Source organism: Borostomias antarcticus, assembly GCF_949987555.1.
Source record: "Borostomias antarcticus genome assembly, contig: scaffold_43, whole genome shotgun sequence".
In the NCBI taxonomy this organism is placed as follows: domain Eukaryota; kingdom Metazoa; phylum Chordata; class Actinopteri; order Stomiiformes; family Stomiidae; genus Borostomias; species Borostomias antarcticus.
In genome coordinates, this window is record NW_028176769.1 from 2,063,584 (window position 1) to 2,351,941 (window position 288,358).

Here is a 288,358-nt window from a genome sequence, read left to right on the forward strand (position 1 = left end):
GCACATTGGTTTGATAGTAGCATAGTTGGGATGGACTGTAGCTAGCGCATTGGTTTGACAGTAGCATAGTTGCAATGGACAGTAGCTAGCGCATTGGTTTGACAGTAGCATAGTTGGGATGGACAGTAGCTAGCGCATTGGTTTGACAGTAGCATAGTTGGGATGGACAGTAGCTAGCGCATTGGTTTGATAGTGGCATAGTTGGGATAGACAGTAGCTAGCCCATTGGTTTGATAGTGGCATAGTTGGGATGGACAGTAGCTAGCGCATTGGTTTGATAGCATAGTTGGGATGGTAAGTAGCTAGCACATTGGTTTGATAGCAGCATAGTTGGGATGGACAGTAGATAGCACATTGGTTTGATAGCAGCATAGTTGGGATGGACAGTAGCTAGCACATTGGTTTGATAGTAGCATAGTTGGGATGGACAGTAGCTAGCACATTGGTTTGATAGAAGCATAGTTGGGATGGACAGTAGCTAGCGCATTGGTTTGATAGTAGCATAGTTGGGATGGACAGTAGCTAGCGCATTGGTTTGATAGTAGCATAGTTGGGATGGACTGTAGCTAGCGCATTGGTTTGATAGTAGCATAGTTGGTATGGACAGTAGCTAGCGCATTGGTTTGACAGTAGCATAGTTGGGATGGACAGTATCTAGCGCATTGGTTTGACAGTGGCATAGTTGGGAAAGAGAGTAGCTACCGCATTGGTTTGATAGTGGCATAGTTGGGATGGACAGTAGCTAGCACATTGGTTTGATAGCAGCATAGTTGGGATGGACAGTAGCTAGCACATTGGTTTGATAGTAGCATAGTTGGGATGGACAGTAGCTAGCGCATTGGTTTGATAGTAGCATAGTTGGGATGGACAGTAGCTAGCGCATTGGTTTGATAGTAGCATATTTGGGATGGACAGTAGCTAGCGCATTGGTTCGATAGTAGCATAGTTGGGATGGACAGTAGCTAGCGCATTGGTTTGATAGTAGCCTAGTTGGGATGGACAGTAGCTAGCGCATTGGTTTGATAGCAGCATAGTTGGGATGGACAGTAGCTAGCACATTGGTTTGATAGCAGCATAGTTGGGATGGACAGTAGCTAGCACATTGGTTTGATAGTAGCATCGTTGGGATGGACAGTAGCTAGCGCATTGGTTTGATAGTAGCATAGTTGGGATGGACAGTAGCTAGGGCATTGGTTTGATAGTAGCATAGTTGGGATGGACTGTAGCTAGCGCATTGGTTTGATAGTGGCATAGTTGGGATGGACAGTAGCAAGCGCATTGGTTTGATAGTGGCATAGTTGGGATGGACAGTAGCTAGTGCATTGGTTTGATAGTGGCATAGTTGGGATGGACAGTAGCTAGCACATTGGTTTGATAGCAGCATAGTTGGGATGGACAGTAGCTAGCGCATTGGTTTGATAGTAGCATAGTTGGAATGGACAGTAGCTAGCTCATTGGTTTGACAGTAGCATAGTTGGGATGGACATTAGCTTGCGCATTGGTTTGAAAGTAGCATAGTTGGGATGGACAGTAGCTAGCGCATTGGTTTGACAGTGGCATAGTTGGGATAGACAGTAGCTAGCGCATTGGTTTGATAGTGGCATAGTTGGGATGGACAGTAGCTAGCACATTGGTTTGATAGCAGCATAGTTGGGATGGACAGTAGCTAGCACATTGGTTTGATAGTAGCATAGTTGGGATGGACAGTAGCTAGCGCATTGATGATAGCAGCATAGTTGGGATGGACAGTAGCTAGCACATTGGTTTGATAGCAGCATAGTTGGGATGGACAGTAGCTAGCACATTGGTTTGATAGTAGCATAGTTGGGATGGACAGTAGCTAGCGCATTGGTTTGATAGTAGCATAGTTGGGATGGACAGTAGCTAGCGCATTGGTTTGATAGTAGCATAGTTGGGATGGACAGTAGCTAGCGCATTAGTTTTGCAGTAGCATAGTTGGGATGGACAGTAGCTAGCGCATTGGTTTGATAGTAGCATAGTTGGGATGGACTGTAGCTAGCGCATTGGTTTGATAGTAGCATAGTTGGAATGGACAGTAGCTAGCGCATTGGTTTGATAGTAGCATAGTTGGGATGGACTGTAGCTAGCGCATTGGTTTGACAGTAGCATAGTTGCAATGGACAGTAGCTAGCGCATTGGTTTGACAGTAGCATAGTTGGGATGGACAGTAGCTAGCGCATTGGTTTGACAGTAGCATAGTTGGGATGGACAGTAGCTAGCGCATTGGTTTGATAGTGGCATAGTTGGGATGGACAGTAGCTAGCGCATTGGTTTGATAGCAGCATAGTTGGGATGGACAGTAGCTAGCACATTGGTTTGATAGTAGCATAGTTGGGATGGACTGTAGCTAGCGCATTGGTTTGATAGTAGCATAGTTGGAATTGACAGTAGCTAGCGCATTGGTTTGATAGTAGCATAGTTGGGATGGACAGTAGCTAGCGCATTGGTTTGACAGTAGCATAGTTGGGATGGACAGTAGCTAGCGCATTGGTTTGATAGTGGCATAGTTGGGATAGACAGTAGCTAGCCCATTGGTTTGATAGTGGCATAGTTGGGATGGAACGTAGCTAGCGCATTGGTTTGATCGCATAGTTGGGATGGTAAGTAGCTAGCACATTGGTTTGATAGCAGCATAGTTGGGATGGACAGTAGATAGCACATTGGTTTGATAGCAGCATAGTTGGGATGGACAGTAGCTAGCACATTGGTTTGATAGTAGCATAGTTGGGATGGACAGTAGCTAGCACATTGGTTTGATAGTAGCATAGTTGGGATGGACAGTAGCTAGCACATTGGTTTGATAGAAGCATAGTTGGGATGGACAGTAGCTAGCGCATTGGTTTGATAGTAGCATAGTTGGGATGGACAGTAGCTAGCGCATTGGATTGATAGTAGCATAGTTGGGATGGACTGTAGCTAGCGCATTGGTTTGATAGTAGCATAGTTGGTATGGACAGTAGCTAGCGCATTGGTTTGACAGCATCATAGTTGGGATGGACAGTAGCTAGCACATTGGTTTGATAGTAGCATAGTTGGGATGGACAGTATCTAGCGCATTGGTTTGATAGTAGCATAGTTGGGATGGACAGTAGCTAGCGCATTGGTTTGATAGTGGCATAGTTGGGATAGACAGTAGCTAGCCCATTGGTTTGATAGTGGCATAGTTGGGATGGACAGTAGCTAGCGCATTGGTTTGATAGCATAGTTGGGATGGTAAGTAGCTAGCACATTGGTTTGATAGCAGCATAGTTGGGATGGACAGTAGATAGCACATTGGTTTGATAGCAGCATAGTTGGGATGGACAGTAGCTAGCACATTGGTTTGATAGCAGCATAGTTGGGATGGACAGTAGATAGCACATTGGTTTGATAGCAGCATAGTTGGGATGGACAGTAGCTAGCACATTGGTTTGATAGTAGCATAGTTGGGATGGACAGTAGCTAGCACATTGGTTTGATAGAAGCATAGTTGGGATGGACAGTAGCTAGCGCATTGGTTTGATAGTAGCATAGTTGGGATGGACAGTAGCTAGCGCATTGGTTTGATAGTAGCATAGTTGGGATGGACTGTAGCTAGCGCATTGGTTTGACAGCATCATAGTTGGGATGGACAGTAGCTAGCGCATTGGTTTATAGTAGCATAGTAGGGATGGACAGTAGCTAGCGCATTGGTTTGATAGTAGCATAATTGGGATGGACAGTAGCTAGCGCATTGGTTTGATAGTAGCATAGTTGGGATGGACAGTAGCTAGCGCATTGGTTTGATAGTGGCATAGTTGGGATGGACAGTAGCTAGCGCATTGGTTTGATAGTGGCATAGTTGGGATGGACAGTAGCTAGCGCATTGGTTTGATAGTAGCATAGTTGGGATGGACAGTAGCTAGCGCATTGGTTTGATAGTAGCATATTTGGGATGGACAGTAGCTAGCGCATTGGTTCGATAGTAGCATAGTTGGGATGGACAGTAGCTAGCGCATTGGTTTGATAGTAGCCTAGTTGGGATGGACAGTAGCTAGCGCATTGGTTTGATAGCAGCATAGTTGGGATGGACAGTAGCTAGCACATTGGTTTGATAGCAGCATAGTTGGGATGAACAGTAGCTAGCACATTGGTTTGATAGTAGCATAGTTGGGATGGACTGTAGCTAGCGCATTGGTTTGACAGTAGCATAGTTGCAATGGACAGTAGCTAGCGCATTGGTTTGACAGTAGCATAGTTGGGATGGACAGTAGCTAGCGCATTGGTTTGACAGTAGCATAGTTGGGATGGACAGTAGCTAGCACATTGGTTTGATAGTGGCATAGTTGGGATAGACAGTAGCTAGCCCATTGGTTTGATAGTGGCATAGTTGGGATGGACAGTAGCTAGCGCATTGGTTTGATAGCATAGTTGGGATGGTAAGTAGCTAGCACATTGGTTTGATAGCAGCATAGTTGGGATGGACAGTAGATAGCACATTGGTTTGATAGCAGCATAGTTGGGATGGACAGTAGCTAGCACATTGGTTTGATAGTGGCATAGTTGGGATGGACAGTAGCTAGTGCATTGGTTTGATAGTAGCATAGTTGGGATGGACAGTAGCTAGCGCATTGGTTTGATAGTAGCCTAGTTGGGATGGACAGTAGCTAGCGCATTGGTTTGATAGCAGCATAGTTGGGATGGACAGTAGCTAGCACATTGGTTTGATAGCAGCATAGTTGGGATGGACAGTAGCTAGCACATTGGTTTGATAGTAGCATAGTTGGGATGGACAGTAGCTAGCGCATTGGTTTGATAGTAGCATAGTTGGGATGGACAGTAGCTAGCGCATTGGTTTGATAGTAGCATAGTTGGGATGGACAGTAGCTAGCGCATTAGTTTTGCAGTAGCATAGTTGGGATGGACAGTAGCTAGCGCATTGGTTTGATAGTAGCATAGTTGGGATGGACTGTAGCTAGCGCATTGGTTTGATAGTAGCATAGTTGGGATGGACAGTAGCTAGCGCATTGGTTTGATAGTAGCATAGTTGGGATGGACAGTAGCTAGCGCATTGGTTTGACAGTAGCATAGTTGGGATGGACAGTAGCTAGCGCATTGGTTTGATAGTAGCATAGTTGGGATGGACTGTAGCTAGCGCATTGGTTTGATAGTAGCATAGTTGGAATGGACAGTAGCTAGCGCATTGGTTTGATAGTAGCATAGTTGGGATGGACTGTAGCTAGCGCATTGGTTTGACAGTAGCATAGTTGCAATGGACAGTAGCTAGCGCATTGGTTTGACAGTAGCATAGTTGGGATGGACAGTAGCTAGCGCATTGGTTTGACAGTAGCATAGTTGGGATGGACAGTAGCTAGCGCATTGGTTTGATAGTGGCATAGTTGGGATAGACAGTAGCTAGCCCATTGGTTTGATAGTGGCATAGTTGGGATGGACAGTAGCTAGCACATTGGTTTGATAGCATAGTTGGGATGGTAAGTAGCTAGCACATTGGTTTGATAGCAGCATAGTTGGGATGGACAGTAGATAGCACATTGGTTTGATAGCAGCATAGTTGGGATGGACAGTAGCTAGCACATTGGTTTGATAGTAGCATAGTTGGGATGGACAGTAGCTAGCACATTGGTTTGATAGAAGCATAGTTGGGATGGTAAGTAGCTAGCACATTGGTTTGATAGCAGCATAGTTGGGATGGACAGTAGATAGCACATTGGTTTGATAGCAGCATAGTTGGGATGGACAGTAGCTAGCACATTGGTTTGATAGCAGCATAGTTGGGATGGACAGTAGATAGCACATTGGTTTGATAGCAGCATAGTTGGGATGGACAGTAGCTAGCACATTGGTTTGATAGTAGCATAGTTGGGATGGACAGTAGCTAGCACATTGGTTTGATAGAAGCATAGTTGGGATGGACAGTAGCTAGCGCATTGGTTTGATAGTAGCATAGTTGGGATGGACAGTAGCTAGCGCATTGGTTTGATAGTAGCATAGTTGGGATGGACTGTAGCTAGCGCATTGGTTTGACAGCATCATAGTTGGGATGGACAGTAGCTAGCGCATTGGTTTGATAGTAGCATAGTAGGGATGGACAGTAGCTAGCGCATTGGTTTGATAGTAGCATAATTGGGATGGACAGTAGCTAGCGCATTGGTTTGATAGTAGCATAGTTGGGATGGACAGTAGCTAGCGCATTGGTTTGATAGTGGCATAGTTGGGATGGACAGTAGCTAGCGCATTGGTTTGATAGTGGCATAGTTGGGATGGACAGTAGCTAGCGCATTGGTTTGATAGTAGCATAGTTGGGATGGACAGTAGCTAGCGCATTGGTTTGATAGTAGCATATTTGGGATGGACAGTAGCTAGCGCATTGGTTCGATAGTAGCATAGTTGGGATGGACAGTAGCTAGCGCATTGGTTTGATAGTAGCCTAGTTGGGATGGACAGTAGCTAGCGCATTGGTTTGATAGCAGCATAGTTGGGATGGACAGTAGCTAGCACATTGGTTTGATAGCAGCATAGTTGGGATGGACAGTAGCTAGCACATTGGTTTGATAGTAGCATAGTTGGGATGGACTGTAGCTAGCGCATTGGTTTGACAGTAGCATAGTTGCAATGGACAGTAGTTAGCGCATTGGTTTGACAGTAGCATAGTTGGGATGGACAGTAGCTAGCGCATTGGTTTGACAGTAGCATAGTTGGGATGGACTGTAGCTAGCGCATTGGTTTGACAGTAGCATAGTTGCAATGGACAGTAGCTAGCGCATTGGTTTGACAGTAGCATAGTTGGGATGGACAGTAGCTAGCGCATTGGTTTGACAGTAGCATAGTTGGGATGGACAGTAGCTAGCGCATTGGTTTGATAGTGGCATAGTTGGGATAGACAGTAGCTAGCCCATTGGTTTGATAGTGGCATAGTTGGGATGGACAGTAGCTAGCACATTGGTTTGATAGCATAGTTGGGATGGTAAGTAGCTAGCACATTGGTTTGATAGCAGCATAGTTGGGATGGACAGTAGATAGCACATTGGTTTGATAGCAGCATAGTTGGGATGGACAGTAGCTAGCACATTGGTTTGATAGTAGCATAGTTGGGATGGACAGTAGCTAGCACATTGGTTTGATAGAAGCATAGTTGGGATGGTAAGTAGCTAGCACATTGGTTTGATAGCAGCATAGTTGGGATGGACAGTAGATAGCACATTGGTTTGATAGCAGCATAGTTGGGATGGACAGTAGCTAGCACATTGGTTTGATAGCAGCATAGTTGGGATGGACAGTAGATAGCACATTGGTTTGATAGCAGCATAGTTGGGATGGACAGTAGCTAGCACATTGGTTTGATAGTAGCATAGTTGGGATGGACAGTAGCTAGCACATCGGTTTGATAGAAGCATAGTTGGGATGGACAGTAGCTAGCGCATTGGTTTGATAGTAGCATAGTTGGGATGGACAGTAGCAAGCGCATTGGTTTGATAGTAGCATAGTTGGGATGGACTGTAGCTAGCGCATTGGTTTGACAGCATCATAGTTGGGATGGACAGTAGCTAGCGCATTGGTTTGATAGTAGCATAGTAGGGATGGACAGTAGCTAGCGCATTGGTTTGATAGTAGCATAATTGGGATGGACAGTAGCTAGCGCATTGGTTTGATAGTAGCATAGTTGGGATGGACAGTAGCTAGCGCATTGGTTTGATAGTGGCATAGTTGGGATGGACAGTAGCTATCGCATTGGTTTGATAGTGGCATAGTTGGGATGGACAGTAGCTAGCGCATTGGTTTGATAGTAGCATAGTTGGGATGGACAGTAGCTAGCGCATTGGTTTGATAGTAGCATATTTGGGATGGACAGTAGCTAGCGCATTGGTTCGATAGTAGCATAGTTGGGATGGACAGTAGCTAGCGCATTGGTTTGATAGTAGCCTAGTTGGGATGGACAGTAGCTAGCGCATTGGTTTGATAGCAGCATAGTTGGGATGGACAGTAGCTAGCACATTGGTTTGATAGCAGCATAGTTGGGATGGACAGTAGCTAGCACATTGGTTTGATAGTAGCATAGTTGGGATGGACTGTAGCTAGCGCATTGGTTTGACAGTAGCATAGTTGCAATGGACAGTAGCTAGCGCATTGGTTTGACAGTAGCATAGTTGGGATGGACAGTAGCTAGCGCATTGGTTTGACAGTAGCATAGTTGGGATGGACAGTAGCTAGCACATTGGTTTGATAGTGGCATAGTTGGGATAGACAGTAGCTAGCCCATTGGTTTGATAGTGGCATAGTTGGGATGGACAGTAGCTAGCGCATTGGTTTGATAGCATAGTTGGGATGGTAAGTAGCTAGCACATTGGTTTGATAGCAGCATAGTTGGGATGGACAGTAGATAGCACATTGGTTTGATAGCAGCATAGTTGGGATGGACAGTAGCTAGCACATTGGTTTGATAGTAGCATAGTTGGGATGGACAGTAGCTAGCACATTGGTTTGATAGAAGCATAGTTGGGATGGACAGTAGCTAGCGCATTGGTTTGATAGTAGCATAGTTGGGATGGACAGTAGCTAGCGCATTGGTTTGATAGTAGCATAGTTGGGATGGACTGTAGCTAGCGCATTGGTTTGATAGTAGCATAGTTGGTATGGACAGTAGCTAGCGCATTGGTTTGACAGTAGCATAGTTGGGATGGACAGTATCTAGCGCATTGGTTTGACAGTAGCATAGTTGGGATGGACAGTATCTAGCGCATTGGTTTGACAGTGGCATAGTTGGGAAAGAGAGTAGCTAGCGCATTGGTTTGATAGTGGCATAGTTGGGATGGACAGTAGCTAGCACATTGGTTTGATAGCAGCATAGTTGGGATGGACAGTAGCTAGCGCATTGGTTTGATAGTAGCATAGTTGGGATGGACAGTAGCTAGCGCATTGGTTTGATAGTAGCATATTTGGGATGGACAGTAGCTAGCGCATTGGTTCGATAGTAGCATAGTTGGGATGGACAGTAGCTAGCGCATTGGTTTGATAGTAGCCTAGTTGGGATGGACAGTAGCTAGCGCATTGGTTTGATAGCAGCATAGTTGGGATGGACAGTAGCTAGCACATTGGTTTGATAGCAGCATAGTTGGGATGGACAGTAGCTAGCACATTGGTTTGATAGTAGCATAGTTGGGATGGACTGTAGCTAGCGCATTGGTTTGACAGTAGCATAGTTGCAATGGACAGTAGCTAGCGCATTGGTTTGACAGTAGCATAGTTGGGATGGACAGTAGCTAGCGCATTGGTTTGACAGTAGCATAGTTGGGATGGACTGTAGCTAGCGCATTGGTTTGACAGTAGCATAGTTGCAATGGACAGTAGCTAGCGCATTGGTTTGACAGTAGCATAGTTGGGATGGACAGTAGCTAGCGCATTGGTTTGACAGTAGCATAGTTGGGATGGACAGTAGCTAGCGCATTGGTTTGATAGTGGCATAGTTGGGATAGACAGTAGCTAGCCCATTGGTTTGATAGTGGCATAGTTGGGATGGACAGTAGCTAGCACATTGGTTTGATAGCATAGTTGGGATGGTAAGTAGCTAGCACATTGGTTTGATAGCAGCATAGTTGGGATGGACAGTAGATAGCACATTGGTTTGATAGCAGCATAGTTGGGATGGACAGTAGCTAGCACATTGGTTTGATAGTAGCATAGTTGGGATGGACAGTAGCTAGCACATTGGTTTGATAGAAGCATAGTTGGGATGGTAAGTAGCTAGCACATTGGTTTGATAGCAGCATAGTTGGGATGGACAGTAGATAGCACATTGGTTTGATAGCAGCATAGTTGGGATGGACAGTAGCTAGCACATTGGTTTGATAGCAGCATAGTTGGGATGGACAGTAGATAGCACATTGGTTTGATAGCAGCATAGTTGGGATGGACAGTAGCTAGCACATTGGTTTGATAGTAGCATAGTTGGGATGGACAGTAGCTAGCACATTGGTTTGATAGAAGCATAGTTGGGATGGACAGTAGCTAGCGCATTGGTTTGATAGTAGCATAGTTGGGATGGACAGTAGCTAGCGCATTGGTTTGATAGTAGCATAGTTGGGATGGACTGTAGCTAGCGCATTGGTTTGACAGCATCATAGTTGGGATGGACAGTAGCTAGCGCATTGGTTTGATAGTAGCATAGTAGGGATGGACAGTAGCTAGCGCATTGGTTTGATAGTAGCATAATTGGGATGGACAGTAGCTAGCGCATTGGTTTGATAGTAGCATAGTTGGGATGGACAGTAGCTAGCGCATTGGTTTGATAGTGGCATAGTTGGGATGGACAGTAGCTAGCGCATTGGTTTGATAGTGGCATAGTTGGGATGGACAGTAGCTAGCGCATTGGTTTGATAGTAGCATAGTTGGGATGGACAGTAGCTAGCGCATTGGTTTGATAGTAGCATATTTGGGATGGACAGTAGCTAGCGCATTGGTTCGATAGTAGCATAGTTGGGATGGACAGTAGCTAGCGCATTGGTTTGATAGTAGCCTAGTTGGGATGGACAGTAGCTAGCGCATTGGTTTGATAGCAGCATAGTTGGGATGGACAGTAGCTAGCACATTGGTTTGATAGCAGCATAGTTGGGATGGACAGTAGCTAGCACATTGGTTTGATAGTAGCATAGTTGGGATGGACTGTAGCTAGCGCATTGGTTTGACAGTAGCATAGTTGCAATGGACAGTAGCTAGCGCATTGGTTTGACAGTAGCATAGTTGGGATGGACAGTAGCTAGCGCATTGGTTTGACAGTAGCATAGTTGGGATGGACAGTAGCTAGCACATTGGTTTGATAGTGGCATAGTTGGGATAGACAGTAGCTAGCCCATTGGTTTGATAGTGGCATAGTTGGGATGGACAGTAGCTAGCGCATTGGTTTGATAGCATAGTTGGGATGGTAAGTAGCTAGCACATTGGTTTGATAGCAGCATAGTTGGGATGGACAGTAGATAGCACATTGGTTTGATAGCAGCATAGTTGGGATGGACAGTAGCTAGCACATTGGTTTGATAGTAGCATAGTTGGGATGGACAGTAGCTAGCACATTGGTTTGATAGAAGCATAGTTGGGATGGACAGTAGCTAGCGCATTGGTTTGATAGTAGCATAGTTGGGATGGACAGTAGCTAGCGCATTGGTTTGATAGTAGCATAGTTGGGATGGACTGTAGCTAGCGCATTGGTTTGACAGCATCATAGTTGGGATGGACAGTAGCTAGCGCATTGGTTTGACAGTAGCATAGTTGGGATGGACAGTATCTAGCGCATTGGTTTGACAGTAGCATAGTTGGGATGGACAGTATCTAGCGCATTGGTTTGACAGTGGCATAGTTGGGAAAGAGAGTAGCTAGCGCATTGGTTTGATAGTGGCATAGTTGGGATGGACAGTAGCTAGCACATTGGTTTGATAGCAGCATAGTTGGGATGGACAGTAGCTAGCACATTGGTTTGATAGTAGCATAGTTGGGATGGACAGTAGCTAGCGCATTGGTTTGATAGTAGCATAGTTGGGATGGACAGTAGCTAGCGCATTGGTTTGATAGTAGCATATTTGGGATGGACAGTAGCTAGCGCATTGGTTCGATAGTAGCATAGTTGGGATGGACAGTAGCTAGCGCATTGGTTTGATAGCAGCATAGTTGGGATGGACAGTAGCTAGCACATTGGTTTGATAGCAGCATAGTTGGGATGGACAGTAGCTAGCACATTGGTTTGATAGTAGCATCGTTGGGATGGACAGTAGCTAGCGCATTGGTTTGATAGTAGCATAGTTGGGATGGACAGTAGCTAGGGCATTGGTTTGATAGTAGCATAGTTGGGATGGACTGTAGCTAGCGCATTGGTTTGATAGTGGCATAGTTGGGATGGACAGTAGCAAGCGCATTGGTTTGATAGTGGCATAGTTGGGATGGACAGTAGCTAGTGCATTGGTTTGATAGTGGCATAGATGGGATGGACAGTAGCTAGCACATTGGTTTGATAGCAGCATAGTTGGGATGGACAGTAGCTAGCGCATTGGTTTGATAGTAGCATAGTTGGAATGGACAGTAGCTAGCGCATTGGTTTGACAGTAGCATAGTTGGGATGGACATTAGCTAGCGCATTGGTTTGAAAGTAGCATAGTAGGGATGGACAGTAGCTAGCGCATTGGTTTGACAGTGGCATAGTTGGGATAGACAGTAGCTAGCGCATTGGTTTGATAGTGGCATAGTTGGGATGGACAGTAGCTAGCACATTGGTTTGATAGCAGCATAGTTGGGATGGACAGTAGCTAGCACATTGGTTTGATAGTAGCATAGTTGGGATGGACAGTAGCTAGCGCATTGGTTTGATAGTAGCATAGTTGGGATGGACAGTAGCTAGCGCATTGGTTTGATAGTAGCATAGTTGGGATGGACAGTAGCTAGCGCATTGATTTGATAGTGGCATAGTTGGGATGGACAGTAGCTAGCGCATTGGTTTGATAGTGGCATAGTTGGGATGGACAGTAGCTAGTGCATTGGTTTGATAGTAGCATAGTTGGGATGGACAGTAGCTAGCGCATTGGTTTGATAGTAGCCTAGTTGGGATGGACAGTAGCTAGCGCATTGGTTTGATAGCAGCATAGTTGGGATGGACAGTAGCTAGCACATTGGTTTGATAGCAGCATAGTTGGGATGGACAGTAGCTAGCACAATGGTTTGATAGTAGCATAGTTGGGATGGACAGTAGCTAGCGCATTGGTTTGATAGTAGCATAGTTGGGATGGACAGTAGCTAGCGCATTGGTTTGATAGTAGCATAGTTGGGATGGACAGTAGCTAGCGCATTAGTTTTGCAGTAGCATAGTTGGGATGGACAGTAGCTAGCGCATTGGTTTGATAGTAGCATAGTTGGGATGGACTGTAGCTAGCGCATTGGTTTGATAGTAGCATAGTTGGAATGGACAGTAGCTAGCGCATTGGTTTGATAGTAGCATAGTTGGGATGGACTGTAGCTAGCGCATTGGTTTGACAGTAGCATAGTTGCAATGGACAGTAGCTAGCGCATTGGTTTGACAGTAGCATAGTTGGGATGGACAGTAGCTAGCGCATTGGTTTGACAGTAGCATAGTTGGGATGGACAGTAGCTAGCGCATTGGTTTGATAGTGGCATAGTTGGGATGGACAGTAGCTAGCGCATTGGTTTGATAGCAGCATAGTTGGGATGGACAGTAGCTAGCACATTGGTTTGATAGTAGCATAGTTGGGATGGACTGTAGCTAGCGCATTGGTTTGATAGTAGCATAGTTGGAATGGACAGTAGCTAGAGCATTGGTTTGATAGTAGCATAGTTGGGATGGACAGTAGCTAGCGCATTGGTTTGACAGTAGCATAGTTGGGATGGACAGTAGCTAGCGCATTGGTTTGATAGTGGCATAGTTGGGATAGACAGTAGCTAGCCCATTGGTTTGATAGTGGCATAGTTGGGATGGACAGTAGCTAGCGCATTGGTTTGATAGCATAGTTGGGATGGTAAGTAGCTAGCACATTGGTTTGATAGCAGCATAGTTGGGATGGACAGTAGATAGCACATTGGTTTGATAGCAGCATAGTTGGGATGGACAGTAGCTAGCACATTGGTTTGATAGTAGCATAGTTGGGATGGACAGTAGCTAGCACATTGGTTTGATAGTAGCATAGTTGGGATGGACAGTAGCTAGCACATTGGTTTGATAGAAGCATAGTTGGGATGGACAGTAGCTAGCGCATTGGTTTGATAGTAGCATAGTTGGGATGGACAGTAGCTAGCGCATTGGATTGATAGTAGCATAGTTGGGATGGACTGTAGCTAGCGCATTGGTTTGATAGTAGCATAGTTGGTATGGACAGTAGCTAGCGCATTGGTTTGACAGCATCATAGTTGGGATGGCCAGTAGCTAGCGCATTGGTTTGATAGTAGCATAGTTGGGATGGACAGTAGCTAGCGCATTGGTTTGATAGTAGCATAGTTGGGATGGACAGTAGCTAGCGCATTGGTTCGATAGTAGCATAGTTGGGATGGACAGTAGCTAGCGCATTGGTTTGATAGTAGCCTAGTTGGGATGGACAGTAGCTAGCGCATTGGTTTGATAGCAGCATAGTTGGGATGGACAGTAGCTAGCACATTGGTTTGATAGCAGCATAGTTGGGATGGACAGTAGCTAGCACATTGGTTTGATAGTAGCATAGTTGGGATGGACTGTAGCTAGCGCATTGGTTTGACAGTAGCATAGTTGCAATGGACAGTAGCTAGCGCATTGGTTTGACAGTAGCATAGTTGGGATGGACAGTAGCTAGCGCATTGGTTTGACAGTAGCATAGTTGGGATGGACAGTAGCTAGCACATTGGTTTGATAGTGGCATAGTTGGGATAGACAGTAGCTAGCCCATTGGTTTGATAGTGGCATAGTTGGGATGGACAGTAGCTAGCGCATTGGTTTGATAGCATAGTTGGGATGGTAAGTAGCTAGCACATTGGTTTGATAGCAGCATAGTTGGGATGGACAGTAGATAGCACATTGGTTTGATAGCAGCATAGTTGGGATGGACAGTAGCTAGCACATTGGTTTGATAGTAGCATAGTTGGGATGGACAGTAGCTAGCACATTGGTTTGATATAAGCCTAGTTGGGATGGACAGTAGCTAGCGCATTGGTTTGATAGTAGCATAGTTGGGATGGACAGTAGCTAGCGCATTGGTTTGATAGTAGCATAGTTGGGATGGACTGTAGCTAGCGCATTGGTTTGATAGTAGCATAGTTGGTATGGACAGTAGCTAGCGCATTGGTTTGACAGTAGCATAGTTGGGATGGACAGTATCTAGCGCATTGGTTTGACAGTAGCATAGTTGGGATGGACAGTATCTAGCGCATTGGTTTGACAGTGGCATAGTTGGGAAAGAGAGTAGCTAGCGCATTGGTTTGATAGTGGCATAGTTGGGATGGACAGTAGCTAGCACATTGGTTTGATAGCAGCATAGTTGGGATGGACAGTAGCTAGCACATTGGTTTGATAGTAGCATAGTTGGGATGGACAGTAGCTAGCGCATTGGTTTGATAGTAGCATAGTTGGGATGGACAGTAGCTAGCGCATTGGTTTGATAGTAGCATATTTGGGATGGACAGTAGCTAGCGCATTGGTTCGATAGTAGCATAGTTGGGATGGACAGTAGCTAGCGCATTGGTTTGATAGTAGCCTAGTTGGGATGGACAGTAGCTAGCGCATTGGTTTGATAGCAGCATAGTTGGGATGGACAGTAGCTAGCACATTGGTTTGATAGCAGCATAGTTGGGATGGACAGTAGCTAGCACATTGGTTTGATAGTAGCATAGTTGGGATGGACAGTAGCTAGCGCATTGGTTTGATAGTAGCATAGTTGGGATGGACAGTAGCTAGCGCATTGGTTTGATAGTAGCATAGTTGGGATGGACAGTAGCTAGCGCATTGATTTGATAGTGGCATAGTTGGGATGGACAGTAGCTAGCGCATTGGTTTGATAGTGGCATAGTTGGGATGGACAGTAGCTAGTGCATTGGTTTGATAGTAGCATAGTTGGGATGGACAGTAGCTAGCGCATTGGTTTGATAGTAGCCTAGTTGGGATGGACAGTAGCTAGCGCATTGGTTTGATAGCAGCATAGTTGGGATGGACAGTAGCTAGCACATTGGTTTGATAGCAGCATAGTTGGGATGGACAGTAGCTAGCACAATGGTTTGATAGTAGCATAGTTGGGATGGACAGTAGCTAGCGCATTGGTTTGATAGTAGCATAGTTGGGATGGACAGTAGCTAGCGCATTGGTTTGATAGTAGCATAGTTGGGATGGACAGTAGCTAGCGCATTAGTTTTGCAGTAGCATAGTTGGGATGGACAGTAGCTAGCGCATTGGTTTGATAGTAGCATAGTTGGGATGGACTGTAGCAAGCGCATTGGTTTGATAGTAGCATAGTTGGAATGGACAGTAGCTAGCGCATTGGTTTGATAGTAGCATAGTTGGGATGGACTGTAGCTAGCGCATTGGTTTGACAGTAGCATAGTTGGGATGGACAGTAGCTAGCGCATTGGTTTGATAGTGGCATAGTTGGGATGGACAGTAGCTAGCGCATTGGTTTGATAGCAGCATAGTTGGGATGGACAGTAGCTAGCACATTGGTTTGATAGTAGCATAGTTGGGATGGACTGTAGCTAGCGCATTGGTTTGATAGTAGCATAGTTGGAATGGACAGTAGCTAGCGCATTGGTTTGATAGTAGCATAGTTGGGATGGACAGTAGCTAGCGCATTGGTTTGACAGTAGCATAGTTGGGATGGACAGTAGCTAGCGCATTGGTTTGATAGTGGCATAGTTGGGATAGACAGTAGCTAGCCCATTGGTTTGATAGTGGCATAGTTGGGATGGACAGTAGCTAGCGCATTGGTTTGATAGCATAGTTGGGATGGTAAGTAGCTAGCACATTGGTTTGATAGCAGCATAGTTGGGATGGACAGTAGATAGCACATTGGTTTGATAGCAGCATAGTTGGGATGGACAGTAGCTAGCACATTGGTTTGATAGTAGCATAGTTGGGATGGACAGTAGCTAGCACATTGGTTTGATAGTAGCATAGTTGGGATGGACAGTAGCTAGCGCATTGGTTTGATAGTGGCATAGTTGGGATAGACAGTAGCTAGCCCATTGGTTTGATAGTGGCATAGTTGGGATGGACAGTAGCTAGCGCATTGGATTGATAGTAGCATAGTTGGGATGGACTGTAGCTAGCGCATTGGTTTGATAGTAGCATAGTTGGTATGGACAGTAGCTAGCGCATTGGTTTGACAGCATCATAGTTGGGATGGCCAGTAGCTAGCGCATTGGTTTGATAGTAGCATAGTTGGGATGGACAGTAGCTAGCGCATTGGTTTGATAGTAGCATAGTTGGGATGGACAGTAGCTAGCGCATTGGTTTGATAGTGGCATAGTTGGGATAGACAGTAGCTAGCCCATTGGTTTGATAGTGGCATAGTTGGGATGGACAGTAGCTAGCGCATTGGTTTGATAGCATAGTTGGGATGGACAGTAGATAGCACATTGGTTTGATAGCAGCATAGTTGGGATGGACAGTAGCTAGCACATTGGTTTGATAGCAGCATAGTTGGGATGGACAGTAGATAGCACATTGGTTTGATAGCAGCATAGTTGGGATGGACAGTAGCTAGCACATTGGTTTGATAGTAGCATAGTTGGGATGGACAGTAGCTAGCACATTGGTTTGATAGAAGCATAGTTGGGATGGACAGTAGCTAGCGCATTGGTTTGATAGTAGCATAGTTGGGATGGACAGTAGCTAGCGCATTGGTTTGATAGTAGCATAGTTGGGATGGACTGTAGCTAGCGCATTGGTTTGACAGCATCATAGTTGGGATGGACAGTAGCTAGCGCATTGGTTTGATAGTAGCATAGTAGGGATGGACAGTAGCTAGCGCATTGGTTTGATAGTAGCATAATTGGGATGGACAGTAGCTAGCGCATTGGTTTGATAGTAGCATAGTTGGGATGGACAGTAGCTAGCGCATTGGTTTGATAGTGGCATAGTTGGGATGGACAGTAGCTAGCGCATTGGTTTGATAGTGGCATAGTTGGGATGGACAGTAGCTAGCGCATTGGTTTGATAGTAGCATAGTTGGGATGGACAGTAGCTAGCGCATTGGTTTGATAGTAGCATATTTGGGATGGACAGTAGCTAGCGCATTGGTTCGATAGTAGCATAGTTGGGATGGACAGTAGCTAGCGCATTGGTTTGATAGTAGCCTAGTTGGGATGGACAGTAGCTAGCGCATTGGTTTGATAGCAGCATAGTTGGGATGGACAGTAGCTAGCACATTGGTTTGATAGCAGCATAGTTGGGATGGACAGTAGCTAGCACATTGGTTTGATAGTAGCATAGTTGGGATGGACTGTAGCTAGCGCATTGGTTTGACAGTAGCATAGTTGCAATGGACAGTAGCTAGCGCATTGGTTTGACAGTAGCATAGTTGGGATGGACAGTAGCTAGCGCATTGGTTTGACAGTAGCATAGTTGGGATGGACAGTAGCTAGCACATTGGTTTGATAGTGGCATAGTTGGGATAGACAGTAGCTAGCCCATTGGTTTGATAGTGGCATAGTTGGGATGGACAGTAGCTAGCGCATTGGTTTGATAGCATAGTTGGGATGGTAAGTAGCTAGCACATTGGTTTGATAGCAGCATAGTTGGGATGGACAGTAGATAGCACATTGGTTTGATAGCAGCATAGTTGGGATGGACAGTAGCTAGCACATTGGTTTGATAGTGGCATAGTTGGGATGGACAGTAGCTAGTGCATTGGTTTGATAGTAGCATAGTTGGGATGGACAGTAGCTAGCGCATTGGTTTGATAGTAGCCTAGTTGGGATGGACAGTAGCTAGCGCATTGGTTTGATAGCAGCATAGTTGGGATGGACAGTAGCTAGCACATTGGTTTGATAGCAGCATAGTTGGGATGGACAGTAGCTAGCACATTGGTTTGATAGTAGCATAGTTGGGATGGACAGTAGCTAGCGCATTGGTTTGATAGTAGCATAGTTGGGATGGACAGTAGCTAGCGCATTGGTTTGATAGTAGCATAGTTGGGATGGACAGTAGCTAGCGCATTAGTTTTGCAGTAGCATAGTTGGGATGGACAGTAGCTAGCGCATTGGTTTGATAGTAGCATAGTTGGGATGGACTGTAGCTAGCGCATTGGTTTGATAGTAGCATAGTTGGAATGGACAGTAGCTAGCGCATTGGTTTGATAGTAGCATAGTTGGGATGGACTGTAGCTAGCGCATTGGTTTGACAGTAGCATAGTTGCAATGGACAGTAGCTAGCGCATTGGTTTGACAGTAGCATAGTTGGGATGGACAGTAGCTAGCGCATTGGTTTGACAGTAGCATAGTTGGGATGGACAGTAGCTAGCGCATTGGTTTGATAGTGGCATAGTTGGGATGGACAGTAGCTAGCGCATTGGTTTGATAGCAGCATAGTTGGGATGGACAGTAGCTAGCACATTGGTTTGATAGTAGCATAGTTGGGATGGACTGTAGCTAGCGCATTTGTTTGATAGTAGCATAGTTGGAATGGACAGTAGCTAGCGCATTGGTTTGATAGTAGCATAGTTGGGATGGACTGTAGCTAGCGCATTGGTTTGACAGTAGCATAGTTGCAATGGACAGTAGCTAGCGCATTGGTTTGACAGTAGCATAGTTGGGATGGACAGTAGCTAGCGCATTGGTTTGACAGTAGCATAGTTGGGATGGACAGTAGCTAGCACATTGGTTTGATAGTGGCATAGTTGGGATAGACAGTAGCTAGCCCATTGGTTTGATAGTGGCATAGTTGGGATGGACAGTAGCTAGCGCATTGGTTTGATAGCATAGTTGGGATGGTAAGTAGCTAGCACATTGGTTTGATAGCAGCATAGTTGGGATGGACAGTAGATAGCACATTGGTTTGATAGCAGCATAGTTGGGATGGACAGTAGCTAGCACATTGGTTTGATAGTAGCATAGTTGGGATGGACAGTAGCTAGCACATTGGTTTGATAGAAGCATAGTTGGGATGGACAGTAGCTAGCGCATTGGTTTGATAGTAGCATAGTTGGGATGGACAGTAGCTAGCGCATTGGATTGATAGTAGCATAGTTGGGATGGACTGTAGCTAGCGCATTGGTTTGATAGTAGCATAGTTGGTATGGACAGTAGCTAGCGCATTGGTTTGACAGCATCATAGTTGGGATGGACAGTAGCTAGCGCATTGGTTTGATAGTAGCATAGTTGGGATGGACAGTAGCTAGCGCATTGGTTTGATAGTAGCATAGTTGGGATGGACAGTAGCTAGCGCATTGGTTTGATAGTGGCATAGTTGGGATAGACAGTAGCTAGCCCATTGGTTTGATAGTGGCATAGTTGGGATGGACAGTAGCTAGCGCATTGGTTTGATAGCATAGTTGGGATGGTAAGTAGCTAGCACATTGGTTTGATAGCAGCATAGTTGGGATGGACAGTAGATAGCACATTGGTTTGATAGCAGCATAGTTGGGATGGACAGTAGCTAGCACATTGGTTTGATAGCAGCATAGTTGGGATGGACAGTAGATAGCACATTGGTTTGATAGCAGCATAGTTGGGATGGACAGTAGCTAGCACATTGGTTTGATAGTAGCATAGTTGGGATGGACAGTAGCTAGCACATTGGTTTGATAGAAGCATAGTTGGGATGGACAGTAGCTAGCGCATTGGTTTGATAGTAGCATAGTTGGGATGGACAGTAGCTAGCGCATTGGTTTGATAGTAGCATAGTTGGGATGGACTGTAGCTAGCGCATTGGTTTGACAGCATCATAGTTGGGATGGACAGTAGCTAGCGCATTGGTTTGATAGTAGCATAGTAGGGATGGACAGTAGCTAGCGCATTGGTTTGATAGTAGCATAATTGGGATGGACAGTAGCTAGCGCATTGGTTTGATAGTAGCATAGTTGGGATGGACAGTAGCTAGCGCATTGGTTTGATAGTGGCATAGTTGGGATGGACAGTAGCTAGCGCATTGGTTTGATAGTGGCATAGTTGGGATGGACAGTAGCTAGCGCATTGGTTTGATAGTAGCATAGTTGGGATGGACAGTAGCTAGCGCATTGGTTTGATAGTAGCATATTTGGGATGGACAGTAGCTAGCGCATTGGTTCGATAGTAGCATAGTTGGGATGGACAGTAGCTAGCGCATTGGTTTGATAGTAGCCTAGTTGGGATGGACAGTAGCTAGCGCATTGGTTTGATAGCAGCATAGTTGGGATGGACAGTAGCTAGCACATTGGTTTGATAGCAGCATAGTTGGGATGGACAGTAGCTAGCACATTGGTTTGATAGTAGCATAGTTGGGATGGACTGTAGCTAGCGCATTGGTTTGATAGTAGCATAGTTGGGATGGACTGTAGCTAGCGCATTGGTTTGACAGTAGCATAGTTGGGATGGACAGTAGCTAGCCCATTGGTTTGATAGTGGCATAGTTGGGATGGACAGTAGCTAGCGCATTGGTTTGATAGCATAGTTGGGATGGTAAGTAGCTAGCACATTGGTTTGATAGCAGCATAGTTGGGATGGACAGTAGATAGCACATTGGTTTGATAGCAGCATAGTTGGGATGGACAGTAGCTAGCACATTGGTTTGATAGTAGCATAGTTGGGATGGACAGTAGCTAGCACATTGGTTTGATAGAAGCATAGTTGGGATGGACAGTAGCTAGCGCATTGGTTTGATAGTAGCATAGTTGGGATGGACAGTAGCTAGCGCATTGGTTTGATAGTAGCATAGTTGGGATGGACTGTAGCTAGCGCATTGGTTTGATAGTAGCATAGTTGGTATGGACAGTAGCTAGCGCATTGGTTTGACAGTAGCATAGTTGGGATGGACAGTATCTAGCGCATTGGTTTGACAGTAGCATAGTTGGGATGGACAGTATCTAGCGCATTGGTTTGACAGTGGCATAGTTGGGAAAGAGAGTAGCTAGCGCATTGGTTTGATAGTGGCATAGTTGGGATGGACAGTAGCTAGCACATTGGTTTGATAGCAGCATAGTTGGGATGGACAGTAGCTAGCACATTGGTTTGATAGTAGCATAGTTGGGATGGACAGTAGCTAGCGCATTGGTTTGATAGTAGCATAGTTGGGATGGACAGTAGCTAGCGCATTGGTTTGATAGTAGCATATTTGGGATGGACAGTAGCTAGCGCATTGGTTCGATAGTAGCATAGTTGGGATGGACAGTAGCTAGCGCATTGGTTTGATAGTAGCCTAGTTGGGATGGACAGTAGCTAGCGCATTGGTTTGATAGCAGCATAGTTGGGATGGACAGTAGCTAGCACATTGGTTTGATAGCAGCATAGTTGGGATGGACAGTAGCTAGCACATTGGTTTGATAGTAGCATCGTTGGGATGGACAGTAGCTAGCGCATTGGTTTGATAGTAGCATAGTTGGGATGGACAGTAGCTAGGGCATTGGTTTGATAGTAGCATAGTTGGGATGGACTGTAGCTAGCGCATTGGTTTGATAGTGGCATAGTTGGGATGGACAGTAGCAAGCGCATTGGTTTGATAGTGGCATAGTTGGGATGGACAGTAGCTAGTGCATTGGTTTGATAGTGGCATAGATGGGATGGACAGTAGCTAGCACATTGGTTTGATAGCAGCATAGTTGGGATGGACAGTAGCTAGCGCATTGGTTTGATAGTAGCATAGTTGGAATGGACAGCAGCTATCGCATTGGTTTGACAGTAGCATAGTTGGGATGGACATTAGCTAGCGCATTGGTTTGAAAGTAGCATAGTAGGGATGGACAGTAGCTAGCGCATTGGTTTGACAGTGGCATAGTTGGGATAGACAGTAGCTAGCGCATTGGTTTGATAGTGGCATAGTTGGGATGGACAGTAGCTAGCACATTGGTTTGATAGCAGCATAGTTGGGATGGACAGTAGCTAGCACATTGGTTTGATAGTAGCATAGTTGGGATGGACAGTAGCTAGCGCATTGGTTTGATAGTAGCATAGTTGGGATGGACAGTAGCTAGCGCATTGGTTTGATAGTAGCATAGTTGGGATGGACAGTAGCTAGCGCATTGGTTTGATAGTGGCATAGTTGGGATGGACAGTAGCTAGCGCATTGGTTTGATAGTGGCATAGTTGGGATGGACAGTAGCTAGTGCATTGGTTTGATAGTAGCATAGTTGGGATGGACAGTAGCTAGCGCATTGGTTTGATAGTAGCCTAGTTGGGATGGACAGTAGCTAGCGCATTGGTTTGATAGTAGCATAGTTGGGATGGACAGTAGCTAGCGCATTGGTTTGATAGTAGCATAGTTGGGATGGACTGTAGCTAGCGCATTGGTTTGACAGCATCATAGTTGGGATGGACAGTAGCTAGCGCATTGGTTTGATAGTAGCATAGTAGGGATGGACAGTAGCTAGCGCATTGGTTTGATAGTAGCATAATTGGGATGGACAGTAGCTAGCGCATTGGTTTGATAGTAGCATAGTTGGAATGGACAGTAGCTAGCGCATTGGTTTGATAGTGGCATAGTTGGGATGGACAGTAGCTAGCGCATTGGTTTGATAGTGGCATAGTTGGGATGGACAGTAGCTAGCGCATTGGTTTGATAGTAGCATAGTTGGGATGGACAGTAGCTAGCGCATTGGTTTGATAGTAGCATATTTGGGATGGACAGTAGCTAGCGCATTGGTTCGATAGTAGCATAGTTGGGATGGACAGTAGCTAGCGCATTGGTTTGATAGTAGCCTAGTTGGGATGGACAGTAGCTAGCGCATTGGTTTGATAGCAGCATAGTTGGGATGGACAGTAGCTAGCACATTGGTTTGATAGCAGCATAGTTGGGATGGACAGTAGCTAGCACATTGGTTTGATAGTAGCATAGTTGGGATGGACTGTAGCTAGCGCATTGGTTTGACAGTAGCATAGTTGGGATGGACAGTAGCTAGCACATTGGTTTGATAGTGGCATAGTTGGGATAGACAGTAGCTAGCCCATTGGTTTGATAGTGGCATAGTTGGGATGGACAGTAGCTAGCACATTGGTTTGATAGCATAGTTGGGATGGTAAGTAGCTAGCACATTGGTTTGATAGCAGCATAGTTGGGATGGACAGTAGATAGCACATTGGTTTGATAGCAGCATAGTTGGGATGGACAGTAGCTAGCACATTGGTTTGATAGTAGCATAGTTGGGATGGACAGTAGCTAGCACATTGGTTTGATAGAAGCATAGTTGGGATGGACAGTAGCTAGCGCATTGGTTTGATAGTAGCATAGTTGGGATGGACAGTAGCTAGCGCATTGGTTTGATAGTAGCATAGTTGGGATGGACTGTAGCTAGCGCATTGGTTTGATAGTAGCATAGTTGGTATGGACAGTAGCTAGCGCATTGGTTTGACAGTAGCATAGTTGGGATGGACAGTATCTAGCGCATTGGTTTGACAGTAGCATAGTTGGGATGGACAGTATCTAGCGCATTGGTTTGACAGTGGCATAGTTGGGAAAGAGAGTAGCTAGCGCATTGGTTTGATAGTGGCATAGTTGGGATGGACAGTAGCTAGCACATTGGTTTGATAGCAGCATAGTTGGGATGGACAGTAGCTAGCACATTGGTTTGATAGTAGCATAGTTGGGATGGACAGTAGCTAGCGCATTGGTTTGATAGTAGCATAGTTGGGATGGACAGTAGCTAGCGCATTGGTTTGATAGTAGCATATTTGGGATGGACAGTAGCTAGCGCATTGGTTCGATAGTAGCATAGTTGGGATGGACAGTAGCTAGCGCATTGGTTTGATAGTAGCCTAGTTGGGATGGACAGTAGCTAGCGCATTGGTTTGATAGCAGCATAGTTGGGATGGACAGTAGCTAGCACATTGGTTTGATAGCAGCATAGTTGGGATGGACAGTAGCTAGCACATTGGTTTGATAGTAGCATCGTTGGGATGGACAGTAGCTAGCGCATTGGTTTGATAGTAGCATAGTTGGGATGGACAGTAGCTAGGGCATTGGTTTGATAGTAGCATAGTTGGGATGGACAGTAGCTAGCGCATTGGTTTGATAGTAGCATAGTTGGGATGGACAGTAGCTAGCGCATTGGTTTGATAGTAGCATAGTTGGGATGGACAGTAGCTAGCGCATTGGTTTTGCAGTAGCATAGTTGGGATGGACAGTAGCTAGCGCATTGGTTTGATAGTAGCATAGTTGGGATGGACTGTAGCTAGCGCATTGGTTTGATAGTAGCATAGTTGGAATGGACAGTAGCTAGCGCATTGGTTTGATAGTAGCATAGTTGGGATGGACTGTAGCTAGCGCATTGGTTTGACAGTAGCATAGTTGCAATGGACAGTAGCTAGCGCATTGGTTTGACAGTAGCATAGTTGGGATGGACAGTAGCTAGCGCATTGGTTTGACAGTAGCATAGTTGGGATGGACAGTAGCTAGCGCATTGGTTTGATAGTGGCATAGTTGGGATGGACAGTAGCTAGCGCATTGGTTTGATAGCAGCATAGTTGGGATGGACAGTAGCTAGCACATTGGTTTGATAGTAGCATAGTTGGGATGGACTGTAGCTAGCGCATTGGTTTGATAGTAGCATAGTTGGAATGGACAGTAGCTAGCGCATTGGTTTGATAGTAGCATAGTTGGGATGGACTGTAGCTAGCGCATTGGTTTGACAGTAGCATAGTTGGGATGGACAGTAGCTAGCGCATTGGTTTGATAGTGGCATAGTTGGGATAGACAGTAGCTAGCCCATTGGTTTGATAGTGGCATAGTTGGGATAGACAGTAGCTAGCCCATTGGTTTGATAGTGGCATAGTTGGGATGGACAGTAGCTAGCGCATTGGTTTGATAGCATAGTTGGGATGGTAAGTAGCTAGCACATTGGTTTGATAGCAGCATAGTTGGGATGGACAGTAGATAGCACATTGGTTTGATAGCAGCATAGTTGGGATGGACAGTAGCTAGCACATTGGTTTGATAGTAGCATAGTTGGGATGGACAGTAGCTAGCACATTGGTTTGATAGAAGCATAGTTGGGATGGACAGTAGCTAGCGCATTGGTTTGATAGTAGCATAGTTGGGATGGACAGTAGCTAGCGCATTGGATTGATAGTAGCATAGTTGGGATGGACTGTAGCTAGCGCATTGGTTTGATAGTAGCATAGTTGGTATGGACAGTAGCTAGCGCATTGGTTTGACAGCATCATAGTTGGGATGGACAGTAGCTAGCGCATTGGTTTGATAGTAGCATAGTTGGGATGGACAGTAGCTAGCGCATTGGTTTGATAGTAGCATAGTTGGGATGGACAGTAGCTAGCACATTGGTTTGATAGTAGCATAGTTGGGATGGACAGTAGCTAGCGCATTGGTTTGATAGTGGCATAGTTGGGATGGACAGTAGCTAGCACATTGGTTTGATAGTGGCATAGTTGGGATGGACAGTAGCTAGTGCATTGGTTTGATAGTAGCATAGTTGGGATGGACAGTAGCTAGCGCATTGGTTTGATAGTAGCCTAGTTGGGATGGACAGTAGCTAGCGCATTGGTTTGATAGCAGCATAGTTGGGATGGACAGTAGCTAGCACATTGGTTTGATAGCAGCATAGTTGGGATGGACAGTAGCTAGCACATTGGTTTGATAGTAGCATAGTTGGGATGGACAGTAGCTAGCGCATTGGTTTGATAGTAGCATAGTTGGGATGGACAGTAGCTAGCACATTGGTTTGATAGCAGCATAGTTGGGATGGACAGTAGCTAGTGCATTGGTTTGATAGTAGCATAGTTGGGATGGACAGTAGCTAGCGCATTGGTTTGATAGTAGCATAGTTGGGATGGACAGTAGCTAGCGCATTGGTTTGATAGTAGCATAGTTGGGATGGACAGTAGCTAGCGCATTGGTTTGATAGTAGCATAGTTGGGATGGACAGTAGCTAGCGCATTGGTTTGATAGTAGCATAGTTGGGATGGACAGTAGCTAGCGCATTGGTTTGATAGTAGCATAGTTGGGATGGACAGTAGCTAGCGCATTGGTTTGATAGTAGCATAGTTGGGATGGACAGTAGCTAGCGCATTGGTTTGACAGTAGCATAGTTGGGATGGACAGTAGCTAGCGCATTGGTTTGATAGTAGCATAGTTGGGATGGACAGTAGCTAGCGCATTGGTTTGATAGTAGCATAGTTGGGATGGACAGTAGCTAGCGCATTGGTTTGATAGTAGCATAGTTGGGATGGACAGTAGCTAGCGCATTGGTTTGATAGTAGCATAGTTGGGATGGACAGTAGCTAGCGCATTGGTTTGATAGTAGCATATTTGGGATGGACAGTAGCTAGCGCATTGGTTCGATAGTAGCATAGTTGGGATGGACAGTAGCTAGCGCATTGGTTTGATAGTAGCCTAGTTGGGATGGACAGTAGCTAGCGCATTGGTTTGATAGCAGCATAGTTGGGATGGACAGTAGCTAGCACATTGGTTTGATAGCAGCATAGTTGGGATGGACAGTAGCTAGTGCATTGGTTTGATAGTAGCATAGTTGGGATGGACAGTAGCTAGCGCATTGGTTTGATAGTAGCATAGTTGGGATGGACAGTAGCTAGCGCATTGGTTTGATAGTAGCATAGTTGGGATGGACAGTAGCTAGCGCATTGGTTTGATAGTAGCATAGTTGGGATGGACAGTAGCTAGCGCATTGGTTTGATAGTAGCATAGTTGGGATGGACAGTAGCTAGCGCATTGGTTTGATAGTAGCATAGTTGGGATGGACAGTAGCTAGCGCATTGGTTTGATAGTAGCATAGTTGGGATGGACAGTAGCTAGCGCATTGGTTTGACAGTAGCATAGTTGGGATGGACAGTAGCTAGCGCATTGGTTTGATAGTAGCATAGTTGGGATGGACTGTAGCTAGCGCATTGGTTTGATAGTAGCATAGTTGGAATGGACAGTAGCTAGCGCATTGGTTTGATAGTAGCATAGTTGGGATGGACTGTAGCTAGCGCATTGGTTTGACAGTAGCATAGTTGCAATGGACAGTAGCTAGCGCATTGGTTTGACAGTAGCATAGTTGGGATGGACAGTAGCTAGCGCATTGGTTTGATAGTAGCATATTTGGGATGGACAGTAGCTAGCGCATTGGTTTGATAGTAGCATAGTTGGGATGGACAGTAGCTAGCGCATTGGTTTGATAGTAGCATATTTGGGATGGACAGTAGCTAGCGCATTGGTTCGATAGTAGCATAGTTGGGATGGACAGTAGCTAGCGCATTGGTTTGATAGTAGCCTAGTTGGGATGGACAGTAGCTAGCGCATTGGTTTGATAGCAGCATAGTTGGGATGGACAGTAGCTAGCACATTGGTTTGATAGCAGCATAGTTGGGATGGACAGTAGCTAGCACATTGGTTTGATAGTAGCATCGTTGGGATGGACAGTAGCTAGCGCATTGGTTTGATAGTAGCATAGTTGGGATGGACAGTAGCTAGGGCATTGGTTTGATAGTAGCATAGTTGGGATGGACTGTAGCTAGCGCATTGGTTTGATAGTGGCATAGTTGGGATGGACAGTAGCAAGCGCATTGGTTTGATAGTGGCATAGTTGGGATGGACAGTAGCTAGTGCATTGGTTTGATAGTGGCATAGATGGGATGGACAGTAGCTAGCACATTGGTTTGATAGCAGCATAGTTGGGATGGACAGTAGCTAGCGCATTGGTTTGATAGTAGCATAGTTGGAATGGACAGCAGCTAGCGCATTGGTTTGACAGTAGCATAGTTGGGATGGACATTAGCTAGCGCATTGGTTTGAAAGTAGCATAGTAGGGATGGACAGTAGCTAGCGCATTGGTTTGACAGTGGCATAGTTGGGATAGACAGTAGCTAGCACATTGGTTTGATAGTGGCATAGTTGGGATGGACAGTAGCTAGCACATTGGTTTGATAGCAGCATAGTTGGGATGGACAGTAGCTAGCACATTGGTTTGATAGTAGCATAGTTGGGATGGACAGTAGCTAGCGCATTGGTTTGATAGTAGCATAGTTGGGATGGACAGTAGCTAGCGCATTGGTTTGATAGTAGCATAGTTGGGATGGACAGTAGCTAGCGCATTGGTTTGATAGTGGCATAGTTGGGATGGACAGTAGCTAGCGCATTGGTTTGATAGTGGCATAGTTGGGATGGACAGTAGCTAGTGCATTGGTTTGATAGTAGCATAGTTGGGATGGACAGTAGCTAGCGCATTGGTTTGATAGTAGCCTAGTTGGGATGGACAGTAGCTAGCGCATTGGTTTGATAGCAGCATAGTTGGGATGGACAGTAGCTAGCACATTGGTTTGATAGCAGCATAGTTGGGATGGACAGTAGCTAGCACATTGGTTTGATAGTAGCATAGTTGGGATGGACAGTAGCTAGCGCATTGGTTTGATAGTAGCATAGTTGGGATGGACAGTAGCTAGCGCATTGGTTTGATAGTAGCATAGTTGGGATGGACAGTAGCTAGCGCATTGGTTTTGCAGTAGCATAGTTGGGATGGACAGTAGCTAGCGCATTGGTTTGATAGTAGCATAGTTGGGATGGACTGTAGCTAGCGCATTGGTTTGATAGTAGCATAGTTGGAATGGACAGTAGCTAGCGCATTGGTTTGATAGTAGCATAGTTGGGATGGACTGTAGCTAGCGCATTGGTTTGACAGTAGCATAGTTGCAATGGACAGTAGCTAGCGCATTGGTTTGACAGTAGCATAGTTGGGATGGACAGTAGCTAGCGCATTGGTTTGACAGTAGCATAGTTGGGATGGACAGTAGCTAGCGCATTGGTTTGATAGTGGCATAGTTGGGATGGACAGTAGCTAGCGCATTGGTTTGATAGCAGCATAGTTGGGATGGACAGTAGCTAGCACATTGGTTTGATAGTAGCATAGTTGGGATGGACTGTAGCTAGCGCATTGGTTTGATAGTAGCATAGTTGGAATGGACAGTAGCTAGCGCATTGGTTTGATAGTAGCATAGTTGGGATGGACTGTAGCTAGCGCATTGGTTTGATAGTAGCATAGTTGGAATGGACAGTAGCTAGCGCATTGGTTTGATAGCAGCATAGTTGGGATGGACAGTAGCTAGCACATTGGTTTGATAGCAGCATAGTTGGGATGGACAGTAGCTAGCACATTGGTTTGATAGTAGCATAGTTGGGATGGACAGTAGCTAGCGCATTGGTTTGATAGTAGCATAGTTGGGATGGACAGTAGCTAGCACATTGGTTTGATAGCAGCATAGTTGGGATGGACAGTAGCTAGTGCATTGGTTTGATAGTAGCATAGTTGGGATGGACAGTAGCTAGCGCATTGGTTTGATAGTAGCATAGTTGGGATGGACAGTAGCTAGCGCATTGGTTTGATAGTAGCATAGTTGGGATGGACAGTAGCTAGCGCATTGGTTTGATAGTAGCATAGTTGGGATGGACAGTAGCTAGCGCATTGGTTTGATAGTAGCATAGTTGGGATGGACAGTAGCTAGCGCATTGGTTTGATAGTAGCATAGTTGGGATGGACAGTAGCTAGCGCATTGGTTTGATAGTAGCATAGTTGGGATGGACAGTAGCTAGCGCATTGGTTTGACAGTAGCATAGTTGGGATGGACAGTAGCTAGCGCATTGGTTTGATAGTAGCATAGTTGGGATGGACTGTAGCTAGCGCATTGGTTTGATAGTAGCATAGTTGGAATGGACAGTAGCTAGCGCATTGGTTTGATAGTAGCATAGTTGGGATGGACTGTAGCTAGCGCATTGGTTTGACAGTAGCATAGTTGCAATGGACAGTAGCTAGCGCATTGGTTTGACAGTAGCATAGTTGGGATGGACAGTAGCTAGCGCATTGGTTTGACAGTAGCATTGTTGGGATGGACAGTAGCTAGCGCATTGGTTTGATAGTGGCATAGTTGGGATAGACAGTAGCTAGCCCATTGGTTTGATAGTGGCATAGTTGGGATGGACAGTAGCTAGCGCATTGGTTTGATAGCATAGTTGGGATGGTAAGTAGCTAGCACATTGGTTTGATAGCAGCATAGTTGGGATGGACAGTAGATAGCACATTGGTTTGATAGCAGCATAGTTGGGATGGACAGTAGCTAGCACATTGGTTTGATAGTAGCATAGTTGGGATGGACAGTAGCTAGCACATTGGTTTGATAGAAGCATAGTTGGGATGGACAGTAGCTAGCGCATTGGTTTGATAGTAGCATAGTTGGGATGGACAGTAGCTAGCGCATTGGTTTGATAGTAGCATAGTTGGGATGGACTGTAGCTAGCGCATTGGTTTGATAGTAGCATAGTTGGTATGGACAGTAGCTAGCGCATTGGTTTGACAGTAGCATAGTTGGGATGGACAGTATCTAGCGCATTGGTTTGACAGTAGCATAGTTGGGATGGACTGTAGCTAGCGCATTGGTTTGATAGTAGCATAGTTGGAATGGACAGTAGCTAGCGCATTGGTTTGATAGTAGCATAGTTGGGATGGACTGTAGCTAGTGCATTGGTTTGATAGTAGCATAGTTGGGATGGACAGTAGCTAGCGCATTGGTTTGATAGTAGCCTAGTTGGGATGGACAGTAGCTAGCGCATTGGTTTGATAGCAGCATAGTTGGGATGGACAGTAGCTAGCACATTGGTTTGATAGCAGCATAGTTGGGATGGACAGTAGCTAGCACATTGGTTTGATAGTAGCATAGTTGGGATGGACAGTAGCTAGCGCATTGGTTTGATAGTAGCATAGTTGGGATGGACAGTAGCTAGCGCATTGGTTTGATAGTAGCATAGTTGGGATGGACAGTAGCTAGCGCATTGGTTTTGCAGTAGCATAGTTGGGATGGACAGTAGCTAGCGCATTGGTTTGATAGTAGCATAGTTGGGATGGACTGTAGCTAGCGCATTGGTTTGATAGTAGCATAGTTGGAATGGACAGTAGCTAGCGCATTGGTTTGATAGTAGCATAGTTGGGATGGACTGTAGCTAGCGCATTGGTTTGACAGTAGCATAGTTGCAATGGACAGTAGCTAGCGCATTGGTTTGACAGTAGCATAGTTGGGATGGACAGTAGCTAGCGCATTGGTTTGACAGTAGCATAGTTGGGATGGACAGTAGCTAGCGCATTGGTTTGATAGTGGCATAGTTGGGATGGACAGTAGCTAGCGCATTGGTTTGATAGCAGCATAGTTGGGATGGACAGTAGCTAGCACATTGGTTTGATAGTAGCATAGTTGGGATGGACTGTAGCTAGCGCATTGGTTTGATAGTAGCATAGTTGGAATGGACAGTAGCTAGCGCATTGGTTTGATAGTAGCATAGTTGGGATGGACTGTAGCTAGCGCATTGGTTTGATAGTAGCATAGTTGGAATGGACAGTAGCTAGCGCATTGGTTTGATAGCAGCATAGTTGGGATGGACAGTAGCTAGCACATTGGTTTGATAGCAGCATAGTTGGGATGGACAGTAGCTAGCACATTGGTTTGATAGTAGCATAGTTGGGATGGACAGTAGCTAGCACATTGGTTTGATAGCAGCATAGTTGGGATGGACAGTAGCTAGTGCATTGGTTTGATAGTAGCATAGTTGGGATGGACAGTAGCTAGCGCATTGGTTTGATAGTAGCATAGTTGGGATGGACAGTAGCTAGCGCATTGGTTTGATAGTAGCATAGTTGGGATGGACAGTAGCTAGCGCATTGGTTTGATAGTAGCATAGTTGGGATGGACAGTAGCTAGCGCATTGGTTTGATAGTAGCATAGTTGGGATGGACAGTAGCTAGCGCATTGGTTTGATAGTAGCATAGTTGGGATGGACAGTAGCTAGCGCATTGGTTTGACAGTAGCATAGTTGGGATGGACAGTAGCTAGCGCATTGGTTTGATAGTAGCATAGTTGGGATGGACTGTAGCTAGCGCATTGGTTTGATAGTAGCATAGTTGGAATGGACAGTAGCTAGCGCATTGGTTTGATAGTAGCATAGTTGGGATGGACTGTAGCTAGCGCATTGGTTTGACAGTAGCATAGTTGCAATGGACAGTAGCTAGCGCATTGGTTTGACAGTAGCATAGTTGGGATGGACAGTAGCTAGCGCATTGGTTTGACAGTAGCATAGTTGGGATGGACAGTAGCTAGCGCATTGGTTTGATAGTGGCATAGTTGGGATAGACAGTAGCTAGCCCATTGGTTTTATAGTGGCATAGTTGGGATGGACAGTAGCTAGCGCATTGGTTTGATAGCATAGTTGGGATGGTAAGTAGCTAGCACATTGGTTTGATAGCAGCATAGTTGGGATGGACAGTAGATAGCACATTGGTTTGATAGCAGCATAGTTGGGATGGACAGTAGCTAGCACATTGGTTTGATAGTAGCATAGTTGGGATGGACAGTAGCTAGCACATTGGTTTGATAGAAGCATAGTTGGGATGGACAGTAGCTAGCGCATTGGTTTGATAGTAGCATAGTTGGGATGGACAGTAGCTAGCGCATTGGTTTGATAGTAGCATAGTTGGGATGGACTGTAGCTAGCGCATTGGTTTGATAGTAGCATAGTTGGTATGGACAGTAGCTAGCGCATTGGTTTGACAGAAGCATAGTTGGGATGGACAGTATCTAGCGCATTGGTTTGACAGTAGCATAGTTGGGATGGACTGTAGCTAGCGCATTGGTTTGATAGTAGCATAGTTGGAATGGACAGTAGCTAGCGCATTGGTTTGATAGTAGCATAGTTGGGATGGACTGTAGCTAGCGCATTGGTTTGATAGTAGCATAGTTGGAATGGACAGTAGCTAGCGCATTGGTTTGATAGTAGCATAGTTGGGATGGACTGTAGCTAGCGCATTGGTTTGACAGTAGCATAGTTGCAATGGACAGTAGCTAGCGCATTGGTTTGACAGTAGCATAGTTGGAATGGACAGTAGCTAGCGCATTGGTTTGATAGTAGCATAGTTGGGATGGACTGTAGCTAGCGCATTGGTTTGATAGTAGCATAGTTGGAATGGACAGTAGCTAGCGCATTGGTTTGATAGTAGCATAGTTGGGATGGACTGTAGCTAGCGCATTGGTTTGACAGTAGCATAGTTGCAATGGACAGTAGCTAGCGCATTGGTTTGACAGTAGCATAGTTGGGATGGACAGTAGCTAGCGCATTGGTTTGACAGTAGCATAGTTGGGATGGACAGTAGCTAGCGCATTGGTTTGATAGTGGCATAGTTGGGATAGACAGTAGCTAGCCCATTGGTTTGATAGTGGCATAGTTGGGATGGACAGTAGCTAGCGCATTGGTTTGATAGCATAGTTGGGATGGTAAGTAGCTAGCACATTGGTTTGATAGCAGCATAGTTGGGATGGACAGTAGATAGCACATTGGTTTGATAGCAGCATAGTTGGGATGGACAGTAGCTAGCACATTGGTTTGATAGCAGCATAGTTGGGATGGACAGTAGATAGCACATTGGTTTGATAGCAGCATAGTTGGGATGGACAGTAGCTAGCACATTGGTTTGATAGTAGCATAGTTGGGATGGACAGTAGCTAGCACATTGGTTTGATAGAAGCATAGTTGGGATGGACAGTAGCTAGCGCATTGGTTTGATAGTAGCATAGTTGGGATGGACAGTAGCTAGCGCATTGGTTTGATAGTAGCATAGTTGGGATGGACTGTAGCTAGCGCATTGGTTTGACAGCATCATAGTTGGGATGGACAGTAGCTAGCGCATTGGTTTGATAGTAGCATAGTAGGGATGGACAGTAGCTAGCGCATTGGTTTGATAGTAGCATAATTGGGATGGACAGTAGCTAGCGCATTGGTTTGATAGTAGCATAGTTGGGATGGACAGTAGCTAGCGCATTGGTTTGATAGTGGCATAGTTGGGATGGACAGTAGCTAGCGCATTGGTTTGATAGTGGCATAGTTGGGATGGACAGTAGCTAGCGCATTGGTTTGATAGTAGCATAGTTGGGATGGACAGTAGCTAGCGCATTGGTTTGATAGTAGCATATTTGGGATGGACAGTAGCTAGCGCATTGGTTCGATAGTAGCATAGTTGGGATGGACAGTAGCTAGCGCATTGGTTTGATAGTAGCCTAGTTGGGATGGACAGTAGCTAACGCATTGGTTTGATAGCAGCATAGTTGGGATGGACAGTAGCTAGCACATTGGTTTGATAGCAGCATAGTTGGGATGGACAGTAGCTAGCACATTGGTTTGATAGTAGCATAGTTGGGATGGACTGTAGCTAGCGCATTGGTTTGACAGTAGCATAGTTGCAATGGACAGTAGCTAGCGCATTGGTTTGACAGTAGCATAGTTGGGATGGACAGTAGCTAGCGCATTGGTTTGATAGTAGCATAGTTGGGATGGACAGTAGCTAGGGCATTGGTTTGATAGTAGCATAGTTGGGATGGACTGTAGCTAGCGCATTGGTTTGATAGTGGCATAGTTGGGATGGACAGTAGCAAGCGCATTGGTTTGATAGTGGCATAGTTGGGATGGACAGTAGCTAGTGCATTGGTTTGATAGTGGCATAGATGGGATGGACAGTAGCTAGCACATTGGTTTGATAGCAGCATAGTTGGGATGGACAGTAGCTAGCGCATTGGTTTGATAGTAGCATAGTTGGAATGGACAGCAGCTAGCGCATTGGTTTGACAGTAGCATAGTTGGGATGGACATTAGCTAGCGCATTGGTTTGAAAGTAGCATAGTAGGGATGGACAGTAGCTAGCGCATTGGTTTGACAGTGGCATAGTTGGGATAGACAGTAGCTAGCGCATTGGTTTGATAGTGGCATAGTTGGGATGGACAGTAGCTAGCACATTGGTTTGATAGCAGCATAGTTGGGATGGACAGTAGCTAGCACATTGGTTTGATAGTAGCATAGTTGGGATGGACAGTAGCTAGCGCATTGGTTTGATAGTAGCATAGTTGGGATGGACAGTAGCTAGCGCATTGGTTTGATAGTAGCATAGTTGGGATGGACAGTAGCTAGCGCATTGGTTTGATAGTGGCATAGTTGGGATGGACAGTAGCTAGCGCATTGGTTTGATAGTGGCATAGTTGGGATGGACAGTAGCTAGTGCATTGGTTTGATAGTAGCATAGTTGGGATGGACAGTAGCTAGCGCATTGGTTTGATAGTAGCCTAGTTGGGATGGACAGTAGCTAGCGCATTGGTTTGATAGCAGCATAGTTGGGATGGACAGTAGCTAGCACATTGGTTTGATAGCAGCATAGTTGGGATGGACAGTAGCTAGCACATTGGTTTGATAGTAGCATAGTTGGGATGGACAGTAGCTAGCGCATTGGTTTGATAGTAGCATAGTTGGGATGGACAGTAGCTAGCGCATTGGTTTGATAGTAGCATAGTTGGGATGGACAGTAGCTAGCGCATTGGTTTTGCAGTAGCATAGTTGGGATGGACAGTAGCTAGCGCATTGGTTTGATAGTAGCATAGTTGGGATGGACTGTAGCTAGCGCATTGGTTTGATAGTAGCATAGTTGGAATGGACAGTAGCTAGCGCATTGGTTTGATAGTAGCATAGTTGGGATGGACTGTAGCTAGCGCATTGGTTTGACAGTAGCATAGTTGCAATGGACAGTAGCTAGCGCATTGGTTTGACAGTAGCATAGTTGGGATGGACAGTAGCTAGCGCATTGGTTTGACAGTAGCATAGTTGGGATGGACAGTAGCTAGCGCATTGGTTTGATAGTGGCATAGTTGGGATGGACAGTAGCTAGCGCATTGGTTTGATAGCAGCATAGTTGGGATGGACAGTAGCTAGCACATTGGTTTGATAGTAGCATAGTTGGGATGGACTGTAGCTAGCGCATTGGTTTGATAGTAGCATAGTTGGAATGGACAGTAGCTAGCGCATTGGTTTGATAGTAGCATAGTTGGGATGGACTGTAGCTAGCGCATTGGTTTGATAGTAGCATAGTTGGAATGGACAGTAGCTAGCGCATTGGTTTGATAGCAGCATAGTTGGGATGGACAGTAGCTAGCACATTGGTTTGATAGCAGCATAGTTGGGATGGACAGTAGCTAGCACATTGGTTTGATAGTAGCATAGTTGGGATGGACAGTAGCTAGCGCATTGGTTTGATAGTAGCATAGTTGGGATGGACAGTAGCTAGCACATTGGTTTGATAGCAGCATAGTTGGGATGGACAGTAGCTAGTGCATTGGTTTGATAGTAGCATAGTTGGGATGGACAGTAGCTAGCGCATTGGTTTGATAGTAGCATAGTTGGGATGGACAGTAGCTAGCGCATTGGTTTGATAGTAGCATAGTTGGGATGGACAGTAGCTAGCGCATTGGTTTGATAGTAGCATAGTTGGGATGGACAGTAGCTAGCGCATTGGTTTGATAGTAGCATAGTTGGGATGGACAGTAGCTAGCGCATTGGTTTGATAGTAGCATAGTTGGGATGGACAGTAGCTAGCGCATTGGTTTGATAGTAGCATAGTTGGGATGGACAGTAGCTAGCGCATTGGTTTGACAGTAGCATAGTTGGGATGGACAGTAGCTAGCGCATTGGTTTGATAGTAGCATAGTTGGGATGGACTGTAGCTAGCGCATTGGTTTGATAGTAGCATAGTTGGAATGGACAGTAGCTAGCGCATTGGTTTGATAGTAGCATAGTTGGGATGGACTGTAGCTAGCGCATTGGTTTGACAGTAGCATAGTTGCAATGGACAGTAGCTAGCGCATTGGTTTGACAGTAGCATAGTTGGGATGGACAGTAGCTAGCGCATTGGTTTGACAGTAGCATTGTTGGGATGGACAGTAGCTAGCGCATTGGTTTGATAGTGGCATAGTTGGGATAGACAGTAGCTAGCCCATTGGTTTGATAGTGGCATAGTTGGGATGGACAGTAGCTAGCGCATTGGTTTGATAGCATAGTTGGGATGGTAAGTAGCTAGCACATTGGTTTGATAGCAGCATAGTTGGGATGGACAGTAGATAGCACATTGGTTTGATAGCAGCATAGTTGGGATGGACAGTAGCTAGCACATTGGTTTGATAGTAGCATAGTTGGGATGGACAGTAGCTAGCACATTGGTTTGATAGAAGCATAGTTGGGATGGACAGTAGCTAGCGCATTGGTTTGATAGTAGCATAGTTGGGATGGACAGTAGCTAGCGCATTGGTTTGATAGTAGCATAGTTGGGATGGACTGTAGCTAGCGCATTGGTTTGATAGTAGCATAGTTGGTATGGACAGTAGCTAGCGCATTGGTTTGACAGTAGCATAGTTGGGATGGACAGTATCTAGCGCATTGGTTTGACAGTAGCATAGTTGGGATGGACTGTAGCTAGCGCATTGGTTTGATAGTAGCATAGTTGGAATGGACAGTAGCTAGCGCATTGGTTTGATAGTAGCATAGTTGGGATGGACTGTAGCTAGTGCATTGGTTTGATAGTAGCATAGTTGGGATGGACAGTAGCTAGCGCATTGGTTTGATAGTAGCCTAGTTGGGATGGACAGTAGCTAGCGCATTGGTTTGATAGCAGCATAGTTGGGATGGACAGTAGCTAGCACATTGGTTTGATAGCAGCATAGTTGGGATGGACAGTAGCTAGCACATTGGTTTGATAGTAGCATAGTTGGGATGGACAGTAGCTAGCGCATTGGTTTGATAGTAGCATAGTTGGGATGGACAGTAGCTAGCGCATTGGTTTGATAGTAGCATAGTTGGGATGGACAGTAGCTAGCGCATTGGTTTTGCAGTAGCATAGTTGGGATGGACAGTAGCTAGCGCATTGGTTTGATAGTAGCATAGTTGGGATGGACTGTAGCTAGCGCATTGGTTTGATAGTAGCATAGTTGGAATGGACAGTAGCTAGCGCATTGGTTTGATAGTAGCATAGTTGGGATGGACTGTAGCTAGCGCATTGGTTTGACAGTAGCATAGTTGCAATGGACAGTAGCTAGCGCATTGGTTTGACAGTAGCATAGTTGGGATGGACAGTAGCTAGCGCATTGGTTTGACAGTAGCATAGTTGGGATGGACAGTAGCTAGCGCATTGGTTTGATAGTGGCATAGTTGGGATGGACAGTAGCTAGCGCATTGGTTTGATAGCAGCATAGTTGGGATGGACAGTAGCTAGCACATTGGTTTGATAGTAGCATAGTTGGGATGGACTGTAGCTAGCGCATTGGTTTGATAGTAGCATAGTTGGAATGGACAGTAGCTAGCGCATTGGTTTGATAGTAGCATAGTTGGGATGGACTGTAGCTAGCGCATTGGTTTGATAGTAGCATAGTTGGAATGGACAGTAGCTAGCGCATTGGTTTGATAGCAGCATAGTTGGGATGGACAGTAGCTAGCACATTGGTTTGATAGCAGCATAGTTGGGATGGACAGTAGCTAGCACATTGGTTTGATAGTAGCATAGTTGGGATGGACAGTAGCTAGCACATTGGTTTGATAGCAGCATAGTTGGGATGGACAGTAGCTAGTGCATTGGTTTGATAGTAGCATAGTTGGGATGGACAGTAGCTAGCGCATTGGTTTGATAGTAGCATAGTTGGGATGGACAGTAGCTAGCGCATTGGTTTGATAGTAGCATAGTTGGGATGGACAGTAGCTAGCGCATTGGTTTGATAGTAGCATAGTTGGGATGGACAGTAGCTAGCGCATTGGTTTGATAGTAGCATAGTTGGGATGGACAGTAGCTAGCGCATTGGTTTGATAGTAGCATAGTTGGGATGGACAGTAGCTAGCGCATTGGTTTGACAGTAGCATAGTTGGGATGGACAGTAGCTAGCGCATTGGTTTGATAGTAGCATAGTTGGGATGGACTGTAGCTAGCGCATTGGTTTGATAGTAGCATAGTTGGAATGGACAGTAGCTAGCGCATTGGTTTGATAGTAGCATAGTTGGGATGGACTGTAGCTAGCGCATTGGTTTGACAGTAGCATAGTTGCAATGGACAGTAGCTAGCGCATTGGTTTGACAGTAGCATAGTTGGGATGGACAGTAGCTAGCGCATTGGTTTGACAGTAGCATAGTTGGGATGGACAGTAGCTAGCGCATTGGTTTGATAGTGGCATAGTTGGGATAGACAGTAGCTAGCCCATTGGTTTTATAGTGGCATAGTTGGGATGGACAGTAGCTAGCGCATTGGTTTGATAGCATAGTTGGGATGGTAAGTAGCTAGCACATTGGTTTGATAGCAGCATAGTTGGGATGGACAGTAGATAGCACATTGGTTTGATAGCAGCATAGTTGGGATGGACAGTAGCTAGCACATTGGTTTGATAGTAGCATAGTTGGGATGGACAGTAGCTAGCACATTGGTTTGATAGAAGCATAGTTGGGATGGACAGTAGCTAGCGCATTGGTTTGATAGTAGCATAGTTGGGATGGACAGTAGCTAGCGCATTGGTTTGATAGTAGCATAGTTGGGATGGACTGTAGCTAGCGCATTGGTTTGATAGTAGCATAGTTGGTATGGACAGTAGCTAGCGCATTGGTTTGACAGTAGCATAGTTGGGATGGACAGTATCTAGCGCATTGGTTTGACAGTAGCATAGTTGGGATGGACTGTAGCTAGCGCATTGGTTTGATAGTAGCATAGTTGGAATGGACAGTAGCTAGCGCATTGGTTTGATAGTAGCATAGTTGGGATGGACTGTAGCTAGCGCATTGGTTTGATAGTAGCATAGTTGGAATGGACAGTAGCTAGCGCATTGGTTTGATAGTAGCATAGTTGGGATGGACTGTAGCTAGCGCATTGGTTTGACAGTAGCATAGTTGCAATGGACAGTAGCTAGCGCATTGGTTTGACAGTAGCATAGTTGGAATGGACAGTAGCTAGCGCATTGGTTTGATAGTAGCATAGTTGGGATGGACTGTAGCTAGCGCATTGGTTTGATAGTAGCATAGTTGGAATGGACAGTAGCTAGCGCATTGGTTTGATAGTAGCATAGTTGGGATGGACTGTAGCTAGCGCATTGGTTTGACAGTAGCATAGTTGCAATGGACAGTAGCTAGCGCATTGGTTTGACAGTAGCATAGTTGGGATGGACAGTAGCTAGCGCATTGGTTTGACAGTAGCATAGTTGGGATGGACAGTAGCTAGCGCATTGGTTTGATAGTGGCATAGTTGGGATAGACAGTAGCTAGCCCATTGGTTTGATAGTGGCATAGTTGGGATGGACAGTAGCTAGCGCATTGGTTTGATAGCATAGTTGGGATGGTAAGTAGCTAGCACATTGGTTTGATAGCAGCATAGTTGGGATGGACAGTAGATAGCACATTGGTTTGATAGCAGCATAGTTGGGATGGACAGTAGCTAGCACATTGGTTTGATAGCAGCATAGTTGGGATGGACAGTAGATAGCACATTGGTTTGATAGCAGCATAGTTGGGATGGACAGTAGCTAGCACATTGGTTTGATAGTAGCATAGTTGGGATGGACAGTAGCTAGCACATTGGTTTGATAGAAGCATAGTTGGGATGGACAGTAGCTAGCGCATTGGTTTGATAGTAGCATAGTTGGGATGGACAGTAGCTAGCGCATTGGTTTGATAGTAGCATAGTTGGGATGGACTGTAGCTAGCGCATTGGTTTGACAGCATCATAGTTGGGATGGACAGTAGCTAGCGCATTGGTTTGATAGTAGCATAGTAGGGATGGACAGTAGCTAGCGCATTGGTTTGATAGTAGCATAATTGGGATGGACAGTAGCTAGCGCATTGGTTTGATAGTAGCATAGTTGGGATGGACAGTAGCTAGCGCATTGGTTTGATAGTGGCATAGTTGGGATGGACAGTAGCTAGCGCATTGGTTTGATAGTGGCATAGTTGGGATGGACAGTAGCTAGCGCATTGGTTTGATAGTAGCATAGTTGGGATGGACAGTAGCTAGCGCATTGGTTTGATAGTAGCATATTTGGGATGGACAGTAGCTAGCGCATTGGTTCGATAGTAGCATAGTTGGGATGGACAGTAGCTAGCGCATTGGTTTGATAGTAGCCTAGTTGGGATGGACAGTAGCTAACGCATTGGTTTGATAGCAGCATAGTTGGGATGGACAGTAGCTAGCACATTGGTTTGATAGCAGCATAGTTGGGATGGACAGTAGCTAGCACATTGGTTTGATAGTAGCATAGTTGGGATGGACTGTAGCTAGCGCATTGGTTTGACAGTAGCATAGTTGCAATGGACAGTAGCTAGCGCATTGGTTTGACAGTAGCATAGTTGGGATGGACAGTAGCTAGCGCATTGGTTTGACAGTAGCATAGTTGGGATGGACAGTAGCTAGCACATTGGTTTGATAGTGGCATAGTTGGGATAGACAGTAGCTAGCCCATTGGTTTGATAGTGGCATAGTTGGGATGGACAGTAGCAAGCGCATTGGTTTGATAGCATAGTTGGGATGGTAAGTAGCTAGCACATTGGTTTGATAGCAGCATAGTTGGGATGGACAGTAGATAGCACATTGGTTTGATAGCAGCATAGTTGGGATGGACAGTAGCTAGCACATTGGTTTGATAGTAGCATAGTTGGGATGGACAGTAGCTAGCACATTGGTTTGATAGAAGCATAGTTGGGATGGACAGTAGCTAGCGCATTGGTTTGATAGTAGCATAGTTGGGATGGACAGTAGCTAGCGCATTGGTTTGATAGTAGCATAGTTGGGATGGACTGTAGCTAGCGCATTGGTTTGATAGTAGCATAGTTGGTATGGACAGTAGCTAGCGCATTGGTTTGACAGTAGCATAGTTGGGATGGACAGTATCTAGCGCATTGGTTTGACAGTAGCATAGTTGGGATGGACAGTATCTAGCGCATTGGTTTGACAGTGGCATAGTTGGGAAAGAGAGTAGCTAGCGCATTGGTTTGATAGTGGCATAGTTGGGATGGACAGTAGCTAGCGCATTGGTTTGATAGTAGCATAGTTGGGATGGACAGTAGCTAGCGCATTGGTTTTGCAGTAGCATAGTTGGGATGGACAGTAGCTAGCGCATTGGTTTGATAGTAGCATAGTTGGGATGGACTGTAGCTAGCGCATTGGTTTGATAGTAGCATAGTTGGAATGGACAGTAGCTAGCGCATTGGTTTGATAGTAGCATAGTTGGGATGGACTGTAGCTAGCGCATTGGTTTGACAGTAGCATAGTTGCAATGGACAGTAGCTAGCGCATTGGTTTGACAGTAGCATAGTTGGGATGGACAGTAGCTAGCGCATTGGTTTGACAGTAGCATAGTTGGGATGGACAGTAGCTAGCGCATTGGTTTGATAGTGGCATAGTTGGGATGGACAGTAGCTAGCGCATTGGTTTGATAGCAGCATAGTTGGGATGGACAGTAGCTAGCACATTGGTTTGATAGTAGCATAGTTGGGATGGACTGTAGCTAGCGCATTGGTTTGATAGTAGCATAGTTGGAATGGACAGTAGCTAGCGCATTGGTTTGATAGTAGCATAGTTGGGATGGACTGTAGCTAGCGCATTGGTTTGATAGTAGCATAGTTGGAATGGACAGTAGCTAGCGCATTGGTTTGATAGCAGCATAGTTGGGATGGACAGTAGCTAGCACATTGGTTTGATAGCAGCATAGTTGGGATGGACAGTAGCTAGCACATTGGTTTGATAGTAGCATAGTTGGGATGGACAGTAGCTAGCACATTGGTTTGATAGCAGCATAGTTGGGATGGACAGTAGCTAGTGCATTGGTTTGATAGTAGCATAGTTGGGATGGACAGTAGCTAGCGCATTGGTTTGATAGTAGCATAGTTGGGATGGACAGTAGCTAGCGCATTGGTTTGATAGTAGCATAGTTGGGATGGACAGTAGCTAGCGCATTGGTTTGATAGTAGCATAGTTGGGATGGACAGTAGCTAGCGCATTGGTTTGATAGTAGCATAGTTGGGATGGACAGTAGCTAGCGCATTGGTTTGATAGTAGCATAGTTGGGATGGACAGTAGCTAGCGCATTGGTTTGACAGTAGCATAGTTGGGATGGACAGTAGCTAGCGCATTGGTTTGATAGTAGCATAGTTGGGATGGACTGTAGCTAGCGCATTGGTTTGATAGTAGCATAGTTGGAATGGACAGTAGCTAGCGCATTGGTTTGATAGTAGCATAGTTGGGATGGACTGTAGCTAGCGCATTGGTTTGACAGTAGCATAGTTGCAATGGACAGTAGCTAGCGCATTGGTTTGACAGTAGCATAGTTGGGATGGACAGTAGCTAGCGCATTGGTTTGACAGTAGCATAGTTGGGATGGACAGTAGCTAGCGCATTGGTTTGATAGTGGCATAGTTGGGATAGACAGTAGCTAGCCCATTGGTTTTATAGTGGCATAGTTGGGATGGACAGTAGCTAGCGCATTGGTTTGATAGCATAGTTGGGATGGTAAGTAGCTAGCACATTGGTTTGATAGCAGCATAGTTGGGATGGACAGTAGATAGCACATTGGTTTGATAGCAGCATAGTTGGGATGGACAGTAGCTAGCACATTGGTTTGATAGTAGCATAGTTGGGATGGACAGTAGCTAGCACATTGGTTTGATAGAAGCATAGTTGGGATGGACAGTAGCTAGCGCATTGGTTTGATAGTAGCATAGTTGGGATGGACAGTAGCTAGCGCATTGGTTTGATAGTAGCATAGTTGGGATGGACTGTAGCTAGCGCATTGGTTTGATAGTAGCATAGTTGGTATGGACAGTAGCTAGCGCATTGGTTTGACAGTAGCATAGTTGGGATGGACAGTATCTAGCGCATTGGTTTGACAGTAGCATAGTTGGGATGGACTGTAGCTAGCGCATTGGTTTGATAGTAGCATAGTTGGAATGGACAGTAGCTAGCGCATTGGTTTGATAGTAGCATAGTTGGGATGGACTGTAGCTAGCGCATTGGTTTGATAGTAGCATAGTTGGAATGGACAGTAGCTAGCGCATTGGTTTGATAGTAGCATAGTTGGGATGGACTGTAGCTAGCGCATTGGTTTGACAGTAGCATAGTTGCAATGGACAGTAGCTAGCGCATTGGTTTGACAGTAGCATAGTTGGAATGGACAGTAGCTAGCGCATTGGTTTGATAGTAGCATAGTTGGGATGGACTGTAGCTAGCGCATTGGTTTGATAGTAGCATAGTTGGAATGGACAGTAGCTAGCGCATTGGTTTGATAGTAGCATAGTTGGGATGGACTGTAGCTAGCGCATTGGTTTGACAGTAGCATAGTTGCAATGGACAGTAGCTAGCGCATTGGTTTGACAGTAGCATAGTTGGGATGGACAGTAGCTAGCGCATTGGTTTGACAGTAGCATAGTTGGGATGGACAGTAGCTAGCGCATTGGTTTGATAGTGGCATAGTTGGGATAGACAGTAGCTAGCCCATTGGTTTGATAGTGGCATAGTTGGGATGGACAGTAGCTAGCGCATTGGTTTGATAGCATAGTTGGGATGGTAAGTAGCTAGCACATTGGTTTGATAGCAGCATAGTTGGGATGGACAGTAGATAGCACATTGGTTTGATAGCAGCATAGTTGGGATGGACAGTAGCTAGCACATTGGTTTGATAGCAGCATAGTTGGGATGGACAGTAGATAGCACATTGGTTTGATAGCAGCATAGTTGGGATGGACAGTAGCTAGCACATTGGTTTGATAGTAGCATAGTTGGGATGGACAGTAGCTAGCACATTGGTTTGATAGAAGCATAGTTGGGATGGACAGTAGCTAGCGCATTGGTTTGATAGTAGCATAGTTGGGATGGACAGTAGCTAGCGCATTGGTTTGATAGTAGCATAGTTGGGATGGACTGTAGCTAGCGCATTGGTTTGACAGCATCATAGTTGGGATGGACAGTAGCTAGCGCATTGGTTTGATAGTAGCATAGTAGGGATGGACAGTAGCTAGCGCATTGGTTTGATAGTAGCATAATTGGGATGGACAGTAGCTAGCGCATTGGTTTGATAGTAGCATAGTTGGGATGGACAGTAGCTAGCGCATTGGTTTGATAGTGGCATAGTTGGGATGGACAGTAGCTAGCGCATTGGTTTGATAGTGGCATAGTTGGGATGGACAGTAGCTAGCGCATTGGTTTGATAGTAGCATAGTTGGGATGGACAGTAGCTAGCGCATTGGTTTGATAGTAGCATATTTGGGATGGACAGTAGCTAGCGCATTGGTTCGATAGTAGCATAGTTGGGATGGACAGTAGCTAGCGCATTGGTTTGATAGTAGCCTAGTTGGGATGGACAGTAGCTAACGCATTGGTTTGATAGCAGCATAGTTGGGATGGACAGTAGCTAGCACATTGGTTTGATAGCAGCATAGTTGGGATGGACAGTAGCTAGCACATTGGTTTGATAGTAGCATAGTTGGGATGGACTGTAGCTAGCGCATTGGTTTGACAGTAGCATAGTTGCAATGGACAGTAGCTAGCGCATTGGTTTGACAGTAGCATAGTTGGGATGGACAGTAGCTAGCGCATTGGTTTGACAGTAGCATAGTTGGGATGGACAGTAGCTAGCACATTGGTTTGATAGTGGCATAGTTGGGATAGACAGTAGCTAGCCCATTGGTTTGATAGTGGCATAGTTGGGATGGACAGTAGCAAGCGCATTGGTTTGATAGCATAGTTGGGATGGTAAGTAGCTAGCACATTGGTTTGATAGCAGCATAGTTGGGATGGACAGTAGATAGCACATTGGTTTGATAGCAGCATAGTTGGGATGGACAGTAGCTAGCACATTGGTTTGATAGTAGCATAGTTGGGATGGACAGTAGCTAGCACATTGGTTTGATAGAAGCATAGTTGGGATGGACAGTAGCTAGCGCATTGGTTTGATAGTAGCATAGTTGGGATGGACAGTAGCTAGCGCATTGGTTTGATAGTAGCATAGTTGGGATGGACTGTAGCTAGCGCATTGGTTTGATAGTAGCATAGTTGGTATGGACAGTAGCTAGCGCATTGGTTTGACAGTAGCATAGTTGGGATGGACAGTATCTAGCGCATTGGTTTGACAGTAGCATAGTTGGGATGGACAGTATCTAGCGCATTGGTTTGACAGTGGCATAGTTGGGAAAGAGAGTAGCTAGCGCATTGGTTTGATAGTGGCATAGTTGGGATGGACAGTAGCTAGCACATTGGTTTGATAGCAGCATAGTTGGGATGGACAGTAGCTAGCACATTGGTTTGATAGTAGCATAGTTGGGATGGACAGTAGCTAGCGCATTGGTTTGATAGTAGCATAGTTGGGATGGACAGTAGCTAGCGCATTGGTTTGATAGTAGCATATTTGGGATGGACAGTAGCTAGCGCATTGGTTCGATAGTAGCATAGTTGGGATGGACAGTAGCTAGCGCATTGGTTTGATAGTAGCCTAGTTGGGATGGACAGTAGCTAGCGCATTGGTTTGATAGCAGCATAGTTGGGATGGACAGTAGCTAGCACATTGGTTTGATAGCAGCATAGTTGGGATGGACAGTAGCTAGCACATTGGTTTGATAGTAGCATCGTTGGGATGGACAGTAGCTAGCGCATTGGTTTGATAGTAGCATAGTTGGGATGGACAGTAGCTAGGGCATTGGTTTGATAGTAGCATAGTTGGGATGGACTGTAGCTAGCGCATTGGTTTGATAGTGGCATAGTTGGGATGGACAGTAGCAAGCGCATTGGTTTGATAGTGGCATAGTTGGGATGGACAGTAGCTAGTGCATTGGTTTGATAGTGGCATAGATGGGATGGACAGTAGCTAGCACATTGGTTTGATAGCAGCATAGTTGGGATGGACAGTAGCTAGCGCATTGGTTTGATAGTAGCATAGTTGGAATGGACAGTAGCTAGCGCATTGGTTTGACAGTAGCATAGTTGGGATGGACATTAGCTAGCGCATTGGTTTGAAAGTAGCATAGTAGGGATGGACAGTAGCTAGCGCATTGGTTTGACAGTGGCATAGTTGGGATAGACAGTAGCTAGCGCATTGGTTTGATAGTGGCATAGTTGGGATGGACAGTAGCTAGCACATTGGTTTGATAGCAGCATAGTTGGGATGGACAGTAGCTAGCACATTGGTTTGATAGTAGCATCGTTGGGATGGACAGTAGCTAGCGCATTGGTTTGATAGTAGCATAGTTGGGATGGACAGTAGCTAGGGCATTGGTTTGATAGTAGCATAGTTGGGATGGACTGTAGCTAGCGCATTGGTTTGATAGTGGCATAGTTGGGATGGACAGTAGCAAGCGCATTGGTTTGATAGTGGCATAGTTGGGATGGACAGTAGCTAGTGCATTGGTTTGATAGTGGCATAGATGGGATGGACAGTAGCTAGCACATTGGTTTGATAGCAGCATAGTTGGGATGGACAGTAGCTAGCGCATTGGTTTGATAGTAGCATAGTTGGAATGGACAGTAGCTAGCGCATTGGTTTGACAGTAGCATAGTTGGGATGGACATTAGCTAGCGCATTGGTTTGACAGTGGCATAGTTGGGAAAGAGAGTAGCTAGCGCATTGGTTTGATAGTGGCATAGTTGGGATGGACAGTAGCTAGCACATTGGTTTGATAGCAGCATAGTTGGGATGGACAGTAGCTAGCACATTGGTTTGATAGTAGCATAGTTGGGATGGACAGTAGCTAGCGCATTGGTTTGATAGTAGCATAGTTGGGATGGACAGTAGCTAGCGCATTGGTTTGATAGTAGCATATTTGGGATGGACAGTAGCTAGCGCATTGGTTCGATAGTAGCATAGTTGGGATGGACAGTAGCTAGCGCATTGGTTTGATAGTAGCCTAGTTGGGATGGACAGTAGCTAGCGCATTGGTTTGATAGCAGCATAGTTGGGATGGACAGTAGCTAGCACATTGGTTTGATAGCAGCATAGTTGGGATGGACAGTAGCTAGCACATTGGTTTGATAGTAGCATCGTTGGGATGGACAGTAGCTAGCGCATTGGTTTGATAGTAGCATAGTTGGGATGGACAGTAGCTAGGGCATTGGTTTGATAGTAGCATAGTTGGGATGGACTGTAGCTAGCGCATTGGTTTGATAGTGGCATAGTTGGGATGGACAGTAGCAAGCGCATTGGTTTGATAGTGGCATAGTTGGGATGGACAGTAGCTAGTGCATTGGTTTGATAGTGGCATAGATGGGATGGACAGTAGCTAGCACATTGGTTTGATAGCAGCATAGTTGGGATGGACAGTAGCTAGCGCATTGGTTTGATAGTAGCATAGTTGGAATGGACAGTAGCTAGCGCATTGGTTTGACAGTAGCATAGTTGGGATGGACATTAGCTAGCGCATTGGTTTGAAAGTAGCATAGTAGGGATGGACAGTAGCTAGCGCATTGGTTTGACAGTGGCATAGTTGGGATAGACAGTAGCTAGCGCATTGGTTTGATAGTGGCATAGTTGGGATGGACAGTAGCTAGCACATTGGTTTGATAGCAGCATAGTTGGGATGGACAGTAGCTAGCACATTGGTTTGATAGTAGCATCGTTGGGATGGACAGTAGCTAGCGCATTGGTTTGATAGTAGCATAGTTGGGATGGACAGTAGCTAGGGCATTGGTTTGATAGTAGCATAGTTGGGATGGACTGTAGCTAGCGCATTGGTTTGATAGTGGCATAGTTGGGATGGACAGTAGCAAGCGCATTGGTTTGATAGTGGCATAGTTGGGATGGACAGTAGCTAGTGCATTGGTTTGATAGTGGCATAGATGGGATGGACAGTAGCTAGCACATTGGTTTGATAGCAGCATAGTTGGGATGGACAGTAGCTAGCGCATTGGTTTGATAGTAGCATAGTTGGAATGGACAGTAGCTAGCGCATTGGTTTGACAGTAGCATAGTTGGGATGGACATTAGCTAGCGCATTGGTTTGAAAGTAGCATAGTAGGGATGGACAGTAGCTAGCGCATTGGTTTGACAGTGGCATAGTTGGGATAGACAGTAGCTAGCGCATTGGTTTGATAGTGGCATAGTTGGGATGGACAGTAGCTAGCACATTGGTTTGATAGCAGCATAGTTGGGATGGACAGTAGCTAGCACATTGGTTTGATAGTAGCATAGTTGGGATGGACAGTAGCTAGCGCATTGGTTTGATAGTAGCATAGTTGGGATGGACAGTAGCTAGCGCATTGGTTTGATAGTAGCATAGTTGGGATGGACAGTAGCTAGCGCATTGATTTGATAGTGGCATAGTTGGGATGGACAGTAGCTAGCGCATTGGTTTGATAGTGGCATAGTTGGGATGGACAGTAGCTAGTGCATTGGTTTGATAGTAGCATAGTTGGGATGGACAGTAGCTAGCGCATTGGTTTGATAGTAGCCTAGTTGGGATGGACAGTAGCTAGCGCATTGGTTTGATAGCAGCATAGTTGGGATGGACAGTAGCTAGCACATTGGTTTGATAGCAGCATAGTTGGGATGGACAGTAGCTAGCACATTGGTTTGATAGTAGCATAGTTGGGATGGACAGTAGCTAGCGCATTGGTTTGATAGTAGCATATTTGGGATGGACAGTAGCTAGCGCATTGGTTCGATAGTAGCATAGTTGGGATGGACAGTAGCTAGCGCATTGGTTTGATAGTAGCCTAGTTGGGATGGACAGTAGCTAACGCATTGGTTTGATAGCAGCATAGTTGGGATGGACAGTAGCTAGCACATTGGTTTGATAGCAGCATAGTTGGGATGGACAGTAGCTAGCACATTGGTTTGATAGTAGCATAGTTGGGATGGACTGTAGCTAGCGCATTGGTTTGACAGTAGCATAGTTGCAATGGACAGTAGCTAGCGCATTGGTTTGACAGTAGCATAGTTGGGATGGACAGTAGCTAGCGCATTGGTTTGACAGTAGCATAGTTGGGATGGACAGTAGCTAGCACATTGGTTTGATAGTGGCATAGTTGGGATAGACAGTAGCTAGCCCATTGGTTTGATAGTGGCATAGTTGGGATGGACAGTAGCTAGCGCATTGGTTTGATAGCATAGTTGGGATGGTAAGTAGCTAGCACATTGGTTTGATAGCAGCATAGTTGGGATGGACAGTAGATAGCACATTGGTTTGATAGCAGCATAGTTGGGATGGACAGTAGCTAGCACATTGGTTTGATAGTAGCATAGTTGGGATGGACAGTAGCTAGCACATTGGTTTGATAGAAGCATAGTTGGGATGGACAGTAGCTAGCGCATTGGTTTGATAGTAGCATAGTTGGGATGGACAGTAGCTAGCGCATTGGTTTGATAGTAGCATAGTTGGGATGGACTGTAGCTAGCGCATTGGTTTGATAGTAGCATAGTTGGTATGGACAGTAGCTAGCGCATTGGTTTGACAGTAGCATAGTTGGGATGGACAGTATCTAGCGCATTGGTTTGACAGTAGCATAGTTGGGATGGACAGTATCTAGCGCATTGGTTTGACAGTGGCATAGTTGGGAAAGAGAGTAGCTAGCGCATTGGTTTGATAGTGGCATAGTTGGGATGGACAGTAGCTAGCACATTGGTTTGATAGCAGCATAGTTGGGATGGACAGTAGCTAGCACATTGGTTTGATAGTAGCATAGTTGGGATGGACAGTAGCTAGCGCATTGGTTTGATAGTAGCATAGTTGGGATGGACAGTAGCTAGCGCATTGGTTTGATAGTAGCATATTTGGGATGGACAGTAGCTAGCGCATTGGTTCGATAGTAGCATAGTTGGGATGGACAGTAGCTAGCGCATTGGTTTGATAGTAGCCTAGTTGGGATGGACAGTAGCTAGCGCATTGGTTTGATAGCAGCATAGTTGGGATGGACAGTAGCTAGCACATTGGTTTGATAGCAGCATAGTTGGGATGGACAGTAGCTAGCACATTGGTTTGATAGTAGCATCGTTGGGATGGACAGTAGCTAGCGCATTGGTTTGATAGTAGCATAGTTGGGATGGACAGTAGCTAGGGCATTGGTTTGATAGTAGCATAGTTGGGATGGACTGTAGCTAGCGCATTGGTTTGATAGTGGCATAGTTGGGATGGACAGTAGCAAGCGCATTGGTTTGATAGTGGCATAGTTGGGATGGACAGTAGCTAGTGCATTGGTTTGATAGTGGCATAGATGGGATGGACAGTAGCTAGCACATTGGTTTGATAGCAGCATAGTTGGGATGGACAGTAGCTAGCGCATTGGTTTGATAGTAGCATAGTTGGAATGGACAGTAGCTAGCGCATTGGTTTGACAGTAGCATAGTTGGGATGGACATTAGCTAGCGCATTGGTTTGAAAGTAGCATAGTAGGGATGGACAGTAGCTAGCACATTGGTTTGACAGTGGCATAGTTGGGATAGACAGTAGCTAGCGCATTGGTTTGATAGTGGCATAGTTGGGATGGACAGTAGCTAGCACATTGGTTTGATAGCAGCATAGTTGGGATGGACAGTAGCTAGCACATTGGTTTGATAGTAGCATCGTTGGGATGGACAGTAGCTAGCGCATTGGTTTGATAGTAGCATAGTTGGGATGGACAGTAGCTAGGGCATTGGTTTGATAGTAGCATAGTTGGGATGGACTGTAGCTAGCGCATTGGTTTGATAGTGGCATAGTTGGGATGGACAGTAGCAAGCGCATTGGTTTGATAGTGGCATAGTTGGGATGGACAGTAGCTAGTGCATTGGTTTGATAGTGGCATAGATGGGATGGACAGTAGCTAGCACATTGGTTTGATAGCAGCATAGTTGGGATGGACAGTAGCTAGCGCATTGGTTTGATAGTAGCATAGTTGGAATGGACAGTAGCTAGCGCATTGGTTTGACAGTAGCATAGTTGGGATGGACATTAGCTAGCGCATTGGTTTGACAGTGGCATAGTTGGGAAAGAGAGTAGCTAGCGCATTGGTTTGATAGTGGCATAGTTGGGATGGACAGTAGCTAGCACATTGGTTTGATAGCAGCATAGTTGGGATGGACAGTAGCTAGCACATTGGTTTGATAGTAGCATAGTTGGGATGGACAGTAGCTAGCGCATTGGTTTGATAGTAGCATAGTTGGGATGGACAGTAGCTAGCGCATTGGTTTGATAGTAGCATATTTGGGATGGACAGTAGCTAGCGCATTGGTTCGATAGTAGCATAGTTGGGATGGACAGTAGCTAGCGCATTGGTTTGATAGTAGCCTAGTTGGGATGGACAGTAGCTAGCGCATTGGTTTGATAGCAGCATAGTTGGGATGGACAGTAGCTAGCACATTGGTTTGATAGCAGCATAGTTGGGATGGACAGTAGCTAGCACATTGGTTTGATAGTAGCATCGTTGGGATGGACAGTAGCTAGCGCATTGGTTTGATAGTAGCATAGTTGGGATGGACAGTAGCTAGGGCATTGGTTTGATAGTAGCATAGTTGGGATGGACTGTAGCTAGCGCATTGGTTTGATAGTGGCATAGTTGGGATGGACAGTAGCAAGCGCATTGGTTTGATAGTGGCATAGTTGGGATGGACAGTAGCTAGTGCATTGGTTTGATAGTGGCATAGATGGGATGGACAGTAGCTAGCACATTGGTTTGATAGCAGCATAGTTGGGATGGACAGTAGCTAGCGCATTGGTTTGATAGTAGCATAGTTGGAATGGACAGTAGCTAGCGCATTGGTTTGACAGTAGCATAGTTGGGATGGACATTAGCTAGCGCATTGGTTTGAAAGTAGCATAGTAGGGATGGACAGTAGCTAGCGCATTGGTTTGACAGTGGCATAGTTGGGATAGACAGTAGCTAGCGCATTGGTTTGATAGTGGCATAGTTGGGATGGACAGTAGCTAGCACATTGGTTTGATAGCAGCATAGTTGGGATGGACAGTAGCTAGCACATTGGTTTGATAGTAGCATCGTTGGGATGGACAGTAGCTAGCGCATTGGTTTGATAGTAGCATAGTTGGGATGGACAGTAGCTAGGGCATTGGTTTGATAGTAGCATAGTTGGGATGGACTGTAGCTAGCGCATTGGTTTGATAGTGGCATAGTTGGGATGGACAGTAGCAAGCGCATTGGTTTGATAGTGGCATAGTTGGGATGGACAGTAGCTAGTGCATTGGTTTGATAGTGGCATAGATGGGATGGACAGTAGCTAGCACATTGGTTTGATAGCAGCATAGTTGGGATGGACAGTAGCTAGCGCATTGGTTTGATAGTAGCATAGTTGGAATGGACAGTAGCTAGCGCATTGGTTTGACAGTAGCATAGTTGGGATGGACATTAGCTAGCGCATTGGTTTGAAAGTAGCATAGTAGGGATGGACAGTAGCTAGCGCATTGGTTTGACAGTGGCATAGTTGGGATAGACAGTAGCTAGCGCATTGGTTTGATAGTGGCATAGTTGGGATGGACAGTAGCTAGCACATTGGTTTGATAGCAGCATAGTTGGGATGGACAGTAGCTAGCACATTGGTTTGATAGTAGCATAGTTGGGATGGACAGTAGCTAGCGCATTGGTTTGATAGTAGCATAGTTGGGATGGACAGTAGCTAGCGCATTGGTTTGATAGTAGCATAGTTGGGATGGACAGTAGCTAGCGCATTGATTTGATAGTGGCATAGTTGGGATGGACAGTAGCTAGCGCATTGGTTTGATAGTGGCATAGTTGGGATGGACAGTAGCTAGTGCATTGGTTTGATAGTAGCATAGTTGGGATGGACAGTAGCTAGCGCATTGGTTTGATAGTAGCCTAGTTGGGATGGACAGTAGCTAGCGCATTGGTTTGATAGCAGCATAGTTGGGATGGACAGTAGCTAGCACATTGGTTTGATAGCAGCATAGTTGGGATGGACAGTAGCTAGCACATTGGTTTGATAGTAGCATAGTTGGGATGGACAGTAGCTAGCGCATTGGTTTGATAGTAGCATAGTTGGGATGGACAGTAGCTAGCGCATTGGTTTGATAGTAGCATAGTTGGGATGGACAGTAGCTAGCGCATTAGTTTTGCAGTAGCATAGTTGGGATGGACAGTAGCTAGCGCATTGGTTTGATAGTAGCATAGTTGGGATGGACTGTAGCTAGCGCATTGGTTTGATAGTAGCATAGTTGGAATGGACAGTAGCTAGCGCATTGGTTTGATAGTAGCATAGTTGGGATGGACTGTAGCTAGCGCATTGGTTTGACAGTAGCATAGTTGCAATGGACAGTAGCTAGCGCATTGGTTTGACAGTAGCATAGTTGGGATGGACAGTAGCTAGCGCATTGGTTTGACAGTAGCATAGTTGGGATGGACAGTAGCTAGCGCATTGGTTTGATAGTGGCATAGTTGGGATGGACAGTAGCTAGCGCATTGGATTGATAGCAGCATAGTTGGGATGGACAGTAGCTAGCACATTGGTTTGATAGTAGCATAGTTGGGATGGACTGTAGCTAGCGCATTGGTTTGATAGTAGCATAGTTGGAATGGACAGTAGCTAGCGCATTGGTTTGATAGTAGCATAGTTGGGATGGACTGTAGCTAGCGCATTGGTTTGACAGTAGCATAGTTGCAATGGACAGTAGCTAGCGCATTGGTTTGACAGTAGCATAGTTGGGATGGACAGTAGCTAGCGCATTGGTTTGACAGTAGCATAGTTGGGATGGACAGTAGCTAGCGCATTGGTTTGATAGTGGCATAGTTGGGATAGACAGTAGCTAGCCCATTGGTTTGATAGTGGCATAGTTGGGATGGACAGTAGCTAGCGCATTGGTTTGATAGCATAGTTGGGATGGTAAGTAGCTAGCACATTGGTTTGATAGCAGCATAGTTGGGATGGACAGTAGATAGCACATTGGTTTGATAGCAGCATAGTTGGGATGGACAGTAGCTAGCACATTGGTTTGATAGTAGCATAGTTGGGATGGACAGTAGCTAGCACATTGGTTTGATAGAAGCATAGTTGGGATGGACAGTAGCTAGCGCATTGGTTTGATAGTAGCATAGTTGGGATGGACAGTAGCTAGCGCATTGGATTGATAGTAGCATAGTTGGGATGGACTGTAGCTAGCGCATTGGTTTGATAGTAGCATAGTTGGTATGGACAGTAGCTAGCGCATTGGTTTGACAGCATCATAGTTGGGATGGACAGTAGCTAGCGCATTGGTTTGATAGTAGCATAGTTGGGATGGACAGTAGCTAGCGCATTGGTTTGATAGTAGCATAGTTGGGATGGACAGTAGCTAGCGCATTGGTTTGATAGTGGCATAGTTGGGATAGACAGTAGCTAGCCCATTGGTTTGATAGCATAGTTGGGATGGTAAGTAGCTAGCACATTGGTTTGATAGCAGCATAGTTGGGATGGACAGTAGATAGCACATTGGTTTGATAGCAGCATAGTTGGGATGGACAGTAGCTAGCACATTGGTTTGATAGCAGCATAGTTGGGATGGACAGTAGATAGCACATTGGTTTGATAGCAGCATAGTTGGGATGGACAGTAGCTAGCACATTGGTTTGATAGTAGCATAGTTGGGATGGACAGTAGCTAGCACATTGGTTTGATAGAAGCATAGTTGGGATGGACAGTAGCTAGCGCATTGGTTTGATAGTAGCATAGTTGGGATGGACAGTAGCTAGCACATTGGTTTGATAGTAGCATAGTTGGGATGGACAGTAGCTAGCACATTGGTTTGATAGAAGCATAGTTGGGATGGACAGTAGCTAGCGCATTGGTTTGATAGTAGCATAGTTGGGATGGACAGTAGCTAGCGCATTGGTTTGATAGTAGCATAGTTGGGATGGACTGTAGCTAGCGCATTGGTTTGACAGCATCATAGTTGGGATGGACAGTAGCTAGCGCATTGGTTTGATAGTAGCATAGTAGGGATGGACAGTAGCTAGCGCATTGGTTTGATAGTAGCATAATTGGGATGGACAGTAGCTAGCGCATTGGTTTGATAGTAGCATAGTTGGGATGGACAGTAGCTAGCGCATTGGTTTGATAGTGGCATAGTTGGGATGGACAGTAGCTAGCGCATTGGTTTGATAGTAGCATAGTTGGGATGGACAGTAGCTAGCGCATTGGTTTGATAGTAGCATATTTGGGATGGACAGTAGCTAGCGCATTGGTTCGATAGTAGCATAGTTGGGATGGACAGTAGCTAGCGCATTGGTTTGATAGTAGCCTAGTTGGGATGGACAGTAGCTAGCGCATTGGTTTGATAGCAGCATAGTTGGGATGGACAGTAGCTAGCACATTGGTTTGATAGCAGCATAGTTGGGATGGACAGTAGCTAGCACATTGGTTTGATAGTAGCATAGTTGGGATGGACTGTAGCTAGCGCATTGGTTTGACAGTAGCATAGTTGCAATGGACAGTAGCTAGCGCATTGGTTTGACAGTAGCATAGTTGCAATGGACAGTAGCTAGCGCATTGGTTTGACAGTAGCATAGTTGGGATGGACAGTAGCTAGCGCATTGGTTTGACAGTAGCATAGTTGGGATGGACAGTAGCTAGCACATTGGTTTGATAGTGGCATAGTTGGGATGGACAGTAGCTAGCGCATTGGTTTGATAGTAGCATAGTTGGGATGGACAGTAGCTAGCGCATTGGTTTGATAGTAGCATATTTGGGATGGACAGTAGCTAGCGCATTGGTTCGATAGTAGCATAGTTGGGATGGACAGTAGCTAGCGCATTGGTTTGATAGTAGCCTAGTTGGGATGGACAGTAGCTAGCGCATTGGTTTGATAGCAGCATAGTTGGGATGGACAGTAGCTAGCACATTGGTTTGATAGCAGCATAGTTGGGATGGACAGTAGCTAGCACATTGGTTTGATAGTAGCATAGTTGGGATGGACTGTAGCTAGCGCATTGGTTTGACAGTAGCATAGTTGCAATGGACAGTAGCTAGCACATTGGTTTGACAGTAGCATAGTTGGGATGGACAGTAGCTAGCGCATTGGTTTGACAGTAGCATAGTTGGGATGGACAGTAGCTAGCACATTGGTTTGATAGTGGCATAGTTGGGATAGACAGTAGCTAGCGCATTGGTTTGATAGCAGCATAGTTGGGATGGACAGTAGCTAGCACATTGGTTTGATAGTAGCATAGTTGGGATGGACTGTAGCTAGCGCATTGGTTTGATAGTAGCATAGTTGGAATGGACAGTAGCTAGCGCATTGGTTTGATAGTAGCATAGTTGGGATGGACTGTAGCTAGCGCATTGGTTTGACAGTAGCATAGTTGCAATGGACAGTAGCTAGCGCATTGGTTTGACAGTAGCATAGTTGGGATGGACAGTAGCTAGCGCATTGGTTTGACAGTAGCATAGTTGGGATGGACAGTAGCTAGCGCATTGGTTTGATAGTGGCATAGTTGGGATAGACAGTAGCTAGCCCATTGGTTTGATAGTGGCATAGTTGGGATGGACAGTAGCTAGCGCATTGGTTTGATAGCATAGTTGGGATGGTAAGTAGCTAGCACATTGGTTTGATAGCAGCATAGTTGGGATGGACAGTAGATAGCACATTGGTTTGATAGCAGCATAGTTGGGATGGACAGTAGCTAGCACATTGGTTTGATAGTAGCATAGTTGGGATGGACAGTAGCTAGCACATTGGTTTGATAGAAGCATAGTTGGGATGGACAGTAGCTAGCGCATTTGTTTGATAGTAGCATAGTTGGGATGGACAGTAGCTAGCGCATTGGATTGATAGTAGCATAGTTGGGATGGACTGTAGCTAGCGCATTGGTTTGACAGCATCATAGTTGGGATGGACAGTAGCTAGCGCATTGGTTTGATAGTAGCATAGTTGGGATGGACAGTAGCTAGCGCATTGGTTTGATAGTAGCATAGTTGGGATGGACAGTAGCTAGCACATTGGTTTGATAGTAGCATAGTTGGGATGGACAGTAGCTAGCGCATTGGTTTGATAGTGGCATAGTTGGGATGGACAGTAGCTAGCGCATTGGTTTGATAGTGGCATAGTTGGGATGGACAGTAGCTAGTGCATTGGTTTGATAGTAGCATAGTTGGGATGGACAGTAGCTAGCGCATTGGTTTGATAGTAGCCTAGTTGGGATGGACAGTAGCTAGCGCATTGGTTTGATAGCAGCATAGTTGGGATGGACAGTAGCTAGCACATTGGTTTGATAGCAGCATAGTTGGGATGGACAGTAGCTAGCACATTGGTTTGATAGTAGCATAGTTGGGATGGACAGTAGCTAGCGCATTGGTTTGATAGTAGCATAGTTGGGATGGACAGTAGCTAGCACATTGGTTTGATAGCAGCATAGTTGGGATGGACAGTAGCTAGTGCATTGGTTTGATAGTAGCATAGTTGGGATGGACAGTAGCTAGCGCATTGGTTTGATAGTAGCATAGTTGGGATGGACAGTAGCTAGCGCATTGGTTTGATAGTAGCATAGTTGGGATGGACAGTAGCTAGCGCATTGGTTTGATAGTAGCATAGTTGGGATGGACAGTAGCTAACGCATTGGTTTGATAGTAGCATAGTTGGGATGGACAGTAGCTAGCGCATTGGTTTGATAGTAGCATAGTTGGGATGGACAGTAGCTAGCGCATTGGTTTGATAGTAGCATAGTTGGGATGGACAGTAGCTAGCGCATTGGTTTGACAGTAGCATAGTTGGGATGGACAGTAGCTAGCGCATTGGTTTGATAGTAGCATAGTTGGGATGGACTGTAGCTAGCGCATTGGTTTGATAGTAGCATAGTTGGAATGGACAGTAGCTAGCGCATTGGTTTGATAGTAGCATAGTTGGGATGGACTGTAGCTAGCGCATTGGTTTGACAGTAGCATAGTTGCAATGGACAGTAGCTAGCGCATTGGTTTGACAGTAGCATAGTTGGGATGGACAGTAGCTAGCGCATTGGTTTGACAGTAGCATAGTTGGGATGGACAGTAGCTAGCGCATTGGTTTGATAGTGGCATAGTTGGGATAGACAGTAGCTAGCCCATTGGTTTGATAGTGGCATAGTTGGGATGGACAGTAGCTAGCGCATTGGTTTGATAGCATAGTTGGGATGGTAAGTAGCTAGCACATTGGTTTGATAGCAGCATAGTTGGGATGGACAGTAGATAGCACATTGGTTTGATAGCAGCATAGTTGGGATGGACAGTAGCTAGCACATTGGTTTGATAGTAGCATAGTTGGGATGGACAGTAGCTAGCGCATTGGTTTGACAGTAGCATAGTTGGGATGGACAGTAGCTAGCGCATTGGTTTGATAGTGGCATAGTTGGGATAGACAGTAGCTAGCGCATTGGTTTGATAGTAGCATAGTTGCAATGGACAGTAGCTAGCGCATTGGTTTGACAGTAGCATAGTTGGGATGGACAGTAGCTAGCGCATTGGTTTGACAGTAGCATAGTTGGGATGGACAGTAGCTAGCGCATTGGTTTGATAGTGGCATAGTTGGGATAGACAGTAGCTAGCCCATTGGTTTGATAGTGGCATAGTTGGGATGGACAGTAGCTAGCGCATTGGTTTGATAGCATAGTTGGGATGGTAAGTAGATAGCACATTGGTTTGATAGCAGCATAGTTGGGATGGACAGTAGCTAGCACATTGGTTTGATAGTAGCATAGTTGGGATGGACAGTAGCTAGCACATTGGTTTGATAGAAGCATAGTTGGGATGGACAGTAGCTAGCGCATTGGTTTGATAGTAGCAAAGTTGGGATGGACAGTAGCTAGCGCATTGGTTTGATAGTAGCATAGTTGGGATGGACTGTAGCTAGCGCATTGGCTTGATAGTAGCATAGTTGGTATGGACAGTAGCTAGCGCATTGGTTTGACAGCATCATAGTTGGGATGGACAGTAGCTAGCGCATTGGTTTGATAGTAGCATAGTTGGGATGGACAGTAGCTAGCGCATTGGTTTGATAGTAGCATAGTTGGGATGGACAGTAGCTAGCGCATTGGTTTGATAGTAGCATAGTTGGGATGGACAGTAGCTAGCGCATTGGTTTGATAGTGGCATAGTTGGGATGGACAGTAGCTAGCGCATTGGTTTGACAGTAGCATAGTTGGGATGGACAGTAGCTAGCGCATTGGTTTGATAGTAGCATAGTTGGGATGGACTGTAGCTAGCGCATTGGTTTGATAGTAGCATAGTTGGAATGGACAGTAGCTAGCGCATTGGTTTGATAGCAGCATAGTTGGGATGGACAGTAGCTAGCACATTGGTTTGATAGTAGCATAGTTGGGATGGACAGTAGCTAGCGCATTGGTTTGATAGTAGCATAGTTGGGATGGACAGTAGCTAGCGCATTGGTTTGATAGTAGCATAGTTGGGATGGACAGTAGCTAGCGCATTGGTTTGATAGTGGCATAGTTGGTATAGACAGTAGCTAGCCCATTGGTTTGATAGTGGCATAGTTGGGATGGACAGTAGCTAGCGCATTGGTTTGATAGCATAGTTGGGATGGTAAGTAGCTAGCACATTGGTTTGATAGCAGCATAGTTGGGATGGACAGTAGATAGCACATTGGTTTGATAGCAGCATAGTTGGGATGGACAGTAGCTAGCACATTGGTTTGATAGTAGCATAGTTGGGATGGACAGTAGCTAGCACATTGGTTTGATAGAAGCATAGTTGGGATGGACAGTAGCTAGCGCATTGGTTTGATAGTAGCATAGTTGGGATGGACAGGAGCTAGCACATTGGTTTGATAGTAGCATAGTTGGGATGGACAGTAGCTAGCGCATTGGTTTGATAGTAGCATAGTTGGGATGGACAGTAGCTAGCGCATTGGTTTGATAGTAGCATAGTTGGGATGGACTGTAGCTAGCGCATTGGTTTGATAGTGGCATAGTTGGGATGGACAGTAGCTAGCGCATTGGTTTGATAGTGGCATAGTTGGGATGGACAGTAGCTAGTGCATTGGTTTGATAGTAGCATAGTTGGGATGGACAGTAGCTAGCGCATTGGTTTGATAGTAGCATAGTTGGGATGGACAGTAGCTAGCACATTGGTTTGATAGCAGCATAGTTGGGATGGACAGTAGCTAGCGCATTGGTTTGATAGTAGCATAGTTGGGATGGACAGTAGCTAGCGCATTGGTTTGATAGTAGCATAGTTGGGATGGACAGTAGCTAGCGCATTGGTTTGATAGTAGCATAGTTGGGATGGACAGTAGCTAGCGCATTGGTTTGATAGTAGCATAGTTGGGATGGACAGTAGCTAGCGCATTGGTTTGATAGTAGCATAGTTGGGATGGACAGTAGCTAGCGCATTGGTTTGATAGTAGCATAGTTGGGATGGACAGTAGCTAGCGCATTGGTTTGATAGTAGCATAGTTGGGATGGACTGTAGCTAGCGCATTGGTTTGATAGTAGCATAGTTGGTATGGACAGTAGCTAGCGCATTGGTTTGACAGTAGCATAGTTGGGATGGACAGTATCTAGCGCATTGGTTTGACAGTAGCATAGTTGGGATGGACAGTATCTAGTGCATTGGTTTGACAGTGGCATAGTTGGGAAAGAGAGTAGCTAGCGCATTGGTTTGATAGTAGCATAGTTGGGATGGACTGTAGCTAGCGCATTGGTTTGATAGTAGCATAGTTGGAATGGACAGTAGCTAGCGCATTGGTTTGATAGTAGCATAGTTGCAATGGACAGTAGCTAGCGCATTGGTTTGACAGTAGCATAGTTGGGATGGACAGTAGCTAGCGCATTGGTTTGACAGTAGCATAGTTGGGATGGACAGTAGCTAGCGCATTGGTTTGATAGTGGCATAGTTGGGATAGACAGTAGCTAGCCCATTGGTTTGATAGTGGCATAGTTGAGATGGACAGTAGCTAGCGCATCGGTTTGATAGCATAGTTGGGATGGTAAGTAGCTAGCACATTGGTTTGATAGCAGCATAGTTGGGATGGACAGTAGATAGCACATTGGTTTGATAGCAGCATAGTTGGGATGGACAGTAGCTAGCACATTGGTTTGATAGTAGCATAGTTGGGATGGACAGTAGCTAGCGCATTAGTTTGATAGTAGCATAGTTGGGATGGACAGTAGCTAGCGCATTGGTTTGATAGTAGCATAGTTGGGATGGACAGTAGCTAGCGCATTGGTTTGATAGTAGCATAGTTGGGATGGACTGTAGCTAGCGCATTGGTTTGATAGTAGCATAGGTGGAATGGACAGTAGCTAGCGCATTGGTTTGACAGTAGCATAGTTGGGATGGACAGTAGCTAGCGCATTGGTTTGACAGTGGCATAGTTGGGATAGACAGTAGCTAGCACATTGGTTTGATAGTAGCATAGTTGGGATGGACAGCAGCTATTACATTGGTTTGATAGCATAGTTGGGATGGACAGTAGCTAGCACATTGGTTTGATAGCATCATAGTTGGGATGGACAGTAGCTAGCGCATTGGTTTGATAGTAGCATATTTGGGATGGACAGTAGCTAGCGCATTGGTTTGATAGTAGCATAGTTGGGATGGACAGTAGCTAGCGCATTGGTTTGATAGTGGCATAGTTGGGATGGACAGTAGCTAGTGCATTGGTTTGATAGTGGCATAGTTGGGATGGACAGTAGCTAGCGCATTGGTTTGATAGTAGCATAGTTGGGATGGACAGTAGCTAGCGCATTGGTTTGATAGTAGCATAGTTGGGATGGACTGTAGCTAGCGCATTGGTTTGATAGTAGCATAGTTGGGATGGACAGTAGCTAGCGCATTGGTTTGATAGTAGCATAGTTGGGATGGACAGTAGCTAGCGCATTGGTTTGACAGTAGCATAGTTGGGATGGACAGTAGCTAGCGCATTGGTTTGATAGTAGCATAGTTGGGATGGACAGTAGCTAGCGCATTGGTTTGATAGTAGCATAGTTGGAATGGACAGTAGCTAGCGCATTGGTTTGATAGTAGCATAGTTGGGATGGACTGTAGCTAGCGCATTGGTTTGACAGTAGCATAGTTGCAATGGACAGTAGCTAGCGCATTGGTTTGACAGTAGCATAGTTGGGATGGACAGTAGCTAGCGCATTGGTTTGACAGTAGCATAGTTGGGATGGACAGTAGCTAGCGCATTGGTTTGATAGTGGCATAGTTGGGATAGACAGTAGCTAGCCCATTGGTTTGATAGTGGCATAGTTGGGATGGACAGTAGTTAGCGCATTGGTTTGATAGCATAGTTGGGATGGTAAATAGCTAGCACATTGGTTTGATAGCAGCATAGTTGGGTTGGACAGTAGATAGCACATTGGTTTGATAGCAGCATAGTTGGGATGGACAGTAGCTAGCACATTGGTTTGATAGTAGCATAGTTGGGATGGACAGTAGCTAGCACATTGGTTTGATAGAAGCATAGTTGGGATGGACAGTAGCTAGCGCATTGGTTTGATAGTAGCATAGTTGGGATGGACAGTAGCTAGCGCATTGGTTTGATAGTAGCATAGTTGGGATGGACTGTAGCTAGCGCATTGGTTTGATAGTAGCATAGTTGGTATGGACAGTAGCTAGCGCATTGGTTTGACAGTAGCATAGTTGGGATGGACAGTATCTAGCGCATTGGTTTGACAGTAGCATAGTTGGGATGGACTGTAGCTAGCGCATTGGTTTGATAGTAGCATAGTTGGAATGGACAGTAGCTAGCACATTGGTTTGATAGTAGCATAGTTGGGATGGACTGTAGCTAGCGCATTGGTTTGATAGTAGCATAGTTGGGATGGACAGTAGCTAGCACATTGGTTTGATAGAAGCATAGTTGGGATGGACAGTAGCTAGCGCATTGGTTTGATAGTAGCATAGTTGGGATGGACAGTAGCTAGCGCATTGGTTTGATAGTAGCATAGTTGGGATGGACTGTAGCTAGCGCATTGGTTTGATAGTAGCATAGTTGGTATGGACAGTAGCTAGCGCATTGGTTTGACAGCATCATAGTAGGGATGGACAGTAGCTAGCGCATTGGTTTGATAGTAGCATAGTTGGGATGGACAGTAGCTAGCGCATTGGTTTGATAGTAGCATAGTTGGGATGGACAGTAGCTAGCGCATTGGTTTGATAGTAGCATAGTTGGGATGGACAGTAGCTAGCGCATTGGTTTGATAGTGGCATAGTTGGGATGGACAGTAGCTAGCGCATTGGTTTGATAGTGGCATTGTTGGGATGGACAGTAGCTAGTGCATTGGTTTGATAGTAGCATAGTTGGGATGGACAGTAGCTAGCGCATTGGTTTGATAGTAGCCTAGTTGGGATGGACAGTAGCTAGCGCATTGGTTTGATAGCAGCATAGTTGGGATGGACAGTAGCTAGCACATTGGTTTGATAGCAGCATAGTTGGGATGGACAGTAGCTAGCACATTGGTTTGATAGTAGCATAGTTGGGATGGACAGTAGCTAGCGCATTGGTTTGATAGTAGCATAGTTGGGATGGACAGTAGCTAGCGCATTGGTTTGATAGTAGCATAGTTGGGATGGACAGTAGCTAGCGCATTGGTTTGATAGTAGCATAGTTGGGATGGACTGTAGCTAGCGCATTGGTTTGATAGTGGCATAGTTGGGATGGACAGTAGCTAGCGCATTGGTTTGATAGTAGCATAGTTGGGATGGACAGTAGCTAGCGCATTGGTTTGATAGTAGCATAGTTGGGATGGACAGTAGCTAGCGCATTGGTTTGATAGTAGCATAGTTGGGATGGACAGTAGCTAGCGCATTGGTTTGATAGTAGCATAGTTGGGATGGACTGTAGCTAGCGCATTGGTTTGATAGTAGCATAGTTGGAATGGACAGTAGCTAGCGCATTGGTTTGATAGTAGCATAGTTGGGATGGACTGTAGCTAGCGCATTGGTTTGACAGTAGCATAGTTGCAATGGACAGTAGCTAGCGCATTGGTTTGACAGTAGCATAGTTGGGATGGACAGTAGCTAGCGCATTGGTTTGACAGTAGCATAGTTGGGATGGACAGTAGCTAGCGCATTGGTTTGATAGTGGCATAGTTGGGATAGACAGTAGCTAGCCCATTGGTTTGATAGTGGCATAGTTGGGATGGACAGTAGCTAGCGCATTGGTTTGATAGCATAGTTGGGATGGTAAGTAGCTAGCACATTGGTTTGATAGCAGCATAGTTGGGATGGACAGTAGATAGCACATTGGTTTGATAGCAGCATAGTTGGGATGGACAGTAGCTAGCACATTGGTTTGATAGTAGCATAGTTGGGATGGACAGTAGCTAGCACATTGGTTTGATAGAAGCATAGTTGGGATGGACAGTAGCTAGCGCATTGGTTTGATAGTAGCATAGTTGGGATGGACAGTAGCTAGCGCATTGGTTTGATAGTAGCATAGTTGGGATGGACTGTAGCTAGCGCATTGGTTTGATAGTAGCATAGTTGGTATGGACAGTAGCTAGCGCATTGGTTTGACAGTAGCATAGTTGGGATGGACAGTATCTAGCGCATTGGTTTGACAGTAGCATAGTTGGGATGGACAGTATCTAGCGCATTGGTTTGACAGTGGCATAGTTGGGAAAGAGAGTAGCTAGCGCATTGGTTTGATAGTGGCATTGTTTGGATGGACAGTAGCTAGCGCATTGGTTTGATAGTAGCATAGTTGGGATGGACTGTAGCTAGCGCATTGGTTTGACAGTAGCATAGTTGCAATGGACAGTAGCTAGCGCATTGGTTTGACAGTAGCATAGTTGGGATGGACAGTAGCTAGCGCATTGGTTTGACAGTAGCATAGTTGGGATGGACAGTAGCTAGCGCATTGGTTTGATAGTGGCATAGTTGGGATAGACAGTAGCTAGCCCATTGGTTTGATAGTGGCATAGTTGGGATGGACAGTAGCTAGCGCATTGGTTTGATAGCATAGTTGGGATGGTAAGTAGCTAGCACATTGGTTTGATAGCAGCATAGTTGGGATGGACAGTAGATAGCACATTGGTTTGATAGTAGCATAGTTGGGATGGACAGTAGCTAGCACATTGGTTTGATAGCAGCATAGTTGGGATGGACAGTAGATAGCACATTGGTTTGATAGCAGCATAGTTGGGATGGACAGTAGCTAGCACATTGGTTTGATAGTAGCATAGTTGGGATGGACAGTAGCTAGCACATTGGTTTGATAGAAGCATAGTTGGGATGGACAGTAGCTAGCGCATTGGTTTGATAGTAGCAAAGTTGGGATGGACAGTAGCTAGCGCATTGGTTTGATAGTAGCATAGTTGGGATGGACAGTAGCTAGCGCATTGGTTTGATAGTAGCATAGTTGGGATGGACTGTAGCTAGCGCATTGGTTTGATAGTAGCATAGTTGGTATGGACAGTAGCTAGCGCATTGGTTTGACAGTAGCATAGTTGGGATGGACAGTATCTAGCGCATTGGTTTGACAGTAGCATAGTTGGGATGGACAGTATCTAGCGCATTGGTTTGACAGTGGCATAGTTGGGAAAGAGAGTAGCTAGCGCATTGGTTTGATAGTGGCATTGTTGGGATGGACAGTAGCTAGCGCATTGGTTTGATAGTAGCATAGTTGGGATGGACTGTAGCTAGCGCATTGGTTTGACAGTAGCATAGTTGCAATGGACAGTAGCTAGCGCATTGGTTTGACAGTAGCATAGTTGGGATGGACAGTAGCTAGCGCATTGGTTTGACAGTAGCATAGTTGGGATGGACAGTAGCTAGCGCATTGGTTTGATAGTGGCATAGTTGGGATAGACAGTAGCTAGCCCATTGGTTTGATAGTGGCATAGTTGGGATGGACAGTAGCTAGCGCATTGGTTTGATAGCATAGTTGGGATGGTAAGTAGCTAGCACATTGGTTTGATAGCAGCATAGTTGGGATGGACAGTAGATAGCACATTGGTTTGATAGTAGCATAGTTGGGATGGACAGTAGCTAGCACATTGGTTTGATAGCAGCATAGTTGGGATGGACAGTAGATAGCACATTGGTTTGATAGCAGCATAGTTGGGATGGACAGTAGCTAGCACATTGGTTTGATAGTAGCATAGTTGGGATGGACAGTAGCTAGCACATTGGTTTGATAGAAGCATAGTTGGGATGGACAGTAGCTAGCGCATTGGTTTGATAGTAGCAAAGTTGGGATGGACAGTAGCTAGCGCATTGGTTTGATAGTAGCATAGTTGGGATGGACTGTAGCTAGCGCATTGGTTTGATAGTAGCATAGTTGGTATGGACAGTAGCTAGCGCATTGGTTTGACAGCATCATAGTTGGGATGGACAGTAGCTAGCGCATTGGTTTGATAGTAGCATAGTTGGGATGGACAGTAGCTAGCGCATTGGTTTGATAGTAGCATAGTTGGGATGGACAGTAGCTAGCGCATTGGTTTGATAGTAGCATAGTTGGGATGGACAGTAGCTAGCGCATTGGTTTGATAGTAGCATAGTTGGGATGGACTGTAGCTAGCGCATTGGTTTGATAGTGGCATAGTTGGGATGGACAGTAGCTAGCGCATTGGTTTGATAGTGGCATAGTTGGGATGGACAGTAGCTAGTGCATTGGTTTGATAGTAGCATAGTTGGGATGGACAGTAGCTAGCGCATTGGTTTGATAGTAGCATAGTTGGGATGGACAGTAGCTAGCACATTGGTTTGATAGCAGCATAGTTGGGATGGACAGTAGCTAGCGCATTGGTTTGATAGTAGCATAGTTGGGATGGACAGTAGCTAGCGCATTGGTTTGATAGTAGCATAGTTGGGATGGACAGTAGCTAGCGCATTGGTTTGATAGTAGCATAGTTGGGATGGACAGTAGCTAGCGCATTGGTTTGATAGTAGCATAGTTGGGATGGACAGTAGCTAGCGCATTGGTTTGATAGTAGCATAGTTGGGATGGACAGTAGCTAGCGCATTGGTTTGATAGTAGCATAGTTGGGATGGACAGTAGCTAGCGCATTGGTTTGATAGTAGCATAGTTGGGATGGACTGTAGCTAGCGCATTGGTTTGACAGTGGCATAGTTGGGAAAGAGAGTAGCTAGCGCATTGGTTTGATAGTAGCATAGTTGGGATGGACTGTAGCTAGCGCATTGGTTTGATAGTAGCATAGTTGGAATGGACAGTAGCTAGCGCATTGGTTTGATAGTAGCATAGTTGCAATGGACAGTAGCTAGCGCATTGGTTTGACAGTAGCATAGTTGGGATGGACAGTAGCTAGCGCATTGGTTTGACAGTAGCATAGTTGGGATGGACAGTAGCTAGCGCATTGGTTTGATAGTGGCATAGTTGGGATAGACAGTAGCTAGCCCATTGGTTTGATAGTGGCATAGTTGGGATGGACAGTAGCTAGCGCATCGGTTTGATAGCATAGTTGGGATGGTAAGTAGCTAGCACATTGGTTTGATAGCAGCATAGTTGGGATGGACAGTAGATAGCACATTGGTTTGATAGCAGCATAGTTGGGATGGACAGTAGCTAGCACATTGGTTTGATAGTAGCATAGTTGGGATGGACAGTAGCTAGCGCATTAGTTTGATAGTAGCATAGTTGGGATGGACAGTAGCTAGCGCATTGGTTTGATAGTAGCATAGTTGGGATGGACAGTAGCTAGCGCATTGGTTTGATAGTAGCATAGTTGGGATGGACTGTAGCTAGCGCATTGGTTTGATAGTAGCATAGGTGGAATGGACAGTAGCTAGCGCATTGGTTTGACAGTAGCATAGTTGGGATGGACAGTAGCTAGCGCATTGGTTTGACAGTGGCATAGTTGGGATAGACAGTAGCTAGCACATTGGTTTGATAGTAGCATAGTTGGGATGGACAGCAGCTATTACATTGGTTTGATAGCATAGTTGGGATGGACAGTAGCTAGCACATTGGTTTGATAGCATCATAGTTGGGATGGACAGTAGCTAGCGCATTGGTTTGATAGTAGCATATTTGGGATGGACAGTAGCTAGCGCATTGGTTTGATAGTAGCATAGTTGGGATGGACAGTAGCTAGCGCATTGGTTTGATAGTGGCATAGTTGGGATGGACAGTAGCTAGTGCATTGGTTTGATAGTGGCATAGTTGGGATGGACAGTAGCTAGTGCATTGGTTTGATAGCAGCATAGTTGGGATGGACAGTAGCTAGCGCATTGGTTTGATAGTAGCATAGTTGGGATGGACAGTAGCTAGCGCATTGGTTTGATAGTAGCATATTTGGGATGGACAGTAGCTAGCGCATTGGTTTGATAGTAGCATAGTTGGGATGGACAGTAGCTAGCACATTGGTTTGATAGAAGCATAGTTGGGATGGACAGTAGCTAGCGCATTGGTTTGATAGTAGCATAGTTGGGATGGACAGTAGCTAGCGCATTGGTTTGATAGTAGCATAGTTGGGATGGACTGTAGCTAGCGCATTGGTTTGATAGTAGCATAGTTGGTATGGACAGTAGCTAGCGCATTGGTTTGACAGTAGCATAGTTGGGATGGACAGTATCTAGCGCATTGGTTTGACAGTAGCATAGTTGGGATGGACAGTATCTAGCGCATTGGTTTGACAGTGGCATAGTTGGGAAAGAGAGTAGCTAGCGCATTGGTTTGATAGTGGCATAGTTGGGATGGACAGTAGCTAGCACATTGGTTTGATAGCAGCATAGTTGGGATGGACAGTAGCTAGCACATTGGTTTGATAGTAGCATAGTTGGGATGGACAGTAGCTAGCGCATTGGTTTGATAGTAGCATAGTTGGGATGGACAGTAGCTAGCGCATTGGTTTGATAGTAGCATATTTGGGATGGACAGTAGCTAGCGCATTGGTTCGATAGTAGCATAGTTGGGATGGACAGTAGCTAGCGCATTGGTTTGATAGTAGCCTAGTTGGGATGGACAGTAGCTAGCGCATTGGTTTGATAGCAGCATAGTTGGGATGGACAGTAGCTAGCACATTGGTTTGATAGCAGCATAGTTGGGATGGACAGTAGCTAGCACATTGGTTTGATAGTAGCATCGTTGGGATGGACAGTATCTAGCGCATTGGTTTGATAGTAGCATAGTTGGGATGGACAGTAGCTAGGGCATTGGTTTGATAGTAGCATAGTTGGGATGGACTGTAGCTAGCGCATTGGTTTGATAGTGGCATAGTTGGGATGGACAGTAGCAAGCGCATTGGTTTGATAGTGGCATAGTTGGGATGGACAGTAGCTAGTGCATTGGTTTGATAGTGGCATAGTTGGGATGGACAGTAGCTAGCACATTGGTTTGATAGTAGCATAGTTGGGATGGACAGTAGCTAGCGCATTGGTTTGATAGTGGCATAGTTGGGATGGACAGTAGCTAGTGCATTGGTTTGATAGTAGCATAGTTGGGATGGACAGTAGCTAGCGCATTGGTTTGATAGTAGCATATTTGGGATGGACAGTAGCTAGCGCATTGGTTTGATAGTAGCATAGTTGGGATGGACAGTAGCTAGCGCATTGGTTTGATAGTAGCATAGTTGGGATGGACAGTAGATAGCACATTGGTTTGATAGCAGCATAGTTGGGATGGACAGTAGCTAGCACATTGGTTTGATAGAAGCATAGTTGGGATGGACAGTAGCTAGCGCATTGGTTTGATAGTAGCATAGTTGGGATGGACAGTAGCTAGCGCATTGGTTTGATAGTAGCATAGTTGGGATGGACTGTAGCTAGCGCATTGGTTTGACAGCATCATAGTTGGGATGGACAGTAGCTAGCGCATTGGTTTGATAGTAGCATAGTTGGGATGGACAGTAGCTAGCGCATTGGTTTGATAGTAGCATAGTTGGGATGGACAGTAGCTAGCGCATTGGTTTGATAGTAGCATAGTTGGGATGGACAGTAGCTAGCGCATTGGTTTGATAGTGGCATAGTTGGGATGGACAGTAGCTAGCGCATTGGTTTGATAGTGGCATAGTTGGGATGGACAGTAGCTAGTGCATTGGTTTGATAGTAGCATAGTTGGGATGGACAGTAGCTAGCGCATTGGTTTGATAGTAGCCTAGTTGGGATGGACAGTAGCTAGCACATTGGTTTGATAGCAGCATAGTTGGGATGGACAGTAGCTAGCACATTGGTTTGATAGCAGCATAGTTGGGATGGACAGTAGCTAGCACATTGGTTTGATAGTAGCATAGTTGGGATGGACAGTAGCTAGCGCATTGGTTTGATAGTAGCATAGTTGGGATGGACAGTAGCTAGCGCATTGGTTTGATAGTAGCATAGTTGGGATGGACAGTAGCTAGCGCATTGGTTTGATAGTAGCATAGTTGGGATGGACTGTAGCTAGCGCATTGGTTTGATAGTGGCATAGTTGGGATGGACAGTAGCTAGCGCATTGGTTTGATAGTGGCATAGTTGGGATGGACAGTAGCTAGTGCATTAGTTTGATAGTAGCATAGTTGGGATGGACAGTAGCTAGCGCATTGGTTTGATAGTAGCATAGTTGGGATGGACAGTAGCTAGCACATTGGTTTGATAGCAGCATAGTTGGGATGGACAGTAGCTAGCGCATTGGTTTGATAGTAGCATAGTTGGGATGGACAGTAGCTAGCGCATTGGTTTGATAGTAGCATAGTTGGGATGGACAGTAGCTAGCGCATTGGTTTGACAGTAGCATAGTTGCAATGGACAGTAGCTAGCGCATTGGTTTGATAGTAGCATAGTTGGGATGGACAGTAGCTAGCGCATTGGTTTGATAGTAGCATAGTTGGGATGGACAGTAGCTAGCGCATTGGTTTGATAGTGGCATAGTTGGGATAGACAGTAGCTAGCCCATTGGTTTGATAGTGGCATAGTTGGGATGGACAGTAGCTAGCGCATTGGTTTGATAGCATAGTTGGGATGGTAAGTAGCTAGCACATTGGTTTGATAGCAGCATAGTTGGGATGGACAGTAGATAGCACATTGGTTTGATAGCAGCATAGTTGGGATGGACAGTAGCTAGCACATTGGTTTGATAGTAGCATAGTTGGGATGGACAGTAGCTAGCACATTGGTTTGATAGAAGCATAGTTGGGATGGACAGTAGCTAGCGCATTGGTTTGATAGTAGCATAGTTGGGATGGACAGTAGCTAGCACATTGGTTTGATAGTAGCATAGTTGGGATGGACAGTAGCTAGCGCATTGGTTTGATAGTAGCATAGTTGGGATGGACAGTAGCTAGCGCATTGGTTTGATAGTAGCATAGTTGGGATGGACTGTAGCTAGCGCATTGGTTTGATAGTGGCATAGTTGGGATGGACAGTAGCTAGCGCATTGGTTTGATAGTGGCATAGTTGGGATGGACAGTAGCTAGTGCATTGGTTTGATAGTAGCATAGTTGGGATGGACAGTGGCTAGCGCATTGGTTTGATAGTAGCATAGTTGGGATGGACAGTAGCTAGCACATTGGTTTGATAGCAGCATAGTTGGGATGGACAGTAGCTAGCGCATTGGTTTGATAGTAGCATAGTTGGGATGGACAGTAGCTAGCGCATTTGTTTGATAGTAGCATAGTTGGGATGGACAGTAGCTAGCGCATTGGTTTGATAGTAGCATAGTTGGGATGGACAGTAGCTAGCGCATTGGTTTGATAGTAGCATAGTTGGGATGGACAGTAGCTAGCGCATTGGTTTGATAGTGGCATAGTTGGGATAGACAGTAGCTAGCCCATTGGTTTGATAGTGGCATAGTTGGGATGGACAGTAGCTAGCGCATTGGTTTGATAGCATAGTTGGGATGGTAAGTAGCTAGCACATTGGTTTGATAGCAGCATAGTTGGGATGGACAGTAGATAGCACATTGGTTTGATAGCAGCATAGTTGGGATGGACAGTAGCTAGCACATTGGTTTGATAGTAGCATAGTTGGGATGGACAGTAGCTAGCACATTGGTTTGATAGAAGCATAGTTGGGATGGACAGTAGCTAGCGCATTGGTTTGATAGTAGCATAGTTGGGATGGACAGTAGCTAGCACATTGGTTTGATAGTAGCATAGTTGGGATGGACAGTAGCTAGCGCATTGGTTTGATAGTAGCATAGTTGGGATGGACAGTAGCTAGCGCATTGGTTTGATAGTAGCATAGTTGGGATGGACTGTAGCTAGCGCATTGGTTTGATAGTGGCATAGTTGGGATGGACAGTAGCTAGCGCATTGGTTTGATAGTGGCATAGTTGGGATGGACAGTAGCTAGTGCATTGGTTTGATAGTAGCATAGTTGGGATGGACAGTAGCTAGCGCATTGGTTTGATAGTAGCATAGTTGGGATGGACAGTAGCTAGCACATTGGTTTGATAGCAGCATAGTTGGGATGGACAGTAGCTAGCGCATTGGTTTGATAGTAGCATAGTTGGGATGGACAGTAGCTAGCGCATTGGTTTGATAGTAGCATAGTTGGGATGGACAGTAGCTAGCGCATTGGTTTGATAGTAGCATAGTTGGGATGGACAGTAGCTAGCGCATTGGTTTGATAGTAGCATAGTTGGGATGGACAGTAGCTAGCGCATTGGTTTGATAGTAGCATAGTTGGGATGGACAGTAGCTAGCGCATTGGTTTGATAGTAGCATAGTTGGGATGGACTGTAGCTAGCGCATTGGTTTGATAGTAGCATAGTTGGTATGGACAGTAGCTAGCGCATTGGTTTGACAGTAGCATAGTTGGGATGGACAGTATCTAGCGCATTGGTTTGACAGTAGCATAGTTGGGATGGACAGTATCTAGTGCATTGGTTTGACAGTGGCATAGTTGGGAAAGAGAGTAGCTAGCGCATTGGTTTGATAGTAGCATAGTTGGGATGGACTGTAGCTAGCGCATTGGTTTGATAGTAGCATAGTTGGAATGGACAGTAGCTAGCGCATTGGTTTGATAGTAGCATAGTTGCAATGGACAGTAGCTAGCGCATTGGTTTGACAGTAGCATAGTTGGGATGGACAGTAGCTAGCGCATTGGTTTGACAGTAGCATAGTTGGGATGGACAGTAGCTAGCGCATTGGTTTGATAGTGGCATAGTTGGGATAGACAGTAGCTAGCCCATTGGTTTGATAGTGGCATAGTTGGGATGGACAGTAGCTAGCGCATCGGTTTGATAGCATAGTTGGGATGGTAAGTAGCTAGCACATTGGTTTGATAGCAGCATAGTTGGGATGGACAGTAGATAGCACATTGGTTTGATAGCAGCATAGTTGGGATGGACAGTAGCTAGCACATTGGTTTGAGAGTAGCATAGTTGGGATGGACAGTAGCTAGCGCATTAGTTTGATAGTAGCATAGTTGGGATGGACAGTAGCTAGCGCATTGGTTTGATAGTAGCATAGTTGGGATGGACAGTAGCTAGCGCATTGGTTTGATAGTAGCATAGTTGGGATGGACTGTAGCTAGCGCATTGGTTTGATAGTAGCATAGGTGGAATGGACAGTAGCTAGCGCATTGGTTTGACAGTAGCATAGTTGGGATGGACAGTAGCTAGCGCATTGGTTTGACAGTGGCATAGTTGGGATAGACAGTAGCTAGCACATTGGTTTGATAGTAGCATAGTTGGGATGGACAGCAGCTATTACATTGGTTTGATAGCATAGTTGGGATGGACAGTAGCTAGCACATTGGTTTGATAGCATCATAGTTGGGATGGACAGTAGCTAGCGCATTGGTTTGATAGTAGCATATTTGGGATGGACAGTAGCTAGCGCATTGGTTTGATAGTAGCATAGTTGGGATGGACAGTAGCTAGCGCATTGGTTTGATAGTGGCATAGTTGGGATGGACAGTAGCTAGTGCATTGGTTTGATAGTGGCATAGTTGGGATGGACAGTAGCTAGTGCATTGGTTTGATAGCAGCATAGTTGGGATGGACAGTAGCTAGCGCATTGGTTTGATAGTAGCATAGTTGGGATGGACAGTAGCTAGCGCATTGGTTTGATAGTAGCATATTTGGGATGGACAGTAGCTAGCGCATTGGTTTGATAGTAGCATAGTTGGGATGGACAGTAGCTAGCACATTGGTTTGATAGAAGCATAGTTGGGATGGACAGTAGCTAGCGCATTGGTTTGATAGTAGCATAGTTGGGATGGACAGTAGCTAGCGCATTGGTTTGATAGTAGCATAGTTGGGATGGACTGTAGCTAGCGCATTGGTTTGATAGTAGCATAGTTGGTATGGACAGTAGCTAGCGCATTGGTTTGACAGTAGCATAGTTGGGATGGACAGTATCTAGCGCATTGGTTTGACAGTAGCATAGTTGGGATGGACAGTATCTAGCGCATTGGTTTGACAGTGGCATAGTTGGGAAAGAGAGTAGCTAGCGCATTGGTTTGATAGTGGCATAGTTGGGATGGACAGTAGCTAGCACATTGGTTTGATAGCAGCATAGTTGGGATGGACAGTAGCTAGCACATTGGTTTGATAGTAGCATAGTTGGGATGGACAGTAGCTAGCGCATTGGTTTGATAGTAGCATAGTTGGGATGGACAGTAGCTAGCGCATTGGTTTGATAGTAGCATATTTGGGATGGACAGTAGCTAGCGCATTGGTTCGATAGTAGCATAGTTGGGATGGACAGTAGCTAGCGCATTGGTTTGATAGTAGCCTAGTTGGGATGGACAGTGGCTAGCGCATTGGTTTGATAGCAGCATAGTTGGGATGGACAGTAGCTAGCACATTGGTTTGATAGCAGCATAGTTGGGATGGACAGTAGCTAGCACATTGGTTTGATAGTAGCATCGTTGGGATGGACAGTATCTAGCGCATTGGTTTGATAGTAGCATAGTTGGGATGGACAGTAGCTAGGGCATTGGTTTGATAGTAGCATAGTTGGGATGGACTGTAGCTAGCGCATTGGTTTGATAGTGGCATAGTTGGGATGGACAGTAGCAAGCGCATTGGTTTGATAGTGGCATAGTTGGGATGGACAGTAGCTAGTGCATTGGTTTGATAGTGGCATAGTTGGGATGGACAGTAGCTAGCACATTGGTTTGATAGTAGCATAGTTGGGATGGACAGTAGCTAGCGCATTGGTTTGATAGTGGCATAGTTGGGATGGACAGTAGCTAGCGCATTGGTTTGATAGTGGCATAGTTGGGATGGACAGTAGCTAGTGCATTGGTTTGATAGTAGCATAGTTGGGATGGACAGTAGCTAGCGCATTGGTTTGATAGTAGCATATTTGGGATGGACAGTAGCTAGCGCATTGGTTTGATAGTAGCATAGTTGGGATGGACAGTAGCTAGCGCATTGGTTTGATAGTAGCATAGTTGGGATGGACAGTAGATAGCACATTGGTTTGATAGCAGCATAGTTGGGATGGACAGTAGCTAGCACATTGGTTTGATAGAAGCATAGTTGGGATGGACAGTAGCTAGCGCATTGGTTTGATAGTAGCATAGTTGGGATGGACAGTAGCTAGCGCATTGGTTTGATAGTAGCATAGTTGGGATGGACTGTAGCTAGCGCATTGGTTTGACAGCATCATAGTTGGGATGGACAGTAGCTAGCGCATTGGTTTGATAGTAGCATAGTTGGGATGGACAGTAGCTAGCGCATTGGTTTGATAGTAGCATAGTTGGGATGGACAGTAGCTAGCGCATTGGTTTGATAGTAGCATAGTTGGGATGGACAGTAGCTAGCGCATTGGTTTGATAGTGGCATAGTTGGGATGGACAGTAGCTAGCGCATTGGTTTGATAGTGGCATAGTTGGGATGGACAGTAGCTAGTGCATTGGTTTGATAGTAGCATAGTTGGGATGGACAGTAGCTAGCGCATTGGTTTGATAGTAGCCTAGTTGGGATGGACAGTAGCTAGCACATTGGTTTGATAGCAGCATAGTTGGGATGGACAGTAGCTAGCACATTGGTTTGATAGCAGCATAGTTGGGATGGACAGTAGCTAGCACATTGGTTTGATAGTAGCATAGTTGGGATGGACAGTAGCTAGCGCATTGGTTTGATAGTAGCATAGTTGGGATGGACAGTAGCTAGCGCATTGGTTTGATAGTAGCATAGTTGGGATGGACAGTAGCTAGCGCATTGGTTTGATAGTAGCATAGTTGGGATGGACTGTAGCTAGCGCATTGGTTTGATAGTGGCATAGTTGGGATGGACAGTAGCTAGCGCATTGGTTTGATAGTGGCATAGTTGGGATGGACAGTAGCTAGTGCATTAGTTTGATAGTAGCATAGTTGGGATGGACAGTAGCTAGCGCATTGGTTTGATAGTAGCATAGTTGGGATGGACAGTAGCTAGCACATTGGTTTGATAGCAGCATAGTTGGGATGGACAGTAGCTAGCGCATTGGTTTGATAGTAGCATAGTTGGGATGGACAGTAGCTAGCGCATTGGTTTGATAGTAGCATAGTTGGGATGGACAGTAGCTAGCGCATTGGTTTGATAGAAGCAAAGTTGGGATGGACAGTAGCTAGCGCATTGGTTTGATAGTAGCATAGTTGGGATGGACAGTAGCTAGCGCATTGGTTTGATAGTAGCATAGTTGGGATGGACAGTAGCTAGCGCATTGGTTTGATAGTAGCATAGTTGGGATGGACAGTAGCTAGCGCATTGGTTTGATAGTAGCATAGTTGGGATGGACAGTAGCTAGCGCATTGGTTTGACAGTAGCATAGTTGCAATGGACAGTAGCTAGCGCATTGGTTTGATAGTAGCATAGTTGGGATGGACTGTAGCTAGCGCATTGGTTTGACAGTAGCATAGTTGCAATGGACAGTAGCTAGCGCATTGGTTTGACAGTAGCATAGTTGGGATGGACAGTAGCTAGCGCATTGGTTTGACAGTAGCATAGTTGGGATGGACAGTAGCTAGCGCATTGGTTTGATAGTGGCATAGTTGGGATAGACAGTAGCTAGCCCATTGGTTTGATAGTGGCATAGTTGGGATGGACAGTAGCTAGCGCATTGGTTTGATAGCATAGTTGGGATGGTAAGTAGCTAGCACATTGGTTTGATAGCAGCATAGTTGGGATGGACAGTAGATAGCACATTGGTTTGATAGCAGCATAGTTGGGATGGACAGTAGCTAGCACATTGGTTTGATAGTAGCATAGTTGGGATGGACAGTAGCTAGCACATTGGTTTGATAGTAGCATAGTTGGGATGGACAGTAGCTAGCGCATTGGTTTGATAGTAGCATAGTTGGGATGGACTGTAGCTAGCGCATTGGTTTGATAGTGGCATAGTTGGGATGGACAGTAGCTAGCGCATTGGTTTGATAGTGGCATAGTTGGGATGGACAGTAGCTAGCGCATTGGTTTGATAGTAGCATAGTTGGGATGGACAGTAGCTAGCACATTGGTTTGATAGCAGCATAGTTGGGATGGACAGTAGCTAGCGCATTGGTTTGATAGTAGCATAGTTGGGATGGACAGTAGCTAGCGCATTGGTTTGATAGTAGCATAGTTGGGATGGACAGTAGCTAGCGCATTGGTTTGATAGTAGCATAGTTGGGATGGACAGTAGCTAGCGCATTGGTTTGATAGTAGCATAGTTGGGATGGACAGTAGCTAGCGCATTGGTTTGATAGTAGCATAGTTGGGATGGACAGTAGCTAGCGCATTGGTTTGACAGTAGCATAGTTGGGATGGACAGTAGCTAGCGCATTGGTTTGATAGTAGCATAGTTGGGATGGACTGTAGCTAGCGCATTGGTTTGATAGTAGCATAGTTGGGATGGACTGTAGCTAGCGCATTGGTTTGACAGCATCATAGTTGGGATGGACAGTAGCTAGCGCATTGGTTTGATAGTAGCATAGTTGGGATGGACAGTAGCTAGCGCATTGGTTTGATAGTAGCATAGTTGGGATGGACAGTAGCTAGCGCATTGGTTTGATAGTAGCATAGTTGGGATGGACAGTAGCTAGCGCATTGGTTTGATAGTGGCATATTTGGGATGGACAGTAGCTAGCGCATTGGTTTGATAGTGGCATAGTTGGGATGGACAGTAGCTAGTGCATTGGTTTGATAGTAGCATAGTTGGGATGGACAGTAGCTAGCGCATTGGTTTGATAGTAGCCTAGTTGGGATGGACAGTAGCTAGCACATTGGTTTGATAGCAGCATAGTTGGGATGGACAGTAGCTAGCACATTGGTTTGATAGCAGCATAGTTGGGATGGACAGTAGCTAGCACATTGGTTTGATAGTAGCATAGTTGGGATGGACAGTAGCTAGCGCATTGGTTTGATAGTGGCATAGTTGGGATGGACAGTAGCTAGCGCATTGGTTTGATAGTGGCATAGTTGGGATGGACAGTAGCTAGTGCATTGGTTTGATAGTAGCATAGTTGGGATGGACAGTAGCTAGCGCATTGGTTTGATAGTAGCCTAGTTGGGATGGACAGTAGCTAGCACATTGGTTTGATAGCAGCATAGTTGGGATGGACAGTAGCTAGCACATTGGTTTGATAGCAGCATAGTTGGGATGGACAGTAGCTAGCACATTGGTTTGATAGTAGCATAGTTGGGATGGACAGTAGCTAGCGCATTGGTTTGATAGTAGCATAGTTGGGATGGACAGTAGCTAGCGCATTGGTTTGATAGTAGCATAGTTGGGATGGACAGTAGCTAGCGCATTGGTTTGATAGTAGCATAGTTGGGATGGACTGTAGCTAGCGCATTGGTTTGATAGTGGCATAGTTGGGATGGACAGTAGCTAGCGCATTGGTTTGATAGTGGCATAGTTGGGATGGACAGTAGCTAGTGCATTAGTTTGATAGTAGCATAGTTGGGATGGACAGTAGCTAGCGCATTGGTTTGATAGTAGCATAGTTGGGATGGACAGTAGCTAGCACATTGGTTTGATAGCAGCATAGTTGGGATGGACAGTAGCTAGCGCATTGGTTTGATAGTAGCATAGTTGGGATGGACAGTAGCTAGCGCATTGGTTTGATAGTAGCATAGTTGGGATGGACAGTAGCTAGCGCATTGGTTTGATAGAAGCAAAGTTGGGATGGACAGTAGCTAGCGCATTGGTTTGATAGTAGCATAGTTGGGATGGACAGTAGCTAGCGCATTGGTTTGATAGTAGCATAGTTGGGATGGACAGTAGCTAGCGCATTGGTTTGATAGTAGCATAGTTGGGATGGACAGTAGCTAGCGCATTGGTTTGATAGTAGCATAGTTGGGATGGACAGTAGCTAGCGCATTGGTTTGACAGTAGCATAGTTGCAATGGACAGTAGCTAGCGCATTGGTTTGATAGTAGCATAGTTGGGATGGACTGTAGCTAGCGCATTGGTTTGACAGTAGCATAGTTGCAATGGACAGTAGCTAGCGCATTGGTTTGACAGTAGCATAGTTGGGATGGACAGTAGCTAGCGCATTGGTTTGACAGTAGCATAGTTGGGATGGACAGTAGCTAGCGCATTGGTTTGATAGTGGCATAGTTGGGATAGACAGTAGCTAGCCCATTGGTTTGATAGTGGCATAGTTGGGATGGACAGTAGCTAGCGCATTGGTTTGATAGCATAGTTGGGATGGTAAGTAGCTAGCACATTGGTTTGATAGCAGCATAGTTGGGATGGACAGTAGATAGCACATTGGTTTGATAGCAGCATAGTTGGGATGGACAGTAGCTAGCACATTGGTTTGATAGTAGCATAGTTGGGATGGACAGTAGCTAGCACATTGGTTTGATAGTAGCATAGTTGGGATGGACAGTAGCTAGCGCATTGGTTTGATAGTAGCATAGTTGGGATGGACTGTAGCTAGCGCATTGGTTTGATAGTGGCATAGTTGGGATGGACAGTAGCTAGCGCATTGGTTTGATAGTGGCATAGTTGGGATGGACAGTAGCTAGCGCATTGGTTTGATAGTAGCATAGTTGGGATGGACAGTAGCTAGCACATTGGTTTGATAGCAGCATAGTTGGGATGGACAGTAGCTAGCGCATTGGTTTGATAGTAGCATAGTTGGGATGGACAGTAGCTAGCGCATTGGTTTGATAGTAGCATAGTTGGGATGGACAGTAGCTAGCGCATTGGTTTGATAGTAGCATAGTTGGGATGGACAGTAGCTAGCGCATTGGTTTGATAGTAGCATAGTTGGGATGGACAGTAGCTAGCGCATTGGTTTGATAGTAGCATAGTTGGGATGGACAGTAGCTAGCGCATTGGTTTGACAGTAGCATAGTTGGGATGGACAGTAGCTAGCGCATTGGTTTGATAGTAGCATAGTTGGGATGGACTGTAGCTAGCGCATTGGTTTGATAGTAGCATAGTTGGGATGGACTGTAGCTAGCGCATTGGTTTGACAGCATCATAGTTGGGATGGACAGTAGCTAGCGCATTGGTTTGATAGTAGCATAGTTGGGATGGACAGTAGCTAGCGCATTGGTTTGATAGTAGCATAGTTGGGATGGACAGTAGCTAGCGCATTGGTTTGATAGTAGCATAGTTGGGATGGACAGTAGCTAGCGCATTGGTTTGATAGTGGCATATTTGGGATGGACAGTAGCTAGCGCATTGGTTTGATAGTGGCATAGTTGGGATGGACAGTAGCTAGTGCATTGGTTTGATAGTAGCATAGTTGGGATGGACAGTAGCTAGCGCATTGGTTTGATAGTAGCCTAGTTGGGATGGACAGTAGCTAGCACATTGGTTTGATAGCAGCATAGTTGGGATGGACAGTAGCTAGCACATTGGTTTGATAGCAGCATAGTTGGGATGGACAGTAGCTAGCACATTGGTTTGATAGTAGCATAGTTGGGATGGACAGTAGCTAGCGCATTGGTTTGATAGTAGCATAGTTGGGATGGACAGTAGCTAGCGCATTGGTTTGATAGTAGCATAGTTGGGATGGACAGTAGCTAGCGCATTGGTTTGATAGTAGCATAGTTGGGATGGACTGTAGCTAGCGCATTGGTTTGATAGTGGCATAGTTGGGATGGACAGTAGCTAGCGCATTGGTTTGATAGTGGCATAGTTGGGATGGACAGTAGCTAGTGCATTAGTTTGATAGTAGCATAGTTGGGATGGACAGTAGCTAGCGCATTGGTTTGATAGTAGCATAGTTGGGATGGACAGTAGCTAGCACATTGGTTTGATAGCAGCATAGTTGGGATGGACAGTAGCTAGCGCATTGGTTTGATAGTAGCATAGTTGGGATGGACAGTAGCTAGCGCATTGGTTTGATAGTAGCATAGTTGGGATGGACAGTAGCTAGCGCATTGGTTTGATAGAAGCAAAGTTGGGATGGACAGTAGCTAGCGCATTGGTTTGATAGTAGCATAGTTGGGATGGACAGTAGCTAGCGCATTGGTTTGATAGTAGCATAGTTGGGATGGACAGTAGCTAGCGCATTGGTTTGATAGTAGCATAGTTGGGATGGACAGTAGCTAGCGCATTGGTTTGATAGTAGCATAGTTGGGATGGACAGTAGCTAGCGCATTGGTTTGACAGTAGCATAGTTGCAATGGACAGTAGCTAGCGCATTGGTTTGATAGTAGCATAGTTGGGATGGACAGTAGCTAGCGCATTGGTTTGATAGTAGCATAGTTGGGATGGACAGTAGCTAGCGCATTGGTTTGATAGTAGCATAGTTGGGACGGACAGTAGCTAGCGCATTGGTTTGACAGTAGCATAGTTGGGATGGACAGTAGCTAGCGCATTGGTTTGATAGTAGCATAGTTGGGATGGACTGTAGCTAGCGCATTGGTTTGATAGTAGCATAGTTGGAATGGACAGTAGCTAGCGCATTGGTTTGATAGTAGCATAGTTGGGATGGACTGTAGCTAGCGCATTGGTTTGACAGTAGCATAGTTGCAATGGACAGTAGCTAGCGCATTGGTTTGACAGTAGCATAGTTGGATGGACAGTAGCTAGCGCATTGGTTTGACAGTAGCATAGTTGGGATGGACAGTAGCTAGCGCATTGGTTTGATAGTGGCATAGTTGGGATAGACAGTAGCTAGCCCATTGGTTTGATAGTGGCATAGTTGGGATGGACAGTAGCTAGCGCATTGGTTTGATAGCATAGTTGGGATGGTAAGTAGCTAGCACATTGGTTTGATAGCAGCATAGTTGGGATGGACAGTAGATAGCACATTGGTTTGATAGCAGCATAGTTGGGATGGACAGTAGCTAGCACATTGGTTTGATAGTAGCATAGTTGGGATGGACAGTAGCTAGCACATTGGTTTGATAGAAGCATAGTTGGGATGGACAGTAGCTAGCGCATTGGTTTGATAGTAGCATAGTTGGGATGGACAGTAGCTAGCACATTGGTTTGATAGTAGCATAGTTGGGATGGACAGTAGCTAGCGCATTAGTTTGATAGTAGCATAGTTGGGATGGACAGTAGCTAGCGCATTGGTTTGATAGTAGCATAGTTGGGATGGACAGTAGCTAGCACATTGGTTTGATAGCAGCATAGTTGGGATGGACAGTAGCTAGCGCATTGGTTTGATAGTAGCATAGTTGGGATGGACAGTAGCTAGCGCATTGGTTTGATAGTAGCATAGTTGGGATGGACAGTAGCTAGCGCATTGGTTTGATAGAAGCAAAGTTGGGATGGACAGTAGCTAGCGCATTGGTTTGATAGTAGCAGAGTTGGGATGGACAGTAGCTAGCGCATTGGTTTGATAGTAGCATAGTTGGGATGGACAGTAGCTAGCGCATTGGTTTGATAGTAGCATAGTTGGGATGGACAGTAGCTAGCGCATTGGTTTGATAGTAGCATAGTTGGGATGGACAGTAGCTAGCGCATTGGTTTGACAGTAGCATAGTTGCAATGGACAGTAGCTAGCGCATTGGTTTGATAGTAGCATAGTTGGGATGGACAGTAGCTAGCGCATTGGTTTGATAGTAGCATAGTTGGGATGGACAGTAGCTAGCGCATTGGTTTGATAGTAGCATAGTTGGGACGGACAGTAGCTAGCGCATTGGTTTGACAGTAGCATAGTTGGGATGGACAGTAGCTAGCGCATTGGTTTGATAGTAGCATAGTTGGGATGGACTGTAGCTAGCGCATTGGTTTGATAGTAGCATAGTTGGAATGGACAGTAGCTAGCGCATTGGTTTGATAGTAGCATAGTTGGGATGGACTGTAGCTAGCGCATTGGTTTGACAGTAGCATAGTTGCAATGGACAGTAGCTAGCGCATTGGTTTGACAGTAGCATAGTTGGGATGGACAGTAGCTAGCGCATTGGTTTGACAGTAGCATAGTTGGGATGGACAGTAGCTAGCGCATTGGTTTGATAGTGGCATAGTTGGGATAGACAGTAGCTAGCCCATTGGTTTGATAGTGGCATAGTTGGGATGGACAGTAGCTAGCGCATTGGTTTGATAGCATAGTTGGGATGGTAAGTAGCTAGCACATTGGTTTGATAGCAGCATAGTTGGGATGGACAGTAGATAGCACATTGGTTTGATAGCAGCATAGTTGGGATGGACAGTAGCTAGCACATTGGTTTGATAGTAGCATAGTTGGGATGGACAGTAGCTAGCACATTGGTTTGATAGAAGCATAGTTGGGATGGACAGTAGCTAGCGCATTGGTTTGATAGTAGCATAGTTGGGATGGACAGTAGCTAGCACATTGGTTTGATAGTAGCATAGTTGGGATGGACAGTAGCTAGCGCATTGGTTTGATAGTAGCATAGTTGGGATGGACAGTAGCTAGCGCATTGGTTTGATAGTAGCATAGTTGGGATGGACTGTAGCTAGCGCATTGGTTTGATAGTGGCATAGTTGGGATGGACAGTAGCTAGCGCATTGGTTTGATAGTGGCATAGTTGGGATGGACAGTAGCTAGTGCATTGGTTTGATAGTAGCATAGTTGGGATGGACAGTAGCTAGCGCATTGGTTTGATAGTAGCATAGTTGGGATGGACAGTAGCTAGCACATTGGTTTGATAGCAGCATAGTTGGGATGGACAGTAGCTAGCGCATTGGTTTGATAGTAGCATAGTTGGGATGGACAGTAGCTAGCGCATTGGTTTGATAGTAGCATAGTTGGGATGGACAGTAGCTAGCACATTGGTTTGATAGTAGCATAGTTGGGATGGACAGTAGCTAGCGCATTGGTTTGATAGTAGCATAGTTGGGATGGACAGTAGCTAGCGCATTGGTTTGATAGTAGCATAGTTGGGATGGACTGTAGCTAGCGCATTGGTTTGATAGTAGCATAGTTGGGATGGACAGTAGCTAGCGCATTGGTTTGACAGTAGCATAGTTGGGATGGACAGTATCTAGCGCATTGGTTTGACAGTAGCATAGTTGGGATGGACTGTAGCTAGCGCATTGGTTTGATAGTAGCATAGTTGGAATGGACAGTAGCTAGCGCATTGGTTTGATAGTAGCATAGTTGGGATGGACTGTAGCTAGCGCATTGGTTTGATAGTAGCATAGTTGGGATGGACAGTAGCTAGCGCATTGGTTTGATAGAAGCATAGTTGGGATGGACAGTAGCTAGCGCATTGGTTTGATAGTAGCATAGTTGGGATGGACAGTAGCTAGCGCATTGGTTTGATAGTAGCATAGTTGGGATGGACTGTAGCTAGCGCATTGGTTTGATAGTAGCATAGTTGGTATGGACAGTAGCTAGCGCATTGGTTTGACAGCATCATAGTTGGGATGGACAGTAGCTAGCGCATTGGTTTGATAGTAGCATAGTTGGGATGGACAGTAGCTAGCGCATTGGTTTGATAGTAGCATAGTTGGGATGGACAGTAGCTAGCGCATTGGTTTGATAGTAGCATAGTTGGGATGGACAGTAGCTAGCGCATTGGTTTGATAGTAGCATAGTTGGGATGGACAGTAGCTAGCGCATTGGTTTGATAGTAGCATAGTTGGGATGGACAGTAGCTAGCGCATTGGTTTGATAGTAGCATAGTTGGGATGGACAGTAGCTAGCGCATTGGTTTGATAGTAGCATAGTTGGGATGGACAGTAGCTAGCGCATTGGTTTGATAGTAGCATAGTTGGGATGGACAGTAGCTAGCGCATTGGTTTGACAGTAGCATAGTTGGGATGGACAGTAGCTAGCGCATTGGTTTGATAGTAGCATAGTTGGGATGGACTGTAGCTAGCGCATTGGTTTGATAGTAGCATAGTTGGAATGGACAGTAGCTAGCGCATTGGTTTGATAGTAGCATAGTTGGGATGGACTGTAGCTAGCGCATTGGTTTGACAGTAGCATAGTTGCAATGGACAGTAGCTAGCGCATTGGTTTGACAGTAGCATAGTTGGGATGGACAGTAGCTAGCGCATTGGTTTGACAGTAGCATAGTTGGGATGGACAGTAGCTAGCGCATTGGTTTGATAGTGGCATAGTTGGGATAGACAGTAGCTAGCCCATTGGTTTGATAGTGGCATAGTTGGGATGGACAGTAGCTAGCGCATTGGTTTGATAGCATAGTTGGGATGGTAAGTAGCTAGCACATTGGTTTGATAGCAGCATAGTTGGGATGGACAGTAGCTAGCACATTGGTTTGATAGTAGCATAGTTGGGATGGACAGTAGCTAGCACATTGGTTTGATAGAAGCATAGTTGGGATGGACAGTAGCTAGCGCATTGGTTTGATAGTAGCATAGTTGGGATGGACTGTAGCTAGCGCATTGGTTTGATAGTAGCATAGTTGGTATGGACAGTAGCTAGCGCATTGGTTTGACAGTAGCATAGTTGGGATGGACAGTATCTAGCGCATTGGTTTGACAGTAGCATAGTTGGGATGGACAGTATCTAGCGCATTGGTTTGACAGTGGCATAGTTGGGAAAGAGAGTAGCTAGCGCATTGGTTTGATAGTGGCATAGTTGGGATGGACAGTAGCTAGCACATTGGTTTGATAGCAGCATAGTTGGGATGGACAGTAGCTAGCACATTGGTTTGATAGAAGCATAGTTGGGATGGACAGTAGCTAGCGCATTGGTTTGATAGTAGCATAGTTGGGATGGACAGTAGCTAGCTCATTGGTTTGATAGTAGCATATTTGGGATGGACAGTAGCTAGCGCATTGGTTCGATAGTAGCATAGTTGGGATGGACAGTAGCTAGCGCATTGGTTTGATAGTAGCCTAGTTGGGATGGACAGTAGCTAGCGCATTGGTTTGATAGCAGCATAGTTGGGATGGACAGTAGCTAGCACATTGGTTTGATAGCAGCATAGTTGGGATGGACAGTAGCTAGCACATTGGTTTGATAGTAGCATAGTTGGGATGGACTGTAGCTAGCACATTGGTTTGACAGTAGCATAGTTGCAATGGACAGTAGCTAGCGCATTGGTTTGACAGTAGCATAGTTGGGATGGACAGTAGCTAGCGCATTGGTTTGACAGTAGCATAGTTGGGATGGACAGTAGCTAGCGCATTGGTTTGATAGTGGCATAGTTGGGATGGACAGTAGCTAGCACATTGGTTTGATAGCAGCATAGTTGGGATGGACAGTAGCTAGCACATTGGTTTGATAGAAGCATAGTTGGGATGGACAGTAGCTAGCGCATTGGTTTGATAGTAGCATAGTTGGGATGGACAGTAGCTAGCTCATTGGTTTGATAGTAGCATATTTGGGATGGACAGTAGCTAGCGCATTGGTTCGATAGTAGCATAGTTGGGATGGACAGTAGCTAGCGCATTGGTTTGATAGTAGCCTAGTTGGGATGGACAGTAGCTAGCGCATTGGTTTGATAGCAGCATCGTTGGGATGGACAGTAGCTAGCACATTGGTTTGATAGCAGCATAGTTGGGATGGACAGTAGCTAGCACATTGGTTTGATAGTAGCATAGTTGGGATGGACTGTAGCTAGCACATTGGTTTGACAGTAGCATAGTTGCAATGGACAGTAGCTAGCGCATTGGTTTGACAGTAGCATAGTTGGGATGGACAGTAGCTAGCGCATTGGTTTGACAGTAGCATAGTTGGGATGGACAGTAGCTAGCGCATTGGTTTGATAGTGGCATAGTTGGGATAGACAGTAGCTAGCCCATTGGTTTGATAGTGGCATAGTTGGGATGGACAGTAGCTAGCGCATTGGTTTGATAGCATAGTTGGGATGGTAAGTAGCTAGCACATTGGTTTGATAGCAGCATAGTTGGGATGGACAGTAGATAGCACATTGGTTTGATAGCAGCATAGTTGGGATGGACAGTAGCTAGCACATTGGTTTGATAGTAGCATAGTTGGGATGGACAGTAGCTAGCACATTGGTTTGATAGAAGCATAGTTGGGATGGACAGTAGCTAGCGCATTGGTTTGATAGTAGCATATTTGGGATGGACAGTAGCTATTGCATTGGTTTGATAGTAGCATAGTTGGGATGGACTGTAGCTAGCGCATTGGTTTGATAGTAGCATAGTTGGTATGGACAGTAGCTAGCGCATTGGTTTGACAGTAGCATAGTTGGGATGGACAGTATCTAGCACATTGGTTTGACAGTAGCATAGTTGGGATGGACAGTATCTAGCGCATTGGTTTGACAGTGGCATAGTTGGGAAAGAGAGTAGCTAGCGCATTGGTTTGATAGTGGCATAGTTGGGATGGACAGTAGCTAGCACATTGGTTTGATAGCAGCATAGTTGGGATGGACAGTAGCTAGCACATTGGTTTGATAGTAGCATAGTTGGGATGGACAGTAGCTAGCGCATTGGTTTGATAGTAGCATAGTTGGGATGGACAGTAGCTAGCGCATTGGTTTGATAGCAGCATAGTTGGGATGGACAGTAGCTAGCGCATTGGTTCGATAGTAGCATAGTTGGGATGGACAGTAGCTAGCGCATTGGTTTGATAGTAGCCTAGTTGGGATGGACAGTAGCTAGCGCATTGGTTTGATAGCAGCATAGTTGGGATGGACAGTAGCTAGCACATTGGTTTGATAGCAGCATAGTTGGGATGGACAGTAGCTAGCACATTGGTTTGATAGTAGCATCGTTGGGATGGACAGTAGCTAGCGCATTGGTTTGATAGTAGCATAGTTGGGATGGACAGTAGCTAGGGCATTGGTTTGATAGTAGCATAGTTGGGATGGACTGTAGCTAGCGCATTGGTTTGATAGTGGCATAGTTGGGATGGACAGTAGCAAGCGCATTGGTTTGATAGTGGCATAGTTGGGATGGACAGTAGCTAGTGCATTGGTTTGATAGCAGCATAGTTGGGATGGACAGTAGCTAGCACATTGGTTTGATAGCAGCATAGTTGGGATGGACAGTAGCTAGCGCATTGGTTTGATAGTAGCATAGTTGGAATGGACAGTAGCTAGCGCATTGGTTTGACAGTAGCATAGTTGGGATGGACATTAGCTAGCGCATTGGTTTGAAAGTAGCATAGTTGGGATGGACAGTAGCTAGCGCATTGGTTTGACAGTGGCATAGTTGGGATAGACAGTAGCTAGCGCATTGGTTTGATAGTGGCATAGTTGGGATGGACAGTAGCTAGCACATTGGTTTGATAGTGGCATAGTTGGGATGGACAGTAGCTAGCGCATTGGTTTGATAGTGGCATAGTTGGGATGGACAGTAGCTAGTGCATTGGTTTGATAGTAGCATAGTTGGGATGGACAGTAGCTAGCGCATTGGTTTGATAGTAGCATAGTTGGGATGGACAGTAGCTAGCGCATTGGTTTGATAGTGGCATAGTTGGGATGGACAGTAGCTAGCGCATTGGTTTGATAGTGGCATAGTTGGGATGGACAGTAGCTAGTGCATTGGTTTGATAGTAGCATAGTTGGGATGGACAGTAGCTAGCGCATTGGTTTGATAGTAGCCTAGTTGGGATGGACAGTAGCTAGCGCATTGGTTTGATAGCAGCATAGTTGGGATGGACAGTAGCTAGCACATTGGTTTGATAGTAGCATAGTTGGGATGGACTGTTGCTAGCACATTGGTTTGACAGTAGCATAGTTGCAATGGACAGTAGCTAGCGCATTGGTTTGACAGTAGCATAGTTGGGATGGACAGTAGCTAGCGCATTGGTTTGACAGTAGCATAGTTGGGATGGACAGTAGCTAGCGCATTGGTTTGATAGTGGCATAGTTGGGATGGACAGTAGCTAGCGCATTGGTTTGATAGTGGCATAGTTGGGATGGACAGTAGCTAGTGCATTGGTTTGATAGTAGCATAGTTGGGATGGACAGTAGCTAGCGCATTGGTTTGACAGTAGCATAGTTGGGATGGACAGTAGCTAGCGCATTGGTTTGACAGTAGCATAGTTGGGATGGACAGTAGCTAGCGCATTGGTTTGATAGTGGCATAGTTGGGATGGACAGTAGCTAGTGCATTGGTTTGATAGTAGCATAGTTGGAATGGACAGTAGCTAGCGCATTGGTTTGATAGTAGCATAGTTGGGATGGACAGTAGCTAGCGCATTGGTTTGATAGTGGCATAGTTGGGATGGACAGTAGCTAGCGCATTGGTTTGATAGTAGCATAGTTGGGATGGACAGTAGCTAGCGCATTGGTTTGACAGTAGCATAGTTGGGATGGACAGTAGCTAGCGCATTGGTTTGATAGTAGCATAGTTGGGATGGACTGTAGCTAGCGCATTGGTGTGATAGTAGCATAGTTGGAATGGACAGTAGCTAGCGCATTGGTTTGATAGTAGCATAGTTGGGATGGACTGTAGCTAGCGCATTGGTTTGACAGTAGCATAGTTGCAATGGACAGTAGCTAGCGCATTGGTTTGACAGTAGCATAGTTGGGATGGACAGTAGCTAGCGCATTGGTTTGACAGTAGCATAGTTGGGATGGACAGTAGCTAGCGCATTGGTTTGATAGTGGCATAGTTGGGATGGACAGTAGCTAGCGCATTGGTTTGATAGTGGCATAGTTGGGATGGACAGTAGCTAGTGCATTGGTTTGATAGTAGCATAGTTGGGATGGACAGTAGCTAGCGCATTGGTTTGATAGTAGCCTAGTTGGGATGGACAGTAGCTAGCGCATTGGTTTGATAGCAGCATAGTTGGGATGGACAGTAGCTAGCACATTGGTTTGATAACAGCATAGTTGGGATGGACAGTAGCTAGCACATTGGTTTGATAGTAGCATAGTTGGGATGGACAGTAGCTAGCGCATTGGTTTGATAGTAGCATAGTTGGGATGGATAGTAGCTAGCGCATTGGTTTGATAGTAGCATAGTTGGGATGGACAGTAGCTAGCGCATTGGTTTGATAGTAGCATAGTTGGGATGGACTGTAGCTAGCGCATTGGTTTGATAGTAGCATAGTTGGGATGGACAGTAGCTAGCGCATTGGTTTGATAGTAGCATAGTTGGGATGGACAGTAGCTAGCGCATTGGTTTGATAGTAGCATAGTTGGGATGGACAGTAGCTAGCGCATTGGTTTGATAGTAGCATAGTTGGGATGGACAGTAGCTAGCGCATTGGTTTGATAGTGGCATAGTTGGGATAGACAGTAGCTAGCCCATTGGTTTGATAGTGGCATAGTTGGGATGGACAGTAGCTAGCGCATTGGTTTGATAGTAGCATAGTTGGAATGGACAGTAGCTAGCGCATTGGTTTGACAGTAGCATAGTTGGGATGGACATTAGCTAGCGCATTGGTTTGAAAGTAGCATAGTTGGGATGGACAGTAGCTAGCGCATTGGTTTGACAGTGGCATAGTTGGGATAGACAGTAGCTAGCGCATTGGTTTGATAGTGGCATAGTTGGGATGGACAGTAGCTAGCACATTGGTTTGATAGTGGCATAGTTGGGATGGACAGTAGCTAGCGCATTGGTTTGATAGTGGCATAGTTGGGATGGACAGTAGCTAGTGCATTGGTTTGATAGTAGCATAGTTGGGATGGACAGTAGCTAGCGCTTTGGTTTGATAGTAGCATAGTTGGGATGGACAGTAGCTAGCGCATTGGTTTGATAGTGGCATAGTTGGGATGGACAGTAGCTAGCGCATTGGTTTGATAGTGGCATAGTTGGGATGGACAGTAGCTAGTGCAATGGTTTGATAGTAGCATAGTTGGGATGGACAGTAGCTAGCGCATTGGTTTGATAGTAGCCTAGTTGGGATGGACAGTAGCTAGCGCATTGGTTTGATAGCAGCATAGTTGGGATGGACAGTAGCTAGCACATTGGTTTGATAGTAGCATAGTTGGGATGGACTGTAGCTAGCGCATTGGTTTGACAGTAGCATAGTTGCAATGGACAGTAGCTAGCGCATTGGTTTGACAGTAGCATAGTTGGGATGGACAGTAGCTAGCGCATTGGTTTGACAGTAGCATAGTTGGGATGGACAGTAGCTAGCGCATTGGTTTGATAGTGGCATAGTTGGGATGGACAGTAGCTAGCACATTGGTTTGATAGTGGCATAGTTGGGATGGACAGTAGCTAGTGCATTGGTTTGATAGTAGCATAGTTGGGATGGACAGTAGCTAGCGCATTGGTTTGACAGTAGCATAGTTGGGATGGACAGTAGCTAGCGCATTGGTTTGACAGTAGCATAGTTGGGATGGACAGTAGCTAGCGCATTGGTTTGATAGTGGCATAGTTGGGATGGACAGTAGCTAGTGCATTGGTTTGATAGTAGCATAGTTGGGATGGACAGTAGCTAGCGCATTGGTTTGATAGTAGCATAGTTGGGATGGACAGTAGCTAGCGCATTGGTTTGATAGTGGCATAGTTGGGATGGACAGTAGCTAGCGCATTGGTTTGATAGTAGCATAGTTGGGATGGACAGTAGCTAGCGCATTGGTTTGACAGTAGCATAGTTGGGATGGACAGTAGCTAGCGCATTGGTTTGATAGTAGCATAGTTGGGATGGACTGTAGCTAGCGCATTGGTTTGATAGTAGCATAGTTGGAATGGACAGTAGCTAGCGCATTGGTTTGATAGTAGCATAGTTGGGATGGACTGTAGCTAGCGCATTGGTTTGACAGTAGCATAGTTGCAATGGACAGTAGCTAGCGCATTGGTTTGACAGTAGCATAGTTGGGATGGACAGTAGCTAGCGCATTGGTTTGACAGTAGCATAGTTGGGATGGACAGTAGCTAGCGCATTGGTTTGATAGTGGCATAGTTGGGATGGACAGTAGCTAGCGCATTGGTTTGATAGTGGCATAGTTGGGATGGACAGTAGCTAGTGCATTGGTTTGATAGTAGCATAGTTGGGATGGACAGTAGCTAGCGCATTGGTTTGATAGTAGCCTAGTTGGGATGGACAGTAGCTAGCGCATTGGTTTGATAGCAGCATAGTTGGGATGGACAGTAGCTAGCACATTGGTTTGATAGCAGCATAGTTGGGATGGACAGTAGCTAGCACATTGGTTTGATAGTAGCATAGTTGGGATGGACAGTAGCTAGCGCATTGGTTTGATAGTAGCATAGTTGGGATGGACAGTAGCTAGCGCATTGGTTTGATAGTAGCATAGTTGGGATGGACAGTAGCTAGCGCATTGGTTTGATAGTAGCATAGTTGGGATGGACTGTAGCTAGCGCATTGGTTTGATAGTAGCATAGTTGGGATGGACAGTAGCTAGCGCATTGGTTTGATAGTAGCATAGTTGGGATGGACAGTAGCTAGCGCATTGGTTTGATAGTAGCATAGTTGGGATGGACAGTAGCTAGCGCATTGGTTTGATAGTAGCATAGTTGGGATGGACAGTAGCTAGTGCATTGGTTTGATAGTGGCATAGTTGGGATAGACAGTAGCTAGCCCATTGGTTTGATAGTGGCATAGTTGGGATGGACAGTAGCTAGCGCATTGGTTTGATAGCATAGTTGGGATGGTAAGTAGCTAGCACATTGGTTTGATAGCAGCATAGTTGGGATGGACAGTAGATAGCACATTGGTTTGATAGCAGCATAGTTGGGATGGACAGTAGCTAGCACATTGGTTTGATAGTAGCATAGTTGGGATGGACAGTAGCTAGCGCATTGGTTTGATAGTAGCATAGTTGGGATGGACAGTAGCTAGCGCATTGGTTTGATAGTAGCATAGTTGGGATGGACAGTAGCTAGCGCATTGGTTTGATAGTAGCATAGTTGGGATGGACTGTAGCTAGCGCATTGGTTTGATAGTGGCATAGTTGGGATAGACAGTAGCTAGCACATTGGTTTGATAGTGGCATAGTTGGGATGGACAGTAGCTAGTGCATTGGTTTGATAGTAGCATAGTTGGGATGGACAGTATCTAGCGCATTGGTTTGATAGTAGCATAGTTGGGATGGACAGTAGCTAGCGCATTGGTTTGATAGCAGCATAGTTGGGATGGACAGTAGCTAGCGCATTGGTTTGATAGTAGCATAGTTGGGATGGACAGTAGCTAGCGCATTGGTTTGATAGTAGCATAGTTGGGATGGACAGTAGCTAGCGCATTGGTTTGACAGTAGCATAGTTGGGATGGACAGTAGCTAGCGCATTGGTTTGATAGTGGCATAGTTGGGATGGACAGTAGCTAGCACATTGGTTTGATAGTGGCATAGTTGGGATGGACAGTAGCTAGTGCATTGGTTTGATAGTAGCATAGTTGGGATGGACAGTAGCTAGCGCATTGGTTTGACAGTAGCATAGTTGGGATGGACAGTAGCTAGCGCATTGGTTTGACAGTAGCATAGTTGGGATGGACAGTAGCTAGCGCATTGGTTTGATAGTGGCTTAGTTGGGATGGACAGTAGCTAGTGCATTGGTTTGATAGTAGCATAGTTGGGATGGACAGTAGCTAGCGCATTGGTTTGATAGTAGCATAGTTGGGATGGACAGTAGCTAGCGCATTGGTTTGATAGTGGCATAGTTGGGATGGACAGTAGCTAGCGCATTGGTTTGATAGTAGCATAGTTGGGATGGACAGTAGCTAGCGCATTGGTTTGACAGTAGCATAGTTGGGATGGACAGTAGCTAGCGCATTGGTTTGATAGTAGCATAGTTGGGATGGACTGTAGCTAGCGCATTGGTTTGATAGTAGCATAGTTGGAATGGACAGTAGCTAGCGCATTGGTTTGATAGTAGCATAGTTGGGATGGACTGTAGCTAGCGCATTGGTTTGACAGTAGCATAGTTGCAATGGACAGTAGCTAGCGCATTGGTTTGACAGTAGCATAGTTGGGATGGACAGTAGCTAGCGCATTGGTTTGACAGTAGCATAGTTGGGATGGACAGTAGCTAGCGCATTGGTTTGATAGTGGCATAGTTGGGATGGACAGTAGCTAGCGCATTGGTTCGATAGTGGCATAGTTGGGATGGACAGTAGCTAGTGCATTGGTTTGATAGTAGCATAGTTGGGATGGACAGTAGCTAGCGCATTGGTTTGATAGTAGCATAGTTGGGATGGACAGTAGCTAGCGCATTGGTTTGATAGTGGCATAGTTGGGATGGACAGTAGCTAGCGCATTGGTTTGATAGTAGCATAGTTGGGATGGACAGTAGCTAGCGCATTGGTGTGATAGTGGCATAGTTGGGATGGACAGTAGCTAGCACATTGGTTTGATAGTGGCATAGTTGGGATGGACAGTAGCTAGTGCATTGGTTTGATAGTAGCATAGTTGGGATGGACAGTAGCTAGCGCATTGGTTTGACAGTAGCATAGTTGGGATGGACAGTAGCTAGCGCATTGGTTTGACAGTAGCATAGTTGGGATGGACAGTAGCTAGCGCATTGGTTTGATAGTGGCTTAGTTGGGATGGACAGTAGCTAGTGCATTGGTTTGATAGTAGCATAGTTGGGATGGACAGTAGCTAGCGCATTGGTTTGATAGTAGCATAGTTGGGATGGACAGTAGCTAGCGCATTGGTTTGATAGTGGCATAGTTGGGATGGACAGTAGCTAGCGCATTGGTTTGATAGTAGCATAGTTGGGATGGACAGTAGCTAGCGCATTGGTTTGACAGTAGCATAGTTGGGATGGACAGTAGCTAGCGCATTGGTTTGATAGTAGCATAGTTGGGATGGACTGTAGCTAGCGCATTGGTTTGATAGTAGCATAGTTGGAATGGACAGTAGCTAGCGCATTGGTTTGATAGTAGCATAGTTGGGATGGACTGTAGCTAGCGCATTGGTTTGACAGTAGCATAGTTGCAATGGACAGTAGCTAGCGCATTGGTTTGACAGTAGCATAGTTGGGATGGACAGTAGCTAGCGCATTGGTTTGACAGTAGCATAGTTGGGATGGACAGTAGCTAGCGCATTGGTTTGATAGTGGCATAGTTGGGATGGACAGTAGCTAGCGCATTGGTTCGATAGTGGCATAGTTGGGATGGACAGTAGCTAGTGCATTGGTTTGATAGTAGCATAGTTGGGATGGACAGTAGCTAGCGCATTGGTTTGATAGTAGCATAGTTGGGATGGACAGTAGCTAGCGCATTGGTTTGATAGTGGCATAGTTGGGATGGACAGTAGCTAGCGCATTGGTTTGATAGTAGCATAGTTGGGATGGACAGTAGCTAGCGCACTGGTTTGACAGTAGCATAGTTGGGATGGACAGTAGCTAGCGCATTGGTTTGATAGTAGCATAGTTGGGATGGACTGTAGCTAGCGCATTGGTGTGATAGTAGCATAGTTGGAATGGACAGTAGCTAGCGCATTGGTTTGATAGTAGCATAGTTGGGATGGACTGTAGCTAGCGCATTGGTTTGACAGTAGCATAGTTGCAATGGACAGTAGCTAGCGCATTGGTTTGACAGTAGCATAGTTGGGATGGACAGTAGCTAGCGCATTGGTTTGACAGTAGCATAGTTGGGATGGACAGTAGCTAGCGCATTGGTTTGATAGTGGCATAGTTGGGATGGACAGTAGCTAGCGCATTGGTTTGATAGTGGCATAGTTGGGATGGACAGTAGCTAGTGCATTGGTTTGATAGTAGCATAGTTGGGATGGACAGTAGCTAGCGCATTGGTTTGATAGTAGCCTAGTTGGGATGGACAGTAGCTAGCGCATTGGTTTGATAGCAGCATAGTTGGGATGGACAGTAGCTAGCACATTGGTTTGATAACAGCATAGTTGGGATGGACAGTAGCTAGCACATTGGTTTGATAGTAGCATAGTTGGGATGGACAGTAGCTAGCGCATTGGTTTGATAGTAGCATAGTTGGGATGGATAGTAGCTAGCGCATTGGTTTGATAGTAGCATAGTTGGGATGGACAGTAGCTAGCGCATTGGTTTGATAGTAGCATAGTTGGGATGGACTGTAGCTAGCGCATTGGTTTGATAGTAGCATAGTTGGGATGGACAGTAGCTAGCGCATTGGTTTGATAGTAGCATAGTTGGGATGGACAGTAGCTAGCGCATTGGTTTGATAGTAGCATAGTTGGGATGGACAGTAGCTAGCGCATTGGTTTGATAGTAGCATAGTTGGGATGGACAGTAGCTAGCGCATTGGTTTGATAGTGGCATAGTTGGGATAGACAGTAGCTAGCCCATTGGTTTGATAGTGGCATAGTTGGGATGGACAGTAGCTAGCGCATTGGTTTGATAGTAGCATAGTTGGAATGGACAGTAGCTAGCGCATTGGTTTGACAGTAGCATAGTTGGGATGGACATTAGCTAGCGCATTGGTTTGAAAGTAGCATAGTTGGGATGGACAGTAGCTAGCGCATTGGTTTGACAGTGGCATAGTTGGGATAGACAGTAGCTAGCGCATTGGTTTGATAGTGGCATAGTTGGGATGGACAGTAGCTAGCACATTGGTTTGATAGTGGCATAGTTGGGATGGACAGTAGCTAGCGCATTGGTTTGATAGTGGCATAGTTGGGATGGACAGTAGCTAGTGCATTGGTTTGATAGTAGCATAGTTGGGATGGACAGTAGCTAGCGCTTTGGTTTGATAGTAGCATAGTTGGGATGGACAGTAGCTAGCGCATTGGTTTGATAGTGGCATAGTTGGGATGGACAGTAGCTAGCGCATTGGTTTGATAGTGGCATAGTTGGGATGGACAGTAGCTAGTGCAATGGTTTGATAGTAGCATAGTTGGGATGGACAGTAGCTAGCGCATTGGTTTGATAGTAGCCTAGTTGGGATGGACAGTAGCTAGCGCATTGGTTTGATAGCAGCATAGTTGGGATGGACAGTAGCTAGCACATTGGTTTGATAGTAGCATAGTTGGGATGGACTGTAGCTAGCGCATTGGTTTGACAGTAGCATAGTTGCAATGGACAGTAGCTAGCGCATTGGTTTGACAGTAGCATAGTTGGGATGGACAGTAGCTAGCGCATTGGTTTGACAGTAGCATAGTTGGGATGGACAGTAGCTAGCGCATTGGTTTGATAGTGGCATAGTTGGGATGGACAGTAGCTAGCACATTGGTTTGATAGTGGCATAGTTGGGATGGACAGTAGCTAGTGCATTGGTTTGATAGTAGCATAGTTGGGATGGACAGTAGCTAGCGCATTGGTTTGACAGTAGCATAGTTGGGATGGACAGTAGCTAGCGCATTGGTTTGACAGTAGCATAGTTGGGATGGACAGTAGCTAGCGCATTGGTTTGATAGTGGCATAGTTGGGATGGACAGTAGCTAGTGCATTGGTTTGATAGTAGCATAGTTGGGATGGACAGTAGCTAGCGCATTGGTTTGATAGTAGCATAGTTGGGATGGACAGTAGCTAGCGCATTGGTTTGATAGTGGCATAGTTGGGATGGACAGTAGCTAGCGCATTGGTTTGATAGTAGCATAGTTGGGATGGACAGTAGCTAGCGCATTGGTTTGACAGTAGCATAGTTGGGATGGACAGTAGCTAGCGCATTGGTTTGATAGTAGCATAGTTGGGATGGACTGTAGCTAGCGCATTGGTTTGATAGTAGCATAGTTGGAATGGACAGTAGCTAGCGCATTGGTTTGATAGTAGCATAGTTGGGATGGACTGTAGCTAGCGCATTGGTTTGACAGTAGCATAGTTGCAATGGACAGTAGCTAGCGCATTGGTTTGACAGTAGCATAGTTGGGATGGACAGTAGCTAGCGCATTGGTTTGACAGTAGCATAGTTGGGATGGACAGTAGCTAGCGCATTGGTTTGATAGTGGCATAGTTGGGATGGACAGTAGCTAGCGCATTGGTTTGATAGTGGCATAGTTGGGATGGACAGTAGCTAGTGCATTGGTTTGATAGTAGCATAGTTGGGATGGACAGTAGCTAGCGCATTGGTTTGATAGTAGCCTAGTTGGGATGGACAGTAGCTAGCGCATTGGTTTGATAGCAGCATAGTTGGGATGGACAGTAGCTAGCACATTGGTTTGATAGCAGCATAGTTGGGATGGACAGTAGCTAGCACATTGGTTTGATAGTAGCATAGTTGGGATGGACAGTAGCTAGCGCATTGGTTTGATAGTAGCATAGTTGGGATGGACAGTAGCTAGCGCATTGGTTTGATAGTAGCATAGTTGGGATGGACAGTAGCTAGCGCATTGGTTTGATAGTAGCATAGTTGGGATGGACTGTAGCTAGCGCATTGGTTTGATAGTAGCATAGTTGGGATGGACAGTAGCTAGCGCATTGGTTTGATAGTAGCATAGTTGGGATGGACAGTAGCTAGCGCATTGGTTTGATAGTAGCATAGTTGGGATGGACAGTAGCTAGCGCATTGGTTTGATAGTAGCATAGTTGGGATGGACAGTAGCTAGTGCATTGGTTTGATAGTGGCATAGTTGGGATAGACAGTAGCTAGCCCATTGGTTTGATAGTGGCATAGTTGGGATGGACAGTAGCTAGCGCATTGGTTTGATAGCATAGTTGGGATGGTAAGTAGCTAGCACATTGGTTTGATAGCAGCATAGTTGGGATGGACAGTAGATAGCACATTGGTTTGATAGCAGCATAGTTGGGATGGACAGTAGCTAGCACATTGGTTTGATAGTAGCATAGTTGGGATGGACAGTAGCTAGCGCATTGGTTTGATAGTAGCATAGTTGGGATGGACAGTAGCTAGCGCATTGGTTTGATAGTAGCATAGTTGGGATGGACAGTAGCTAGCGCATTGGTTTGATAGTAGCATAGTTGGGATGGACTGTAGCTAGCGCATTGGTTTGATAGTGGCATAGTTGGGATAGACAGTAGCTAGCACATTGGTTTGATAGTGGCATAGTTGGGATGGACAGTAGCTAGTGCATTGGTTTGATAGTAGCATAGTTGGGATGGACAGTATCTAGCGCATTGGTTTGATAGTAGCATAGTTGGGATGGACAGTAGCTAGCGCATTGGTTTGATAGCAGCATAGTTGGGATGGACAGTAGCTAGCGCATTGGTTTGATAGTAGCATAGTTGGGATGGACAGTAGCTAGCGCATTGGTTTGATAGTAGCATAGTTGGGATGGACAGTAGCTAGCGCATTGGTTTGACAGTAGCATAGTTGGGATGGACAGTAGCTAGCGCATTGGTTTGATAGTGGCATAGTTGGGATGGACAGTAGCTAGCACATTGGTTTGATAGTGGCATAGTTGGGATGGACAGTAGCTAGTGCATTGGTTTGATAGTAGCATAGTTGGGATGGACAGTAGCTAGCGCATTGGTTTGACAGTAGCATAGTTGGGATGGACAGTAGCTAGCGCATTGGTTTGACAGTAGCATAGTTGGGATGGACAGTAGCTAGCGCATTGGTTTGATAGTGGCTTAGTTGGGATGGACAGTAGCTAGTGCATTGGTTTGATAGTAGCATAGTTGGGATGGACAGTAGCTAGCGCATTGGTTTGATAGTAGCATAGTTGGGATGGACAGTAGCTAGCGCATTGGTTTGATAGTGGCATAGTTGGGATGGACAGTAGCTAGCGCATTGGTTTGATAGTAGCATAGTTGGGATGGACAGTAGCTAGCGCATTGGTTTGACAGTAGCATAGTTGGGATGGACAGTAGCTAGCGCATTGGTTTGATAGTAGCATAGTTGGGATGGACTGTAGCTAGCGCATTGGTTTGATAGTAGCATAGTTGGAATGGACAGTAGCTAGCGCATTGGTTTGATAGTAGCATAGTTGGGATGGACTGTAGCTAGCGCATTGGTTTGACAGTAGCATAGTTGCAATGGACAGTAGCTAGCGCATTGGTTTGACAGTAGCATAGTTGGGATGGACAGTAGCTAGCGCATTGGTTTGACAGTAGCATAGTTGGGATGGACAGTAGCTAGCGCATTGGTTTGATAGTGGCATAGTTGGGATGGACAGTAGCTAGCGCATTGGTTCGATAGTGGCATAGTTGGGATGGACAGTAGCTAGTGCATTGGTTTGATAGTAGCATAGTTGGGATGGACAGTAGCTAGCGCATTGGTTTGATAGTAGCATAGTTGGGATGGACAGTAGCTAGCGCATTGGTTTGATAGTGGCATAGTTGGGATGGACAGTAGCTAGCGCATTGGTTTGATAGTAGCATAGTTGGGATGGACAGTAGCTAGCGCATTGGTGTGATAGTGGCATAGTTGGGATGGACAGTAGCTAGCACATTGGTTTGATAGTGGCATAGTTGGGATGGACAGTAGCTAGTGCATTGGTTTGATAGTAGCATAGTTGGGATGGACAGTAGCTAGCGCATTGGTTTGACAGTAGCATAGTTGGGATGGACAGTAGCTAGCGCATTGGTTTGACAGTAGCATAGTTGGGATGGACAGTAGCTAGCGCATTGGTTTGATAGTGGCTTAGTTGGGATGGACAGTAGCTAGTGCATTGGTTTGATAGTAGCATAGTTGGGATGGACAGTAGCTAGCGCATTGGTTTGATAGTAGCATAGTTGGGATGGACAGTAGCTAGCGCATTGGTTTGATAGTGGCATAGTTGGGATGGACAGTAGCTAGCGCATTGGTTTGATAGTAGCATAGTTGGGATGGACAGTAGCTAGCGCATTGGTTTGACAGTAGCATAGTTGGGATGGACAGTAGCTAGCGCATTGGTTTGATAGTAGCATAGTTGGGATGGACTGTAGCTAGCGCATTGGTTTGATAGTAGCATAGTTGGAATGGACAGTAGCTAGCGCATTGGTTTGATAGTAGCATAGTTGGGATGGACTGTAGCTAGCGCATTGGTTTGACAGTAGCATAGTTGCAATGGACAGTAGCTAGCGCATTGGTTTGACAGTAGCATAGTTGGGATGGACAGTAGCTAGCGCATTGGTTTGACAGTAGCATAGTTGGGATGGACAGTAGCTAGCGCATTGGTTTGATAGTGGCATAGTTGGGATGGACAGTAGCTAGCGCATTGGTTCGATAGTGGCATAGTTGGGATGGACAGTAGCTAGTGCATTGGTTTGATAGTAGCATAGTTGGGATGGACAGTAGCTAGCGCATTGGTTTGATAGTAGCATAGTTGGGATGGACAGTAGCTAGCGCATTGGTTTGATAGTGGCATAGTTGGGATGGACAGTAGCTAGCGCATTGGTTTGATAGTAGCATAGTTGGGATGGACAGTAGCTAGCGCACTGGTTTGACAGTAGCATAGTTGGGATGGACAGTAGCTAGCGCATTGGTTTGATAGTAGCATAGTTGGGATGGACTGTAGCTAGCGCATTGGTGTGATAGTAGCATAGTTGGAATGGACAGTAGCTAGCGCATTGGTTTGATAGTAGCATAGTTGGGATGGACTGTAGCTAGCGCATTGGTTTGACAGTAGCATAGTTGCAATGGACAGTAGCTAGCGCATTGGTTTGACAGTAGCATAGTTGGGATGGACAGTAGCTAGCGCATTGGTTTGACAGTAGCATAGTTGGGATGGACAGTAGCTAGCGCATTGGTTTGATAGTGGCATAGTTGGGATGGACAGTAGCTAGCACATTGGTTTGATAGTGGCATAGTTGGGATGGACAGTAGCTAGTGCATTGGTTTGATAGTAGCATAGTTGGGATGGACAGTAGCTAGCGCATTGGTTTGATAGTAGCCTAGTTGGGATGGACAGTAGCTAGCGCATTGGTTTGATAGCAGCATAGTTGGGATGGACAGTAGCTAGCACATTGGTTTGATAACAGCATAGTTGGGATGGACAGTAGCTAGCACATTGGTTTGATAGTAGCATAGTTGGGATGGACAGTAGCTAGCGCATTGGTTTGATAGTAGCATAGTTGGGATGGATAGTAGCTAGCGCATTGGTTTGATAGTAGCATAGTTGGGATGGACAGTAGCTAGCGCATTGGTTTGATAGTAGCATAGTTGGGATGGACTGTAGCTAGCGCATTGGTTTGATAGTAGCATAGTTGGGATGGACAGTAGCTAGCGCATTGGTTTGATAGTAGCATAGTTGGGATGGACAGTAGCTAGCGCATTGGTTTGATAGTAGCATAGTTGGGATGGACAGTAGCTAGCGCATTGGTTTGATAGTAGCATAGTTGGGATGGACAGTAGCTAGCGCATTGGTTTGATAGTGGCATAGTTGGGATAGACAGTAGCTAGCCCATTGGTTTGATAGTGGCATAGTTGGGATGGACAGTAGCTAGCGCATTGGTTTGATAGTAGCATAGTTGGAATGGACAGTAGCTAGCGCATTGGTTTGACAGTAGCATAGTTGGGATGGACATTAGCTAGCGCATTGGTTTGAAAGTAGCATAGTTGGGATGGACAGTAGCTAGCGCATTGGTTTGACAGTGGCATAGTTGGGATAGACAGTAGCTAGCGCATTGGTTTGATAGTGGCATAGTTGGGATGGACAGTAGCTAGCACATTGGTTTGATAGTGGCATAGTTGGGATGGACAGTAGCTAGCGCATTGGTTTGATAGTGGCATAGTTGGGATGGACAGTAGCTAGTGCATTGGTTTGATAGTAGCATAGTTGGGATGGACAGTAGCTAGCGCTTTGGTTTGATAGTAGCATAGTTGGGATGGACAGTAGCTAGCGCATTGGTTTGATAGTGGCATAGTTGGGATGGACAGTAGCTAGCGCATTGGTTTGATAGTGGCATAGTTGGGATGGACAGTAGCTAGTGCAATGGTTTGATAGTAGCATAGTTGGGATGGACAGTAGCTAGCGCATTGGTTTGATAGTAGCCTAGTTGGGATGGACAGTAGCTAGCGCATTGGTTTGATAGCAGCATAGTTGGGATGGACAGTAGCTAGCACATTGGTTTGATAGTAGCATAGTTGGGATGGACTGTAGCTAGCGCATTGGTTTGACAGTAGCATAGTTGCAATGGACAGTAGCTAGCGCATTGGTTTGACAGTAGCATAGTTGGGATGGACAGTAGCTAGCGCATTGGTTTGACAGTAGCATAGTTGGGATGGACAGTAGCTAGCGCATTGGTTTGATAGTGGCATAGTTGGGATGGACAGTAGCTAGCACATTGGTTTGATAGTGGCATAGTTGGGATGGACAGTAGCTAGTGCATTGGTTTGATAGTAGCATAGTTGGGATGGACAGTAGCTAGCGCATTGGTTTGACAGTAGCATAGTTGGGATGGACAGTAGCTAGCGCATTGGTTTGACAGTAGCATAGTTGGGATGGACAGTAGCTAGCGCATTGGTTTGATAGTGGCATAGTTGGGATGGACAGTAGCTAGTGCATTGGTTTGATAGTAGCATAGTTGGGATGGACAGTAGCTAGCGCATTGGTTTGATAGTAGCATAGTTGGGATGGACAGTAGCTAGCGCATTGGTTTGATAGTGGCATAGTTGGGATGGGCAGTAGCTAGCGCATTGGTTTGATAGTAGCATAGTTGGGATGGACAGTAGCTAGCGCATTGGTTTGACAGTAGCATAGTTGGGATGGACAGTAGCTAGCGCATTGGTTTGATAGTAGCATAGTTGGGATGGACTGTAGCTAGCGCATTGGTTTGATAGTAGCATAGTTGGAATGGACAGTAGCTAGCGCATTGGTTTGATAGTAGCATAGTTGGGATGGACTGTAGCTAGCGCATTGGTTTGACAGTAGCATAGTTGCAATGGACAGTAGCTAGCGCATTGGTTTGACAGTAGCATAGTTGGGATGGACAGTAGCTAGCGCATTGGTTTGACAGTAGCATAGTTGGGATGGACAGTAGCTAGCGCATTGGTTTGATAGTGGCATAGTTGGGATGGACAGTAGCTAGCGCATTGGTTTGATAGTGGCATAGTTGGGATGGACAGTAGCTAGTGCATTGGTTTGATAGTAGCATAGTTGGGATGGACAGTAGCTAGCGCATTGGTTTGATAGTAGCCTAGTTGGGATGGACAGTAGCTAGCGCATTGGTTTGATAGCAGCATAGTTGGGATGGACAGTAGCTAGCACATTGGTTTGATAGCAGCATAGTTGGGATGGACAGTAGCTAGCACATTGGTTTGATAGTAGCATAGTTGGGATGGACAGTAGCTAGCGCATTGGTTTGATAGTAGCATAGTTGGGATGGACAGTAGCTAGCGCATTGGTTTGATAGTAGCATAGTTGGGATGGACAGTAGCTAGCGCATTGGTTTGATAGTAGCATAGTTGGGATGGACTGTAGCTAGCGCATTGGTTTGATAGTAGCATAGTTGGGATGGACAGTAGCTAGCGCATTGGTTTGATAGTAGCATAGTTGGGATGGACAGTAGCTAGCGCATTGGTTTGATAGTAGCATAGTTGGGATGGACAGTAGCTAGCGCATTGGTTTGATAGTAGCATAGTTGGGATGGACAGTAGCTAGTGCATTGGTTTGATAGTGGCATAGTTGGGATAGACAGTAGCTAGCCCATTGGTTTGATAGTGGCATAGTTGGGATGGACAGTAGCTAGCGCATTGGTTTGATAGTAGCATAGTTGGGATGGACAGTAGCTAGCGCATTGGTTTGATAGTGGCATAGTTGGGATAGACAGTAGCTAGCCCATTGGTTTGATAGTGGCATAGTTGGGATGGACAGTAGCTAGCGCATTGGTTTGATAGTAGCATAGTTGGAATGGACAGTAGCTAGCGCATTGGTTTGACAGTAGCATAGTTGGGATGGACATTAGCTAGCGCATTGGTTTGAAAGTAGCATAGTTGGGATGGACAGTAGCTAGCGCATTGGTTTGACAGTGGCATAGTTGGGATAGACAGTAGCTAGCGCATTGGTTTGATAGTGGCATAGTTGGGATGGACAGTAGCTAGCACATTGGTTTGATAGTGGCATAGTTGGGATGGACAGTAGCTAGCGCATTGGTTTGATAGTGGCATAGTTGGGATGGACAGTAGCTAGTGCATTGGTTTGATAGTAGCATAGTTGGGATGGACAGTAGCTAGCGCTTTGGTTTGATAGTAGCATAGTTGGGATGGACAGTAGCTAGCGCATTGGTTTGATAGTGGCATAGTTGGGATGGACAGTAGCTAGCGCATTGGTTTGATAGTGGCATAGTTGGGATGGACAGTAGCTAGTGCAATGGTTTGATAGTAGCATAGTTGGGATGGACAGTAGCTAGCGCATTGGTTTGATAGTAGCCTAGTTGGGATGGACAGTAGCTAGCGCATTGGTTTGATAGCAGCATAGTTGGGATGGACAGTAGCTAGCACATTGGTTTGATAGTAGCATAGTTGGGATGGACTGTAGCTAGCGCATTGGTTTGACAGTAGCATAGTTGCAATGGACAGTAGCTAGCGCATTGGTTTGACAGTAGCATAGTTGGGATGGACAGTAGCTAGCGCATTGGTTTGACAGTAGCATAGTTGGGATGGACAGTAGCTAGCGCATTGGTTTGATAGTGGCATAGTTGGGATGGACAGTAGCTAGCACATTGGTTTGATAGTGGCATAGTTGGGATGGACAGTAGCTAGTGCATTGGTTTGATAGTAGCATAGTTGGGATGGACAGTAGCTAGCGCATTGGTTTGACAGTAGCATAGTTGGGATGGACAGTAGCTAGCGCATTGGTTTGACAGTAGCATAGTTGGGATGGACAGTAGCTAGCGCATTGGTTTGATAGTGGCATAGTTGGGATGGACAGTAGCTAGTGCATTGGTTTGATAGTAGCATAGTTGGGATGGACAGTAGCTAGCGCATTGGTTTGATAGTAGCATAGTTGGGATGGACAGTAGCTAGCGCATTGGTTTGATAGTGGCATAGTTGGGATGGGCAGTAGCTAGCGCATTGGTTTGATAGTAGCATAGTTGGGATGGACAGTAGCTAGCGCATTGGTTTGACAGTAGCATAGTTGGGATGGACAGTAGCTAGCGCATTGGTTTGATAGTAGCATAGTTGGGATGGACTGTAGCTAGCGCATTGGTTTGATAGTAGCATAGTTGGAATGGACAGTAGCTAGCGCATTGGTTTGATAGTAGCATAGTTGGGATGGACTGTAGCTAGCGCATTGGTTTGACAGTAGCATAGTTGCAATGGACAGTAGCTAGCGCATTGGTTTGACAGTAGCATAGTTGGGATGGACAGTAGCTAGCGCATTGGTTTGACAGTAGCATAGTTGGGATGGACAGTAGCTAGCGCATTGGTTTGATAGTGGCATAGTTGGGATGGACAGTAGCTAGCGCATTGGTTTGATAGTGGCATAGTTGGGATGGACAGTAGCTAGTGCATTGGTTTGATAGTAGCATAGTTGGGATGGACAGTAGCTAGCGCATTGGTTTGATAGTAGCCTAGTTGGGATGGACAGTAGCTAGCGCATTGGTTTGATAGCAGCATAGTTGGGATGGACAGTAGCTAGCACATTGGTTTGATAGCAGCATAGTTGGGATGGACAGTAGCTAGCACATTGGTTTGATAGTAGCATAGTTGGGATGGACAGTAGCTAGCGCATTGGTTTGATAGTAGCATAGTTGGGATGGACAGTAGCTAGCGCATTGGTTTGATAGTAGCATAGTTGGGATGGACAGTAGCTAGCGCATTGGTTTGATAGTAGCATAGTTGGGATGGACTGTAGCTAGCGCATTGGTTTGATAGTAGCATAGTTGGGATGGACAGTAGCTAGCGCATTGGTTTGATAGTAGCATAGTTGGGATGGACAGTAGCTAGCGCATTGGTTTGATAGTAGCATAGTTGGGATGGACAGTAGCTAGCGCATTGGTTTGATAGTAGCATAGTTGGGATGGACAGTAGCTAGTGCATTGGTTTGATAGTGGCATAGTTGGGATAGACAGTAGCTAGCCCATTGGTTTGATAGTGGCATAGTTGGGATGGACAGTAGCTAGCGCATTGGTTTGATAGTAGCATAGTTGGGATGGACAGTAGCTAGCGCATTGGTTTGATAGTGGCATAGTTGGGATAGACAGTAGCTAGCCCATTGGTTTGATAGTGGCATAGTTGGGATGGACAGTAGCTAGCGCATTGGTTTGATAGTAGCATAGTTGGAATGGACAGTAGCTAGCGCATTGGTTTGACAGTAGCATAGTTGGGATGGACATTAGCTAGCGCATTGGTTTGAAAGTAGCATAGTTGGGATGGACAGTAGCTAGCGCATTGGTTTGACAGTGGCATAGTTGGGATAGACAGTAGCTAGCGCATTGGTTTGATAGTGGCATAGTTGGGATGGACAGTAGCTAGCGCATTGGTTTGATAGTGGCATAGTTGGGATGGACAGTAGCTAGTGCAATGGTTTGATAGTAGCATAGTTGGGATGGACAGTAGCTAGCGCATTGGTTTGATAGTAGCCTAGTTGGGATGGACAGTAGCTAGCGCATTGGTTTGATAGCAGCATAGTTGGGATGGACAGTAGCTAGCACATTGGTTTGATAGTAGCATAGTTGGGATGGACTGTAGCTAGCGCACTGGTTTGACAGTAGCATAGTTGGGATGGACAGTAGCTAGCGCATTGGTTTGATAGTAGCATAGTTGGGATGGACTGTAGCTAGCGCATTGGTGTGATAGTAGCATAGTTGGAATGGACAGTAGCTAGCGCATTGGTTTGATAGTAGCATAGTTGGGATGGACTGTAGCTAGCGCATTGGTTTGACAGTAGCATAGTTGCAATGGACAGTAGCTAGCGCATTGGTTTGACAGTAGCATAGTTGGGATGGACAGTAGCTAGCGCATTGGTTTGACAGTAGCATAGTTGGGATGGACAGTAGCTAGCGCATTGGTTTGATAGTGGCATAGTTGGGATGGACAGTAGCTAGCGCATTGGTTTGATAGTGGCATAGTTGGGATGGACAGTAGCTAGTGCATTGGTTTGATAGTAGCATAGTTGGGATGGACAGTAGCTAGCGCATTGGTTTGATAGTAGCCTAGTTGGGATGGACAGTAGCTAGCGCATTGGTTTGATAGCAGCATAGTTGGGATGGACAGTAGCTAGCACATTGGTTTGATAACAGCATAGTTGGGATGGACAGTAGCTAGCACATTGGTTTGATAGTAGCATAGTTGGGATGGACAGTAGCTAGCGCATTGGTTTGATAGTAGCATAGTTGGGATGGATAGTAGCTAGCGCATTGGTTTGATAGTAGCATAGTTGGGATGGACAGTAGCTAGCGCATTGGTTTGATAGTAGCATAGTTGGGATGGACTGTAGCTAGCGCATTGGTTTGATAGTAGCATAGTTGGGATGGACAGTAGCTAGCGCATTGGTTTGATAGTAGCATAGTTGGGATGGACAGTAGCTAGCGCATTGGTTTGATAGTAGCATAGTTGGGATGGACAGTAGCTAGCGCATTGGTTTGATAGTAGCATAGTTGGGATGGACAGTAGCTAGCGCATTGGTTTGATAGTGGCATAGTTGGGATAGACAGTAGCTAGCCCATTGGTTTGATAGTGGCATAGTTGGGATGGACAGTAGCTGGCGCATTGGTTTGATAGTAGCATAGTTGGAATGGACAGTAGCTAGCGCATTGGTTTGACAGTAGCATAGTTGGGATGGACATTAGCTAGCGCATTGGTTTGAAAGTAGCATAGTTGGGATGGACAGTAGCTAGCGCATTGGTTTGACAGTGGCATAGTTGGGATAGACAGTAGCTAGCGCATTGGTTTGATAGTGGCATAGTTGGGATGGACAGTAGCTAGCACATTGGTTTGATAGTGGCATAGTTGGGATGGACAGTAGCTAGCGCATTGGTTTGATAGTGGCATAGTTGGGATGGACAGTAGCTAGTGCATTGGTTTGATAGTAGCATAGTTGGGATGGACAGTAGCTAGCACATTGGTTTGATAGTAGCATAGTTGGGATGGACAGTAGCTAGCGCATTGGTTTGATAGTAGCATAGTTGGGATGGATAGTAGCTAGCGCATTGGTTTGATAGTAGCATAGTTGGGATGGACAGTAGCTAGCGCATTGGTTTGATAGTAGCATAGTTGGGATGGACTGTAGCTAGCGCATTGGTTTGATAGTAGCATAGTTGGGATGGACAGTAGCTAGCGCATTGGTTTGATAGTAGCATAGTTGGGATGGACAGTAGCTAGCGCATTGGTTTGATAGTAGCATAGTTGGGATGGACAGTAGCTAGCGCATTGGTTTGATAGTAGCATAGTTGGGATGGACAGTAGCTAGCGCATTGGTTTGATAGTGGCATAGTTGGGATAGACAGTAGCTAGCCCATTGGTTTGATAGTGGCATAGTTGGGATGGACAGTAGCTGGCGCATTGGTTTGATAGTAGCATAGTTGGAATGGACAGTAGCTAGCGCATTGGTTTGACAGTAGCATAGTTGGGATGGACATTAGCTAGCGCATTGGTTTGAAAGTAGCATAGTTGGGATGGACAGTAGCTAGCGCATTGGTTTGACAGTGGCATAGTTGGGATAGACAGTAGCTAGCGCATTGGTTTGATAGTGGCATAGTTGGGATGGACAGTAGCTAGCACATTGGTTTGATAGTGGCATAGTTGGGATGGACAGTAGCTAGCGCATTGGTTTGATAGTGGCATAGTTGGGATGGACAGTAGCTAGTGCATTGGTTTGATAGTAGCATAGTTGGGATGGACAGTAGCTAGCGCTTTGGTTTGATAGTAGCATAGTTGGGATGGACAGTAGCTAGCGCATTGGTTTGATAGTGGCATAGTTGGGATGGACAGTAGCTAGCGCATTGGTTTGATAGTGGCATAGTTGGGATGGACAGTAGCTAGTGCAATGGTTTGATAGTAGCATAGTTGGGATGGACAGTAGCTAGCGCATTGGTTTGATAGTAGCCTAGTTGGGATGGACAGTAGCTAGCGCATTGGTTTGATAGCAGCATAGTTGGGATGGACAGTAGCTAGCACATTGGTTTGATAGTAGCATAGTTGGGATGGACTGTAGCTAGCGCATTGGTTTGACAGTAGCATAGTTGCAATGGACAGTAGCTAGCGCATTGGTTTGACAGTAGCATAGTTGGGATGGACAGTAGCTAGCGCATTGGTTTGACAGTAGCATAGTTGGGATGGACAGTAGCTAGCGCATTGGTTTGATAGTGGCATAGTTGGGATGGACAGTAGCTAGCACATTGGTTTGATAGTGGCATAGTTGGGATGGACAGTAGCTAGTGCATTGGTTTGATAGTAGCATAGTTGGGATGGACAGTAGCTAGCGCATTGGTTTGACAGTAGCATAGTTGGGATGGACAGTAGCTAGCGCATTGGTTTGACAGTAGCATAGTTGGGATGGACAGTAGCTAGCGCATTGGTTTGATAGTGGCATAGTTGGGATGGACAGTAGCTAGTGCATTGGTTTGATAGTAGCATAGTTGGGATGGACAGTAGCTAGCGCATTGGTTTGATAGTAGCATAGTTGGGATGGACAGTAGCTAGCGCATTGGTTTGATAGTGGCATAGTTGGGATGGGCAGTAGCTAGCGCATTGGTTTGATAGTAGCATAGTTGGGATGGACAGTAGCTAGCGCATTGGTTTGACAGTAGCATAGTTGGGATGGACAGTAGCTAGCGCATTGGTTTGATAGTAGCATAGTTGGGATGGACTGTAGCTAGCGCATTGGTTTGATAGTAGCATAGTTGGAATGGACAGTAGCTAGCGCATTGGTTTGATAGTAGCATAGTTGGGATGGACTGTAGCTAGCGCATTGGTTTGACAGTAGCATAGTTGCAATGGACAGTAGCTAGCGCATTGGTTTGACAGTAGCATAGTTGGGATGGACAGTAGCTAGCGCATTGGTTTGACAGTAGCATAGTTGGGATGGACAGTAGCTAGCGCATTGGTTTGATAGTGGCATAGTTGGGATGGACAGTAGCTAGCGCATTGGTTTGATAGTGGCATAGTTGGGATGGACAGTAGCTAGTGCATTGGTTTGATAGTAGCATAGTTGGGATGGACAGTAGCTAGCGCATTGGTTTGATAGTAGCCTAGTTGGGATGGACAGTAGCTAGCGCATTGGTTTGATAGCAGCATAGTTGGGATGGACAGTAGCTAGCACATTGGTTTGATAGCAGCATAGTTGGGATGGACAGTAGCTAGCACATTGGTTTGATAGTAGCATAGTTGGGATGGACAGTAGCTAGCGCATTGGTTTGATAGTAGCATAGTTGGGATGGACAGTAGCTAGCGCATTGGTTTGATAGTAGCATAGTTGGGATGGACAGTAGCTAGCGCATTGGTTTGATAGTAGCATAGTTGGGATGGACTGTAGCTAGCGCATTGGTTTGATAGTAGCATAGTTGGGATGGACAGTAGCTAGCGCATTGGTTTGATAGTAGCATAGTTGGGATGGACAGTAGCTAGCGCATTGGTTTGATAGTAGCATAGTTGGGATGGACAGTAGCTAGCGCATTGGTTTGATAGTAGCATAGTTGGGATGGACAGTAGCTAGTGCATTGGTTTGATAGTGGCATAGTTGGGATAGACAGTAGCTAGCCCATTGGTTTGATAGTGGCATAGTTGGGATGGACAGTAGCTAGCGCATTGGTTTGATAGTAGCATAGTTGGGATGGACAGTAGCTAGCGCATTGGTTTGATAGTGGCATAGTTGGGATAGACAGTAGCTAGCCCATTGGTTTGATAGTGGCATAGTTGGGATGGACAGTAGCTAGCGCATTGGTTTGATAGTAGCATAGTTGGAATGGACAGTAGCTAGCGCATTGGTTTGACAGTAGCATAGTTGGGATGGACATTAGCTAGCGCATTGGTTTGAAAGTAGCATAGTTGGGATGGACAGTAGCTAGCGCATTGGTTTGACAGTGGCATAGTTGGGATAGACAGTAGCTAGCGCATTGGTTTGATAGTGGCATAGTTGGGATGGACAGTAGCTAGCACATTGGTTTGATAGTGGCATAGTTGGGATGGACAGTAGCTAGCGCATTGGTTTGATAGTGGCATAGTTGGGATGGACAGTAGCTAGTGCATTGGTTTGATAGTAGCATAGTTGGGATGGACAGTAGCTAGCGCTTTGGTTTGATAGTAGCATAGTTGGGATGGACAGTAGCTAGCGCATTGGTTTGATAGTGGCATAGTTGGGATGGACAGTAGCTAGCGCATTGGTTTGATAGTGGCATAGTTGGGATGGACAGTAGCTAGTGCAATGGTTTGATAGTAGCATAGTTGGGATGGACAGTAGCTAGCGCATTGGTTTGATAGTAGCCTAGTTGGGATGGACAGTAGCTAGCGCATTGGTTTGATAGCAGCATAGTTGGGATGGACAGTAGCTAGCACATTGGTTTGATAGTAGCATAGTTGGGATGGACTGTAGCTAGCGCATTGGTTTGACAGTAGCATAGTTGCAATGGACAGTAGCTAGCGCATTGGTTTGACAGTAGCATAGTTGGGATGGACAGTAGCTAGCGCATTGGTTTGACAGTAGCATAGTTGGGATGGACAGTAGCTAGCGCATTGGTTTGATAGTGGCATAGTTGGGATGGACAGTAGCTAGCACATTGGTTTGATAGTGGCATAGTTGGGATGGACAGTAGCTAGTGCATTGGTTTGATAGTAGCATAGTTGGGATGGACAGTAGCTAGCGCATTGGTTTGACAGTAGCATAGTTGGGATGGACAGTAGCTAGCGCATTGGTTTGACAGTAGCATAGTTGGGATGGACAGTAGCTAGCGCATTGGTTTGATAGTGGCATAGTTGGGATGGACAGTAGCTAGTGCATTGGTTTGATAGTAGCATAGTTGGGATGGACAGTAGCTAGCGCATTGGTTTGATAGTAGCATAGTTGGGATGGACAGTAGCTAGCGCATTGGTTTGATAGTGGCATAGTTGGGATGGGCAGTAGCTAGCGCATTGGTTTGATAGTAGCATAGTTGGGATGGACAGTAGCTAGCGCATTGGTTTGACAGTAGCATAGTTGGGATGGACAGTAGCTAGCGCATTGGTTTGATAGTAGCATAGTTGGGATGGACTGTAGCTAGCGCATTGGTTTGATAGTAGCATAGTTGGAATGGACAGTAGCTAGCGCATTGGTTTGATAGTAGCATAGTTGGGATGGACTGTAGCTAGCGCATTGGTTTGACAGTAGCATAGTTGCAATGGACAGTAGCTAGCGCATTGGTTTGACAGTAGCATAGTTGGGATGGACAGTAGCTAGCGCATTGGTTTGACAGTAGCATAGTTGGGATGGACAGTAGCTAGCGCATTGGTTTGATAGTGGCATAGTTGGGATGGACAGTAGCTAGCGCATTGGTTTGATAGTGGCATAGTTGGGATGGACAGTAGCTAGTGCATTGGTTTGATAGTAGCATAGTTGGGATGGACAGTAGCTAGCGCATTGGTTTGATAGTAGCCTAGTTGGGATGGACAGTAGCTAGCGCATTGGTTTGATAGCAGCATAGTTGGGATGGACAGTAGCTAGCACATTGGTTTGATAGCAGCATAGTTGGGATGGACAGTAGCTAGCACATTGGTTTGATAGTAGCATAGTTGGGATGGACAGTAGCTAGCGCATTGGTTTGATAGTAGCATAGTTGGGATGGACAGTAGCTAGCGCATTGGTTTGATAGTAGCATAGTTGGGATGGACAGTAGCTAGCGCATTGGTTTGATAGTAGCATAGTTGGGATGGACTGTAGCTAGCGCATTGGTTTGATAGTAGCATAGTTGGGATGGACAGTAGCTAGCGCATTGGTTTGATAGTAGCATAGTTGGGATGGACAGTAGCTAGCGCATTGGTTTGATAGTAGCATAGTTGGGATGGACAGTAGCTAGCGCATTGGTTTGATAGTAGCATAGTTGGGATGGACAGTAGCTAGTGCATTGGTTTGATAGTGGCATAGTTGGGATAGACAGTAGCTAGCCCATTGGTTTGATAGTGGCATAGTTGGGATGGACAGTAGCTAGCGCATTGGTTTGATAGTAGCATAGTTGGGATGGACAGTAGCTAGCGCATTGGTTTGATAGTGGCATAGTTGGGATAGACAGTAGCTAGCCCATTGGTTTGATAGTGGCATAGTTGGGATGGACAGTAGCTAGCGCATTGGTTTGATAGTAGCATAGTTGGAATGGACAGTAGCTAGCGCATTGGTTTGACAGTAGCATAGTTGGGATGGACATTAGCTAGCGCATTGGTTTGAAAGTAGCATAGTTGGGATGGACAGTAGCTAGCGCATTGGTTTGACAGTGGCATAGTTGGGATAGACAGTAGCTAGCGCATTGGTTTGATAGTGGCATAGTTGGGATGGACAGTAGCTAGCGCATTGGTTTGATAGTGGCATAGTTGGGATGGACAGTAGCTAGTGCAATGGTTTGATAGTAGCATAGTTGGGATGGACAGTAGCTAGCGCATTGGTTTGATAGTAGCCTAGTTGGGATGGACAGTAGCTAGCGCATTGGTTTGATAGCAGCATAGTTGGGATGGACAGTAGCTAGCACATTGGTTTGATAGTAGCATAGTTGGGATGGACTGTAGCTAGCGCATTGGTTTGACAGTAGCATAGTTGCAATGGACAGTAGCTAGCGCATTGGTTTGACAGTAGCATAGTTGGGATGGACAGTAGCTAGCGCATTGGTTTGACAGTAGCATAGTTGGGATGGACAGTAGCTAGCGCATTGGTTTGATAGTGGCATAGTTGGGATGGACAGTAGCTAGCACATTGGTTTGATAGTGGCATAGTTGGGATGGACAGTAGCTAGTGCATTGGTTTGATAGTAGCATAGTTGGGATGGACAGTAGCTAGCGCATTGGTTTGACAGTAGCATAGTTGGGATGGACAGTAGCTAGCGCATTGGTTTGACAGTAGCATAGTTGGGATGGACAGTAGCTAGCGCATTGGTTTGATAGTGGCATAGTTGGGATGGACAGTAGCTAGTGCATTGGTTTGATAGTAGCATAGTTGGGATGGACAGTAGCTAGCGCATTGGTTTGATAGTAGCATAGTTGGGATGGACAGTAGCTAGCGCATTGGTTTGATAGTGGCATAGTTGGGATGGGCAGTAGCTAGCGCATTGGTTTGATAGTAGCATAGTTGGGATGGACAGTAGCTAGCGCATTGGTTTGACAGTAGCATAGTTGGGATGGACAGTAGCTAGCGCATTGGTTTGATAGTAGCATAGTTGGGATGGACTGTAGCTAGCGCATTGGTTTGATAGTAGCATAGTTGGAATGGACAGTAGCTAGCGCATTGGTTTGATAGTAGCATAGTTGGGATGGACTGTAGCTAGCGCATTGGTTTGACAGTAGCATAGTTGCAATGGACAGTAGCTAGCGCATTGGTTTGACAGTAGCATAGTTGGGATGGACAGTAGCTAGCGCATTGGTTTGACAGTAGCATAGTTGGGATGGACAGTAGCTAGCGCATTGGTTTGATAGTGGCATAGTTGGGATGGACAGTAGCTAGCGCATTGGTTTGATAGTGGCATAGTTGGGATGGACAGTAGCTAGTGCATTGGTTTGATAGTAGCATAGTTGGGATGGACAGTAGCTAGCGCATTGGTTTGATAGTAGCCTAGTTGGGATGGACAGTAGCTAGCGCATTGGTTTGATAGCAGCATAGTTGGGATGGACAGTAGCTAGCACATTGGTTTGATAGCAGCATAGTTGGGATGGACAGTAGCTAGCACATTGGTTTGATAGTAGCATAGTTGGGATGGACAGTAGCTAGCGCATTGGTTTGATAGTAGCATAGTTGGGATGGACAGTAGCTAGCGCATTGGTTTGATAGTAGCATAGTTGGGATGGACAGTAGCTAGCGCATTGGTTTGATAGTAGCATAGTTGGGATGGACTGTAGCTAGCGCATTGGTTTGATAGTAGCATAGTTGGGATGGACAGTAGCTAGCGCATTGGTTTGATAGTAGCATAGTTGGGATGGACAGTAGCTAGCGCATTGGTTTGATAGTAGCATAGTTGGGATGGACAGTAGCTAGCGCATTGGTTTGATAGTAGCATAGTTGGGATGGACAGTAGCTAGTGCATTGGTTTGATAGTGGCATAGTTGGGATAGACAGTAGCTAGCCCATTGGTTTGATAGTGGCATAGTTGGGATGGACAGTAGCTAGCGCATTGGTTTGATAGCATAGTTGGGATGGTAAGTAGCTAGCACATTGGTTTGATAGCAGCATAGTTGGGATGGACAGTAGATAGCACATTGGTTTGATAGCAGCATAGTTGGGATGGACAGTAGCTAGCACATTGGTTTGATAGTAGCATAGTTGGGATGGACAGTAGCTAGCGCATTGGTTTGATAGTAGCATAGTTGGGATGGACAGTAGCTAGCGCATTGGTTTGATAGTAGCATAGTTGGGATGGACAGTAGCTAGCGCATTGGTTTGATAGTAGCATAGTTGGGATGGACTGTAGCTAGCGCATTGGTTTGATAGTGGCATAGTTGGGATGGACAGTAGCTAGCACATTGGTTTGATAGTGGCATAGTTGGGATGGACAGTAGCTAGTGCATTGGTTTGATAGTAGCATAGTTGGGATGGACAGTAGCTAGCGCATTGGTTTGATAGTAGCATAGTTGGGATGGACAGTAGCTAGCGCATTGGTTTGATAGCAGCATAGTTGGGATGGACAGTAGCTAGCGCATTGGTTTGATAGTAGCATAGTTGGGATGGACAGTAGCTAGCGCATTGGTTTGATAGTAGCATAGTTGGGATGGACAGTAGCTAGCGCATTGGTTTGACAGTAGCATAGTTGGGATGGACAGTAGCTAGCGCATTGGTTTGATAGTGGCATAGTTGGGATGGACAGTAGCTAGCACATTGGTTTGATAGTGGCATAGTTGGGATGGACAGTAGCTAGTGCATTGGTTTGATAGTAGCATAGTTGGGATGGACAGTAGCTAGCGCATTGGTTTGACAGTAGCATAGTTGGGATGGACAGTAGCTAGCGCATTGGTTTGACAGTAGCATAGTTGGGATGGACAGTAGCTAGCGCATTGGTTTGATAGTGGCTTAGTTGGGATGGACAGTAGCTAGTGCATTGGTTTGATAGTAGCATAGTTGGGATGGACAGTAGCTAGCGCATTGGTTTGATAGTAGCATAGTTGGGATGGACAGTAGCTAGCGCATTGGTTTGATAGTGGCATAGTTGGGATGGACAGTAGCTAGCGCATTGGTTTGATAGTAGCATAGTTGGGATGGACAGTAGCTAGCGCATTGGTTTGACAGTAGCATAGTTGGGATGGACAGTAGCTAGCGCATTGGTTTGATAGTAGCATAGTTGGGATGGACTGTAGCTAGCGCATTGGTTTGATAGTAGCATAGTTGGAATGGACAGTAGCTAGCGCATTGGTTTGATAGTAGCATAGTTGGGATGGACTGTAGCTAGCGCATTGGTTTGACAGTAGCATAGTTGCAATGGACAGTAGCTAGCGCATTGGTTTGACAGTAGCATAGTTGGGATGGACAGTAGCTAGCGCATTGGTTTGACAGTAGCATAGTTGGGATGGACAGTAGCTAGCGCATTGGTTTGATAGTGGCATAGTTGGGATGGACAGTAGCTAGCGCATTGGTTTGATAGTGGCATAGTTGGGATGGACAGTAGCTAGTGCATTGGTTTGATAGTAGCATAGTTGGGATGGACAGTAGCTAGCGCATTGGTTTGATAGTAGCCTAGTTGGGATGGACAGTAGCTAGCGCATTGGTTTGATAGCAGCATAGTTGGGATGGACAGTAGCTAGCACATTGGTTTGATAGCAGCATAGTTGGGATGGACAGTAGCTAGCACATTGGTTTGATAGTAGCATAGTTGGGATGGACAGTAGCTAGCGCATTGGTTTGATAGTAGCATAGTTGGGATGGACAGTAGCTAGCGCATTGGTTTGATAGTAGCATAGTTGGGATGGACAGTAGCTAGCGCATTGGTTTGATAGTAGCATAGTTGGGATGGACTGTAGCTAGCGCATTGGTTTGATAGTAGCATAGTTGGGATGGACAGTAGCTAGCGCATTGGTTTGATAGTAGCATAGTTGGGATGGACAGTAGCTAGCGCATTGGTTTGATAGTAGCATAGTTGGGATGGACAGTAGCTAGCGCATTGGTTTGATAGTAGCATAGTTGGGATGGACAGTAGCTAGCGCATTGGTTTGATAGTGGCATAGTTGGGATAGACAGTAGCTAGCCCATTGGTTTGATAGTGGCATAGTTGGGATGGACAGTAGCTAGCGCATTGGTTTGATAGCATAGTTGGGATGGTAAGTAGCTAGCACATTGGTTTGATAGCAGCATAGTTGGGATGGACAGTAGATAGCACATTGGTTTGATAGCAGCATAGTTGGGATGGACAGTAGCTAGCACATTGGTTTGATAGTAGCATAGTTGGGATGGACAGTAGCTAGTGCATTGGTTTGATAGTGGCATAGTTGGGATGGACAGTAGCTAGCACATTGGTTTGATAGCAGCATAGTTGGGATGGACAGTAGCTAGCGCATTGGTTTGATAGTAGCATAGTTGGAATGGACAGTAGCTAGCGCATTGGTTTGACAGTAGCATAGTTGGGATGGACATTAGCTAGCGCATTGGTTTGAAAGTAGCATAGTTGGGATGGACAGTAGCTAGCGCATTGGTTTGACAGTGGCATAGTTGGGATAGACAGTAGCTAGCGCATTGGTTTGATAGTGGCATAGTTGGGATGGACAGTAGCTAGCACATTGGTTTGATAGTGGCATAGTTGGGATGGACAGTAGCTAACGCATTGGTTTGATAGTGGCATAGTTGGGATGGACAGTAGCTAGTGCATTGGTTTGATAGTAGCATAGTTGGGATGGACAGTAGCTAGCGCATTGGTTTGATAGTAGCCTAGTTGGGATGGACAGTAGCTAGCGCATTGGTTTGATAGCAGCATAGTTGGGATGGACAGTAGCTAGCACATTGGTTTGATAGCAGCATAGTTGGGATGGACAGTAGCTAGCACATTGGTTTGATAGTAGCATAGTTGGGATGGACAGTAGCTAGCGCATTGGTTTGATAGTAGCATAGTTGGGATGGACAGTAGCTAGCGCATTGGTTTGATAGTAGCATAGTTGGGATGGACAGTAGCTAGCGCATTGGTTTGATAGTAGCATAGTTGGGATGGACTGTAGCTAGCGCATTGGTTTGATAGTGGCATAGTTGGGATGGACAGTAGCTAGCGCATTGGTTTGATAGTGGCATAGTTGGGATGGACAGTAGCTAGTGCATTGGTTTGATAGTAGCATAGTTGGGATGGACAGTAGCTAGCGCATTGGTTTGATAGTAGCATAGTTGGGATGGACAGTAGCTAGCGCATTGGTTTGATAGCAGCATAGTTGGGATGGACAGTAGCTAGCACATTGGTTTGATAGTAGCATAGTTGGGATGGACAGTAGCTAGCGCATTGGTTTGATAGTAGCATAGTTGGGATGGACAGTAGCTAGCGCATTGGTTTGATAGTAGCATAGTTGGGATGGACAGTAGCTAGCGCATTGGTTTGATAGTAGCATAGTTGGGATGGACAGTAGCTAGCGCATTGGTTTGATAGTAGCATAGTTGGGATGGACAGTAGCTAGCGCATTGGTTTGATAGTAGCATAGTTGGGATGGACTGTAGCTAGCGCATTGGTTTGATAGTAGCATAGTTGGAATGGACAGTAGCTAGCGCATTGGTTTGATAGTAGCATAGTTGGGATGGACTGTAGCTAGCGCATTGGTTTGACAGTAGCATAGTTGCAATGGACAGTAGCTAGCGCATTGGTTTGACAGTAGCATAGTTGGGATGGACAGTAGCTAGCGCATTGGTTTGACAGTAGCATAGTTGGGATGGACAGTAGCTAGCGCATTGGTTTGATAGTGGCATAGTTGGGATAGACAGTAGCTAGCCCATTGGTTTGATAGTGGCATAGTTGGGATGGACAGTAGCTAGCGCATTGGTTTGATAGCATAGTTGGGATGGTAAGTAGCTAGCACATTGGTTTGATAGCAGCATAGTTGGGATGGACAGTAGATAGCACATTGGTTTGATAGCAGCATAGTTGGGATGGACAGTAGCTAGCACATTGGTTTGATAGTAGCATAGTTGGGATGGACAGTAGCTAGCACATTGGTTTGATAGAAGCATAGTTGGGATGGACAGTAGCTAGCGCATTGGTTTGATAGTAGCATAGTTGGGATGGACAGTAGCTAGCGCATTGGTTTGATAGTAGCATAGTTGGGATGGACTGTAGCTAGCGCATTGGTTTGATAGTAGCATAGTTGGTATGGACAGTAGCTAGCACATTGGTTTGACAGTAGCATAGTTGGGATGGACAGTATCTAGTGCATTGGTTTGACAGTAGCATAGTTGGGATGGACAGTATCTAGCGCATTGGTTTGACAGTGGCATAGTTGGGAAAGAGAGTAGCTAGCGCATTGGTTTGATAGTGGCATAGTTGGGATGGACAGTAGCTAGCACATTGGTTTGATAGCAGCATAGTTGGGATGGACAGTAGCTAGCACATTGGTTTGATAGTAGCATAGTTGGGATGGACAGTAGCTAGCGCATTGGTTTGATAGTAGCATAGTTGGGATGGACAGTAGCTAGCGCATTGGTTTGATAGTAGCATATTTGGGATGGACAGTAGCTAGCGCATTGGTTCGATAGTAGCATAGTTGGGATGGACAGTAGCTAGCGCATTGGTTTGATAGTAGCCTAGTTGGGATGGACAGTAGCTAGCGCATTGGTTTGATAGCAGCATAGTTGGGATGGACAGTAGCTAGCACATTGGTTTGATAGCAGCATAGTTGGGATGGACAGTAGCTAGCACATTGGTTTGATAGTAGCATAGTTGGGATGGACTGTAGCTAGCGCATTGGTTTGACAGTAGCATAGTTGGGATGGACAGTAGCTAGCGCATTGGTTTGATAGTGGCATAGTTGGGATGGACAGTAGCTAGCGCATTGGTTTGATAGTGGCATAGTTGGGATGGACAGTAGCTAGTGCATTGGTTTGATAGTAGCATAGTTGGGATGGACAGTAGCTAGCGCATTGGTTTGATAGTAGCCTAGTTGGGATGGACAGTAGCTAGCGCATTGGTTTGATAGCAGCATAGTTGGGATGGACAGTAGCTAGCACATTGGTTTGATAGCAGCATAGTTGGGATGGACAGTAGCTAGCACATTGGTTTGATAGTAGCATAGTTGGGATGGACAGTAGCTAGCGCATTGGTTTGATAGTAGCATAGTTGGGATGGACAGTAGCTAGCGCATTGGTTTGATAGTAGCATAGTTGGGATGGACAGTAGCTAGCGCATTGGTTTGATAGTAGCATAGTTGGGATGGACTGTAGCTAGCGCATTGGTTTGATAGTAGCATAGTTGGGATGGACAGTAGCTAGCGCATTGGTTTGATAGTAGCATAGTTGGGATGGACAGTAGCTAGCGCATTGGTTTGATAGTAGCATAGTTGGGATGGACAGTAGCTAGCGCATTGGTTTGATAGTAGCATAGTTGGGATGGACAGTAGCTAGCGCATTGGTTTGATAGTGGCATAGTTGGGATAGACAGTAGCTAGCCCATTGGTTTGATAGTGGCATAGTTGGGATGGACAGTAGCTAGCGCATTGGTTTGATAGCATAGTTGGGATGGTAAGTAGCTAGCACATTGGTTTGATAGCAGCATAGTTGGGATGGACAGTAGATAGCACATTGGTTTGATAGCAGCATAGTTGGGATGGACAGTAGCTAGCACATTGGTTTGATAGTAGCATAGTTGGGATGGACAGTAGCTAGTGCATTGGTTTGACAGTGGCATAGTTGGGATAGACAGTAGCTAGCGCATTGGTTTGATAGTGGCATAGTTGGGATGGACAGTAGCTAGCACATTGGTTTGATAGTGGCATAGTTGGGATGGACAGTAGCTAGCGCATTGGTTTGATAGTGGCATAGTTGGGATGGACAGTAGCTAGTGCATTGGTTTGATAGTAGCATAGTTGGGATGGACAGTAGCTAGCGCTTTGGTTTGATAGTAGCATAGTTGGGATGGACAGTAGCTAGCGCATTGGTTTGATAGTGGCATAGTTGGGATGGACAGTAGCTAGCGCATTGGTTTGATAGTGGCATAGTTGGGATGGACAGTAGCTAGTGCAATGGTTTGATAGTAGCATAGTTGGGATGGACAGTAGCTAGCGCATTGGTTTGATAGTAGCCTAGTTGGGATGGACAGTAGCTAGCGCATTGGTTTGATAGCAGCATAGTTGGGATGGACAGTAGCTAGCACATTGGTTTGATAGTAGCATAGTTGGGATGGACAGTAGCTAGCGCATTGGTTTGACAGTAGCATAGTTGCAATGGACAGTAGCTAGCGCATTGGTTTGACAGTAGCATAGTTGGGATGGACAGTAGCTAGCGCATTGGTTTGACAGTAGCATAGTTGGGATGGACAGTAGCTAGCGCATTGGTTTGATAGTGGCATAGTTGGGATGGACAGTAGCTAGCACATTGGTTTGATAGTGGCATAGTTGGGATGGACAGTAGCTAGTGCATTGGTTTGATAGTAGCATAGTTGGGATGGACAGTAGCTAGCGCATTGGTTTGACAGTAGCATAGTTGGGATGGACAGTAGCTAGCGCATTGGTTTGACAGTAGCATAGTTGGGATGGACAGTAGCTAGCGCATTGGTTTGATAGTGGCATAGTTGGGATGGACAGTAGCTAGTGCATTGGTTTGATAGTAGCATAGTTGGGATGGACAGTAGCTAGCGCATTGGTTTGATAGTAGCATAGTTGGGATGGACAGTAGCTAGCGCATTGGTTTGATAGTGGCATAGTTGGGATGGGCAGTAGCTAGCGCATTGGTTTGATAGTAGCATAGTTGGGATGGACAGTAGCTAGCGCATTGGTTTGACAGTAGCATAGTTGGGATGGACAGTAGCTAGCGCATTGGTTTGATAGTAGCATAGTTGGGATGGACTGTAGCTAGCGCATTGGTTTGATAGTAGCATAGTTGGAATGGACAGTAGCTAGCGCATTGGTTTGATAGTAGCATAGTTGGGATGGACTGTAGCTAGCGCATTGGTTTGACAGTAGCATAGTTGCAATGGACAGTAGCTAGCGCATTGGTTTGACAGTAGCATAGTTGGGATGGACAGTAGCTAGCGCATTGGTTTGACAGTAGCATAGTTGGGATGGACAGTAGCTAGCGCATTGGTTTGATAGTGGCATAGTTGGGATGGACAGTAGCTAGCGCATTGGTTTGATAGTGGCATAGTTGGGATGGACAGTAGCTAGTGCATTGGTTTGATAGTAGCATAGTTGGGATGGACAGTAGCTAGCGCATTGGTTTGATAGTAGCCTAGTTGGGATGGACAGTAGCTAGCGCATTGGTTTGATAGCAGCATAGTTGGGATGGACAGTAGCTAGCACATTGGTTTGATAGCAGCATAGTTGGGATGGACAGTAGCTAGCACATTGGTTTGATAGTAGCATAGTTGGGATGGACAGTAGCTAGCGCATTGGTTTGATAGTAGCATAGTTGGGATGGACAGTAGCTAGCGCATTGGTTTGATAGTAGCATAGTTGGGATGGACAGTAGCTAGCGCATTGGTTTGATAGTAGCATAGTTGGGATGGACTGTAGCTAGCGCATTGGTTTGATAGTAGCATAGTTGGGATGGACAGTAGCTAGCGCATTGGTTTGATAGTAGCATAGTTGGGATGGACAGTAGCTAGCGCATTGGTTTGATAGTAGCATAGTTGGGATGGACAGTAGCTAGCACATTGGTTTGATAGTAGCATAGTTGGGATGGACAGTAGCTAGTGCATTGGTTTGATAGTGGCATAGTTGGGATAGACAGTAGCTAGCCCATTGGTTTGATAGTGGCATAGTTGGGATGGACAGTAGCTAGCGCATTGGTTTGATAGCATAGTTGGGATGGTAAGTAGCTAGCACATTGGTTTGATAGCAGCATAGTTGGGATGGACAGTAGATAGCACATTGGTTTGATAGCAGCATAGTTGGGATGGACAGTAGCTAGCACATTGGTTTGATAGTAGCATAGTTGGGATGGACAGTAGCTAGCGCATTGGTTTGATAGTAGCATAGTTGGGATGGACAGTAGCTAGCGCATTGGTTTGATAGTAGCATAGTTGGGATGGACAGTAGCTAGCGCATTGGTTTGATAGTAGCATAGTTGGGATGGACTGTAGCTAGCGCATTGGTTTGATAGTGGCATAGTTGGGATGGACAGTAGCTAGCACATTGGTTTGATAGTGGCATAGTTGGGATGGACAGTAGCTAGTGCATTGGTTTGATAGTAGCATAGTTGGGATGGACAGTAGCTAGCGCATTGGTTTGATAGTAGCATAGTTGGGATGGACAGTAGCTAGCGCATTGGTTTGATAGCAGCATAGTTGGGATGGACAGTAGCTAGCGCATTGGTTTGATAGTAGCATAGTTGGGATGGACAGTAGCTAGCGCATTGGTTTGATAGTAGCATAGTTGGGATGGACAGTAGCTAGCGCATTGGTTTGACAGTAGCATAGTTGGGATGGACAGTAGCTAGCGCATTGGTTTGATAGTGGCATAGTTGGGATGGACAGTAGCTAGCACATTGGTTTGATAGTGGCATAGTTGGGATGGACAGTAGCTAGTGCATTGGTTTGATAGTAGCATAGTTGGGATGGACAGTAGCTAGCGCATTGGTTTGACAGTAGCATAGTTGGGATGGACAGTAGCTAGCGCATTGGTTTGACAGTAGCATAGTTGGGATGGACAGTAGCTAGCGCATTGGTTTGATAGTGGCTTAGTTGGGATGGACAGTAGCTAGCGCATTGGTTTGATAGTAGCATAGTTGGGATGGACAGTAGCTAGCGCATTGGTTTGATAGTAGCATAGTTGGGATGGACAGTAGCTAGCGCATTGGTTTGATAGTGGCATAGTTGGGATGGACAGTAGCTAGCGCATTGGTTTGATAGTAGCATAGTTGGGATGGACAGTAGCTAGCGCATTGGTTTGACAGTAGCATAGTTGGGATGGACAGTAGCTAGCGCATTGGTTTGATAGTAGCATAGTTGGGATGGACTGTAGCTAGCGCATTGGTTTGATAGTAGCATAGTTGGAATGGACAGTAGCTAGCGCATTGGTTTGATAGTAGCATAGTTGGGATGGACTGTAGCTAGCGCATTGGTTTGACAGTAGCATAGTTGCAATGGACAGTAGCTAGCGCATTGGTTTGACAGTAGCATAGTTGGGATGGACAGTAGCTAGCGCATTGGTTTGACAGTAGCATAGTTGGGATGGACAGTAGCTAGCGCATTGGTTTGATAGTGGCATAGTTGGGATGGACAGTAGCTAGCGCATTGGTTTGATAGTGGCATAGTTGGGATGGACAGTAGCTAGTGCATTGGTTTGATAGTAGCATAGTTGGGATGGACAGTAGCTAGCGCATTGGTTTGATAGTAGCCTAGTTGGGATGGACAGTAGCTAGCGCATTGGTTTGATAGCAGCATAGTTGGGATGGACAGTAGCTAGCACATTGGTTTGATAGCAGCATAGTTGGGATGGACAGTAGCTAGCACATTGGTTTGATAGTAGCATAGTTGGGATGGACAGTAGCTAGCGCATTGGTTTGATAGTAGCATAGTTGGGATGGACAGTAGCTAGCGCATTGGTTTGATAGTAGCATAGTTGGGATGGACAGTAGCTAGCGCATTGGTTTGATAGTAGCATAGTTGGGATGGACTGTAGCTAGCGCATTGGTTTGATAGTAGCATAGTTGGGATGGACAGTAGCTAGCGCATTGGTTTGATAGTAGCATAGTTGGGATGGACAGTAGCTAGCGCATTGGTTTGATAGTAGCATAGTTGGGATGGACAGTAGCTAGCGCATTGGTTTGATAGTAGCATAGTTGGGATGGACAGTAGCTAGCGCATTGGTTTGATAGTGGCATAGTTGGGATAGACAGTAGCTAGCCCATTGGTTTGATAGTGGCATAGTTGGGATGGACAGTAGCTAGCGCATTGGTTTGATAGCATAGTTGGGATGGTAAGTAGCTAGCACATTGGTTTGATAGCAGCATAGTTGGGATGGACAGTAGATAGCACATTGGTTTGATAGCAGCATAGTTGGGATGGACAGTAGCTAGCACATTGGTTTGATAGTAGCATAGTTGGGATGGACAGTAGCTAGTGCATTGGTTTGATAGTGGCATAGTTGGGATGGACAGTAGCTAGCACATTGGTTTGATAGCAGCATAGTTGGGATGGACAGTAGCTAGCGCATTGGTTTGATAGTAGCATAGTTGGAATGGACAGTAGCTAGCGCATTGGTTTGACAGTAGCATAGTTGGGATGGACATTAGCTAGCGCATTGGTTTGAAAGTAGCATAGTTGGGATGGACAGTAGCTAGCGCATTGGTTTGACAGTGGCATAGTTGGGATAGACAGTAGCTAGCGCATTGGTTTGATAGTGGCATAGTTGGGATGGACAGTAGCTAGCACATTGGTTTGATAGTGGCATAGTTGGGATGGACAGTAGCTAACGCATTGGTTTGATAGTGGCATAGTTGGGATGGACAGTAGCTAGTGCATTGGTTTGATAGTAGCATAGTTGGGATGGACAGTAGCTAGCGCATTGGTTTGATAGTAGCCTAGTTGGGATGGACAGTAGCTAGCGCATTGGTTTGATAGCAGCATAGTTGGGATGGACAGTAGCTAGCACATTGGTTTGATAGCAGCATAGTTGGGATGGACAGTAGCTAGCACATTGGTTTGATAGTAGCATAGTTGGGATGGACAGTAGCTAGCGCATTGGTTTGATAGTAGCATAGTTGGGATGGACAGTAGCTAGCGCATTGGTTTGATAGTAGCATAGTTGGGATGGACAGTAGCTAGCGCATTGGTTTGATAGTAGCATAGTTGGGATGGACTGTAGCTAGCGCATTGGTTTGATAGTGGCATAGTTGGGATGGACAGTAGCTAGCGCATTGGTTTGATAGTGGCATAGTTGGGATGGACAGTAGCTAGTGCATTGGTTTGATAGTAGCATAGTTGGGATGGACAGTAGCTAGCGCATTGGTTTGATAGTAGCATAGTTGGGATGGACAGTAGCTAGCGCATTGGTTTGATAGCAGCATAGTTGGGATGGACAGTAGCTAGCGCATTGGTTTGATAGTAGCATAGTTGGGATGGACAGTAGCTAGCGCATTGGTTTGATAGTAGCATAGTTGGGATGGACAGTAGCTAGCGCATTGGTTTGATAGTAGCATAGTTGGGATGGACAGTAGCTAGCGCATTGGTTTGATAGTAGCATAGTTGGGATGGACAGTAGCTAGCGCATTGGTTTGATAGTAGCATAGTTGGGATGGACAGTAGCTAGCGCATTGGTTTGATAGTAGCATAGTTGGGATGGACTGTAGCTAGCGCATTGGTTTGATAGTAGCATAGTTGGAATGGACAGTAGCTAGCGCATTGGTTTGATAGTAGCATAGTTGGGATGGACTGTAGCTAGCGCATTGGTTTGACAGTAGCATAGTTGCAATGGACAGTAGCTAGCGCATTGGTTTGACAGTAGCATAGTTGGGATGGACAGTAGCTAGCGCATTGGTTTGACAGTAGCATAGTTGGGATGGACAGTAGCTAGCGCATTGGTTTGATAGTGGCATAGTTGGGATGGACAGTAGCTAGCACATTGGTTTGATAGTGGCATAGTTGGGATGGACAGTAGCTAGTGCATTGGTTTGATAGTAGCATAGTTGGGATGGACAGTAGCTAGCGCATTGGTTTGACAGTAGCATAGTTGGGATGGACAGTAGCTAGCGCATTGGTTTGACAGTAGCATAGTTGGGATGGACAGTAGCTAGCGCATTGGTTTGATAGTGGCTTAGTTGGGATGGACAGTAGCTAGCGCATTGGTTTGATAGTAGCATAGTTGGGATGGACAGTAGCTAGCGCATTGGTTTGATAGTAGCATAGTTGGGATGGACAGTAGCTAGCGCATTGGTTTGATAGTGGCATAGTTGGGATGGACAGTAGCTAGCGCATTGGTTTGATAGTAGCATAGTTGGGATGGACAGTAGCTAGCGCATTGGTTTGACAGTAGCATAGTTGGGATGGACAGTAGCTAGCGCATTGGTTTGATAGTAGCATAGTTGGGATGGACTGTAGCTAGCGCATTGGTTTGATAGTAGCATAGTTGGAATGGACAGTAGCTAGCGCATTGGTTTGATAGTAGCATAGTTGGGATGGACTGTAGCTAGCGCATTGGTTTGACAGTAGCATAGTTGCAATGGACAGTAGCTAGCGCATTGGTTTGACAGTAGCATAGTTGGGATGGACAGTAGCTAGCGCATTGGTTTGACAGTAGCATAGTTGGGATGGACAGTAGCTAGCGCATTGGTTTGATAGTGGCATAGTTGGGATGGACAGTAGCTAGCGCATTGGTTTGATAGTGGCATAGTTGGGATGGACAGTAGCTAGTGCATTGGTTTGATAGTAGCATAGTTGGGATGGACAGTAGCTAGCGCATTGGTTTGATAGTAGCCTAGTTGGGATGGACAGTAGCTAGCGCATTGGTTTGATAGCAGCATAGTTGGGATGGACAGTAGCTAGCACATTGGTTTGATAGCAGCATAGTTGGGATGGACAGTAGCTAGCACATTGGTTTGATAGTAGCATAGTTGGGATGGACAGTAGCTAGCGCATTGGTTTGATAGTAGCATAGTTGGGATGGACAGTAGCTAGCGCATTGGTTTGATAGTAGCATAGTTGGGATGGACAGTAGCTAGCGCATTGGTTTGATAGTAGCATAGTTGGGATGGACTGTAGCTAGCGCATTGGTTTGATAGTAGCATAGTTGGGATGGACAGTAGCTAGCGCATTGGTTTGATAGTAGCATAGTTGGGATGGACAGTAGCTAGCGCATTGGTTTGATAGTAGCATAGTTGGGATGGACAGTAGCTAGCGCATTGGTTTGATAGTAGCATAGTTGGGATGGACAGTAGCTAGCGCATTGGTTTGATAGTGGCATAGTTGGGATAGACAGTAGCTAGCCCATTGGTTTGATAGTGGCATAGTTGGGATGGACAGTAGCTAGCGCATTGGTTTGATAGCATAGTTGGGATGGTAAGTAGCTAGCACATTGGTTTGATAGCAGCATAGTTGGGATGGACAGTAGATAGCACATTGGTTTGATAGCAGCATAGTTGGGATGGACAGTAGCTAGCACATTGGTTTGATAGTAGCATAGTTGGGATGGACAGTAGCTAGTGCATTGGTTTGATAGTGGCATAGTTGGGATGGACAGTAGCTAGCACATTGGTTTGATAGCAGCATAGTTGGGATGGACAGTAGCTAGCGCATTGGTTTGATAGTAGCATAGTTGGAATGGACAGTAGCTAGCGCATTGGTTTGACAGTAGCATAGTTGGGATGGACATTAGCTAGCGCATTGGTTTGAAAGTAGCATAGTTGGGATGGACAGTAGCTAGCGCATTGGTTTGACAGTGGCATAGTTGGGATAGACAGTAGCTAGCGCATTGGTTTGATAGTGGCATAGTTGGGATGGACAGTAGCTAGCACATTGGTTTGATAGTGGCATAGTTGGGATGGACAGTAGCTAACGCATTGGTTTGATAGTGGCATAGTTGGGATGGACAGTAGCTAGTGCATTGGTTTGATAGTAGCATAGTTGGGATGGACAGTAGCTAGCGCATTGGTTTGATAGTAGCCTAGTTGGGATGGACAGTAGCTAGCGCATTGGTTTGATAGCAGCATAGTTGGGATGGACAGTAGCTAGCACATTGGTTTGATAGCAGCATAGTTGGGATGGACAGTAGCTAGCACATTGGTTTGATAGTAGCATAGTTGGGATGGACAGTAGCTAGCGCATTGGTTTGATAGTAGCATAGTTGGGATGGACAGTAGCTAGCGCATTGGTTTGATAGTAGCATAGTTGGGATGGACAGTAGCTAGCGCATTGGTTTGATAGTAGCATAGTTGGGATGGACTGTAGCTAGCGCATTGGTTTGATAGTGGCATAGTTGGGATGGACAGTAGCTAGCGCATTGGTTTGATAGTGGCATAGTTGGGATGGACAGTAGCTAGTGCATTGGTTTGATAGTAGCATAGTTGGGATGGACAGTAGCTAGCGCATTGGTTTGATAGTAGCATAGTTGGGATGGACAGTAGCTAGCGCATTGGTTTGATAGCAGCATAGTTGGGATGGACAGTAGCTAGCGCATTGGTTTGATAGTAGCATAGTTGGGATGGACAGTAGCTAGCGCATTGGTTTGATAGTAGCATAGTTGGGATGGACAGTAGCTAGCGCATTGGTTTGATAGTAGCATAGTTGGGATGGACAGTAGCTAGCGCATTGGTTTGATAGTAGCATAGTTGGGATGGACAGTAGCTAGCGCATTGGTTTGATAGTAGCATAGTTGGGATGGACAGTAGCTAGCGCATTGGTTTGATAGTAGCATAGTTGGGATGGACTGTAGCTAGCGCATTGGTTTGATAGTAGCATAGTTGGAATGGACAGTAGCTAGCGCATTGGTTTGATAGTAGCATAGTTGGGATGGACTGTAGCTAGCGCATTGGTTTGACAGTAGCATAGTTGCAATGGACAGTAGCTAGCGCATTGGTTTGACAGTAGCATAGTTGGGATGGACAGTAGCTAGCGCATTGGTTTGACAGTAGCATAGTTGGGATGGACAGTAGCTAGCGCATTGGTTTGATAGTGGCATAGTTGGGATAGACAGTAGCTAGCCCATTGGTTTGATAGTGGCATAGTTGGGATGGACAGTAGCTAGCGCATTGGTTTGATAGCATAGTTGGGATGGTAAGTAGCTAGCACATTGGTTTGATAGCAGCATAGTTGGGATGGACAGTAGATAGCACATTGGTTTGATAGCAGCATAGTTGGGATGGACAGTAGCTAGCACATTGGTTTGATAGTAGCATAGTTGGGATGGACAGTAGCTAGCACATTGGTTTGATAGAAGCATAGTTGGGATGGACAGTAGCTAGCGCATTGGTTTGATAGTAGCATAGTTGGGATGGACAGTAGCTAACGCATTGGTTTGATAGTAGCATAGTTGGGATGGACTGTAGCTAGCGCATTGGTTTGATAGTAGCATAGTTGGTATGGACAGTAGCTAGCACATTGGTTTGACAGTAGCATAGTTGGGATGGACAGTATCTAGCGCATTGGTTTGACAGTAGCATAGTTGGGATGGACAGTATCTAGCGCATTGGTTTGACAGTGGCATAGTTGGGAAAGAGAGTAGCTAGCGCATTGGTTTGATAGTGGCATAGTTGGGATGGACAGTAGCTAGCACATTGGTTTGATAGCAGCATAGTTGGGATGGACAGTAGCTAGCACATTGGTTTGATAGTAGCATAGTTGGGATGGACAGTAGCTAGCGCATTGGTTTGATAGTAGCATAGTTGGGATGGACAGTAGCTAGCGCATTGGTTTGATAGTAGCATATTTGGGATGGACAGTAGCTAGCGCATTGGTTCGATAGTAGCATAGTTGGGATGGACAGTAGCTAGCGCATTGGTTTGATAGTAGCCTAGTTGGGATGGACAGTAGCTAGCGCATTGGTTTGATAGCAGCATAGTTGGGATGGACAGTAGCTAGCACATTGGTTTGATAGCAGCATAGTTGGGATGGACAGTAGCTAGCACATTGGTTTGATAGTAGCATAGTTGGGATGGACTGTAGCTAGCGCATTGGTTTGACAGTAGCATAGTTGGGATGGACAGTAGCTAGCGCATTGGTTTGATAGTGGCATAGTTGGGATGGACAGTAGCTAGCGCATTGGTTTGATAGTGGCATAGTTGGGATGGACAGTAGCTAGTGCATTGGTTTGATAGTAGCATAGTTGGGATGGACAGTAGCTAGCGCATTGGTTTGATAGTAGCCTAGTTGGGATGGACAGTAGCTAGCGCATTGGTTTGATAGCAGCATAGTTGGGATGGACAGTAGCTAGCACATTGGTTTGATAGCAGCATAGTTGGGATGGACAGTAGCTAGCACATTGGTTTGATAGTAGCATAGTTGGGATGGACAGTAGCTAGCGCATTGGTTTGATAGTAGCATAGTTGGGATGGACAGTAGCTAGCGCATTGGTTTGATAGTAGCATAGTTGGGATGGACAGTAGCTAGCGCATTGGTTTGATAGTAGCATAGTTGGGATGGACTGTAGCTAGCGCATTGGTTTGACAGTAGCATAGTTGCAATGGACAGTAGCTAGCGCATTGGTTTGACAGTAGCATAGTTGGGATGGACAGTAGCTAGCGCATTGGTTTGATAGTGGCATAGTTGGGATAGACAGTAGCTAGCCCATTGGTTTGATAGTGGCATAGTTGGGATGGACAGTAGCTAGCGCATTGGTTTGATAGCATAGTTGGGATGGTAAGTAGCTAGCACATTGGTTTGATAGCAGCATAGTTGGGATGGACAGTAGATAGCACATTGGTTTGATAGCAGCATAGTTGGGATGGACAGTAGCTAGCACATTGGTTTGATAGTAGCATAGTTGGGATGGACAGTAGCTAGCACATTGGTTTGATAGAAGCATAGTTGGGATGGACAGTAGCTAGCGCATTGGTTTGATAGTAGCATAGTTGGGATGGACAGTAGCTAGCGCATTGGTTTGATAGTAGCATAGTTGGGATGGACTGTAGCTAGCGCATTGGTTTGATAGTAGCATAGTTGGTATGGACAGTAGCTAGCACATTGGTTTGACAGTAGCATAGTTGGGATGGACAGTATCTAGCGCATTGGTTTGACAGTAGCATAGTTGGGATGGACAGTATCTAGCGCATTGGTTTGACAGTGGCATAGTTGGGAAAGAGAGTAGCTAGCGCATTGGTTTGATAGTGGCATAGTTGGGATGGACAGTAGCTAGCACATTGGTTTGATAGCAGCATAGTTGGGATGGACAGTAGCTAGCACATTGGTTTGATAGTAGCATAGTTGGGATGGACAGTAGCTAGCGCATTGGTTTGATAGTAGCATAGTTGGGATGGACAGTAGCTAGCGCATTGGTTTGATAGTAGCATATTTGGGATGGACAGTAGCTAGCGCATTGGTTCGATAGTAGCATAGTTGGGATGGACAGTAGCTAGCGCATTGGTTTGATAGTAGCCTAGTTGGGATGGACAGTAGCTAGCGCATTGGTTTGATAGCAGCATAGTTGGGATGGACAGTAGCTAGCACATTGGTTTGATAGCAGCATAGTTGGGATGGACAGTAGCTAGCACATTGGTTTGATAGTAGCATAGTTGGGATGGACTGTAGCTAGCGCATTGGTTTGACAGTAGCATAGTTGGGATGGACAGTAGCTAGCGCATTGGTTTGATAGTGGCATAGTTGGGATGGACAGTAGCTAGCGCATTGGTTTGATAGTGGCATAGTTGGGATGGACAGTAGCTAGTGCATTGGTTTGATAGTAGCATAGTTGGGATGGACAGTAGCTAGCGCATTGGTTTGATAGTAGCCTAGTTGGGATGGACAGTAGCTAGCGCATTGGTTTGATAGCAGCATAGTTGGGATGGACAGTAGCTAGCACATTGGTTTGATAGCAGCATAGTTGGGATGGACAGTAGCTAGCACATTGGTTTGATAGTAGCATAGTTGGGATGGACAGTAGCTAGCGCATTGGTTTGATAGTAGCATAGTTGGGATGGACAGTAGCTAGCGCATTGGTTTGATAGTAGCATAGTTGGGATGGACAGTAGCTAGCGCATTGGTTTGATAGTAGCATAGTTGGGATGGACTGTAGCTAGCGCATTGGTTTGATAGTAGCATAGTTGGGATGGACAGTAGCTAGCGCATTGGTTTGATAGTAGCATAGTTGGGATGGACAGTAGCTAGCGCATTGGTTTGATAGTAGCATAGTTGGGATGGACAGTAGCTAGCGCATTGGTTTGATAGTAGCATAGTTGGGATGGACAGTAGCTAGCGCATTGGTTTGATAGTGGCATAGTTGGGATAGACAGTAGCTAGCCCATTGGTTTGATAGTGGCATAGTTGGGATGGACAGTAGCTAGCGCATTGGTTTGATAGCATAGTTGGGATGGTAAGTAGCTAGCACATTGGTTTGATAGCAGCATAGTTGGGATGGACAGTAGATAGCACATTGGTTTGATAGCAGCATAGTTGGGATGGACAGTAGCTAGCACATTGGTTTGATAGTAGCATAGTTGGGATGGACAGTAGCTAGTGCATTGGTTTGATAGTGGCATAGTTGGGATGGACAGTAGCTAGCACATTGGTTTGATAGCAGCACAGTTGGGATGGACAGTAGCTAGCGCATTGGTTTGATAGTAGCATAGTTGGGATGGACTGTAGCTAGCGCATTGGTTTGACAGTAGCATAGTTGCAATGGACAGTAGCTAGCGCATTGGTTTGACAGTAGCATAGTTGGGATGGACAGTAGCTAGCGCATTGGTTTGACAGTAGCATAGTTGGGATGAACAGTAGCTAGCGCATTGGTTTGATAGTGGCATAGTTGGGATGGACAGTAGCTAGCGCATTGGTTTGATAGTGGCATAGTTGGGATGGACAGTAGCTAGTGCATTGGTTTGATAGTAGCATAGTTGGGATGGACAGTAGCTAGCGCATTGGTTTGATAGTAGCCTAGTTGGGATGGACAGTAGCTAGCGCATTGGTTTGATAGCAGCATAGTTGGGATGGACAGTAGCTAGCACATTGGTTTGATAGCAGCATAGTTGGGATGGACAGTAGCTAGCACATTGGTTTGATAGTAGCATAGTTGGGATGGACAGTAGCTAGCGCATTGGTTTGATAGTAGCATAGTTGGGATGGACAGTAGCTAGCGCATTGGTTTGATAGTAGCATAGTTGGGATGGACAGTAGCTAGCGCATTGGTTTGATAGTAGCATAGTTGGGATGGACTGTAGCTAGCGCATTGGTTTGATAGTAGCATAGTTGGGATGGACAGTAGCTAGCGCATTGGTTTGATAGTAGCATAGTTGGGATGGACAGTAGCTAGCGCATTGGTTTGATAGTAGCATAGTTGGGATGGACAGTAGCTAGTGCATTGGTTTGATAGTGGCATAGTTGGGATAGACAGTAGCTAGCCCATTGGTTTGATAGTGGCATAGTTGGGATGGACAGTAGCTAGCGCATTGGTTTGATAGCATAGTTGGGATGGTAAGTAGCTAGCACATTGGTTTGATAGCAGCATAGTTGGGATGGACAGTAGATAGCACATTGGTTTGATAGCAGCATAGTTGGGATGGACAGTAGCTAGCACATTGGTTTGATAGTAGCATAGTTGGGATGGACAGTAGCTAGCGCATTGGTTTGATAGCGGCATAGTTGGGATGGACAGTAGCTAGCAAATTGGTTTGATAGCAGCATAGTTGGGATGGACAGTAGCTAGCGCATTGGTTTGATAGTAGCATAGTTGGAATGGACAGTAGCTAGCGCATTGGTTTGACAGTAGCATAGTTGGGATGGACATTAGCTAGCGCATTGGTTTGAAAGTAGCATAGTTGGGATGGACAGTAGCTAGCGCATTGGTTTGACAGTGGCATAGTTGGGATAGACAGTAGCTAGCGCATTGGTTTGATAGTGGCATAGTTGGGATGGACAGTAGCTAGCACATTGGTTTGATAGTGGCATAGTTGGGATGGACAGTAGCTAGCGCATTGGTTTGATAGTAGCATAGTTGGGATGGACAGTAGCTAGCGCATTGGTTTGATAGTAGCATAGTTGGGATGGACAGTAGCTAGTGCATTGGTTTGATAGTGGCATAGTTGGGATAGACAGTAGCTAGCCCATTGGTTTGATAGTGGCATAGTTGGGATGGACAGTAGCTAGCGCATTGGTTTGATAGCATAGTTGGGATGGTAAGTAGCTAGCACATTGGTTTGATAGCAGCATAGTTGGGATGGACAGTAGATAGCACATTGGTTTGATAGCAGCATAGTTGGGATGGACAGTAGCTAGCACATTGGTTTGATAGTAGCATAGTTGGGATGGACAGTAGCTAGCGCATTGGTTTGATAGTAGCATAGTTGGGATGGACAGTAGCTAGCGCATTGGTTTGATAGTAGCATAGTTGGGATGGACAGTAGCTAGCGCATTGGTTTGATAGTAGCATAGTTGGGATGGACTGTAGCTAGCGCATTGGTTTGATAGTGGCATAGTTGGGATGGACAGTAGCTAGCACATTGGTTTGATAGTGGCATAGTTGGGATGGACAGTAGCTAGTGCATTGGTTTGATAGTAGCATAGTTGGGATGGACAGTAGCTAGCGCATTGGTTTGATAGTAGCATAGTTGGGATGGACAGTAGCTAGCGCATTGGTTTGATAGCAGCATAGTTGGGATGGACAGTAGCTAGCGCATTGGTTTGATAGTAGCATAGTTGGGATGGACAGTAGCTAGCGCATTGGTTTGATAGTAGCATAGTTGGGATGGACAGTAGCTAGCGCATTGGTTTGACAGTAGCATAGTTGGGATGGACAGTAGCTAGCGCATTGGTTTGATAGTGGCATAGTTGGGATGGACAGTAGCTAGCACATTGGTTTGATAGTGGCATAGTTGGGATGGACAGTAGCTAGTGCATTGGTTTGATAGTAGCATAGTTGGGATGGACAGTAGCTAGCGCATTGGTTTGACAGTAGCATAGTTGGGATGGACAGTAGCTAGCGCATTGGTTTGACAGTAGCATAGTTGGGATGGACAGTAGCTAGCGCATTGGTTTGATAGTGGCTTAGTTGGGATGGACAGTAGCTAGTGCATTGGTTTGATAGTAGCATAGTTGGGATGGACAGTAGCTAGCGCATTGGTTTGATAGTAGCATAGTTGGGATGGACAGTAGCTAGCGCATTGGTTTGATAGTGGCATAGTTGGGATGGACAGTAGCTAGCGCATTGGTTTGATAGTAGCATAGTTGGGATGGACAGTAGCTAGCGCATTGGTTTGACAGTAGCATAGTTGGGATGGACAGTAGCTAGCGCATTGGTTTGATAGTAGCATAGTTGGGATGGACTGTAGCTAGCGCATTGGTTTGATAGTAGCATAGTTGGAATGGACAGTAGCTAGCGCATTGGTTTGATAGTAGCATAGTTGGGATGGACTGTAGCTAGCGCATTGGTTTGACAGTAGCATAGTTGCAATGGACAGTAGCTAGCGCATTGGTTTGACAGTAGCATAGTTGGGATGGACAGTAGCTAGCGCATTGGTTTGACAGTAGCATAGTTGGGATGGACAGTAGCTAGCGCATTGGTTTGATAGTGGCATAGTTGGGATGGACAGTAGCTAGCGCATTGGTTTGATAGTGGCATAGTTGGGATGGACAGTAGCTAGTGCATTGGTTTGATAGTAGCATAGTTGGGATGGACAGTAGCTAGCGCATTGGTTTGATAGTAGCCTAGTTGGGATGGACAGTAGCTAGCGCATTGGTTTGATAGCAGCATAGTTGGGATGGACAGTAGCTAGCACATTGGTTTGATAGCAGCATAGTTGGGATGGACAGTAGCTAGCACATTGGTTTGATAGTAGCATAGTTGGGATGGACAGTAGCTAGCGCATTGGTTTGATAGTAGCATAGTTGGGATGGACAGTAGCTAGCGCATTGGTTTGATAGTAGCATAGTTGGGATGGACAGTAGCTAGCGCATTGGTTTGATAGTAGCATAGTTGGGATGGACTGTAGCTAGCGCATTGGTTTGATAGTAGCATAGTTGGGATGGACAGTAGCTAGCGCATTGGTTTGATAGTAGCATAGTTGGGATGGACAGTAGCTAGCGCATTGGTTTGATAGTAGCATAGTTGGGATGGACAGTAGCTAGCGCATTGGTTTGATAGTAGCATAGTTGGGATGGACAGTAGCTAGCGCATTGGTTTGATAGTGGCATAGTTGGGATAGACAGTAGCTAGCCCATTGGTTTGATAGTGGCATAGTTGGGATGGACAGTAGCTAGCGCATTGGTTTGATAGCATAGTTGGGATGGTAAGTAGCTAGCACATTGGTTTGATAGCAGCATAGTTGGGATGGACAGTAGATAGCACATTGGTTTGATAGCAGCATAGTTGGGATGGACAGTAGCTAGCACATTGGTTTGATAGTAGCATAGTTGGGATGGACAGTAGCTAGTGCATTGGTTTGATAGTGGCATAGTTGGGATGGACAGTAGCTAGCACATTGGTTTGATAGCAGCATAGTTGGGATGGACAGTAGCTAGCGCATTGGTTTGATAGTAGCATAGTTGGAATGGACAGTAGCTAGCGCATTGGTTTGACAGTAGCATAGTTGGGATGGACATTAGCTAGCGCATTGGTTTGAAAGTAGCATAGTTGGGATGGACAGTAGCTAGCGCATTGGTTTGACAGTGGCATAGTTGGGATAGACAGTAGCTAGCGCATTGGTTTGATAGTGGCATAGTTGGGATGGACAGTAGCTAGCACATTGGTTTGATAGTGGCATAGTTGGGATGGACAGTAGCTAACGCATTGGTTTGATAGTGGCATAGTTGGGATGGACAGTAGCTAGTGCATTGGTTTGATAGTAGCATAGTTGGGATGGACAGTAGCTAGCGCATTGGTTTGATAGTAGCCTAGTTGGGATGGACAGTAGCTAGCGCATTGGTTTGATAGCAGCATAGTTGGGATGGACAGTAGCTAGCACATTGGTTTGATAGCAGCATAGTTGGGATGGACAGTAGCTAGCACATTGGTTTGATAGTAGCATAGTTGGGATGGACAGTAGCTAGCGCATTGGTTTGATAGTAGCATAGTTGGGATGGACAGTAGCTAGCGCATTGGTTTGATAGTAGCATAGTTGGGATGGACAGTAGCTAGCGCATTGGTTTGATAGTAGCATAGTTGGGATGGACTGTAGCTAGCGCATTGGTTTGATAGTGGCATAGTTGGGATGGACAGTAGCTAGCGCATTGGTTTGATAGTGGCATAGTTGGGATGGACAGTAGCTAGTGCATTGGTTTGATAGTAGCATAGTTGGGATGGACAGTAGCTAGCGCATTGGTTTGATAGTAGCATAGTTGGGATGGACAGTAGCTAGCGCATTGGTTTGATAGCAGCATAGTTGGGATGGACAGTAGCTAGCGCATTGGTTTGATAGTAGCATAGTTGGGATGGACAGTAGCTAGCGCATTGGTTTGATAGTAGCATAGTTGGGATGGACAGTAGCTAGCGCATTGGTTTGATAGTAGCATAGTTGGGATGGACAGTAGCTAGCGCATTGGTTTGATAGTAGCATAGTTGGGATGGACAGTAGCTAGCGCATTGGTTTGATAGTAGCATAGTTGGGATGGACAGTAGCTAGCGCATTGGTTTGATAGTAGCATAGTTGGGATGGACTGTAGCTAGCGCATTGGTTTGATAGTAGCATAGTTGGAATGGACAGTAGCTAGCGCATTGGTTTGATAGTAGCATAGTTGGGATGGACTGTAGCTAGCGCATTGGTTTGACAGTAGCATAGTTGCAATGGACAGTAGCTAGCGCATTGGTTTGACAGTAGCATAGTTGGGATGGACAGTAGCTAGCGCATTGGTTTGACAGTAGCATAGTTGGGATGGACAGTAGCTAGCGCATTGGTTTGATAGTGGCATAGTTGGGATAGACAGTAGCTAGCCCATTGGTTTGATAGTGGCATAGTTGGGATGGACAGTAGCTAGCGCATTGGTTTGATAGCATAGTTGGGATGGTAAGTAGCTAGCACATTGGTTTGATAGCAGCATAGTTGGGATGGACAGTAGATAGCACATTGGTTTGATAGCAGCATAGTTGGGATGGACAGTAGCTAGCACATTGGTTTGATAGTAGCATAGTTGGGATGGACAGTAGCTAGCACATTGGTTTGATAGAAGCATAGTTGGGATGGACAGTAGCTAGCGCATTGGTTTGATAGTAGCATAGTTGGGATGGACAGTAGCTAGCGCATTGGTTTGATAGTAGCATAGTTGGGATGGACTGTAGCTAGCGCATTGGTTTGATAGTAGCATAGTTGGTATGGACAGTAGCTAGCACATTGGTTTGACAGTAGCATAGTTGGGATGGACAGTATCTAGCGCATTGGTTTGACAGTAGCATAGTTGGGATGGACAGTATCTAGCGCATTGGTTTGACAGTGGCATAGTTGGGAAAGAGAGTAGCTAGCGCATTGGTTTGATAGTGGCATAGTTGGGATGGACAGTAGCTAGCACATTGGTTTGATAGCAGCATAGTTGGGATGGACAGTAGCTAGCACATTGGTTTGATAGTAGCATAGTTGGGATGGACAGTAGCTAGCGCATTGGTTTGATAGTAGCATAGTTGGGATGGACAGTAGCTAGCGCATTGGTTTGATAGTAGCATATTTGGGATGGACAGTAGCTAGCGCATTGGTTCGATAGTAGCATAGTTGGGATGGACAGTAGCTAGCGCATTGGTTTGATAGTAGCCTAGTTGGGATGGACAGTAGCTAGCGCATTGGTTTGATAGCAGCATAGTTGGGATGGACAGTAGCTAGCACATTGGTTTGATAGCAGCATAGTTGGGATGGACAGTAGCTAGCACATTGGTTTGATAGTAGCATAGTTGGGATGGACTGTAGCTAGCGCATTGGTTTGACAGTAGCATAGTTGGGATGGACAGTAGCTAGCGCATTGGTTTGATAGTGGCATAGTTGGGATGGACAGTAGCTAGCGCATTGGTTTGATAGTGGCATAGTTGGGATGGACAGTAGCTAGTGCATTGGTTTGATAGTAGCATAGTTGGGATGGACAGTAGCTAGCGCATTGGTTTGATAGTAGCCTAGTTGGGATGGACAGTAGCTAGCGCATTGGTTTGATAGCAGCATAGTTGGGATGGACAGTAGCTAGCACATTGGTTTGATAGCAGCATAGTTGGGATGGACAGTAGCTAGCACATTGGTTTGATAGTAGCATAGTTGGGATGGACAGTAGCTAGCGCATTGGTTTGATAGTAGCATAGTTGGGATGGACAGTAGCTAGCGCATTGGTTTGATAGTAGCATAGTTGGGATGGACAGTAGCTAGCGCATTGGTTTGATAGTAGCATAGTTGGGATGGACTGTAGCTAGCGCATTGGTTTGATAGTAGCATAGTTGGGATGGACAGTAGCTAGCGCATTGGTTTGATAGTAGCATAGTTGGGATGGACAGTAGCTAGCGCATTGGTTTGATAGTAGCATAGTTGGGATGGACAGTAGCTAGCGCATTGGTTTGATAGTAGCATAGTTGGGATGGACAGTAGCTAGCGCATTGGTTTGATAGTGGCATAGTTGGGATAGACAGTAGCTAGCCCATTGGTTTGATAGTGGCATAGTTGGGATGGACAGTAGCTAGCGCATTGGTTTGATAGCATAGTTGGGATGGTAAGTAGCTAGCACATTGGTTTGATAGCAGCATAGTTGGGATGGACAGTAGATAGCACATTGGTTTGATAGCAGCATAGTTGGGATGGACAGTAGCTAGCACATTGGTTTGATAGTAGCATAGTTGGGATGGACAGTAGCTAGTGCATTGGTTTGATAGTGGCATAGTTGGGATGGACAGTAGCTAGCACATTGGTTTGATAGCAGCATAGTTGGGATGGACAGTAGCTAGCGCATTGGTTTGATAGTAGCATAGTTGGGATGGACTGTAGCTAGCGCATTGGTTTGACAGTAGCATAGTTGCAATGGACAGTAGCTAGCGCATTGGTTTGACAGTAGCATAGTTGGGATGGACAGTAGCTAGCGCATTGGTTTGACAGTAGCATAGTTGGGATGGACAGTAGCTAGCGCATTGGTTTGATAGTGGCATAGTTGGGATGGACAGTAGCTAGCGCATTGGTTTGATAGTGGCATAGTTGGGATGGACAGTAGCTAGTGCATTGGTTTGATAGTAGCATAGTTGGGATGGACAGTAGCTAGCGCATTGGTTTGATAGTAGCCTAGTTGGGATGGACAGTAGCTAGCGCATTGGTTTGATAGCAGCATAGTTGGGATGGACAGTAGCTAGCACATTGGTTTGATAGCAGCATAGTTGGGATGGACAGTAGCTAGCACATTGGTTTGATAGTAGCATAGTTGGGATGGACAGTAGCTAGCGCATTGGTTTGATAGTAGCATAGTTGGGATGGACAGTAGCTAGCGCATTGGTTTGATAGTAGCATAGTTGGGATGGACAGTAGCTAGCGCATTGGTTTGATAGTAGCATAGTTGGGATGGACTGTAGCTAGCGCATTGGTTTGATAGTAGCATAGTTGGGATGGACAGTAGCTAGCGCATTGGTTTGATAGTAGCATAGTTGGGATGGACAGTAGCTAGCGCATTGGTTTGATAGTAGCATAGTTGGGATGGACAGTAGCTAGTGCATTGGTTTGATAGTGGCATAGTTGGGATAGACAGTAGCTAGCCCATTGGTTTGATAGTGGCATAGTTGGGATGGACAGTAGCTAGCGCATTGGTTTGATAGCATAGTTGGGATGGTAAGTAGCTAGCACATTGGTTTGATAGCAGCATAGTTGGGATGGACAGTAGATAGCACATTGGTTTGATAGCAGCATAGTCTGGATGGACAGTAGCTAGCACATTGGTTTGATAGTAGCATAGTTGGGATGGACAGTAGCTAGCGCATTGGTTTGATAGTGGCATAGTTGGGATGGACAGTAGCTAGCACATTGGTTTGATAGCAGCATAGTTGGGATGGACAGTAGCTAGCGCATTGGTTTGATAGTAGCATAGTTGGAATGGACAGTAGCTAGCGCATTGGTTTGACAGTAGCATAGTTGGGATGGACATTAGCTAGCGCATTGGTTTGAAAGTAGCATAGTTGGGATGGACAGTAGCTAGCGCATTGGTTTGACAGTGGCATAGTTGGGATAGACAGTAGCTAGCGCATTGGTTTGATAGTGGCATAGTTGGGATGGACAGTAGCTAGCACATTGGTTTGATAGTGGCATAGTTGGGATGGACAGTAGCTAGCGCATTGGTTTGATAGTGGCATAGTTGGGATGGACAGTAGCTAGTGCATTGGTTTGATAGTAGCATAGTTGGGATGGACAGTAGCTAGCGCATTGGTTTGATAGTAGCCTAGTTGGGATGGACAGTAGCTAGCGCATTGGTTTGATAGCAGCATAGTTGGGATGGACAGTAGCTAGCACATTGGTTTGATAGCAGCATAGTTGGGATGGACAGTAGCTAGCACATTGGTTTGATAGTAGCATAGTTGGGATGGACAGTAGCTAGCGCATTGGTTTGATAGTAGCATAGTTGGGATGGACAGTAGCTAGCGCATTGGTTTGATAGTAGCATAGTTGGGATGGACAGTAGCTAGCGCATTGGTTTGATAGTAGCATAGTTGGGATGGACTGTAGCTAGCGCATTGGTTTGATAGTGGCATAGTTGGGATGGACAGTAGCTAGTGCATTGGTTTGATAGTAGCATAGTTGGGATGGACAGTAGCTAGCGCATTGGTTTGATAGTAGCATAGTTGGGATGGACAGTAGCTAGCGCATTGGTTTGATAGCAGCATAGTTGGGATGGACAGTAGCTAGCGCATTGGTTTGATAGTAGCATAGTTGGGATGGACAGTAGCTAGCGCATTGGTTTGATAGTAGCATAGTTGGGATGGACAGTAGCTAGCGCATTGGTTTGACAGTAGCATAGTTGGGATGGACAGTAGCTAGCGCATTGGTTTGATAGTGGCATAGTTGGGATGGACAGTAGCTAGCACATTGGTTTGATAGTGGCATAGTTGGGATGGACAGTAGCTAGCGCATTGGTTTGATAGTAGCATAGTTGGGATGGACAGTAGCTAGCGCATTGGTTTGACAGTAGCATAGTTGGGATGGACAGTAGCTAGCGCATTGGTTTGACAGTAGCATAGTTGGGATGGACAGTAGCTAGCGCATTGGTTTGATAGTGGCTTAGTTGGGATGGACAGTAGCTAGTGCATTGGTTTGATAGTAGCATAGTTGGGATGGACAGTAGCTAGCGCATTGGTTTGATAGTAGCATAGTTGGGATGGACAGTAGCTAGCGCATTGGTTTGATAGTGGCATAGTTGGGATGGACAGTAGCTAGCGCATTGGTTTGATAGTAGCATAGTTGGGATGGACAGTAGCTAGCGCATTGGTTTGACAGTAGCATAGTTGGGATGGACAGTAGCTAGCGCATTGGTTTGATAGTAGCATAGTTGGGATGGACTGTAGCTAGCGCATTGGTTTGATAGTAGCATAGTTGGAATGGACAGTAGCTAGCGCATTGGTTTGATAGTAGCATAGTTGGGATGGACTGTAGCTAGCGCATTGGTTTGACAGTAGCATAGTTGCAATGGACAGTAGCTAGCGCATTGGTTTGACAGTAGCATAGTTGGGATGGACAGTAGCTAGCGCATTGGTTTGACAGTAGCATAGTTGGGATGGACAGTAGCTAGCGCATTGGTTTGATAGTGGCATAGTTGGGATGGACAGTAGCTAGCGCATTGGTTTGATAGTGGCATAGTTGGGATGGACAGTAGCTAGTGCATTGGTTTGATAGTAGCATAGTTGGGATGGACAGTAGCTAGCGCATTGGTTTGATAGTAGCCTAGTTGGGATGGACAGTAGCTAGCGCATTGGTTTGATAGCAGCATAGTTGGGATGGACAGTAGCTAGCACATTGGTTTGATAGCAGCATAGTTGGGATGGACAGTAGCTAGCACATTGGTTTGATAGTAGCATAGTTGGGATGGACAGTAGCTAGCGCATTGGTTTGATAGTAGCATAGTTGGGATGGACAGTAGCTAGCGCATTGGTTTGATAGTAGCATAGTTGGGATGGACAGTAGCTAGCGCATTGGTTTGATAGTAGCATAGTTGGGATGGACTGTAGCTAGCGCATTGGTTTGATAGTGGCATAGTTGGGATAGACAGTAGCTAGCCCATTGGTTTGATAGTGGCATAGTTGGGATGGACAGTAGCTAGCGCATTGGTTTGATAGCATAGTTGGGATGGTAAGTAGCTAGCACATTGGTTTGATAGCAGCATAGTTGGGATGGACAGTAGATAGCACATTGGTTTGATAGCAGCATAGTTGGGATGGACAGTAGCTAGCACATTGGTTTGATAGTAGCATAGTTGGGATGGACAGTAGCTAGTGCATTGGTTTGATAGTGGCATAGTTGGGATGGACAGTAGCTAGCACATTGGTTTGATAGCAGCATAGTTGGGATGGACAGTAGCTAGCGCATTGGTTTGATAGTAGCATAGTTGGAATGGACAGTAGCTAGCGCATTGGTTTGACAGTAGCATAGTTGGGATGGACATTAGCTAGCGCATTGGTTTGAAAGTAGCATAGTTGGGATGGACAGTAGCTAGCGCATTGGTTTGACAGTGGCATAGTTGGGATAGACAGTAGCTAGCGCATTGGTTTGATAGTGGCATAGTTGGGATGGACAGTAGCTAGCACATTGGTTTGATAGTGGCATAGTTGGGATGGACAGTAGCTAACGCATTGGTTTGATAGTGGCATAGTTGGGATGGACAGTAGCTAGTGCATTGGTTTGATAGTAGCATAGTTGGGATGGACAGTAGCTAGCGCATTGGTTTGATAGTAGCCTAGTTGGGATGGACAGTAGCTAGCGCATTGGTTTGATAGCAGCATAGTTGGGATGGACAGTAGCTAGCACATTGGTTTGATAGCAGCATAGTTGGGATGGACAGTAGCTAGCACATTGGTTTGATAGTAGCATAGTTGGGATGGACAGTAGCTAGCGCATTGGTTTGATAGTAGCATAGTTGGGATGGACAGTAGCTAGCGCATTGGTTTGATAGTAGCATAGTTGGGATGGACAGTAGCTAGCGCATTGGTTTGATAGTAGCATAGTTGGGATGGACTGTAGCTAGCGCATTGGTTTGATAGTGGCATAGTTGGGATGGACAGTAGCTAGCGCATTGGTTTGATAGTGGCATAGTTGGGATGGACAGTAGCTAGTGCATTGGTTTGATAGTAGCATAGTTGGGATGGACAGTAGCTAGCGCATTGGTTTGATAGTAGCATAGTTGGGATGGACAGTAGCTAGCGCATTGGTTTGATAGCAGCATAGTTGGGATGGACAGTAGCTAGCGCATTGGTTTGATAGTAGCATAGTTGGGATGGACAGTAGCTAGCGCATTGGTTTGATAGTAGCATAGTTGGGATGGACAGTAGCTAGCGCATTGGTTTGATAGTAGCATAGTTGGGATGGACAGTAGCTAGCGCATTGGTTTGATAGTAGCATAGTTGGGATGGACAGTAGCTAGCGCATTGGTTTGATAGTAGCATAGTTGGGATGGACAGTAGCTAGCGCATTGGTTTGATAGTAGCATAGTTGGGATGGACTGTAGCTAGCGCATTGGTTTGATAGTAGCATAGTTGGAATGGACAGTAGCTAGCGCATTGGTTTGATAGTAGCATAGTTGGGATGGACTGTAGCTAGCGCATTGGTTTGACAGTAGCATAGTTGCAATGGACAGTAGCTAGCGCATTGGTTTGACAGTAGCATAGTTGGGATGGACAGTAGCTAGCGCATTGGTTTGACAGTAGCATAGTTGGGATGGACAGTAGCTAGCGCATTGGTTTGATAGTGGCATAGTTGGGATAGACAGTAGCTAGCCCATTGGTTTGATAGTGGCATAGTTGGGATGGACAGTAGCTAGCGCATTGGTTTGATAGCATAGTTGGGATGGTAAGTAGCTAGCACATTGGTTTGATAGCAGCATAGTTGGGATGGACAGTACATAGCACATTGGTTTGATAGCAGCATAGTTGGGATGGACAGTAGCTAGCACATTGGTTTGATAGTAGCATAGTTGGGATGGACAGTAGCTAGCACATTGGTTTGATAGAAGCATAGTTGGGATGGACAGTAGCTAGCGCATTGGTTTGATAGTAGCATAGTTGGGATGGACAGTAGCTAGCGCATTGGTTTGATAGTAGCATAGTTGGGATGGACTGTAGCTAGCGCATTGGTTTGATAGTAGCATAGTTGGTATGGACAGTAGCTAGCACATTGGTTTGACAGTAGCATAGTTGGGATGGACAGTATCTAGCGCATTGGTTTGACAGTAGCATAGTTGGGATGGACAGTATCTAGCGCATTGGTTTGACAGTGGCATAGTTGGGAAAGAGAGTAGCTAGCGCATTGGTTTGATAGTGGCATAGTTGGGATGGACAGTAGCTAGCACATTGGTTTGATAGCAGCATAGTTGGGATGGACAGTAGCTAGCACATTGGTTTGATAGTAGCATAGTTGGGATGGACAGTAGCTAGCGCATTGGTTTGATAGTAGCATAGTTGGGATGGACAGTAGCTAGCGCATTGGTTTGATAGTAGCATATTTGGGATGGACAGTAGCTAGCGCATTGGTTCGATAGTAGCATAGTTGGGATGGACAGTAGCTAGCGCATTGGTTTGATAGTAGCCTAGTTGGGATGGACAGTAGCTAGCGCATTGGTTTGATAGCAGCATAGTTGGGATGGACAGTAGCTAGCACATTGGTTTGATAGCAGCATAGTTGGGATGGACAGTAGCTAGCACATTGGTTTGATAGTAGCATAGTTGGGATGGACTGTAGCTAGCGCATTGGTTTGACAGTAGCATAGTTGGGATGGACAGTAGCTAGCGCATTGGTTTGATAGTGGCATAGTTGGGATGGACAGTAGCTAGCGCATTGGTTTGATAGTGGCATAGTTGGGATGGACAGTAGCTAGTGCATTGGTTTGATAGTAGCATAGTTGGGATGGACAGTAGCTAGCGCATTGGTTTGATAGTAGCCTAGTTGGGATGGACAGTAGCTAGCGCATTGGTTTGATAGTGGCATAGTTGGGATGGACAGTAGCTAGCGCATTGGTTTGATAGCATAGTTGGGATGGTAAGTAGCTAGCACATTGGTTTGATAGCAGCATAGTTGGGATGGACAGTAGATAGCACATTGGTTTGATAGCAGCATAGTTGGGATGGACAGTAGCTAGCACATTGGTTTGATAGTAGCATAGTTGGGATGGACAGTAGCTAGTGCATTGGTTTGATAGTGGCATAGTTGGGATGGACAGTAGCTAGCACATTGGTTTGATAGCAGCATAGTTGGGATGGACAGTAGCTAGCGCATTGGTTTGATAGTAGCATAGTTGGAATGGACAGTAGCTAGCGCATTGGTTTGACAGTAGCATAGTTGGGATGGACATTAGCTAGCGCATTGGTTTGAAAGTAGCATAGTTGGGATGGACAGTAGCTAGCGCATTGGTTTGACAGTGGCATAGTTGGGATAGACAGTAGCTAGCGCATTGGTTTGATAGTGGCATAGTTGGGATGGACAGTAGCTAGCACATTGGTTTGATAGTGGCATAGTTGGGATGGACAGTAGCTAACGCATTGGTTTGATAGTGGCATAGTTGGGATGGACAGTAGCTAGTGCATTGGTTTGATAGTAGCATAGTTGGGATGGACAGTAGCTAGCGCATTGGTTTGATAGTAGCCTAGTTGGGATGGACAGTAGCTAGCGCATTGGTTTGATAGCAGCATAGTTGGGATGGACAGTAGCTAGCACATTGGTTTGATAGCAGCATAGTTGGGATGGACAGTAGCTAGCACATTGGTTTGATAGTAGCATAGTTGGGATGGACAGTAGCTAGCGCATTGGTTTGATAGTAGCATAGTTGGGATGGACAGTAGCTAGCGCATTGGTTTGATAGTAGCATAGTTGGGATGGACAGTAGCTAGCGCATTGGTTTGATAGTAGCATAGTTGGGATGGACAGTAGCTAGCGCATTGGTTTGATAGTGGCATAGTTGGGATGGACAGTAGCTAGCGCATTGGTTTGATAGTAGCATAGTTGGGATGGACAGTAGCTAGCGCATTGGTTTGACAGTAGCATAGTTGGGATGGACAGTAGCTAGCGCATTGGTTTGATAGTAGCATAGTTGGGATGGACTGTAGCTAGCGCATTGGTTTGATAGTAGCATAGTTGGAATGGACAGTAGCTAGCGCATTGGTTTGATAGTAGCATAGTTGGGATGGACTGTAGCTAGCGCATTGGTTTGACAGTAGCATAGTTGCAATGGACAGTAGCTAGCGCATTGGTTTGACAGTAGCATAGTTGGGATGGACAGTAGCTAGCGCATTGGTTTGACAGTAGCATAGTTGGGATGGACAGTAGCTAGCGCATTGGTTTGATAGTGGCATAGTTGGGATGGACAGTAGCTAGCGCATTGGTTTGATAGTGGCATAGTTGGGATGGACAGTAGCTAGTGCATTGGTTTGATAGTAGCATAGTTGGGATGGACAGTAGCTAGCGCATTGGTTTGATAGTAGCATAGTTGGGATGGACAGTAGCTAGCGCATTGGTTTGATAGTGGCATAGTTGGGATGGACAGTAGCTAGCGCATTGGTTTGATAGTAGCATAGTTGGGATGGACAGTAGCTAGCGCATTGGTTTGACAGTAGCATAGTTGGGATGGACAGTAGCTAGCGCATTGGTTTGATAGTAGCATAGTTGGGATGGACAGTAGCTAGCGCATTGGTTTGATAGTGGCATAGTTGGGATGGACAGTAGCTAGCGCATTGGTTTGATAGTAGCATAGTTGGGATGGACAGTAGCTAGCGCATTGGTTTGACAGTAGCATAGTTGGGATGGACAGTAGCTAGCGCATTGGTTTGATAGTAGCATAGTTGGGATGGACTGTAGCTAGCGCATTGGTTTGATAGTAGCATAGTTGGAATGGACAGTAGCTAGCGCATTGGTTTGATAGTAGCATAGTTGGGATGGACTGTAGCTAGCGCATTGGTTTGACAGTTGCATAGTTGCAATGGACAGTAGCTAGCGCATTGGTTTGACAGTAGCATAGTTGGGATGGACAGTAGCTAGCGCATTGGTTTGACAGTAGCATAGTTGGGATGGACAGTAGCTAGCGCATTGGTTTGATAGTGGCATAGTTGGGATGGACAGTAGCTAGCGCATTGGTTTGATAGTGGCATAGTTGGGATGGACAGTAGCTAGTGCATTGGTTTGATAGTAGCATAGTTGGGATGGACAGTAGCTAGCGCATTGGTTTGATAGCAGCATAGTTGGGATGGACAGTAGCAAGCACATTGGTTTGATAGCAGCATAGTTGGGATGGACAGTAGCTAGCACATTGGTTTGATAGTAGCATAGTTGGGATGGACAGTAGCTAGCGCATTGGTTTGATAGTAGCATAGTTGGGATGGACAGTAGCTAGCGCATTGGTTTGATAGTAGCATAGTTGGGATGGACAGTAGCTAGCGCATTGGTTTGATAGTAGCATAGTTGGGATGGACTGTAGCTAGCGCATTGGTTTGATAGTAGCATAGTTGGGATGGACAGTAGCTAGGGCATTGGTTTGATAGTAGCATAGTTGGGATGGACAGTAGCTAGCGCATTGGTTTGATAGTAGCATAGTTGGGATGGACAGTAGCTAGGGCATTGGTTTGATAGTAGCATAGTTGGGATGGACAGTAGCTAGCGCATTGGTTTGATAGTGGCATAGTTGGGATAGACAGTAGCTAGCCCATTGGTTTGATAGTAGCATAGTTGGGATGGACAGTAGCTAGCGCATTGGTTTGATAGTAGCATAGTTGGGATGGACAGTAGCTAGCGCATTGGTTTGATAGTAGCATAGTTGGGATGGACAGTAGCTAGCGCATTGGTTTGATAGTAGCATATTTGGGATGGACAGTAGCTAGCGCATTGGTTCGATAGTAGCATAGTTGGGATGGACAGTAGCTAGCGCATTGGTTTGATAGTAGCCTAGTTGGGATGGACAGTAGCTAGCGCATTGGTTTGATAGCAGCATAGTTGGGATGGACAGTAGCTAGCACATTGGTTTGATAGCAGCATAGTTGGGATGGACAGTAGCTAGCACATTGGTTTGATAGTAGCATAGTTGGGATGGACTGTAGCTAGCGCATTGGTTTGACAGTAGCATAGTTGCAATGGACAGTAGCTAGCGCATTGGTTTGACAGTAGCATAGTTGGGATGGACAGTAGCGAGCGCATTGGTTTGACAGTAGCATAGTTGGGATGGACAGTAGCTAGCGCATTGGTTTGACAGTAGCATAGTTGGGATGGACAGTAGCTAGCGCATTGGTTTGATAGTGGCATAGTTGGGATGGACAGTAGCTAGTGCATTGGTTTGATAGTAGCATAGTTGGGATGGACAGTAGCTAGCGCATTGGTTTGATAGTAGCATAGTTGGGATGGACAGTAGCTAGCGCATTGGTTTGATAGTGGCATAGTTGGGATGGACAGTAGCTAGCGCATTGGTTTGATAGTAGCATAGTTGGGATGGACAGTAGCTAGCGCATTGGTTTGACAGTAGCATAGTTGGGATGGACAGTAGCTAGCGCATTGGTTTGATAGTAGCATAGTTGGGATGGACAGTAGCTAGCGCATTGGTTTGATAGTGGCATAGTTGGGATGGACAGTAGCTAGCGCATTGGTTTGATAGTAGCATAGTTGGGATGGACAGTAGCTAGCGCATTGGTTTGACAGTAGCATAGTTGGGATGGACAGTAGCTAGCGCATTGGTTTGATAGTAGCATAGTTGGGATGGACTGTAGCTAGCGCATTGGTTTGATAGTAGCATAGTTGGAATGGACAGTAGCTAGCGCATTGGTTTGATAGTAGCATAGTTGGGATGGACTGTAGCTAGCGCATTGGTTTGACAGTAGCATAGTTGCAATGGACAGTAGCTAGCGCATTGGTTTGACAGTAGCATAGTTGGGATGGACAGTAGCTAGCGCATTGGTTTGACAGTAGCATAGTTGGGATGGACAGTAGCTAGCGCATTGGTTTGATAGTGGCATAGTTGGGATGGACAGTAGCTAGCGCATTGGTTTGATAGTGGCATAGTTGGGATGGACAGTAGCTAGTGCATTGGTTTGATAGTAGCATAGTTGGGATGGACAGTAGCTAGCGCATTGGTTTGATAGCAGCATAGTTGGGATGGACAGTAGCTAGCACATTGGTTTGATAGCAGCATAGTTGGGATGGACAGTAGCTAGCACATTGGTTTGATAGTAGCATAGTTGGGATGGACAGTAGCTAGCGCATTGGTTTGATAGTAGCATAGTTGGGATGGACAGTAGCTAGCGCATTGGTTTGATAGTAGCATAGTTGGGATGGACAGTAGCTAGCGCATTGGTTTGATAGTAGCATAGTTGGGATGGACTGTAGCTAGCGCATTGGTTTGATAGTAGCATAGTTGGGATGGACAGTAGCTAGCGCATTGGTTTGATAGTAGCATAGTTGGGATGGACAGTAGCTAGCGCATTGGTTTGATAGTAGCATAGTTGGGATGGACAGTAGCTAGCGCATTGGTTTGATAGTAGCATAGTTGGGATGGACAGTAGCTAGCGCATTGGTTTGATAGTGGCATAGTTGGGATAGACAGTAGCTAGCCCATTGGTTTGATAGTAGCATAGTTGGGATGGACAGTAGCTAGCGCATTGGTTTGATAGTAGCATAGTTGGGATGGACAGTAGCTAGCGCATTGGTTTGATAGTGGCATAGTTGGGATAGACAGTAGCTAGCCCATTGGTTTGATAGTGGCATAGTTGGGATGGACAGTAGCTAGCGCATTGGTTTGATAGCATAGTTGGGATGGTAAGTAGCTAGCACATTGGTTTGATAGCAGCATAGTTGGGATGGACAGTAGATAGCACATTGGTTTGATAGCAGCATAGTTGGGATGGACAGTAGCTAGCACATTGGTTTGATAGTAGCATAGTTGGGATGGACAGTAGCTAGTGCATTGGTTTGATAGTGGCATAGTTGGGATGGACAGTAGCTAGCACATTGGTTTGATAGCAGCATAGTTGGGATGGACAGTAGCTAGCGCATTGGTTTGATAGTAGCATAGTTGGAATGGACAGTAGCTAGCGCATTGGTTTGACAGTAGCATAGTTGGGATGGACATTAGCTAGCGCATTGGTTTGAAAGTAGCATAGTTGGGATGGACAGTAGCTAGCGCATTGGTTTGACAGTGGCATAGTTGGGATAGACAGTAGCTAGCGCATTGGTTTGATAGTGGCATAGTTGGGATGGACAGTAGCTAGCACATTGGTTTGATAGTGGCATAGTTGGGATGGACAGTAGCTAGCGCATTGGTTTGATAGTGGCATAGTTGGGATGGACAGTAGCTAGCGCATTGGTTTGATAGTAGCATAGTTGGGATGGACAGTAGCTAGCGCATTGGTTTGATAGTAGCCTAGTTGGGATGGACAGTAGCTAGCGCATTGGTTTGATAGCAGCATAGTTGGGATGGACAGTAGCTAGCACATTGGTTTGATAGCAGCATAGTTGGGATGGACAGTAGCTAGCACATTGGTTTGATAGTAGCATAGTTGGGATGGACAGTAGCTAGCGCATTGGTTTGATAGTAGCATAGTTGGGATGGACAGTAGCTAGCGCATTGGTTTGATAGTAGCATAGTTGGGATGGACTGTAGCTAGCGCATTGGTTTGATAGTGGCATAGTTGGGATGGACAGTAGCTAGCGCATTGGTTTGATAGTGGCATAGTTGGGATGGACAGTAGCTAGTGCACTGGTTTGATAGTAGCATAGTTGGGATGGACAGTAGCTAGCGCATTGGTTTGATAGTAGCATAGTTGGGATGGACAGTAGCTAGCGCATTGGTTTGATAGCAGCATAGTTGGGATGGACAGTAGCTAGCGCATTGGTTTGATAGTAGCATAGTTGGGATGGACAGTAGCTAGCGCATTGGTTTGATAGTAGCATAGTTGGGATGGACAGTAGCTAGCGCATTGGTTTGATAGTTGCATAGTTGGGATGGACAGTAGCTAGCGCATTGGTTTGATAGTAGCATAGTTGGGATGGACAGTAGCTAGCGCATTGGTTTGATAGTAGCATAGTTGGGATGGACAGTAGCTAGCGCATTGGTTTGATAGTAGCATAGTTGGGATGGACAGTAGCTAGCGCATTGGTTTGATAGTAGCATAGTTGGGATGGACAGTAGCTAGCGCATTGGTTTGACAGTAGCATAGTTGGGATGGACAGTAGCTAGCGCATTGGTTTGATAGTAGCATAGTTGGGATGGACTGTAGCTAGCGCATTGGTTTGATAGTAGCATAGTTGGAATGGACAGTAGCTAGCGCATTGGTTTGATAGTAGCATAGTTGGGATGGACTGTAGCTAGCGCATTGGTTTGACAGTAGCATAGTTGCAATGGACAGTAGCTAGCGCATTGGTTTGACAGTAGCATAGTTGGGATGGACAGTAGCTAGCGCATTGGTTTGACAGTAGCATAGTTGGGATGGACAGTAGCTAGCGCATTGGTTTGATAGTAGCATAGTTGGGATGGACTGTAGCTAGCGCATTGGTTTGATAGTAGCATAGTTGGTATGGACAGTAGCTAGCACATTGGTTTGACAGTAGCATAGTTGGGATGGACAGTATCTAGCGCATTGGTTTGACAGTAGCATAGTTGGGATGGACAGTATCTAGCGCATTGGTTTGACAGTGGCATAGTTGGGAAAGAGAGTAGCTAGCGCATTGGTTTGATAGTGGCATAGTTGGGATGGACAGTAGCTAGCACATTGGTTTGATAGCAGCATAGTTGGGATGGACAGTAGCTAGCACATTGGTTTGATAGTAGCATAGTTGGGATGGACAGTAGCTAGCGCATTGGTTTGATAGTAGCATAGTTGGGATGGACAGTAGCTAGCGCATTGGTTTGATAGTAGCATATTTGGGATGGACAGTAGCTAGCGCATTGGTTCGATAGTAGCATAGTTGGGATGGACAGTAGCTAGCGCATTGGTTTGATAGTAGCCTAGTTGGGATGGACAGTAGCTAGCGCATTGGTTTGATAGCAGCATAGTTGGGATGGACAGTAGCTAGCACATTGGTTTGATGGCAGCATAGTTGGGATGGACAGTAGCTAGCACATTGGTTTGATAGTAGCATAGTTGGGATGGACTGTAGCTAGCGCATTGGTTTGACAGTAGCATAGTTGCAATGGACAGTAGCTAGCGCATTGGTTTGACAGTAGCATAGTTGGGATGGACAGTAGCTAGCGCATTGGTTTGACAGTAGCATAGTTGGGATGGACAGTAGCTAGCGCATTGGTTTGATAGTGGCATAGTTGGGATAGACAGTAGCTAGCCCATTGGTTTGATAGTGGCATAGTTGGGATGGACAGTAGCTAGCGCATTGGTTTGATAGCATAGTTGGGATGGTAAGTAGCTAGCACATTGGTTTGATAGCAGCATAGTTGGGATGGACAGTAGATAGCACATTGGTTTGATAGCAGCATAGTTGGGATGGACAGTAGCTAGCACATTGGTTTGATAGTAGCATAGTTGGGATGGACAGTAGCTAGCACATTGGTTTGATAGAAGCATAGTTGGGATGGACAGTAGCTAGCGCATTGGTTTGATAGTAGCATAGTTGGGATGGACAGTAGCTAGCGCATTGGTTTGATAGTAGCATAGTTGGGATGGACTGTAGCTAGCGCATTGGTTTGATAGTAGCATAGTTGGTATGGACAGTAGCTAGCGCATTGGTTTGACAGTAGCATAGTTGGGATGGACAGTATCTAGCGCATTGGTTTGACAGTAGCATAGTTGGGATGGACAGTATCTAGCGCATTGGTTTGACAGTGGCATAGTTGGGAAAGAGAGTAGCTAGCGCATTGGTTTGATAGTGGCATAGTTGGGATGGACAGTAGCTAGCACATTGGTTTGATAGCAGCATAGTTGGGATGGACAGTAGCTAGCACATTGGTTTGATAGTAGCATAGTTGGGATGGACAGTAGCTAGCGCATTGGTTTGATAGTAGCATAGTTGGGATGGACAGTAGCTAGCGCATTGGTTTGATAGTAGCATATTTGGGATGGACAGTAGCTAGCGCATTGGTTTGATAGTAGCATAGTTGGGATGGACAGTAGCTAGCGCATTGGTTTGATAGTAGCCTAGTTGGGATGGACAGTAGCTAGCGCATTGGTTTGATAGCAGCATAGTTGGGATGGACAGTAGCTAGCACATTGGTTTGATAGCAGCATAGTTGGGATGGACAGTAGCTAGCACATTGGTTTGATAGTAGCATCGTTGGGATGGACAGTAGCTAGCGCATTGGTTTGATAGTAGCATCGTTGGGATGGACAGTAGCTAGCGCATTGGTTTGATAGTAGCATAGTTGGGATGGACAGTAGCTAGGGCATTGGTTTGATAGTAGCATAGTGTGGATGGACTGTAGCTAGCGCATTGGTTTGATAGTGGCATAGTTGGGATGGACAGTAGCAAGCGCATTGGTTTGATAGTGGCATAGTTGGGATGGACAGTAGCTAGTGCATTGGTTTGATAGTGGCATAGTTGGGATGGACAGTAGCTAGCACATTGGTTTGATAGCAGCATTGTTGGGATGGACAGTAGCTAGCGCATTGGTTTGATAGTAGCATAGTTGGAATGGACAGTAGCTAGCGCATTGGTTTGACAGTAGCATAGTTGGGATGGACATTAGCTAGCGCATTGGTTTGAAAGTAGCATAGTTGGGATGGACAGTAGCTAGCTCATTGGTTTGACAGTGGCATAGTTGGGATAGACAGTAGCTAGCGCATTGGTTTGATAGTGGCATAGTTGGGATGGACAGTAGCTAGCACATTGGTTTGATAGCAGCATAGTTGGGATGGACAGTAGCTAGCACATTGGTTTGATAGTAGCATAGTTGGGATGGACAGTAGCTAGCGCATTGGTTTGATAGTAGCATAGTTGGGATGGACAGTAGCTAGCGCATTGGTTTGATAGTAGCATAGTTGGGATGGACAGTAGCTAGCGCATTGGTTTGATAGTGGCATAGTTGGGATGGACAGTAGCTAGCGCATTGGTTTGATAGTGGCATAGTTGGGATGGACAGTAGCTAGTGCATTGGTTTGATAGTAGCATAGTTGGGATGGACAGTAGCTAGCGCATTGGTTTGATAGTAGCCTAGTTGGGATGGACAGTAGCTAGCGCATTGGTTTGATAGCAGCATAGTTGGGATGGACAGTAGCTAGCACATTGGTTTGATAGCAGCATAATTGGGATGGACAGTAGCTAGCACATTGGTTTGATAGTAGCATAGTTGGGATGGACAGTAGCTAGCGCATTGGTTTGATAGTAGCATAGTTGGGATGGACAGTAGCTAGCGCATTGGTTTGATAGTAGCATAGTTGGGATGGACTGTAGCTAGCGCATTGGTTTGACAGTAGCATAGTTGCAATGGACAGTAGCTAGCGCATTGGTTTGACAGTAGCATAGTTGGGATGGACAGTAGCTAGCGCATTGGTTTGACAGTAGCATAGTTGGGATGGACAGTAGCTAGCGCATTGGTTTGATAGTGGCATAGTTGGGATGGACAGTAGCTAGCGCATTGGTTTGATAGTGGCATAGTTGGGATGGACAGTAGCTAGTGCATTGGTTTGATAGTAGCATAGTTGGGATGGACAGTAGCTAGCGCATTGGTTTGACAGTAGCATAGTTGGGATGGACAGTAGCTAGCGCATTGGTTTGATAGTAGCATAGTTGGGATGGACAGTAGCTAGCGCATTGGTTTGATAGTGGCATAGTTGGGATGGACAGTAGCTAGTGCATTGGTTTGATAGTAGCATAGTTGGGATGGACAGTAGCTAGCGCATTGGTTTGACAGTAGCATAGTTGGGATGGACAGTAGCTAGCGCATTGGTTTGATAGTAGCATAGTTGGGATGGACTGTAGCTAGCGCATTGGTTTGATAGTAGCATAGTTGGAATGGACAGTAGCTAGCGCATTGGTTTGATAGTAGCATAGTTGGGATGGACTGTAGCTAGCGCATTGGTTTGACAGTAGCATAGTTGCAATGGACAGTAGCTAGCGCATTGGTTTGATAGTAGCATATTTGGGATGGACAGTAGCTAGCGCATTGGTTTGATAGTAGCATAGTTGGGATGGACAGTAGCTAGCGCATTGGTTTGATAGTAGCCTAGTTGGGATGGACAGTAGCTAGCGCATTGGTTTGATAGCAGCATAGTTGGGATGGACAGTAGCTAGCACATTGGTTTGATAGCAGCATAGTTGGGATGGACAGTAGCTAGCACATTGGTTTGATAGTAGCATCGTTGGGATGGACAGTAGCTAGCGCATTGGTTTGATAGTAGCATATTTGGGATGGACAGTAGCTAGCGCATTGGTTTGATAGTAGCATAGTTGGGATGGACAGTAGCTAGCGCATTGGTTTGATAGTAGCCTAGTTGGGATGGACAGTAGCTAGCGCATTGGTTTGATAGCAGCATAGTTGGGATGGACAGTAGCTAGCACATTGGTTTGATAGCAGCATAGTTGGGATGGACAGTAGCTAGCACATTGGTTTGATAGTAGCATCGTTGGGATGGACAGTAGCTAGCGCATTGGTTTGATAGTAGCATCGTTGGGATGGACAGTAGCTAGCGCATTGGTTTGATAGTAGCATAGTTGGGATGGACAGTAGCTAGGGCATTGGTTTGATAGTAGCATAGTGTGGATGGACTGTAGCTAGCGCATTGGTTTGATAGTGGCATAGTTGGGATGGACAGTAGCAAGCGCATTGGTTTGATAGTGGCATAGTTGGGATGGACAGTAGCTAGTGCATTGGTTTGATAGTGGCATAGTTGGGATGGACAGTAGCTAGCACATTGGTTTGATAGCAGCATTGTTGGGATGGACAGTAGCTAGCGCATTGGTTTGATAGTAGCATAGTTGGAATGGACAGTAGCTAGCGCATTGGTTTGACAGTAGCATAGTTGGGATGGACATTAGCTAGCGCATTGGTTTGAAAGTAGCATAGTTGGGATGGACAGTAGCTAGCTCATTGGTTTGACAGTGGCATAGTTGGGATAGACAGTAGCTAGCGCATTGGTTTGATAGTGGCATAGTTGGGATGGACAGTAGCTAGCACATTGGTTTGATAGCAGCATAGTTGGGATGGACAGTAGCTAGCACATTGGTTTGATAGTAGCATAGTTGGGATGGACAGTAGCTAGCGCATTGGTTTGATAGTAGCATAGTTGGGATGGACAGTAGCTAGCGCATTGGTTTGATAGTAGCATAGTTGGGATGGACAGTAGCTAGCGCATTGGTTTGATAGTGGCATAGTTGGGATGGACAGTAGCTAGCGCATTGGTTTGATAGTGGCATAGTTGGGATGGACAGTAGCTAGTGCATTGGTTTGATAGTAGCATAGTTGGGATGGACAGTAGCTAGCGCATTGGTTTGATAGTAGCCTAGTTGGGATGGACAGTAGCTAGCGCATTGGTTTGATAGCAGCATAGTTGGGATGGACAGTAGCTAGCACATTGGTTTGATAGCAGCATAATTGGGATGGACAGTAGCTAGCACATTGGTTTGATAGTAGCATAGTTGGGATGGACAGTAGCTAGCGCATTGGTTTGATAGTAGCATAGTTGGGATGGACAGTAGCTAGCGCATTGGTTTGATAGTAGCATAGTTGGGATGGACTGTAGCTAGCGCATTGGTTTGACAGTAGCATAGTTGCAATGGACAGTAGCTAGCGCATTGGTTTGACAGTAGCATAGTTGGGATGGACAGTAGCTAGCGCATTGGTTTGACAGTAGCATAGTTGGGATGGACAGTAGCTAGCGCATTGGTTTGATAGTGGCATAGTTGGGATGGACAGTAGCTAGCGCATTGGTTTGATAGTGGCATAGTTGGGATGGACAGTAGCTAGTGCATTGGTTTGATAGTAGCATAGTTGGGATGGACAGTAGCTAGCGCATTGGTTTGACAGTAGCATAGTTGGGATGGACAGTAGCTAGCGCATTGGTTTGATAGTAGCATAGTTGGGATGGACAGTAGCTAGCGCATTGGTTTGATAGTGGCATAGTTGGGATGGACAGTAGCTAGTGCATTGGTTTGATAGTAGCATAGTTGGGATGGACAGTAGCTAGCGCATTGGTTTGACAGTAGCATAGTTGGGATGGACAGTAGCTAGCGCATTGGTTTGATAGTAGCATAGTTGGGATGGACTGTAGCTAGCGCATTGGTTTGATAGTAGCATAGTTGGAATGGACAGTAGCTAGCGCATTGGTTTGATAGTAGCATAGTTGGGATGGACTGTAGCTAGCGCATTGGTTTGACAGTAGCATAGTTGCAATGGACAGTAGCTAGCGCATTGGTTTGACAGTAGCATAGTTGGGATGGACAGTAGCTAGCGCATTGGTTTGACAGTAGCATAGTTGGGATGGACAGTAGCTAGCGCATTGGTTTGATAGTGGCATAGTTGGGATGGACAGTAGCTAGCGCATTGGTTTGATAGTGGCATAGTTGGGATGGACAGTAGCTAGTGCATTGGTTTGATAGTAGCATAGTTGGGATGGACAGTAGCTAGCGCATTGGTTTGATAGTAGCCTAGTTGGGATGGACAGTAGCTAGCGCATTGGTTTGATAGCAGCATAGTTGGGATGGACAGTAGCTAGCACATTGGTTTGATAGCAGCATAGTTGGGATGGACAGTAGCTAGCACATTGGTTTGATAGTAGCATAGTTGGGATGGACAGTAGCTAGCGCATTGGTTTGATAGTAGCATAGTTGGGATGGACAGTAGCTAGCGCATTGGTTTGATAGTAGCATAGTTGGGATGGACAGTAGCTAGCGCATTGGTTTGATAGTAGCATAGTTGGGATGGACTGTAGCTAGCGCATTGGTTTGATAGTAGCATAGTTGGGATTGACAGTAGCTAGCGCATTGGTTTGATAGTAGCATAGTTGGGATGGACAGTAGCTAGCGCATTGGTTTGATAGTAGCATAGTTGGGATGGACAGTAGCTAGCGCATTGGTTTGACAGTAGCATAGTTGGGATGGACATTAGCTAGCGCATTGGTTTGAAAGTAGCATAGTTGGGATGGACAGTAGCTAGCGCATTGGTTTGACAGTGGCATAGTTGGGATAGACAGTAGCTAGCGCATTGGTTTGATAGTGGCATAGTTGGGATGGACAGTAGCTAGCACATTGGTTTGATAGTGGCATAGTTGGGATGGACAGTAGCTAGCGCATTGGTTTGATAGTGGCATAGTTGGGATGGACAGTAGCTAGTGCATTGGTTTGATAGTAGCATAGTTGGGATGGACAGTAGCTAGCGCATTGGTTTGATAGTAGCCTAGTTGGGATGGACAGTAGCTAGCGCATTGGTTTGATAGCAGCATAGTTGGGATGGACAGTAGCTAGCACATTGGTTTGATAGCAGCATAGTTGGGATGGACAGTAGCTAGCACATTGGTTTGATAGTAGCATAGTTGGGATGGACAGTAGCTAGCGCATTGGTTTGATAGTAGCATAGTTGGGATGGACTGTAGCTAGCGCATTGGTTTGATAGTAGCATAGTTGGTATAGACAGTAGCTAGCACATTGGTTTGACAGTAGCATAGTTGGGATGGACAGTATCTAGCGCATTGGTTTGACAGTAGCATAGTTGGGATGGACAGTATCTAGCGCATTGGTTTGACAGTGGCATAGTTGGGAAAGAGAGTAGCTAGCGCATTGGTTTGATAGTGGCATAGTTGGGATGGACAGTAGCTAGCACATTGGTTTGATAGCAGCATAGTTGGGATGGACAGTAGCTAGCACATTGGTTTGATAGTAGCATAGTTGGGATGGACAGTAGCTAGCGCATTGGTTTGATAGTAGCATAGTTGGGATGGACAGTAGCTAGCGCATTGGTTTGATAGTAGCATAGTTGGGATGGACAGTAGCTAGCGCATTGGTTTGATAGTAGCATATTTGGGATGGACAGTAGCTAGCGCATTGGTTCGATAGTAGCATAGTTGGGATGGACAGTAGCTAGCGCATTGGTTTGATAGTAGCCTAGTTGGGATGGACAGTAGCTAGCGCATTGGTTTGATAGCAGCATAGTTGTGATGGACAGTAGCTAGCACATTGGTTTGATAGCAGCATAGTTGGGATGGACAGTAGCTAGCACATTGGTTTGATAGTAGCATAGTTGGGATGGACAGTAGCTAGCGCATTGGTTTGATAGTAGCATAGTTGGGATGGACTGTAGCTAGCGCATTGGTTTGATAGTAGCATAGTTGGTATAGACAGTAGCTAGCACATTGGTTTGACAGTAGCATAGTTGGGATGGACAGTATCTAGTGCATTGGTTTGACAGTAGCATAGTTGGGATGGACAGTATCTAGCGCATTGGTTTGACAGTGGCATAGTTGGGAAAGAGAGTAGCTAGCGCATTGGTTTGATAGTGGCATAGTTGGGATGGACAGTAGCTAGCACATTGGTTTGATAGCAGCATAGTTGGGATGGACAGTAGCTAGCACATTGGTTTGATAGTAGCATAGTTGGGATGGACAGTAGCTAGCGCATTGGTTTGATAGTAGCATAGTTGGGATGGACAGTAGCTAGCGCATTGGTTTGATAGTAGCATATTTGGGATGGACAGTAGCTAGCGCATTGGTTCGATAGTAGCATAGTTGGGATGGACAGTAGCTAGCGCATTGGTTTGATAGTAGCCTAGTTGGGATGGACAGTAGCTAGCGCATTGGTTTGATAGCAGCATAGTTGGGATGGACAGTAGCTAGCACATTGGTTTGATAGCAGCATAGTTGGGATGGACAGTAGCTAGCACATTGGTTTGATAGTAGCATAGTTGGGATGGACTGTAGCTAGCGCATTGGTTTGACAGTAGCATAGTTGCAATGGACAGTAGCTAGCGCATTGGTTTGACAGTAGCATAGTTGGGATGGACAGTAGCTAGCGCATTGGTTTGACAGTAGCATAGTTGGGATGGACAGTAGCTAGCGCATTGGTTTGACAGTAGCATAGTTGGGATGGACAGTATCTAGCGCATTGGTTTGACAGTGGCATAGTTGGGAAAGAGAGTAGCTAGCGCATTGGTTTGATAGTGGCATAGTTGGGATGGACAGTAGCTAGCACATTGGTTTGATAGCAGCATAGTTGGGATGGACAGTAGCTAGCACATTGGTTTGATAGTAGCATAGTTGGGATGGACAGTAGCTAGCGCATTGGTTTGATAGTAGCATAGTTGGGATGGACAGTAGCTAGCGCATTGGTTTGATAGTAGCATATTTGGGATGGACAGTAGCTAGCGCATTGGTTTGATAGTAGCATAGTTGGGATGGACAGTAGCTAGCGCATTGGTTTGATAGTAGCCTAGTTGGGATGGACAGTAGCTAGCGCATTGGTTTGATAGCAGCATAGTTGGGATGGACAGTAGCTAGCACATTGGTTTGATAGCAGCATAGTTGGGATGGACAGTAGCTAGCACATTGGTTTGATAGTAGCATCGTTGGGATGGACAGTAGCTAGCGCATTGGTTTGATAGTAGCATCGTTGGGATGGACAGTAGCTAGCGCATTGGTTTGATAGTAGCATAGTTGGGATGGACAGTAGCTAGGGCATTGGTTTGATAGTAGCATAGTTGGGATGGACTGTAGCTAGCGCATTGGTTTGATAGTGGCATAGTTGGGATGGACAGTAGCAAGCGCATTGGTTTGATAGTGGCATAGTTGGGATGGACAGTAGCTAGTGCATTGGTTTGATAGTGGCATAGTTGGGATGGACAGTAGCTAGCACATTGGTTTGATAGCAGCATAGTTGGGATGGACAGTAGCTAGCGCATTGGTTTGATAGTAGCATAGTTGGAATGGACAGTAGCTAGCGCATTGGTTTGACAGTAGCATAGTTGGGATGGACATTAGCTAGCGCATTGGTTTGAAAGTAGCATAGTTGGGATGGACAGTAGCTAGCTCATTGGTTTGACAGTGGCATAGTTGGGATAGACAGTAGCTAGCGCATTGGTTTGATAGTGGCATAGTTGGGATGGACAGTAGCTAGCACATTGGTTTGATAGCAGCATAGTTGGGATGGACAGTAGCTAGCACATTGGTTTGATAGTAGCATAGTTGGGATGGACAGTAGCTAGCGCATTGGTTTGATAGTAGCATAGTTGGGATGGACAGTAGCTAGCGCATTGGTTTGATAGTAGCATAGTTGGGATGGACAGTAGCTAGCGCATTGGTTTGATAGTGGCATAGTTGGGATGGACAGTAGCTAGCGCATTGGTTTGATAGTGGCATAGTTGGGATGGACAGTAGCTAGTGCATTGGTTTGATAGTAGCATAGTTGAAATGGACAGTAGCTAGCGCATTGGTTTGATAGTAGCCTAGTTGGGATGGACAGTAGCTAGCGCATTGGTTTGATAGCAGCATAGTTGGGATGGACAGTAGCTAGCACATTGGTTTGATAGCAGCATAATTGGGATGGACAGTAGCTAGCACATTGGTTTGATAGTAGCATAGTTGGGATGGACAGTAGCTAGCGCATTGGTTTGATAGTAGCATAGTTGGGATGGACAGTAGCTAGCGCATTGGTTTGATAGTAGCATAGTTGGGATGGACTGTAGCTAGCGCATTGGTTTGACAGTAGCATAGTTGCAATGGACAGTAGCTAGCGCATTGGTTTGACAGTAGCATAGTTGGGATGGACAGTAGCTAGCGCATTGGTTTGACAGTAGCATAGTTGGGATGGACAGTAGCTAGCGCATTGGTTTGATAGTGGCATAGTTGGGATGGACAGTAGCTAGCGCATTGGTTTGATAGTGGCATAGTTGGGATGGACAGTAGCTAGTGCATTGGTTTGATAGTAGCATAGTTGGGATGGACAGTAGCTAGCGCATTGGTTTGACAGTAGCATAGTTGGGATGGACAGTAGCTAGCGCATTGGTTTGATAGTAGCATAGTTGGGATGGACAGTAGCTAGCGCATTGGTTTGATAGTGGCATAGTTGGGATGGACAGTAGCTAGTGCATTGGTTTGATAGTAGCATAGTTGGGATGGACAGTAGCTAGCGCATTGGTTTGACAGTAGCATAGTTGGGATGGACAGTAGCTAGCGCATTGGTTTGATAGTAGCATAGTTGCGATGGACTGTAGCTAGCGCATTGGTTTGATAGTAGCATAGTTGGAATGGACAGTAGCTAGCGCATTGGTTTGATAGTAGCATAGTTGGGATGGACTGTAGCTAGCGCATTGGTTTGACAGTAGCATAGTTGCAATGGACAGTAGCTAGCGCATTGGTTTGACAGTAGCATAGTTGGGATGGATAGTAGCTAGCGCATTGGTTTGACAGTAGCATAGTTGGGATGGACAGTAGCTAGCGCATTGGTTTGATAGTGGCATAGTTGGGATGGACAGTAGCTAGCGCATTGGTTTGATAGTGGCATAGTTGGGATGGACAGTAGCTAGTGCATTGGTTTGATAGTAGCATAGTTGGGATGGACAGTAGCTAGCGCATTGGTTTGATAGTAGCCTAGTTGGGATGGACAGTAGCTAGCGCATTGGTTTGATAGCAGCATAGTTGGGATGGACAGTAGCTAGCACATTGGTTTGATAGCATTATAGTTGGGATGGACAGTAGCTAGCACATTGGTTTGATAGTAGCATAGTTGGGATGGACAGTAGCTAGCGCATTGGTTTGATAGTAGCATAGTTGGGATGGACAGTAGCTAGCGCATTGGTTTGATAGTAGCATAGTTGGGATGGACAGTAGCTAGCGCATTGGTTTGATAGTAGCATAGTTGGGATGGACTGTAGCTAGCGCATTGGTTTGATAGTAGCATAGTTGGGATTGACAGTAGCTAGCGCATTGGTTTGATAGTAGCATAGTTGGGATGGACAGTAGCTAGCGCATTGGTTTGATAGTAGCATAGTTGGGATGGACAGTAGCTAGCGCATTGGTTTGACAGTAGCATAGTTGGGATGGACATTAGCTAGCGCATTGGTTTGAAAGTAGCATAGTTGGGATGGACAGTAGCTAGCGCATTGGTTTGACAGTGGCATAGTTGGGATAGACAGTAGCTAGCGCATTGGTTTGATAGTGGCATAGTTGGGATGGACAGTAGCTAGCACATTGGTTTGATAGTGGCATAGTTGGGATGGACAGTAGCTAGCGCATTGGTTTGATAGTGGCATAGTTGGGATGGACAGTAGCTAGTGCATTGGTTTGATAGTAGCATAGTTGGGATGGACAGTAGCTAGCGCATTGGTTTGATAGTAGCCTAGTTGGGATGGACAGTAGCTAGCGCATTGGTTTGATAGCAGCATAGTTGGGATGGACAGTAGCTAGCACATTGGTTTGATAGCAGCATAGTTGGGATGGACAGTAGCTAGCACATTGGTTTGATAGTAGCATAGTTGGGATGGACAGTAGCTAGCGCATTGGTTTGATAGTAGCATAGTTGGGATGGACTGTAGCTAGCGCATTGGTTTGATAGTAGCATAGTTGGTATAGACAGTAGCTAGCACATTGGTTTGACAGTAGCATAGTTGGGATGGACAGTATCTAGCGCATTGGTTTGACAGTAGCATAGTTGGGATGGACAGTATCTAGCGCATTGGTTTGACAGTGGCATAGTTGGGAAAGAGAGTAGCTAGCGCATTGGTTTGATAGTGGCATAGTTGGGATGGACAGTAGCTAGCACATTGGTTTGATAGCAGCATAGTTGGGATGGACAGTAGCTAGCACATTGGTTTGATAGTAGCATAGTTGGGATGGACAGTAGCTAGCGCATTGGTTTGATAGTAGCATAGTTGGGATGGACAGTAGCTAGCGCATTGGTTTGATAGTAGCATATTTGGGATGGACAGTAGCTAGCGCATTGGTTCGATAGTAGCATAGTTGGGATGGACAGTAGCTAGCGCATTGGTTTGATAGTAGCCTAGTTGGGATGGACAGTAGCTAGCGCATTGGTTTGATAGCAGCATAGTTGGGATGGACAGTAGCTAGCACATTGGTTTGATAGCAGCATAGTTGGGATGGACAGTAGCTAGCGCATTGGTTTGACAGTAGCATAGTTGGGATGGACAGTAGCTAGCGCATTGGTTTGACAGTAGCATAGTTGGGATGGACAGTAGCTAGCGCATTGGTTTGATAGTGGCATAGTTGGGATAGACAGTAGCTAGCCCATTGGTTTGATAGTGGCATAGTTGGGATGGACAGAAGCTAGCGCATTGGTTTGATAGCATAGTTGGGATGGTAAGTAGCTAGCACATTGGTTTGATAGCAGCATAGTTGGGATGGACAGTAGATAGCACATTGGTTTGATAGCAGCATAGTTGGGATGGACAGTAGCTAGCACATTGGTTTGATAGTAGCATAGTTGGGATGGACAGTAGCTAGCACATTGGTTTGATAGAAGCATAGTTGGGATGGACAGTAGCTAGCGCATTGGTTTGATAGTAGCATAGTTGGGATGGACAGTAGCTAGCGCATTGGTTTGATAGTAGCATAGTTGGGATGGACTGTAGCTAGCGCATTGGTTTGATAGTAGCATAGTTGGTATGGACAGTAGCTAGCGCATTGGTTTGACAGTAGCATAGTTGGGATGGACAGTATCTAGCGCATTGGTTTGACAGTAGCATAGTTGGGATGGACAGTATCTAGCGCATTGGTTTGACAGTGGCATAGTTGGGAAAGAGAGTAGCTAGCGCATTGGTTTGATAGTGGCATAGTTGGGATGGACAGTAGCTAGCACATTGGTTTGATAGCAGCATAGTTGGGATGGACAGTAGCTAGCACATTGGTTTGATAGTAGCATAGTTGGGATGGACAGTAGCTAGCGCATTGGTTTGATAGTAGCATAGTTGGGATGGACAGTAGCTAGCGCATTGGTTTGATAGTAGCATAGTTGGGATGGACTGTAGCTAGCGCATTGGTTTGACAGTAGCATAGTTGCAATGGACAGTAGCTAGCGCATTGGTTTGACAGTAGCATAGTTGGGATGGACAGTAGCTAGCGCATTGGTTTGACAGTAGCATAGTTGGGATGGACAGTAGCTAGCGCATTGGTTTGATAGTGGCATAGTTGGGATGGACAGTAGCTAGCGCATTGGTTTGATAGTGGCATAGTTGGGATGGACAGTAGCTAGTGCATTGGTTTGATAGTAGCATAGTTGGGATGGACAGTAGCTAGCGCATTGGTTTGATAGTAGCCTAGTTGGGATGGACAGTAGCTAGCGCATTGGTTTGATAGCAGCATAGTTGGGATGGACAGTAGCTAGCACATTGGTTTGATAGCAGCATAGTTGGGATGGACAGTAGCTAGCACATTGGTTTGATAGTAGCATAGTTGGGATGGACAGTAGCTAGCGCATTGGTTTGATAGTAGCATAGTTGGGATGGACAGTAGCTAGCGCATTGGTTTGATAGTAGCATAGTTGGGATGGACAGTAGCTAGCGCATTGGTTTGATAGTAGCATAGTTGGGATGGACTGTAGCTAGCGCATTGGTTTGATAGTAGCATAGTTGGGATTGACAGTAGCTAGCGCATTGGTTTGATAGTAGCATAGTTGGGATGGACAGTAGCTAGCGCATTGGTTTGATAGTAGCATAGTTGGGATGGACAGTAGCTAGCGCATTGGTTTGACAGTAGCATAGTTGGGATGGACATTAGCTAGCGCATTGGTTTGAAAGTAGCATAGTTGGGATGGACAGTAGCTAGCGCATTGGTTTGACAGTGGCATAGTTGGGATAGACAGTAGCTAGCGCATTGGTTTGATAGTGGCATAGTTGGGATGGACAGTAGCTAGCACATTGGTTTGATAGTGGCATAGTTGGGATGGACAGTAGCTAGCGCATTGGTTTGATAGTGGCATAGTTGGGATGGACAGTAGCTAGTGCATTGGTTTGATAGTAGCATAGTTGGGATGGACAGTAGCTAGCGCATTGGTTTGATAGTAGCCTAGTTGGGATGGACAGTAGCTAGCGCATTGGTTTGATAGCAGCATAGTTGGGATGGACAGTAGCTAGCACATTGGTTTGATAGCAGCATAGTTGGGATGGACAGTAGCTAGCACATTGGTTTGATAGTAGCATAGTTGGGATGGACAGTAGCTAGCGCATTGGTTTGATAGTAGCATAGTTGGGATGGACTGTAGCTAGCGCATTGGTTTGATAGTAGCATAGTTGGTATAGACAGTAGCTAGCACATTGGTTTGACAGTAGCATAGTTGGGATGGACAGTATCTAGCGCATTGGTTTGACAGTAGCATAGTTGGGATGGACAGTATCTAGCGCATTGGTTTGACAGTGGCATAGTTGGGAAAGAGAGTAGCTAGCGCATTGGTTTGATAGTGGCATAGTTGGGATGGACAGTAGCTAGCACATTGGTTTGATAGCAGCATAGTTGGGATGGACAGTAGCTAGCACATTGGTTTGATAGTAGCATAGTTGGGATGGACAGTAGCTAGCGCATTGGTTTGATAGTAGCATAGTTGGGATGGACAGTAGCTAGCGCATTGGTTTGATAGTAGCATATTTGGGATGGACAGTAGCTAGCGCATTGGTTCGATAGTAGCATAGTTGGGATGGACAGTAGCTAGCGCATTGGTTTGATAGTAGCCTAGTTGGGATGGACAGTAGCTAGCGCATTGGTTTGATAGCAGCATAGTTGGGATGGACAGTAGCTAGCACATTGGTTTGATAGCAGCATAGTTGGGATGGACAGTAGCTAGCACATTGGTTTGATAGTAGCATAGTTGGGATGGACTGTAGCTAGCGCATTGGTTTGACAGTAGCATAGTTGCAATGGACAGTAGCTAGCGCATTGGTTTGACAGTAGCATAGTTGGGATTGACAGTAGCTAGCGCATTGGTTTGACAGTAGCATAGTTGGGATGGACAGTAGCTAGCGCATTGGTTTGATAGTGGCATAGTTGGGATAGACAGTAGCTAGCCCATTGGTTTGATAGTGGCATAGTTGGGATGGACAGTAGCTAGCGCATTGGTTTGATAGCATAGTTGGGATGGTAAGTAGCTAGCACATTGGTTTGATAGCAGCATAGTTGGGATGGACAGTAGATAGCACATTGGTTTGATAGCAGCATAGTTGGGATGGACAGTAGCTAGCACATTGGTTTGATAGTAGCATAGTTGGGATGGACAGTAGCTAGCACATTGGTTTGATAGAAGCATAGTTGGGATGGACAGTAGCTAGCGCATTGGTTTGATAGTAGCATAGTTGGGATGGACAGTAGCTAGCGCATTGGTTTGATAGTAGCATAGTTGGGATGGACTGTAGCTAGCGCATTGGTTTGATAGTAGCATAGTTGGTATGGACAGTAGCTAGCGCATTGGTTTGACAGTAGCATAGTTGGGATGGACAGTATCTAGCGCATTGGTTTGACAGTAGCATAGTTGGGATGGACAGTATCTAGCGCATTGGTTTGACAGTGGCATAGTTGGGAAAGAGAGTAGCTAGCGCATTGGTTTGATAGCAGCATAGTTGGGATGGACAGTAGCTAGCACATTGGTTTGATAGTAGCATAGTTGGGATGGACAGTAGCTAGCACATTGGTTTGATAGAAGCGTAGTTGGGATGGACAGTAGCTAGCGCATTGGTTTGATAGTAGCATAGTTGGGATGGACAGTAGCTAGCGCATTGGTTTGATAGTAGCATAGTTGGGATGGACTGTAGCTAGCGCATTGGTTTGATAGTAGCATAGTTGGTATGGACAGTAGCTAGCGCATTGGTTTGACAGTAGCATAGTTGGGATGGACAGTATCTAGCGCATTGGTTTGACAGTAGCATAGTTGGGATGGACAGTATCTAGCGCATTGGTTTGACAGTGGCATAGTTGGGAAAGAGAGTAGCTAGCGCATTGGTTTGATAGTGGCATAGTTGGGATGGACAGTAGCTAGCACATTGGTTTGATAGCAGCATAGTTGGGATGGACAGTAGCTAGCACATTGGTTTGATAGTAGCATAGTTGGGATGGACAGTAGCTAGCGCATTGGTTTGATAGTAGCATAGTTGGGATGGACAGTAGCTAGCGCATTGGTTTGATAGTAGCATAGTTGGGATGGACTGTAGCTAGCGCATTGGTTTGACAGTAGCATAGTTGCAATGGACAGTAGCTAGCGCATTGGTTTGACAGTAGCATAGTTGGGATGGACAGTAGCTAGCGCATTGGTTTGACAGTAGCATAGTTGGGATGGACAGTAGCTAGCGCATTGGTTTGATAGTGGCATAGTTGGGATGGACAGTAGCTAGCGCATTGGTTTGATAGTGGCATAGTTGGGATGGACAGTAGCTAGTGCATTGGTTTGATAGTAGCATAGTTGGGATGGACAGTAGCTAGCGCATTGGTTTGATAGTAGCCTAGTTGGGATGGACAGTAGCTAGCGCATTGGTTTGATAGCAGCATAGTTGGGATGGACAGTAGCTAGCACATTGGTTTGATAGCAGCATAGTTGGGATGGACAGTAGCTAGCACATTGGTTTGATAGTAGCATAGTTGGGATGGACAGTAGCTAGCGCATTGGTTTGATAGTAGCATAGTTGGGATGGACAGTAGCTAGCGCATTGGTTTGATAGTAGCATAGTTGGGATGGACAGTAGCTAGCGCATTGGTTTGATAGTAGCATAGTTGGGATGGACTGTAGCTAGCGCATTGGTTTGATAGTAGCATAGTTGGGATTGACAGTAGCTAGCGCATTGGTTTGATAGTAGCATAGTTGGGATGGACAGTAGCTAGCGCATTGGTTTGATAGTAGCATAGTTGGGATGGACAGTAGCTAGCGCATTGGTTTGACAGTAGCATAGTTGGGATGGACATTAGCTAGCGCATTGGTTTGAAAGTAGCATAGTTGGGATGGACAGTAGCTAGCGCATTGGTTTGACAGTGGCATAGTTGGGATAGACAGTAGCTAGCGCATTGGTTTGATAGTGGCATAGTTGGGATGGACAGTAGCTAGCACATTGGTTTGATAGTGGCATAGTTGGGATGGACAGTAGCTAGCGCATTGGTTTGATAGTGGCATAGTTGGGATGGACAGTAGCTAGTGCATTGGTTTGATAGTAGCATAGTTGGGATGGACAGTAGCTAGCGCATTGGTTTGATAGTAGCCTAGTTGGGATGGACAGTAGCTAGCGCATTGGTTTGATAGCAGCATAGTTGGGATGGACAGTAGCTAGCACATTGGTTTGATAGCAGCATAGTTGGGATGGACAGTAGCTAGCACATTGGTTTGATAGTAGCATAGTTGGGATGGACAGTAGCTAGCGCATTGGTTTGATAGTAGCATAGTTGGGATGGACTGTAGCTAGCGCATTGGTTTGATAGTAGCATAGTTGGTATAGACAGTAGCTAGCACATTGGTTTGACAGTAGCATAGTTGGGATGGACAGTATCTAGCGCATTGGTTTGACAGTAGCATAGTTGGGATGGACAGTATCTAGCGCATTGGTTTGACAGTGGCATAGTTGGGAAAGAGAGTAGCTAGCGCATTGGTTTGATAGTGGCATAGTTGGGATGGACAGTAGCTAGCACATTGGTTTGATAGCAGCATAGTTGGGATGGACAGTAGCTAGCACATTGGTTTGATAGTAGCATAGTTGGGATGGACAGTAGCTAGCGCATTGGTTTGATAGTAGCATAGTTGGGATTGACAGTAGCTAGCGCATTGGTTTGATAGTAGCATATTTGGGATGGACAGTAGCTAGCGCATTGGTTCGATAGTAGCATAGTTGGGATGGACAGTAGCTAGCGCATTGGTTTGATAGTAGCCTAGTTGGGATGGACAGTAGCTAGCGCATTGGTTTGATAGCAGCATAGTTGGGATGGACAGTAGCTAGCACATTGGTTTGATAGCAGCATAGTTGGGATGGACAGTAGCTAGCACATTGGTTTGATAGTAGCATAGTTGGGATGGACTGTAGCTAGCGCATTGGTTTGACAGTAGCATAGTTGCAATGGACAGTAGCTAGCGCATTGGTTTGACAGTAGCATAGTTGGGATGGACAGTAGCTAGCGCATTGGTTTGACAGTAGCATAGTTGGGATGGACAGTAGCTAGCGCATTGGTTTGATAGTGGCATAGTTGGGATAGACAGTAGCTAGCCCATTGGTTTGATAGTGGCATAGTTGGGATGGACAGTAGCTAGCGCATTGGTTTGATAGCATAGTTGGGATGGTAAGTAGCTAGCACATTGGTTTGATAGCAGCATAGTTGGGATGGACAGTAGATAGCACATTGGTTTGATAGCAGCATAGTTGGGATGGACAGTAGCTAGCACATTGGTTTGATAGTAGCATAGTTGGGATGGACAGTAGCTAGCACATTGGTTTGATAGAAGCATAGTTGGGATGGACAGTAGCTAGCGCATTGGTTTGATAGTAGCATAGTTGGGATGGACAGTAGCTAGCGCATTGGTTTGATAGTAGCATAGTTGGGATGGACTGTAGCTAGCGCATTGGTTTGATAGTAGCATAGTTGGTATGGACAGTAGCTAGCGCATTGGTTTGACAGTAGCATAGTTGGGATGGACAGTATCTAGCGCATTGGTTTGACAGTAGCATAGTTGGGATGGACAGTATCTAGCGCATTGGTTTGACAGTGGCATAGTTGGGAAAGAGAGTAGCTAGCGCATTGGTTTGATAGTGGCATAGTTGGGATGGACAGTAGCTAGCACATTGGTTTGATAGCAGCATAGTTGGGATGGACAGTAGCTAGCACATTGGTTTGATAGTAGCATAGTTGGGATGGACAGTAGCTAGCGCATTGGTTTGATAGTAGCATAGTTGGGATGGACAGTAGCTAGCGCATTGGTTTGACAGTAGCATATTTGGGATGGACAGTAGCTAGCGCATTGGTTCGATAGTAGCATAGTTGGGATGGACAGTAGCTAGCGCATTGGTTTGATAGTAGCCTAGTTGGGATGGACAGTAGCTAGCGCATTGGTTTGATAGCAGCATAGTTGGGATGGACAGTAGCTAGCACATTGGTTTGATAGCAGCATAGTTGGGATGGACAGTAGCTAGCACATTGGTTTGATAGTAGCATCGTTGGGATGGACAGTAGCTAGCGCATTGGTTTGATAGTAGCATAGTTGGGATGGACAGTAGCTAGCGCATTGGTTTGATAGTAGCATAGTTGGGATGGACAGTAGCTAGGGCATTGGTTTGATAGTAGCATAGTTGGGATGGACTGTAGCTAGCGCATTGGTTTGATAGTGGCATAGTTGGGATGGACAGTAGCAAGCGCATTGGTTTGATAGTGGCATAGTTGGGATGGACAGTAGCTAGTGCATTGGTTTGATAGTGGCATAGTTGGGATGGACAGTAGCTAGCACATTGGTTTGATAGTGGCATAGTTGGGATGGACAGTAGCTAGCGCATTGGTTTGATAGTAGCATAGTTGGAATGGACAGTAGCTAGCGCATTGGTTTGACAGTAGCATAGTTGGGATGGACATTAGCTAGCGCATTGGTTTGAAAGTAGCATAGTTGGGATGGACAGTAGCTAGCTCATTGGTTTGACAGTGGCATAGTTGGGATAGACAGTAGCTAGCGCATTGGTTTGATAGTGGCATAGTTGGGATGGACAGTAGCTAGCACATTGGTTTGATAGCAGCATAGTTGGGATGGACAGTAGCTAGCACATTGGTTTGATAGTAGCATAGTTGGGATGGACAGTAGCTAGCGCATTGGTTTGATAGTAGCATAGTTGGGATGGACAGTAGCTAGCGCATTGGTTTGATAGTAGCATAGTTGGGATGGACAGTAGCTAGCGCATTGGTTTGATAGTGGCATAGTTGGGATGGACAGTAGCTAGCGCATTGGTTTGATAGTGGCATAGTTGGGATGGACAGTAGCTAGTGCATTGGTTTGATAGTAGCATAGTTGGGATGGACAGTAGCTAGCGCATTGGTTTGATAGTAGCCTAGTTGGGATGGACAGTAGCTAGCGCATTGGTTTGATAGCAGCATAGTTGGGATGGACAGTAGCTAGCACATTGGTTTGATAGCAGCATAGTTGGGATGGACAGTAGCTAGCACATTGGTTTGATAGTAGCATAGTTGGGATGGACAGTAGCTAGCGCATTGGTTTGATAGTAGCATAGTTGGGATGGACAGTAGCTAGCGCATTGGTTTGACAGTAGCATAGTTGGGATGGACAGTAGCTAGCGCATTGGTTTGACAGTAGCATAGTTGGGCTGGACAGTAGCTAGCGCATTGGTTTGATAGTGGCATAGTTGGGATGGACAGTAGCTAGCGCATTGGTTTGATAGTGGCATAGTTGGGATGGACAGTAGCTAGTGCATTGGTTTGATAGTAGCATAGTTGGGATGGACAGTAGCTAGCGCATTGGTTTGACAGTAGCATAGTTGGGATGGACAGTAGCTAGCGCATTGGTTTGACAGTAGCATAGTTGGGATGGACGGTAGCTAGCGCATTGGTTTGATAGTGGCATAGTTGGGATGGACAGTAGCTAGTGCATTGGTTTGATAGTAGAATAGTTGGGATGGACAGTAGCTAGCGCATTGGTTTGATAGTAGCCTAGTTGGGATGGACAGTAGCTAGCGCATTGGTTTGATAGCAGCATAGTTGGGATGGACAGTAGCTAGCACATTGGTTTGATAGCAGCATAGTTGGGATGGACAGTAGCTAGCACATTGGTTTGATAGTAGCATAGTTGGGATGGACAGTAGCTAGCGCATTGGTTTGATAGTAGCATAGTTGGGATGGACAGTAGCTAGCGCATTGGTTTGATAGTAGCATAGTTGGGATGGACAGTAGCTAGCGCATTGGTTTGATAGTAGCATAGTTGGGATGGACTGTAGCTAGCGCATTGGTTTGATAGTAGCATAGTTGGGATGGACAGTAGCTAGCGCATTGGTTTGATAGTAGCATAGTTGGGATGGACAGTAGCTAGCGCATTGGTTTGATAGTAGCATAGTTGGGATGGACAGTAGCTAGCGCATTGGTTTGATAGTAGCATAGTTGGGATGGACAGTAGCTAGCGCATTGGTTTGATAGTGGCATAGTTGGGATAGACAGTAGCTAGCCCATTGGTTTGATAGTGGCATAGTTGGGATGGACAGTAGCTAGCGCATTGGTTTGATAGCATAGTTGGGATGGTAAGTAGCTAGCACATTGGTTTGATAGCAGCATAGTTGGGATGGACAGTAGATAGCACATTGGTTTGATAGCAGCATAGTTGGGATGGACAGTAGCTAGCACATTGGTTTGATAGTAGCATAGTTGGGATGGACAGTAGCTAGTGCATTGGTTTGATAGTGGCATAGTTGGGATGGACAGTAGCTAGCACATTGGTTTGATAGCAGCATAGTTGGGATGGACAGTAGCTAGCGCATTGGTTTGATAGTAGCATAGTTGGGATGGACTGTAGCTAGCGCATTGGTTTGACAGTAGCATAGTTGCAATGGACAGTAGCTAGCGCATTGGTTTGACAGTAGCATAGTTGGGATGGACAGTAGCTAGCGCATTGGTTTGACAGTAGCATAGTTGGGATGGACAGTAGCTAGCGCATTGGTTTGATAGTGGCATAGTTGGGATGGACAGTAGCTAGCGCATTGGTTTGATAGTGGCATAGTTGGGATGGACAGTAGCTAGTGCATTGGTTTGATAGTAGCATAGTTGGGATGGACAGTAGCTAGCGCATTGGTTTGATAGTAGCCTAGTTGGGATGGACAGTAGCTAGCGCATTGGTTTGATAGCAGCATAGTTGGGATGGACAGTAGCTAGCACATTGGTTTGATAGCAGCATAGTTGGGATGGACAGTAGCTAGCACATTGGTTTGATAGTAGCATAGTTGGGATGGACAGTAGCTAGCGCATTGGTTTGATAGTAGCATAGTTGGGATGGACAGTAGCTAGCGCATTGGTTTGATAGTAGCATAGTTGGGATGGACAGTAGCTAGCGCATTGGTTTGATAGTAGCATAGTTGGGATGGACTGTAGCTAGCGCATTGGTTTGATAGTAGCATAGTTGGGATGGACAGTAGCTAGCGCATTGGTTTGATAGTAGCATAGTTGGGATGGACAGTAGCTAGCGCATTGGTTTGATAGTAGCATAGTTGGGATGGACAGTAGCTAGTGCATTGGTTTGATAGTGGCATAGTTGGGATAGACAGTAGCTAGCCCATTGGTTTGATAGTGGCATAGTTGGGATGGACAGTAGCTAGCGCATTGGTTTGATAGCATAGTTGGGATGGTAAGTAGCTAGCACATTGGTTTGATAGCAGCATAGTTGGGATGGACAGTAGATAGCACATTGGTTTGATAGCAGCATAGTTGGGATGGACAGTAGCTAGCACATTGGTTTGATAGTAGCATAGTTGGGATGGACAGTAGCTAGCGCATTGGTTTGATAGTGGCATAGTTGGGATGGACAGTAGCTAGCACATTGGTTTGATAGCAGCATAGTTGGGATGGACAGTAGCTAGCGCATTGGTTTGATAGTAGCATAGTTGGAATGGACAGTAGCTAGCGCATTGGTTTGACAGTAGCATAGTTGGGATGGACATTAGCTAGCGCATTGGTTTGAAAGTAGCATAGTTGGGATGGACAGTAGCTAGCGCATTGGTTTGACAGTGGCATAGTTGGGATAGACAGTAGCTAGCGCATTGGTTTGATAGTGGCATAGTTGGGATGGACAGTAGCTAGCACATTGGTTTGATAGTGGCATAGTTGGGATGGACAGTAGCTAGCGCATTGGTTTGATAGTGGCATAGTTGGGATGGACAGTAGCTAGTGCATTGGTTTGATAGTAGCATAGTTGGGATGGACAGTAGCTAGCGCATTGGTTTGATAGTAGCCTAGTTGGGATGGACAGTAGCTAGCGCATTGGTTTGATAGCAGCATAGTTGGGATGGACAGTAGCTAGCACATTGGTTTGATAGCAGCATAGTTGGGATGGACAGTAGCTAGCACATTGGTTTGATAGTAGCATAGTTGGGATGGACAGTAGCTAGCGCATTGGTTTGATAGTAGCATAGTTGGGATGGACAGTAGCTAGCGCATTGGTTTGATAGTAGCATAGTTGGGATGGACAGTAGCTAGCGCATTGGTTTGATAGTAGCATAGTTGGGATGGACTGTAGCTAGCGCATTGGTTTGATAGTGGCATAGTTGGGATGGACAGTAGCTAGCGCATTGGTTTGATAGTGGCATAGTTGGGATGGACAGTAGCTAGTGCATTGGTTTGATAGTAGCATAGTTGGGATGGACAGTAGCTAGCGCATTGGTTTGATAGTAGCATAGTTGGGATGGACAGTAGCTAGCGCATTGGTTTGATAGCAGCATAGTTGGGATGGACAGTAGCTAGCGCATTGGTTTGATAGTAGCATAGTTGGGATGGACAGTAGCTAGCGCATTGGTTTGATAGTAGCATAGTTGGGATGGACAGTAGCTAGCGCATTGGTTTGACAGTAGCATAGTTGGGATGGACAGTAGCTAGCGCATTGGTTTGATAGTGGCATAGTTGGGATGGACAGTAGCTAGCACATTGGTTTGATAGTGGCATAGTTGGGATGGACAGTAGCTAGCGCATTGGTTTGATAGTAGCATAGTTGGGATGGACAGTAGCTAGCGCATTGGTTTGACAGTAGCATAGTTGGGATGGACAGTAGCTAGCGCATTGGTTTGACAGTAGCATAGTTGGGATGGACAGTAGCTAGCGCATTGGTTTGATAGTGGCTTAGTTGGGATGGACAGTAGCTAGTGCATTGGTTTGATAGTAGCATAGTTGGGATGGACAGTAGCTAGCGCATTGGTTTGATAGTAGCATAGTTGGGATGGACAGTAGCTAGCGCATTGGTTTGATAGTGGCATAGTTGGGATGGACAGTAGCTAGCGCATTGGTTTGATAGTAGCATAGTTGGGATGGACAGTAGCTAGCGCATTGGTTTGACAGTAGCATAGTTGGGATGGACAGTAGCTAGCGCATTGGTTTGATAGTAGCATAGTTGGGATGGACTGTAGCTAGCGCATTGGTTTGATAGTAGCATAGTTGGAATGGACAGTAGCTAGCGCATTGGTTTGATAGTAGCATAGTTGGGATGGACTGTAGCTAGCGCATTGGTTTGACAGTAGCATAGTTGCAATGGACAGTAGCTAGCGCATTGGTTTGACAGTAGCATAGTTGGGATGGACAGTAGCTAGCGCATTGGTTTGACAGTAGCATAGTTGGGATGGACAGTAGCTAGCGCATTGGTTTGATAGTGGCATAGTTGGGATGGACAGTAGCTAGCGCATTGGTTTGATAGTGGCATAGTTGGGATGGACAGTAGCTAGTGCATTGGTTTGATAGTAGCATAGTTGGGATGGACAGTAGCTAGCGCATTGGTTTGATAGTAGCCTAGTTGGGATGGACAGTAGCTAGCGCATTGGTTTGATAGCAGCATAGTTGGGATGGACAGTAGCTAGCACATTGGTTTGATAGCAGCATAGTTGGGATGGACAGTAGCTAGCACATTGGTTTGATAGTAGCATAGTTGGGATGGACAGTAGCTAGCGCATTGGTTTGATAGTAGCATAGTTGGGATGGACAGTAGCTAGCGCATTGGTTTGATAGTAGCATAGTTGGGATGGACAGTAGCTAGCGCATTGGTTTGATAGTAGCATAGTTGGGATGGACTGTAGCTAGCGCATTGGTTTGATAGTGGCATAGTTGGGATAGACAGTAGCTAGCCCATTGGTTTGATAGTGGCATAGTTGGGATGGACAGTAGCTAGCGCATTGGTTTGATAGCATAGTTGGGATGGTAAGTAGCTAGCACATTGGTTTGATAGCAGCATAGTTGGGATGGACAGTAGATAGCACATTGGTTTGATAGCAGCATAGTTGGGATGGACAGTAGCTAGCACATTGGTTTGATAGTAGCATAGTTGGGATGGACAGTAGCTAGTGCATTGGTTTGATAGTGGCATAGTTGGGATGGACAGTAGCTAGCACATTGGTTTGATAGCAGCATAGTTGGGATGGACAGTAGCTAGCGCATTGGTTTGATAGTAGCATAGTTGGAATGGACAGTAGCTAGCGCATTGGTTTGACAGTAGCATAGTTGGGATGGACATTAGCTAGCGCATTGGTTTGAAAGTAGCATAGTTGGGATGGACAGTAGCTAGCGCATTGGTTTGACAGTGGCATAGTTGGGATAGACAGTAGCTAGCGCATTGGTTTGATAGTGGCATAGTTGGGATGGACAGTAGCTAGCACATTGGTTTGATAGTGGCATAGTTGGGATGGACAGTAGCTAACGCATTGGTTTGATAGTGGCATAGTTGGGATGGACAGTAGCTAGTGCATTGGTTTGATAGTAGCATAGTTGGGATGGACAGTAGCTAGCGCATTGGTTTGATAGTAGCCTAGTTGGGATGGACAGTAGCTAGCGCATTGGTTTGATAGCAGCATAGTTGGGATGGACAGTAGCTAGCACATTGGTTTGATAGCAGCATAGTTGGGATGGACAGTAGCTAGCACATTGGTTTGATAGTAGCATAGTTGGGATGGACAGTAGCTAGCGCATTGGTTTGATAGTAGCATAGTTGGGATGGACAGTAGCTAGCGCATTGGTTTGATAGTAGCATAGTTGGGATGGACAGTAGCTAGCGCATTGGTTTGATAGTAGCATAGTTGGGATGGACTGTAGCTAGCGCATTGGTTTGATAGTGGCATAGTTGGGATGGACAGTAGCTAGCGCATTGGTTTGATAGTGGCATAGTTGGGATGGACAGTAGCTAGCGCATTGGTTTGATAGTAGCATAGTTGGGATGGACAGTAGCTAGCGCATTGGTTTGATAGTAGCATAGTTGGGATGGACAGTAGCTAGCGCATTGGTTTGATAGTAGCATAGTTGGGATGGACAGTAGCTAGCGCATTGGTTTGATAGTAGCATAGTTGGGATGGACAGTAGCTAGCGCATTGGTTTGATAGTAGCATAGTTGGGATGGACTGTAGCTAGCGCATTGGTTTGATAGTAGCATAGTTGGAATGGACAGTAGCTAGCGCATTGGTTTGATAGTAGCATAGTTGGGATGGACTGTAGCTAGCGCATTGGTTTGACAGTAGCATAGTTGCAATGGACAGTAGCTAGCGCATTGGTTTGACAGTAGCATAGTTGGGATGGACAGTAGCTAGCGCATTGGTTTGACAGTAGCATAGTTGGGATGGACAGTAGCTAGCGCATTGGTTTGATAGTGGCATAGTTGGGATAGACAGTAGCTAGCCCATTGGTTTGATAGTGGCATAGTTGGGATGGACAGTAGCTAGCGCATTGGTTTGATAGCATAGTTGGGATGGTAAGTAGCTAGCACATTGGTTTGATAGCAGCATAGTTGGGATGGACAGTAGATAGCACATTGGTTTGATAGCAGCATAGTTGGGATGGACAGTAGCTAGCACATTGGTTTGATAGTAGCATAGTTGGGATGGACAGTAGCTAGCACATTGGTTTGATAGAAGCATAGTTGGGATGGACAGTAGCTAGCGCATTGGTTTGATAGTAGCATAGTTGGGATGGGCAGTAGCTAGCGCATTGGTTTGATAGTAGCATAGTTCGGATGGACTGTAGCTAGCGCATTGGTTTGATAGTAGCATAGTTGGTATGGACAGTAGCTAGCACATTGGTTTGACAGTAGCATAGTTGGGATGGACAGTATCTAGCGCATTGGTTTGACAGTAGCATAGTTGGGATGGACAGTATCTAGCGCATTGGTTTGACAGTGGCATAGTTGGGAAAGAGAGTAGCTAGCGCATTGGTTTGATAGTGGCATAGTTGGGATGGACAGTAGCTAGCACATTGGTTTGATAGCAGCATAGTTGGGATGGACAGTAGCTAGCACATTGGTTTGATAGTAGCATAGTTGGGATGGACAGTAGCTAGCGCATTGGTTTGATAGTAGCATAGTTGGGATGGACAGTAGCTAGCGCATTGGTTTGATAGTAGCATATTTGGGATGGACAGTAGCTAGCGCATTGGTTCGATAGTAGCATAGTTGGGATGGACAGTAGCTAGCGCATTGGTTTGATAGTAGCCTAGTTGGGATGGACAGTAGCTAGCGCATTGGTTTGATAGCAGCATAGTTGGGATGGACAGTAGCTAGCACATTGGTTTGATAGCAGCATAGTTGGGATGGACAGTAGCTAGCACATTGGTTTGATAGTAGCATAGTTGGGATGGACTGTAGCTAGCGCATTGGTTTGACAGTAGCATAGTTGGGATGGACAGTAGCTAGCGCATTGGTTTGATAGTGGCATAGTTGGGATGGACAGTAGCTAGCGCATTGGTTTGATAGTGGCATAGTTGGGATGGACAGTAGCTAGTGCATTGGTTTGATAGTAGCATAGTTGGGATGGACAGTAGCTAGCGCATTGGTTTGATAGTAGCCTAGTTGGGATGGACAGTAGCTAGCGCATTGGTTTGATAGCAGCATAGTTGGGATGGACAGTAGCTAGCACATTGGTTTGATAGCAGCATAGTTGGGATGGACAGTAGCTAGCACATTGGTTTGATAGTAGCATAGTTGGGATGGACAGTAGCTAGCGCATTGGTTTGATAGTAGCATAGTTGGGATGGACAGTAGCTAGCGCATTGGTTTGATAGTAGCATAGTTGGGATGGACAGTAGCTAGCGCATTGGTTTGATAGTAGCATAGTTGGGATGGACTGTAGCTAGCGCATTGGTTTGATAGTAGCATAGTTGGGATGGACAGTAGCTAGCGCATTGGTTTGATAGTAGCATAGTTGGGATGGACAGTAGCTAGCGCATTGGTTTGATAGTAGCATAGTTGGGATGGACAGTAGCTAGCGCATTGGTTTGATAGTAGCATAGTTGGGATGGACAGTAGCTAGCGCATTGGTTTGATAGTGGCATAGTTGGGATAGACAGTAGCTAGCCCATTGGTTTGATAGTGGCATAGTTGGGATGGACAGTAGCTAGCGCATTGGTTTGATAGCATAGTTGGGATGGTAAGTAGCTAGCACATTGGTTTGATAGCAGCATAGTTGGGATGGACAGTAGATAGCACATTGGTTTGATAGCAGCATAGTTGGGATGGACAGTAGCTAGCACATTGGTTTGATAGTAGCATAGTTGGGATGGACAGTAGCTAGTGCATTGGTTTGATAGTGGCATAGTTGGGATGGACAGTAGCTAGCACATTGGTTTGATAGCAGCATAGTTGGGATGGACAGTAGCTAGCGCATTGGTTTGATAGTAGCATAGTTGGAATGGACAGTAGCTAGCGCATTGGTTTGACAGTAGCATAGTTGGGATGGACATTAGCTAGCGCATTGGTTTGAAAGTAGCATAGTTGGGATGGACAGTAGCTAGCGCATTGGTTTGACAGTGGCATAGTTGGGATAGACAGTAGCTAGCGCATTGGTTTGATAGTGGCATAGTTGGGATGGACAGTAGCTAGCACATTGGTTTGATAGTGGCATAGTTGGGATGGACAGTAGCTAACGCATTGGTTTGATAGTGGCATAGTTGGGATGGACAGTAGCTAGTGCATTGGTTTGATAGTAGCATAGTTGGGATGGACAGTAGCTAGCGCATTGGTTTGATAGTAGCCTAGTTGGGATGGACAGTAGCTAGCGCATTGGTTTGATAGCAGCATAGTTGGGATGGACAGTAGCTAGCACATTGGTTTGATAGCAGCATAGTTGGGATGGACAGTAGCTAGCACATTGGTTTGATAGTAGCATAGTTGGGATGGACAGTAGCTAGCGCATTGGTTTGATAGTAGCATAGTTGGGATGGACAGTAGCTAGCGCATTGGTTTGATAGTAGCATAGTTGGGATGGACAGTAGCTAGCGCATTGGTTTGATAGTAGCATAGTTGGGATGGACTGTAGCTAGCGCATTGGTTTGATAGTGGCATAGTTGGGATGGACAGTAGCTAGCGCATTGGTTTGATAGTAGCATAGTTGGGATGGACAGTAGCTAGCGCATTGGTTTGATAGTAGCATAGTTGGGATGGACAGTAGCTAGCGCATTGGTTTGATAGCAGCATAGTTGGGATGGACAGTAGCTAGCGCATTGGTTTGATAGTAGCATAGTTGGGATGGACAGTAGCTAGCGCATTGGTTTGACAGTAGCATAGTTGGGATGGACAGTAGCTAGCGCATTGGTTTGACAGTAGCATAGTTGGGATGGACAGTAGCTAGCGCATTGGTTTGATAGTGGCATAGTTGGGATAGACAGTAGCTAGCCCATTGGTTTGATAGTGGCATAGTTGGGATAGACAGTAGCTAGCCCATTGGTTTGATAGTGGCATAGTTGGGATGGACAGTAGCTAGCGCATTGGTTTGATAGCATAGTTGGGATGGTAAGTAGCTAGCACATTGGTTTGATAGCAGCATAGTTGGGATGGACAGTAGATAGCACATTGGTTTGATAGCAGCATAGTTGGGATGGACAGTAGCTAGCACATTGGTTTGATAGTAGCATAGTTGGGATGGACAGTAGCTAGCACATTGGTTTGATAGAAGCATAGTTGGGATGGACAGTAGCTAGCGCATTGGTTTGATAGTAGCATAGTTGGGATGGACAGTAGCTAGCGCATTGGTTTGATAGTAGCATAGTTGGGATGGACTGTAGCTAGCGCATTGGTTTGATAGTAGCATAGTTGGTATGGACAGTAGCTAGCACATTGGTTTGACAGTAGCATAGTTGGGATGGACAGTATCTAGCGCATTGGTTTGACAGTAGCATAGTTGGGATGGACAGTATCTAGCGCATTGGTTTGACAGTGGCATAGTTGGGAAAGAGAGTAGCTAGCGCATTGGTTTGATAGTGGCATAGTTGGGATGGACAGTAGCTAGCACATTGGTTTGATAGCAGCATAGTTGGGATGGACAGTAGCTAGCACATTGGTTTGATAGTAGCATAGTTGGGATGGACAGTAGCTAGCGCATTGGTTTGATAGTAGCATAGTTGGGATGGACAGTAGCTAGCGCATTGGTTTGATAGTAGCATATTTGGGATGGACAGTAGCTAGCGCATTGGTTCGATAGTAGCATAGTTGGGATGGACAGTAGCTAGCGCATTGGTTTGATAGTAGCCTAGTTGGGATGGACAGTAGCTAGCGCATTGGTTTGATAGCAGCATAGTTGGGATGGACAGTAGCTAGCACATTGGTTTGATAGCAGCATAGTTGGGATGGACAGTAGCTAGCACATTGGTTTGATAGTAGCATAGTTGGGATGGACTGTAGCTAGCGCATTGGTTTGACAGTAGCATAGTTGGGATGGACAGTAGCTAGCGCATTGGTTTGATAGTGGCATAGTTGGGATGGACAGTAGCTAGCGCATTGGTTTGATAGTGGCATAGTTGGGATGGACAGTAGCTAGTGCATTGGTTTGATAGTAGCATAGTTGGGATGGACAGTAGCTAGCGCATTGGTTTGATAGTAGCCTAGTTGGGATGGACAGTAGCTAGCGCATTGGTTTGATAGCAGCATAGTTGGGATGGACAGTAGCTAGCACATTGGTTTGATAGCAGCATAGTTGGGATGGACAGTAGCTAGCACATTGGTTTGATAGTAGCATAGTTGGGATGGACAGTAGCTAGCGCATTGGTTTGATAGTAGCATAGTTGGGATGGACAGTAGCTAGCGCATTGGTTTGATAGTAGCATAGTTGGGATGGACAGTAGCTAGCGCATTGGTTTGATAGTAGCATAGTTGGGATGGACTGTAGCTAGCGCATTGGTTTGATAGTAGCATAGTTGGGATGGACAGTAGCTAGCGCATTGGTTTGATAGTAGCATAGTTGGGATGGACAGTAGCTAGCGCATTGGTTTGATAGTAGCATAGTTGGGATGGACAGTAGCTAGCGCATTGGTTTGATAGTAGCATAGTTGGGATGGACAGTAGCTAGCGCATTGGTTTGATAGTGGCATAGTTGGGATAGACAGTAGCTAGCCCATTGGTTTGATAGTGGCATAGTTGGGATGGACAGTAGCTAGCGCATTGGTTTGATAGCATAGTTGGGATGGTAAGTAGCTAGCACATTGGTTTGATAGCAGCATAGTTGGGATGGACAGTAGATAGCACATTGGTTTGATAGCAGCATAGTTGGGATGGACAGTAGCTAGCACATTGGTTTGATAGTAGCATAGTTGGGATGGACAGTAGCTAGTGCATTGGTTTGATAGTGGCATAGTTGGGATGGACAGTAGCTAGCACATTGGTTTGATAGCAGCATAGTTGGGATGGACAGTAGCTAGCGCATTGGTTTGATAGTAGCATAGTTGGAATGGACAGTAGCTAGCGCATTGGTTTGACAGTAGCATAGTTGGGATGGACATTAGCTAGCGCATTGGTTTGAAAGTAGCATAGTTGGGATGGACAGTAGCTAGCGCATTGGTTTGACAGTGGCATAGTTGGGATAGACAGTAGCTAGCGCATTGGTTTGATAGTGGCATAGTTGGGATGGACAGTAGCTAGCACATTGGTTTGATAGTGGCATAGTTGGGATGGACAGTAGCTAACGCATTGGTTTGATAGTGGCATAGTTGGGATGGACAGTAGCTAGTGCATTGGTTTGATAGTAGCATAGTTGGGATGGACAGTAGCTAGCGCATTGGTTTGATAGTAGCCTAGTTGGGATGGACAGTAGCTAGCGCATTGGTTTGATAGCAGCATAGTTGGGATGGACAGTAGCTAGCACATTGGTTTGATAGCAGCATAGTTGGGATGGACAGTAGCTAGCACATTGGTTTGATAGTAGCATAGTTGGGATGGACAGTAGCTAGCGCATTGGTTTGATAGTAGCATAGTTGGGATGGACAGTAGCTAGCGCATTGGTTTGATAGTAGCATAGTTGGGATGGACAGTAGCTAGCGCATTGGTTTGATAGTAGCATAGTTGGGATGGACTGTAGCTAGCGCATTGGTTTGATAGTGGCATAGTTGGGATGGACAGTAGCTAGCGCATTGGTTTGATAGTGGCATAGTTGGGATGGACAGTAGCTAGTGCATTGGTTTGATAGTAGCATAGTTGGGATGGACAGTAGCTAGCGCATTGGTTTGATAGTAGCATAGTTGGGATGGACAGTAGCTAGCGCATTGGTTTGATAGCAGCATAGTTGGGATGGACAGTAGCTAGCGCATTGGTTTGATAGTAGCATAGTTGGGATGGACAGTAGCTAGCGCATTGGTTTGATAGTAGCATAGTTGGGATGGACAGTAGCTAGCGCATTGGTTTGATAGTAGCATAGTTGGGATGGACAGTAGCTAGCGCATTGGTTTGATAGTAGCATAGTTGGGATGGACAGTAGCTAGCGCATTGGTTTGATAGTAGCATAGTTGGGATGGACAGTAGCTAGCGCATTGGTTTGATAGTAGCATAGTTGGGATGGACTGTAGCTAGCGCATTGGTTTGATAGTAGCATAGTTGGAATGGACAGTAGCTAGCGCATTGGTTTGATAGTAGCATAGTTGGGATGGACTGTAGCTAGCGCATTGGTTTGACAGTAGCATAGTTGCAATGGACAGTAGCTAGCGCATTGGTTTGACAGTAGCATAGTTGGGATGGACAGTAGCTAGCGCATTGGTTTGACAGTAGCATAGTTGGGATGGACAGTAGCTAGCGCATTGGTTTGATAGTGGCATAGTTGGGATAGACAGTAGCTAGCCCATTGGTTTGATAGTGGCATAGTTGGGATGGACAGTAGCTAGCGCATTGGTTTGATAGCATAGTTGGGATGGTAAGTAGCTAGCACATTGGTTTGATAGCAGCATAGTTGGGATGGACAGTAGATAGCACATTGGTTTGATAGCAGCATAGTTGGGATGGACAGTAGCTAGCACATTGGTTTGATAGTAGCATAGTTGGGATGGACAGTAGCTAGCACATTGGTTTGATAGAAGCATAGTTGGGATGGACAGTAGCTAGCGCATTGGTTTGACAGTAGCATAGTTGGGATGGACAGTAGCTAGCGCATTGGTTTGATAGTAGCATAGTTGGGATGGACTGTAGCTAGCGCATTGGTTTGATAGTGGCATAGTTGGGATGGACAGTAGCTAGCGCATTGGTTTGATAGTGGCATAGTTGGGATGGACAGTAGCTAGTGCATTGGTTTGATAGTAGCATAGTTGGGATGGACAGTAGCTAGCGCATTGGTTTGATAGCAGCATAGTTGGGATGGACAGTAGCAAGCACATTGGTTTGATAGTGGCATAGTTGGGATGGACAGTAGCTAGCACATTGGTTTGATAGCAGCATAGTTGGGATGGACAGTAGCTAGCACATTGGTTTGATAGTAGCATAGTTGGGATGGACAGTAGCTAGCGCATTGGTTTGATAGTAGCATAGTTGGGATGGACAGTAGCTAGCGCATTGGTTTGATAGCAGCATAGTTGGGATGGACAGTAGCTAGCACATTGGTTTGATAGCAGCATAGTTGGGATGGACAGTAGCTAGCGCATTGGTTTGATAGTAGCATAGTTGGGATGGACTGTAGCTAGCGCATTGGTTTGATAGTAGCATAGTTGGGATGGACAGTAGCTAGCGCATTGGTTTGACAGTAGCATAGTTGGGATGGACAGTAGCGAGCGCATTGGTTTGACAGTAGCATAGTTGGGATGGACAGTAGCTAGCGCATTGGTTTGACAGTAGCATAGTTGGGATGGACAGTAGCTAGCGCATTGGTTTGATAGTGGCATAGTTGGGATGGACAGTAGCTAGCGCATTGGTTTGACAGTAGCATAGTTGGGATGGACAGTAGCTAGCGCATTGGTTTGATAGTGGCATAGTTGGGATGGACAGTAGCTAGCGCATTGGTTTGATAGTAGCATAGTTGGGATGGACAGTAGCTAGCGCATTGGTTTGACAGTAGCATAGTTGGGATGGACAGTAGCTAGCGCATTGGTTTGATAGTAGCATAGTTGGGATGGACAGTAGCTAGCGCATTGGTTTGATAGTGGCATAGTTGGGATGGACAGTAGCTAGCGCATTGGTTTGATAGTGGCATAGTTGGGATGGACAGTAGCTAGCGCATTGGTTTGATAGTAGCATAGTTGGGATGGACAGTAGCTAGCGCATTGGTTTGACAGTAGCATAGTTGGGATGGACAGTAGCTAGCGCATTGGTTTGATAGTAGCATAGTTGGGATGGACAGTAGCTAGCGCATTGGTTTGATAGTGGCATAGTTGGGATGGACAGTAGCTAGCGCATTGGTTTGATAGTAGCATAGTTGGGATGGACAGTAGCTAGCGCATTGGTTTGACAGTAGCATAGTTGGGATGGACAGTAGCTAGCGCATTGGTTTGATAGTAGCATAGTTGGGATGGACTGTAGCTAGCGCATTGGTTTGATAGTAGCATAGTTGGAATGGACAGTAGCTAGCGCATTGGTTTGATAGTAGCATAGTTGGGATGGACTGTAGCTAGCGCATTGGTTTGACAGTAGCATAGTTGCAATGGACAGTAGCTAGCGCATTGGTTTGACAGTAGCATAGTTGGGATGGACAGTAGCTAGCGCATTGGTTTGACAGTAGCATAGTTGGGATGGACAGTAGCTAGCGCATTGGTTTGATAGTGGCATAGTTGGGATGGACAGTAGCTAGCGCATTGGTTTGATAGTGGCATAGTTGGGATGGACAGTAGCTAGTGCATTGGTTTGATAGTAGCATAGTTGGGATGGACAGTAGCTAGCGCATTGGTTTGATAGCAGCATAGTTGGGATGGACAGTAGCAAGCACATTGGTTTGATAGCAGCATAGTTGGGATGGACAGTAGCTAGCACATTGGTTTGATAGTAGCATAGTTGGGATGGACAGTAGCTAGCGCATTGGTTTGATAGTAGCATAGTTGGGATGGACAGTAGCTAGCGCATTGGTTTGATAGTAGCATAGTTGGGATGGACAGTAGCTAGCGCATTGGTTTGATAGTAGCATAGTTGGGATGGACTGTAGCTAGCGCATTGGTTTGATAGTAGCATAGTTGGGATGGACAGTAGCTAGCGCATTGGTTTGATAGTAGCATAGTTGGGATGGACAGTAGCTAGCGCATTGGTTTGATAGTAGCATAGTTGGGATGGACAGTAGCTAGGGCATTGGTTTGATAGTAGCATAGTTGGGATGGACAGTAGCTAGCGCATTGGTTTGATAGTGGCATAGTTGGGATAGACAGTAGCTAGCCCATTGGTTTGATAGTAGCATAGTTGGGATGGACAGTAGCTAGCGCATTGGTTTGATAGTAGCATAGTTGGGATGGACAGTAGCTAGCGCATTGGTTTGATAGTAGCATAGTTGGGATGGACAGTAGCTAGCGCATTGGTTTGATAGTAGCATATTTGGGATGGACAGTAGCTAGCGCATTGGTTCGATAGTAGCATAGTTGGGATGGACAGTAGCTAGCGCATTGGTTTGATAGTAGCCTAGTTGGGATGGACAGTAGCTAGCGCATTGGTTTGATAGCAGCATAGTTGGGATGGACAGTAGCTAGCACATTGGTTTGATAGCAGCATAGTTGGGATGGACAGTAGCTAGCACATTGGTTTGATAGTAGCATAGTTGGGATGGACTGTAGCTAGCGCATTGGTTTGACAGTAGCATAGTTGCAATGTACAGTAGCTAGCGCATTGGTTTGACAGTAGCATAGTTGGGATGGACAGTAGCGAGCGCATTGGTTTGACAGTAGCATAGTTGGGATGGACAGTAGCTAGCGCATTGGTTTGACAGTAGCATAGTTGGGATGGACAGTAGCTAGCGCATTGGTTTGATAGTGGCATAGTTGGGATGGACAGTAGCTAGTGCATTGGTTTGATAGTAGCATAGTCCGGATGGACAGTAGCTAGCGCATTGGTTTGATAGTAGCATAGTTGGGATGGACAGTAGCTAGCGCATTGGTTTGATAGTGGCATAGTTGGGATGGACAGTAGCTAGCGCATTGGTTTGATAGTAGCATAGTTGGGATGGACAGTAGCTAGCGCATTGGTTTGACAGTAGCATAGTTGGGATGGACAGTAGCTAGCGCATTGGTTTGATAGTAGCATAGTTGGGATGGACAGTAGCTAGCGCATTGGTTTGATAGTGGCATAGTTGGGATGGACAGTAGCTAGCGCATTGGTTTGATAGTAGCATAGTTGGGATGGACAGTAGCTAGCGCATTGGTTTGACAGTAGCATAGTTGGGATGGACAGTAGCTAGCGCATTGGTTTGATAGTAGCATAGTTGGGATGGACTGTAGCTAGCGCATTGGTTTGATAGTAGCATAGTTGGAATGGACAGTAGCTAGCGCATTGGTTTGATAGTAGCATAGTTGGGATGGACTGTAGCTAGCGCATTGGTTTGACAGTAGCATAGTTGCAATGGACAGTAGCTAGCGCATTGGTTTGACAGTAGCATAGTTGGGATGGACAGTAGCTAGCGCATTGGTTTGACAGTAGCATAGTTGGGATGGACAGTAGCTAGCGCATTGGTTTGATAGTGGCATAGTTGGGATGGACAGTAGCTAGCGCATTGGTTTGATAGTGGCATAGTTGGGATGGACAGTAGCTAGTGCATTGGTTTGATAGTAGCATAGTTGGGATGGACAGTAGCTAGCGCATTGGTTTGATAGCAGCATAGTTGGGATGGACAGTAGCTAGCACATTGGTTTGATAGCAGCATAGTTGGGATGGACAGTAGCTAGCACATTGGTTTGATAGTAGCATAGTTGGGATGGACAGTAGCTAGCGCATTGGTTTGATAGTAGCATAGTTGGGATGGACAGTAGCTAGCGCATTGGTTTGATAGTAGCATAGTTGGGATGGACAGTAGCTAGCGCATTGGTTTGATAGTAGCATAGTTGGGATGGACTGTAGCTAGCGCATTGGTTTGATAGTAGCATAGTTGGGATGGACAGTAGCTAGCGCATTGGTTTGATAGTAGCATAGTTGGGATGGACAGTAGCTAGCGCATTGGTTTGATAGTAGCATAGTTGGGATGGACAGTAGCTAGCGCATTGGTTTGATAGTAGCATAGTTGGGATGGACAGTAGCTAGCGCATTGGTTTGATAGTGGCATAGTTGGGATAGACAGTAGCTAGCCCATTGGTTTGATAGTAGCATAGTTGGGATGGACAGTAGCTAGCGCATTGGTTTGATAGTAGCATAGTTGGGATGGACAGTAGCTAGCGCATTGGTTTGATAGTGGCATAGTTGGGATAGACAGTAGCTAGCCCATTGGTTTGATAGTGGCATAGTTGGGATGGACAGTAGCTAGCGCATTGGTTTGATAGCATAGTTGGGATGGTAAGTAGCTAGCACATTGGTTTGATAGCAGCATAGTTGGGATGGACAGTAGATAGCACATTGGTTTGATAGCAGCATAGTTGGGATGGACAGTAGCTAGCACATTGGTTTGATAGTAGCATAGTTGGGATGGACAGTAGCTAGTGCATTGGTTTGATAGTGGCATAGTTGGGATGGACAGTAGCTAGCACATTGGTTTGATAGCAGCATAGTTGGGATGGACAGTAGCTAGCGCATTGGTTTGATAGTAGCATAGTTGGAATGGACAGTAGCTAGCGCATTGGTTTGACAGTAGCATAGTTGGGATGGACATTAGCTAGCGCATTGGTTTGAAAGTAGCATAGTTGGGATGGACAGTAGCTAGCGCATTGGTTTGACAGTGGCATAGTTGGGATAGACAGTAGCTAGCGCATTGGTTTGATAGTGGCATAGTTGGGATGGACAGTAGCTAGCACATTGGTTTGATAGTGGCATAGTTGGGATGGACAGTAGCTAGCGCATTGGTTTGATAGTGGCATAGTTGGGATGGACAGTAGCTAGCGCATTGGTTTGATAGTAGCATAGTTGGGATGGACAGTAGCTAGCGCATTGGTTTGATAGTAGCCTAGTTGGGATGGACAGTAGCTAGCGCATTGGTTTGATAGCAGCATAGTTGGGATGGACAGTAGCTAGCACATTGGTTTGATAGCAGCATAGTTGGGATGGACAGTAGCTAGCACATTGGTTTGATAGTAGCATAGTTGGGATGGACAGTAGCTAGCGCATTGGTTTGATAGTAGCATAGTTGGGATGGACAGTAGCTAGCGCATTGGTTTGATAGTAGCATAGTTGGGATGGACTGTAGCTAGCGCATTGGTTTGATAGTGGCATAGTTGGGATGGACAGTAGCTAGCGCATTGGTTTGATAGTGGCATAGTTGGGATGGACAGTAGCTAGTGCACTGGTTTGATAGTAGCATAGTTGGGATGGACAGTAGCTAGCGCATTGGTTTGATAGTAGCATAGTTGGGATGGACAGTAGCTAGCGCATTGGTTTGATAGCAGCATAGTTGGGATGGACAGTAGCTAGCGCATTGGTTTGATAGTAGCATAGTTGGGATGGACAGTAGCTAGCGCATTGGTTTGATAGTAGCATAGTTGGGATGGACAGTAGCTAGCGCATTGGTTTGATAGTTGCATAGTTGGGATGGACAGTAGCTAGCGCATTGGTTTGATAGTAGCATAGTTGGGATGGACAGTAGCTAGCGCATTGGTTTGATAGTAGCATAGTTGGGATGGACAGTAGCTAGCGCATTGGTTTGATAGTAGCATAGTTGGGATGGACAGTAGCTAGCGCATTGGTTTGATAGTAGCATAGTTGGGATGGACAGTAGCTAGCGCATTGGTTTGACAGTAGCATAGTTGGGATGGACAGTAGCTAGCGCATTGGTTTGATAGTAGCATAGTTGGGATGGACTGTAGCTAGCGCATTGGTTTGATAGTAGCATAGTTGGAATGGACAGTAGCTAGCGCATTGGTTTGATAGTAGCATAGTTGGGATGGACTGTAGCTAGCGCATTGGTTTGACAGTAGCATAGTTGCAATGGACAGTAGCTAGCGCATTGGTTTGACAGTAGCATAGTTGGGATGGACAGTAGCTAGCGCATTGGTTTGACAGTAGCATAGTTGGGATGGACAGTAGCTAGCACATTGGTTTGATAGTGGCATAGTTGGGATGGACAGTAGCTAGCGCATTGGTTTGATAGTGGCATAGTTGGGATGGACAGTAGCTAGCGCATTGGTTTGATAGTAGCATAGTTGGGATGGACAGTAGCTAGCGCATTGGTTTGATAGTAGCCTAGTTGGGATGGACAGTAGCTAGCGCATTGGTTTGATAGCAGCATAGTTGGGATGGACAGTAGCTAGCACATTGGTTTGATAGCAGCATAGTTGGGATGGACAGTAGCTAGCACATTGGTTTGATAGTAGCATAGTTGGGATGGACAGTAGCTAGCGCATTGGTTTGATAGTAGCATAGTTGGGATGGACAGTAGCTAGCGCATTGGTTTGATAGTAGCATAGTTGGGATGGACTGTAGCTAGCGCATTGGTTTGATAGTGGCATAGTTGGGATGGACAGTAGCTAGCGCATTGGTTTGATAGTGGCATAGTTGGGATGGACAGTAGCTAGTGCACTGGTTTGATAGTAGCATAGTTGGGATGGACAGTAGCTAGCGCATTGGTTTGATAGTAGCATAGTTGGGATGGACAGTAGCTAGCGCATTGGTTTGATAGCAGCATAGTTGGGATGGACAGTAGCTAGCGCATTGGTTTGATAGTAGCATAGTTGGGATGGACAGTAGCTAGCGCATTGGTTTGATAGTAGCATAGTTGGGATGGACAGTAGCTAGCGCATTGGTTTGATAGTTGCATAGTTGGGATGGACAGTAGCTAGCGCATTGGTTTGATAGTAGCATAGTTGGGATGGACAGTAGCTAGCGCATTGGTTTGATAGTAGCATAGTTGGGATGGACAGTAGCTAGCGCATTGGTTTGATAGTAGCATAGTTGGGATGGACAGTAGCTAGCGCATTGGTTTGATAGTAGCATAGTTGGGATGGACAGTAGCTAGCGCATTGGTTTGACAGTAGCATAGTTGGGATGGACAGTAGCTAGCGCATTGGTTTGATAGTAGCATAGTTGGGATGGACTGTAGCTAGCGCATTGGTTTGATAGTAGCATAGTTGGAATGGACAGTAGCTAGCGCATTGGTTTGATAGTAGCATAGTTGGGATGGACTGTAGCTAGCGCATTGGTTTGACAGTAGCATAGTTGCAATGGACAGTAGCTAGCGCATTGGTTTGACAGTAGCATAGTTGGGATGGACAGTAGCTAGCGCATTGGTTTGACAGTAGCATAGTTGGGATGGACAGTAGCTAGCGCATTGGTTTGATAGTAGCATAGTTGGGATGGACTGTAGCTAGCGCATTGGTTTGATAGTAGCATAGTTGGTATGGACAGTAGCTAGCACATTGGTTTGACAGTAGCATAGTTGGGATGGACAGTATCTAGCGCATTGGTTTGACAGTAGCATAGTTGGGATGGACAGTATCTAGCGCATTGGTTTGACAGTGGCATAGTTGGGAAAGAGAGTAGCTAGCGCATTGGTTTGATAGTGGCATAGTTGGGATGGACAGTAGCTAGCACATTGGTTTGATAGCAGCATAGTTGGGATGGACAGTAGCTAGCACATTGGTTTGATAGTAGCATAGTTGGGATGGACAGTAGCTAGCGCATTGGTTTGATAGTAGCATAGTTGGGATGGACAGTAGCTAGCGCATTGGTTTGATAGTAGCATATTTGGGATGGACAGTAGCTAGCGCATTGGTTCGATAGTAGCATAGTTGGGATGGACAGTAGCTAGCGCATTGGTTTGATAGTAGCCTAGTTGGGATGGACAGTAGCTAGCGCATTGGTTTGATAGCAGCATAGTTGGGATGGACAGTAGCTAGCACATTGGTTTGATGGCAGCATAGTTGGGATGGACAGTAGCTAGCACATTGGTTTGATAGTAGCATAGTTGGGATGGACTGTAGCTAGCGCATTGGTTTGACAGTAGCATAGTTGCAATGGACAGTAGCTAGCGCATTGGTTTGACAGTAGCATAGTTGGGATGGACAGTAGCTAGCGCATTGGTTTGACAGTAGCATAGTTGGGATGGACAGTAGCTAGCGCATTGGTTTGATAGTGGCATAGTTGGGATAGACAGTAGCTAGCCCATTGGTTTGATAGTGGCATAGTTGGGATGGACAGTAGCTAGCGCATTGGTTTGATAGCATAGTTGGGATGGTAAGTAGCTAGCACATTGGTTTGATAGCAGCATAGTTGGGATGGACAGTAGATAGCACATTGGTTTGATAGCAGCATAGTTGGGATGGACAGTAGCTAGCACATTGGTTTGATAGTAGCATAGTTGGGATGGACAGTAGCTAGCACATTGGTTTGATAGAAGCATAGTTGGGATGGACAGTAGCTAGCGCATTGGTTTGATAGTAGCATAGTTGGGATGGACAGTAGCTAGCGCATTGGTTTGATAGTAGCATAGTTGGGATGGACTGTAGCTAGCGCATTGGTTTGATAGTAGCATAGTTGGTATGGACAGTAGCTAGCGCATTGGTTTGACAGTAGCATAGTTGGGATGGACAGTATCTAGCGCATTGGTTTGACAGTAGCATAGTTGGGATGGACAGTATCTAGCGCATTGGTTTGACAGTGGCATAGTTGGGAAAGAGAGTAGCTAGCGCATTGGTTTGATAGTGGCATAGTTGGGATGGACAGTAGCTAGCACATTGGTTTGATAGCAGCATAGTTGGGATGGACAGTAGCTAGCACATTGGTTTGATAGTAGCATAGTTGGGATGGACAGTAGCTAGCGCATTGGTTTGATAGTAGCATAGTTGGGATGGACAGTAGCTAGCGCATTGGTTTGATAGTAGCATATTTGGGATGGACAGTAGCTAGCGCATTGGTTTGATAGTAGCATAGTTGGGATGGACAGTAGCTAGCGCATTGGTTTGATAGTAGCCTAGTTGGGATGGACAGTAGCTAGCGCATTGGTTTGATAGCAGCATAGTTGGGATGGACAGTAGCTAGCACATTGGTTTGATAGCAGCATAGTTGGGATGGACAGTAGCTAGCACATTGGTTTGATAGTAGCATCGTTGGGATGGACAGTAGCTAGCGCATTGGTTTGATAGTAGCATCGTTGGGATGGACAGTAGCTAGCGCATTGGTTTGATAGTAGCATAGTTGGGATGGACAGTAGCTAGGGCATTGGTTTGATAGTAGCATAGTGTGGATGGACTGTAGCTAGCGCATTGGTTTGATAGTGGCATAGTTGGGATGGACAGTAGCAAGCGCATTGGTTTGATAGTGGCATAGTTGGGATGGACAGTAGCTAGTGCATTGGTTTGATAGTGGCATAGTTGGGATGGACAGTAGCTAGCACATTGGTTTGATAGCAGCATAGTTGGGATGGACAGTAGCTAGCGCATTGGTTTGATAGTAGCATAGTTGGAATGGACAGTAGCTAGCGCATTGGTTTGACAGTAGCATAGTTGGGATGGACATTAGCTAGCGCATTGGTTTGAAAGTAGCATAGTTGGGATGGACAGTAGCTAGCTCATTGGTTTGACAGTGGCATAGTTGGGATAGACAGTAGCTAGCGCATTGGTTTGATAGTGGCATAGTTGGGATGGACAGTAGCTAGCACATTGGTTTGATAGCAGCATAGTTGGGATGGACAGTAGCTAGCACATTGGTTTGATAGTAGCATAGTTGGGATGGACAGTAGCTAGCGCATTGGTTTGATAGTAGCATAGTTGGGATGGACAGTAGCTAGCGCATTGGTTTGATAGTAGCATAGTTGGGATGGACAGTAGCTAGCGCATTGGTTTGATAGTGGCATAGTTGGGATGGACAGTAGCTAGCGCATTGGTTTGATAGTGGCATAGTTGGGATGGACAGTAGCTAGTGCATTGGTTTGATAGTAGCATAGTTGGGATGGACAGTAGCTAGCGCATTGGTTTGATAGTAGCCTAGTTGGGATGGACAGTAGCTAGCGCATTGGTTTGATAGCAGCATAGTTGGGATGGACAGTAGCTAGCACATTGGTTTGATAGCAGCATAATTGGGATGGACAGTAGCTAGCACATTGGTTTGATAGTAGCATAGTTGGGATGGACAGTAGCTAGCGCATTGGTTTGATAGTAGCATAGTTGGGATGGACAGTAGCTAGCGCATTGGTTTGATAGTAGCATAGTTGGGATGGACTGTAGCTAGCGCATTGGTTTGACAGTAGCATAGTTGCAATGGACAGTAGCTAGCGCATTGGTTTGACAGTAGCATAGTTGGGATGGACAGTAGCTAGCGCATTGGTTTGACAGTAGCATAGTTGGGATGGACAGTAGCTAGCGCATTGGTTTGATAGTGGCATAGTTGGGATGGACAGTAGCTAGCGCATTGGTTTGATAGTGGCATAGTTGGGATGGACAGTAGCTAGTGCATTGGTTTGATAGTAGCATAGTTGGGATGGACAGTAGCTAGCGCATTGGTTTGACAGTAGCATAGTTGGGATGGACAGTAGCTAGCGCATTGGTTTGATAGTAGCATAGTTGGGATGGACAGTAGCTAGCGCATTGGTTTGATAGTGGCATAGTTGGGATGGACAGTAGCTAGTGCATTGGTTTGATAGTAGCATAGTTGGGATGGACAGTAGCTAGCGCATTGGTTTGACAGTAGCATAGTTGGGATGGACAGTAGCTAGCGCATTGGTTTGATAGTAGCATAGTTGGGATGGACTGTAGCTAGCGCATTGGTTTGATAGTAGCATAGTTGGAATGGACAGTAGCTAGCGCATTGGTTTGATAGTAGCATAGTTGGGATGGACTGTAGCTAGCGCATTGGTTTGACAGTAGCATAGTTGCAATGGACAGTAGCTAGCGCATTGGTTTGACAGTAGCATAGTTGGGATGGACAGTAGCTAGCGCATTGGTTTGACAGTAGCATAGTTGGGATGGACAGTAGCTAGCGCATTGGTTTGATAGTGGCATAGTTGGGATGGACAGTAGCTAGCGCATTGGTTTGATAGTGGCATAGTTGGGATGGACAGTAGCTAGTGCATTGGTTTGATAGTAGCATAGTTGGGATGGACAGTAGCTAGCGCATTGGTTTGATAGTAGCCTAGTTGGGATGGACAGTAGCTAGCGCATTGGTTTGATAGCAGCATAGTTGGGATGGACAGTAGCTAGCACATTGGTTTGATAGCAGCATAGTTGGGATGGACAGTAGCTAGCACATTGGTTTGATAGTAGCATAGTTGGGATGGACAGTAGCTAGCGCATTGGTTTGATAGTAGCATAGTTGGGATGGACAGTAGCTAGCGCATTGGTTTGATAGTAGCATAGTTGGGATGGACAGTAGCTAGCGCATTGGTTTGATAGTAGCATAGTTGGGATGGACTGTAGCTAGCGCATTGGTTTGATAGTAGCATAGTTGGGATTGACAGTAGCTAGCGCATTGGTTTGATAGTAGCATAGTTGGGATGGACAGTAGCTAGCGCATTGGTTTGATAGTAGCATAGTTGGGATGGACAGTAGCTAGCGCATTGGTTTGATAGTAGCATAGTTGGGATGGACAGTAGCTAGCGCATTGGTTTGATAGTAGCATAGTTGGGATGGACTGTAGCTAGCGCATTGGTTTGATAGTAGCATAGTTGGGATGGACATTAGCTAGCGCATTGGTTTGAAAGTAGCATAGTTGGGATGGACAGTAGCTAGCGCATTGGTTTGACAGTGGCATAGTTGGGATAGACAGTAGCTAGCGCATTGGTTTGATAGTGGCATAGTTGGGATGGACAGTAGCTAGCACATTGGTTTGATAGTGGCATAGTTGGGATGGACAGTAGCTAGCGCATTGGTTTGATAGTGGCATAGTTGGGATGGACAGTAGCTAGTGCATTGGTTTGATAGTAGCATAGTTGGGATGGACAGTAGCTAGCGCATTGGTTTGATAGTAGCCTAGTTGGGATGGACAGTAGCTAGCGCATTGGTTTGATAGCAGCATAGTTGGGATGGACAGTAGCTAGCACATTGGTTTGATAGCAGCATAGTTGGGATGGACAGTAGCTAGCACATTGGTTTGATAGTAGCATAGTTGGGATGGACAGTAGCTAGCGCATTGGTTTGATAGTAGCATAGTTGGGATGGACTGTAGCTAGCGCATTGGTTTGATAGTAGCATAGTTGGTATAGACAGTAGCTAGCACATTGGTTTGACAGTAGCATAGTTGGGATGGACAGTATCTAGCGCATTGGTTTGACAGTAGCATAGTTGGGATGGACAGTATCTAGCGCATTGGTTTGACAGTGGCATAGTTGGGAAAGAGAGTAGCTAGCGCATTGGTTTGATAGTGGCATAGTTGGGATGGACAGTAGCTAGCACATTGGTTTGATAGCAGCATAGTTGGGATGGACAGTAGCTAGCACATTGGTTTGATAGTAGCATAGTTGGGATGGACAGTAGCTAGCGCATTGGTTTGATAGTAGCATAGTTGGGATGGACAGTAGCTAGCGCATTGGTTTGATAGTAGCATATTTGGGATGGACAGTAGCTAGCGCATTGGTTCGATAGTAGCATAGTTGGGATGGACAGTAGCTAGCGCATTGGTTTGATAGTAGCCTAGTTGGGATGGACAGTAGCTAGCGCATTGGTTTGATAGCAGCATAGTTGGGATGGACAGTAGCTAGCACATTGGTTTGATAGCAGCATAGTTGGGATGGACAGTAGCTAGCACATTGGTTTGATAGTAGCATAGTTGGGATGGACAGTAGCTAGCGCATTGGTTTGATAGTAGCATAGTTGGGATGGACTGTAGCTAGCGCATTGGTTTGATAGTAGCATAGTTGGTATAGACAGTAGCTAGCACATTGGTTTGACAGTAGCATAGTTGGGATGGACAGTATCTAGCGCATTGGTTTGACAGTAGCATAGTTGGGATGGACAGTATCTAGCGCATTGGTTTGACAGTGGCATAGTTGGGAAAGAGAGTAGCTAGCGCATTGGTTTGATAGTGGCATAGTTGGGATGGACAGTAGCTAGCACATTGGTTTGATAGCAGCATAGTTGGGATGGACAGTAGCTAGCACATTGGTTTGATAGTAGCATAGTTGGGATGGACAGTAGCTAGCGCATTGGTTTGATAGTAGCATAGTTGGGATGGACAGTAGCTAGCGCATTGGTTTGATAGTAGCATATTTGGGATGGACAGTAGCTAGCGCATTGGTTCGATAGTAGCATAGTTGGGATGGACAGTAGCTAGCGCATTGGTTTGATAGTAGCCTAGTTGGGATGGACAGTAGCTAGCACATTGGTTTGATAGCAGCATAGTTGGGATGGACAGTAGCTAGCACATTGGTTTGATAGCAGCATAGTTGGGATGGACAGTAGCTAGCACATTGGTTTGATAGTAGCATAGTTGGGATGGACTGTAGCTAGCGCATTGGTTTGACAGTAGCATAGTTGCAATGGACAGTAGCTAGCGCATTGGTTTGACAGTAGCATAGTTGGGATGGACAGTAGCTAGCGCATTGGTTTGACAGTAGCATAGTTGGGATGGACAGTAGCTAGCGCATTGGTTTGACAGTAGCATAGTTGGGATGGACAGTATCTAGCGCATTGGTTTAACAGTGGCATAGTTGGGAAAGAGAGTAGCTAGCGCATTGGTTTGATAGTGGCATAGTTGGGATGGACAGTAGCTAGCACATTGGTTTGATAGCAGCATAGTTGGGATGGACAGTAGCTAGCACATTGGTTTGATAGTAGCATAGTTGGGATGGACAGTAGCTAGCGCATTGGTTTGATAGTAGCATAGTTGGGATGGACAGTAGCTAGCGCATTGGTTTGATAGTAGCATATTTGGGATGGACAGTAGCTAGCGCATTGGTTTGATAGTAGCATAGTTGGGATGGACAGTAGCTAGCGCATTGGTTTGATAGTAGCCTAGTTGGGATGGACAGTAGCTAGCGCATTGGTTTGATAGCAGCATAGTTGGGATGGACAGTAGCTAGCACATTGGTTTGATAGCAGCATAGTTGGGATGGACAGTAGCTAGCACATTGGTTTGATAGTAGCATCGTTGGGATGGACAGTAGCTAGCGCATTGGTTTGATAGTAGCATCGTTGGGATGGACAGTAGCTAGCGCATTGGTTTGATAGTAGCATAGTTGGGATGGACAGTAGCTAGGGCATTGGTTTGATAGTAGCATAGTTGGGATGGACTGTAGCTAGCGCATTGGTTTGATAGTGGCATAGTTGGGATGGACAGTAGCAAGCGCATTGGTTTGATAGTGGCATAGTTGGGATGGACAGTAGCTAGGCATTGGTTTGATAGTGGCATAGTTGGGATGGACAGTAGCTAGCACATTGGTTTGATAGCAGCATAGTTGGGATGGACAGTAGCTAGCGCATTGGTTTGATAGTAGCATAGTTGGAATGGACAGTAGCTAGCGCATTGGTTTGACAGTAGCATAGTTTGGATGGACATTAGCTAGCGCATTGGTTTGAAAGTAGCATAGTTGGGATGGACAGTAGCTAGCTCATTGGTTTGACAGTGGCATAGTTGGGATAGACAGTAGCTAGCGCATTGGTTTGATAGTGGCATAGTTGGGATGGACAGTAGCTAGCACATTGGTTTGATAGCAGCATAGTTGGGATGGACAGTAGCTAGCACATTGGTTTGATAGTAGCATAGTTGGGATGGACAGTAGCTAGCGCATTGGTTTGATAGTAGCATAGTTGGGATGGACAGTAGCTAGCGCATTGGTTTGATAGTAGCATAGTTGGGATGGACAGTAGCTAGCGCATTGGTTTGATAGTGGCATAGTTGGGATGGACAGTAGCTAGCGCATTGGTTTGATAGTGGCATAGTTGGGATGGACAGTAGCTAGTGCATTGGTTTGATAGTAGCATAGTTGAAATGGACAGTAGCTAGCGCATTGGTTTGATAGTAGCCTAGTTGGGATGGACAGTAGCTAGCGCATTGGTTTGATAGCAGCATAGTTGGGATGGACAGTAGCTAGCACATTGGTTTGATAGCAGCATAATTGGGATGGACAGTAGCTAGCACATTGGTTTGATAGTAGCATAGTTGGGATGGACAGTAGCTAGCGCATTGGTTTGATAGTAGCATAGTTGGGATGGACAGTAGCTAGCGCATTGGTTTGATAGTAGCATAGTTGGGATGGACTGTAGCTAGCGCATTGGTTTGACAGTAGCATAGTTGCAATGGACAGTAGCTAGCGCATTGGTTTGACAGTAGCATAGTTGGGATGGACAGTAGCTAGCGCATTGGTTTGACAGTAGCATAGTTGGGATGGACAGTAGCTAGCGCATTGGTTTGATAGTGGCATAGTTGGGATGGACAGTAGCTAGCGCATTGGTTTGATAGTGGCATAGTTGGGATGGACAGTAGCTAGTGCATTGGTTTGATAGTAGCATAGTTGGGATGGACAGTAGCTAGCGCATTGGTTTGACAGTAGCATAGTTGGGATGGACAGTAGCTAGCGCATTGGTTTGATAGTAGCATAGTTGGGATGGACAGTAGCTAGCGCATTGGTTTGATAGTGGCATAGTTGGGATGGACAGTAGCTAGTGCATTGGTTTGATAGTAGCATAGTTGGGATGGACAGTAGCTAGCGCATTGGTTTGACAGTAGCATAGTTGGGATGGACAGTAGCTAGCGCATTGGTTTGATAGTAGCATAGTTGGGATGGACTGTAGCTAGCGCATTGGTTTGATAGTAGCATAGTTGGAATGGACAGTAGCTAGCGCATTGGTTTGATAGTAGCATAGTTGGGATGGACTGTAGCTAGCGCATTGGTTTGACAGTAGCATAGTTGCAATGGACAGTAGCTAGCGCATTGGTTTGACAGTAGCATAGTTGGGATGGATAGTAGCTAGCGCATTGGTTTGACAGTAGCATAGTTGGGATGGACAGTAGCTAGCGCATTGGTTTGATAGTGGCATAGTTGGGATGGACAGTAGCTAGCGCATTGGTTTGATAGTGGCATAGTTGGGATGGACAGTAGCTAGTGCATTGGTTTGATAGTAGCATAGTTGGGATGGACAGTAGCTAGCGCATTGGTTTGATAGTAGCCTAGTTGGGATGGACAGTAGCTAGCGCATTGGTTTGATAGCAGCATAGTTGGGATGGACAGTAGCTAGCACATTGGTTTGATAGCATTATAGTTGGGATGGACAGTAGCTAGCACATTGGTTTGATAGTAGCATAGTTGGGATGGACAGTAGCTAGCGCATTGGTTTGATAGTAGCATAGTTGGGATGGACAGTAGCTAGCGCATTGGTTTGATAGTAGCATAGTTGGGATGGACAGTAGCTAGCGCATTGGTTTGATAGTAGCATAGTTGGGATGGACTGTAGCTAGCGCATTGGTTTGATAGTAGCATAGTTGGGATTGACAGTAGCTAGCGCATTGGTTTGATAGTAGCATAGTTGGGATGGACAGTAGCTAGCGCATTGGTTTGATAGTAGCATAGTTGGGATGGACAGTAGCTAGCGCATTGGTTTGACAGTAGCATAGTTGGGATGGACATTAGCTAGCGCATTGGTTTGAAAGTAGCATAGTTGGGATGGACAGTAGCTAGCGCATTGGTTTGACAGTGGCATAGTTGGGATAGACAGTAGCTAGCGCATTGGTTTGATAGTGGCATAGTTGGGATGGACAGTAGCTAGCACATTGGTTTGATAGTGGCATAGTTGGGATGGACAGTAGCTAGCGCATTGGTTTGATAGTGGCATAGTTGGGATGGACAGTAGCTAGTGCATTGGTTTGATAGTAGCATAGTTGGGATGGACAGTAGCTAGCGCATTGGTTTGATAGTAGCCTAGTTGGGATGGACAGTAGCTAGCGCATTGGTTTGATAGCAGCATAGTTGGGATGGACAGTAGCTAGCACATTGGTTTGATAGCAGCATAGTTGGGATGGACAGTAGCTAGCACATTGGTTTGATAGTAGCATAGTTGGGATGGACAGTAGCTAGCGCATTGGTTTGATAGTAGCATAGTTGGGATGGACTGTAGCTAGCGCATTGGTTTGATAGTAGCATAGTTGGTATAGACAGTAGCTAGCACATTGGTTTGACAGTAGCATAGTTGGGATGGACAGTATCTAGCGCATTGGTTTGACAGTAGCATAGTTGGGATGGACAGTATCTAGCGCATTGGTTTGACAGTGGCATAGTTGGGAAAGAGAGTAGCTAGCGCATTGGTTTGATAGTGGCATAGTTGGGATGGACAGTAGCTAGCACATTGGTTTGATAGCAGCATAGTTGGGATGGACAGTAGCTAGCACATTGGTTTGATAGTAGCATAGTTGGGATGGACAGTAGCTAGCGCATTGGTTTGATAGTAGCATAGTTGGGATGGACAGTAGCTAGCGCATTGGTTTGATAGTAGCATATTTGGGATGGACAGTAGCTAGCGCATTGGTTCGATAGTAGCATAGTTGGGATGGACAGTAGCTAGCGCATTGGTTTGATAGTAGCCTAGTTGGGATGGACAGTAGCTAGCGCATTGGTTTGATAGCAGCATAGTTGGGATGGACAGTAGCTAGCACATTGGTTTGATAGCAGCATAGTTGGGATGGACAGTAGCTAGCGCATTGGTTTGACAGTAGCATAGTTGGGATGGACAGTAGCTAGCGCATTGGTTTGACAGTAGCATAGTTGGGATGGACAGTAGCTAGCGCATTGGTTTGATAGTGGCATAGTTGGGATAGACAGTAGCTAGCCCATTGGTTTGATAGTGGCATAGTTGGGATGGACAGTAGCTAGCGCATTGGTTTGATAGCATAGTTGGGATGGTAAGTAGCTAGCACATTGGTTTGATAGCAGCATAGTTGGGATGGACAGTAGATAGCACATTGGTTTGATAGCAGCATAGTTGGGATGGACAGTAGCTAGCACATTGGTTTGATAGTAGCATAGTTGGGATGGACAGTAGCTAGCACATTGGTTTGATAGAAGCATAGTTGGGATGGACAGTAGCTAGCGCATTGGTTTGATAGTAGCATAGTTGGGATGGACAGTAGCTAGCGCATTGGTTTGATAGTAGCATAGTTGGGATGGACTGTAGCTAGCGCATTGGTTTGATAGTAGCATAGTTGGTATGGACAGTAGCTAGCGCATTGGTTTGACAGTAGCATAGTTGGGATGGACAGTATCTAGCGCATTGGTTTGACAGTAGCATAGTTGGGATGGACAGTATCTAGCGCATTGGTTTGACAGTGGCATAGTTGGGAAAGAGAGTAGCTAGCGCATTGGTTTGATAGTGGCATAGTTGGGATGGACAGTAGCTAGCACATTGGTTTGATAGCAGCATAGTTGGGATGGACAGTAGCTAGCACATTGGTTTGATAGTAGCATAGTTGGGATGGACAGTAGCTAGCGCATTGGTTTGATAGTAGCATAGTTGGGATGGACAGTAGCTAGCGCATTGGTTTGATAGTAGCATAGTTGGGATGGACTGTAGCTAGCGCATTGGTTTGACAGTAGCATAGTTGCAATGGACAGTAGCTAGCGCATTGGTTTGACAGTAGCATAGTTGGGATGGACAGTAGCTAGCGCATTGGTTTGACAGTAGCATAGTTGGGATGGACAGTAGCTAGCGCATTGGTTTGATAGTGGCATAGTTGGGATGGACAGTAGCTAGCGCATTGGTTTGATAGTGGCATAGTTGGGATGGACAGTAGCTAGTGCATTGGTTTGATAGTAGCATAGTTGGGATGGACAGTAGCTAGCGCATTGGTTTGATAGTAGCCTAGTTGGGATGGACAGTAGCTAGCGCATTGGTTTGATAGCAGCATAGTTGGGATGGACAGTAGCTAGCACATTGGTTTGATAGCAGCATAGTTGGGATGGACAGTAGCTAGCACATTGGTTTGATAGTAGCATAGTTGGGATGGACAGTAGCTAGCGCATTGGTTTGATAGTAGCATAGTTGGGATGGACAGTAGCTAGCGCATTGGTTTGATAGTAGCATAGTTGGGATGGACAGTAGCTAGCGCATTGGTTTGATAGTAGCATAGTTGGGATGGACTGTAGCTAGCGCATTGGTTTGATAGTAGCATAGTTGGGATTGACAGTAGCTAGCGCATTGGTTTGATAGTAGCATAGTTGGGATGGACAGTAGCTAGCGCATTGGTTTGATAGTAGCATAGTTGGGATGGACAGTAGCTAGCGCATTGGTTTGACAGTAGCATAGTTGGGATGGACATTAGCTAGCGCATTGGTTTGAAAGTAGCATAGTTGGGATGGACAGTAGCTAGCGCATTGGTTTGACAGTGGCATAGTTGGGATAGACAGTAGCTAGCGCATTGGTTTGATAGTGGCATAGTTGGGATGGACAGTAGCTAGCACATTGGTTTGATAGTGGCATAGTTGGGATGGACAGTAGCTAGCGCATTGGTTTGATAGTGGCATAGTTGGGATGGACAGTAGCTAGTGCATTGGTTTGATAGTAGCATAGTTGGGATGGACAGTAGCTAGCGCATTGGTTTGATAGTAGCCTAGTTGGGATGGACAGTAGCTAGCGCATTGGTTTGATAGCAGCATAGTTGGGATGGACAGTAGCTAGCACATTGGTTTGATAGCAGCATAGTTGGGATGGACAGTAGCTAGCACATTGGTTTGATAGTAGCATAGTTGGGATGGACAGTAGCTAGCGCATTGGTTTGATAGTAGCATAGTTGGGATGGACTGTAGCTAGCGCATTGGTTTGATAGTAGCATAGTTGGTATAGACAGTAGCTAGCACATTGGTTTGACAGTAGCATAGTTGGGATGGACAGTATCTAGCGCATTGGTTTGACAGTAGCATAGTTGGGATGGACAGTATCTAGCGCATTGGTTTGACAGTGGCATAGTTGGGAAAGAGAGTAGCTAGCGCATTGGTTTGATAGTGGCATAGTTGGGATGGACAGTAGCTAGCACATTGGTTTGATAGCAGCATAGTTGGGATGGACAGTAGCTAGCACATTGGTTTGATAGTAGCATAGTTGGGATGGACAGTAGCTAGCGCATTGGTTTGATAGTAGCATAGTTGGGATGGACAGTAGCTAGCGCATTGGTTTGATAGTAGCATATTTGGGATGGACAGTAGCTAGCGCATTGGTTCGATAGTAGCATAGTTGGGATGGACAGTAGCTAGCGCATTGGTTTGATAGTAGCCTAGTTGGGATGGACAGTAGCTAGCGCATTGGTTTGATAGCAGCATAGTTGGGATGGACAGTAGCTAGCACATTGGTTTGATAGCAGCATAGTTGGGATGGACAGTAGCTAGCACATTGGTTTGATAGTAGCATAGTTGGGATGGACTGTAGCTAGCGCATTGGTTTGACAGTAGCATAGTTGCAATGGACAGTAGCTAGCGCATTGGTTTGACAGTAGCATAGTTGGGATGGACAGTAGCTAGCGCATTGGTTTGACAGTAGCATAGTTGGGATGGACAGTAGCTAGCGCATTGGTTTGATAGTGGCATAGTTGGGATAGACAGTAGCTAGCCCATTGGTTTGATAGTGGCATAGTTGGGATGGACAGTAGCTAGCGCATTGGTTTGATAGCATAGTTGGGATGGTAAGTAGCTAGCACATTGGTTTGATAGCAGCATAGTTGGGATGGACAGTAGATAGCACATTGGTTTGATAGCAGCATAGTTGGGATGGACAGTAGCTAGCACATTGGTTTGATAGTAGCATAGTTGGGATGGACAGTAGCTAGCACATTGGTTTGATAGAAGCATAGTTGGGATGGACAGTAGCTAGCGCATTGGTTTGATAGTAGCATAGTTGGGATGGACAGTAGCTAGCGCATTGGTTTGATAGTAGCATAGTTGGGATGGACTGTAGCTAGCGCATTGGTTTGATAGTAGCATAGTTGGTATGGACAGTAGCTAGCGCATTGGTTTGACAGTAGCATAGTTGGGATGGACAGTATCTAGCGCATTGGTTTGACAGTAGCATAGTTGGGATGGACAGTATCTAGCGCATTGGTTTGACAGTGGCATAGTTGGGAAAGAGAGTAGCTAGCGCATTGGTTTGATAGCAGCATAGTTGGGATGGACAGTAGCTAGCACATTGGTTTGATAGTAGCATAGTTGGGATGGACAGTAGCTAGCACATTGGTTTGATAGAAGCATAGTTGGGATGGACAGTAGCTAGCGCATTGGTTTGATAGTAGCATAGTTGGGATGGACAGTAGCTAGCGCATTGGTTTGATAGTAGCATAGTTGGGATGGACTGTAGCTAGCGCATTGGTTTGATAGTAGCATAGTTGGTATGGACAGTAGCTAGCGCATTGGTTTGACAGTAGCATAGTTGGGATGGACAGTATCTAGCGCATTGGTTTGACAGTAGCATAGTTGGGATGGACAGTATCTAGCGCATTGGTTTGACAGTGGCATAGTTGGGAAAGAGAGTAGCTAGCGCATTGGTTTGATAGTGGCATAGTTGGGATGGACAGTAGCTAGCACATTGGTTTGATAGCAGCATAGTTGGGATGGACAGTAGCTAGCACATTGGTTTGATAGTAGCATAGTTGGGATGGACAGTAGCTAGCGCATTGGTTTGATAGTAGCATAGTTGGGATGGACAGTAGCTAGCGCATTGGTTTGATAGTAGCATAGTTGGGATGGACTGTAGCTAGCGCATTGGTTTGACAGTAGCATAGTTGCAATGGACAGTAGCTAGCGCATTGGTTTGACAGTAGCATAGTTGGGATGGACAGTAGCTAGCGCATTGGTTTGACAGTAGCATAGTTGGGATGGACAGTAGCTAGCGCATTGGTTTGATAGTGGCATAGTTGGGATGGACAGTAGCTAGCGCATTGGTTTGATAGTGGCATAGTTGGGATGGACAGTAGCTAGTGCATTGGTTTGATAGTAGCATAGTTGGGATGGACAGTAGCTAGCGCATTGGTTTGATAGTAGCCTAGTTGGGATGGACAGTAGCTAGCGCATTGGTTTGATAGCAGCATAGTTGGGATGGACAGTAGCTAGCACATTGGTTTGATAGTAGCATAGTTGGGATGGACTGTAGCTAGCGCATTGGTTTGATAGTAGCATAGTTGGGATTGACAGTAGCTAGCGCATTGGTTTGATAGTAGCATAGTTGGGATGGACAGTAGCTAGCGCATTGGTTTGATAGTAGCATAGTTGGGATGGACAGTAGCTAGCGCATTGGTTTGACAGTAGCATAGTTGGGATGGACATTAGCTAGCGCATTGGTTTGAAAGTAGCATAGTTGGGATGGACAGTAGCTAGCGCATTGGTTTGACAGTGGCATAGTTGGGATAGACAGTAGCTAGCGCATTGGTTTGATAGTGGCATAGTTGGGATGGACAGTAGCTAGCACATTGGTTTGATAGTGGCATAGTTGGGATGGACAGTAGCTAGCGCATTGGTTTGATAGTGGCATAGTTGGGATGGACAGTAGCTAGTGCATTGGTTTGATAGTAGCATAGTTGGGATGGACAGTAGCTAGCGCATTGGTTTGATAGTAGCCTAGTTGGGATGGACAGTAGCTAGCGCATTGGTTTGATAGCAGCATAGTTGGGATGGACAGTAGCTAGCACATTGGTTTGATAGCAGCATAGTTGGGATGGACAGTAGCTAGCACATTGGTTTGATAGTAGCATAGTTGGGATGGACAGTAGCTAGCGCATTGGTTTGATAGTAGCATAGTTGGGATGGACTGTAGCTAGCGCATTGGTTTGATAGTAGCATAGTTGGTATAGACAGTAGCTAGCACATTGGTTTGACAGTAGCATAGTTGGGATGGACAGTATCTAGCGCATTGGTTTGACAGTAGCATAGTTGGGATGGACAGTATCTAGCGCATTGGTTTGACAGTGGCATAGTTGGGAAAGAGAGTAGCTAGCGCATTGGTTTGATAGTGGCATAGTTGGGATGGACAGTAGCTAGCACATTGGTTTGATAGCAGCATAGTTGGGATGGACAGTAGCTAGCACATTGGTTTGATAGTAGCATAGTTGGGATGGACAGTAGCTAGCGCATTGGTTTGATAGTAGCATAGTTGGGATTGACAGTAGCTAGCGCATTGGTTTGATAGTAGCATATTTGGGATGGACAGTAGCTAGCGCATTGGTTCGATAGTAGCATAGTTGGGATGGACAGTAGCTAGCGCATTGGTTTGATAGTAGCCTAGTTGGGATGGACAGTAGCTAGCGCATTGGTTTGATAGCAGCATAGTTGGGATGGACAGTAGCTAGCACATTGGTTTGATAGCAGCATAGTTGGGATGGACAGTAGCTAGCACATTGGTTTGATAGTAGCATAGTTGGGATGGACTGTAGCTAGCGCATTGGTTTGACAGTAGCATAGTTGCAATGGACAGTAGCTAGCGCATTGGTTTGACAGTAGCATAGTTGGGATGGACAGTAGCTAGCGCATTGGTTTGACAGTAGCATAGTTGGGATGGACAGTAGCTAGCGCATTGGTTTGATAGTGGCATAGTTGGGATAGACAGTAGCTAGCCCATTGGTTTGATAGTGGCATAGTTGGGATGGACAGTAGCTAGCGCATTGGTTTGATAGCATAGTTGGGATGGTAAGTAGCTAGCACATTGGTTTGATAGCAGCATAGTTGGGATGGACAGTAGATAGCACATTGGTTTGATAGCAGCATAGTTGGGATGGACAGTAGCTAGCACATTGGTTTGATAGTAGCATAGTTGGGATGGACAGTAGCTAGCACATTGGTTTGATAGAAGCATAGTTGGGATGGACAGTAGCTAGCGCATTGGTTTGATAGTAGCATAGTTGGGATGGACAGTAGCTAGCGCATTGGTTTGATAGTAGCATAGTTGGGATGGACTGTAGCTAGCGCATTGGTTTGATAGTAGCATAGTTGGTATGGACAGTAGCTAGCGCATTGGTTTGACAGTAGCATAGTTGGGATGGACAGTATCTAGCGCATTGGTTTGACAGTAGCATAGTTGGGATGGACAGTATCTAGCGCATTGGTTTGACAGTGGCATAGTTGGGAAAGAGAGTAGCTAGCGCATTGGTTTGATAGTGGCATAGTTGGGATGGACAGTAGCTAGCACATTGGTTTGATAGCAGCATAGTTGGGATGGACAGTAGCTAGCACATTGGTTTGATAGTAGCATAGTTGGGATGGACAGTAGCTAGCGCATTGGTTTGATAGTAGCATAGTTGGGATGGACAGTAGCTAGCGCATTGGTTTGACAGTAGCATATTTGGGATGGACAGTAGCTAGCGCATTGGTTCGATAGTAGCATAGTTGGGATGGACAGTAGCTAGCGCATTGGTTTGATAGTAGCCTAGTTGGGATGGACAGTAGCTAGCGCATTGGTTTGATAGCAGCATAGTTGGGATGGACAGTAGCTAGCACATTGGTTTGATAGCAGCATAGTTGGGATGGACAGTAGCTAGCACATTGGTTTGATAGTAGCATCGTTGGGATGGACAGTAGCTAGCGCATTGGTTTGATAGTAGCATAGTTGGGATGGACAGTAGCTAGCGCATTGGTTTGATAGTAGCATAGTTGGGATGGACAGTAGCTAGGGCATTGGTTTGATAGTAGCATAGTTGGGATGGACTGTAGCTAGCGCATTGGTTTGATAGTGGCATAGTTGGGATGGACAGTAGCAAGCGCATTGGTTTGATAGTGGCATAGTTGGGATGGACAGTAGCTAGTGCATTGGTTTGATAGTGGCATAGTTGGGATGGACAGTAGCTAGCACATTGGTTTGATAGTGGCATAGTTGGGATGGACAGTAGCTAGCGCATTGGTTTGATAGTAGCATAGTTGGAATGGACAGTAGCTAGCGCATTGGTTTGACAGTAGCATAGTTGGGATGGACATTAGCTAGCGCATTGGTTTGAAAGTAGCATAGTTGGGATGGACAGTAGCTAGCTCATTGGTTTGACAGTGGCATAGTTGGGATAGACAGTAGCTAGCGCATTGGTTTGATAGTGGCATAGTTGGGATGGACAGTAGCTAGCACATTGGTTTGATAGCAGCATAGTTGGGATGGACAGTAGCTAGCACATTGGTTTGATAGTAGCATAGTTGGGATGGACAGTAGCTAGCGCATTGGTTTGATAGTAGCATAGTTGGGATGGACAGTAGCTAGCGCATTGGTTTGATAGTAGCATAGTTGGGATGGACAGTAGCTAGCGCATTGGTTTGATAGTGGCATAGTTGGGATGGACAGTAGCTAGCGCATTGGTTTGATAGTGGCATAGTTGGGATGGACAGTAGCTAGTGCATTGGTTTGATAGTAGCATAGTTGGGATGGACAGTAGCTAGCGCATTGGTTTGATAGTAGCCTAGTTGGGATGGACAGTAGCTAGCGCATTGGTTTGATAGCAGCATAGTTGGGATGGACAGTAGCTAGCACATTGGTTTGATAGCAGCATAGTTGGGATGGACAGTAGCTAGCACATTGGTTTGATAGTAGCATAGTTGGGATGGACAGTAGCTAGCGCATTGGTTTGATAGTAGCATAGTTGGGATGGACAGTAGCTAGCGCATTGGTTTGACAGTAGCATAGTTGGGATGGACAGTAGCTAGCGCATTGGTTTGACAGTAGCATAGTTGGGCTGGACAGTAGCTAGCGCATTGGTTTGATAGTGGCATAGTTGGGATGGACAGTAGCTAGCGCATTGGTTTGATAGTGGCATAGTTGGGATGGACAGTAGCTAGTGCATTGGTTTGATAGTAGCATAGTTGGGATGGACAGTAGCTAGCGCATTGGTTTGACAGTAGCATAGTTGGGATGGACAGTAGCTAGCGCATTGGTTTGATAGTGGCATAGTTGGGATGGACAGTAGCTAGTGCATTGGTTTGATAGTAGCATAGTTGGGATGGACAGTAGCTAGCGCATTGGTTTGATAGTAGCATAGTTGGGATGGACAGTAGCTAGCGCATTGGTTTGATAGTGGCATAGTTGGGATGGACAGTAGCTAGTGCATTGGTTTGATAGTAGCATAGTTGGGATGGACAGTAGCTAGCGCATTGGTTTGACAGTAGCATAGTTGGGATGTACAGTAGCTAGCGCATTGGTTTGATAGTAGCATAGTTGGGATGGACTGTAGCTAGCGCATTGGTTTGATAGTAGCATAGTTGGAATGGACAGTAGCTAGCGCATTGGTTTGATAGTAGCATAGTTGGGATGGACAGTAGCTAGCGCATTGGTTTGATAGTAGCATAGTTGGGATGGACAGTAGCTAGCGCATTGGTTTGATAGTAGCATAGTTGGGATGGACAGTAGCTAGCGCATTGGTTTGATAGTAGCATAGTTGGGATGGACAGTAGCTAGCACATTGGTTTGATAGAAGCATAGTTGGGATGGACAGTAGCTAGCGCATTGGTTTGATAGTAGCATAGTTGGGATGGACAGTAGCTAGCGCATTGGTTTGATAGTAGCATAGTTGGGATGGACTGTAGCTAGCGCATTGGTTTGATAGTAGCATAGTTGGTATGGACAGTAGCTAGCGCATTGGTTTGACAGTAGCATAGTTGGGATGGACAGTATCTAGCGCATTGGTTTGACAGTAGCATAGTTGGGATGGACAGTATCTAGCGCATTGGTTTGACAGTGGCATAGTTGGGAAAGAGAGTAGCTAGCGCATTGGTTTGATAGTGGCATAGTTGGGATGGACAGTAGCTAGCACATTGGTTTGATAGCAGCATAGTTGGGATGGACAGTAGCTAGCACATTGGTTTGATAGTAGCATAGTTGGGATGGACAGTAGCTAGCGCATTGGTTTGATAGTAGCATAGTTGGGATGGACAGTAGCTAGCGCATTGGTTTGATAGTAGCATAGTTGGGATGGACTGTAGCTAGCGCATTGGTTTGACAGTAGCATAGTTGCAATGGACAGTAGCTAGCGCATTGGTTTGACAGTAGCATAGTTGGGATGGACAGTAGCTAGCGCATTGGTTTGACAGTAGCATAGTTGGGATGGACAGTAGCTAGCGCATTGGTTTGATAGTGGCATAGTTGGGATGGACAGTAGCTAGCGCATTGGTTTGATAGTGGCATAGTTGGGATGGACAGTAGCTAGTGCATTGGTTTGATAGTAGCATAGTTGGGATGGACAGTAGCTAGCGCATTGGTTTGATAGTAGCCTAGTTGGGATGGACAGTAGCTAGCGCATTGGTTTGATAGCAGCATAGTTGGGATGGACAGTAGCTAGCACATTGGTTTGATAGCAGCATAGTTGGGATGGACAGTAGCTAGCACATTGGTTTGATAGTAGCATAGTTGGGATGGACAGTAGCTAGCGCATTGGTTTGATAGTAGCATAGTTGGGATGGACAGTAGCTAGCGCATTGGTTTGATAGTAGCATAGTTGGGATGGACAGTAGCTAGCGCATTGGTTTGATAGTAGCATAGTTGGGATGGACTGTAGCTAGCGCATTGGTTTGATAGTAGCATAGTTGGGATTGACAGTAGCTAGCGCATTGGTTTGATAGTAGCATAGTTGGGATGGACAGTAGCTAGCGCATTGGTTTGATAGTAGCATAGTTGGGATGGACAGTAGCTAGCGCATTGGTTTGACAGTAGCATAGTTGGGATGGACATTAGCTAGCGCATTGGTTTGAAAGTAGCATAGTTGGGATGGACAGTAGCTAGCGCATTGGTTTGACAGTGGCATAGTTGGGATAGACAGTAGCTAGCGCATTGGTTTGATAGTGGCATAGTTGGGATGGACAGTAGCTAGCACATTGGTTTGATAGTGGCATAGTTGGGATGGACAGTAGCTAGCGCATTGGTTTGATAGTGGCATAGTTGGGATGGACAGTAGCTAGTGCATTGGTTTGATAGTAGCATAGTTGGGATGGACAGTAGCTAGCGCATTGGTTTGATAGTAGCCTAGTTGGGATGGACAGTAGCTAGCGCATTGGTTTGATAGCAGCATAGTTGGGATGGACAGTAGCTAGCACATTGGTTTGATAGCAGCATAGTTGGGATGGACAGTAGCTAGCACATTGGTTTGATAGTAGCATAGTTGGGATGGACAGTAGCTAGCGCATTGGTTTGATAGTAGCATAGTTGGGATGGACAGTAGCAAGCGCATTGGTTTGATAGTGGCATAGTTGGGATGGACAGTAGCTAGTGCATTGGTTTGATAGTGGCATAGTTGGGATGGACAGTAGCTAGCACATTGGTTTGATAGTGGCATAGTTGGGATGGACAGTAGCTAGCGCATTGGTTTGATAGTAGCATAGTTGGAATGGACAGTAGCTAGCGCATTGGTTTGACAGTAGCATAGTTGGGATGGACATTAGCTAGCGCATTGGTTTGAAAGTAGCATAGTTGGGATGGACAGTAGCTAGCTCATTGGTTTGACAGTGGCATAGTTGGGATAGACAGTAGCTAGCGCATTGGTTTGATAGTGGCATAGTTGGGATGGACAGTAGCTAGCACATTGGTTTGATAGCAGCATAGTTGGGATGGACAGTAGCTAGCACATTGGTTTGATAGTAGCATAGTTGGGATGGACAGTAGCTAGCGCATTGGTTTGATAGTAGCATAGTTGGGATGGACAGTAGCTAGCGCATTGGTTTGATAGTAGCATAGTTGGGATGGACAGTAGCTAGCGCATTGGTTTGATAGTGGCATAGTTGGGATGGACAGTAGCTAGCGCATTGGTTTGATAGTGGCATAGTTGGGATGGACAGTAGCTAGTGCATTGGTTTGATAGTAGCATAGTTGGGATGGACAGTAGCTAGCGCATTGGTTTGATAGTAGCCTAGTTGGGATGGACAGTAGCTAGCGCATTGGTTTGATAGCAGCATAGTTGGGATGGACAGTAGCTAGCACATTGGTTTGATAGCAGCATAGTTGGGATGGACAGTAGCTAGCACATTGGTTTGATAGTAGCATAGTTGGGATGGACAGTAGCTAGCGCATTGGTTTGATAGTAGCATAGTTGGGATGGACAGTAGCTAGCGCATTGGTTTGACAGTAGCATAGTTGGGATGGACAGTAGCTAGCGCATTGGTTTGACAGTAGCATAGTTGGGCTGGACAGTAGCTAGCGCATTGGTTTGATAGTGGCATAGTTGGGATGGACAGTAGCTAGCGCATTGGTTTGATAGTGGCATAGTTGGGATGGACAGTAGCTAGTGCATTGGTTTGATAGTAGCATAGTTGGGATGGACAGTAGCTAGCGCATTGGTTTGACAGTAGCATAGTTGGGATGGACAGTAGCTAGCGCATTGGTTTGATAGTGGCATAGTTGGGATGGACAGTAGCTAGTGCATTGGTTTGATAGTAGCATAGTTGGGATGGACAGTAGCTAGCGCATTGGTTTGATAGTAGCATAGTTGGGATGGACAGTAGCTAGCGCATTGGTTTGATAGTGGCATAGTTGGGATGGACAGTAGCTAGTGCATTGGTTTGATAGTAGCATAGTTGGGATGGACAGTAGCTAGCGCATTGGTTTGACAGTAGCATAGTTGGGATGTACAGTAGCTAGCGCATTGGTTTGATAGTAGCATAGTTGGGATGGACTGTAGCTAGCGCATTGGTTTGATAGTAGCATAGTTGGAATGGACAGTAGCTAGCGCATTGGTTTGATAGTAGCATAGTTGGGATGGACAGTAGCTAGCGCATTGGTTTGATAGTAGCATAGTTGGGATGGACAGTAGCTAGCGCATTGGTTTGATAGTAGCATAGTTGGGATGGACAGTAGCTAGCGCATTGGTTTGATAGTAGCATAGTTGGGATGGACAGTAGCTAGCACATTGGTTTGATAGAAGCATAGTTGGGATGGACAGTAGCTAGCGCATTGGTTTGATAGTAGCATAGTTGGGATGGACAGTAGCTAGCGCATTGGTTTGATAGTAGCATAGTTGGGATGGACTGTAGCTAGCGCATTGGTTTGATAGTAGCATAGTTGGTATGGACAGTAGCTAGCGCATTGGTTTGACAGTAGCATAGTTGGGATGGACAGTATCTAGCGCATTGGTTTGACAGTAGCATAGTTGGGATGGACAGTATCTAGCGCATTGGTTTGACAGTGGCATAGTTGGGAAAGAGAGTAGCTAGCGCATTGGTTTGATAGTGGCATAGTTGGGATGGACAGTAGCTAGCACATTGGTTTGATAGCAGCATAGTTGGGATGGACAGTAGCTAGCACATTGGTTTGATAGTAGCATAGTTGGGATGGACAGTAGCTAGCGCATTGGTTTGATAGTAGCATAGTTGGGATGGACAGTAGCTAGCGCATTGGTTTGATAGTAGCATAGTTGGGATGGACTGTAGCTAGCGCATTGGTTTGACAGTAGCATAGTTGCAATGGACAGTAGCTAGCGCATTGGTTTGACAGTAGCATAGTTGGGATGGACAGTAGCTAGCGCATTGGTTTGACAGTAGCATAGTTGGGATGGACAGTAGCTAGCGCATTGGTTTGATAGTGGCATAGTTGGGATGGACAGTAGCTAGCGCATTGGTTTGATAGTGGCATAGTTGGGATGGACAGTAGCTAGTGCATTGGTTTGATAGTAGCATAGTTGGGATGGACAGTAGCTAGCGCATTGGTTTGATAGTAGCCTAGTTGGGATGGAAAGTAGCTAGCGCATTGGTTTGATAGCAGCATAGTTGGGATGGACAGTAGCTAGCACATTGGTTTGATAGCAGCATAGTTGGGATGGACAGTAGCTAGCACATTGGTTTGATAGTAGCATAGTTGGGATGGACAGTAGCTAGCGCATTGGTTTGATAGTAGCATAGTTGGGATGGACAGTAGCTAGCGCATTGGTTTGATAGTAGCATAGTTGGGATGGACAGTAGCTAGCGCATTGGTTTGATAGTAGCATAGTTGGGATGGACTGTAGCTAGCGCATTGGTTTGATAGTAGCATAGTTGGGATTGACAGTAGCTAGCGCATTGGTTTGATAGTAGCATAGTTGGGATGGACAGTAGCTAGCGCATTGGTTTGATAGTAGCATAGTTGGGATGGACAGTAGCTAGCGCATTGGTTTGACAGTAGCATAGTTGGGATGGACATTAGCTAGCGCATTGGTTTGAAAGTAGCATAGTTGGGATGGACAGTAGCTAGCGCATTGGTTTGACAGTGGCATAGTTGGGATAGACAGTAGCTAGCGCATTGGTTTGATAGTGGCATAGTTGGGATGGACAGTAGCTAGCACATTGGTTTGATAGTGGCATAGTTGGGATGGACAGTAGCTAGCGCATTGGTTTGATAGTGGCATAGTTGGGATGGACAGTAGCTAGTGCATTGGTTTGATAGTAGCATAGTTGGGATGGACAGTAGCTAGCGCATTGGTTTGATAGTAGCCTAGTTGGGATGGACAGTAGCTAGCGCATTGGTTTGATAGCAGCATAGTTGGGATGGACAGTAGCTAGCACATTGGTTTGATAGCAGCATAGTTGGGATGGACAGTAGCTAGCACATTGGTTTGATAGTAGCATAGTTGGGATGGACAGTAGCTAGCGCATTGGTTTGATAGTAGCATAGTTGGGATGGACTGTAGCTAGCGCATTGGTTTGCTAGTAGCATAGTTGGTATAGACAGTAGCTAGCACATTGGTTTGACAGTAGCATAGTTGGGATGGACAGTATCTAGCGCATTGGTTTGACAGTAGCATAGTTGGGATGGACAGTATCTAGCGCATTGGTTTGACAGTGGCATAGTTGGGAAAGAGAGTAGCTAGCGCATTGGTTTGATAGTGGCATAGTTGGGATGGACAGTAGCTAGCACATTGGTTTGATAGCAGCATAGTTGGGATGGACAGTAGCTAGCACATTGGTTTGATAGTAGCATAGTTGGGATGGACAGTAGCTAGCGCATTGGTTTGATAGTAGCATAGTTGGGATTGACAGTAGCTAGCGCATTGGTTTGATAGTAGCATATTTGGGATGGACAGTAGCTAGCGCATTGGTTCGATAGTAGCATAGTTGGGATGGACAGTAGCTAGCGCATTGGTTTGATAGTAGCCTAGTTGGGATGGACAGTAGCTAGCGCATTGGTTTGATAGCAGCATAGTTGGGATGGACAGTAGCTAGCACATTGGTTTGATAGCAGCATAGTTGGGATGGACAGTAGCTAGCACATTGGTTTGATAGTAGCATAGTTGGGATGGACTGTAGCTAGCGCATTGGTTTGACAGTAGCATAGTTGCAATGGACAGTAGCTAGCGCATTGGTTTGACAGTAGCATAGTTGGGATGGACAGTAGCTAGCGCATTGGTTTGACAGTAGCATAGTTGGGATGGACAGTAGCTAGCGCATTGGTTTGATAGTGGCATAGTTGGGATAGACAGTAGCTAGCCCATTGGTTTGATAGTGGCATAGTTGGGATGGACAGTAGCTAGCGCATTGGTTTGATAGCATAGTTGGGATGGTAAGTAGCTAGCACATTGGTTTGATAGCAGCATAGTTGGGATGGACAGTAGATAGCACATTGGTTTGATAGCAGCATAGTTGGGATGGACAGTAGCTAGCACATTGGTTTGATAGTAGCATAGTTGGGATGGACAGTAGCTAGCACATTGGTTTGATAGAAGCATAGTTGGGATGGACAGTAGCTAGCGCATTGGTTTGATAGTAGCATAGTTGGGATGGACAGTAGCTAGCGCATTGGTTTGATAGTAGCATAGTTGGGATGGACTGTAGCTAGCGCATTGGTTTGATAGTAGCATAGTTGGTATGGACAGTAGCTAGCGCATTGGTTTGACAGTAGCATAGTTGGGATGGACAGTATCTAGCGCATTGGTTTGACAGTAGCATAGTTGGGATGGACAGTATCTAGCGCATTGGTTTGACAGTGGCATAGTTGGGAAAGAGAGTAGCTAGCGCATTGGTTTGATAGTGGCATAGTTGGGATGGACAGTAGCTAGCACATTGGTTTGATAGCAGCATAGTTGGGATGGACAGTAGCTAGCACATTGGTTTGATAGTAGCATAGTTGGGATGGACAGTAGCTAGCGCATTGGTTTGATAGTAGCATAGTTGGGATGGACAGTAGCTAGCGCATTGGTTTGACAGTAGCATATTTGGGATGGACAGTAGCTAGCGCATTGGTTCGATAGTAGCATAGTTGGGATGGACAGTAGCTAGCGCATTGGTTTGATAGTAGCCTAGTTGGGATGGACAGTAGCTAGCGCATTGGTTTGATAGCAGCATAGTTGGGATGGACAGTAGCTAGCACATTGGTTTGATAGCAGCATAGTTGGGATGGACAGTAGCTAGCACATTGGTTTGATAGTAGCATCGTTGGGATGGACAGTAGCTAGCGCATTGGTTTGATAGTAGCATAGTTGGGATGGACAGTAGCTAGCGCATTGGTTTGATAGTAGCATAGTTGGGATGGACAGTAGCTAGGGCATTGGTTTGATAGTAGCATAGTTGGGATGGACTGTAGCTAGCGCATTGGTTTGATAGTGGCATAGTTGGGATGGACAGTAGCAAGCGCATTGGTTTGATAGTGGCATAGTTGGGATGGACAGTAGCTAGTGCATTGGTTTGATATCGGCATAGTTGGGATGGACAGTAGCTAGCACATTGGTTTGATAGTGGCATAGTTGGGATGGACAGTAGCTAGCGCATTGGTTTGATAGTAGCATAGTTGGAATGGACAGTAGCTAGCGCATTGGTTTGACAGTAGCATAGTTGGGATGGACATTAGCTAGCGCATTGGTTTGAAAGTAGCATAGTTGGGATGGACAGTAGCTAGCTCATTGGTTTGACAGTGGCATAGTTGGGATAGACAGTAGCTAGCGCATTGGTTTGATAGTGGCATAGTTGGGATGGACAGTAGCTAGCACATTGGTTTGATAGCAGCATAGTTGGGATGGACAGTAGCTAGCACATTGGTTTGATAGTAGCATAGTTGGGATGGACAGTAGCTAGCGCATTGGTTTGATAGTAGCATAGTTGGGATGGACAGTAGCTAGCGCATTGGTTTGATAGTAGCATAGTTGGGATGGACAGTAGCTAGCGCATTGGTTTGATAGTGGCATAGTTGGGATGGACAGTAGCTAGCGCATTGGTTTGATAGTGGCATAGTTGGGATGGACAGTAGCTAGTGCATTGGTTTGATAGTAGCATAGTTGGGATGGACAGTAGCTAGCGCATTGGTTTGATAGTAGCCTAGTTGGGATGGACAGTAGCTAGCGCATTGGTTTGATAGCAGCATAGTTGGGATGGACAGTAGCTAGCACATTGGTTTGATAGCAGCATAGTTGGGATGGACAGTAGCTAGCACATTGGTTTGATAGTAGCATAGTTGGGATGGACAGTAGCTAGCGCATTGGTTTGATAGTAGCATAGTTGGGATGGACAGTAGCTAGCGCATTGGTTTGACAGTAGCATAGTTGGGATGGACAGTAGCTAGCGCATTGGTTTGACAGTAGCATAGTTGGGCTGGACAGTAGCTAGCGCATTGGTTTGATAGTGGCATAGTTGGGATGGACAGTAGCTAGCGCATTGGTTTGATAGTGGCATAGTTGGGATGGACAGTAGCTAGTGCATTGGTTTGATAGTAGCATAGTTGGGATGGACAGTAGCTAGCGCATTGGTTTGACAGTAGCATAGTTGGGATGGACAGTAGCTAGCGCATTGGTTTGACAGTAGCATAGTTGGGATGGACAGTAGCTAGCGCATTGGTTTGATAGTGGCATAGTTGGGATGGACAGTAGCTAGTGCATTGGTTTGATAGTAGCATAGTTGGGATGGACAGTAGCTAGCGCATTGGTTTGATAGTAGCATAGTTGGGATGGACAGTAGCTAGCGCATTGGTTTGATAGTGGCATAGTTGGGATGGACAGTAGCTAGTGCATTGGTTTGATAGTAGCATAGTTGGGATGGACAGTAGCTAGCGCATTGGTTTGACAGTAGCATAGTTGGGATGGACAGTAGCTAGCGCATTGGTTTGATAGTAGCATAGTTGGGATGGACTGTAGCTAGCGCATTGGTTTGATAGTAGCATAGTTGGAATGGACAGTAGCTAGCGCATTGGTTTGATAGTAGCATAGTTGGGATGGACAGTAGCTAGCGCATTGGTTTGATAGTAGCATAGTTGGGATGGACAGTAGCTAGCGCATTGGTTTGATAGTAGCATAGTTGGGATGGACAGTAGCAAGCGCATTGGTTTGATAGTGGCATAGTTGGGATGGACAGTAGCTAGCGCATTGGTTTGATAGTGGCATAGTTGGGATGGACAGTAGCTAGTGCATTGGTTTGATAGTAGCATAGTTGGGATGGACAGTAGCTAGCGCATTGGTTTGATAGTAGCCTAGTTGGGATGGACAGTAGCTAGCGCATTGGTTTGATAGCAGCATAGTTGGGATGGACAGTAGCTAGCACATTGGTTTGATAGCAGCATAGTTGGGATGGACAGTAGCTAGCACATTGGTTTGATAGTAGCATAGTTGGGATGGACAGTAGCTAGCGCATTGGTTTGATAGTAGCATAGTTGGGATGGACAGTAGCTAGCGCATTGGTTTGACAGTAGCATAGTTGGGATGGACAGTAGCTAGCGCATTGGTTTGACAGTAGCATAGTTGGGATGGACAGTAGCTAGCGCATTGGTTTGATAGTGGCATAGTTGGGATGGACAGTAGCTAGCGCATTGGTTTGATAGTGGCATAGTTGGGATGGACAGTAGCTAGTGCATTGGTTTGATAGTAGCATAGTTGGGATGGACAGTAGCTAGCGCATTGGTTTGACAGTAGCATAGTTGGGATGGACAGTAGCTAGCGCATTGGTTTGACAGTAGCATAGTTGGGATGGACAGTAGCTAGCGCATTGGTTTGATAGTGGCATAGTTGGGATGGACAGTAGCTAGTGCATTGGTTTGATAGTAGCATAGTTGGGATGGACAGTAGCTAGCGCATTGGTTTGATAGTAGCATAGTTGGGATGGACAGTAGCTAGCGCATTGGTTTGATAGTGGCATAGTTGGGATGGACAGTAGCTAGTGCATTGGTTTGATAGTAGCATAGTTGGGATGGACAGTAGCTAGCGCATTGGTTTGACAGTAGCATAGTTGGGATGGACAGTAGCTAGCGCATTGGTTTGATAGTAGCATAGTTGGGATGGACTGTAGCTAGCGCATTGGTTTGATAGTAGCATAGTTGGAATGGACAGTAGCTAGCGCATTGGTTTGATAGTAGCATAGTTGGGATGGACTGTAGCTAGCGCATTGGTTTGACAGTAGCATAGTTGCAATGGACAGTAGCTAGCGCATTGGTTTGACAGTAGCATAGTTGGGATGGACAGTAGCTAGCGCATTGGTTTGACAGTAGCATAGTTGGGATGGACAGTAGCTAGCGCATTGGTTTGATAGTGGCATAGTTGGGATGGACAGTAGCTAGCGCATTGGTTTGATAGTGGCATAGTTGGGATGGACAGTAGCTAGTGCATTGGTTTGATAGTAGCATAGTTGGGATGGACAGTAGCTAGCGCATTGGTTTGATAGTAGCCTAGTTGGGATGGACAGTAGCTAGCGCATTGGTTTGATAGCAGCATAGTTGGGATGGACAGTAGCTAGCACATTGGTTTGATAGCAGCATAGTTGGGATGGACAGTAGCTAGCACATTGGTTTGATAGTAGCATAGTTGGGATGGACAGTAGCTAGCGCATTGGTTTGATAGTAGCATAGTTGGGATGGACAGTAGCTAGCGCATTGGTTTGATAGTAGCATAGTTGGGATGGACAGTAGCTAGCGCATTGGTTTGATAGTAGCATAGTTGGGATGGACTGTAGCTAGCGCATTGGTTTGATAGTAGCATAGTTGGGATTGACAGTAGCTAGCGCATTGGTTTGATAGTAGCATAGTTGGGATGGACAGTAGCTAGCGCATTGGTTTGATAGTAGCATAGTTGGGATGGACAGTAGCTAGCGCATTGGTTTGACAGTAGCATAGTTGGGATGGACATTAGCTAGCGCATTGGTTTGAAAGTAGCATAGTTGGGATGGACAGTAGCTAGCGCATTGGTTTGACAGTGGCATAGTTGGGATAGACAGTAGCTAGCGCATTGGTTTGATAGTGGCATAGTTGGGATGGACAGTAGCTAGCACATTGGTTTGATAGTGGCATAGTTGGGATGGACAGTAGCTAGCGCATTGGTTTGATAGTGGCATAGTTGGGATGGACAGTAGCTAGTGCATTGGTTTGATAGTAGCATAGTTGGGATGGACAGTAGCTAGCGCATTGGTTTGATAGTAGCATAGTTGGGATGGACAGTAGCTAGCGCATTGGTTTGACAGTAGCATAGTTGGGATGGACAGTAGCTAGCGCATTGGTTTGATAGTAGCATAGTTGGGATGGACTGTAGCTAGCGCATTGGTTTGATAGTAGCATAGTTGGAATGGACAGTAGCTAGCGCATTGGTTTGATAGTAGCATAGTTGGGATGGACTGTAGCTAGCGCATTGGTTTGACAGTAGCATAGTTGCAATGGACAGTAGCTAGCGCATTGGTTTGACAGTAGCATAGTTGGGATGGACAGTAGCTAGCGCATTGGTTTGACAGTAGCATAGTTGGGATGGACAGTAGCTAGCGCATTGGTTTGATAGTGGCATAGTTGGGATAGACAGTAGCTAGCCCATTGGTTTGATAGTGGCATAGTTGGGATGGACAGTAGCTAGCGCATTGGTTTGATAGCATAGTTGGGATGGTAAGTAGCTAGCACATTGGTTTGATAGCAGCATAGTTGGGATGGACAGTAGATAGCACATTGGTTTGATAGCAGCATAGTTGGGATGGACAGTAGCTAGCACATTGGTTTGATAGTAGCATAGTTGGGATGGACAGTAGCTAGCACATTGGTTTGATAGAAGCATAGTTGGGATGGACAGTAGCTAGCGCATTGGTTTGATAGTAGCATAGTTGGGATGGACAGTAGCTAGCGCATTGGTTTGATAGTAGCATAGTTGGGATGGACTGTAGCTAGCGCATTGGTTTGATAGTAGCATAGTTGGTATGGACAGTAGCTAGCACATTGGTTTGACAGTAGCATAGTTGGGATGGACAGTATCTAGCGCATTGGTTTGACAGTAGCATAGTTGGGATGGACAGTATCTAGCGCATTGGTTTGACAGTGGCATAGTTGGGAAAGAGAGTAGCTAGCGCATTGGTTTGATAGTGGCATAGTTGGGATGGACAGTAGCTAGCACATTGGTTTGATAGCAGCATAGTTGGGATGGACAGTAGCTAGCACATTGGTTTGATAGTAGCATAGTTGGGATGGACAGTAGCTAGCGCATTGGTTTGATAGTAGCATAGTTGGGATGGACAGTAGCTAGCGCATTGGTTTGATAGTAGCATATTTGGGATGGACAGTAGCTAGCGCATTGGTTCGATAGTAGCATAGTTGGGATGGACAGTAGCTAGCGCATTGGTTTGATAGTAGCCTAGTTGGGATGGACAGTAGCTAGCGCATTGGTTTGATAGCAGCATAGTTGGGATGGACAGTAGCTAGCACATTGGTTTGATAGCAGCATAGTTGGGATGGACAGTAGCTAGCACATTGGTTTGATAGTAGCATAGTTGGGATGGACTGTAGCTAGCGCATTGGTTTGACAGTAGCATAGTTGCAATGGACAGTAGCTAGCGCATTGGTTTGATAGTAGCATAGTTGGGATGGACAGTAGCTAGCGCATTGGTTTGACAGTAGCATAGTTGGGATGGACAGTATCTAGCGCATTGGTTTGACAGTAGCATAGTTGGGATGGACAGTATCTAGCGCATTGGTTTGACAGTGGCATAGTTGGGAAAGAGAGTAGCTAGCGCATTGGTTTGATAGTGGCATAGTTGGGATGGACAGTAGCTAGCACATTGGTTTGATAGCAGCATAGTTGGGATGGACAGTAGCTAGCACATTGGTTTGATAGTAGCATAGTTGGGATGGACAGTAGCTAGTGCATTGGTTTGATAGTAGCATAGTTGGGATGGACAGTAGCTAGCGCATTGGTTTGATAGCATAGTTGGGATGGTAAGTAGCTAGCACATTGGTTTGATAGCAGCATAGTTGGGATGGACAGTAGATAGCACATTGGTTTGATAGCAGCATAGTTGGGATGGACAGTAGCTAGCACATTGGTTTGATAGTAGCATAGTTGGGATGGACAGTAGCTAGCACATTGGTTTGATAGAAGCATAGTTGGGATGGACAGTAGCTAGCGCATTGGTTTGATAGTAGCATAGTTGGGATGGACAGTAGCTAGCGCATTGGTTTGATAGTAGCATAGTTGGGATGGACAGTAGCTAGCGCATTGGTTTGATAGCATAGTTGGGATGGTAAGTAGCTAGCACATTGGTTTGATAGCAGCATAGTTGGGATGGACAGTAGATAGCACATTGGTTTGATAGCAGCATAGTTGGGATGGACAGTAGCTAGCACATTGGTTTGATAGTAGCATAGTTGGGATGGACAGTAGCTAGCACATTGGTTTGATAGAAGCATAGTTGGGATGGACAGTAGCTAGCGCATTGGTTTGATAGTAGCATAGTTGGGATGGACAGTAGCTAGCGCATTGGTTTGATAGTAGCATAGTTGGGATGGACTGTAGCTAGCGCATTGGTTTGATAGTAGCATAGTTGGTATGGACAGTAGCTAGCGCATTGGTTTGACAGTAGCATAGTTGGGATGGACAGTATCTAGCGCATTGGTTTGACAGTAGCATAGTTGGGATGGACAGTATCTAGCGCATTGGTTTGACAGTGGCATAGTTGGGAAAGAGAGTAGCTAGCGCATTGGTTTGATAGTGGCATAGTTGGGATGGACAGTAGCTAGCACATTGGTTTGATAGCAGCATAGTTGGGATGGACAGTAGATAGCACATTGGTTTGATAGCAGCATAGTTGGGATGGACAGTAGCTAGCACATTGGTTTGATAGTAGCATAGTTGGGATGGACAGTAGCTAGCACATTGGTTTGATAGTAGCATAGTTGGGATGGACTGTAGCTAGCGCATTGGTTTGATAGTAGCATAGTTGGTATGGACAGTAGCTAGCGCATTGGTTTGACAGTAGCATAGTTGGGATGGACAGTATCTAGCGCATTGGTTTGACAGTAGCATAGTTGGGATGGACAGTATCTAGCGCATTGGTTTGACAGTGGCATAGTTGGGAAAGAGAGTAGCTAGCGCATTGGTTTGATAGTGGCATAGTTGGGATGGACAGTAGCTAGCACATTGGTTTGATAGCAGCATAGTTGGGATGGACAGTAGCTAGCACATTGGTTTGATAGTAGCATAGTTGGGATGGACAGTAGCTAGTGCATTGGTTTGATAGTAGCATAGTTGGGATGGACAGTAGCTAGCGCATTGGTTTGATAGCATAGTTGGGATGGTAAGTAGCTAGCACATTGGTTTGATAGCAGCATAGTTGGGATGGACAGTAGATAGCACATTGGTTTGATAGCAGCATAGTTGGGATGGACAGTAGCTAGCACATTGGTTTGATAGTAGCATAGTTGGGATGGACAGTAGCTAGCACATTGGTTTGATAGAAGCATAGTTGGGATGGACAGTAGCTAGCGCATTGGTTTGATAGTAGCATAGTTGGGATGGACAGTAGCTAGCGCATTGGTTTGATAGTAGCATAGTTGGGATGGACAGTAGCTAGCGCATTGGTTTGATAGCATAGTTGGGATGGTAAGTAGCTAGCACATTGGTTTGATAGCAGCATAGTTGGGATGGACAGTAGATAGCACATTGGTTTGATAGCAGCATAGTTGGGATGGACAGTAGCTAGCACATTGGTTTGATAGTAGCATAGTTGGGATGGACAGTAGCTAGCACATTGGTTTGATAGAAGCATAGTTGGGATGGACAGTAGCTAGCGCATTGGTTTGATAGTAGCATAGTTGGGATGGACAGTAGCTAGCGCATTGGTTTGATAGTAGCATAGTTGGGATGGACTGTAGCTAGCGCATTGGTTTGATAGTAGCATAGTTGGTATGGACAGTAGCTAGCGCATTGGTTTGACAGTAGCATAGTTGGGATGGACAGTATCTAGCGCATTGGTTTGACAGTAGCATAGTTGGGATGGACAGTATCTAGCGCATTGGTTTGACAGTGGCATAGTTGGGAAAGAGAGTAGCTAGCGCATTGGTTTGATAGTGGCATAGTTGGGATGGACAGTAGCTAGCACATTGGTTTGATAGCAGCATAGTTGGGATGGACAGTAGATAGCACATTGGTTTGATAGCAGCATAGTTGGGATGGACAGTAGCTAGCACATTGGTTTGATAGTAGCATAGTTGGGATGGACAGTAGCTAGCACATTGGTTTGATAGTAGCATAGTTGGGATGGACTGTAGCTAGCGCATTGGTTTGATAGTAGCATAGTTGGTATGGACAGTAGCTAGCGCATTGGTTTGACAGTAGCATAGTTGGGATGGACAGTATCTAGCGCATTGGTTTGACAGTAGCATAGTTGGGATGGACAGTATCTAGCGCATTGGTTTGACAGTGGCATAGTTGGGAAAGAGAGTAGCTAGCGCATTGGTTTGATAGTGGCATAGTTGGGATGGACAGTAGCTAGCACATTGGTTTGATAGCAGCATAGTTGGGATGGACAGTAGATAGCACATTGGTTTGATAGCAGCATAGTTGGGATGGACAGTAGCTAGCACATTGGTTTGATAGTAGCATAGTTGGGATGGACAGTAGCTAGCACATTGGTTTGATAGAAGCATAGTTGGGATGGACAGTAGCTAGCGCATTGGTTTGATAGTAGCATAGTTGGGATGGACAGTAGCTAGCGCATTGGTTTGATAGTAGCATAGTTGGGATGGACTGTAGCTAGCGCATTGGTTTGATAGTAGCATAGTTGGTATGGACAGTAGCTAGCACATTGGTTTGACAGTAGCATAGTTGGGATGGACAGTATCTAGCGCATTGGTTTGACAGTAGCATAGTTGGGATGGACAGTATCTAGCGCATTGGTTTGACAGTGGCATAGTTGGGAAAGAGAGTAGCTAGCGCATTGGTTTGATAGTGGCATAGTTGGGATGGACAGTAGCTAGCACATTGGTTTGATAGCAGCATAGTTGGGATGGACAGTAGCTAGCACATTGGTTTGATAGTAGCATAGTTGGGATGGACAGTAGCTAGCGCATTGGTTTGATAGTAGCATAGTTGGGATGGACAGTAGCTAGCGCATTGGTTTGATAGTAGCATATTTGGGATGGACAGTAGCTAGCGCATTGGTTCGATAGTAGCATAGTTGGGATGGACAGTAGCTAGCGCATTGGTTTGATAGTAGCCTAGTTGGGATGGACAGTAGCTAGCGCATTGGTTTGATAGCAGCATAGTTGGGATGGACAGTAGCTAGCACATTGGTTTGATAGCAGCATAGTTGGGATGGACAGTAGCTAGCACATTGGTTTGATAGTAGCATAGTTGGGATGGACTGTAGCTAGCGCATTGGTTTGACAGTAGCATAGTTGCAATGGACAGTAGCTAGCGCATTGGTTTGACAGTAGCATAGTTGGGATGGACAGTAGCTAGCGCATTGGTTTGACAGTAGCATAGTTGGGATGGACAGTAGCTAGCGCATTGGTTTGATAGTGGCATAGTTGGGATAGACAGTAGCTAGCCCATTGGTTTGATAGTGGCATAGTTGGGATGGACAGTAGCTAGCGCATTGGTTTGATAGCATAGTTGGGATGGTAAGTAGCTAGCACATTGGTTTGATAGCAGCATAGTTGGGATGGACAGTAGATAGCACATTGGTTTGATAGCAGCATAGTTGGGATGGACAGTAGCTAGCACATTGGTTTGATAGTAGCATAGTTGGGATGGACAGTAGCTAGCACATTGGTTTGATAGAAGCATAGTTGGGATGGACAGTAGCTAGCGCATTGGTTTGATAGTAGCATAGTTGGGATGGACAGTAGCTAGCGCATTGGTTTGATAGCATAGTTGGGATGGTAAGTAGCTAGCACATTGGTTTGATAGCAGCATAGTTGGGATGGACAGTAGATAGCACATTGGTTTGATAGCAGCATAGTTGGGATGGACAGTAGCTAGCACATTGGTTTGATAGTAGCATAGTTGGGATGGACAGTAGCTAGCACATTGGTTTGATAGAAGCATAGTTGGGATGGACAGTAGCTAGCGCATTGGTTTGATAGTAGCATAGTTGGGATGGACAGTAGCTAGCACATTGGTTTGATAGTGGCATAGTTGGGATGGACAGTAGCTAGCGCATTGGTTTGATAGTGGCATAGTTGGGATGGACAGTAGCTAATGCATTGGTTTGATAGTAGCATAGTTGGGATGGACAGTAGCTAGCGCATTGGTTTGATAGTAGCCTAGTTGGGATGGACAGTAGCTAGCGCATTGGTTTGATAGCAGCATAGTTGGGATGGACAGTAGCTAGCACATTGGTTTGATAGCAGCATAGTTGGGATGGACAGTAGCTAGCACATTGGTTTGATAGTAGCATAGTTGGGATGGACAGTAGCTAGCGCATTGGTTTGATAGTAGCATAGTTGGGATGGACAGTAGCTAGCGCATTGGTTTGATAGTAGCATAGTTGGGATGGACAGTAGCTAGCGCATTGGTTTGATAGTAGCATAGTTGGGATGGACTGTAGCTAGCGCATTGGTTTGATAGTGGCATAGTTGGGATGGACAGTAGCTAGCGCATTGGTTTGATAGTGGCATAGTTGGGATGGACAGTAGCTAGTGCATTGGTTTGATAGTAGCATAGTTGGGATGGACAGTAGCTAGCGCATTGGTTTGATAGTAGCATAGTTGGGATGGACAGTAGCTAGCGCATTGGTTTGATAGCAGCATAGTTGGGATGGACAGTAGCTAGCGCATTGGTTTGATAGTAGCATAGTTGGGATGGACAGTAGCTAGCGCATTGGTTTGATAGTAGCATAGTTGGGATGGACAGTAGCTAGCGCATTGGTTTGATAGTAGCATAGTTGGGATGGACAGTAGCTAGCGCATTGGTTTGATAGTAGCATAGTTGGGATGGACAGTAGCTAGCGCATTGGTTTGATAGTAGCATAGTTGGGATGGACAGTAGCTAGCGCATTGGTTTGATAGTAGCATAGTTGGGATGGACAGTAGCTAGCGCATTGGTTTGATAGTAGCATAGTTGGGATGGACAGTAGCTAGCGCATTGGTTTGACAGTAGCATAGTTGGGATGGACAGTAGCTAGCGCATTGGTTTGATAGTAGCATAGTTGGGATGGACTGTAGCTAGCGCATTGGTTTGATAGTAGCATAGTTGGAATGGACAGTAGCTAGCACATTGGTTTGACAGTAGCATAGTTGCAATGGACAGTAGCTAGCCCATTGGTTTGATAGTGGCATAGTTGGGATGGACAGTAGCTAGCGCATTGGTTTGATAGCATAGTTGGGATGGTAAGTAGCTAGCACATTGGTTTGATAGCAGCATAGTTGGGATGGACAGTAGATAGCACATTGGTTTGATAGCAGCATAGTTGGGATGGACAGTAGCTAGCACATTGGTTTGATAGTAGCATAGTTGGGATGGACAGTAGCTAGCACATTGGTTTGATAGAAGCATAGTTGGGATGGACAGTAGCTAGCGCATTGGTTTGATAGTAGCATAGTTGGGATGGACTGTAGCTAGCGCATTGGTTTGATAGTAGCATAGTTGGTATGGACAGTAGCTAGCACATTGGTTTGACAGTAGCATAGTTGGGATGGACAGTATCTAGCGCATTGGTTTGACAGTAGCATAGTTGGGATGGACAGTATCTAGCGCATTGGTTTGACAGTGGCATAGTTGGGAAAGAGAGTAGCTAGCGCATTGGTTTGATAGTGGCATAGTTGGGATGGACAGTAGCTAGCACATTGGTTTGATAGCAGCATAGTTGGGATGGACAGTAGCTAGCACATTGGTTTGATAGTAGCATAGTTGGGATGGACAGTAGCTAGCGCATTGGTTTGATAGTAGCATAGTTGGGATGGACAGTAGCTAGCGCATTGGTTTGATAGTAGCATATTTGGGATGGACAGTAGCTAGCGCATTGGTTCGATAGTAGCATAGTTGGGATGGACAGTAGCTAGCGCATTGGTTTGATAGTAGCCTAGTTGGGATGGACAGTAGCTAGCGCATTGGTTTGATAGCAGCATAGTTGGGATGGACAGTAGCTAGCACATTGGTTTGATAGCAGCATAGTTGGGATGGACAGTAGCTAGCACATTGGTTTGATAGTAGCATAGTTGGGATGGACTGTAGCTAGCGCATTGGTTTGACAGTAGCATAGTTGCAATGGACAGTAGCTAGCGCATTGGTTTGATAGTAGCATAGTTGGGATGGACAGTAGCTAGCGCATTGGTTTGACAGTAGCATAGTTGGGATGGACAGTATCTAGCGCATTGGTTTGACAGTAGCATAGTTGGGATGGACAGTATCTAGCGCATTGGTTTGACAGTGGCATAGTTGGGAAAGAGAGTAGCTAGCGCATTGGTTTGATAGTGGCATAGTTGGGATGGACAGTAGCTAGCACATTGGTTTGATAGCAGCATAGTTGGGATGGACAGTAGCTAGCACATTGGTTTGATAGTAGCATAGTTGGGATGGACAGTAGCTAGCGCATTGGTTTGATAGTAGCATAGTTGGGATGGACAGTAGCTAGCGCATTGGTTTGATAGCATAGTTGGGATGGTAAGTAGCTAGCACATTGGTTTGATAGCAGCATAGTTGGGATGGACAGTAGATAGCACATTGGTTTGATAGCAGCATAGTTGGGATGGACAGTAGCTAGCACATTGGTTTGATAGTAGCATAGTTGGGATGGACAGTAGCTAGCACATTGGTTTGATAGAAGCATAGTTGGGATGGACAGTAGCTAGCGCATTGGTTTGATAGTAGCATAGTTGGGATGGACAGTAGCTAGCGCATTGGTTTGATAGTAGCATAGTTGGGATGGACAGTAGCTAGCGCATTGGTTTGATAGCATAGTTGGGATGGTAAGTAGCTAGCACATTGGTTTGATAGCAGCATAGTTGGGATGGACAGTAGATAGCACATTGGTTTGATAGCAGCATAGTTGGGATGGACAGTAGCTAGCACATTGGTTTGATAGTAGCATAGTTGGGATGGACAGTAGCTAGCGCATTGGTTTGATAGTAGCATAGTTGGGATGGACAGTAGCTAGCGCATTGGTTTGATAGTAGCATAGTTGGGATGGACTGTAGCTAGCGCATTGGTTTGATAGTAGCATAGTTGGTATGGACAGTAGCTAGCACATTGGTTTGACAGTAGCATAGTTGGGATGGACAGTATCTAGCGCATTGGTTTGACAGTAGCATAGTTGGGATGGACAGTATCTAGCGCATTGGTTTGACAGTGGCATAGTTGGGAAAGAGAGTAGCTAGCGCATTGGTTTGATAGTGGCATAGTTGGGATGGACAGTAGCTAGCACATTGGTTTGATAGCAGCATAGTTGGGATGGACAGTAGCTAGCACATTGGTTTGATAGTAGCATAGTTGGGATGGACAGTAGCTAGCGCATTGGTTTGATAGTAGCATAGTTGGGATGGACAGTAGCTAGCGCATTGGTTTGATAGTAGCATATTTGGGATGGACAGTAGCTAGCGCATTGGTTCGATAGTAGCATAGTTGGGATGGACAGTAGCTAGCGCATTGGTTTGATAGTAGCCTAGTTGGGATGGACAGTAGCTAGCGCATTGGTTTGATAGCAGCATAGTTGGGATGGACAGTAGCTAGCACATTGGTTTGATAGCAGCATAGTTGGGATGGACAGTAGCTAGCACATTGGTTTGATAGTAGCATAGTTGGGATGGACTGTAGCTAGCGCATTGGTTTGACAGTAGCATAGTTGCAATGGACAGTAGCTAGCGCATTGGTTTGACAGTAGCATAGTTGGGATGGACAGTAGCTAGCGCATTGGTTTGACAGTAGCATAGTTGGGATGGACAGTAGCTAGCGCATTGGTTTGATAGTGGCATAGTTGGGATAGACAGTCGCTAGCCCATTGGTTTGATAGTGGCATAGTTGGGATGGACAGTAGCTAGCGCATTGGTTTGATAGCATAGTTGGGATGGTAAGTAGCTAGCACATTGGTTTGATAGCAGCATAGTTGGGATGGACAGTAGATAGCACATTGGTTTGATAGCAGCATAGTTGGGATGGACAGTAGCTAGCACATTGGTTTGATAGTAGCATAGTTGGGATGGACAGTAGCTAGCACATTGGTTTGATAGAAGCATAGTTGGGATAAACAGTAGCTAGCGCATTGGTTTGATAGTAGCATAGTTGGGATGGACAGTAGCTAGCGCATTGGTTTGATAGTAGCATAGTTGGGATGGACAGTAGCTAGCGCATTGGTTTGATAGCATAGTTGGGATGGTAAGTAGCTAGCACATTGGTTTGATAGCAGCATAGTTGGGATGGACAGTAGATAGCACATTGGTTTGATAGCAGCATAGTTGGGATGGACAGTAGCTAGCACATTGGTTTGATAGTAGCATAGTTGGGATGGACAGTAGCTAGCACATTGGTTTGATAGAAGCATAGTTGGGATGGACAGTAGCTAGCGCATTGGTTTGATAGTAGCATAGTTGGGATGGACAGTAGCTAGCGCATTGGTTTGATAGTAGCATAGTTGGGATGGACTGTAGCTAGCGCATTGGTTTGATAGTAGCATAGTTGGTATGGACAGTAGCTAGCGCATTGGTTTGACAGTAGCATAGTTGGGATGGACAGTAGCTAGCACATTGGTTTGATAGCAGCATAGTTGGGATGGACAGTAGCTAGCACATTGGTTTGATAGTAGCATAGTTGGGATGGACAGTAGCTAGCGCATTGGTTTGATAGTAGCATAGTTGGGATGGACAGTAGCTAGCGCATTGGTTTGATAGCATAGTTGGGATGGTAAGTAGCTAGCACATTGGTTTGATAGCAGCATAGTTGGGATGGACAGTAGATAGCACATTGGTTTGATAGCAGCATAGTTGGGATGGACAGTAGCTAGCACATTGGTTTGATAGTAGCATAGTTGGGATGGACAGTAGCTAGCACATTGGTTTGATAGAAGCATAGTTGGGATGGACAGTAGCTAGCGCATTGGTTTGATAGTAGCATAGTTGGGATGGACAGTAGCTAGCGCATTGGTTTGATAGTAGCATAGTTGGGATGGACAGTAGCTAGCGCATTGGTTTGATAGCATAGTTGGGATGGTAAGTAGCTAGCACATTGGTTTGATAGCAGCATAGTTGGGATGGACAGTAGATAGCACATTGGTTTGATAGCAGCATAGTTGGGATGGACAGTAGCTAGCACATTGGTTTGATAGTAGCATAGTTGGGATGGACAGTAGCTAGCACATTGGTTTGATAGAAGCATAGTTGGGATGGACAGTAGCTAGCGCATTGGTTTGATAGTAGCATAGTTGGGATGGACAGTAGCTAGCGCATTGGTTTGATAGTAGCATAGTTGGGATGGACTGTAGCTAGCGCATTGGTTTGACAGTAGCATAGTTGCAATGGACAGTAGCTAGCGCATTGGTTTGACAGTAGCATAGTTGGGATGGACAGTAGCTAGCGCATTGGTTTGACAGTAGCATAGTTGGGATGGACAGTAGCTAGCGCATTGGTTTGATAGTGGCATAGTTGGGATAGACAGTAGCTAGCCCATTGGTTTGATAGTGGCATAGTTGGGATGGACAGTAGCTAGCGCATTGGTTTGATAGCATAGTTGGGATGGTAAGTAGCTAGCACATTGGTTTGATAGCAGCATAGTTGGGATGGACAGTAGATAGCACATTGGTTTGATAGCAGCATAGTTGGGATGGACAGTAGCTAGCACATTGGTTTGATAGTAGCATAGTTGGGATGGACAGTAGCTAGCACATTGGTTTGATAGAAGCATAGTTGGGATAAACAGTAGCTAGCACATTGGTTTGATAGTAGCATAGTTGGGATGGACAGTAGCTAGCGCATTGGTTTGATAGTAGCATAGTTGGGATGGACAGTAGCTAGCGCATTGGTTTGATAGCATAGTTGGGATGGTAAGTAGCTAGCACATTGGTTTGATAGCAGCATAGTTGGGATGGACAGTAGATAGCACATTGGTTTGATAGCAGCATAGTTGGGATGGACAGTAGCTAGCACATTGGTTTGATAGTAGCATAGTTGGGATGGACAGTAGCTAGCACATTGGTTTGATAGAAGCATAGTTGGGATGGACAGTAGCTAGCGCATTGGTTTGATAGTAGCATAGTTGGGATGGACAGTAGCTAGCGCATTGGTTTGATAGTAGCATAGTTGGGATGGACTGTAGCTAGCGCATTGGTTTGATAGTAGCATAGTTGGTATGGACAGTAGCTAGCGCATTGGTTTGACAGTAGCATAGTTGGGATGGACAGTAGCTAGCACATTGGTTTGATAGCAGCATAGTTGGGATGGACAGTAGCTAGCACATTGGTTTGATAGTAGCATAGTTGGGATGGACAGTAGCTAGCGCATTGGTTTGATAGTAGCATAGTTGGGATGGACAGTAGCTAGCGCATTGGTTTGATAGCATAGTTGGGATGGTAAGTAGCTAGCACATTGGTTTGATAGCAGCATAGTTGGGATGGACAGTAGATAGCACATTGGTTTGATAGCAGCATAGTTGGGATGGACAGTAGCTAGCACATTGGTTTGATAGTAGCATAGTTGGGATGGACAGTAGCTAGCACATTGGTTTGATAGAAGCATAGTTGGGATGGACAGTAGCTAGCGCATTGGTTTGATAGTAGCATAGTTGGGATGGACAGTAGCTAGCGCATTGGTTTGATAGTAGCATAGTTGGGATGGACAGTAGCTAGCGCATTGGTTTGATAGCATAGTTGGGATGGTAAGTAGCTAGCACATTGGTTTGATAGCAGCATAGTTGGGATGGACAGTAGATAGCACATTGGTTTGATAGCAGCATAGTTGGGATGGACAGTAGCTAGCACATTGGTTTGATAGTAGCATAGTTGGGATGGACAGTAGCTAGCACATTGGTTTGATAGAAGCATAGTTGGGATGGACAGTAGCTAGCGCATTGGTTTGATAGTAGCATAGTTGGGATGGACAGTAGCTAGCGCATTGGTTTGATAGTAGCATAGTTGGGATGGACTGTAGCTAGCGCATTGGTTTGATAGTAGCATAGTTGGTATGGACAGTAGCTAGCGCATTGGTTTGACAGTAGCATAGTTGGGATGGACAGTATCTAGCGCATTGGTTTGACAGTAGCATAGTTGGGATGGACAGTATCTAGCGCATTGGTTTGACAGTGGCATAGTTGGGAAAGAGAGTAGCTAGCGCATTGGTTTGATAGTGGCATAGTTGGGATGGACAGTAGCTAGCACATTGGTTTGATAGCAGCATAGTTGGGATGGACAGTAGCTAGCACATTGGTTTGATAGTAGCATAGTTGGGATGGACAGTAGCTAGCGCATTGGTTTGATAGTAGCATAGTTGGGATGGACAGTAGCTAGCGCATTGGTTTGATAGTAGCATATTTGGGATGGACAGTAGCTAGCGCATTGGTTCGATAGTAGCATAGTTGGGATGGACAGTAGCTAGCGCATTGGTTTGATAGTAGCCTAGTTGGGATGGACAGTAGCTAGCGCATTGGTTTGATAGCAGCATAGTTGGGATGGACAGTAGCTAGCACATTGGTTTGATAGCAGCATAGTTGGGATGGACAGTAGCTAGCACATTGGTTTGATAGTAGCATCGTTGGGATGGACAGTAGCTAGCGCATTGGTTTGATAGTAGCATCGTTGGGATGGACAGTAGCTAGCGCATTGGTTTGATAGTAGCATAGTTGGGATGGACAGTAGCTAGGGCATTGGTTTGATAGTAGCATAGTTGGGATGGACTGTAGCTAGCGCATTGGTTTGATAGTGGCATAGTTGGGATGGACAGTAGCAAGCGCATTGGTTTGATAGTGGCATAGTTGGGATGGACAGTAGCTAGTGCATTGGTTTGATAGTGGCATAGTTGGGATGGACAGTAGCTAGCACATTGGTTTGATAGCAACATAGTTGGGATGGACAGTAGCTAGCGCATTGGTTTGATAGTAGCATAGTTGGAATGGACAGTAGCTAGCGCATTGGTTTGACAGTAGCATAGTTGGGATGGACATTAGCTAGCGCATTGGTTTGAAAGTAGCATAGTTGGGATGGACAGTAGCTAGCTCATTGGTTTGACAGTGGCATAGTTGGGATAGACAGTAGCTAGCGCATTGGTTTGATAGTGGCATAGTTGGGATGGACAGTAGCTAGCACATTGGTTTGATAGCAGCATAGTTGGGATGGACAGTAGCTAGCACATTGGTTTGATAGCAGCATAGTTGGGATGGACAATAGCTAGCGCATTGGTTTGATAGTAGCATAGTTGGAATGGACAGTAGCTAGCGCATTGGTTTGACAGTAGCATAGTTGGGATGGACAGTAGCTAGCGCATTGGTTTGATAGTAGCATAGTTGGGATGGACAGTAGCTAGCGCATTGGTTTGACAGTAGCATAGTTGGGATGGACATTAGCTAGCGCATTGGTTTGAAAGTAGCATAGTTGGGATGGACAGTAGCTAGCGCATTGGTTTGACAGTGGCATAGTTGGGATAGACAGTAGCTAGCGCATTGGTTTGATAGTGGCATAGTTGGGATGGACAGTAGCTAGCACATTGGTTTGATAGTGGCATAGTTGGGATGGACAGTAGCTAGCGCATTGGTTTGATAGTGGCATAGTTGGGATGGACAGTAGCTAGTGCATTGGTTTGATAGTAGCATAGTTGGGATGGACAGTAGCTAGCGCATTGGTTTGATAGTGGCATAGTTGGGATGGACAGTAGCTAGTGCATTGGTTTGATAGTAGCATAGTTGGGATGGACAGTAGCTAGCGCATTGGTTTGATAGTAGCATAGTTGGGATGGACAGTAGCTAGCGCATTGGTTTGATAGCAGCATAGTTGGGATGGACAGTAGCTAGCGCATTGGTTTGATAGTAGCATAGTTGGGATGGACAGTAGCTAGCGCATTGGTTTGATAGTAGCATAGTTGGGATGGACAGTAGCTAGCGCATTGGTTTGATAGTAGCATAGTTGGGATGGACAGTAGCTAGCGCATTGGTTTGATAGTAGCATAGTTGGGATGGACAGTAGCTAGCGCATTGGTTTGATAGTAGCATAGTTGGGATGGACAGTAGCTAGCGCATTGGTTTGATAGTAGCATAGTTGGGATGGACAGTAGCTAGCGCATTGGTTTGATAGTAGCATAGTTGGGATGGACAGTAGCTAGCGCATTGGTTTGATAGTAGCATAGTTGGGATGGACAGTAGCTAGCGCATTGGTTTGACAGTAGCATAGTTGGGATGGACAGTAGCTAGCGCATTGGTTTGATAGTAGCATAGTTGGGATGGACTGTAGCTAGCGCATTGGTTTGATAGTAGCATAGTTGGAATGGACAGTAGCTAGCGCATTGGTTTGATAGTAGCATAGTTGGGATGGACTGTAGCTAGCGCATTGGTTTGACAGTAGCATAGTTGCAATGGACAGTAGCTAGCGCATTGGTTTGACAGTAGCATAGTTGGGATGGACAGTAGCTAGCGCATTGGTTTGACAGTAGCATAGTTGGGATGGACAGTAGCTAGCGCATTGGTTTGATAGTGGCATAGTTGGGATAGACAGTAGCTAGCCCATTGGTTTGATAGTGGCATAGTTGGGATGGACAGTAGCTAGCGCATTGGTTTGATAGCATAGTTGGGATGGTAAGTAGCTAGCACATTGGTTTGATAGCAGCATAGTTGGGATGGACAGTAGATAGCACATTGGTTTGATAGCAGCATAGTTGGGATGGACAGTAGCTAGCACATTGGTTTGATAGTAGCATAGTTGGGATGGACAGTAGCTAGCACATTGGTTTGATAGAAGCATAGTTGGGATGGACAGTAGCTAGCGCATTGGTTTGATAGTAGCATAGTTGGGATGGACAGTAGCTAGCGCATTGGTTTGATAGTAGCATAGTTGGGATGGACTGTAGCTAGCGCATTGGTTTGATAGTAGCATAGTTGGTATGGACAGTAGCTAGCACATTGGTTTGACAGTAGCATAGTTGGGATGGACAGTATCTAGCGCATTGGTTTGACAGTAGCATAGTTGGGATGGACAGTATCTAGCGCATTGGTTTGACAGTGGCATAGTTGGGAAAGAGAGTAGCTAGCGCATTGGTTTGATAGTGGCATAGTTGGGATGGACAGTAGCTAGCACATTGGTTTGATAGCAGCATAGTTGGGATGGACAGTAGCTAGCACATTGGTTTGATAGTAGCATAGTTGGGATGGACAGTAGCTAGCGCATTGGTTTGATAGTAGCATAGTTGGGATGGACAGTAGCTAGCGCATTGGTTTGATAGTAGCATATTTGGGATGGACAGTAGCTAGCGCATTGGTTCGATAGTAGCATAGTTGGGATGGACAGTAGCTAGCGCATTGGTTTGATAGTAGCCTAGTTGGGATGGACAGTAGCTAGCGCATTGGTTTGATAGCAGCATAGTTGGGATGGACAGTAGCTAGCACATTGGTTTGATAGCAGCATAGTTGGGATGGACAGTAGCTAGCACATTGGTTTGATAGTAGCATAGTTGGGATGGACTGTAGCTAGCGCATTGGTTTGACAGTAGCATAGTTGCAATGGACAGTAGCTAGCGCATTGGTTTGATAGTAGCATAGTTGGGATGGACAGTAGCTAGCGCATTGGTTTGACAGTAGCATAGTTGGGATGGACAGTATCTAGCGCATTGGTTTGACAGTAGCATAGTTGGGATGGACAGTATCTAGCGCATTGGTTTGACAGTGGCATAGTTGGGAAAGAGAGTAGCTAGCGCATTGGTTTGATAGTGGCATAGTTGGGATGGACAGTAGCTAGCACATTGGTTTGATAGCAGCATAGTTGGGATGGACAGTAGCTAGCACATTGGTTTGATAGTAGCATAGTTGGGATGGACAGTAGCTAGTGCATTGGTTTGATAGTAGCATAGTTGGGATGGACAGTAGCTAGCGCATTGGTTTGATAGCATAGTTGGGATGGTAAGTAGCTAGCACATTGGTTTGATAGCAGCATAGTTGGGATGGACAGTAGATAGCACATTGGTTTGATAGCAGCATAGTTGGGATGGACAGTAGCTAGCACATTGGTTTGATAGTAGCATAGTTGGGATGGACAGTAGCTAGCACATTGGTTTGATAGAAGCATAGTTGGGATGGACAGTAGCTAGCGCATTGGTTTGATAGTAGCATAGTTGGGATGGACAGTAGCTAGCGCATTGGTTTGATAGTAGCATAGTTGGGATGGACAGTAGCTAGCGCATTGGTTTGATAGCATAGTTGGGATGGTAAGTAGCTAGCACATTGGTTTGATAGCAGCATAGTTGGGATGGACAGTAGATAGCACATTGGTTTGATAGCAGCATAGTTGGGATGGACAGTAGCTAGCACATTGGTTTGATAGTAGCATAGTTGGGATGGACAGTAGCTAGCACATTGGTTTGATAGAAGCATAGTTGGGATGGACAGTAGCTAGCGCATTGGTTTGATAGTAGCATAGTTGGGATGGACAGTAGCTAGCGCATTGGTTTGATAGTAGCATAGTTGGGATGGACTGTAGCTAGCGCATTGGTTTGATAGTAGCATAGTTGGTATGGACAGTAGCTAGCGCATTGGTTTGACAGTAGCATAGTTGGGATGGACAGTATCTAGCGCATTGGTTTGACAGTAGCATAGTTGGGATGGACAGTATCTAGCGCATTGGTTTGACAGTGGCATAGTTGGGAAAGAGAGTAGCTAGCGCATTGGTTTGATAGTGGCATAGTTGGGATGGACAGTAGCTAGCACATTGGTTTGATAGCAGCATAGTTGGGATGGACAGTAGATAGCACATTGGTTTGATAGCAGCATAGTTGGGATGGACAGTAGCTAGCACATTGGTTTGATAGTAGCATAGTTGGGATGGACAGTAGCTAGCACATTGGTTTGATAGTAGCATAGTTGGGATGGACTGTAGCTAGCGCATTGGTTTGATAGTAGCATAGTTGGTATGGACAGTAGCTAGCGCATTGGTTTGACAGTAGCATAGTTGGGATGGACAGTATCTAGCGCATTGGTTTGACAGTAGCATAGTTGGGATGGACAGTATCTAGCGCATTGGTTTGACAGTGGCATAGTTGGGAAAGAGAGTAGCTAGCGCATTGGTTTGATAGTGGCATAGTTGGGATGGACAGTAGCTAGCACATTGGTTTGATAGCAGCATAGTTGGGATGGACAGTAGATAGCACATTGGTTTGATAGCAGCATAGTTGGGATGGACAGTAGCTAGCACATTGGTTTGATAGTAGCATAGTTGGGATGGACAGTAGCTAGCACATTGGTTTGATAGAAGCATAGTTGGGATGGACAGTAGCTAGCGCATTGGTTTGATAGTAGCATAGTTGGGATGGACAGTAGCTAGCGCATTGGTTTGATAGTAGCATAGTTGGGATGGACTGTAGCTAGCGCATTGGTTTGATAGTAGCATAGTTGGTATGGACAGTAGCTAGCACATTGGTTTGACAGTAGCATAGTTGGGATGGACAGTATCTAGCGCATTGGTTTGACAGTAGCATAGTTGGGATGGACAGTATCTAGCGCATTGGTTTGACAGTGGCATAGTTGGGAAAGAGAGTAGCTAGCGCATTGGTTTGATAGTGGCATAGTTGGGATGGACAGTAGCTAGCACATTGGTTTGATAGCAGCATAGTTGGGATGGACAGTAGCTAGCACATTGGTTTGATAGTAGCATAGTTGGGATGGACAGTAGCTAGCGCATTGGTTTGATAGTAGCATAGTTGGGATGGACAGTAGCTAGCGCATTGGTTTGATAGTAGCATATTTGGGATGGACAGTAGCTAGCGCATTGGTTCGATAGTAGCATAGTTGGGATGGACAGTAGCTAGCGCATTGGTTTGATAGTAGCCTAGTTGGGATGGACAGTAGCTAGCGCATTGGTTTGATAGCAGCATAGTTGGGATGGACAGTAGCTAGCACATTGGTTTGATAGCAGCATAGTTGGGATGGACAGTAGCTAGCACATTGGTTTGATAGTAGCATAGTTGGGATGGACTGTAGCTAGCGCATTGGTTTGACAGTAGCATAGTTGCAATGGACAGTAGCTAGCGCATTGGTTTGACAGTAGCATAGTTGGGATGGACAGTAGCTAGCGCATTGGTTTGACAGTAGCATAGTTGGGATGGACAGTAGCTAGCGCATTGGTTTGATAGTGGCATAGTTGGGATAGACAGTAGCTAGCCCATTGGTTTGATAGTGGCATAGTTGGGATGGACAGTAGCTAGCGCATTGGTTTGATAGCATAGTTGGGATGGTAAGTAGCTAGCACATTGGTTTGATAGCAGCATAGTTGGGATGGACAGTAGATAGCACATTGGTTTGATAGCAGCATAGTTGGGATGGACAGTAGCTAGCACATTGGTTTGATAGTAGCATAGTTGGGATGGACAGTAGCTAGCACATTGGTTTGATAGAAGCATAGTTGGGATGGACAGTAGCTAGCGCATTGGTTTGATAGTAGCATAGTTGGGATGGACAGTAGCTAGCGCATTGGTTTGATAGCATAGTTGGGATGGTAAGTAGCTAGCACATTGGTTTGATAGCAGCATAGTTGGGATGGACAGTAGATAGCACATTGGTTTGATAGCAGCATAGTTGGGATGGACAGTAGCTAGCACATTGGTTTGATAGTAGCATAGTTGGGATGGACAGTAGCTAGCACATTGGTTTGATAGAAGCATAGTTGGGATGGACAGTAGCTAGCGCATTGGTTTGATAGTAGCATAGTTGGGATGGACAGTAGCTAGCACATTGGTTTGATAGTGGCATAGTTGGGATGGACAGTAGCTAGCGCATTGGTTTGATAGTGGCATAGTTGGGATGGACAGTAGCTAATGCATTGGTTTGATAGTAGCATAGTTGGGATGGACAGTAGCTAGCGCATTGGTTTGATAGTAGCCTAGTTGGGATGGACAGTAGCTAGCGCATTGGTTTGATAGCAGCATAGTTGGGATGGACAGTAGCTAGCACATTGGTTTGATAGCAGCATAGTTGGGATGGACAGTAGCTAGCACATTGGTTTGATAGTAGCATAGTTGGGATGGACAGTAGCTAGCGCATTGGTTTGATAGTAGCATAGTTGGGATGGACAGTAGCTAGCGCATTGGTTTGATAGTAGCATAGTTGGGATGGACAGTAGCTAGCGCATTGGTTTGATAGTAGCATAGTTGGGATGGACTGTAGCTAGCGCATTGGTTTGATAGTGGCATAGTTGGGATGGACAGTAGCTAGCGCATTGGTTTGATAGTGGCATAGTTGGGATGGACAGTAGCTAGTGCATTGGTTTGATAGTAGCATAGTTGGGATGGACAGTAGCTAGCGCATTGGTTTGATAGTAGCATAGTTGGGATGGACAGTAGCTAGCGCATTGGTTTGATAGCAGCATAGTTGGGATGGACAGTAGCTAGCGCATTGGTTTGATAGTAGCATAGTTGGGATGGACAGTAGCTAGCGCATTGGTTTGATAGTAGCATAGTTGGGATGGACAGTAGCTAGCGCATTGGTTTGATAGTAGCATAGTTGGGATGGACAGTAGCTAGCGCATTGGTTTGATAGTAGCATAGTTGGGATGGACAGTAGCTAGCGCATTGGTTTGATAGTAGCATAGTTGGGATGGACAGTAGCTAGCGCATTGGTTTGATAGTAGCATAGTTGGGATGGACAGTAGCTAGCGCATTGGTTTGATAGTAGCATAGTTGGGATGGACAGTAGCTAGCGCATTGGTTTGACAGTAGCATAGTTGGGATGGACAGTAGCTAGCGCATTGGTTTGATAGTAGCATAGTTGGGATGGACTGTAGCTAGCGCATTGGTTTGATAGTAGCATAGTTGGAATGGACAGTAGCTAGCGCATTGGTTTGACAGTAGCATAGTTGCAATGGACAGTAGCTAGCCCATTGGTTTGATAGTGGCATAGTTGGGATGGACAGTAGCTAGCGCATTGGTTTGATAGCATAGTTGGGATGGTAAGTAGCTAGCACATTGGTTTGATAGCAGCATAGTTGGGATGGACAGTAGATAGCACATTGGTTTGATAGCAGCATAGTTGGGATGGACAGTAGCTAGCACATTGGTTTGATAGTAGCATAGTTGGGATGGACAGTAGCTAGCACATTGGTTTGATAGAAGCATAGTTGGGATGGACAGTAGCTAGCGCATTGGTTTGATAGTAGCATAGTTGGGATGGACTGTAGCTAGCGCATTGGTTTGATAGTAGCATAGTTGGTATGGACAGTAGCTAGCACATTGGTTTGACAGTAGCATAGTTGGGATGGACAGTATCTAGCGCATTGGTTTGACAGTAGCATAGTTGGGATGGACAGTATCTAGCGCATTGGTTTGACAGTGGCATAGTTGGGAAAGAGAGTAGCTAGCGCATTGGTTTGATAGTGGCATAGTTGGGATGGACAGTAGCTAGCACATTGGTTTGATAGCAGCATAGTTGGGATGGACAGTAGCTAGCACATTGGTTTGATAGTAGCATAGTTGGGATGGACAGTAGCTAGCGCATTGGTTTGATAGTAGCATAGTTGGGATGGACAGTAGCTAGCGCATTGGTTTGATAGTAGCATATTTGGGATGGACAGTAGCTAGCGCATTGGTTCGATAGTAGCATAGTTGGGATGGACAGTAGCTAGCGCATTGGTTTGATAGTAGCCTAGTTGGGATGGACAGTAGCTAGCGCATTGGTTTGATAGCAGCATAGTTGGGATGGACAGTAGCTAGCACATTGGTTTGATAGCAGCATAGTTGGGATGGACAGTAGCTAGCACATTGGTTTGATAGTAGCATAGTTGGGATGGACTGTAGCTAGCGCATTGGTTTGACAGTAGCATAGTTGCAATGGACAGTAGCTAGCGCATTGGTTTGATAGTAGCATAGTTGGGATGGACAGTAGCTAGCGCATTGGTTTGACAGTAGCATAGTTGGGATGGACAGTATCTAGCGCATTGGTTTGACAGTAGCATAGTTGGGATGGACAGTATCTAGCGCATTGGTTTGACAGTGGCATAGTTGGGAAAGAGAGTAGCTAGCGCATTGGTTTGATAGTGGCATAGTTGGGATGGACAGTAGCTAGCACATTGGTTTGATAGCAGCATAGTTGGGATGGACAGTAGCTAGCACATTGGTTTGATAGTAGCATAGTTGGGATGGACAGTAGCTAGCGCATTGGTTTGATAGTAGCATAGTTGGGATGGACAGTAGCTAGCGCATTGGTTTGATAGCATAGTTGGGATGGTAAGTAGCTAGCACATTGGTTTGATAGCAGCATAGTTGGGATGGACAGTAGATAGCACATTGGTTTGATAGCAGCATAGTTGGGATGGACAGTAGCTAGCACATTGGTTTGATAGTAGCATAGTTGGGATGGACAGTAGCTAGCACATTGGTTTGATAGAAGCATAGTTGGGATGGACAGTAGCTAGCGCATTGGTTTGATAGTAGCATAGTTGGGATGGACAGTAGCTAGCGCATTGGTTTGATAGTAGCATAGTTGGGATGGACAGTAGCTAGCGCATTGGTTTGATAGCATAGTTGGGATGGTAAGTAGCTAGCACATTGGTTTGATAGCAGCATAGTTGGGATGGACAGTAGATAGCACATTGGTTTGATAGCAGCATAGTTGGGATGGACAGTAGCTAGCACATTGGTTTGATAGTAGCATAGTTGGGATGGACAGTAGCTAGCACATTGGTTTGATAGAAGCATAGTTGGGATGGACAGTAGCTAGCGCATTGGTTTGATAGTAGCATAGTTGGGATGGACAGTAGCTAGCGCATTGGTTTGATAGTAGCATAGTTGGGATGGACTGTAGCTAGCGCATTGGTTTGATAGTAGCATAGTTGGTATGGACAGTAGCTAGCGCATTGGTTTGACAGTAGCATAGTTGGGATGGACAGTATCTAGCGCATTGGTTTGACAGTAGCATAGTTGGGATGGACAGTATCTAGCGCATTGGTTTGACAGTGGCATAGTTGGGAAAGAGAGTAGCTAGCGCATTGGTTTGATAGTGGCATAGTTGGGATGGACAGTAGCTAGCACATTGGTTTGATAGCAGCATAGTTGGGATGGACAGTAGATAGCACATTGGTTTGATAGCAGCATAGTTGGGATGGACAGTAGCTAGCACATTGGTTTGATAGTAGCATAGTTGGGATGGACAGTAGCTAGCACATTGGTTTGATAGCAGCATAGTTGGGATGGACAGTAGCTAGCACATTGGTTTGATAGTAGCATAGTTGGGATGGACAGTAGCTAGCGCATTGGTTTGATAGTAGCATAGTTGGGATGGACAGTAGCTAGCGCATTGGTTTGATAGCATAGTTGGGATGGTAAGTAGCTAGCACATTGGTTTGATAGCAGCATAGTTGGGATGGACAGTAGATAGCACATTGGTTTGATAGCAGCATAGTTGGGATGGACAGTAGCTAGCACATTGGTTTGATAGTAGCATAGTTGGGATGGACAGTAGCTAGCACATTGGTTTGATAGAAGCATAGTTGGGATGGACAGTAGCTAGCGCATTGGTTTGATAGTAGCATAGTTGGGATGGACAGTAGCTAGCGCATTGGTTTGATAGTAGCATAGTTGGGATGGACAGTAGCTAGCGCATTGGTTTGATAGCATAGTTGGGATGGTAAGTAGCTAGCACATTGGTTTGATAGCAGCATAGTTGGGATGGACAGTAGATAGCACATTGGTTTGATAGCAGCATAGTTGGGATGGACAGTAGCTAGCACATTGGTTTGATAGTAGCATAGTTGGGATGGACAGTAGCTAGCACATTGGTTTGATAGAAGCATAGTTGGGATGGACAGTAGCTAGCGCATTGGTTTGATAGTAGCATAGTTGGGATGGACAGTAGCTAGCGCATTGGTTTGATAGTAGCATAGTTGGGATGGACTGTAGCTAGCGCATTGGTTTGATAGTAGCATAGTTGGTATGGACAGTAGCTAGCGCATTGGTTTGACAGTAGCATAGTTGGGATGGACAGTATCTAGCGCATTGGTTTGACAGTAGCATAGTTGGGATGGACAGTATCTAGCGCATTGGTTTGACAGTGGCATAGTTGGGAAAGAGAGTAGCTAGCGCATTGGTTTGATAGTGGCATAGTTGGGATGGACAGTAGCTAGCACATTGGTTTGATAGCAGCATAGTTGGGATGGACAGTAGATAGCACATTGGTTTGATAGCAGCATAGTTGGGATGGACAGTAGCTAGCACATTGGTTTGATAGTAGCATAGTTGGGATGGACAGTAGCTAGCACATTGGTTTGATAGTAGCATAGTTGGGATGGACTGTAGCTAGCGCATTGGTTTGATAGTAGCATAGTTGGTATGGACAGTAGCTAGCGCATTGGTTTGACAGTAGCATAGTTGGGATGGACAGTATCTAGCGCATTGGTTTGACAGTAGCATAGTTGGGATGGACAGTATCTAGCGCATTGGTTTGACAGTGGCATAGTTGGGAAAGAGAGTAGCTAGCGCATTGGTTTGATAGTGGCATAGTTGGGATGGACAGTAGCTAGCACATTGGTTTGATAGCAGCATAGTTGGGATGGACAGTAGATAGCACATTGGTTTGATAGCAGCATAGTTGGGATGGACAGTAGCTAGCACATTGGTTTGATAGTAGCATAGTTGGGATGGACAGTAGCTAGCACATTGGTTTGATAGAAGCATAGTTGGGATGGACAGTAGCTAGCGCATTGGTTTGATAGTAGCATAGTTGGGATGGACAGTAGCTAGCGCATTGGTTTGATAGTAGCATAGTTGGGATGGACTGTAGCTAGCGCATTGGTTTGATAGTAGCATAGTTGGTATGGACAGTAGCTAGCACATTGGTTTGACAGTAGCATAGTTGGGATGGACAGTATCTAGCGCATTGGTTTGACAGTAGCATAGTTGGGATGGACAGTATCTAGCGCATTGGTTTGACAGTGGCATAGTTGGGAAAGAGAGTAGCTAGCGCATTGGTTTGATAGTGGCATAGTTGGGATGGACAGTAGCTAGCACATTGGTTTGATAGCAGCATAGTTGGGATGGACAGTAGCTAGCACATTGGTTTGATAGTAGCATAGTTGGGATGGACAGTAGCTAGCGCATTGGTTTGATAGTAGCATAGTTGGGATGGACAGTAGCTAGCGCATTGGTTTGATAGTAGCATATTTGGGATGGACAGTAGCTAGCGCATTGGTTCGATAGTAGCATAGTTGGGATGGACAGTAGCTAGCGCATTGGTTTGATAGTAGCCTAGTTGGGATGGACAGTAGCTAGCGCATTGGTTTGATAGCAGCATAGTTGGGATGGACAGTAGCTAGCACATTGGTTTGATAGCAGCATAGTTGGGATGGACAGTAGCTAGCACATTGGTTTGATAGTAGCATAGTTGGGATGGACTGTAGCTAGCGCATTGGTTTGACAGTAGCATAGTTGCAATGGACAGTAGCTAGCGCATTGGTTTGACAGTAGCATAGTTGGGATGGACAGTAGCTAGCGCATTGGTTTGACAGTAGCATAGTTGGGATGGACAGTAGCTAGCGCATTGGTTTGATAGTGGCATAGTTGGGATAGACAGTAGCTAGCCCATTGGTTTGATAGTGGCATAGTTGGGATGGACAGTAGCTAGCGCATTGGTTTGATAGCATAGTTGGGATGGTAAGTAGCTAGCACATTGGTTTGATAGCAGCATAGTTGGGATGGACAGTAGATAGCACATTGGTTTGATAGCAGCATAGTTGGGATGGACAGTAGCTAGCACATTGGTTTGATAGTAGCATAGTTGGGATGGACAGTAGCTAGCACATTGGTTTGATAGAAGCATAGTTGGGATAAACAGTAGCTAGCGCATTGGTTTGATAGTAGCATAGTTGGGATGGACAGTAGCTAGCGCATTGGTTTGATAGTAGCATAGTTGGGATGGACAGTAGCTAGCGCATTGGTTTGATAGCATAGTTGGGATGGTAAGTAGCTAGCACATTGGTTTGATAGCAGCATAGTTGGGATGGACAGTAGATAGCACATTGGTTTGATAGCAGCATAGTTGGGATGGACAGTAGCTAGCACATTGGTTTGATAGTAGCATAGTTGGGATGGACAGTAGCTAGCACATTGGTTTGATAGAAGCATAGTTGGGATGGACAGTAGCTAGCGCATTGGTTTGATAGTAGCATAGTTGGGATGGACAGTAGCTAGCGCATTGGTTTGATAGTAGCATAGTTGGGATGGACTGTAGCTAGCGCATTGGTTTGATAGTAGCATAGTTGGTATGGACAGTAGCTAGCGCATTGGTTTGACAGTAGCATAGTTGGGATGGACAGTAGCTAGCACATTGGTTTGATAGCAGCATAGTTGGGATGGACAGTAGCTAGCACATTGGTTTGATAGTAGCATAGTTGGGATGGACAGTAGCTAGCGCATTGGTTTGATAGTAGCATAGTTGGGATGGACAGTAGCTAGCGCATTGGTTTGATAGCATAGTTGGGATGGTAAGTAGCTAGCACATTGGTTTGATAGCAGCATAGTTGGGATGGACAGTAGATAGCACATTGGTTTGATAGCAGCATAGTTGGGATGGACAGTAGCTAGCACATTGGTTTGATAGTAGCATAGTTGGGATGGACAGTAGCTAGCACATTGGTTTGATAGAAGCATAGTTGGGATGGACAGTAGCTAGCGCATTGGTTTGATAGTAGCATAGTTGGGATGGACAGTAGCTAGCGCATTGGTTTGATAGTAGCATAGTTGGGATGGACAGTAGCTAGCGCATTGGTTTGATAGCATAGTTGGGATGGTAAGTAGCTAGCACATTGGTTTGATAGCAGCATAGTTGGGATGGACAGTAGATAGCACATTGGTTTGATAGCAGCATAGTTGGGATGGACAGTAGCTAGCACATTGGTTTGATAGTAGCATAGTTGGGATGGACAGTAGCTAGCACATTGGTTTGATAGAAGCATAGTTGGGATGGACAGTAGCTAGCGCATTGGTTTGATAGTAGCATAGTTGGGATGGACAGTAGCTAGCGCATTGGTTTGATAGTAGCATAGTTGGGATGGACTGTAGCTAGCGCATTGGTTTGATAGTAGCATAGTTGGTATGGACAGTAGCTAGCGCATTGGTTTGACAGTAGCATAGTTGGGATGGACAGTATCTAGCGCATTGGTTTGACAGTAGCATAGTTGGGATGGACAGTATCTAGCGCATTGGTTTGACAGTGGCATAGTTGGGAAAGAGAGTAGCTAGCGCATTGGTTTGATAGTGGCATAGTTGGGATGGACAGTAGCTAGCACATTGGTTTGATAGCAGCATAGTTGGGATGGACAGTAGCTAGCACATTGGTTTGATAGTAGCATAGTTGGGATGGACAGTAGCTAGCGCATTGGTTTGATAGTAGCATAGTTGGGATGGACAGTAGCTAGCGCATTGGTTTGATAGTAGCATATTTGGGATGGACAGTAGCTAGCGCATTGGTTCGATAGTAGCATAGTTGGGATGGACAGTAGCTAGCGCATTGGTTTGATAGTAGCCTAGTTGGGATGGACAGTAGCTAGCGCATTGGTTTGATAGCAGCATAGTTGGGATGGACAGTAGCTAGCACATTGGTTTGATAGCAGCATAGTTGGGATGGACAGTAGCTAGCACATTGGTTTGATAGTAGCATCGTTGGGATGGACAGTAGCTAGCGCATTGGTTTGATAGTAGCATCGTTGGGATGGACAGTAGCTAGCGCATTGGTTTGATAGTAGCATAGTTGGGATGGACAGTAGCTAGGGCATTGGTTTGATAGTAGCATAGTTGGGATGGACTGTAGCTAGCGCATTGGTTTGATAGTGGCATAGTTGGGATGGACAGTAGCAAGCGCATTGGTTTGATAGTGGCATAGTTGGGATGGACAGTAGCTAGTGCATTGGTTTGATAGTGGCATAGTTGGGATGGACAGTAGCTAGCACATTGGTTTGATAGTAGCATAGTTGGGATGGACAGTAGCTAGCGCATTGGTTTGATAGTAGCATAGTTGGGATGGACAGTAGCTAGCGCATTGGTTTGATAGCATAGTTGGGATGGTAAGTAGCTAGCACATTGGTTTGATAGCAGCATAGTTGGGATGGACAGTAGATAGCACATTGGTTTGATAGCAGCATAGTTGGGATGGACAGTAGCTAGCACATTGGTTTGATAGTAGCATAGTTGGGATGGACAGTAGCTAGCACATTGGTTTGATAGAAGCATAGTTGGGATGGACAGTAGCTAGCGCATTGGTTTGATAGTAGCATAGTTGGGATGGACAGTAGCTAGCGCATTGGTTTGATAGTAGCATAGTTGGGATGGACAGTAGCTAGCGCATTGGTTTGATAGCATAGTTGGGATGGTAAGTAGCTAGCACATTGGTTTGATAGCAGCATAGTTGGGATGGACAGTAGATAGCACATTGGTTTGATAGCAGCATAGTTGGGATGGACAGTAGCTAGCACATTGGTTTGATAGTAGCATAGTTGGGATGGACAGTAGCTAGCACATTGGTTTGATAGAAGCATAGTTGGGATGGACAGTAGCTAGCGCATTGGTTTGATAGTAGCATAGTTGGGATGGACAGTAGCTAGCGCATTGGTTTGATAGTAGCATAGTTGGGATGGACTGTAGCTAGCGCATTGGTTTGATAGTAGCATAGTTGGTATGGACAGTAGCTAGCGCATTGGTTTGACAGTAGCATAGTTGGGATGGACAGTATCTAGCGCATTGGTTTGACAGTAGCATAGTTGGGATGGACAGTATCTAGCGCATTGGTTTGACAGTGGCATAGTTGGGAAAGAGAGTAGCTAGCGCATTGGTTTGATAGTGGCATAGTTGGGATGGACAGTAGCTAGCACATTGGTTTGATAGCAGCATAGTTGGGATGGACAGTAGCTAGCACATTGGTTTGATAGTAGCATAGTTGGGATGGACAGTAGCTAGCGCATTGGTTTGATAGTAGCATAGTTGGGATGGACAGTAGCTAGCGCATTGGTTTGATAGTAGCATATTTGGGATGGACAGTAGCTAGCGCATTGGTTCGATAGTAGCATAGTTGGGATGGACAGTAGCTAGCGCATTGGTTTGATAGTAGCCTAGTTGGGATGGACAGTAGCTAGCGCATTGGTTTGATAGCAGCATAGTTGGGATGGACAGTAGCTAGCACATTGGTTTGATAGCAGCATAGTTGGGATGGACAGTAGCTAGCACATTGGTTTGATAGTAGCATCGTTGGGATGGACAGTAGCTAGCGCATTGGTTTGATAGTAGCATCGTTGGGATGGACAGTAGCTAGCGCATTGGTTTGATAGTAGCATAGTTGGGATGGACAGTAGCTAGGGCATTGGTTTGATAGTAGCATAGTTGGGATGGACTGTAGCTAGCGCATTGGTTTGATAGTGGCATAGTTGGGATGGACAGTAGCAAGCGCATTGGTTTGATAGTGGCATAGTTGGGATGGACAGTAGCTAGTGCATTGGTTTGATAGTGGCATAGTTGGGATGGACAGTAGCTAGCACATTGGTTTGATAGCAACATAGTTGGGATGGACAGTAGCTAGCGCATTGGTTTGATAGTAGCATAGTTGGAATGGACAGTAGCTAGCGCATTGGTTTGACAGTAGCATAGTTGGGATGGACATTAGCTAGCGCATTGGTTTGAAAGTAGCATAGTTGGGATGGACAGTAGCTAGCTCATTGGTTTGACAGTGGCATAGTTGGGATAGACAGTAGCTAGCGCATTGGTTTGATAGTGGCATAGTTGGGATGGACAGTAGCTAGCACATTGGTTTGATAGCAGCATAGTTGGGATGGACAGTAGCTAGCACATTGGTTTGATAGCAGCATAGTTGGGATGGACAATAGCTAGCGCATTGGTTTGATAGTAGCATAGTTGGAATGGACAGTAGCTAGCGCATTGGTTTGACAGTAGCATAGTTGGGATGGACAGTAGCTAGCGCATTGGTTTGATAGTAGCATAGTTGGGATGGACAGTAGCTAGCGCATTGGTTTGACAGTAGCATAGTTGGGATGGACATTAGCTAGCGCATTGGTTTGAAAGTAGCATAGTTGGGATGGACAGTAGCTAGCGCATTGGTTTGACAGTGGCATAGTTGGGATAGACAGTAGCTAGCGCATTGGTTTGATAGTGGCATAGTTGGGATGGACAGTAGCTAGCACATTGGTTTGATAGTGGCATAGTTGGGATGGACAGTAGCTAGCGCATTGGTTTGATAGTGGCATAGTTGGGATGGACAGTAGCTAGTGCATTGGTTTGATAGTAGCATAGTTGGGATGGACAGTAGCTAGCGCATTGGTTTGATAGTGGCATAGTTGGGATGGACAGTAGCTAGTGCATTGGTTTGATAGTAGCATAGTTGGGATGGACAGTAGCTAGCGCATTGGTTTGATAGTAGCATAGTTGGGATGGACAGTAGCTAGCGCATTGGTTTGATAGCAGCATAGTTGGGATGGACAGTAGCTAGCGCATTGGTTTGATAGTAGCATAGTTGGGATGGACAGTAGCTAGCGCATTGGTTTGATAGTAGCATAGTTGGGATGGACAGTAGCTAGCGCATTGGTTTGATAGTAGCATAGTTGGGATGGACAGTAGCTAGCGCATTGGTTTGATAGTAGCATAGTTGGGATGGACAGTAGCTAGCGCATTGGTTTGATAGTAGCATAGTTGGGATGGACAGTAGCTAGCGCATTGGTTTGATAGTAGCATAGTTGGGATGGACAGTAGCTAGCGCATTGGTTTGATAGTAGCATTGTTGGGATGGACAGTAGCTAGCGCATTGGTTTGACAGTAGCATAGTTGGGATGGACAGTAGCTAGCGCATTGGTTTGATAGTAGCATAGTTGGGATGGACTGTAGCTAGCGCATTGGTTTGATAGTAGCATAGTTGGAATGGACAGTAGCTAGCGCATTGGTTTGACAGTAGCATAGTTGCAATGGACAGTAGCTAGCCCATTGGTTTGATAGTGGCATAGTTGGGATGGACAGTAGCTAGCGCATTGGTTTGATAGCATAGTTGGGATGGTAAGTAGCTAGCACATTGGTTTGATAGCAGCATAGTTGGGATGGACAGTAGATAGCACATTGGTTTGATAGCAGCATAGTTGGGATGGACAGTAGCTAGCACATTGGTTTGATAGTAGCATAGTTGGGATGGACAGTAGCTAGCACATTGGTTTGATAGAAGCATAGTTGGGATGGACAGTAGCTAGCGCATTGGTTTGATAGTAGCATAGTTGGGATGGACTGTAGCTAGCGCATTGGTTTGATAGTAGCATAGTTGGTATGGACAGTAGCTAGCACATTGGTTTGACAGTAGCATAGTTGGGATGGACAGTATCTAGCGCATTGGTTTGACAGTAGCATAGTTGGGATGGACAGTATCTAGCGCATTGGTTTGACAGTGGCATAGTTGGGAAAGAGAGTAGCTAGCGCATTGGTTTGATAGTGGCATAGTTGGGATGGACAGTAGCTAGCACATTGGTTTGATAGCAGCATAGTTGGGATGGACAGTAGCTAGCACATTGGTTTGATAGTAGCATAGTTGGGATGGACAGTAGCTAGCGCATTGGTTTGATAGTAGCATAGTTGGGATGGACAGTAGCTAGCGCATTGGTTTGATAGTAGCATATTTGGGATGGACAGTAGCTAGCGCATTGGTTCGATAGTAGCATAGTTGGGATGGACAGTAGCTAGCGCATTGGTTTGATAGTAGCCTAGTTGGGATGGACAGTAGCTAGCGCATTGGTTTGATAGCAGCATAGTTGGGATGGACAGTAGCTAGCACATTGGTTTGATAGCAGCATAGTTGGGATGGACAGTAGCTAGCACATTGGTTTGATAGTAGCATAGTTGGGATGGACTGTAGCTAGCGCATTGGTTTGACAGTAGCATAGTTGCAATGGACAGTAGCTAGCGCATTGGTTTGATAGTAGCATAGTTGGGATGGACAGTAGCTAGCGCATTGGTTTGACAGTAGCATAGTTGGGATGGACAGTATCTAGCGCATTGGTTTGACAGTAGCATAGTTGGGATGGACAGTATCTAGCGCATTGGTTTGACAGTGGCATAGTTGGGAAAGAGAGTAGCTAGCGCATTGGTTTGATAGTGGCATAGTTGGGATGGACAGTAGCTAGCACATTGGTTTGATAGCAGCATAGTTGGGATGGACAGTAGCTAGCACATTGGTTTGATAGTAGCATAGTTGGGATGGACAGTAGCTAGCGCATTGGTTTGATAGTAGCATAGTTGGGATGGACAGTAGCTAGCGCATTGGTTTGATAGCATAGTTGGGATGGTAAGTAGCTAGCACATTGGTTTGATAGCAGCATAGTTGGGATGGACAGTAGATAGCACATTGGTTTGATAGCAGCATAGTTGGGATGGACAGTAGCTAGCACATTGGTTTGATAGTAGCATAGTTGGGATGGACAGTAGCTAGCACATTGGTTTGATAGAAGCATAGTTGGGATGGACAGTAGCTAGCGCATTGGTTTGATAGTAGCATAGTTGGGATGGACAGTAGCTAGCGCATTGGTTTGATAGTAGCATAGTTGGGATGGACAGTAGCTAGCGCATTGGTTTGATAGCATAGTTGGGATGGTAAGTAGCTAGCACATTGGTTTGATAGCAGCATAGTTGGGATGGACAGTAGATAGCACATTGGTTTGATAGCAGCATAGTTGGGATGGACAGTAGCTAGCACATTGGTTTGATAGTAGCATAGTTGGGATGGACAGTAGCTAGCACATTGGTTTGATAGAAGCATAGTTGGGATGGACAGTAGCTAGCGCATTGGTTTGATAGTAGCATAGTTGGGATGGACAGTAGCTAGCGCATTGGTTTGATAGTAGCATAGTTGGGATGGACTGTAGCTAGCGCATTGGTTTGATAGTAGCATAGTTGGTATGGACAGTAGCTAGCGCATTGGTTTGACAGTAGCATAGTTGGGATGGACAGTATCTAGCGCATTGGTTTGACAGTAGCATAGTTGGGATGGACAGTATCTAGCGCATTGGTTTGACAGTGGCATAGTTGGGAAAGAGAGTAGCTAGCGCATTGGTTTGATAGTGGCATAGTTGGGATGGACAGTAGCTAGCACATTGGTTTGATAGCAGCATAGTTGGGATGGACAGTAGATAGCACATTGGTTTGATAGCAGCATAGTTGGGATGGACAGTAGCTAGCACATTGGTTTGATAGTAGCATAGTTGGGATGGACAGTAGCTAGCACATTGGTTTGATAGTAGCATAGTTGGGATGGACTGTAGCTAGCGCATTGGTTTGATAGTAGCATAGTTGGTATGGACAGTAGCTAGCGCATTGGTTTGACAGTAGCATAGTTGGGATGGACAGTATCTAGCGCATTGGTTTGACAGTAGCATAGTTGGGATGGACAGTATCTAGCGCATTGGTTTGACAGTGGCATAGTTGGGAAAGAGAGTAGCTAGCGCATTAGTTTGATAGTGGCATAGTTGGGATGGACAGTAGCTAGCACATTGGTTTGATAGCAGCATAGTTGGGATGGACAGTAGATAGCACATTGGTTTGATAGCAGCATAGTTGGGATGGACAGTAGCTAGCACATTGGTTTGATAGTAGCATAGTTGGGATGGACAGTAGCTAGCACATTGGTTTGATAGAAGCATAGTTGGGATGGACAGTAGCTAGCGCATTGGTTTGATAGTAGCATAGTTGGGATGGACAGTAGCTAGCGCATTGGTTTGATAGTAGCATAGTTGGGATGGACTGTAGCTAGCGCATTGGTTTGATAGTAGCATAGTTGGTATGGACAGTAGCTAGCACATTGGTTTGACAGTAGCATAGTTGGGATGGACAGTATCTAGCGCATTGGTTTGACAGTAGCATAGTTGGGATGGACAGTATCTAGCGCATTGGTTTGACAGTGGCATAGTTGGGAAAGAGAGTAGCTAGCGCATTGGTTTGATAGTGGCATAGTTGGGATGGACAGTAGCTAGCACATTGGTTTGATAGCAGCATAGTTGGGATGGACAGTAGCTAGCACATTGGTTTGATAGTAGCATAGTTGGGATGGACAGTAGCTAGCGCATTGGTTTGATAGTAGCATAGTTGGGATGGACAGTAGCTAGCGCATTGGTTTGATAGTAGCATATTTGGGATGGACAGTAGCTAGCGCATTGGTTCGATAGTAGCATAGTTGGGATGGACAGTAGCTAGCGCATTGGTTTGATAGTAGCCTAGTTGGGATGGACAGTAGCTAGCGCATTGGTTTGATAGCAGCATAGTTGGGATGGACAGTAGCTAGCACATTGGTTTGATAGCAGCATAGTTGGGATGGACAGTAGCTAGCACATTGGTTTGATAGTAGCATAGTTGGGATGGACTGTAGCTAGCGCATTGGTTTGACAGTAGCATAGTTGCAATGGACAGTAGCTAGCGCATTGGTTTGACAGTAGCATAGTTGGGATGGACAGTAGCTAGCGCATTGGTTTGACAGTAGCATAGTTGGGATGGACAGTAGCTAGCGCATTGGTTTGATAGTGGCATAGTTGGGATAGACAGTAGCTAGCCCATTGGTTTGATAGTGGCATAGTTGGGATGGACAGTAGCTAGCGCATTGGTTTGATAGCATAGTTGGGATGGTAAGTAGCTAGCACATTGGTTTGATAGCAGCATAGTTGGGATGGACAGTAGATAGCACATTGGTTTGATAGCAGCATAGTTGGGATGGACAGTAGCTAGCACATTGGTTTGATAGTAGCATAGTTGGGATGGACAGTAGCTAGCACATTGGTTTGATAGAAGCATAGTTGGGATGGACAGTAGCTAGCGCATTGGTTTGATAGTAGCATAGTTGGGATGGACAGTAGCTAGCGCATTGGTTTGATAGTAGCATAGTTGGGATGGACAGTAGCTAGCGCATTGGTTTGATAGCATAGTTGGGATGGTAAGTAGCTAGCACATTGGTTTGATAGCAGCATAGTTGGGATGGACAGTAGATAGCACATTGGTTTGATAGCAGCATAGTTGGGATGGACAGTAGCTAGCACATTGGTTTGATAGTAGCATAGTTGGGATGGACAGTAGCTAGCACATTGGTTTGATAGAAGCATAGTTGGGATGGACAGTAGCTAGCGCATTGGTTTGATAGTAGCATAGTTGGGATGGACAGTAGCTAGCGCATTGGTTTGATAGTAGCATAGTTGGGATGGACTGTAGCTAGCGCATTGGTTTGATAGTAGCATAGTTGGTATGGACAGTAGCTAGCGCATTGGTTTGACAGTAGCATAGTTGGGATGGACAGTAGCTAGCACATTGGTTTGATAGCAGCATAGTTGGGATGGACAGTAGCTAGCACATTGGTTTGATAGTAGCATAGTTGGGATGGACAGTAGCTAGCGCATTGGTTTGATAGTAGCATAGTTGGGATGGACAGTAGCTAGCGCATTGGTTTGATAGCATAGTTGGGATGGTAAGTAGCTAGCACATTGGTTTGATAGCAGCATAGTTGGGATGGACAGTAGATAGCACATTGGTTTGATAGCAGCATAGTTGGGATGGACAGTAGCTAGCACATTGGTTTGATAGTAGCATAGTTGGGATGGACAGTAGCTAGCACATTGGTTTGATAGAAGCATAGTTGGGATGGACAGTAGCTAGCGCATTGGTTTGATAGTAGCATAGTTGGGATGGACAGTAGCTAGCGCATTGGTTTGATAGTAGCATAGTTGGGATGGACAGTAGCTAGCGCATTGGTTTGATAGCATAGTTGGGATGGTAAGTAGCTAGCACATTGGTTTGATAGCAGCATAGTTGGGATGGACAGTAGATAGCACATTGGTTTGATAGCAGCATAGTTGGGATGGACAGTAGCTAGCACATTGGTTTGATAGTAGCATAGTTGGGATGGACAGTAGCTAGCACATTGGTTTGATAGAAGCATAGTTGGGATGGACAGTAGCTAGCGCATTGGTTTGATAGTAGCATAGTTGGGATGGACAGTAGCTAGCGCATTGGTTTGATAGTAGCATAGTTGGGATGGACTGTAGCTAGCGCATTGGTTTGATAGTAGCATAGTTGGTATGGACAGTAGCTAGCGCATTGGTTTGACAGTAGCATAGTTGGGATGGACAGTATCTAGCGCATTGGTTTGACAGTAGCATAGTTGGGATGGACAGTATCTAGCGCATTGGTTTGACAGTGGCATAGTTGGGAAAGAGAGTAGCTAGCGCATTGGTTTGATAGTGGCATAGTTGGGATGGACAGTAGCTAGCACATTGGTTTGATAGCAGCATAGTTGGGATGGACAGTAGCTAGCACATTGGTTTGATAGTAGCATAGTTGGGATGGACAGTAGCTAGCGCATTGGTTTGATAGTAGCATAGTTGGGATGGACAGTAGCTAGCGCATTGGTTTGATAGTAGCATATTTGGGATGGACAGTAGCTAGCGCATTGGTTCGATAGTAGCATAGTTGGGATGGACAGTAGCTAGCGCATTGGTTTGATAGTAGCCTAGTTGGGATGGACAGTAGCTAGCGCATTGGTTTGATAGCAGCATAGTTGGGATGGACAGTAGCTAGCACATTGGTTTGATAGCAGCATAGTTGGGATGGACAGTAGCTAGCACATTGGTTTGATAGTAGCATCGTTGGGATGGACAGTAGCTAGCGCATTGGTTTGATAGTAGCATCGTTGGGATGGACAGTAGCTAGCGCATTTGTTTGATAGTAGCATAGTTGGGATGGACAGTAGCTAGGGCATTGGTTTGATAGTAGCATAGTTGGGATGGACTGTAGCTAGCGCATTGGTTTGATAGTGGCATAGTTGGGATGGACAGTAGCAAGCGCATTGGTTTGATAGTGGCATAGTTGGGATGGACAGTAGCTAGTGCATTGGTTTGATAGTGGCATAGTTGGGATGGACAGTAGCTAGCACATTGGTTTGATAGTAGCATAGTTGGGATGGACAGTAGCTAGCGCATTGGTTTGATAGTAGCATAGTTGGGATGGACAGTAGCTAGGGCATTGGTTTGATAGTAGCATAGTTGGGATGGACTGTAGCTAGCGCATTGGTTTGATAGTGGCATAGTTGGGATGGACAGTAGCAAGCGCATTGGTTTGATAGTGGCATAGTTGGGATGGACAGTAGCTAGTGCATTGGTTTGATAGTGGCATAGTTGGGATGGACAGTAGCTAGCACATTGGTTTGATAGTAGCATAGTTGGGATGGACAGTAGCTAGCGCATTGGTTTGATAGTAGCATAGTTGGGATGGACAGTAGCTAGCGCATTGGTTTGATAGCATAGTTGGGATGGTAAGTAGCTAGCACATTGGTTTGATAGCAGCATAGTTGGGATGGACAGTAGATAGCACATTGGTTTGATAGCAGCATAGTTGGGATGGACAGTAGCTAGCACATTGGTTTGATAGTAGCATAGTTGGGATGGACAGTAGCTAGCACATTGGTTTGATAGAAGCATAGTTGGGATGGACAGTAGCTACCGCATTGGTTTGATAGTAGCATAGTTGGGATGGACAGTAGCTAGCGCATTGGTTTGATAGTAGCATAGTTGGGATGGACAGTAGCTAGCGCATTGGTTTGATAGCATAGTTGGGATGGTAAGTAGCTAGCACATTGGTTTGATAGCAGCATAGTTGGGATGGACAGTAGATAGCACATTGGTTTGATAGCAGCATAGTTGGGATGGACAGTAGCTAGCACATTGGTTTGATAGTAGCATAGTTGGGATGGACAGTAGCTAGCACATTGGTTTGATAGAAGCATAGTTGGGATGGACAGTAGCTAGCGCATTGGTTTGATAGTAGCATAGTTGGGATGGACAGTAGCTAGCGCATTGGTTTGATAGTAGCATAGTTGGGATGGACTGTAGCTAGCGCATTGGTTTGATAGTAGCATAGTTGGTATGGACAGTAGCTAGCGCATTGGTTTGACAGTAGCATAGTTGGGATGGACAGTATCTAGCGCATTGGTTTGACAGTAGCATAGTTGGGATGGACAGTATCTAGCGCATTGGTTTGACAGTGGCATAGTTGGGAAAGAGAGTAGCTAGCGCATTGGTTTGATAGTGGCATAGTTGGGATGGACAGTAGCTAGCACATTGGTTTGATAGCAGCATAGTTGGGATGGACAGTAGCTAGCACATTGGTTTGATAGTAGCATAGTTGGGATGGACAGTAGCTAGCGCATTGGTTTGATAGTAGCATAGTTGGGATGGACAGTAGCTAGCGCATTGGTTTGATAGTAGCATATTTGGGATGGACAGTAGCTAGCGCATTGGTTCGATAGTAGCATAGTTGGGATGGACAGTAGCTAGCGCATTGGTTTGATAGTAGCCTAGTTGGGATGGACAGTAGCTAGCGCATTGGTTTGATAGCAGCATAGTTGGGATGGACAGTAGCTAGCACATTGGTTTGATAGCAGCATAGTTGGGATGGACAGTAGCTAGCACATTGGTTTGATAGTAGCATCGTTGGGATGGACAGTAGCTAGCGCATTGGTTTGATAGTAGCATCGTTGGGATGGACAGTAGCTAGCGCATTGGTTTGATAGTAGCATAGTTGGGATGGACAGTAGCTAGGGCATTGGTTTGATAGTAGCATAGTTGGGATGGACTGTAGCTAGCGCATTGGTTTGATAGTGGCATAGTTGGGATGGACAGTAGCAAGCGCATTGGTTTGATAGTGGCATAGTTGGGATGGACAGTAGCTAGTGCATTGGTTTGATAGCAACATAGTTGGGATGGACAGTAGCTAGCGCATTGGTTTGATAGTAGCATAGTTGGAATGGACAGTAGCTAGCGCATTGGTTTGACAGTAGCATAGTTGGGATGGACATTAGCTAGCGCATTGGTTTGAAAGTAGCATAGTTGGGATGGACAGTAGCTAGCTCATTGGTTTGACAGTGGCATAGTTGGGATAGACAGTAGCTAGCGCATTGGTTTGATAGTGGCATAGTTGGGATGGACAGTAGCTAGCACATTGGTTTGATAGCAGCATAGTTGGGATGGACAGTAGCTAGCACATTGGTTTGATAGCAGCATAGTTGGGATGGACAATAGCTAGCGCATTGGTTTGATAGTAGCATAGTTGGAATGGACAGTAGCTAGTGCATTGGTTTGACAGTAGCATAGTTGGGATGGACAGTAGCTAGCGCATTGGTTTGATAGTAGCATAGTTGGGATGGACAGTAGCTAGCGCATTGGTTTGACAGTAGCATAGTTGGGATGGACATTAGCTAGCGCATTGGTTTGAAAGTAGCATAGTTGGGATGGACAGTAGCTAGCGCATTGGTTTGACAGTGGCATAGTTGGGATAGACAGTAGCTAGCGCATTGGTTTGATAGTGGCATAGTTGGGATGGACAGTAGCTAGCGCATTGGTTTGATAGTGGCATAGTTGGGATGGACAGTAGCTAGTGCATTGGTTTGATAGTAGCATAGTTGGGATGGACAGTAGCTAGCGCATTGGTTTGATAGTAGCCTAGTTGGGATGGACAGTAGCTAGCGCATTGGTTTGATAGCAGCATAGTTGGGATGGACAGTAGCTAGCACATTGGTTTGATAGCAGCATAGTTGGGATGGACAGTAGCTAGCACATTGGTTTGATAGTAGCATAGTTGGGATGGACAGTAGCTAGCGCATTGGTTTGATAGTAGCATAGTTGGGATGGACTGTAGCTAGCGCATTGGTTTGATAGTAGCATAGTTGGTATAGACAGTAGCTAGCACATTGGTTTGACAGTAGCATAGTTGGGATGGACAGTATCTAGCGCATTGGTTTGACAGTAGCATAGTTGGGATGGACAGTATCTAGCGCATTGGTTTGACAGTGGCATAGTTGGGAAAGAGAGTAGCTAGCGCATTGGTTTGATAGTGGCATAGTTGGGATGGACAGTAGCTAGCACATTGGTTTGATAGCAGCATAGTTGGGATGGACAGTAGCTAGCACATTGGTTTGATAGTAGCATAGTTGGGATGGACAGTAGCTAGCGCATTGGTTTGATAGTAGCATAGTTGGGATGGACAGTAGCTAGCGCATTGGTTTGATAGTAGCATATTTGGGATGGACAGTAGCTAGCGCATTGGTTCGATAGTAGCATAGTTGGGATGGACAGTAGCTAGCGCATTGGTTTGATAGTAGCCTAGTTGGGATGGACAGTAGCTAGCGCATTGGTTTGATAGCAGCATAGTTGGGATGGACAGTAGCTAGCACATTGGTTTGATAGCAGCATAGTTGGGTTGGACAGTAGCTAGCACATTGGTTTGATAGTAGCATAGTTGGGATGGACTGTAGCTAGCGCATTGGTTTGACAGTAGCATAGTTGCAATGGACAGTAGCTAGCGCATTGGTTTGACAGTAGCATAGTTGGGATGGACAGTAGCTAGCGCATTGGTTTGACAGTAGCATAGTTGGGATGGACAGTAGCTAGCGCATTGGTTTGATAGTGGCATAGTTGGGATAGACAGTAGCTAGCCCATTGGTTTGATAGTGGCATAGTTGGGATGGACAGTAGCTAGCGCATTGGTTTGATAGCATAGTTGGGATGGTAAGTAGCTAGCACATTGGTTTGATAGCAGCATAGTTGGGATGGACAGTAGATAGCACATTGGTTTGATAGCAGCATAGTTGGGATGGACAGTAGCTAGCACATTGGTTTGATAGTAGCATAGTTGGGATGGACAGTAGCTAGCACATTGGTTTGATAGAAGCATAGTTGGGATGGACAGTAGCTAGCGCATTGGTTTGATAGTAGCATAGTTGGGATGGACAGTAGCTAGCGCATTGGTTTGATAGTAGCATAGTTGGGATGGACTGTAGCTAGCGCATTGGTTTGATAGTAGCATAGTTGGTATGGACAGTAGCTAGCGCATTGGTTTGACAGTAGCATAGTTGGGATGGACAGTATCTAGCGCATTGGTTTGACAGTAGCATAGTTGGGATGGACAGTATCTAGCGCATTGGTTTGACAGTGGCATAGTTGGGAAAGAGAGTAGCTAGCGCATTGGTTTGATAGTGGCATAGTTGGGATGGACAGTAGCTAGCACATTGGTTTGATAGCAGCATAGTTGGGATGGACAGTAGCTAGCACATTGGTTTGATAGTAGCATAGTTGGGATGGACAGTAGCTAGCGCATTGGTTTGATAGTAGCATAGTTGGGATGGACAGTAGCTAGCGCATTGGTTTGATAGTAGCATATTTGGGATGGACAGTAGCTAGCGCATTGGTTCGATAGTAGCATAGTTGGGATGGACAGTAGCTAGCGCATTGGTTTGATAGTAGCCTAGTTGGGATGGACAGTAGCTAGCGCATTGGTTTGATAGCAGCATAGTTGGGATGGACAGTAGCTAGCACATTGGTTTGATAGCAGCATAGTTGGGATGGACAGTAGCTAGCACATTGGTTTGATAGCAGCATAGTTGGGATGGACAGTAGCTAGCACATTGGTTTGATAGTAGCATAGTTGGGATGGACTGTAGCTAGCGCATTGGTTTGACAGTAGCATAGTTGCAATGGACAGTAGCTAGCGCATTGGTTTGACAGTAGCATAGTTGGGATGGACAGTAGCTAGCGCATTAGTTTGACAGTAGCATAGTTGGGATGGACAGTAGCTAGCGCATTGGTTTGATAGTGGCATAGTTGGGATAGACAGTAGCTAGCCCATTGGTTTGATAGTGGCATAGTTGGGATGGACAGTAGCTAGCGCATTGGTTTGATAGCATAGTTGGGATGGTAAGTAGCTAGCACATTGGTTTGATAGCAGCATAGTTGGGATGGACAGTAGATAGCACATTGGTTTGATAGCAGCATAGTTGGGATGGACAGTAGCTAGCACATTGGTTTGATAGTAGCATAGTTGGGATGGACAGTAGCTAGCACATTGGTTTGATAGAAGCATAGTTGGGATGGACAGTAGCTAGCGCATTGGTTTGATAGTAGCATAGTTGGGATGGACAGTAGCTAGCGCATTGGTTTGATAGTAGCATAGTTGGGATGGACTGTAGCTAGCGCATTGGTTTGATAGTAGCATAGTTGGTATGGACAGTAGCTAGCGCATTGGTTTGACAGTAGCATAGTTGGGATGGACAGTATCTAGCGCATTGGTTTGACAGTAGCATAGTTGGGATGGACAGTATCTAGCGCATTGGTTTGACAGTGGCATAGTTGGGAAAGAGAGTAGCTAGCGCATTGGTTTGATAGTGGCATAGTTGGGATGGACATTAGCTAGCACATTGGTTTGATAGCAGCATAGTTGGGATGGACATTAGCTAGCGCATTGGTTTGAAAGTAGCATAGTTGGGATGGACAGTAGCTAGCTCATTGGTTTGACAGTGGCATAGTTGGGATAGACAGTAGCTAGCGCATTGGTTTGATAGTGGCATAGTTGGGATGGACAGTAGCTAGCACATTGGTTTGATAGCAGCATAGTTGGGATGGACAGTAGCTAGCACATTGGTTTGATAGCAGCATAGTTGGGATGGACAATAGCTAGCGCATTGGTTTGATAGTAGCATAGTTGGAATGGACAGTAGCTAGCGCATTGGTTTGACAGTAGCATAGTTGGGATGGACAGTAGCTAGCGCATTGGTTTGATAGTAGCATAGTTGGGATGGACAGTAGCTAGCGCATTGGTTTGACAGTAGCATAGTTGGGATGGACATTAGCTAGCGCATTGGTTTGAAAGTAGCATAGTTGGGATGGACAGTAGCTAGCGCATTGGTTTGACAGTGGCATAGTTGGGATAGACAGTAGCTAGCGCATTGGTTTGATAGTGGCATAGTTGGGATGGACAGTAGCTAGCACATTGGTTTGATAGTGGCATAGTTGGGATGGACAGTAGCTAGCGCATTGGTTTGATAGTGGCATAGTTGGGATGGACAGTAGCTAGTGCATTGGTTTGATAGTAGCATAGTTGGGATGGACAGTAGCTAGCGCATTGGTTTGATAGTAGCCTAGTTGGGATGGACAGTAGCTAGCGCATTGGTTTGATAGCAGCATAGTTGGGATGGACAGTAGCTAGCACATTGGTTTGATAGCAGCATAGTTGGGATGGACAGTAGCTAGCACATTGGTTTGATAGTAGCATAGTTGGGATGGACAGTAGCTAGCGCATTGGTTTGATAGTAGCATAGTTGGGATGGACTGTAGCTAGCGCATTGGTTTGATAGTAGCATAGTTGGTATAGACAGTAGCTAGCACATTGGTTTGACAGTAGCATAGTTGGGATGGACAGTATCTAGCGCATTGGTTTGACAGTAGCATAGTTGGGATGGACAGTATCTAGCGCATTGGTTTGACAGTGGCATAGTTGGGAAAGAGAGTAGCTAGCGCATTGGTTTGATAGTGGCATAGTTGGGATGGACAGTAGCTAGCACATTGGTTTGATAGCAGCATAGTTGGGATAGACAGTAGCTAGCACATTGGTTTGATAGTAGCATAGTTGGGATGGACAGTAGCTAGCGCATTGGTTTGATAGTAGCATAGTTGGGATGGACAGTAGCTAGCGCATTGGATTGATAGTAGCATATTTGGGATGGACAGTAGCTAGCGCATTGGTTCGATAGTAGCATAGTTGGGATGGACAGTAGCTAGCGCATTGGTTTGATAGTAGCCTAGTTGGGATGGACAGTAGCTAGCGCATTGGTTTGATAGCAGCATAGTTGGGATGGACAGTAGCTAGCACATTGGTTTGATAGCAGCATAGTTGGGTTGGACAGTAGCTAGCACATTGGTTTGATAGTAGCATAGTTGGGATGGACTGTAGCTAGCGCATTGGTTTGACAGTAGCATAGTTGCAATGGACAGTAGCTAGCGCATTGGTTTGACAGTAGCATAGTTGGGATGGACAGTAGCTAGCGCATTGGTTTGACAGTAGCATAGTTGGGATGGACAGTAGCTAGCGCATTGGTTTGATAGTGGCATAGTTGGGATAGACAGTAGCTAGCCCATTGGTTTGATAGTGGCATAGTTGGGATGGACAGTAGCTAGCGCATTGGTTTGATAGCATAGTTGGGATGGTAAGTAGCTAGCACATTGGTTTGATAGCAGCATAGTTGGGATGGACAGTAGATAGCACATTGGTTTGATAGCAGCATAGTTGGGATGGACAGTAGCTAGCACATTGGTTTGATAGTAGCATAGTTGGGATGGACAGTAGCTAGCACATTGGTTTGATAGAAGCATAGTTGGGATGGACAGTAGCTAGCGCATTGGTTTGATAGTAGCATAGTTGGGATGGACAGTAGCTAGCGCATTGGTTTGATAGTAGCATAGTTGGGATGGACTGTAGCTAGCGCATTGGTTTGATAGTAGCATAGTTGGTATGGACAGTAGCTAGCGCATTGGTTTGACAGTAGCATAGTTGGGATGGACAGTATCTAGCGCATTGGTTTGACAGTAGCATAGTTGGGATGGACAGTATCTAGCGCATTGGTTTGACAGTGGCATAGTTGGGAAAGAGAGTAGCTAGCGCATTGGTTTGATAGTGGCATAGTTGGGATGGACAGTAGCTAGCACATTGGTTTGATAGCAGCATAGTTGGGATGGACAGTAGCTAGCACATTGGTTTGATAGTAGCATAGTTGGGATGGACAGTAGCTAGCGCATTGGTTTGATAGTAGCATAGTTGGGATGGACAGTAGCTAGCGCATTGGTTTGATAGTAGCATATTTGGGATGGACAGTAGCTAGCGCATTGGTTCGATAGTAGCATAGTTGGGATGGACAGTAGCTAGCGCATTGGTTTGATAGTAGCCTAGTTGGGATGGACAGTAGCTAGCGCATTGGTTTGATAGCAGCATAGTTGGGATGGACAGTAGCTAGCACATTGGTTTGATAGCAGCATAGTTGGGATGGACAGTAGCTAGCACATTGGTTTGATAGCAGCATAGTTGGGATGGACAGTAGCTAGCACATTGGTTTGATAGTAGCATAGTTGGGATGGACTGTAGCTAGCGCATTGGTTTGACAGTAGCATAGTTGCAATGGACAGTAGCTAGCGCATTGGTTTGACAGTAGCATAGTTGGGATGGACAGTAGCTAGCGCATTGGTTTGACAGTAGCATAGTTGGGATGGACAGTAGCTAGCGCATTGGTTTGATAGTGGCATAGTTGGGATAGACAGTAGCTAGCCCATTGGTTTGATAGTGGCATAGTTGGGATGGACAGTAGCTAGCGCATTGGTTTGATAGCATAGTTGGGATGGTAAGTAGCTAGCACATTGGTTTGATAGCAGCATAGTTGGGATGGACAGTAGATAGCACATTGGTTTGATAGCAGCATAGTTGGGATGGACAGTAGCTAGCACATTGGTTTGATAGTAGCATAGTTGGGATGGACAGTAGCTAGCACATTGGTTTGATAGAAGCATAGTTGGGATGGACAGTAGCTAGCGCATTGGTTTGATAGTAGCATAGTTGGGATGGACAGTAGCTAGCGCATTGGTTTGATAGTAGCATAGTTGGGATGGACTGTAGCTAGCGCATTGGTTTGATAGTAGCATAGTTGGTATGGACAGTAGCTAGCGCATTGGTTTGACAGTAGCATAGTTGGGATGGACAGTATCTAGCGCATTGGTTTGACAGTAGCATAGTTGGGATGGACAGTATCTAGCGCATTGGTTTGACAGTGGCATAGTTGGGAAAGAGAGTAGCTAGCGCATTGGTTTGATAGTGGCATAGTTGGGATGGACAGTAGCTAGCACATTGGTTTGATAGCAGCATAGTTGGGATGGACAGTAGCTAGCACATTGGTTTGATAGCAGCATAGTTGGGATGGACAGTAGCTAGCACATTGGTTTGATAGTAGCATAGTTGGGATGGACTGTAGCTAGCGCATTGGTTTGACAGTAGCATAGTTGCAATGGACAGTAGCTAGCGCATTGGTTTGACAGTAGCATAGTTGGGATGGACAGTAGCTAGCGCATTGGTTTGACAGTAGCATAGTTGGGATGGACAGTAGCTAGCGCATTGGTTTGATAGTGGCATAGTTGGGATAGACAGTAGCTAGCCCATTGGTTTGATAGTGGCATAGTTGGGATGGACAGTAGCTAGCGCATTGGTTTGATAGCATAGTTGGGATGGTAAGTAGCTAGCACATTGGTTTGATAGCAGCATAGTTGGGATGGACAGTAGATAGCACATTGGTTTGATAGCAGCATAGTTGGGATGGACAGTAGCTAGCACATTGGTTTGATAGTAGCATAGTTGGGATGGACAGTAGCTAGCACATTGGTTTGATAGAAGCATAGTTGGGATGGACAGTAGCTAGCGCATTGGTTTGATAGTAGCATAGTTGGGATGGACAGTAGCTAGCGCATTGGTTTGATAGTAGCATAGTTGGGATGGACTGTAGCTAGCGCATTGGTTTGATAGTAGCATAGTTGGTATGGACAGTAGCTAGCGCATTGGTTTGACAGTAGCATAGTTGGGATGGACAGTATCTAGCGCATTGGTTTGACAGTAGCATAGTTGGGATGGACAGTATCTAGCGCATTGGTTTGACAGTGGCATAGTTGGGAAAGAGAGTAGCTAGCGCATTGGTTTGATAGTGGCATAGTTGGGATGGACAGTAGCTAGCACATTGGTTTGATAGCAGCATAGTTGGGATGGACAGTAGCTAGCACATTGGTTTGATAGTAGCATAGTTGGGATGGACAGTAGCTAGCGCATTGGTTTGATAGTAGCATAGTTGGGATGGACAGTAGCTAGCGCATTGGTTTGATAGTAGCATATTTGGGATGGACAGTAGCTAGCGCATTGGTTCGATAGTAGCATAGTTGGGATGGACAGTAGCTAGCGCATTGGTTTGATAGTAGCCTAGTTGGGATGGACAGTAGCTAGCGCATTGGTTTGATAGCAGCATAGTTGGGATGGACAGTAGCTAGCACATTGGTTTGATAGCAGCATAGTTGGGATGGACAGTAGCTAGCACATTGGTTTGATAGTAGCATCGTTGGGATGGACAGTAGCTAGCGCATTGGTTTGATAGTAGCATAGTTGGGATGGACAGTAGCTAGCGCATTGGTTTGATAGTAGCATAGTTGGGATGGACAGTAGCTAGGGCATTGGTTTGATAGTAGCATAGTTGGGATGGACTGTAGCTAGCGCATTGGTTTGATAGTGGCATAGTTGGGATGGACAGTAGCAAGCGCATTGGTTTGATAGTGGCATAGTTAGGATGGACAGTAGCTAGTGCATTGGTTTGATAGTGGCATAGTTGGGATGGACAGTAGCTAGCACATTGGTTTGATAGCAGCATAGTTGGGATGGACAGTAGCTAGCGCATTGGTTTGATAGTAGCATAGTTGGAATGGACAGTAGCTAGCGCATTGGTTTGACAGTAGCATAGTTGGGATGGACATTAGCTAGCGCATTGGTTTGAAAGTAGCATAGTTGGGATGGACAGTAGCTAGCTCATTGGTTTGACAGTGGCATAGTTGGGATAGACAGTAGCTAGCGCATTGGTTTGATAGTGGCATAGTTGGGATAGACAGTAGCTAGCGCATTGGTTTGATAGTGGCATAGTTGGGATGGACAGTAGCTAGCACATTGGTTTGATAGCAGCATAGTTGGGATGGACAGTAGCTAGCACATTGGTTTGATAGTAGCATAGTTGGGATGGACAGTAGCTAGCGCATTGGTTTGATAGTAGCATAGTTGGGATGGACAGTAGCTAGCGCATTGGTTTGATAGTAGCATAGTTGGGATGGACAGTAGCTAGCGCATTGGTTTGATAGTGGCATTGTTGGGATGGACAGTAGCTAGCGCATTGGTTTGATAGTGGCATAGTTGGGATGGACAGTAGCTAGTGCATTGGTTTGATAGTAGCATAGTTGGGATGGACAGTAGCTAGCGCATTGGTTTGATAGTAGCCTAGTTGGGATGGACAGTAGCTAGCGCATTGGTTTGATAGCAGCATAGTTGGGATGGACAGTAGCTAGCACATTGGTTTGATAGCAGCATAGTTGGGATGGACAGTAGCTAGCACATTGGTTTGATAGTAGCATAGTTGGGATGGACAGTAGCTAGCGCATTGGTTTGATAGTAGCATAGTTGGGATGGACAGTAGCTAGCGCATTGGTTTGATAGTAGCATAGTTGGGATGGACTGTAGCTAGCGCATTGGTTTGACAGTAGCATAGTTGCAATGGACAGTAGCTAGCGCATTGGTTTGACAGTAGCATAGTTGGGATGGACAGTAGCTAGCGCATTGGTTTGACAGTAGCATAGTTGGGATGGACAGTAGCTAGCGCATTGGTTTGATAGTGGCATAGTTGGGATGGACAGTAGCTAGCGCATTGGTTTGATAGTGGCATAGTTGGGATGGACAGTAGCTAGTGCATTGGTTTGATAGTAGCATAGTTGGGATGGACAGTAGCTAGCGCATTGGTTTGACAGTAGCATAGTTGGGATGGACAGTAGCTAGCGCATTGGTTTGACAGTAGCATAGTTGGGATGGACAGTAGCTAGCGCATTGGTTTGATAGTGGCATAGTTGGGATGGACAGTAGCTAGTGCATTGGTTTGATAGTAGCATAGTTGGGATGGACAGTAGCTAGCGCATTGGTTTGATAGTAGCATAGTTGGGATGGACAGTAGCTAGCTCATTGGTTTGACAGTGGCATAGTTGGGATAGACAGTAGCTAGCGCATTGGTTTGATAGTGGCATAGTTGGGATAGACAGTAGCTAGCGCATTGGTTTGATAGTGGCATAGTTGGGATGGACAGTAGCTAGCACATTGGTTTGATAGCAGCATAGTTGGGATGGACAGTAGCTAGCACATTGGTTTGATAGTAGCATAGTTGGGATGGACAGTAGCTAGCGCATTGGTTTGATAGTAGCATAGTTGGGATGGACAGTAGCTAGCGCATTGGTTTGATAGTAGCATAGTTGGGATGGACAGTAGCTAGCGCATTGGTTTGATAGTGGCATAGTTGGGATGGACAGTAGCTAGCGCATTGGTTTGATAGTGGCATAGTTGGGATGGACAGTAGCTAGTGCATTGGTTTGATAGTAGCATAGTTGGGATGGACAGTAGCTAGCGCATTGGTTTGATAGTAGCCTAGTTGGGATGGACAGTAGCTAGCGCATTGGTTTGATAGCAGCATAGTTGGGATGGACAGTAGCTAGCACATTGGTTTGATAGCAGCATAGTTGGGATGGACAGTAGCTAGCACATTGGTTTGATAGTAGCATAGTTGGGATGGACAGTAGCTAGCGCATTGGTTTGATAGTAGCATAGTTGGGATGGACAGTAGCTAGCGCATTGGTTTGATAGTAGCATAGTTGGGATGGACTGTAGCTAGCGCATTGGTTTGACAGTAGCATAGTTGCAATGGACAGTAGCTAGCGCATTGGTTTGACAGTAGCATAGTTGGGATGGACAGTAGCTAGCGCATTGGTTTGACAGTAGCATAGTTGGGATGGACAGTAGCTAGCGCATTGGTTTGATAGTGGCATAGTTGGGATGGACAGTAGCTAGCGCATTGGTTTGATAGTGGCATAGTTGGGATGGACAGTAGCTAGTGCATTGGTTTGATAGTAGCATAGTTGGGATGGACAGTAGCTAGCGCATTGTTTTGACAGTAGCATAGTTGGGATGGACAGTAGCTAGCGCATTGGTTTGACAGTAGCATAGTTGGGATGGACAGTAGCTAGCGCATTGGTTTGATAGTGGCATAGTTGGGATGGACAGTAGCTAGTGCATTGGTTTGATAGTAGCATAGTTGGGATGGACAGTAGCTAGCGCATTGGTTTGATAGTAGCATAGTTGGGATGGACAGTAGCTAGCGCATTGGTTTGATAGTGGCATAGTTGGGATGGACAGTAGCTAGTGCATTGGTTTGATAGTAGCATAGTTGGGATGGACAGTAGCTAGCGCATTGGTTTGACAGTAGCATAGTTGGGATGGACAGTAGCTAGCGCATTGGTTTGATAGTAGCATAGTTGGGATGGACTGTAGCTAGCGCATTGGTTTGATAGTAGCATAGTTGGAATGGACAGTAGCTAGCGCATTGGTTTGATAGTAGCATAGTTGGGATGGACTGTAGCTAGCGCATTGGTTTGACAGTAGCATAGTTGCAATGGACAGTAGCTAGCGCATTGGTTTGACAGTAGCATAGTTGGGATGGACAGTAGCTAGCGCATTGGTTTGACAGTAGCATAGTTGGGATGGACAGTAGCTAGCGCATTGGTTTGATAGTGGCATAGTTGGGATGGACAGTAGCTAGCGCATTGGTTTGATAGTGGCATAGTTGGGATGGACAGTAGCTAGTGCATTGGTTTGATAGTAGCATAGTTGGGATGGACAGTAGCTAGCGCATTGGTTTGATAGTAGCCTAGTTGGGATGGACAGTAGCTAGCGCATTGGTTTGATAGCAGCATAGTTGGGATGGACAGTAGCTAGCACATTGGTTTGATAGCAGCATAGTTGGGATGGACAGTAGCTAGCACATTGGTTTGATAGTAGCATAGTTGGGATGGACAGTAGCTAGCGCATTGGTTTGATAGTAGCATAGTTGGGATGGACAGTAGCTAGCGCATTGGTTTGATAGTAGCATAGTTGGGATGGACAGTAGCTAGCGCATTGGTTTGATAGTAGCATAGTTGGGATGGACTGTAGCTAGCGCATTGGTTTGATAGTAGCATAGTTGGGATTGACAGTAGCTAGCGCATTGGTTTGATAGTAGCATAGTTGGGATGGACAGTAGCTAGCGCATTGGTTTGATAGTAGCATAGTTGGGATGGACAGTAGCTAGCGCATTGGTTTGACAGTAGCATAGTTGGGATGGACATTAGCTAGCGCATTGGTTTGAAAGTAGCATAGTTGGGATGGACAGTAGCTAGCGCATTGGTTTGACAGTGGCATAGTTGGGATAGACAGTAGCTAGCGCATTGGTTTGATAGTGGCATAGTTGGGATGGACAGTAGCTAGCACATTGGTTTGATAGTGGCATAGTTGGGATGGACAGTAGCTAGCGCATTGGTTTGATAGTGGCATAGTTGGGATGGACAGTAGCTAGTGCATTGGTTTGATAGTAGCATAGTTGGGATGGACAGTAGCTAGCGCATTGGTTTGATAGTAGCCTAGTTGGGATGGACAGTAGCTAGCGCATTGGTTTGATAGCAGCATAGTTGGGATGGACAGTAGCTAGCACATTGGTTTGATAGCAGCATAGTTGGGATGGACAGTAGCTAGCACATTGGTTTGATAGTAGCATAGTTGGGATGGACAGTAGCTAGCGCATTGGTTTGATAGTAGCATAGTTGGGATGGACAGTAGCTAGCGCATTGGTTTGATAGTAGCATAGTTGGGATGGACAGTAGCTAGCGCATTGGTTTGATAGTAGCATAGTTGGGATGGACTGTAGCTAGCGCATTGGTTTGATAGTGGCATAGTTGGGATGGACAGTAGCTAGCGCATTGGTTTGATAGTGGCATAGTTGGGATGGACAGTAGCTAGTGCATTGGTTTGATAGTAGCATAGTTGGGATGGACAGTAGCTAGCGCATTGGTTTGATAGTAGCATAGTTGGGATGGACAGTAGCTAGCGCATTGGTTTGATAGCAGCATAGTTGGGATGGACAGTAGCTAGCGCATTGGTTTGATAGTAGCATAGTTGGGATGGACAGTAGCTAGCGCATTGGTTTGATAGTAGCATAGTTGGGATGGACAGTAGCTAGCGCATTGGTTTGATAGTAGCATAGTTGGGATGGACAGTAGCTAGCGCATTGGTTTGATAGTAGCATAGTTGGGATGGACAGTAGCTAGCGCATTGGTTTGATAGTAGCATAGTTGGGATGGACAGTAGCTAGCGCATTGGTTTGATAGTAGCATAGTTGGGATGGACAGTAGCTAGCGCATTGGTTTGATAGTAGCATAGTTGGGATGGACAGTTGCTAGCGCATTGGTTTGACAGTAGCATAGTTGGGATGGACAGTAGCTAGCGCATTGGTTTGATAGTAGCATAGTTGGGATGGACTGTAGCTAGCGCATTGGTTTGATAGTAGCATAGTTGGAATGGACAGTAGCTAGCGCATTGGTTTGATAGTAGCATAGTTGGGATGGACTGTAGCTAGCGCATTGGTTTGACAGTAGCATAGTTGCAATGGACAGTAGCTAGCGCATTGGTTTGACAGTAGCATAGTTGGGATGGACAGTAGCTAGCGCATTGGTTTGACAGTAGCATAGTTGGGATGGACAGTAGCTAGCGCATTGGTTTGATAGTGGCATAGTTGGGATAGACAGTAGCTAGCCCATTGGTTTGATAGTGGCATAGTTGGGATGGACAGTAGCTAGCGCATTGGTTTGATAGCATAGTTGGGATGGTAAGTAGCTAGCACATTGGTTTGATAGCAGCATAGTTGGGATGGACAGTAGATAGCACATTGGTTTGATAGCAGCATAGTTGGGATGGACAGTAGCTAGCACATTGGTTTGATAGTAGCATAGTTGGGATGGACAGTAGCTAGCACATTGGTTTGATAGAAGCATAGTTGGGATGGACAGTAGCTAGCGCATTGGTTTGATAGTAGCATAGTTGGGATGGACAGTAGCTAGCGCATTGGTTTGATAGTAGCATAGTTGGGATGGACTGTAGCTAGCGCATTGGTTTGATAGTAGCATAGTTGGTATGGACAGTAGCTAGCACATTGGTTTGACAGTAGCATAGTTGGGATGGACAGTATCTAGCGCATTGGTTTGACAGTAGCATAGTTGGGATGGACAGTATCTAGCGCATTGGTTTGACAGTGGCATAGTTGGGAAAGAGAGTAGCTAGCGCATTGGTTTGATAGTGGCATAGTTGGGATGGACAGTAGCTAGCACATTGGTTTGATAGCAGCATAGTTGGGATGGACAGTAGCTAGCACATTGGTTTGATAGTAGCATAGTTGGGATGGACAGTAGCTAGCGCATTGGTTTGATAGTGGCATAGTTGGGATAGACAGTAGCTAGCCCATTGGTTTGATAGTGGCATAGTTGGGATGGACAGTAGCTAGCGCATTGGTTTGATAGCATAGTTGGGATGGTAAGTAGCTAGCACATTGGTTTGATAGCAGCATAGTTGGGATGGACAGTAGATAGCACATTGGTTTGATAGCAGCATAGTTGGGATGGACAGTAGCTAGCACATTTGTTTGATAGTAGCATAGTTGGGATGGACAGTAGCTAGCACATTGGTTTGATAGAAGCATAGTTGGGATGGACAGTAGCTAGCGCATTGGTTTGATAGTAGCATAGTTGGGATGGACAGTAGCTAGCGCATTGGTTTGATAGTAGCATAGTTGGGATGGACTGTAGCTAGCGCATTGGTTTGATAGTAGCATAGTTGGTATGGACAGTAGCTAGCACATTGGTTTGACAGTAGCATAGTTGGGATGGACAGTATCTAGCGCATTGGTTTGACAGTAGCATAGTTGGGATGGACAGTATCTAGCGCATTGGTTTGACAGTGGCATAGTTGGGAAAGAGAGTAGCTAGCGCATTGGTTTGATAGTGGCATAGTTGGGATGGACAGTAGCTAGCACATTGGTTTGATAGCAGCATAGTTGGGATGGACAGTAGCTAGCACATTGGTTTGATAGTAGCATAGTTGGGATGGACAGTAGCTAGCGCATTGGTTTGATAGTAGCATAGTTGGGATGGACAGTAGCTAGCGCATTGGTTTGATAGTAGCATATTTGGGATGGACAGTAGCTAGCGCATTGGTTCGATAGTAGCATAGTTGGGATGGACAGTAGCTAGCGCATTGGTTTGATAGTAGCCTAGTTGGGATGGACAGTAGCTAGCGCATTGGTTTGATAGCAGCATAGTTGGGATGGACAGTAGCTAGCACATTGGTTTGATAGCAGCATAGTTGGGATGGACAGTAGCTAGCACATTGGTTTGATAGTAGCATAGTTGGGATGGACTGTAGCTAGCGCATTGGTTTGACAGTAGCATAGTTGCAATGGACAGTAGCTAGCGCATTGGTTTGACAGTAGCATAGTTGGGATGGACAGTAGCTAGCGCATTGGTTTGACAGTAGCATAGTTGGGATGGACAGTAGCTAGCGCATTGGTTTGATAGTGGCATAGTTGGGATAGACAGTAGCTAGCCCATTGGTTTGATAGTGGCATAGTTGGGATGGACAGTAGCTAGCGCATTGGTTTGATAGCATAGTTGGGATGGTAAGTAGCTAGCACATTGGTTTGATAGCAGCATAGTTGGGATGGACAGTAGATAGCACATTGGTTTGATAGCAGCATAGTTGGGATGGACAGTAGCTAGCACATTGGTTTGATAGTAGCATAGTTGGGATGGACAGTAGCTAGCACATTGGTTTGATAGAAGCATAGTTGGGATGGACAGTAGCTAGCGCATTGGTTTGATAGTAGCATAGTTGGGATGGACAGTAGCTAGCGCATTGGTTTGATAGTAGCATAGTTGGGATGGACAGTAGCTAGCGCATTGGTTTGATAGCATAGTTGGGATGGTAAGTAGCTACCACATTGGTTTGATAGCAGCATAGTTGGGATGGACAGTAGATAGCACATTGGTTTGATAGCAGCATAGTTGGGATGGACAGTAGCTAGCACATTGGTTTGATAGTAGCATAGTTGGGATGGACAGTAGCTAGCACATTGGTTTGATAGAAGCATAGTTGGGATGGACAGTAGCTAGCGCATTGGTTTGATAGTAGCATAGTTGGGATGGACAGTAGCTAGCGCATTGGTTTGATAGTAGCATAGTTGGGATGGACTGTAGCTAGCGCATTGGTTTGATAGTAGCATAGTTGGTATGGACAGTAGCTAGCGCATTGGTTTGACAGTAGCATAGTTGGGATGGACAGTATCTAGCGCATTGGTTTGACAGTAGCATAGTTGGGATGGACAGTATCTAGCGCATTGGTTTGACAGTGGCATAGTTGGGAAAGAGAGTAGCTAGCGCATTGGTTTGATAGTGGCATAGTTGGGATGGACAGTAGCTAGCACATTGGTTTGATAGCAGCATAGTTGGGATGGACAGTAGCTAGCACATTGGTTTGATAGTAGCATAGTTGGGATGGACAGTAGCTAGCGCATTGGTTTGATAGTAGCATAGTTGGGATGGACAGTAGCTAGCGCATTGGTTTGATAGCATAGTTGGGATGGTAAGTAGCTAGCACATTGGTTTGATAGCAGCATAGTTGGGATGGACAGTAGATAGCACATTGGTTTGATAGCAGCATAGTTGGGATGGACAGTAGCTAGCACATTGGTTTGATAGTAGCATAGTTGGGATGGACAGTAGCTAGCACATTGGTTTGATAGAAGCATAGTTGGGATGGACAGTAGCTAGCGCATTGGTTTGATAGTAGCATAGTTGGGATGGACAGTAGCTAGCGCATTGGTTTGATAGTAGCATAGTTGGGATGGACAGTAGCTAGCGCATTGGTTTGATAGCATAGTTGGGATGGTAAGTAGCTAGCACATTGGTTTGATAGCAGCATAGTTGGGATGGACAGTAGATAGCACATTGGTTTGATAGCAGCATAGTTGGGATGGACAGTAGCTAGCACATTGGTTTGAAGTAGCATAGTTGGGATGGACAGTAGCTAGCACATTGGTTTGATAGTAGCATAGTTGGGATGGACAGTAGCTAGCGCATTGGTTTGATAGTAGCATAGTTGGGATGGACTGTAGCTAGCGCATTGGTTTGATAGTAGCATAGTTGGTATGGACAGTAGCTAGCGCATTGGTTTGACAGTAGCATAGTTGGGATGGACAGTATCTAGCGCATTGGTTTGACAGTAGCATAGTTGGGATGGACAGTATCTAGCGCATTGGTTTGACAGTGGCATAGTTGGGAAAGAGAGTAGCTAGCGCATTGGTTTGATAGTGGCATAGTTGGGATGGACAGTAGCTAGCACATTGGTTTGATAGCAGCATAGTTGGGATGGACAGTAGCTAGCACATTGGTTTGATAGTAGCATAGTTGGGATGGACAGTAGCTAGCGCATTGGTTTGATAGTAGCATAGTTGGGATGGACAGTAGCTAGCGCATTGGTTTGATAGTAGCATATTTGGGATGGACAGTAGCTAGCGCATTGGTTCGATAGTAGCATAGTTGGGATGGACAGTAGCTAGCGCATTGGTTTGATAGTAGCCTAGTTGGGATGGACAGTAGCTAGCGCATTGGTTTGATAGCAGCATAGTTGGGATGGACAGTAGCTAGCACATTGGTTTGATAGCAGCATAGTTGGGATGGACAGTAGCTAGCACATTGGTTTGATAGTAGCATCGTTGGGATGGACAGTAGCTAGCGCATTGGTTTGATAGTAGCATCGTTGGGATGGACAGTAGCTAGCGCATTGGTTTGATAGTAGCATAGTTGGGATGGACAGTAGCTAGGGCATTGGTTTGATAGTAGCATAGTTGGGATGGACTGTAGCTAGCGCATTGGTTTGATAGTGGCATAGTTGGGATGGACAGTAGCAAGCGCATTGGTTTGATAGTGGCATAGTTGGGATGGACAGTAGCTAGTGCATTGGTTTGATAGTGGCATAGTTGGGATGGACAGTAGCTAGCACATTGGTTTGATAGCAACATAGTTGGGATGGACAGTAGCTAGCGCATTGGTTTGATAGTAGCATAGTTGGAATGGACAGTAGCTAGCGCATTGGTTTGACAGTAGCATAGTTGGGATGGACATTAGCTAGCGCATTGGTTTGAAAGTAGCATAGTTGGGATGGACAGTAGCTAGCTCATTGGTTTGACAGTGGCATAGTTGGGATAGACAGTAGCTAGCGCATTGGTTTGATAGTGGCATAGTTGGGATGGACAGTAGCTAGCACATTGGTTTGATAGCAGCATAGTTGGGATGGACAGTAGCTAGCACATTGGTTTGATAGTAGCATAGTTGGGATGGACAGTAGCTAGCGCATTGGTTTGATAGTAGCATAGTTGGGATGGACAGTAGCTAGCGCATTGGTTTGATAGTAGCATAGTTGGGATGGACAGTAGCTAGCGCATTGGTTTGATAGTGGCATAGTTGGGATGGACAGTAGCTAGCGCATTGGTTTGATAGTGGCATAGTTGGGATGGACAGTAGCTAGTGCATTGGTTTGATAGTAGCATAGTTGGGATGGACAGTAGCTAGCGCATTGGTTTGATAGTAGCCTAGTTGGGATGGACAGTAGCTAGCGCATTGGTTTGATAGCAGCATAGTTGGGATGGACAGTAGCTAGCACATTGGTTTGATAGCAGCATAGTTGGGATGGACAGTAGCTAGCACATTGGTTTGATAGTAGCATAGTTGGGATGGACAGTAGCTAGCGCATTGGTTTGATAGTAGCATAGTTGGGATGGACAGTAGCTAGCGCATTGGTTTGATAGTAGCATAGTTGGGATGGACTGTAGCTAGCGCATTGGTTTGACAGTAGCATAGTTGCAATGGACAGTAGCTAGCGCATTGGTTTGACAGTAGCATAGTTGGGATGGACAGTAGCTAGCGCATTGGTTTGACAGTAGCATAGTTGGGATGGACAGTATCTAGCGCATTGGTTTGACAGTAGCATAGTTGGGATGGACAGTATCTAGCGCATTGGTTTGACAGTGGCATAGTTGGGAAAGAGAGTAGCTAGCGCATTGGTTTGATAGTGGCATAGTTGGGATGGACAGTAGCTAGCACATTGGTTTGATAGCAGCATAGTTGGGATGGACAGTAGCTAGCACATTGGTTTGATAGTAGCATAGTTGGGATGGACAGTAGCTAGCGCATTGGTTTGATAGTAGCATAGTTGGGATGGACAGTAGCTAGCGCATTGGTTTGATAGTAGCATATTTGGGATGGACAGTAGCTAGCGCATTGGTTCGATAGTAGCATAGTTGGGATGGACAGTAGCTAGCGCATTGGTTTGATAGTAGCCTAGTTGGGATGGACAGTAGCTAGCGCATTGGTTTGATAGCAGCATAGTTGGGATGGACAGTAGCTAGCACATTGGTTTGATAGCAGCATAGTTGGGATGGACAGTAGCTAGCACATTGGTTTGATAGTAGCATCGTTGGGATGGACAGTAGCTAGCGCATTGGTTTGATAGTAGCATCGTTGGGATGGACAGTAGCTAGTGCATTGGTTTGATAGTAGCATAGTTGGGATGGACAGTAGCTAGGGCATTGGTTTGATAGTAGCATAGTTGGGATGGACTGTAGCTAGCGCATTGGTTTGATAGTGGCATAGTTGGGATGGACAGTAGCAAGCGCATTGGTTTGATAGTGGCATAGTTGGGATGGACAGTAGCTAGTGCATTGGTTTGATAGTGGCATAGTTGGGATGGACAGTAGCTAGCACATTGGTTTGATAGCAACATAGTTGGGATGGACAGTAGCTAGCGCATTGGTTTGATAGTAGCATAGTTGGAATGGACAGTAGCTAGCGCATTGGTTTGACAGTAGCATAGTTGGGATGGACATTAGCTAGCGCATTGGTTTGAAAGTAGCATAGTTGGGATGGACAGTAGCTAGCTCATTGGTTTGACAGTGGCATAGTTGGGATAGACAGTAGCTAGCGCATTGGTTTGATAGTGGCATAGTTGGGATGGACAGTAGCTAGCACATTGGTTTGATAGCAGCATAGTTGGGATGGACAGTAGCTAGCACATTGGTTTGATAGTAGCATAGTTGGGATGGACAGTAGCTAGCGCATTGGTTTGATAGTAGCATAGTTGGGATGGACAGTAGCTAGCGCATTGGTTTGATAGTAGCATAGTTGGGATGGACAGTAGCTAGCGCATTGGTTTGATAGTGGCATAGTTGGGATGGACAGTAGCTAGCGCATTGGTTTGATAGTGGCATAGTTGGGATGGACAGTAGCTAGTGCATTGGTTTGATAGTAGCATAGTTGGGATGGACAGTAGCTAGCGCATTGGTTTGATAGTAGCCTAGTTGGGATGGACAGTAGCTAGCGCATTGGTTTGATAGCAGCATAGTTGGGATGGACAGTAGCTAGCACATTGGTTTGATAGCAGCATAGTTGGGATGGACAGTAGCTAGCACATTGGTTTGATAGTAGCATAGTTGGGATGGACAGTAGCTAGCGCATTGGTTTGATAGTAGCATAGTTGGGATGGACAGTAGCTAGCGCATTGGTTTGATAGTAGCATAGTTGGGATGGACTGTAGCTAGCGCATTGGTTTGACAGTAGCATAGTTGCAATGGACAGTAGCTAGCGCATTGGTTTGACAGTAGCATAGTTGGGATGGACAGTAGCTAGCGCATTGGTTTGATAGTGGCATAGTTGGGATGGACAGTAGCTAGCGCATTGGTTTGATAGTGGCATAGTTGGGATGGACAGTAGCTAGTGCATTGGTTTGATAGTAGCATAGTTGGGATGGACAGTAGCTAGCGCATTGGTTTGACAGTAGCATAGTTGGGATGGACAGTAGCTAGCGCATTGGTTTGACAGTAGCATAGTTGGGATGGACAGTAGCTAGCGCATTGGTTTGATAGTGGCATAGTTGGGATGGACAGTAGCTAGTGCATTGGTTTGATAGTAGCATAGTTGGGATGGACAGTAGCTAGCGCATTGGTTTGATAGTAGCATAGTTGGGATGGACAGTAGCTAGCGCATTGGTTTGATAGTGGCATAGTTGGGATGGACAGTAGCTAGTGCATTGGTTTGATAGTAGCATAGTTGGGATGGACAGTAGCTAGCGCATTGGTTTGACAGTAGCATAGTTGGGATGGACAGTAGCTAGCGCATTGGTTTGATAGTAGCATAGTTGGGATGGACTGTAGCTAGCGCATTGGTTTGATAGTAGCATAGTTGGAATGGACAGTAGCTAGCGCATTGGTTTGATAGTAGCATAGTTGGGATGGACTGTAGCTAGCGCATTGGTTTGACAGTAGCATAGTTGCAATGGACAGTAGCTAGCGCATTGGTTTGACAGTAGCATAGTTGGGATGGACAGTAGCTAGCGCATTGGTTTGATAGTAGCCTAGTTGGGATGGACAGTAGCTAGCGCATTGGTTTGATAGCAGCATAGTTGGGATGGACAGTAGCTAGCACATTGGTTTGATAGCAGCATAGTTGGGATGGACAGTAGCTAGCACATTGGTTTGATAGTAGCATAGTTGGGATGGACAGTAGCTAGCGCATTGGTTTGATAGTAGCATAGTTGGGATGGACAGTAGCTAGCGCATTGGTTTGATAGTAGCATAGTTGGGATGGACAGTAGCTAGCGCATTGGTTTGATAGTAGCATAGTTGGGATGGACTGTAGCTAGCGCATTGGTTTGATAGTAGCATAGTTGGGATTGACAGTAGCTAGCGCATTGGTTTGATAGTAGCATAGTTGGGATGGACAGTAGCTAGCGCATTGGTTTGATAGTAGCATAGTTGGGATGGACAGTAGCTAGCGCATTGGTTTGACAGTAGCATAGTTGGGATGGACATTAGCTAGCGCATTGGTTTGAAAGTAGCATAGTTGGGATGGAAAGTAGCTAGCGCATTGGTTTGACAGTGGCATAGTTGGGATAGACAGTAGCTAGCGCATTGGTTTGATAGTGGCATAGTTGGGATGGACAGTAGCTAGCACATTGGTTTGATAGTGGCATAGTTGGGATGGACAGTAGCTAGCGCATTGGTTTGATAGTGGCATAGTTGGGATGGACAGTAGCTAGTGCATTGGTTTGATAGTAGCATAGTTGGGATGGACAGTAGCTAGCGCATTGGTTTGATAGTAGCCTAGTTGGGATGGACAGTAGCTAGCGCATTGGTTTGATAGCAGCATAGTTGGGATGGACAGTAGCTAGCACATTGGTTTGATAGCAGCATAGTTGGGATGGACAGTAGCTAGCACATTGGTTTGATAGTAGCATAGTTGGGATGGACAGTAGCTAGCGCATTGGTTTGATAGTAGCATAGTTGGGATGGACAGTAGCTAGCGCATTGGTTTGATAGTAGCATAGTTGGGATGGACAGTAGCTAGCGCATTGGTTTGATAGTAGCATAGTTGGGATGGACTGTAGCTAGCGCATTGGTTTGATAGTGGCATAGTTGGGATGGACAGTAGCTAGCGCATTGGTTTGATAGTGGCATAGTTGGGATGGACAGTAGCTAGTGCATTGGTTTGATAGTAGCATAGTTGGGATGGACAGTAGCTAGCGCATTGGTTTGATAGTAGCATAGTTGGGATGGACAGTAGCTAGCGCATTGGTTTGATAGCAGCATAGTTGGGATGGACAGTAGCTAGCGCATTGGTTTGATAGTAGCATAGTTGGGATGGACAGTAGCTAGCGCATTGGTTTGATAGTAGCATAGTTGGGATGGACAGTAGCTAGCGCATTGGTTTGATAGTAGCATAGTTGGGATGGACAGTAGCTAGCGCATTGGTTTGATAGTAGCATAGTTGGGATGGACAGTAGCTAGCGCATTGGTTTGATAGTAGCATAGTTGGGATGGACTGTAGCTAGCGCATTGGTTTGATAGTGGCATAGTTGGGATGGACAGTAGCTAGCGCATTGGTTTGATAGTGGCATAGTTGGGATGGACAGTAGCTAGTGCATTGGTTTGATAGTAGCATAGTTGGGATGGACAGTAGCTAGCGCATTGGTTTGATAGTAGCATAGTTGGGATGGACAGTAGCTAGCGCATTGGTTTGATAGCAGCATAGTTGGGATGGACAGTAGCTAGCGCATTGGTTTGATAGTAGCATAGTTGGGATGGACAGTAGCTAGCGCATTGGTTTGATAGTAGCATAGTTGGGATGGACAGTAGCTAGCGCATTGGTTTGATAGTAGCATAGTTGGGATGGACAGTAGCTAGCGCATTGGTTTGATAGTAGCATAGTTGGGATGGACAGTAGCTAGCGCATTGGTTTGATAGTAGCATAGTTGGGATGGACAGTAGCTAGCGCATTGGTTTGATAGCAGCATAGTTGGGATGGACAGTAGCTAGCGCATTGGTTTGATAGTAGCATAGTTGGGATGGACAGTAGCTAGCGCATTGGTTTGATAGTAGCATAGTTGGGATGGACAGTAGCTAGCGCATTGGTTTGATAGTAGCATAGTTGGGATGGACAGTAGCTAGCGCATTGGTTTGATAGTAGCATAGTTGGGATGGACAGTAGCTAGCGCATTGGTTTGATAGTAGCATAGTTGGGATGGACAGTAGCTAGCGCATTGGTTTGATAGTAGCATAGTTGGGATGGACAGTAGCTAGCGCATTGGTTTGATAGTAGCATAGTTGGGATGGACAGTAGCTAGCGCATTGGTTTGATAGCAGCATAGTTGGGATGGACAGTAGCTAGCGCATTGGTTTGATAGTAGCATAGTTGGGATGGAC